The 288,358-nt window shown below is 37.9% G+C and overlaps 8 protein-coding genes across 27 annotated transcripts in view; 4 read left to right on the top strand and 4 right to left on the bottom strand.

The window, feature by feature from the left end:
- Window positions 1-106,658, bottom strand: part of LOC117411250 (NHS-like protein 1) — a 130,205-nt gene extending 23,547 nt beyond the window's left edge. For 2 of the 11 annotated variants that reach the window (XM_059025241.1, XM_059025243.1), the window contains exons 1-2: window positions 106,011-106,655; window positions 3,915-4,067 (exon numbers count right to left, since the gene is read on the bottom strand). In XM_059025241.1, coding sequence (XP_058881224.1) covers window positions 3,915-4,067; window positions 106,011-106,353 — 496 coding nt within the window. In that variant the 5' untranslated portion in view covers window positions 106,354-106,655. Of the gene's footprint in view, window positions 1-3,914; window positions 4,068-6,853; window positions 7,512-26,140; window positions 26,643-39,589; window positions 39,719-45,086; window positions 46,084-71,541; window positions 71,691-106,010 lie in introns of those variants that run through there. The other 9 variants (XM_059025250.1, XM_059025242.1, XM_059025245.1 and 6 more) reach the window with 9 other exon arrangements.
- A 6,088-nt stretch (window positions 106,659-112,746) lies between these two features.
- Window positions 112,747-115,861, top strand: ccdc28a (coiled-coil domain containing 28A). 2 transcript variants are annotated; one of them, XM_034017675.2, is made up of 6 exons: window positions 112,747-112,854; window positions 113,484-113,675; window positions 113,913-114,076; window positions 114,202-114,356; window positions 114,525-114,547; window positions 115,212-115,861. In XM_034017675.2, the coding sequence occupies exons 2-6, from the start codon at window positions 113,518-113,520 to the stop codon at window positions 115,264-115,266; spliced, it is 555 nt and encodes a 184-aa protein (XP_033873566.1). In that variant the 5' UTR covers window positions 112,747-112,854; window positions 113,484-113,517; the 3' UTR covers window positions 115,267-115,861. The 2 variants fall into 2 exon arrangements, with proteins under 2 accessions (XP_033873566.1, XP_033873567.1); XM_034017676.2 differs by lacking the exon at window positions 112,747-112,854 and adding an exon at window positions 112,876-113,047.
- A 76-nt stretch (window positions 115,862-115,937) lies between these two features.
- LOC117410906 (epithelial cell-transforming sequence 2 oncogene-like) lies at window positions 115,938-139,586 on the top strand. Of its 2 annotated transcripts, none has more exons than XM_034017848.3 (23): window positions 115,938-116,358; window positions 118,453-118,689; window positions 119,258-119,370; window positions 119,739-119,901; window positions 120,970-121,222; window positions 122,609-122,745; window positions 123,646-123,770; window positions 124,269-124,407; window positions 124,704-124,872; window positions 125,503-125,631; window positions 126,852-126,944; window positions 128,161-128,343; window positions 129,845-129,948; window positions 130,037-130,162; window positions 131,281-131,340; window positions 131,629-131,843; window positions 132,733-132,880; window positions 135,709-135,782; window positions 136,860-137,016; window positions 137,445-137,510; window positions 137,762-137,850; window positions 138,291-138,463; window positions 139,092-139,586. In XM_034017848.3, the coding sequence occupies exons 2-23, from the start codon at window positions 118,465-118,467 to the stop codon at window positions 139,220-139,222; spliced, it is 3,072 nt and encodes a 1,023-aa protein (XP_033873739.3). In that variant the 5' UTR covers window positions 115,938-116,358; window positions 118,453-118,464; the 3' UTR covers window positions 139,223-139,586. The 2 variants fall into 2 exon arrangements, with proteins under 2 accessions (XP_033873739.3, XP_033873737.3); XM_034017846.3 differs by lacking the exon at window positions 115,938-116,358 and adding an exon at window positions 117,306-117,540.
- A 4,316-nt stretch (window positions 139,587-143,902) lies between these two features.
- On the bottom strand, window positions 143,903-171,633 carry LOC117411131 (ralBP1-associated Eps domain-containing protein 1-like). Of its 5 annotated transcripts, XM_059025240.1 has the most exons (21): window positions 170,968-171,050; window positions 170,194-170,300; window positions 168,867-168,990; window positions 167,901-168,100; window positions 167,467-167,623; window positions 165,139-165,263; window positions 164,440-164,602; window positions 164,038-164,101; window positions 155,441-155,595; window positions 154,819-154,940; window positions 153,548-153,628; window positions 152,953-153,040; window positions 152,314-152,415; window positions 151,959-152,028; window positions 150,827-150,957; window positions 150,564-150,628; window positions 150,021-150,203; window positions 149,468-149,557; window positions 149,192-149,340; window positions 147,796-147,901; window positions 143,903-145,407 (listed from the first exon to the last, which is right to left on the bottom strand). In XM_059025240.1, the coding sequence occupies exons 4-21, from the start codon at window positions 168,033-168,035 to the stop codon at window positions 145,339-145,341; spliced, it is 2,055 nt and encodes a 684-aa protein (XP_058881223.1). In that variant the 5' UTR covers window positions 168,036-168,100; window positions 168,867-168,990; window positions 170,194-170,300; window positions 170,968-171,050; the 3' UTR covers window positions 143,903-145,338. The 5 variants fall into 5 exon arrangements, with proteins under 5 accessions (XP_058881223.1, XP_058881222.1, XP_033874196.2 ...); XM_059025239.1 differs by lacking the exon at window positions 170,194-170,300 and having other exon boundaries at window positions 153,548-153,625; window positions 170,968-171,633; XM_034018305.3 differs by lacking the exon at window positions 170,194-170,300 and having other exon boundaries at window positions 170,968-171,632.
- Window positions 171,634-185,648: 14,015 nt separating this feature from the next.
- On the top strand, window positions 185,649-191,877 carry LOC117410880 (costars family protein ABRACL). The gene is made up of 3 exons (XM_034017787.3): window positions 185,649-185,789; window positions 189,982-190,055; window positions 191,063-191,877. The coding sequence occupies exons 1-3, from the start codon at window positions 185,692-185,694 to the stop codon at window positions 191,245-191,247; spliced, it is 357 nt and encodes a 118-aa protein (XP_033873678.2). The 5' UTR covers window positions 185,649-185,691; the 3' UTR covers window positions 191,248-191,877.
- Window positions 191,878-201,227: 9,350 nt separating this feature from the next.
- LOC117410707 (headcase protein homolog) lies at window positions 201,228-228,110 on the top strand. Of its 3 annotated transcripts, XM_059025238.1 has the most exons (5): window positions 211,842-212,108; window positions 213,344-213,385; window positions 214,068-215,141; window positions 216,847-217,001; window positions 217,714-228,110. In XM_059025238.1, the coding sequence occupies exons 1-5, from the start codon at window positions 212,054-212,056 to the stop codon at window positions 217,876-217,878; spliced, it is 1,491 nt and encodes a 496-aa protein (XP_058881221.1). In that variant the 5' UTR covers window positions 211,842-212,053; the 3' UTR covers window positions 217,879-228,110. The 3 variants fall into 3 exon arrangements, with proteins under 3 accessions (XP_033873355.1, XP_058881221.1, XP_033873356.1); XM_034017464.3 differs by lacking the exons at window positions 211,842-212,108; window positions 213,344-213,385 and adding an exon at window positions 201,228-201,622; XM_034017465.3 differs by lacking the exon at window positions 213,344-213,385 and having other exon boundaries at window positions 211,845-212,108.
- Window positions 228,111-228,838: 728 nt separating this feature from the next.
- LOC117410401 (beta-taxilin-like) lies at window positions 228,839-256,936 on the bottom strand. Of its 2 annotated transcripts, none has more exons than XM_034016907.3 (10): window positions 256,820-256,936; window positions 254,917-255,245; window positions 245,851-245,942; window positions 245,239-245,409; window positions 241,508-241,702; window positions 240,244-240,363; window positions 239,807-239,881; window positions 237,301-237,393; window positions 232,335-232,430; window positions 228,839-231,111 (listed from the first exon to the last, which is right to left on the bottom strand). In XM_034016907.3, the coding sequence occupies exons 2-10, from the start codon at window positions 255,158-255,160 to the stop codon at window positions 230,650-230,652; spliced, it is 1,548 nt and encodes a 515-aa protein (XP_033872798.2). In that variant the 5' UTR covers window positions 255,161-255,245; window positions 256,820-256,936; the 3' UTR covers window positions 228,839-230,649. The 2 variants fall into 2 exon arrangements, with proteins under 2 accessions (XP_033872798.2, XP_033872799.2); XM_034016908.3 differs by lacking the exon at window positions 239,807-239,881 and adding an exon at window positions 239,683-239,757.
- A 22,666-nt stretch (window positions 256,937-279,602) lies between these two features.
- Window positions 279,603-282,932, bottom strand: LOC117410847 (cbp/p300-interacting transactivator 2-like). The gene is made up of 2 exons (XM_034017735.3): window positions 282,002-282,932; window positions 279,603-281,538 (listed from the first exon to the last, which is right to left on the bottom strand). The coding sequence occupies exon 2, from the start codon at window positions 281,527-281,529 to the stop codon at window positions 280,783-280,785; it is 747 nt and encodes a 248-aa protein (XP_033873626.3). The 5' UTR covers window positions 281,530-281,538; window positions 282,002-282,932; the 3' UTR covers window positions 279,603-280,782.
- Between the last annotated feature and the right edge of the window lie 5,426 nt (window positions 282,933-288,358).

Below are 288,358 nucleotides of genomic sequence, written 5' to 3'. Positions count from 1 at the left end.
TAGAAGTCGTCCAGGATATTAACGAAGACAGGAAGACGACTAGGACCCAGGCCAAAAGCCTGAGGGATTCCAGTATTAATGGGCATTGCTGCTGTTCTGAGCAGACATTATTAAACTGGCTTCTTCCATTTTGACAGGTGCGAGTCCAGGATTTCACAGACTCAATGACATTCTGGGGATTTAACAATATCAGGACATAATAAAAAGCCTTAGACAGACCAATTAGGGTTTCACCAAGGAAGTTACCAACATCAAGTTTCCAACATGGATTGTAATCTAATTACTATAAAGGAAATGAGATGCAAATTGGAGGAAGGCCAAGTTGCTATTGCAAATCAAATGCTGCCTGAAATGACATTTTCCTCTCCAGCTGATGGCATGTTGCACTCAACAGCTCCTCAAGGCAGATCTTTCTTTTTGTTTCACATTCAATAAAAGGCAGAGATGCAGGCAGTGGTAAAGTCCCTGCTACACCAAAGCAAAATCGCACAGGTTGGAATTATGCAGAGCATGATATCCCAAATCACCACAGTGAGTAGTCAGATATAAAACTAGTAGCCAGCAATTATGTTGGCTTTGTATTTTTTGTAATCTCTTTGCAGTGTGGGGTAGTGATTAGGGCTCTGGACTCTTGACTGGAGGGCCGTGGGTTCAATCCCAGCTGGGGGACACTGCTGCTGTACCCTTGAGCAAGGTACTTTACCTAGACTGCTCCAGTAAAAACCCAACTGTATAAATGGGTAATTGTATGTAAAAATAATGTGATATCTTGTAACAATTGTAAGTCGCCCTGGATAAGGGCGTCGGCTAAGAAATAAATAATAATAATAATAATAATAATAGCGATTATTTCTACCTCTTTATCTTTTCATTAATATGGATGTGCTTCTGATCCATACAGGAATTGAGTGCAGGACCCCTGGTGAATTTCATAGAAACTCCAATATAAACATGCTGTGGCTTGTGACCTAGATTGACTTTACCACAAGTTCCAGTATTGGAGGAGCATTGGCTAGTGATTTGGAAACCATTAGAAGGTAATGCTGCAGAATTCAAAGAACACAACTTTTGTAAGCTATGTTGAATTACAGATGGATTTTTTGGTGTTCTTCTGCCTTATAAATTACAGCGGTATACAGTATACATATTAGAAGTAAAGCCAACTCTGTAAATATTTATGCACACAAAGAAAAATAAATAAACTGTGGCCCACTCCCTGGGGGGGCTCTGATCGTCTGATTAAATATTGATTTTTTTGCAGCCAGCAAATATTGAGCAGTTGACTGCCTTGTTGCCAATATGTATATGGAAAACATCTGATTAGCATTCACTGTGGGACATTTACTTAAAACAAACGTTGCTCATCAACAGAAATAATTAAAGCTTTCCTTTGTTCTTTTTCTTTACTGAACCAGTGCTCTTTCTTGATCACTGCAGATAAAGAGAAGTGCATATATATTTGTATTAATGGTTTGTATCTGGGAACAAGTCGTCACTCCATTGTCCCTATAAAGGAAATAAAGCAGTAAGCCATACTTGTTATCTGTTACAGTATGGGTTCTTCAGAATCATTAAGCAGATAGCTCTGCAGCATTCCATGTCATCTGAGGCCTGCCGCTTTCAATACTGGGCACTGTAACACCTCAAGGCAGGGTGCTGCTGATAAATGCAACATGTTCATGGTCTCCCATAAACAGGATTTGATCCTGTAATCCTTGTGGCCCAATGTAATCCATTAACAATCACCTCAGTTGTCGACAGTCAGTCAGCCGTTCTGGCTGCTGCTATGCCAGTGCTACAGTATTATAATAACGTGATGCTGCTATTGATTTGGACAATAAGGAGTCTTGCTCTCGATTACATTTGCACTTTTGAGACCCACTTCTGGATATTTCTGACAGAAAATGTAATTGTATTTATTTCCTTGCATATTTTGGTAATACCTATCTATGCACCACGCTACTGGATCCTCAGCTAATGCACTATCCTTGCACTACCATGTCACGGTAGTCGTAGTAGTATTATTTGCTCTTACTGTAAACTGCACTGTATTTAAATATTAAGCTTGCATTTTTACCCTTTAATGCCCTGTAACACCTCACAAGTTGCATTGGATAAAGGCGTCTGCCAAATAAATAAATAAATAAATAAATAAATAAATAAATAAATAATACTACTACTACTAATAATAATAATAATAATAATAATAATAATAATAATAATAATAATAATTGAAATACTGTAGCAGCCTTTACACACAAAGATAAAACACTTCATAGTAGTGTAATGGTTGTCTGCCTATAATGTATTCGGTGCATTTATTAATGCTAATAAATTAATTCATCCTCCATATTGTACCCGCTGCAGTGTCACTGGTACAAAAGCTAGAAAGACAAAGAGCACACTTCAGTAAACATGGAGGACACCTGCTGCTCCAGGTATTGTGAAATCTACTGTAGAGGTGGCAGCTAAAAAGGGAGGTGAGCATCTGGACCACCTGCTAATCTCCTTGTGAACTGACAGGCTAACTTGCATTAATATTCTAGCAGGCATTAAGCTGAACCAAATTTAGAAGACCAGCTCATGTCTGATTATGCGGATTGTGGTGCAGACTAAAGTGACAGCTCAGCAAAACCAGGGGACACAGGCTGGGAGATACATGGAGAGAGGGTTCAGAATACTTAAACTAGAAGTTTGGGGGTCATCTTTGATCTATCACTCGAGCCTCATATTAGGGCAGTTACTAAAGTAACTTAGACCAATTATTTCCGTATCTGATGTTGAGAGACTAATGCATGCCTTTGTTTCACCTAGAATTGATTATTGTAATGCACTTTTTTTCTGGTGTCCCAAAACGTGTGGTATCCCGCTTGCAGCTTGTTCAGAATACCGCCACTAGAATTCTTTACACTGGCTCCCTGTGCAGTATAGAATTGATTTTAAGAGTTTGCTGTTAACTTACAAGGCCCTGAATGGATTAGCACCTAGTTATTAGCTGGAGTTACTGACCCCGTATCTTCCAAACCGCACTCTGAGATCACAGGATGCAGGGCTGCTGGTTATTCCTAGGGTCAACAAAAGCAACACGGAAGACAGGGATTTTTCTTGTAGAGCTCCTAAATTATGGAATGCTCGGCATTTGTTTGTCAGGGAAGCTGGGACCGTTACAGTTTTCAAGTCAAGACTAAAAACGCACTTTTATAAAATGGCTTTCTTATCTTAGTGGGTTTTAATGTAACTTTAAAATTGCTGCTTTTGTATTATTATGTGTATACTGGTACTTAAATGGTCTGACTGTGGCAAGCTATACAAATGTATTGTGGTTTGTTCTCTTTTTTCTGCTATGTACTGTGCTGTGCTTTGTGATACTTTTGTATAAAAAGTGCTACATAAATGCAATAAATAAATAAATAAATAAACCCACACCGCAACACTTCAATATCGGTGATGATCTGCTTGCTTCAAGGCTATGATGGCAGATCAGTTTACTGATGAGAATCTCTATGGTTACCAGACAAACAGAGCTAGGAGTCCATTCTTCTCGTGACCTTCTCAGGTTATGTAACCTTGAAATGGGCAATTCTAATTTTGTTGTAGGAGGCAACGTTACAATTTGTCCCCAGTTATTCTGTTACAGTATATTACCATGTTCTCAGTCAATCTGCTGGATTATTAGTTTTCAGAGAGGGATAGAAATGCAATGTGTGTGTGTGTGTGTGTGTATCTGTGTGCATACACAAACATGTAGTGTACGTACATTTGTACTTGTGAATGCACATCATACATCCTAAAGAGGAGGACCTAGAGACTTAAGCAAGAGTACAATTAGACGAGGCTCTTGTGGGTGAATAATTGCCTTGCCTTGGAAAGAACACCTTGCATTATCCCAAGTAGTAACCACCCCAGGTCCTCACCTCGCAGCACGCTCTTCAGGTTGACCTTGGCCTGTCGGTGCAGGTCCTCCACACAGGCTGGTCTGTTCGTGGGCAGGAAGATGTTCTCCTGCTGGTGCCAGGGGGCTGTGTAATGGACCGTCCACTTACTCTCGTCATCCAAGTTAGAGACCGCTGCAAGATGAAAACAAAACAGGTCAGGGCTTGTTGTGTTGTTGTACTTGTTGTTTTTGTTGTGAGAGGAAACAAACTGCCATGGCTATTTCTTTTAAAAGGACAAAGCACATGATCTACAAGATAGTACAAGTAGGAAGAATGTGTTGTTCATGTCTGAATTACATATATATATATATATATATGTATCTTAATTACAGACCTACAAATCTCATTTTGAACAGTTCAGTGACTAGAAGTACTAGCTAGAAACTGCATTAGTCAACTTTAAAATTCCACAGGATTTGACTTCTTATTAAAGCCTATGAGACACAGATCCCTCATTTTAGAACCTTTAACTACACTGTACTGTATGTACTGTAGTACATAACAATGACAGTAGACCGTACATTAGAGGGTATAATTTACCCATGATTAGCACTACCCATGCTCTGCTGTTACACCAAGCCAACTAATTAGGTTTTCTTGACTGTGCTTATTTTATTTTAAGATGCTGCTTGCAGAACATTGCCTTGGCATACCTAAGTGGGATTAATGCAAACAATTTCTATATTTTAAGCCTCTGTTCCTCAGGTTTTCAACAAAAAACACCAAAGCTCCATCTGAATTATTGGCTTCTGATCCCACTAGAAGCTAAGCAAGGTTTGGCCAGGTCAGTAATTTTATAGAAAACCGCCAAGGAACACTGTAATGTGTTGTGGTGGGCCAGAACACAAAGACGTACTGGAGGTGCCAATTTTCAGTGAAACATTACTTTGTGGATAGGTCCTAGTTTGTGGCTATTAAAAAACCCTATTACACTATCCCTAAAACCTGCGACAGTATGTCACACCTAAATACATTTCCATTACCTTGTAATGAACTTCAATTAAATCAATACACACACACACACACACACACACACTCGATAGGTCCTATTTTGTGGCTATTAAAAGTACCTGTTACACTATCCCCAGAACCTGCTACAGTATATCACACCTAAATACATTTCCATTACCTTGTAATGAACTTCAATTAATACACACACACACACACAAACTGCACACTACAATTTCTGTTAGAATCCTTAAAAAAAATGTCAAAATTAGATACTCATTGACGTAGAGACGAAAATGATAACCCAATTAATCTTAATTAATCCCGCTCCAGTAGTTTCAATAGGGGTTGGAGGGTCTTTTATAACTGACGCCCAGCATTTATTATGTAACCATATGATGAAACCTGTGTGTAAGAATCCTCTCTCATGGACTCCAGTAATCTGTTCTGAAAAGCCCTTATTAAGAATGCAATTCCATTCCCAGCTCCTTGTTCAGTGAAACCTTTCCCCCCCCAACACTCTCAAATGAAAAGTGATTTTGTGTGCAGGACTGTTTATAGCGACACTCTATTGGGTTTTACTATAGAGCCTGAGAAAGAGACCCAATCATTTCAAGGAAAGCCACATGTATTCTTTGAAGGCCAGGCATGCTCAAGTAAAAAGAAAAAATTCATTGCAAACCAGTGATCACAAAAATGCTTTCTCAACATTTTATGATACATAATCAATACAGTATAACGTGCAGCAAACTACTGATAAAAGCAAAAATGAAATAAAATATATAAAATTAGGGGATGATCTGAAAACTGAACTAAAAGCAATTTAAAAGCAGTGCCCTTGCAAACGAAAAACAATGTCATATGTAGTAGAATTAAAGATCATATTAAATACAACACATTTCCTCACTGCATAATTGGCACACACCAGCACCACAGACTGCACGGCTCTTTCTATTAAATGCACCGCTCCACTCATAAGATTGAATACCCGCAGCCACAAGTTACAGCTCTGAACTACACTGTGTGCACAACAGAATGGGCTATAACAAAGAGTGACTTTTAGTGTGTTTTATAAAACTTTGAAGTAAAACTGTAACAGCCAATGTATTCATATTCATTCATTTGAAAACATAAGTAAAAGCAATCATGCATGACTAGTTTCACAAATGACAAGATGCAAGAAACAGGTGTGCACCACGGTAGCTCTTTCATTTCCACTAAAGTCATTGTCTCTGGGCAGTGAGAGAGGGGAACACACCCTGTTTTTCAAAAGACCATGCCCTTTCTATTAATCGTCTCAACACAAAACCCCTTGTCTTCATTCTCATTCCCAGAGTACACAAAACATTCCCAAGAGTACAAGCCTTACAACTTTTAAACCTTAGAGTTTTTGATCAATTGTATTTTATCCAACGGTAAACAGAGCTGTTACAGTACAAGGTACTTTAGGAGTTTGTAATCGTGCCAAGCATTTTGGCTAGCGCGTTTTATCAGTGTGAAGTTTGGTAATTTCATACAGTACAGGATCAGCCTCATCAAGATAGCAAAAGTGTTATTTGCTTCATTTTAGCATTGCAAGTGTAGTGTAGCAAAATGATCTCTACTGTACTGCACCACAGGACAGGTTTGTTCAGATAGTAACCTTACTTAAATAAAAAAATTGTCCTTAAGATGAAGTATCTGGAATTCAGGCACAGTCTTATCCTTATATCATACATACACAATTTAAAAATGTGACCATCAAAAATAAATAAATTAAATAAATAAATAAATAAATAAATAAATAAATAAATAACACCACCACCCTAAGAATTAGTTAATTATTCAATATACAAGTAGAGGATTTTATTATGGAAGACATGAAGTTCCGCAAGTAAATAGTTTTAAAAAAATCCATACGTTCTGACCTTGAGCAATATGAATAACAGCACCTCAGATCATCCGCTGTGAGGGGAAGCAAGAACACTTACCTTTTCTCTTGAAGTATTTAATCACAGATTTCAGCTTTGTGCTAATAAACACCATTATGTATTTTTATCTCTCCAAAGGTACGGTTTCTAAAAGTTTACTACAGCATTGATCCTCGGACTTCGTCCTGTTGTCTGCACTGCTACAGAATCTGCCTGCTGTTCTGGTGACAGTGCTTCACAGGGCACTTTGCACTCCGCTAGCAATCCACAGGAGGAGAGTCGTGGCTCTGCAACATGATCCCAGCACTGCCTAGCAAAGCCTGACAACACAATGAACTGGAAGAAAAGGCTTTAGTGAAGACAAGCTGGCGTCTGAAGCTAAAACTGACCCAGGCTGCATTTGTACAGTTTCAGAGCTACTGTATTTGCTTTTTAGCTTATTTTCCTCCTGCTGCAGAAAACAGGAGCCATCAAAAGTGCATAGCCTCTACAGTATTATTCCAAATCTCCAAGTGCACACACTGCTGAGTCCCTCGCAGACCTTACCAATTCAGAATGGATTGTCCACAATCTATCCATTGTCCAGCCTTCACAATCACTATGCCCACACCCCCACCGTAGTGGGGTTCAGTGTTATGTTATGGGAAGAAGAGAATTTACAATAGACACTCAATGGAGTTGCAAATGATCCATGAAATTCGGTGGGAGATCAACAGCTTACACCTCCCCCTGTCTAACTAATTTCAGCTCTGCAGACTTCTGAAGCAGGGGCTTTAATTGCTCCAAACCTGCTGTCTCATTTGCTAGCACAATGGATCTAAAATGCACCGACAACCAACTAGTTGGATTTGCTTTGCCCTGGCATGTCTATGCTTACAGGCATGTTGAAAGAGGGATTGCCAGTGTAGCTCTGGATTAAAATATCATTGTTCTCTCCTTGAAGAGGCACATTCACCTCCATTTCCATAGTTAAAAGAGAAACAAAATAAAAGAACGATAAAAGAAACTGCACATAATCAAATAAAAAAGAGCTTTGGGTTATCTGCCTTTTGAAATGAAAGCCCTTTTGAGGGGTCAGGTTTCTCTGGGAGTAAAGGACTAAAGCAACATTTGTGTACTTTCTTCATTTTAAGAAAGCTATTGCACTGTTTTTGTCTTCAGGATAATTAAAAAAAAAAATCCTTTTAATTATTAGGTGCTCATTACACAATGCAATTTTAGATGTTGTTTTTGCTCTTTTTTAATGTTAACAGGTTTTAATTGAGTTACAGTATACATTTAAAAAGGAGCCCCGTTTTTTTTTTTTAACAGCTTGATATTACTCAGTCTGGTATTTTCCAACACAGTACTTAAGAGATTGAGAAGCATAAAACTACACAGTACACATTTTAATATCTTTAATCTGTAAACCGAAAGGAATACAGTGGTGTTGTACACTTGCTTTGCCAGGATGAATGTGCTTAAATAATTCCTCAAAACATCTGCAATATTAATGTTTACCAAGGTCCTTTCACTTAACCTCAGTACAGCTGAACCCAGAAAGCTCTGTGAATTTTCACTGTTGGGGAAATAATAGCATCAGTGGGATATATTTCATCCCTCCTGGGAGAACAAGACCCTTTATAAAGAAAGCAGGTCTTAAGATGTGTAAAACTGGAGGTCTTTCCCGATTGCTTTTTTCAATGTTAAAAGTTCCCCACCCAATCCGGGTATACAATTGATTAAACACAATAGCTGTATTGGTCACACAGATTTAATAAATGGGACGATTTTTACTAAAAGTAAATTGTTCCGGTAGTGTTACTGGAGTGATATGAATACGATTTTAAAAGTTTTTTTTTTTTTTTTTTTTAAAGTAACTGTACTTAAAACGAAGATATTTATAATAAGCCACTTACATTTGTCTTTAGTTGATGGATTGGAGTTGAAATAAATTTATTGTCCTCTCAAGATCCTGTCCCCATCCCCCAGCTTGCACTTCTTAGCTTTTCGACTGACCTGCTTCATTGTGTTACTTGTGCCGGTCACTCTGGCACAAATCAAGGGTGATGAGATGCCGGCACTGAGAACAAAAATGCCTGCATACAAAGCCATTCTGTGGCTGCCTGGGAGCCTTTAGTCCCAGAGACAAAAGCAGAACAAAACCCTAAAAGATTAGCTCTACAAAAACAGCAACAATAATCTACACCTTGGAGACTGGTTTAAAAAGTATACACTACATTTATACTGTTGCTGCACTAAACAGTTTGTATTCTTAAGTACAGTTCATGAACAAATGCTATTCATTTAAAACGAGTTGGGTGGGACAATAGCAAAAATCAGTAAAATCTGCCCTGTTAACATTAGCAACATTGATCAAATAATACCTTCATTTTTATTATTATTATTATTATTATTATTATTATTATTATTATTATTATTATTTCTTGGCTTTGATAATGAACTGCTTTGGAAATTGATCAAAGGTTGCACACATCTGCACCATATTTGTACTAAAACTCAATTTCTGTACCGGTAATTCTTGATTTACTTTGTAAATACTTCCGGCTCTGAATGCCAGCTGAATAATGAGACTGTATTGTGGCTGTAAAGGGGGTTCTTTAGAATTGGTGATGCAGTAGGTTAATTTGTAAAATGAATGTTAATGAGGCTAGGCTGTACATCTAAAGGTTTTTTTTTTCTTTTTAACTGAATTATATCTGAAACAACCCAGTGGGCAAATACATCATTTGAAATTATTTCTAAAGGTACATTGTGGGATGTTGTTATAATAATCTAGTTTATTACTTTGAACTCTTACTGTATAGCTGAAGTAAAAAAAAATAAAAAGGCAACGTCTAATAGAAATAAGCTATACTTAAAAAGAGTGAAAGTTTTACTTTAAAATAAACAAATAAAATAAAGCTGAAATCATTCTACAACCCATAGTGCTGCACTTGTAAGAGAAACCTGGGGCCCTGTGTTCCACTGTGCTGGAATGATGAGGCTTGACTGTTTAATTCAGTAAGGTAAAAGTAATGATGGTGGAATCACCCTTTCTGTCTACTTTTTAAATAACATTTCTTTTCATATGGCATGTCCCCTCTACTGGTATATTTAACTTAACAAGAGAAGTGGAAAATTCAGTCCATGGTCGCTTACTGGTGGTCTAGCATTTCTGAAAATGTCTTTGTGCTCATAAACAGGACTAATTAACTAGGCTTGCTACTTCTCGATTGTAACCGGTAAAACGCGTTAAACGTCGAATTCCCCAAAAATAGGAGTTTGACTGAAATAAATTTATATAGGATTAACATCGGTAAAACCACTCCCTATTTTATTTTCTTATCAAAAATAATAATTTAAGAAATCATCTCTAGTCTGTGTAGTTTTTATACTTGCTGTCTGTCCCGTCTCTGTTCCGCTCTGAATGGCTCGCTGTCAGTCAACTCAGTGGTTCCTTAATAGGCTAGTGTAGTTTCACCGTCAGTCATTTCATCCTGTTGTGACAGATCTCGTTGGCTGAAGCAGTGCTAGAATGCTCTTATTCGTTTAAATTTGTGTAATACACTTTTATATGCTGCGTTTTCTACGGTTTATTTGAGACATGTTTTTTTTTTTAATTTGTGTAGGAACCTTAGCTTTACAAGGTATAGCTTTGCTGTTACCAAACGTTAATTCAAATTAGAATGTTGGTAACCATGGTTTTGTTGCATGTCGAATATGAGATGTTTCTCAATGGGATAAAAAGTCTGTTTTCTTTTTTTTTTTTTTTTAAGCATAAAGGTCGATTTCACCCATGCTTCTGCTTGAATTAAAAAACAGTAAATTCTTTCAAAAATAAACATCGATATTAATCGTCCATTTGGCAAAAATAAATAAAAACCGAACAGTAACAAGCCTATAATTAACCCACAGAAGAGATGGACCCACTTTTAAAGAAGATTGCTACACATGTTTCAGTCACTGCATGTGAAAGTGCTTTCCATTTTAAACACACAGTCACCTGCTATCTTCTGCAATGCTGGAATGAAACGTTGTTTTGTTATTCATGTGATGTTTACAGAGGGCAGTGGGAGGCACTGAGGTCACTGAGGCCCCCCTGCTGTTCTATTGAGCTAGTTTAGACACCACGGGATCCTAACATCCATAAACCCAATCTAACCTCCCATTTACTGCAGGTCTCATTCTCATAGACCAGAGTGTCGGCATGGGGGTTGTCAGAGTGACTCTTACAAAAATTGCAGTATGGATGGCATACAATTAAAACACATTTTGATCTGCAGGGAGCCCATCGCAAGTTCATATTAATTTTAGACTTACTTCTTTATACGCAGTAGACATTCTGATATAATTTGAAACCTTTAAACCTTCAAACTGCAGTCAAAATGTTCCATGGGCTACACCATCAAGTCAACAGATGCAGATCAGTCTACTGGAATGGCCAAGGCTGGATAACTCCCCAAGGGAAGATGCCATTCCTGTGGAGTAACACCCATCTAATTTCCATACACCAGTGACTAGATATATAGAAATACATTAGAATTAAAACAGCATTAGCATGCAGTTAAATGCATCGGGCTGCAAAGCAAATCAGAATAAAATGCCAGTGCTAATTCAGTCCCATAATAATAATAATAATAATAATAATAATAATAATAATAATAATAATAATAATAATAATAATAATAATAATAGTATGCTTTACTACAGTATATGGTCAATTTCAGGGCATAAGCACCAAGTAGTTCAAAGTAACACTGCTGCATTGGTATGCAACATCCTGAATCCAAATTAAAAAAAAAAAAAAAAAAAAAAAGGATTTCACTCCTTAAGGGAACAATTTATAACACCTACTACTGGCTCCACCACCTGTTTGGGTTGGTTTTATTACAGTATGTTCCTGTTTAGCCCAAGCACTGAGGTGAAACCTTTTAATCCCTAACTGACAACTAGATGCAGCCAAGCAGCAAGCCTTAAACACAACTTTCAACAGCCTTCAATTCCATCTTGTGATTCTGTCGGTGGAGGATCCATTGTTCAAATCTGCCTGCCCCCCAGCCTCGTTTGGATTCAACAGTTTCTAATAGGGATTGGGTTTGAAAGCTAACATGACCGCTGACCATCTCCTGATGTTTACTGACTGACAAAAGACCTTCCCATCAGATCTGTCCACAACCTGAAACCTGCAATATTTGGCTGTCCTCTCATCTCCTCTCACACTCCCCCAAACTCACAATACAGATTTTCTCCTCCCTTCACTGATCACGGTATACGGTCTTCACGATAGGTTAATGAATGACACACAGCTTTTATATTTGGCTTCTGACATCTGAGAAAAAGACTTGAATTTATTTACTTTCTTTTATTTTTTTCTAAATTTAGCACTACTGATTGTTCTACAGTTGGATGGATTGTCCACACAAGTTATTTTTTTTGTAATCCATGAATTTTTTTTTTTTTTTAAATGGCTTTTTTTTTTTTTTACAGCAGTGTTTCGACAACAGAAAAACTGATTTGTTCTGATGCAGTACAGGACACTTTACTGGTAAGTGGTCCTCCAGTGCTCATTAGGGTAATTTTCTAAAACGTGGATCATTGTGACTAAACAAGGACTACTTTAAATGTAAATACCCATTGTTGCACACTGGGAACCTCTCTTCTGTATGCAAGTTGATGTAGGAGGTCTGTTGTTATCAAGGCTTTCTCAGTGCCAAGAGATTTACAGGAGATTAATAGAGGAATGCCTAGGTGTAATTACAGAGCAGCGGGGAACAAACTGGACTACAACATATACTGTGTAGTTTAAAGAAAAACAACAAAAGACAGGGATGAGGCAAGTTTTTTTTCACAAAGCAACACACTTAATGTTTAACATGGCAGGTTCAGTACTGTACAGCAGTCTAGTGTCGTCCTCTGGTGCAGAACAACAAGCCAGCCTCGACTGATTCATTTAGAACAAGGATAAGAGTCTAATTAAACAAAAGCACTGTTCAGTTTGCTAATCTCCAGTGCGAAGTTTGCAACAGCTTTCATTCTTTCACAAATGACCTAAATCAAAGAAAAGGACGTCTGGCCTAAACAGTTCTGAAAGTGGCCTAATAAGACAGTAAGTACAGTAATTGATAAAACTCCTGTAAAACTCAACTCTTCCCTTCTGGACAATATAGCACTCTGCTTTTAATGTACTATAAAGTGCACTTATCTGCTCCCTATTTTACTGTATTTAATCCTGCACTTAACCCTATCTGTATTATTTTGTATTTCACTTGCACTCGTATCTAAGCCTGATGTAACTATCAACACTGTTATCTGCTCTTGAACTGCCCCGATATCAAATCGTTCTGTGTTTTAGGACTGAAGTCATTGTATTTTGTATCTTGCTCTTAATTGTACTGTAATTCTTGATATGCATTTTTTTGTATACAACTCTAAGTCGTCATGGGTAAGGGCAACTGCTAAGAAATAAATATTATTATTATTATTATTATTATTATTATTATTATTATTATTATTATTATTATTATTATTATTATCATTATTATTATTATTATTATTAATAATCATAAATTGGGGTATTGATATTGAGTCCCACCTGGAGGGTGCAGTTAAGATTGACCTATAAAAAAGAGAAAAATCCCAAGTGCCAGTGAAGATGAAGAGCACTGAACTCAGGGTTTAAGAGAGCAATAAAGCATGCTTTTCTGTCTTTGTAAGACACCATGGTACCAATGACTAATGGACTGGCCTTGATCCTTCAGGAATAAGGGTTAAACAACTACTGTTCCTTTATTCCACTAGCCCACTACAGTAGACAGTACATACTCCTGCTTTATAACAATCAATCAAGCCAATAACTGTCTCCAACTTTAGTAACTACGATTTTAATTCCATCCGTTCAGATTAGTAAGCAGTACACTATTCCTAACTCACTGAACAATCAGATCAAATTCATCACCAGAATCCATGTGTTTGTACATCATTTTCAAACATTACCCTGAATGTAATTTAACCACATTTCCACTAAAACTCACTAAACACTAAATGGACAAGTGGAATTTGTCATTACAGTTCATAAGTGTACAAAATACTATTATTTATGAAGCACAAAAAATAAAATAAATGAAAACAGAAAATTGACTTTTTACCTTACTGTACTTTACTGTAAATGTGGTTACAGTACTGAAGAGGAATGGGTTCCATATAATAGTTTGAGCTTCTGATTCCAAATCCCATCTGAGACACTCATTTCTACATCATGTCCTTAAAGTAGAGTTTAATCACTTACATTATCAGGGCCAGCAAGCTATAAAAACTGGGTAAGAGCCACACCCTCAACTTCACAACATCACAATTAAGTTATCTGGGGTAAAGTCTTTATCAAGTATTCCGGCCTTACATTATTTAAGCCATTTCCAGCATGGCCAGGACTGGTTATTCAGGTAAGAGCTGGTTCTAGAGCAGGTAGTGCTGGTTTTCCAGTGGCCATACTGGTTCAAAAGACTGTTATACTGGCTGTAGAATTGGTAAAGATGTTTCAAGAAAAGAAAAATAAACAGCCAAAACACAATAAACTGTAAAGGCTCTGAAGTCTGTTGAAAGATTGTTGTCATACTCTTGAATAAAACTAATTACTGTAAACATGTGCTGGGTATTCCTAATTCTTGCTGATCAGAAGTTACTGGAATTGTCAGAATTATTAGCGGTCTACTCAACTACAGTACAGCACCATATACTAGATATGTGATGTCTTTTGAGCTGTTCTGGGCTGGAAAGTAAAACAGTACCAAAGCCTTGCGTCGCCTAACTCATGGTGTTATATAGGTGCATCTTCTTGCCTCTCAAGATGAGATGATGTGATCAGTCACATGCAGCAGGAAAAAATCCCATTAGAATCAATGCAGTGCAGAACATGCCTTCCACATTTGCTATAGGGGGCGGCTACATATTTCTCTAAGGCATTCAGTGATAATTAGACAAGCTTCCACCAGATGCTCGATATTTCAATTCCAAAACCTTTTCCAAGGTTAGACATGTTTTTCTACTTTATAAAACAAGTACTGATTCCCTCACAACTTTTATCAACATTTATCAAGCAAAAGAAAAGAAAAAATGTGTTAAGGATTGCAGGCTTGATTTGCAATAAGACCTATTGTATAAAGCACCTTCAAATCAGCCAGGGCTTACCTGACCCCCACTTTCTACAGTGAAACAGTCAAGCCTGTGCCATCAGATGCTTTTAGATGAAACGCATTTGGTTGTTATCTCCAGAGAGCAGGCGACAGACAGCCTCATTAATTATACAACACTGGCATTATAATTACTGTAGTGCATTATTTTAAAGTATTGATTCTTTAACTCACAAATTTGCATTTCTATATGGGTTACAGTGCAGTGCAGTACACAGCTGCTTAAATGTGTTAGGTGTAGTTGAGATGCAAAGACATATAAAAAGGTATAACTGCACAGTACAGTGTGCCTCTGTTCAGTATAGTGTAACTGCAGGTTTCTTGCTATATCACATTGTCACTCATGAATAAGCAATGTTATACATTAGTTAGGGTAGCATGGTAAATTATTGATGTAAATATTCTGGGATATCTCATTCAAATATGATATAATTTTAGAGAAGTTTTAACTGGATTTATTGTGCAGGGTCCACAGCTTTGTTACAACCTCTGATTTTTCTATGTACTGTATGCAGCGTGCTACTGTATGGGGGCCATGTGACCAGAAGACTTAGTAATACAGTGAAATCAAAACACAATTGCACAATTTAAACTGTATTGTCATTTTCATGGTAAGGCTATTGCATACACCACAGACATATTGTGATATCTAGTAGGGCTGTGTTCAAAGGTTTGAAGGTTTGTTCCCTAGCCAGGAATTCTTAGGTAGTTCTAAACCTTTGAAGGTTCGTCAGGCAGCATTCACGTACTGTATGCTTTTTTTTTTTTGTTGTTAACAGAAACCGTTTGATAATGTATGAATAATATAAACCACACAGTAAATGCCACTCGCATGCAAAATTAGATCTTTTGATTTGTATAATGCATATTACTTAAACAAAAGCTGTTGTATTAAAATCCACTACCAAATCATTATACGAAGCAACTCTATATGGCGCCACAGCCATGTAGTGGAGCAGGGTGTATTACATCAAAGCACTGACGGGTGTGGGGTGGGGTACCTGTAGCGGTTGTAGTGCTTCAGTATTCTTTCAGAATAAAACCGGAAAAAAACTGAAGCCTACGTTAAATCCTGTAGCACAACTCGACAATGACTTTTCCTGATTTACTGAATAAAAAGTCAACAGTTCAAACAAATAAGGAACACCATATGAAGTTGAAAAAGGTCATATATAGAAGGGTGCTCAAACTGTTGTTCACTAACGGTAGCTCCACAATAGACCACGAAAATAAATAGTAAAAAACAAACATGCCTGTACATTGTTGTGTAGTCAAATACATTACAGTGAATGTTTTATTCCAATTATATGGATTACCTGTAAAATAATAGGATTTTCAATCAGATATAAACTCATAGCTATGGTGACATCACCAGTTAACTATGCAAATTAGTACCATCGAAGGTTTAAACCTTCCTTCGGTAATCTGTTCCTAACCTTCAAAGGTCAAAATGTACCTTTTGTTACAGTCCTAATATCTACTATAGAATATAAACAGTATTGACCAACTTGATAAAACCTTAACAAATGCAGCATGTACAATAATATCTGTTGTGACCTCAACAGATTGTCCAAAGATCTGACCCACATTTTATACAGTGTTGATCCAGCATGTTCATTATCTATGCAGAGGATTAGGGGTGAGAAGAAAGGGGATGGGATGTATTTTATATACCCCTTATCAAAGCAACTGGTAAGCTGATAGTGAGCAGTTTTCAGTGCAACAGAACCAGCAACTGCATTATAAAAATCAATAAAGAAGTCAATAGTGAATAACTTTCCCTGTCCTCCAGAAGATGGGATCAATGACATCAGATAGACCCTTCGGAATATATCATTGAAGCACTGGGTTGTAATCCAGAGTACTCTGCAGTGACCCGACCTGATTTAAAACCTGACCGCAGGTTCCCTACTGGGTTCACACAAGCAAACCACCAGCACACCAGAATATAACCCAGATCAAACAGACACAGGGGCCATCTATATATATCTTATCTATTCTTGTACTTACTGTTGTAAGGACTAAATCCTTTACAGTAGCTTACCTCCTCTTTGAAAAAATGTGTTTGCTACTACTGCTGTACTAAGTTTAACTTGTATATGTCCAGTTGTGAATAATGATCACAACTATTTGGTTTGGACATCGATTATACTGTACAGTTCCTTTTCTAAAGGTTGAATGCATACTGTAGTGTGAGGTCAAAGGAGTTAAAAAAAACAAAAAAAAAACAAAAAAGTTATGACCAAAAGTTTTGCATCACCCAATAGAATTTACTAATTTTGCTTCATAAAGTAAAATTAAACCTGCTGAATAATGTTACATTAACACTGAATTACATACCGCTTTGTAGTTTTCCATATACTTACTGAAAAGCTGACAAAAATGGAAAAATCTGACTTTTTGAAACCGAAGATGAAATACTGTAAACTATTTTGGCGTCTACTTTTGTGATATCATTTTGTAGTTTCTTTGATTACATGATGTTAAATAAAAAATCTGAATTATGTTCATATAGTTTATTGTTTTATTTATTTATCTTTTAAATGATGTCTCAAGCCTAAAATTCTAGGTGATTCCAAAACTTTTGGCCATAGCTGTAGTCTCCACTCCTGTATTGCAAAACAATAACAAACAAGAGCTACAGACCTCTATCAAGTTCAGGCTATATAATTGCATTTCACGGTCAATCATGTACAGACTTTTTTCAAAATATATTGGATAGCCAAAGACAGCAATTACAGGGGTATTATTGCACTTACTACATGCTCTTACTGAACTTTACTCCTATTAGCACATTTTTTTATTATTTCTTTATTTAGCAGACGCCTTTATCCAAGGCGACTTACAGAGACTAGGGTGTGTGAACTATGCATCAGCTGCAAAGTCACTTACAACAACATCTCGCCCAAAAGACGGAACACAAGGAGGTTAAGTAACTTGCTTAAGCTCACAGTGAGTCAGGGAGTGAGCTGCAATTTTAACCGGGGACCTCCTGGTTACAAGCCCTTTTCTTTAAGCAACGGACCACACAGCCTCCTATTACTATATGTTAACTGCTCTTAGGTCGAACTCGCTCTTAAATGTAATTATTTACTGTATTCTTTATTTTGCTCTTATTCTGTAATGTGATATTCTGTAATGTTATATTTTACAATGTGATATTTTGCAATGTGATACTTTGTAATAATTCGCCCTGGATAAGGGTGTGTGCTAAGAAATAAATAATAACAACAATGATAATACTGTGAACTGTCGGTTATTCCAGTTAAGTAGGGCTCCGAGTGTGAAGAGGAAGACCTTCCTTCAATACATTAGGTTGCACAGATTCCCTCTTGCTATTTGCACATACTGTACCATGCAAGTTTGAAAGCCCTCCATTCTACCATAGACGTCACACACTCAACCTCTGGCAGCTGAGTCCCTATTAAATTTATCAGGGGGTTAAGCATTTCACACAAGATACATCTGTAGCTGTCATAACGTTAATATAACAGAACTTGAGCTCTTCCTTACTTGAATGCGAAACTGAATTATTAGCCATATGCTGGACCAACCCTTTCTGATCTGAGCGTAATTAAGAACGTTTATCTTCCTCTCAGAACCTCACTGGCCCGTGCTGAAAAATGTAGTAATGCAGTTTGGACTCTCATCAATTTAAGTGACAAAATGCCCGCCGCATGGCAACAACACATGGTTAATGTGATTCAGTACTCTCCAAGGACAATACATACTGAAGTGAATTAGCAGTATAAACCACAAAGCCTTTACTATTTTTAGCATTTAAATGTCTCATTTGCATTTAAAAAAAAAGTTAATTGGATAACATTTAAACCATAATTACATGTCCTTTTGACAAATACTATGTTATGTTTACGTTATGTTACATTTTTATGTAAATATTACAACTCGCTTACTCTCATTAAAGTCCAAGTCCATAACTAATTTTAGCTGCTTTAAAATGGGACAAAACAGTAATAGAAATTCTCCCGATTAGTGCAATATGAACTTTAAACTGGTATGCCAAACATGTAGGCTATGTGCCATATTCACAAAGCATTTACAAACCGCTAATGTTGCATAATTAGAAAGAAACAACCAAGGTGCCTGTAGGAGCTCGTAAATGAACCTTGTGGAGTTATTTATTTTAAGCTTTTTAACATGTTTTGTTTTCCTTTTAGAAATAAATAGTGTTAACTTAGCACATTACTGGTTACTCGTTTCTACTGTGTCTTATTACTGATTTTATAACCTACAGCTATGTGCAGCTCCACAGACAGTAAAACAAGGACATGCAATTAATGTTGTTAAGAAACCTAACCGCTTCTCTTACCTTACTTTTTCTGACCGTACTACCACCTACAGGAGCACGCAAAAACTGATTCACACTGTACTTGCAAATACATTAAAACAGCAATCTTTTGACTAGAAGCATAAGCCTTTGTTAAGTGAGAATCTGTATCATTCTTCAATTAACCCTATCAGAACAAGCCTTGAAATAACACTTTTTAATGAATTCCAATGGTTTTGAATTAGATATAATTAATTAATTAATTAGTCTACAGTATGGAAAGGACAGATAATAAAAGACAACACTGATCCTTTTAGTTTCAACAGTTAATCACATTATTTGTGTACATCACTCACTGTTATCAAATCTTAAAAGACACCGCTTTAAAAATCGGGTTTGGTTAAAATGTTTCTGCTGCTTTTACCTTAATTAATTTTAACTTAGTTACAGTATCAGTGGATCTGTAATTCATTCAAATCTGCTTTGAAATCTGGGGCATCCCTCACATTCAGGATGGCTGGAAGAAATGCCTGCATTTCCCAAGGGGTTTCAGAAATGAATGCATCTAAAATTAAAGAAACATCGAACATCCATGATATTATTTTGTGTTACAGACTGAAAGGATGATGTTTCATACCGTACATACAGGACTATGTTTTAGAACAGATACACTATTAGCAAGTACGCTTTCCACTGCCTGTAGGATACAACTAAAGCTACTGTCGCTGGTTTTCAGCAAAAGTACCGTGTTATCTGGAGATTCCGGATGCATCTGATATTGACAATGATGGGGAACAGTAGTTCAGCAATAACTTGGAGCATGTAAAATATTAAACAAATGATATTTTCAATAGAACTCTGCTTATAACCTAATTTGCTGTCAAGCTTTTAAAGAGTTATCTACTGTATTTGTGCCTGGTAAAAGAAGATAGCTGGTGAGTGCATAAAGCCTATTGGAAGGTAATTAAACAAATCAAGTCGAATTAGCCAAGTTTATTTTATATACCTTATGGACTGTCTGTTTTCAGGCACTGTACTGTGCTGTTTATGTGGAATTGCACTAAAAATGTTACATGGTGATAAAGCATAAAATAGTTCCTACTATGAACAGGTCATTATCTCAAAAACTAACACACATCAACAATGCTCACAGAACCGTGGGAATAATGTCTACCTGAATGTCTACAGTAGAAAAATCAACTAATTATACTAAATATACAGTAATAGCACTAGTAGACCAGGTCATCAATACTAGTCCATTTATATTTAGTGCATGAACATTTGATTAAACAATTCCAGTATCTCTTGATCAAGCAGAGAACAGCACTAAGGAAGACAATTGAAGGTTCTGGCTTCTGTTCCCTCCCCAGAGATCAGTCATTTCTTCTCGTGCAGAAGAGAATCAATCCACAGTTACTGCCAGACACCCGCTGCTCTCCTGCTGCTATACTGGCCTGTTAATTATTTAATACTGCTAGAAGTAACATGAGGTGAGCAAAATTATATTAAATGAACATGTGCCTGCTTGTTCTGTGGTTTTAAAAGGATACTTGCACTTTATTTTATTTTATTTTATTAAAAAGCAGATCAATAATGTCCTGCTCATTCCTATATTATGCATTCGGCTCTCAAATCATTTGATTGAGTATACTTCAAAAGGTTGCTACAGTGCAATTTGTGGTTGTACACCCTGTGCTGTGATATGCAGAGAAGTGCTGTATGACAGAGACTTGGAAAGAAAGACAAAGCTCAGGTCACTCCACTCAGCCCTTTACTGAAAACCTCACTAAGCCTTGGCCTGCAGATAACACCAGCCCCCTCCTCAGCACCTGCGGCCCTCTCTCCCAGAGAACCCCACCTGGGTCCTAAAGCCTCAACGAAATGGCTTCAAATTATGTTGCCATTATTAGCTTCCGTTGGCAACCGCAGTTCAATTACCAGCTAACCAGAATGGAAGGGAGGAAACTTATTATTACTGAGCCGCTAGTCACATAGGTTATCCAGGATTTACTTAATTTAAGAACAATTTGGTTGGAGCAAATGCCTTCCAATAGCTCTTGAGCCCTTAAATCAATCACAATAAAAAAAGAACATTTAAACTCTAAATCTAAAGGGGTCCCATACAAAATAAAGGAGGTATGTTAAAGGTTAAACAGATTTAATTGCACATTTCCTACAGTATATCCAACTTCCAGAGCCCGCCGTTGGTGTATAATAACTATACTGTAGAACACCTCTGCCAGCAGAGGTCATCCTAACAAAGGAATTATTTAACCTTCCTAAAGAACACAGTCTTAAAGAAAACATGACAAAGTGAATAGCTCAGTGATGACACGGAGGGTAGCTTGGGACTATTTCTTTCAAAACATAGACCTAACTGTAAACAGTACTACTTTACATTTACACATCTAAAAACCAAGCAATTTTTAAACATGAACTAATTTGCCCATACTGTGGTGTAGAATAATATGCCAGACCACTCCATAACTGTGCTGTAACTGTCTTGATTTACTGTGTCGCATGATAGCACACATAGCCATGTGGCCTACTGATCAAAGCTGACCACTGGTTGCAAGCCAGGAGGATTGTGGTTTTGAATGCTTTAAATTACTACACAGGTAGAACAAATCAGTTTTCTACATATGGCCAGACAACTACGGATTCCACAGAAAAGTGTTGGTTTAACCTGGGTTAACACATTCTCAACATAAAACTATATCATTTACAGCACAGAAAATGTCTTGCAGTAGTCTAGTCTATCTAATCCAATTGTCCAAGGATACATGAGTTCAACAGACAGGCATTGGATGCAGCGTGCTGCTGGCGTATTGCTGGCAAACTTATTTCCTTGATTCAGACACTAAAGAAGTCTAATCATGTTAAGAAAGTGCACATGACTTGATTACATTCATCTTAAATAACTTCCCCATCTAAGTATTATTGACCAAAGCTCACACAGCATCTATCACAATGGTGCTATCTTCATGTCAGAAACTGATCTTTTCCATGCAAATGCTCCATCAGCCATCCGTCTTTATCAGACTGAGCACAAAGGGCCCTATTCTCAAAGCTTCAAATCACTTATTTGAAGAATGTTTTTCTTGATTAAGATACAGTTTGATATGGTAACTGCATCTTATGGTACAGTACATATTTCTATGAACTTACTAGTACGTTTGAACCTAGTATTTGTTTTGTAGAATGCACTATTTGTACACACGTGCTCCCTACAATTACAGTTTTACAGTGCTCAGCAAACCTTTGGATACTTTCTCACTCAAGAGCATTCAATACAGAACTATATTGGCAAATATGCATTATTAATTCTATAGATTTAATTTATTAATACAAACTATCCTTATAGGCACATAACTGTTACACATTATAACACTAAAGCCAGTCATAAAACCCTCTCGAAGCATTTCTCTCATTCTATAAAAATCTTTTTACACTAGGACTTATGATTGAGTGTTTAAAGTTCCGGATGTGCATCAACCAATACCCCAGCAGTGTGGAATAGGAGCAATCTTGTGCACGAAATACAAAATCAAGCATCTACCTGCTTTGTGGACTTCTACAATTACAGAGTATGCATCACAGCCATGCAAGGGCATTGACCCTGGCCTAATCACCCAAGAAGAAATTCTCCATGTGCATGCATGCATGTTTCTTGTTCACTCGCCTATTATGCGTTTCTCACAATGCGAGTAGTGCACAGTAAGCAGTACCAGGAGAAAAAGATCACGCCTTTCCCGGTAAACCTTGCTTCTGTTACACTGGAGCTCACTCAGCAGGTTCTGCCTTGTGTTTAGCTTTCTATTGTCTTTTCCATCTACAAACTAAAAAGAGTCTACAGAAGAAAGACACATGCTTAGAAATCATTTAAATGCTCAAAGCCCCTCAGAAAAGAGACAATGCCTTTGTGCTCACTGTCACAATTAAGCAAGAGCTGGGTTAAATTTCGTAACAAGTTACAAGGCACCAATACAGTTTGCACAGTGGAAACCTGAAAATATAACCTCTCTAATGCAGTAGCTTTCAAGCTTTTCACTGTTTCAGTAGTTGTACTTCTGCTTTTCAATTACTACTTTTCAGAGGACTAGAGTCACAGAGCCTTCATAACAGTGAAAAGGTACAAGGTAATAACTGCTCCACTGTACTGTGCTTATACAGTTACTGAGATGTACAGCGTTTAGGTTTATTGCTGCCTTTTTAACAAGGGCCTGTATTTTCTTTGGCTTCATGCACAATATAATCCTTTTTGGCAAGTCCTTCACAAAGTAAACATGCCGTTTCTTTTTCTTCACATATCACCCAGTTAAAAATGCAATTCATGTAGCAGGACTAAAGGAAATATCAGTATGGTCTGTTAGATTCTCATCCATCAGTTATCTTGATCTTGCACTAAGCAGCAGACTATTTGAGAATGCACATTAATATACTGTATAGTCAGCAAGCATTTGCATTGTGTACTTAATTATTCTGATATTATTCCCCGAGTTCTAACAAGAACAGGCAGGTTCAATTCCAAGCCTAATAAACAGATCTTATCAATTGGTGCCAACATTAAATATTCATCAACAAGTCAAGCAATACTTGTACTATACAATCAACAATACAATTTCAGAGGAATTTAAACCTGGTGTAAACCTGCATCTGATGTACAGTATATCTGATACATTACTGTACCTGGAAGTTAAAAAACAAAATCTGGAATTATATATTGTTTTCCTACTTAACATTTCTCCCTGATAATACATACATGTTACTGTTTCATTGGGGAAATTATATGCAAAAAAAAAAAAAAAAATCAATAAAGAAAATGAGATACTGGGCAAGCACATTTAATTCCCCCACTGCAAGCGAATATAGTACTATAGATTAAGAGGTATGATACTCCCTACAGTGGAAAGGATCAACAAGGGCATTAGGCAGATAAGGAAGGAAATAAAGAAAACACTGATGAATGAATTGGTTTATTCTATTCAGACAAAGCTGGGTCCCAGCAGCGCAGCAGGATTTTCTATGGAGAGCCCTTTCTGCCTTGTGCACGGTTTTCTCACGCTTTCCTGAGTGCTGCTCAGCACACAGCTGGCTGTCTGTGTCAAGGGGGATCAAAAGGGAGTGGTGCTGAAGCAGACAATAATAACCAGCTGAGCCGTTTGCTTAGCAACCACCCTCCTCAACACACATGCACACTGCCTGACTAATAATTCCACTTATTACTCAGGCCAGCTCCAGTGCTTTTTGAAGTAACATTCTGTAAACATAAATTGCATTCATCACTTTTAGTTATACCTAACGTCCAAAACCCAATCACAAAAATCTTTTGTACGACTAAAAGAAAAAGTTTAGGTAAACAAACATTTGTCAAACAGTCATGTTAAGAGAGCACAGTTTTGTTGAATAGTTTGCTTACTGTAGCTGAGCTTAAGTTTATTTTAGTAATGAAAACTTTAAAGTAGCTTACTGTCTGAAGTTAATCCTGCTAATGTTTTACACAGTGAGTGAAATAGGGCAAGTAAGTCTGAGGGTTAAGATGGGTTAGTAGACCACTTATCATTCAAAAATATATTTTTGTTCATAGTTCAGGATTAAAGAGTAAATAGCAGGGTTCTGAAAAATATAGCGTTATATGTCCCCACGTGTTGCTACAACTGTTTAAATAACGTACCTGTAATTTTTCTTTTCATTGTTAACATCCTGACTTTTTACACTTGTAACTTTAACGTCTGTTTCAAAGCTCTTTTAAAAAAAAAAAAAAAAAAAAAACCTAAACACATAACAAATGCTCTGGCTTTTCTGTTCCGTACCACATCATGGATCGTTATTGCTGTGTTACCTGTTTGACATTGTGGGCAATACTCCTTACATTACAGCAGACATTTTGAAAAGAGCTTTGAAACAGACTTTTAAGTTATAAGTGTAAAAAGTTGTCAAGATGTTAACAATGAAAAGAAAAATTACAGGTATGTTATTTAAACAGTTGTAGCAACACGTGGGGAACTCCGCTACTTACTCTTTAAAACCATCATTCAATTTGAGTTACTGTAAAAAAGAAAATATTTATATTCACATTTTAACACAGGGTTGTCAATTTACTGTACCCCCATTTCACTTTGTAGTGTGTATTGGTTTATTTTCCTGAATATCTGCACAAGAGAATTCAAAACGGGATTTTTTTTTTAGTTTGTTTTTAGTATGGTTGCCTTACTGCCAGACATACATACACACACATATGGTACACATCCTACATTGGACTACAACACTGTGCTATCAAATTCCACAAATCACATAAGGAATAATTATGTTGTACAAGGCTTATTTATTTATTTATTAATTACTGTAGATCAGACGACAAAAGTATCATTATAAGTAGCTTACAGTGATCAGGAATTTGTAGGCCAGACTTGCTGTTTTTCAAAAGGTACTGTAGGCTATTATTTTTCGTTACAATACAAGCAGGCCTGTTAGCTACTGCACAGTAGCTTTAAGGGAAAGCAAGGACTAGTTATTTACATTTGATTTAATTAATTCCCATGAGAAATACCAGATTATACAGCAACTGCACTACCACAAACAACTGCCACAAGGCCTCCAAATATTACAGGTGGATTTTTACATTGTTGTAAGTTGTCATGAACAAGTGCAGCAATATAAACACATAAAAAAGCAGAGTTGACCAACCATACATTTTAAGGTGAAAAACTGTAAGAAATGTCATCACTTAGGTTTCCTATCATGTTGATAGATATAAAAAAGAGGTGTATTAGAAAGAAAATGTACTTTCAAAAGTTATTAGCATTCAGCATTCAAAATGTACCCAGGTGTATACTGTAAACAAATGCCTCCTAAGGCATTATATCTAAGGTATATCTGGTTCTGACTTACATGTCCAAAGGGAGTTCTTGTCCTGGGTTCTATGCTGCAGCAGCTTCCTGCGGGTGCACCCCTGTGGTTTGGTCTGAATGTTCCCCATGTTATTTGTGTAAAGGGGGACCAGTTCCTCCTCATCCTCATTGTAGGCCCTATGCCAGCAACTTACCACTGGCTCTGAAGACAGGCAATGCACGTATGCAATCATTTTTTGGCTTGGCCCTGGCTGGCTGAGGCAGGGGTGGACCCTTTCCCCAGTGGATAGATCACAGCAAAAGGAGGGGCTTTCTTTTCACCCCTGTGACCACAGAGACCATCCCCTAAGGGTTACTGAATGAAAGGGCAGGCCTGAAGACCTTCTTAAAATTGTATTGATTTTCTTCCAGTGGGTGTCCAGTCAAGCAGCATTCTAAATTAAATTGGATTGCTGGATCCTTGCATCGTATGCAAACCCGAACAGTATCCAGGAAATGGCAGCTTTTTATTTTAATTTTTTTTAATTTTTTTTTTTTTTTTTTTTTTAAGTAGAATAAAATAAAATAAAATAAAATAAAATAAAATAAAATGTCTTTTGATAGTTTATACAGCTTTGAAAACAGATAAAGAAGGAAAAACAGTCTACTATGTCCTCTGAAATAAAATAGGTCCTTAAGTTAATTGCGTCCCGTCTTCAGCCTTTGAACAGGTCTGAAGCAGCTTTCTTAGTATCGCATCCCAGCTAGGATCCTGCTTCTTCTAATCCTTAAAACCAGATTATCCCACAAACCCTTGTGATGAGCCAGACTGGGCTCTCCAGTGCAGATGGCTGTCTTTCTGTAGCCAATTTAAAAATGCTCCCAACAACCTTACCAATACACATTTGTTTGGACATGCAATTCTCTGAATTAAAACAAATAAAAACATTAAAGGTTCTTCTTACTGTAATTGGTTTTGACAAAATTGATTCAAATAGTTGTGTTTTTGTTTTTTAAAAAAAGTCAACCATACTGAATGAAAACTTTATTTCCAGTTGACGCAGTTTTAGCCAAAGATGTATTGATTACATTTACAGTTTACTAAAGATGCAGTGCCCTACAATCAACTATAATTTCACACTAAAATCAAATCTAGTGGTGTCAATCCAATACATTATTTTCATTATAGTCTTCATTGACAGGACACTGTTTGTTTATATCCCCCAAAGGGGAAGCCTGTAGAGACATCATTTCCTTCCTCTTCCCCTTGAAACCTAAAAATCTTCTTCCTGAGAAATTCTGCCCATATATTGTAGTGATAGTCACCCAGATGGAAGCAGCACAGCCATCAAAATAGAATATCTTTCTACTCATTTACCACTGGTCCTGTTTCAATGCAGATGTACTAGGTTTACATGCTTAAACTATCAAAGGAAAGACAAAAAAAGAGTGCCATCTCCTGGCCACGTGTGAAATAATCCTGCAGTACTGTACTCTGAACAGATGGAGAATGTTCTAGACATGGCAGTGCCTTTAAAAGGGCCATTCAAGTTCACAGACTCTGAACAGAAAAAAGCTGTGGTTTAATATGTGGTCTTAATGCATACAGCCCTGGGCATCAACACTGCGGCCGGCCTTACTGTAGGAGCCTACATTTAGAAGAACATAAAGACAAATGTTCAGTATACTGAACATTTCTGTGAAATTAACCTGGCTAGGAAAACTCACTAGGGCTTGCTTTTCATCCGTACAATATTTTGCTTTATGGAAACGGTTAACCCAGAGGTTAAAGTTATTGAGCCACAGAAACCAGGCAAGCATTTGACATGCTTCCCTTTCAGCCATGTACTGTAACATTGGTCACGTTTGACGAACACAGATTGAACTACTGTGGCGACGTTGCCAGCAGTACAAAACCACAACAAATAAAGCAGCTTTCCGGGGATAACCATGCCAAACAGGGCTTCAGTCTTTTTTAAAAGGTTAGTGGCTGGCAGCAAAAGCTTGAATAAGTACTTTGCTTTTACCTCAATCCATGATTAGGATCCCCACTCAAAACTGCATACATGGCCTTTGACAGCCTTATTTTAATATAATACTACAGCACTAAATAAAATAAAACCTGCTACAACATATGGTACTGTATTAACTCAGTTATCCAAAGAGATGTGTCTGGCACTCTGCAGAAATTAAGCATAATATCAGTAAATCCCATAGCTTTCAGTTAGACTGGCACTGTACTGTAAATGCTGCGGCTTCAATCTGCAGCAGCTGAAACTCATTACTGCCTGCAGGGCGCTTTATCCAGCTGTTTTATTGCGATCTGGTAAGCACTGGCTCAAAAATCATGGCACGATTTACAGCCAATCAAATTAAACATACCCTTTTTCTTGCCACTTTACATCTGTAAGCGTTTACACAAACTTGCAACTTCCAGTCAGCTGCCTAGAGCTGCTGCTGAGATGATAGTGGGAAAAGTGGCTATTATTGTCCCGCTTTCTTCTTCAATAAGATTAAGTTGCTGTTTAATATGAGCCATTAGAAAATGTAATATTTTTGTGATCTGCAGACCTCAGGCTATTCATTAAATCTCCTTGTGTAAAGGTTCTAGTCTAAAGGACGAGGGAATCCAAATCTATGATAATAACCTGGCAACCACCTCAACAGTTCCACGAAATACAGATTTTATTTAAGTCTAATGGTAATAATAATACTAACTGCAGTACTATTCATAAGATTATTATTGTTACCATTGTTATCGGTTTTATTCTTTTACATATAAAAGTGGCCATCATTACATCCTCAGTACTGGATGAAAATCCATCCTGTGCAACTCCCTCTTAGTGTACAGGTTGCTCACTATCTGCAATATTCTGCAGCTAGTCACCAGTCCAATTAGTACAGAAGTTAACAGCTAATAGCTAACTTCTAAAGACAATACAGTACTCCACAACCACATCCCATGACTCGGTTCCTATGAATACTATGACCTACTTTTCTAATGGTTCCAAACAAAATGACCACACTGTATTAATGCCGATTTGGTAATTTACAGCACTCAAGAAGAAACTACAGAGAAGGTTCCTCCTTCCTTTGTAATTTTCATCAACACTGTACAGTACAACAGAAAAGTGATTCATTAAATCACATTTGACAACAGAAAAATAAGAAAGCCTATTAAAATTAAAAAGCCTGGTATGTCAGAAATTTGGCACAACTGAAGTCCTTTGGAGATATAAAATACACATTGAAGCAGCATCTGCACTGAATATTTACATAGCCAGCAGCACTCCACAAAGTTGCCCTGGTTCACATTCTTTTTTAATGAATCAATCCTGACTTAAGATGGTCCGGCGATCCAAGGTTTAAAAAGCAAATAACTCAATTTGGACTACAGGCAGGAATTTATTCCAGGGATCAGGGTAAAGAAGATCAGAATCTGATGCTAGTCACAGCCTGGCAAAAGACCATTTCAGACCATCTGTTATCAATGTAGTGCTCCTCCGGGGTAAAGCATACTGTATTGGTATTGGACCTGAATTTGTGTTTTAAAAATACTTCGATTACAGCCAACCTTTTACCTTGAACAGCTTGCAACCGCTACAAAGTTCAACAATATTCTATAGGCTAACCATTTAAAGCTCTTGTTTTCTTTCATCTGGGACTGGTTTTGTTTTGTTTCCTGTTAAGATAAATCTGTCAGTCTTTTGGCATGAACCTGGGGTTGGTTGCCTCCTTTTTTAGAAGCCTTATTTAGACTCCAGCATACTTACAGTAAGTTGACAAAGTTGTTAGCAGTCATACACCATGCATGGAAGCAGTGTGTCAACGGTCATCGCCCAACTAAAACCTCCTTAAATTGTCACTTCCACTTACATCAAGTACTTGATGTAAACCACATATACTGTATATAGACATATACAGTTGTAGTCAAAAGTTTACATACCCCAATGGAAATTTATAATTTCTATAAATTTCTCAAACAAATAATTATAGGATGCAAAAGTTGTAGCAAAAGTTTTGTTGTTGTGGAGGAGGAAAACTCAAAAAATGCTAATTCAAAAGTATTCATACCCTGACAAGGAAAATTCAAGTAATAGCTAGTTGAGGCACCTTTAGCAATAATAACCACTTTTAAATGATGTTCCAGTTCATTCAAATTCCAAGCACTTCTCTTGTGCACAGTCTTCTTCAACTCATACCAAATATTCTCAATCAGATTTATATCAGGACATATATATATATATATATATATATATATATATATATATATATAAGTACCAGTCAAAAGTTTGGGTAGACCTGCTTGAAACCAGGTTTTTCATGATTATCTATGCTTTTAACTGTATAAACTTGTCTATAAACACTTAATATTTCATTATATGATACGTGTACTTATATAAGCTGATAATCATAAGTGAATTGCATTCAAAAATTTTATTTTTAAATGAAAATGATTTACAATTTCAATGAAATGGTCACCCAAAGCAAGGGGATTTCAGTCTGAAGCCCAAGTCAGTTAAAAGTCTGAAATGTGTATAACATGGTGTTAGAACACTAGCCTAAGTATTAAAGTGTCTTTGTTAGATGTTCTCAGAGTTAACTAGCATGTTACCTAATTTACCTTTTGTCACCAATTATTGTTAACAGGTGAGGGTCCATGATTACTATAAATATAGGTAGCATAGGCACAAGTTTGTCATTCCTGAATGTAAGGGAGCAGAAAATGGCAAAATACGCTCAGTTAAGCAAAGAAACAAGTCTCTAATTACTTTAAGAAATGAAGGTCAATCTTTAAGACAAATCGCAAGAACTTTGCAAGTGTCTGTAACTGCTGTGGCCAAGACCATCAAACGATTTGAAGAAACTGGCACTCATGAGGACCGAACAAGGTCAGGCAGGCCAAGGGTGACCTCAGAATCAGAGAACAAGTTAATTCGAGACACAAGTCTGCGAAACCGGCGATTAACTGCCCCTGAAACACAAGCTCAGCTAAATGCTACTACAAGTACAGATGTTTCAACATCAACTGTTCAGAGGAGATTGCGTGAAGCTGACCTAACTGGAAGAATTGCTGCAAAGAAACCATTGTTAAGAGTGCAGAATAAGAGGAAGAGACTTGCCTGGGCCAAAAAACACAGAAACTGGACGTTTGAGGAGTGGTAGTCGGTCTTACGGACCGATGAGTCAAAATTTGAAATATTTGGGTCCAACCGCCAAGAATCTGTAAGACGCAGAGCGGGTGAGCGCATGAGTTCTGCATGTGTGATTCCCACTGTCAAGCATGGAGGAGGCAGTGTCGTGGTCTGGGGTTGCTTTGCTGGTGACATTCCATCAGGATTACGGCTAGTTGGGCAGTCCTTCATTCTTCAGCAAGATAATGACCCGAAAACACACCTCAAAGTTGTGCAAGAACTATCTGGCGTAGAAGGAAAGTGAAGGACAACTCAATCTAATGACCTGGCCTGTCCAGTCTCCAGACCTCAATCCCATAGAACTTGTATGGGGCGAACTGGACAGAAGAGTCAAAGCAAAGCTACCCACAAGTGCCCTACATCTCTGGGAATTGCTGCAGAAGAGCTGGGAAGACATGTCGGGTGATTTCCTGCTGAAACTTGTTGACCGAATGCCTCGTGTTTGTGAGGCTGTTATTAAGGCAAAGGGTGGCTATTTTGAGGAATCCAAGATTTAGAGACAATTTTCAATTTTCTTGAACATTGCTTTGATACTCCTTATGTTTTGTTTTCTATATTGTAACATGTGTTTTCATTTTCAAGTATTTACAGAAACGTATACGACGTAAAACATTGTCAATTATGAAAAAAAACTAGTTTCCAGCAAGTGTACTCAAACTTTTGACTGGTACTGTGTGTGTGTGTGTGTGTATATCTATCTTCCTTTACTAACCTTAATTATAGGATACCTACTGTAAACCACAGCTACAGTACAGCAAGCAGGTGTATTTGTACATGGCATGTGGCCACTAGAGGGGTACAAGAGGTTAAGTTTCATTGGCTGACATGGCTGACATTAGGCACAGTTGCTTCCATGAGAAGAAAGTTGCTTAAGCCCCTATCCTGTGCCCAAAAATATGTATTTTGGGAAAAAAACAAGGTGTAGGATAATTCTAATTGGTTCCCAGGGGAATATAAAACTGGGTACAGAATGACTAAGAGGTTTAAACAAACGTAGAGTTGCTTAGAATTTTAGATGTAGTTTTGTCACTCCCTACAACACAATCTAAAACACTTCAAAGCCTGGTGTGATTCCATGTGGGAGTCCAAACATCTTAAATCGCTTTCATTAAAATTGCTGACCAGCAATTTAAAACATAAAACAAGACAAACCAGACTAACCGCGAACAGTATAAAATATATCCAAATCTTGCAAGAAGTTCCTTGTTTTCAAGGCTGCTTAAAATTTGTATTTTCCAATCCTGGTTCAACCATGCAGGCTTTAAGAAAATAAGTAATGAGTTAGTTTCAAACCTCTAGTGATAACCTGATCAGACAGTGACTGCAGAACTACTGCAGTTCAAACTGGCCATAACTGAAGTACAAACACATGACTAGATCACAATAATTTGGATTACACAAGTGTACAATGAATCATAGTGCTTGTTTCACATTTGAGAAGGGTGTGGAAGGGATGAGTTGTGAACATGAAGAGGACACAACTAGAACTGGCAAAACTGTGGGACTAGAAGAAGCACCTGCTACTGAAATGGAAACCTGTTGTAGAAAAGAGTATCAAGTTTTATTTATCAGACACACCCACTTCTGCACAAGAGAGGGCAAACTTCATGTCACACAACACGCCAATAGTAGGTGTTATTACAGTAATTACAATTTCTTTTTTATCCACAGTGCTTTACAGATGGGCTCAACTCAAATTCCTAATCTACAGTTGCTTTTCCCCCTTATCCCTTTAGGGTTTTATTCGCATTAAAGGGTTAATGTCTTTCTCTGTAAGGCATGATTGTTCTCACTTGTAATGTAAAACCCAGAGAAACATACCTCTACAATCCACAGCTTAGAGAGTACCATACTGATTTAGTGCACTGCATTGCTTCTGACAGATGAACAAGTAATGGAGACTCTCCACAAACATTTCAGCAACCATGCCTGGAAAATGTAGGCTACTCTCATGTGATTTGTATCTGAAATTTGACCAGGTTCATTCAAAAGGATAGAACATAAGTCAAGCCCCATTACACCATAAGAATGAACCAATGTGCCAGCCTAAAGAGTATATGTAGTATAGAAAAAGTCCAACACGTATATTGTTAAGAAGTCAGAGTTAAAATTAATACGCAATCAACTTTCAAATGAATCACTTGCTAAGTTGGTGGTGGTGGTGTTGTTGTTTCTTTCAAAGTACTGACAGAGCTATGACCAAAAGTCTTTCATCATCCTAGAATTTTAGGATTGAGACATAATTAAAATAAATAAATAAATAAATAAATAAATAAATAAATTATGTGAACATAATTTAGATATTTTATTTAACATCATGTAATCAAATAAACTACAAAATGATATTGCAAAAGTCTACCGCCATAATAGTAGTAATTAGTATTTGCAGTGCATTCCATTGTGTTTTAAGACTTCCTTAATTCTCTCAGGCATGGACTCAATGAGTCGAGTTATCCTTTAGATTCCTCCATGCAGCTTTTACATTTGATTCCAGTTCGTTTCGGTTGCGTGGTTGACTTTTCCAGATTTCCTGTCTTATCAGTCTTATGGATAGGATGGAGATCTGGCCAATTTCCAGGCCAAAATTGAAGTGGCGTGATCCTGTTGTCTTCTGACCATTTCTTCACTTGTTTGGCTTGATGGCAAGGGGCTCCGTCACCTTGGAAATAGAAATGACTGTTGGGAAAATCATTCAGAGTCGTAAGGAGGAGGTATCTTGTGCCATTAGCAGAAAAGCATCCCCAGATATGGACAGTTTCCGGATGCTTTGCCGTTGGGACAGTACACTCTGGCTTCTATATTTATGTGCCTTTGAACTCTTAATCCACCTTGGTTTCCAAAACAGCAGAAGGGGGACTCGTCAGAGAAAATTACTTTGGTCCAGTTTTTGTATGTGCGACAAACGTTCAGGCGATCTCTGATGTTTTTCTTGCTCAGAAGAGGCATCTTAGCAGGCCTCCCAGACACCAGAACTTTCTCCAAGAGACATCTCACAATGTGTGCAGACACCTTCACTCAAACTTCTTTCCTTTGCACAGTAAGTGGACACTACTGGTCGTCCTCTCTCTCAAACTTGAATGGCATAGGTGGCGATCCTGGCGAGCAGTGCTGACTTTTGGGCGTCCAGACCTGGGGGCAGCTTTACAGCTTCCAGTCTTCTTGTATTTCTGGATGATCTTAGATACTGTGTTTTGGCTGGCATAACCCTCTGCTGGCTATTTGACAACTCCTTACTCCTAATGAAGGCTGAGTGTGTTTCAGAGCTATGAATCTCCCACGTGGCTTGCTCTGAAGTTACTCAATCTATGTTAAATCTTACGTACATAGCTTAAATCTTGTTACGACTTCTTATTGAGTAACACATGTCAAGATTTGGGAAAACGTATATTTTCATGTAAGATTTCGAAATTAGTCCGTTTTTCGTCAAGTATATGGAAAGCTACAAAGCAGTATGTAATTTAATATGTTAACGTAACATTATTCAGCAGGTTTCATTCGACTTTATGAAGCAAAATTAGATCATTCTAGGGTGATGCAAAACTTTTGACAATAGCTGTACAAACAGAAAGTTTAAAATCCACTGCCCATTTTATTACCAGGAGCAAAAAGTGCACAGAAACCATGTGGACCACACCTGTTGGAACAGTGACATCTGCAATCGCTCTTCAGTTCAATTTGTTGACTTGTTCAAGTATAATTTGTGTGTATTTCCTTTCCTCTTATGAACTGAATTTATCTTTTAATCCTGTGTGCTGGGATGTTGATGTTTAGGGGGTTAGATGGTTTTTGAAGTATTGTGTTGCACCTGCTTCTTGTTAGTAGACTGTATAATATTGCATTCAACCTACTTGTCAGCATGCCAGTGTTTCTGCTGTACTGTATACTTTTCTTCCTGCATACTTGCTGTATTTTTCCAGCCTTGTGTGCAAAATTCACAAATAGTTACCTCTTAGAGTGAGTTAAATTTCTTTGCAGTACAGTATATTGTATGATACACCGTTGTGCATCTCCACAGCTGAATTCAAAAGCAGGGCAGGAGATGCATCTCTGTGCTCACATGAAAGAGCGCATAGAACAGACAGGATTATGGTCAGGCTTCTAGTGGGACATGGCTATGAAAATTCCTTGAAAGCACTTGTAAGTTGTCAAGAATATGTAATGTTACAGAAACTCTCCTTAAAGCAATACAGTTTTATAATTGTGTAGGGGCTTACTGCGCAGACCTTACTGTATTCGCTCCAGATCTACAGTGATGAACTGGAGGCAAGTGGTAATTTCAGAGGTTCTGGTACCGCAAATAAGTCCTGCATTATTAAAATAAAAAAACAAGCAAATTCTTGGTGTTTCTATGTTAAACTGAACTTGAAATTGTATGGTATGATCCTCACATTAAAAATCTAAGAAAATATTGATAAATAGAACTGATAAAAGCTGGTTATGTAATTCTGGCTGTATAATCATGCGTGTTCAGTCAGTTGACTTGAAGCAGCAGGAAGCAGAGGTGTGGGCAGTTAGGCTCACTTGCAGTAGGCTCCACTGCCAAGACACTCTACAGTATGTAAGCGGTCAGCGCGAAGACGTCCCACATGCAGTATAGAGCTAATGTCAACAGAGTGAGGATTTGTGCAGTTTGAGGCCACGTTTTTAAATTTGACATGGCACATCCTTACAGTAGTATTGTCCAAGAAAAACAGAACTACACTATTATGCTTCTCCAAAGTATTTATCATCTATTTCTTTTTAATAATATTAAAGCAAAAAAAGTGTATGGTACATGTTTTGCCTGGTTGAATAGCACTGTCCTCATCTTGCACAGGAACATCATCGAGTTGTGCTATTTTAAATCACAGCCTTACAACAAATCTAAGATTATAATGCAAAAATCGCTCTGCTAGCAGACAACAGGCTGTGAAGATTTTCATTCCAAATTGTAAAAATGCGGCCAATTAAAGTTGGCACACTGCCTCTCTTTTGCTATGACTTTGAGTACAGAATGTCAGACCACAACAAAACAGTAAAGATGCTGCAACAGCATTTCACAGGATTTGAATCCACTTACACTGTTGTGGGCTCTACAATTCAAAAAGGCCCATAACAATACTGTAGTATACAGAAAACAGCTGTAATTTAGAAGAGGCCGCCTTTTCATGCTGTTACTCAAAGGATCCGGGATTACAGTACAGACTTCATGCTCCAAGTAGTTAAACTGTAGGAGCCTCTCCAGCTATAACACATGTGATGCCGAGGCTCGGCACAAAATCTGTTTTGCATTCTGTGCATTTGTTTTGGTTCAGAAGTCAGCCAAAAACAGAATCTGAAGAATGCACTTACACTGGGGCACACACGCGAGACAACTGGTAAATCAGGCTTGGGGATTTGAAAACATATCTGCCGGAGCTATGGAAGGAACCACTGCAGTAACAACTGCTCTGGAGTTGCAAGGAGATAGGCCAGCAATCATCCCCACCCAGACTAATATTAGACCAAAGAGATGATTTGGAGGGGCAGCTGCTGTGTAGGTGGGGATGGGGTTGGGGAGTACATGAAGTGCTAATGGAGACCATGCACACCCACTTCATAGCATTCCAGAAATCTCCAGTTCATGTTGCATAACTGCTAACTTTCCATTAAAGCACTTAAGTAACATATACTTAATTGACAGGACATTTAAAACACTGGGGGAAGTCTGATGTTTATAGTTTTCTCTACTTACAGTAAACCAAACTAGTGATATTTATTACCCTTTTTTATTTAAGTTTGAAATTGTGTAAACCAACAAGCAAGTTTAAAGCTAGATGCAGGGTAAATTAATGTTACATACAGCTCTAAAGTCCTGACTTGGCTATCAAATTAAAATGTCACAATTTCTTAATACAGCTATACTGTTTATTTGAATTATTTAACTCATTTGAGATCTTCTTTCCAAACTTGGTGCTTTAATTTTACAGCTTGGTGTCACTGAAGCACATCAGCAAACTGCCCAAGGTCACTCAAGGATTCTGTGGCAGAGCTGGGTAGTAACCCAGTATCTCTTAGCTCCCAGTCCAAAGTGGAACTGTTCTACAGTCAGGTACTCTAACTTGGATAAGATTCCCTTGAAGCTTGGCTCTGCATTAAGGAGTCAAGCGCCAACTTATGAAATAGTGTGACAGACTGTTACCATGCTCCCTAAACCACAGCCACGGTTCAAACTCTGCTGCTGTCATCTTAAAAAAGCTGTATTAACCAGGCTAACTGACATTGAGATGTATAGTGGATAATGGAGAGGATAACAAATGTGAAACTTTGCATGCAAAGTGCTTCTCAGCCTTAATATCCAACCAGTACTCTGTCAGGTAATTTAGGATACTTTAGATGGACAAATACATAATTTTGCTAAAATAATTGTGGTGTTGGATAAACACTTAGGCATAACTGTAAGAAACAAATGTCATGCTGACAAATGTTCCGGCTAATGCCTTCCTCCAATACTGATGTACTTGTGTAAAGGCAGTTCTTTCAGAACCAACTTTGATTTTACAGCACATACGCATTTAACCAGAGATACAGGAATATGTTAAATGAATGCTCTGATTTTTTAATTATTGGTTAAATGTGGCTAGGGCCACTACATTTTGTAAGTGAAGATTTTCCTAAAATAAAATAAAATAAAATAAAATAAAGTAATAAAAGGTTACTACATTTAGACCAACATCTGTATTCCTTTTTATTCAGAAAATAGTGAAAGGAATAATGGAGGGTGCTAATCCTCTAGGCAACTGAAACTCACTTGCTGTGCTTTAGGTTACACAAGCACTATAAAATGAACAACAATGCTCTGTTTATCACTTTTACACTGGAAAAGAATGGCATATTGTACTGCATGGTACAATGACTCATACAGTTTTAAGAAATATTAGAAGCCATGCAGCATTCCACCTGTGGCCTGACATTTGAGTCCAGACAGAGGCAGAGATGCTAATGAGCCTTAACCTTGCACTCTTGTTATGGAAGGCATGCTAGCAGATAACAAAAGGCATGGAGACTGATCTACAAACCAGACTTTTTGTGCTCCCCTTTGGTACACATTCCAGCTTCAACACTCATAAACTATCTAAATTATGTTCATATAGTTTTTTTATTTATTTATTATGTCTCAATCCTAAAATTCTAGGTGATGCAAAACTTTTGGCCATAGCTGTCCCTCAAAGAATGTTGCATTAAGGACATGATGCATGGTCCCTATAAACGTGTTCCCCGACTACAACAGCAATTGCAGAATGGACCCTGTGAAGACTTTCTTTTGATTGACAGTGAGCAATAAATATTCCATCAAGTAAAATTTTAAAAGGAGCAAACAGCTCAAACAGCAACTGATCTGGTAAATTTCAACTCATAGTAAAATAAATCAAAAGAAAAATGCTCAATTTTTTATAGTTCCATGTTATTACAGTATACGTACAGTAAGTGCTGTTTTTTTTGTTTTTTTTTAGCTAGTCTGTCAATTTTAAAAACACTCCCTCTAGTCATATGGCAGCCAGCTAAATTGTTAATGGAAAAGACAAAAAAAATCGATTACTAAATGCCACTGTTTTAAAGGGTGTAAATGGAAATAGGGAGACAGAGTTGCCTGTGGGCTCTGTTACCAATTTACTCACCTACCTTGTTATCGTACAGTGACTGAACTCAGTTACAAAAACAATGCTCTACATCTAACCTTACGAATGCACATTTGTGAGATGAAATGGTAATAAAAAGTTATTTTCCTAAACAGTGCTGTAGGTGACACACTGTATCACACTCTTGTCTTACAGGAAATGTTAACTTCAAGGCAAGTTACAGTCAATTTTCCATTACAAACCCATATTTCAATGCAATTACTCCACTACTGCTATAGCTATTGTGCACACACATGGACTTGAACTTCAAAACCTTTTTTATTTTACAAATAATATTTTGTATATACATCTTTACCACAGAAATAAAATCGTAAAAACCTGGCTTCTTGAACTTCCAGAGTAAGAACATTTCCAGTCCCAAATAGTTCAAGTTACAGTGCTGTTGCCAGCATGTTTTTCCCATCTTTCAAATGCAAATTGCAAGTACAGTACAGTAAATGGAAAACTACAAACCTGGTTAATAGATTAGCCTTTTTTCAGTTCCAAATATGCAGAAGTTGACTTCAGGTTTGTAACTGTAGTACGGTACCCCTTTTCCCTTTGTTTCTGAAAAACAGTATTTCGCCTCCAAGAAGTGTTTCCATACCCACTACCACGCATAACATTCAGCATTTGTAGGGACCAGCTGTAATGAAAATGTGAGAGTTGAACCCCTACCTTTCACACAGAACATCTTGTGAGTATTCCCTGCAGAGAAGTTAGCGCTCTGTACTCCTTGCAAAGTTCCTGCAGTGCGAGGCACAGCAGCTCCCCTGCCCTGCTCCGCTCCGCTACGTTCAGCACACACATACAGCCCAGGAAGCTGCTATCCAATCCACTGCTTTCTGAGGCACACTGCTGACAATCCCCTCCCCAAAAAAAAAAAATAATCCCAACTCCACTGCACAACGGTCCCGCTGGACAACCCTGTTGTCTAGCACAGCTCTGCATGCAATTGTTTTATCTGGTCTGTCAGCATTTCCCAGCGCAGCGGACACAGCTTATACCCATCAATTGGTCAGCGATAAAAAATAAATGACTTAATTCCCGCACTCAACTGTTTGCTATCAAATGCTGCTGCCTGTAGCACTTAAAAGAAAGTGGATAGCGGCATGTTCCTGTATGTTCCACGCTTCAACACAGTACTTCCATAGCCTCTTCTAACATTCTATACAATGTGATGCATTCCTGATTTTTATGTGTTTTTGTTTTATTATAATTATTTTAATTTCTAGGATTCTCCCACTAACCCTCCAAGATTATCTGAGTATCAAGTATACATATTGCAATCTGTTGCTTATTAGAATATGACATTAAATAATAGTAAATTAAACTTTGAATGAAAAGTGAAACATACAGAGATCCCAGTACAGTAGCTTGGGCATGCAGTTACTGACATTTCACTGGAAGTAAAATGAACAGTGGCAGTAAAACTAATGCTGAAGGGACTCAACCATTCCTTTACTTTGGTTTGGTTTGTTTCTTAAAATATAAATACTGTTTAAAGGACAGTTTTATATCAAATGCCAAGTCTAGTTGAGTAACCCGTATTCAGAACACACTGTGGCAGTCTTGATGGAAACTCTCCAACAAGGACAAATTTAATGACAAACGAGGTTTTGCACAGATTTTCAAGCAGACAGAAACAAGGCATGCAGGTTATTGACATACTGGTACTGTATCAGTACACTCCATGAGACAATATTTATTTCCCATACTGTATCTTATCAAAAAGGGCATTGTGGTTGCATAAACATCAGCACCTGGAAACCCAAGAATGAATGTATGTGGTATCAACACACGACTCAATACACCTTTCAAAAGTTAACCAAGCAAAAAGACGATTGTGCGATCATACTATCTTTGTTTTGACAGGCAAACTGCTTCATGTCAACATATGCAACAGCCCCCCACCCCACCCCCCGGATTTGTAATGCTATCTGGTGTTTAAGTGCTTCCACTGAACAGTACACTTAACCATGAAACTGTAGTAGATATTTTTTGTAAGAACCTGAAACAATTGTGCAGAATCAAAATAAAATAAAACACAACACAAAATGGGCCTGTTCATTGCATAGCAGACAAGCGAAAACAAATTATAAACTGAATGTGTGTGTATTGAGAGTGGAGAGCTGGTGCGAGTGGTGTCCTGCAGTGTCTTTTCCCTGAAGACTGTGGGCAGGTGCAATTAATCAAGTAGAGTACATTATTGAGTCATGGGGAGCTTAACACCAGCAGGGGGACCAAGCACAAAAGAGCCCTTCATTAAATCAGGCTGGCCAGCACCTCTCCACTTCACACTCGCTGGAAACATTCTGGCAGAACCCTGGAGTCTGTGGCAGATTCTGATAAGTCGCTGAAAACCACGCTCTTTAATGTGTACCATAGCGGGATTCCATCTAATAACATCAGACCTCTTTAATCGATTTGATTTGCTGTTTTAATTTACAGCATAGCGTGTGTTTGATTTGATCTTGAATTCATTAAAATTAAGTCCCTGAATTCACTGGCTAATGAATTGGTAGTGTACCTTTCCACAAAAAATCTTCTGGAAATTCTAGAAATGCTACTTTCTTCAAGGGTGTTTGATCTGACAGAAACTTGCCTATAATAAAAAACAAAATTAACTTCATCTCATAATTGTTAAGAAAGAACATTGCCAAGTTAGACCTTGTTAAAAACAAGTACAGCCACACCAAAGATAATTTCATGTTTATTTTTATTTTTTAAATGAGACATTTTATATCTACTTTTTTATATTTAGTTTATGACCAGCTATTCAAAGCTCCCGCAATTGTGGCTTTTCCACTTTTTAAACCTCAACATTCTGCCGCCCACAGTCTAGTATACGTGTGTTTTGAAGAGTCAAAGCAACATAGCAAAATATCAATGGTGTCCAACATCTGTATAATGTTAATCCATGGTAATGAAGAGCATCCATTAAATATATACTTATAAAAATAGAATTACAGCCAGCTGTGGAGTAGGCTAACTATTTGTGATAAAAAGACAGCTCTAAATAGCATGGCTGCTAAAATACAGTATACCCTGTATTCATTTTTTCAACATTTACCCTTCAATAGTGTGTAAACAGCTGGTCGTAGCAATCTATCCAGTTAATGATATGAAGTGTCTTTTGCAAAATTTTGAAAAAAACGCAGATCCACACTCGAACCCACCCAATTAAGCTATGCTCATTAATTGTTTGTAATTCAAATGGAGCACTGGGGGAAGTGAAGAGCAAAGTCCATTAGCAAATAAAACCACGTAATCACTCCTGATTGTACTCTGGCATTCACATTGGAGCATACTACACTCAGGAGGACAAAAGCATACTGGGTGCCTCCACTTTCATGAGTGAATATCACCATATCAAGGAGACACATTAGAGAAAACACATGAATTAGAAATGTGCCGAGGGGCCAATATGCAAAAAGGGTGACTGTATTAAAAGGGTACTGCACAACATAGCAAGGCTTGACCATCAAACTTTTTTCATTCTTTAAAAAGATTCAATAAAAGGCAGAAAGCTTTAGTTAAACTAGAGGTGTTGTAGGTTGAAACTCAGGAAATAAAAGTATATGGTGGACAATATTATGGCACACTGCTACTTTTCAGACCTTCAGGGCAATATGGTAATATTTTGTAGTGGTATATTCCTACTGCAAAATTACAGTACCTTCTAGTAGCCATTAAATTGTTTTCCAAAACCAGAATTTACACAGTAAATTGTACTTTAAAAACAAAAAAACAAAAAAAACAAACAAACAAAAAAAAACCTCCTTTTCCATGATACTGTAGCTTTGTATTACTTTAATAATAAATGTCCCTTTTAAATACCAGACCAGACTATAACAATGAGTCAAGTAAAACAAAATATTTCTTTGTTTAAAATACCAGTGTTTCCTCTCAACAAAAGATTCATGTCCTACTGTGAGAAACAAGGCTAATAATACCCAGACTTATTACCCAGTCTGCAACAATAACTGCTCCAGGCTTACTTTGGCACACAACCTCTCTTTGGATAGCTCCTAATAGCAGTTGTTAAGTGTCTGTAAACATTTCATCTAATAGTTAAAAAGTTCAATATGGGGCTTGCTTTCAAAAGATATCGCCACGGACATGAATGGAATACCTAATGTGATCGACATCATTGACATGGATTTTTCCTAACGTATTTGTAATATTGTCAGACTCCCACCACACTCAACTTCACACGTCTGTATGCACATATTATAATATCTTCTTATAATACTGTAAGTGTTAGGTGGCTACTTCTTATCATGTTGAGTTTATTTATCACGGAGGTGAGCAAACAGGACTAGAGAAAATGCATGATTAGAGGAATTCATCAACAGATGTCAACATAAATTACAACCAATATACATAGATGGCTTACGGTAAAGATTTGTATATAGTAAGCTGTGGAAAAATATCCCCCTGATGGTAAATGACTAGTGGTGTTTTTTTTTTATTTGTTTTTTTTAATCCGTGCTCTCCAATTTTTACCCACACGCCAGATAATCGTAAATCAGCATTTTATATGGGAAGTATTCTAAATAAATGTATATTCTGCATAACAAAATGCACAATTTAAAATGAAGTTTACAAATTATACACAACATATATATTCCCGTTAGTTTGTATTTCCATTTGGCTGCTGCTCACTGATGGGAGAGCCACCTCACTGTATGCTAGTAGTTTCCATAGCAGCGAATTATGCTGCCATTCAATTTTCTTCATCTCGACAATCTGCGACAATTTAGCTTTTTAACAAGAAATGCGTTCATTAATTACCTCATCGACTCAATTTCAAAGAATTAACAGATTTATTTAATCCACACATTTCGTTTGAAAATCACTAAAGCTAAAGCTCTCATTACCATACCACGAGTTTGATACAATAACGCTGGGTTTGAAAATCCTGCCCAGAATGTATTCAGGTTTTTTTATAGGTCGAAACCAATAGGAGGTTCTCAAAAGGCACATGTAAAATGTGCTGGCCTGTATCTTTCACAATCAAGTCCAATACATTCCGCCCCACAGAAAGAGGATGGAAGAGAGTAGGTAGAAAGACCTGGTGAGGGACAGAGGAGAGATCCTGGAGGATGGTGTTAAAGTTACCAGAAACATCTTTCAATAAACCTCAAACCAATTGTTACACTATTTTAGAGCCTGATCCGGTTTGAGTATACATTGTCATAGGCGAATACTAAATTACTGCTCAACACAAAAGCACTGGGGAATACACTGATGCACTGTGCATACAGTAAGCAATATAGGCATATTTTATGTGTTGTATTATCACTTCATTCTATGAAGACATTTCACAATTTCCCAGAAATGATTTAAGAACATCAAGATAATATTTTTTTTAGTGAAGGAGGTGTTATTAATATTGGTCTAAATCATGTTACTTTTGAAATATGCAGGTAATAAAATAAAAAACGAAAAAAAGGCATTATAATGTATAGCAGTGACTTTCCAAAACACAGAGAATCTCTCGGCCCAAGTGGTTACACAGCTGAAACTGTAAACGCACAGGGAGCACTTGAGGAGGAATGTGCTTGACATGGAGGGAGTTTCTCCCTGTCTCAAAACACACAGACCTCTCAACTCCATCCCTGCAGCACTGCCTTCATCACATGTACACTGCTCGCTAGTTAAACACGGCAGGGGTGCCAGCACCTGCTCACAAAAGCAATGCTCCCTGATTATTAAATATGGTAGACAGTTTCACAACAGTGCCACTCTTACAGATGGATCATTCAGTTTCCATTATACAATACTTGCTTTCTCAGAATGCAACTGAATCAGTTACTTCTACCCTATAATTAAAGCAATAAAAACAATAAATACAGCAGAGTCTCTCTTAAAGTGACCCACTGAACCCACCCTCTCTCTCCTCCCTCTTTTGTACTTAAGGGGTGTAACTGTCACCGATTTCTATAATGTAAATGCTCCTCTGTCTGGATACAATGATCACTATTGCTAATCTTAAATGTTCTATACAAGGACCACTTCTAAAGTGCCATTGTGAGGACCACTGCTACACAGTGTTCTAGCAAGCGAGTTATTAGTGTCTTAAACTGGCTACACAAAAACATTCTGAACAGGTACAGGTGCTGATGTTCAGGTGGTGACCCAGCTTACTGTGGCTCCCTACCCACCTTACCTTTCCGATGCAAAGGGGCATAAACCCAATCTTCGTCATCCTCCCCCTCTCCCTGTTGCCCTGACGACAGCTCCCCACTGCTGTGGAACAGGCGGCGGGTCTGTCGAGTCAGTGTGGAGAAGTTGATCCAGCTCAGAGCGCGGGATATAGAAGCCGTCTTCTCCTTCCTCTCCTTTCTGAAGGAGCCTGAACTGCGCCCTCTCCTCATCCTCAGAAACAACTATCGTACTACAGCGACAGTAATTGTTATGTTGTGTTATCGCATACACACACTTGGGGAAAATGCAGCTTGGCTAGAAAATCCCTAGTGCTGGTTCGCTTCCTTAACACAATGTGAACATTAGGAAACACAGGTGACGTGCATATAATACACTTTGTAAAATCAACCTCTGTTCAAAGCACTGTATTCCAATGTGAAATTCAGAACTGCTTGATCCCTCTTTTAGTATAATGCTCTATACTCCAGCTGGAAATTGCTAGAGATTTGAAGAATGCAGGCATTTTATGGCAATTAAGTACTGTAACAAAATTGTAAGTCTGATTCAATAAAACTAAAGTAATTCACTGATGGTTACCTGGAAGGGAAATGTCAATCCACAGAAAGGTTTGGTATGGCTGTCAATGTTCACAGTGAATCTCAAACAGTTCTTTAAGCTGTTTATTTAAATGAGAAGTCTGGTATTGCTCCATGCAAACAACAAAGGATAGTATCCTTACTTCATTCCCAACTTTTCTCAAACTGATGGGTTTCAGATTAGGTCATCCAATCCCAGTTCAGTTCCCATCCTTGCCACAGATCACCCTTTTGGTTTGTTTTGTCTATCTTTACATATTCAAATCAAAAATGCAAAACTAAAAAGGAAAAAAATACACAGTATTCTTCTTTTAAGGAGGTGCCAATGATTCTCCTCCAGTCTTTCAATGTCTTCCTTTTTTCCACCTTTAGTCCAAGCCTCTGCGGTGTCCCTCGTTAGGAGCCAGACCGATCAACAGGGAGGGAGGTTCAGGAGCTTTGGGTTAGGATTACGAGGAGGCAAGTGATCTATTGAAATAGGATCGGTCTCTCTCACTCACACCCCCTCTCCCTCCCCTGTCCATAGGCATGGCAACTGAGCTTGGAAACTCCTCCTCTCTCAAGCCAGGTGCTTGGCAATATTATTCACTGTGTGCAAAAGAGACCTGCCAAAGCAGCTTAGCACCACACCTCCTCTGTGTACAGTGGAAATACACACAACAGACTCTCGCAGAACCATACACTGACAGGAAGGAGCTTCAGCTTCAGTTGAGAATTCTAATAGCTTGAAAATAATTTTCAGTTTTATTCTTAAATATAAGTTCAGGGATAATTTGAAAAGGCTATCAACAGAGTTTTAAATATGCTGAAGTTTGTACAGTAGTGCCCATTTAGGTTTATCCATGTTGACCATGCTAGTATTTGATTTTTAACCACCAAAGAGCTGAACAAACAACAATTGGGCCAATCCAATACAGTATGAGTAAGAGTATAGACCCATAACCACAACAATCTAGACATTAGCCCAATATTGATGACTTACCAGTGTCACAAACGCACCATTTTCATGTAATTACCCCAGTTCAATGTACTCTCCTAGCGACATACAGTATAGACTTTTTTTTAAAATATTTTTATTTTACTATCCTGGGAGGATGCAGAGTCAGTCTCTTGGCAAGGTTGTACTAAATTAAAGTTAGCTTTTAGGAGGCTGTGTGGTCCAGTGGTTAAAGAAAAGGGCTTGTACCCAGAAGGTCCCCGGTTCAAATCCCACCTCAGCCACTGACTCATTGTGTGACCCTAAGCAAGTCACTTCACCTCCTTGTGCTCCGTCTTTCGGGTGAGACGTAGTTGTAAGTGACTCTGCAGCTGATGCATAGTTCACACACACTAGTCTCTGTAAGTCGCCTTGGATAAAGGCATCAGCTAAATAAACAAATAATACTTAGTTTAACCATGAAACAAATATAGAGACCCTTCAATAACATTTTAGAAAAATAAATAGCCATAAGGATACCTCCAGTAATGCCAATAAAGCCCTGGTACCGAGCTCATAATGTGCTTTAGGAATGAGTTAAAAAATAATAAACACTTTCTTTTGCGACACATCCTGGAGTTCTACAGAAAATAATTTAGAAATGTGGTGTCACAGAAGTTTCTGAAATAGTTTCAACTAGAAATGTATGACAGTTTAGACATGTTCCCCCGTTTTTTGTATTTGAAATACTTTAAAAGTGCATTTGTTCTCCCTCCTCACCATCAAGACCACAACAATAATAATTCATTGTCCCCTGCTTGGATAAATCGCTTGCTTATATTTGTCACAAAGAAAGCACCACCTCAAAAAGTGATCAATGCAAACAAACCCATCTTCATTACTGTGCACATTTTAAGCTTTCTCCTCTGACTCAGGCTAAGTGACTCTGCCTGTGAAATTAAGCAAAGTACTATCATATTACCTTATGAATCAGCCAGTCGCATCCATGTGACCTCTGGCTCATGGAACGCAGTAAAAGGGTGCACCAACTGTCACGGTTTGTTAATAATTGATCAGCCAGGCGTTTCAAATAGAGAAGCTTCCTGTGAGGAAAGACAAATACTAGACAGATACAGTATGCTATTCCACTTGTAGGGAGGGCTGTAAACATATGAGGTAAACACTGCATTCTCTACAATAAGCCCCAGAGCAAATAGTGTAACACAAATGGGAATCTAAAAACAATATGCAGGATCAACAGAAGTGTTTTGATACAACAAAGAGCAGCCTGGTTTCCGCTTGTAGCATTCTATCCTTTGGGCTTTTTTCACAGTTGGACCTATTGAGCTTGTTTGAACCGACATGTATCCATGTAAGCTAGGCTAGCTTAAGAAAAGTAGGTTTATGCTATGTATTTTTTTTTTCATTTAAAAGTACAGACCCAAATAATTCCAATTACAATAATGACTGATATCTCAACAGTAGCTTAGCTTTTAAGAAGAATTCTACATATACAGTACATGTGTTTTCATTCTCACTCATTTTCTGAGTGGAAGCCCAGCTTTATTGATTTTCCTTCCAACTGGATATAAAGCCTTGTTTTAAGAGGGTGACGGGGGGCTTTAAAGATTTTTGTAAAGGTCAGATGTCATCACTGTGACTAAGTTTCAAAGTAAGCTGAGCAGGGCTGATGCTCACACCAAACCATAGATACCAAAGCTTGAGAAACCCATTTCAGCCCATTTCATTTGATGTTAATCCCAAGCTCCAATATGTATTGTAAATTAGAGATGGGGCTTAACATCAGATAAAATGAGCCCAAAATGTGCTATCTTCAGTATTTTACATATAACTCCTTAGAACTGTACAGGAAATGTAAATTAAGTTAGGGAGTAATCTCTAGATTTATCCATTGCCTCACAGAAATAACAGGAATATCCAAGCAGGAATATGCTAAGTCAGTTCTCAGGGGTATTAAGCAAGCATAAAACAGAAAGAAGCTGCTTGATGAGATTCTGGGATCAATAAGCTACTAACAACCAAAACGAGCAAGATGGGTTGAATGGCCTCCCCTCTTATGTAAACTTTCTTATGTTCTTAACTCATAGGTTTGGTTTCACTGACCTTGATTAGCACTAATGTTGGACTACTTAATGTTACTTTAGGTAAGGTATTCTGTAAAACCAGTGGTAAACCATGATAATGTATAATAAAACAGTGTTTAAACAAGGAAACATAAGCAGACCAAACTGGAGTTATGGTTATACTACATACAATACATAGGATAAAAACAAGAGTCACTCCAGTTAAACTGTGGACAAACTCAAGGTACATCGTACACTGTATGTTGTATTTATAGTTTATAGTTGTATTTAGTGACTACAGGCTACAGTGCAGGGTGTAATATAGATTATGTACAGTGCAGCTTCAATTTGTATCTCACAGAGGCAGTAAACGACTGCAAAAGAACTAATCTGTTTTCAAGAAAACATTTACTTCCCCAGATCTAATAAGACAGAGCCACTTTGCCTTACATACCCCAAAATTTAATATATTAAAAAACACAAAACACATACAACTTTTGCCTCTGGTATTATTATTATTATTATTATTATTATTATTATTATTATTATTATTATTATTTTTATTTTTTTTCTGTGTAAATAACATTTATCCAAATAATAGTCACAAAATACATAATTTTATTCAGAATATTAACCATAATTATTTTTACACCCTGGAATCAGCCAATTAGAGTACTGAATAGGTGCTTTCACTGCATTCCAGATATGAGCTATTAATCATTTCTGCTACATCATAGTTAAAAATAAAACAAAAGCAGTTATATTGCTTTCTGGGCTTGACAGTTTTAGGGCCTTCATTTCATTAACTGGAACTGTTTTGGTAATAACTTTTGAAAATAAAATACTGGTAAACTTCTGTCTATAAGAGTTGGACCTTGTGTTTAGGACACTGCTTTTATCTACAGCATAAAGGAAAAGTTACAAAACAAAAAAAAGAGAGGGTAGAAGAACATATTTCCATGTTTCTGAGGACTTGTCTACAAACCCTTTTCTTTGAAAAGTTTGTTTAATTACAATTCCGGAGGCCATTTGGAACTGTAAGGAAATTAGTATTTTTTTCATATGTCTCCTCTGAAAACGCTGCCAGAAAGTAATTAAACTCACAACTAGTTTTCACAGTAGGTCTGGAGGCGTGCCATAGAAACACATTATTACACATTCACTTTACTGTTTTCAATAATATTACCACGGAACATTTAAGTACCACACCTACAGTACTTGTAGACATGGTAACTTCATTTCATAACACTGCTAAAATGAATCCAAAGCCAGTATAGTTTCGTTTGTAGTGAAAACGGCACAATATTCACATATTTAGTTGCAAAAGTATACAACACAGACAAGAGTGTAGCCTACTGTATACTGTACCTGTAGTACTGTTGAGCTCCTGGGCTACTAAACAGTACTGAAAAAGATAATCTTCCCAGCTTTATTTTTAGTTTTAAGTGAAAAAACATTGTTTTTGGTTTATAAAGAGGTTGTTCTAGGACCCAAGCTCTTTTCTTTTTGTGTGTGCCCCATGCTATTTTCAGGCTAGGGTGTAAGGAAGCCACACAAAATGAAACTACCATCCAATTTTAGCTTGAAGGCTTTGAAGACAGTTCAGAACTGGGGCAGTGGTTTCTGGCACCCAGGCCTCTAATTTCTGCACAGTTCTCTCAATCATTACTGTTCTGTTGATTCAGCGGTACTATAGTTATGTTTTTCTACATGTCTTGAAGAAAACAGTTGATTACACACAGTAACAACAATTAATTATTGTAGGGTTCTACAATGTAGAACAAAGAAAAAGTATATGTGGGCAAGAGATATAAAGTTTTTGGTCTGGTAACTTCTAAATCAACCCTGAATACTTAAAACACAAATATACTATAAACTTATACAGCAAAATGAAAGAGATAGGATTTACATTCTATGCTCACTCACCAAATTGTGCTCAGGTGAAGAAACTAGGCCAAGCTCTTCTTTCAACAGTTTTACATACCAAACAAACATATTTGCTGAAAACCTTAATTTTCACAGGTCACATCTGTAGCATTATAGCAATAGCAGTATATAGTATATCTCAGTTTATCATCCTCTGTGTATATTGGCCTTGCACAAAAAGTTCCACAATATGCTTGCATTGTCTTAAAGATTGGATAGTTTCAATGGGGTATGCTTTTTTTTTTTTTTTTCTTAGTCGCTGTTAGAATCGAAGATTATTTGTCTTCTTCGTTTGGTTGGTGCTGCCGTTGGTGAAGGATGATTGTAAATCTTCAGAGACAGATTAAAAGTGCCTAAAAACCAGGAATTGTGGGTGTTGTCGAGTGATTGAAAACGAGATATTTTGTGTGAAAGTGGTCAGGGTGCACAGGAGTCAAATATGGGTCAAAGGTCAAGTATAATCTTCTAGATGAATATGCAAATTTCACATCACTACTGCACTATTATGAATGTAAAATATCTTCAGTAACGTACCACATAGAAAACATTGTGTGACCTAAATTTACTTCAATCAAATGAATACTCTGTTGTGAGCTGTCATTACAAGCATTGCTGTTTATCCTTTATTCACCCAGCCTTACTGGCACCTTCATTCAATAGTTTGAATCTGTATGAAACATTACACAAAGTAATTTAGTTCCAAATTGGAGGTTAGTAACATCTGATATTAATTTCCAGTATTTAAATCCAAACATAACTTGGCAATTATAATATTTTGCTTAAGGAACAATATATCTTAAATGTGCAAGTTAATTCCAGTACTGTCTGAGGTCAAACATTTTGCTCTTAACATATATTAATAACACCATGATCTCCTGCCAAACAGAGTTACATCTGGGATGTGTCTACTGTATGTCAGGAAGATTAGACTTTTAAGAGAGAGTCCTGTTTATGTTTGTTAAGCACCTCTTAAAAATCGGAGCTGGAGTTTGTCTAGAGATACTGCTGGCAGTCCTTTTAAAGCTTCTTCTGAAACATGCACGAGTACACATTAAGTTCTTCCTCACCGCGCTGCCTGCTCATCAATTGTCCCATTACCCACCTGTACCTATAGTAGTCCATGGTGTACTGTATGTATCCCTCAGTTCTGTGCTACAGATCACAAGGATGCAATTGCACTCACCACCAAGACAGTGGCTTTTAAGATCTTGAGTTTCAGTCACTTGCTGAAATACATGTTAACAGCCTGTTTTGATTAAATGCATTAAGTTTAAAATTGTTCTAGAAACCAACAACACTCTAAATCAATTGAAATAAAGAGTGTTTTGTAATTAAATCAAAACAAAGTCTTAAGTCATGAGTTGATTATTTGTGAATAGGGCCCTTTATTGTGTTTAGGTCTTCTTTATAAAAAGGCAAATGGTACACCAAGCTGTAGTAGTACTGTAATTGCATAATGATATTGGATAGATTAAAAAAAAAGAAAAAAAATTAAAAAAAAAAAGTGTTGTGCGCACCTCCCATTGCATTGCCTTCCCCATACTCAACTATAGTGCATTCACAGCTGGGTTAGGAAATGAAACCATTAGGAGGCTTGGTCTCAAACCAATACCTTCTGACTTTGGATGATTTCCTCATTGCAAACCAGACAGCAACAGGGTTTTTGGCTGGTCCACAAATCTTATTATGACCTCTTTCACTTTCTGCTCTCCAAGTGAACAGGCAGCAAGGAGAACTGGTCATTTTATACTCTGTCCCATTAATCTAGTGCACAGTTCTCATAAACCCATTGACATCAATCTTCCAACACCAGTGAATTCTCTTCCTTTATTTAAAAGGTGTCCCTAGAAGAAGGAATGCTCACTCAATGACATTTCTAGGGAGCTTACTATCTTTCAAAAGGTCTGATGAGGCACCCAAGGCTGCGTAAAAAAAAAAAAAAAACTACAGTCACTTCATAAATAGGGACTTCAATACCTCTCTTAGGTAGCAGTACATACAGTAGATGCAAGATAAATGTCTTAGGAAAAGACTAGGGACAACACTAAGTATTAGTCATCTGAATAGAGGGCGACATTGAAACAAAATAAAAACACTGGCATGACAGGTGTTAAAGTAATGCGAGAAATGACTAACACATGCCAGCAACTACTGTACTACTGTACTTATCTGCAAAGTGCAAATATAATTTGCCATTATAAAATAATTATACAGGTCAGACAGGATGTACAGTTGTGTATGACTGCTCAAATAAAACTCCTGTTCTAACAATCAAAACACATTTCTCTATCTTTGATCCGACTGCATTAGAATATTGGTGACAGAGGGTGACAGCAGATTTCCCACAAGGCCTAGGCCAGCCTTAGCAGCATAAGCCATTTGGTTTTGCTTAAAACAGCCAACTTAGCATTTGATGCCATGGTAACTACATTAACTGATTTATATTTAAATCTATGAATGTGTTTGAGATGTAATTTACTACATAGTTAATCTATATATTTTTTTTAACATAACTTCACATCAGATAACCTGCTCATTATTTTATTTTATACTTTATATATAAAAGAAAATAATAAAAGTTTAACAATTTTAGGAGAAAAGTCACAACTTTTCACATGTTTCAGAAAGACAAATTCGAGCCTACATTGAAAATATCTGGTCAGAGTCAGAAAGCTGGGGTCTCCAGCACAGGTGCTGCTGCTGCTGCTGTTGCTCTAGTAACCTCATGAGCTGCACAGGAAACCATAAAACAAACACTCTGCGGCACCAAGAAAAACAAACAGCCATTCATCCATCCATCCATCCATCCACTTCTCTCACAGGGTCTATTGACAGCTTATGGAGCTGCAATTCAATTTCTATGGTTCAAGGTAATGGCTCAAGGCCTGTCTAGCAAATTAATAGAACATAACAAAGGCCAAGCAATTACAGTTTCATGGTGCAGGATGTTTCTTACTTGTTTTCCCAGCACTCAACCTTCTTACTTGCAAAGTTTGCACTTTATCAAAAGCTGTGAATCTCTGACTCCATGTCAATTTTTGGACCCGAGAGCAAGCCAGCCTCAATTGTAATACCGAGGAGAATCCCACTTGAAGATTTCTGCCTGTTCTGAGAAGTAGGCTGTAAAATGAAAATCAGTTTAGTCCATCAAATCACCATGGAATAAGTGGAACATTAATAAATGACTTCATGCTTTGGGGAAACATTGTTCCTGCACAGGAAGAACAAAAAGTTGGCCGTCTTTGTGGAAAATCCAGTCTCTTTCTGTGAAAGTTGTGAAACGATTTAAAATGGTCCAAACTGTTTAATGGCTTCTGTTTGTCATTGATATCCCAATGCTAATTCTTTCATTTTTTTCTGCCTTAACTCAGTGCTGTCCTGTATATAATGAAAGTCGATTTTCTAACTTTTCTCCTCTACCAATAAGATAATGAAATAGAACAACATAAAAAAAACCTTACACATATCCTGTCACTCCGCTGTAAAGAGCATACTGTAGAAGACATTACCAGATTACTAAGCCATTTGCACACAGCACTAGTCCTTTGTAAACCACCTACAATTGTTTCATAAAAAGCTTCTGAGGTAAAGCTAACTACACAAATCGTGCTTGTATTGTAAGTTACTTGAACTCTGTATCCTCCTACACTTGTGAAGTAGCATTTAGCTAAATAAATATGTTGCGGTAGTTTCAAATAATGGTGCATATCATGCATGTGAAGTAATCTGATCTGCAGAGAATGTACATTTTTTTAAATGGTCCAAATGTTTAGTGGATTATTGTCATTGATAGCCTGATGCGAATTATTACATTTTGCTGCCCTAGCTCAGGGATTTCCTCTGTAATAATAATATGGGTATAGTTCAATCAAAGCAAACTTATACCCACACAGATAAGTTGGTCTATCAGCAATTCGCAGGATAAGTGTACAGTGTCAGACAAAAACCTACCTGCAATCACTCAGGATAGCCTATTTGTTGTTTAGCTCTGTTCAAAATGAAGCTCACACGAGCACAGACCTCAGTAGCCACAATATAAACAAATGTCTTTCTCTACATGAGAAACGCACAGGCTATGAAAAGTCTTACAACTCTACAGAGAGTTTTATTTTTTTAGGAAATAATTGGTTGGTTGTTAATACACTAACTGGTAAATGACAGAAAGTGTGTAACATTTTTTATAAAATGACCTAAAATAATTCTGCTGAATTGGGAGGAAAGATTAATTTATTGCAGATGAACTACTAATATAGATTTGCCCAAAACATAGAACATGCTTGTTTCCCATATTAGTCATTTGCTCAGGAAGTCTATGTCTCAGATCCTCAAGTGAGAATGTTAGGCTCTCATTTTTGCCACAAGATGGCACTTTAACCCAGTCAGTTCTCATACTGATCTGCTCAAGGTCTGATGCTAAAAATAAAACTCCACACTTAAAACAACACATTCAAACAACAATGCATTCCATTTCTTGAGCGTGATGATAATGTCAATAATAACACACAAACACCCTTCTTTCTTGTTTCCAAAATTAAATGCAGATTTAACTGACCACTGAACAAAACAAGCACATGGCATGTTAATAGGCATGTTAATATTTCTGAATTCTGTATAAAAAAAAAAAAAAACATAACTGCTCTAGGTGTAATCTACCTTAAAAGGTAATAAAATAAGACTCATTCACATTTATGGGTAAGTACAGTACAGCCCATTCTCTTACTGTACTCGCTGTCCTTTCAAATCCCTTAGCTGGAAGTGAAGGTTCAGTGCTTCAAATGTACAGTAGATGGCAGCTCTTGTTTGTAAAAACAAGACTCAATACAGTAATCCGTCATGTATCCGCCCTAGCTGTTTATCCACCATGATCAACCTCTTCAGCAACATTAGTTTATTATTGAACAGACTGTCCAGATATTGTAGATCCTAACAAAGTTTTCATACACTGTGCTGTATCTACTCTGTGTGCTGCCATTGCTGGTAGTGTCACGTGAGCTGTTCAGTGTGTTGATATGTAAATAAATCCTGTTCGCCTACGGGGCATATCAACCTCAACCTTCGTCTTGATCTCCTGCCTGTCACTCAGCAGCGAATGCAGGCACCCACATGGCAAATGGCTTCCCTGTCACAAGCATTAATACTCTATATCTTTCTAAACAAGTGATATAGGGGAGCTCCCTAATAAAAGCTGAATCTCAAAACAATAACCATGTGAATATAGTAATTGTTACAGCTGTGTATAATGCTATTTAAATCATTCATGCAACTTTTTACATAACGCCCTTACTCTGGTCCCAGCGCAGTCGGTTATGCGACGGATTACTGTAAACCCAAGTTAGAGAACTGCACGTACAGTACATACAGTAACTGATACATTAGTCCAGCATTTTCCTATTTTTTCTCTGCCAATAAGAGAATATAAAACATCATAAAACGTATCCCGTCACCCCCTTTAAAGAACGCAGAGCAGATTACTAAATTCTTTGTTTACACAATACCAATATTGTGTAAACCTTCCACAACTGCTTCATAAACCACTTCTGACGTAAACTACATTAAACGTGTCTGTACTGTAATTCACCTTGTAGCCTCCTACCATATTGAAGTAGCATTTATCCCAATAAAGGGTGCAGTAGTTTCAACCAATGGAGCATATCATGCAAAGTAATTGGATCTGCAGAGAACGTACAGTAATTCTTGACTAAATGTCTAATTGTAGTTTTTTCAACAGTTCAGCCAGTGCTGTTAATTGTAGATTAAAATTCTTGTTAACAAGCAAAGGGATTCCAGTGACGTAGCATTTTGGCCAGAAGGTGTACATTTTTTTTTTTTTTTTTTACATTTCAAAGCTTACACTATACAGTGTATTTTTCATTTATGTATTTTACTTCTTAAATCCATCAACTTCGCTTCTTCATTTCATGTGGACCGTCTGAAGAGTTAAAACAGGTGCTGGCTTGGCTTCCCTGTCTGCAACACCCAACACTTTACTCATGCTTTTCATTTCACACTATGAAAATCTCAGCATTAACCTTGGCCTTTCTCTGAACAAAGGAAACTACTTCCAGACAGCGGTGTGTCGAGGTGACGCAAACTGAATAGCACAGCAATTAACAGAGATTTATTCCAACTCAATGAAACAATGTCTAAATCACTCCTTTTAAGCTCATGAGAACAGCAGGGCCAGATAAGAAGGTGCTCAGTTTACACATTGTGCAGTAAAGGAGGCTGACTCACCTATGAATCACTCTTGCAGACCCTCTGGACAGTCAAAGATTCAGATAAGAGTTCTGGCACTGATCTATACTACTGACCTAAAACCAGATATAGCCCTACTACATTTATGTTCCCGGCTTTGGAGAGGTCTGTTACAGCAATACTCAACCAGCTTGTTCACATTTACCAAGATGTGAGCACCAGAAAAGGAATAAAACACTTTTTTTAAAAATCAAAACAAGAGACACAGCTGAACAGCAGTAAGACATGGAATACTCAGCTGTACCATGCATTTCCAAGCAGATTTTGAATTAATGCAATCAGGGTTTCATAACACTGATGAAGGCATTACAGTAGCCAAAATATTTGTCTCCTTTTCATAGCAGACCCCACTGCTGATTCTGCAACAGCCTCAAAATACAGGGATCATTTGGTCCAAGCGCCACTTAATTTCACCCTGCCAGTAAAATATATCGGTTATACAGGAAATGGAGACTTTCTTTTTTTCTCATTTAGAAAACACACAATTTGCCTTTGTCAGATTAAATATCACATATATATATATATATATATATATATATATATATATATATATATATATATATATATATATATTGACATTTAACCAGGAAGTGCATGACTAATAATCCATTTGATCGTAATTTATTCAGTCAACATACTGGGTGTTTGCTATGCCAACCCAGATATAATGAATCTGGTTACCCTGACACTGGCAAGAAATTGCTGATGAGTGTATCCACGGCAACAAAAGACAGAAGTTGAAGTAGATCCTGCCACTATTATATCCTTGCTATTCCTTAGCATACTGCATCACTAGCAGTGAAGAAACACATTTCAAAGCTCCTCACAAAATGGGCAATGACAGATTTTGGGCAATGACACTTTTTTGTTTGTTTGTTTCTTTCGGGCAGATCAAAGCAAAATGTTAGGCCAAAAAAAAAAAAAAAATAAAATAGGCTCAAATAAGAAGATTCGCCACAAGTGTTATGGGTTTGTTTAATTTAATTAGAGTGCTGTGATCTACACAGTGCAAACTATCTGTATTAGCTTCTAAAATGTAAAACTTAAGGACTGAAACCTTAAAACATCAAAGAAAAATATATATATACATAACACAGGTGAGTGTTCAGAACAGATAAAGCTGTCAAACCAGTCAAGATGTTCAATTACATACTGTGTGTGTGTGTGTATATATATATATATATATATATATATATATATATATATATATATAAAATGGCTTTTATGTGTGATTCACAGAAATTCATATTTTAATACAAATACACAATCAGTATGTGTAAACTGTATAGGTGAGTTTACTGCAGCTGAGCTCAAAAATGATTCCAGTCATATGGTGCCTGAACTGAAAATGATTCACCACCTTTTCACAGGTCATGTATCATCTATTGCCTTTTGTCTAAATAAGACATACCTACATCTTTTTTTTTTTTTAACACAGCTTTTATTAGTTTGTATCCCTCAGTTACTGTAGCCAATTAATGCACCATTGTATTTGTATATTTTACACACACTTCTGTTTCTCTCAGTCCATTTGCAGTACCCAGTCTGTTTGTGAACAGAGGAACCTGCTAATTTAAAATCTCTGTTCCTTGCAGCATCCTCCAACACGCCTTCATAGTTTATTCAGCCACTACAGGGAAATTCCTTCCTGACTCACCGCAACACCAGACACCAGACACCAGACACCAACTGCTGGGGTCACAAAATGAATCGACCAGGAGCTGCTGGCTCATATTATATCTTCCAAAAAATTTATATTCATGTCAACTGGAGAGATCTCCAGATATGCTACAACCTCTGGAGAATGTGTTAGTGTTATCTTTTCTAAAGCAAAACATTACTAACCATGCATGGATTTTAAAACTACCTCTTGTAGAAAATCAGTTGTAGAGTGCAGTTGTTTCTGCCATAAAATACAAGGACTGTACTTTTTTCCCCCCATCAACTTTAAAATATCCAACCTGAACCCAAACCTGTGAAGATATGAAGTATTCTGCATGCAAAAAAAATAAAAAAAATAAAAAAATTAAAAAGACAAAATCTGGTCTTTGACAGACTAGTCTTATAAAGCAGTAACTGAAATCGTTATATCCTTAAATAAGAAGAAAAACAATATTGACACCAAACAGTTTTTTGTACAGCAAGATCTGGTCTTTCTGTATGGTACCGAACGTGCCCTTCTCACAAACAGCCTTGTATTCTACAAAGAGCTTTCAGTCTTCCCCTGGATAATAGCAACATAATGAGAGCAACACACTAGAGATGAGGAGTTACACTCTTGGATTGCTTACGGCATTTCAGCGGCTGTGTAGATTTAAGATAGTCCTACAGAACACTTCTGTAATTACTGGGGCCTCTGACAGTAATGAACTCTTAAATCCAATTTCATTTACTTAGTTTTTCAGAGATCGGATAGTGTTTCAAGACCCTCTGGCTGTTGCACCTTATCAGGATGATAACCAAGGTCAGAGTCAATGGAACACCATGTGAGGAATGTTCAGGTTATCTGCCCTTTCAGATGAATTAACCCTTAAATTATGAAGTGTGGAACCAAGGCCACTTCTCATTGACCAACAGAAACCACGCTACAGTATTCTATTAGGCTCACCATATACACACAGTCGCTGCTGCTTTATCGGGACGCCTTGGGAGAAGTAAAAATATCTAGAATAAGAGACTGTCCCAATTAAACGAGAGGCATTTGAGACGACCTTAGGTCACACTTTTTGTTTCTAAATGAAAAGAAAAATAATGAAATTACATCACTTTATGATTAAATGTTAAAAATACATAATTTAGAGTCAGTTTTTTTTTTCAATTCCTAAAAAAATGAATTGCTGTTTTTCATTTCTACATGAAATTAAAAATAATGAAATCTCAGCAGCCTGAGAACCACAGGACACTCCAGCTCCTTTAAGAGTTCAACGTGGTTTACGCAAGTCACAGCGTAATCACGTACTCACTGCGCTACGCAAACCTGTCTTGCTCTGAAAAGCGATCTCCGTTCATCATTTGAAAATACTGTGTCCCAATTAAACGAAGTGACGTCCCAAATAAACAACATAAATAGCATTGGGAAGAATAGTCTCACAGTCCTACCCCCTTTCAAAGGAACGCCCTCCACTCCTAAACAACAAGATAAAATGGCTGAAAAAACTGCGATTCTGTGACAGAAAATTAATTACAAAACATACTACAAAAGAAAGAAAAAACTTGCGGTAACTTCAAAAACATTTTCTGTTATTTATTTATGTTATTTACTTATGCTGTATCATATACTTAAACACAATACTGTAAAGCCATGAATATTTGCAACCAAAATATTTGGCGAATTACACTCATAAAACCTATTTTGCTACAGAAATGTTGGCGACCTGTTGCACTGGTAGTAGTATATTACTTAATTATATGTACAGCATATTCATACTCAAAAAACACAAAATAAAAGGCTTGCAAATATTTATGGCTTAAAAATAATAATAATAATAATAATAATAATAATAATAATAATAATAATAATAAAAATAATAATAATATTTGTTTTGTATAGCGCCTTTCATTAAAAGAAATCCCAAAGAGCTTTATATTAATAAAAATACATAAAATACATAAATATACATAAAACAATACAATATAAACTACTGTATGCACTGCAGTAAGCCAATGTATAAAAATGAGTCTTAAGGCACAATTTAAACAGACAGTCCCTGATAGAGCTTGGAAGGGAGCTCCAGAGACGAGGGGCCAAAGAGCAAAAGGCACGACCTCCCATAGTTCGTAATTTTGTTCTTGGCACGGAAAGGAGCTCATTTTTAGCTGACTGCAAGTTGCGTTTGGGAATGTAGCAGCAAAGCAGATCCTTGATGCAAGATGGGCCCAGGCTATTCAAAGCCTTGAAGGTCGGCAGCAAGATCTTAAAGTCAATTCTATATTTAACTGGTAACCAGTGGAGAGATGCTAAAACTGTTGTTACATGGTGTGGCGGAGTGTCCCGCCCCTATATATATATTTGTGCACTGTTTTATTATTATTTGTATTATTGTTTGCGGCGCGGATAAAAGCGCTGCGTATTTGTTATTGTTTTTATATTTTAAAAACCTTGTGAGGATGCGTGACTGATCAGCTAGTGATTTATTTAACTAGCTGACAGCCACGCATCCTTACTAAAACAGTGCACAAATATATATAGGGGCGGAACACATGGTCATGCTTTTTCTTGTGAAAACTCAAGCAGCAGAATGTTGAATGTATTGCAAGCAACCTATTAAGAACATTAGTGGAAACATCCTGTTGCACTGTTGCATTATGCCATGTGGTGTCATTTAGCCTGAATCAAAAACTGCCCTAACCTGCTTTGCAAATGAAACCCACAAACACCTTCAAAAGGTGGATCCTTTATAAAGAATACCCGTTCCACAGATTTACATCTGAAGTCAAACAAATCAACAGAGTACAAATGCACTCTGCTTGCTTTTCCGGAACTGTGTTTGCATAACTAAACACTGGGCTAAATTCTCAAAGCTATTTACTTCAAATCGTCATTAGCACATTTATTTCAGAAAGGAAAAACACACCCACAGGAATACAACTGGGCAGGTGAGGCTTCTCTTGTATCATGACTCATGGATACACAATGGCTGGGCTTCCATGCAGCTTAGAAAGCCAATGCCTCCACTGTCATGATTTATGTGAAGTAGCACGCACACACCACACACTATAGGAAGTGTGCATCTAAAACATTATACAACTTTAATGGGTGGGTAAATCGCCTTACAAAAAGCCGTACAATTGACCAAAGGATCTTTTGCATGTCCAGAAGTCATACCTTATGCTTACAAGAAAATTCTGTTCGTAACTTTCTACTATAGTAAAGGCCATACCAAGCAACTCTTTATTATCTGACAGCAGCTGGAAGTAGCCATATATATATATAGCCCTTGTAATCACTCTCACACGTAATTATTTACTGCAATTTATTATAAATTATTTTCTCTCATTTGAATTTGCTCTTACTACTGATTTTATTGTATTTTATAACTGCTGTTATCTGTAATGTGATATTTTGTATTGTTATATTTTGTAATGTGATACTCTGTAACAACTGTAGGTCGCCCTGGATAAGGGTGTCTGCTAAGAAATAAATAATAATAAATATAAATGGTTAAAAAAGGAAAGAAAAGGGAAGATAAAAGGACAGAACAAACAAAACAAAACAGACAGACCATGTGCTCTCACTCCCCCACACTAATGCCCCTCCCCCGACTCTACACACATGGCAGAAATGGGGGTTTAAAAAACGATTTCTATATTTAAAATAAAAACTAAAAACAGTTTGGTGTATACAAATAAAATATATATAAAAAATACCTTTAAGGTAAAATTAAAATATAAAATAAAAGAAGTTTCAAAAAAAGATATCAGTAGTCGTGCAAGGCCAAATTGGAACTCACTGACAGAAACATTTAAATACACCCTCCCTTATTTTAATATCAATTAGGTCATTTGCATGTGGAAGTAGAATTTCTCTGGCTAAAAGAAAACTACACGCAAACACACACTCCCCGAAAGGTACTACCAAAAAAGGCAAGACTTATTTTTTTTTTTCTGCATGGAAACTGTCCCAATCCAGGAAAAGGAATCCATGTCCACTTTTTCCGTCAGCTTTTTATTTAAAGTGACTAAGCCATTTGTTTGTGTTTCATCCTTTGTGTGCATAGGGCATCAGCTGTGCAGGGCAGAGCTCTTTAGGTAATGAATTTTCCACCCTTTAAAATAGTGGTTATTCTGCAGAGACCAGGATGGAAGCAGCTCTTGGTAAAATAATAAAGAATATACCAGTTATGTTTATTTTTCAATGTTATATTTATGTAATATGTAATCTGTTATATTTGTAGAATTGAGGATGTATCTTTTAAACAAAAGCAAACAGAAACTGCTAATATGCATTTCTATGTTCTCTTAAAGTAGCCTGTGCTGGAAGCAGGCACAGCAGGTTGCATTGTATTTTGCCAATTAATTATCCCATTAGGTAGAAGGCCACTTCATTCCATATCTTACATTCGCATTAGGTTATTATCATAACCCTGGTTCCCTGAAATAGAAATGTAATCATTACCTAATGGGATATAACGTGTTTGTACCGGCAAAATGGGCTCCGCCGTGCAATGCGCTCTGCCGATTTATGAAGCGGCAGAATAGCTGTGCCTTGCTCTAAAAGGGTCCACAAATAAGTCTGAATTCAAACTGGTCTTATTTGGGCGCAAAGAAAGTCAGAAAGCAGCCGATAGGAAAGAGCATCATGGCAGCAGTCATAACGTATTTCTTACGACGGAGAGTGCAGGCCCCTAACCTTCCTGAACAACCCAGGAACAGAGGGAGAGTACTGAGAAGAAGGGAGAGTATTTAGGGTCTGCATTACCCTTTCTGATCTCCCTGAGGATTAAATTATAGCTCGATACCGGCTATTTCATTATGTACAGTTGTTGGAATTCGTCGTCTAATAAACTAAGTTCATTAAGTTATCCTATTCATTATGTATATTTCGTTTTATCTGTCATTTAACAATAATATAATATAATATAAAGTCAAGACACTTAGTCAACACAGCTCATTTTTGCCTCTGCAGATGAGCTGCCTGGGCTTTAGTGGGTTAAAACCTGTACATTTTATTTAAAACACAGGTTAGTCCATTTTGAACGGTCATTTCTGCCTCTCCAAATGACCGACCTATTGTTCAGTTGAGGTAGCCCATTTGGAGGGGAGGTGGCTATTTTTCAGATTAGTCTGTTAATCTGTGCTACCGGTAGCCCATTTTGAGCACCAGCGCAGCGCATTTAAGCATTTAAATGTGGCAGCTTACGCCGTGCCTCATTAATTTTGGGCCAGTTAATACATTTGGGATGGGGTCAAATGTATGCTACAGCAGAGCGCTACTTTACACTCCGCCAATTTAGTGCTGCGTCGGTCAATCTTGATACATGTCCCCCATTATCTGTTGTTATGCTTTCATAGAAAAGGTGTAAATTGAGGTATTTGAGAAGAAACATTTATTTTTAACACCAATAATGCATGACATTATTAGAAATGTATAAGGGCTGCATTTTGTGTCCAAGGAACAGAACCTGGGACAGAAAAAAGTGAGTTGCAAATAAAGTATTGTTTTAGCATTAATTATTTTATCAAGTGTACCATGATGGGTTTACATTAATTGACATCACCTAACAAATCAAAAGGGGACTGATAATCCTAAACTATTTTACACCATGGAAAAGCGGCTGCTATAATCGGCAGGCAGCTTACAGATGCATTAAAAACAAAAAAACACATATTTGTGTTTAAACTTAGCAGTCATACGTGAAAACACTCCATCACCAAATAATGTCAATTACATTCTGAGGACAGCAAGGAAAAACTGTCTATGCATCAGTACTAGGCAGTACTACACTCTGGAATTGTAAACTTACCATGATTCATTTGTATAATACATTGCTATGATTTACCACTGCAATCGTCTACTGTATAATTTGCTAGATTTGATGTAGAATCCTTTGTCATGATATTCCTAACAATATCTTTCAGTGGTGTTAATAATCAGTCAGACATAAAAAAAAAATACTTACAAATAGATGTTTGTAGTTAACGTGTAAAACATTGTGAAGTAGAGAAGTGAAACTGTATGATACTTTAATAAGCTAGAGAGTAATACTAAAAGCTGAATTTTGACAGGCGTGAGGTGCACTATGCTCACTGTTAATGCATCTTGTTAGGAACTCCTTGCAGCAGGGTCCAGGAGCTGGTCACTGAGAGTCTTATCAGTCAATACAACAAAACAGCAGTTTCAGACAGAAAGTAATTTGAAACAGCTGACTCAGACTATGTGCAATCCTTAGCAGTTTACATAGGAATGTACTGTTCAATATAGAGTGGCAGGTGAATTCCATTAAATAGTCAATGACTCCTTACAACTGTACAGCAAAAAAACTAAAATAAAAAAATAAAGAGATTAAGTAATGCCTATAAGTTTGCCCAGAAAGCAAAAGCGTTACACTTCCACGTGAAACTACTCGAATGGAAGCACCTTTCAGCCACACTGGATCTCAAAGTGCTTTACAAATATGCACACCTGAAATCATTGAGCAACCACTCAGCTGAAGCCCCCCTCGCCAGTGGAATAGAACTGTCATTTTGAAAAAAAACACGCAACACAACTACTTTAAAAAACATTTTAATACTATTATTTTTTTGTCCCAAATTCTTGTCAGGTTCTTCTGGTGAATGGATATAATACACCTCCCAGGTCTGAATGAAACCCCGGCCTTGAAGCTGAGAAGAGTGAATTTTACTTACCAAATTACCTAAATTGTCACTTAACAAAATTGAACAGACTTTTCTTTTATTGCACTTAGAACTGAAATAACCATTATATTTAATACATTTCCACCCACTAGGGCCTTATCAATTTGCATTAGTTATATTCATGATTTCCAAGATGATTTAATTATACGTATTAGGAGAGACCTCTTTTACAATGCAGTTGAACTTACAACCAATTTGATATTCACAGTTTAAATCCAACAATGGAAAATCCAAACTCAACAAATCTAATTGTTGCTCTTTGATGCATATCCCCTACTGAACATATATTTAACTGTACTGCAATATTTATTTTTAGAATTCAGACCAGGCTTTCTTTGTGTTTTTAGAAATCCACATTTTTAGGTTTATAGGGTGTGGAATAATTTCAAATTATTTCAAATTAAAATATCTGCAGAAGCTTGACTTCAGATATAGTCACTTTTTAATACTTCTATCAACTGTTTAAAAATAGTACCGTTCAGGCACTGTTAAAGGTGCCAGTGTGTTGGAGCTGCTGGACAAAATGACTGGTAAAATTCTGTACATGACAGAATGTATCAGAAGCGGACGTTGCTTTTTCTATGAAAGGGTGGCTGGAGACTAAATACATAGGAGGCTGTGTGGTCCAGTGGTTAAAGAAAAGGGCTTGTAACCAGGAGGTCCCCGGTTCAAATCCCACCTCAGCCACTGACTCATTGTGTGACCCTGAGCAAGTCACTTAACCTCCTTGTGCTCCGTCTTTCGGGTGAGACGTAATTGTAAGTGACTCTGCAGCTCATGCATAGTTCACACACCCGAGTCTCTGTAAGTCGCCTTGGATAAAGGCGTCTGCTAAATAAACAAATAATAATAATAATAATAACAAAGAAGAAGAAAAAATAGAATATTTAAAAAAAAAGTTTCAATGCCAATTTTTTTTGGTATATTGTCTGTTAACGACACAGATGATTAGGCACGCAAATCCCAAATGTTTGTATGGAAACCACATTCCTATGGTAAGCCTTTAATTAAAACAATTACCAGTTCTCCCTATGTGTACAGTACATAAACATCACAGAGCAACTTGAAGCAACAAGCCTCCCACTTGTGTTTAGCACCTAATCAAGAACAAGAGGAAATGTGCCACTTTCTTCTTCCCATTCACGCAAAAAATCAGCAAAAAGATGAATCATACAGTTCAGGAAAATTTGGAAAAAATATGTAATGCTGTAAAGGATACACAGTCAACACCCCTAAATGGTGCAAAAAAAGCAGTTTTGCGTTTTGTTTACTGTAGCGGAACAATAAAAATGCAGAAGATAGATACCTAACTAGAAACGTAGATAAGTGTACCCACGTTCATTTGAAAAACAAACTATTGGCCTGTTACTCTGTAAATTGCACTTGCATTTTAAACAATAAGTAAATAAAAAAGACTAGTTGTTGAACAGAACGTTGTTGTGCATGTTATAAGCAGCAGGGGTGTCATTTATTTCAATTTTAGTACTCAATTGCAAAGCGATTAATGATAAACTGGCATGAGCATTTGTTCATCTCGTTTGACATTACATGGCTGTCAGTAGCTGAATAAGAGAGGACCGAGACACAAAAAAGTATTTTTTGTATTTCTAAATTGGCTAAATATTCACTTAGAGGCATTGAAGGGATTTTAAAATAGAAAAAAATACTTGATCCTGAATTAAACAGAATTCCTCAGTACAGTGGTAGAGGCTTAGGTTCCTCATTCAGTTCATACTGTACAAAGTTTACAGATCTCAATAAAGTCTTAATGCTGAATCTTAGCTTTCAGCATTCATTATCTTATATTGTATTTTAGCACAGTATATTTAAAATATTTAGTCTTCTGTAAGCTTGTAGCCTATCTATCGTTGGCATAGATGCTGTGTATTTCAAACACATCTGGGCGGGACACACACAATCTACCAATATTTTCTTCCAGTCCAGTAGAAAAATCAATGAAAGCATTTAGTAGGTCAAACTTACAAAGGTTAACAGACATGGTTTAGAAAAAAGGAAGTCCCAAAATCTGCTTACCAGGGCTTTTGAAGAAAGTCTTCTTGCAAAAGAAAGTCTTTGTCTTAATTTTCCTTATTACAAAAATTACAAGGAAAGACTAATTATGTGCATGTGAATTGGTAATGAATTTGCATACTATATGAAAGAATGCCTGAGGGAAAGCAAATGAATTAGTCGAAGTTCAACGCTTCATTATGAGGTACAGTAAGGGCAAATGTTAAATACCATTGCCTTGACTATCCTTGCATGCCTTTAAAAGGTCATGTTATTGTTACAATATACTATAACAGTTACTGGAAGGAATAACATACTGTAAACACTGAGATGGAAAAAATTCAGTAACCATATACAACTGGGCATTTAAGCTATGGCTTCTTGTTTAAAAGAAAAAAAAAACAACAATGTGAACTAAACCACCTTACTAGTTCATTCATCATGCCTACCAAATGCTCTGCATGTTTGGAGACACTATTAATTTACACACACATTAAGGCTAGCTTCACTGTATACAGGTTACTGTATTGTGTGCATATATTGTCCACTAGGAATTACTCAAAAGCCACCAGGATTTATTTGGCTCAATCATGAACCAGTTCCTTTAAAACACTCATTAAATAGTCATAAATTATGTGGACAAATGTTTCAACATACACTCAGTAAAGTAGTTTGATACATTTGCTTGATTATAACATTCTGGCATGAGCTGGGAAATAGGGTAATCTTTACTTAGTGTGGAGGACAGAAAGATGAAAGTAACAATACATTTTTCATGTGCAGAACACTATATAAAACCACTTTATTAATTTACTCTATTATACAAACCACAATGCTGCTTTTTAACAGTTCTCAGAGCAATGCTTATCAATTTAAGCACATGCCAAATGCAATATGCTTTTGTAGTAATGGCTTTCTGCATGAGGTATGAATTATGTTATTAATTATAAGTTTTACATTATGTGGTGTGTGTCTTTTATAGTTAAGTTGTTTTTAAATCACTGAGTCCAATGTCAGTTTGGAACTCTTGCTTATATGATTGTATTGGAGGTATACCATTCTTGTATATAAAGTGTTTTTGAATCAAAAACCATTTGTCAGCTTAATTGTTTCACTAAACTTTCGTCTTTCCTTTTATGGTGAAAACAAAGTGGATTCAATCTGGTATGGGTGGAGCCGGGTCAGCATTCTGACCCAGCCTCAGTCCCAGTTCTTGGGAGTCTCATTATTCACCTGCACGCCCAGCAAATTGTGCTAATTAAGAGGAATTAAGGAACACTGATTCAGCCAGACTGTGGTTCAGCAAGGAAGGATACTCCCAGAGGGACTGGTGTCAAGCGAAAACGATCAGATCATGAAATCTGGCATAGTTTAGGGCGGGCGCCAAGGCAATTAGTGAACATTTTCTTTTCACGGGATCGCTCCACTCCCTGTTATTATAAAGAAGGTGACAGTAGCCACACCACCCTGACCCTTGTCAATGCTTGTCAATGATTAGGGCATGTATTTAAGTTCTGAAGTATTATAGCCCATCTCAGGTGCCACATTTACCTTAAAGTGAGATGCTTATAAAACATTACGCTTGGATGGAGACTAAAATAGGATTCCGAACCTGGATTTTCCAGCCCACAAATGATATTTCTGGCTAAAACAGGTTTCAAGTTAAATGTTTAGAAAGTATGAATGCAAAAAGTATGAATACAGAATACATATATTCAAATCTGCCAATGGTAAGGAAAAGTGGCTTAAAAAAAATGTGTACTTATATATAGGGCTTCTGTTTTTCGGGTTTTATAAATTGTATTTTTCGGTGCTTACTCTTAGCTATTTGAGTTTTATGTAAATCGTTTTTCGTTTTTGATACTGTATGAAATTAGCGGTCTCGTTTACTTTGCAAAATGCTTGAGCGTTTTTTGGGGGTTTTTTTCTGTCAAAATATGTATAGCAGTAACTCGACAGTACTTGCACACTTAAGTTGTACCTTCTTTCCATTGCTGTCTTCCACAACGAAATCACTATGGGCACATTCTTCTGGGATTTATGTGTGTAGGCATTTTTGCCACAATTCTGTTTTAAATCCTCCGTATCTTAACTGTAATACAACTTGAAATCCCGCTAACAAGCCTCCATCCTGATTGTAATCTCATTTTAAATCTCGCAAGCGGAGTCTCCAATAGAAATGTAGGAATGTGCTGTCATTCAGTAGCTGGGGCGGGTTTAAAGTATTGAGAACGAATCAATGATAGATGCAAGTCAGGAAGGCGGGACATTGCGCAGCAGCACTGAGAAACGTATTTATTATTATTTTTGTAGTAGTTTTTTTTTTATGGGAATAGGGTAAAATTGATTAAACATTTCCACAGTTTTTCCAGTGTTTTCCGGTGTTTATTGGCTATCCATCGATTTCATTTTTTTTGTATTGAGGGTGTTTTACCGGGTTTTATCGGTTAAAACCGAACATCAGAAGCCCTACTTATATACTATGCACAAATAAACTTGCACAATTGGGGCACCCAGTGTTGCATGCATGTATACATACTGTACATGTCATACATACATGCATGCATGCGTCTCTGAATGTAAATCCATTATGCTTTAATCAGGCATCTGCAGTTCGTCTTCAAAGGCTCCAGGCAAGAAGAGAAAATGGGTGCCTATGGAGTTCAGGCATGTCTGCATTCTACAATTTCTATGCTAATTATCAGACAGAGAAAGTGTGAGATTAAACAAATGTACATAATTATCTGTAAAGGAAGAGAAAATCAAGGCAACATTTTCCATTCGTAAGATAGGTGTTTTGTAATGGAACAGTTTTAAATACTGTACTTGGAATAGTTTGCTATTCTATTCGGTTTAATATTGTATGTTGTGGCATCATTAAGTAGAGAAGAATGTACTGCATCTTCTGTATTTCTCAGTTTGAAAAAAAAAGACATTTACACTAAAGAGGACCCTGGGTAAGCAAGAAATAATCTTCAAATTGTCTTCAGCAAAATTTGTCTTTCTGAAGAACTGTACACCAGTTAGTAATGCCAGTAATTAGAAATTTAAAAGTTCTTAACCGAGCAAAAGCAGTCGAAACTTCTTCAGTAATTATTAAGGCAGGCTGTATTTAAATGATCTGAGGTTGAGTGAGGGGTCAAAGCCTTGTGTGCTGAAACAATGGCAGAACATGACCTCCCACACAATGGAATGCTCCCTCTTGTTTTCAGATCAACAGAGAAGCGATTTCGGCACCATTTGAACAATTACTTTATACAAAGCCAGGGTTGTGCAGCAGATCTAGTTTCACACCTCAGGAGGATTACAGGACAGATGATTTATCAACCCAGTAATGAAGAATAATAAACATATTTATAAAGAGTATAATGAAATGCCTTTGGTTACTTGTCTCAAACAATTGTTATATTTTAAAGAAGAGAAATGGGTAAAAGGCTGATAGCAACTTGCTCAGCTGTGGACTGGACAAGCATCAATGGAAATTCCTTTCAAAGAGAATGCTGGGAGGCTCAGTGGATTGCCAGACGGAATACTTCACCTCCAGGTTGCCACATACTATTTAGCTCAAGTCCATAGTGATTCAAAAGTAATTTATATCTGATTGCTGCTGGGGGCCTTTTCCTACATGACGCAGAGTAGTCAGAAATCACTGTCTAATTGGCATCTTTTGGCAGCAATCTTTCAAGGGTTGCGAGTTATCGGCAGGGCATTGAGAATGAACTAACCTCGGACTGCCTCCAGGGCAGGGTCAAGGCACAGTAGAGGGGGCAGCGTCAGTGTGGATGATTGCACTGTGACTGTGCTGCTGTGGCGATAAACCCAGCACCTTTCACACAGAACAGTCCATGTGTTCATGAGTTTGTAAACAGGGATCAAGGCTGTCCAGGGTGCTGCGTAAGGACACTGCATCAATGACCTGTACATCTATTGTTAGACCCACACATTATTTTAAGGGGTTTGTACCTCATACTAGTACATTAACAAAATGGCCTTTTAAAGTAACTACAACATTCTATGAAAACATGTACTTCTTTATATAGTCAGTTCTACCACAGAAGGGCACTGTAAATTAATACAGTCAGTATCCATACAATACTGTGTATTTAATTTTTCTTTTTTTTAAATCTGCACTCAGGTAACATATACAGTAACTTCTTAGTTAATAGCAGCATAAAAAGTTCAAAGTGGAAAGGGTGCTGTTTTAAGAGAACTTTACCCCAAAAAATATTTACAACCGTAACTCAGCTATAAAAAGTCTCCTAATGAGCCCCAGGTTTGAATTTTGCATAAAATGCCAGACAGAAAATTACAAACAAGCCAAAAGGCGAGCAGTACCTGAGTATGGACTTCTCCTCCTCCTGAAGCTCCACAGGCTGATCCCTCTCACCGGCATCGTTCTCAGAGTGTGCCGTTCCTCAGCCAGCCCACGCTGCACTACTCTGTTCTGTATGAATAATAAATCAGGGGAGGAAGATCTCGGAATCCTGCACTCATCTTTGTCCTGCTTGGCTGCACAAGTAAAAAGCACAAAAAGGAGCATCCCATAGGGAGCAGGCCATTTACAAGGACCAGTAGCAACGGACCCCGACGGCTTCCACCTCCACCACTCAGATTCATTCAACGAAGCTGCTAGGACAATCCATCTGCCAGCCCATGGTGGGGGATTGTGCGCGGAGGTCTAGAGGTTCTCATTGGAAAAAACGCATTTCTGTCCAAACACCCCTCTGTTTTTTACTTTTCCATCTCACGTTTTGATCCTTCTTTTGTCAAAGCCAGAGACAAAATAAAATCAACATCTTACTGTACTCTACTATGAACTAGCATTCATTTTCAACCCGCAAAGAATCTATAAAGAGGGCTGCAAGTAAGAGGTTGGACGTTTTTCAAGTACAATGAATGATTAATTCTAGCAGTTTGTCTGTTGAGATGCTGTCTTACCTGCAATGTATCAGATTAATGGCTGAGATTTGTTTGAATAAATAAGAGCAGTTGGCTAATTTCGGGAATTCTTCAGAGGCCACCTAGGATTTGCTCACAGGCCACAGGTTGGGAAGGTGGAATTAGATACTGGAAACACACCAGCTGTAGTCTACTGTACAGTGTGCGAGTACCAATATTAGGGTATGAATTAAAACAGTTGTCACGACACTGTGCACATGCAGTAATAACTCCTAAAGGCTTTAAGGCCTTTATTTAACAAAGCCCTACCACCCTTGTTATTTATTTTTTAAAGCTACTTACACCATTACAATTGGTACAATTCAATAATCTGATATGATGCATAGATTTAAAAAGTATGCATTTGTTTCCAGGTTATTAAAACTGTAAACTTGTTTTCTTTTGTCTCGTTCCAGCATAGAACAGATTGTAATATTTATTTATTGCATTTATATCATGCTTTTTATACAAAAGTATCGCAAAGCACTGTACAGTACATAACAGAAAAAAGAACAAACCACAGTACATTTGTATAGCATGTCACACATACAACTGCCATTATCAGACCATTTAAATAACATACTTAAATAACAGTATGCACATAATACAAAAGCAGCAATTTTAAAGTTACATTAAAACCCACTAAGATAAGAAAGCCATTTTATAAAAGTGTGTTTTTAGTCTTGACTTGAAAACTGTAACAGTCCCAGCTTCGCTGACAAACGAAGGCAGAGCATTCCATAATTTAGGAGCTCTACAAGAAAAAGCCCTACCTCCTGTGTTGCTTTTGTTGACCCTAGTAATAACCAGCAGCCCTGCATCCTGTGATTTCAGAGTGTGGTTTGGAAGATACGGGTCAGTAACTCCTGCAAATAACTAGGTGTTAATCTATTCAGGGCCTTGTAAGTTAACAGCAAACTCTTAAAATCAATTCTATACTGCACAGGGAGCCAGTGTAAAGAGGCCAAAATGGGGGTAATATGTTCACTTTTCCTGATTTTAGTGAGAATTCTAGCAGCGGTATTCTGAACAAGCTGCAAGCGGGATACCACACGTTTTGGGACACCAGAAAAAAAAGTGTATTACAATAATCAATTGTAGATGAAACAAAGGTATGCGTTAGTCTCTCAGCATCAGATACAGAAATAAGTAGGGCTCTTGATTTTCCATTCTTGGGAATGGCAAATTCCATTTTTCAAAAGAACCAATTCCGTTTTTCAAAATGACCAATTCCGTTTTTACCAATTTATTAAGAATTAACAATGTACTTTGAACATAAATAACATTTTTACATTAAAAATCTATTGAATTCTTTTTTTTTATTATTTAAGTTCCTGAGATACTGTAGTTTTCAGGAAAAATCTTTCTTGAAGCAGTCCACTAGTAACAACATGCTGTAGGTCTGGTCAACAAAGGTGTTTCGAAAAAACAGCTTATTGCTGCCATTAGAATATACAGACTAGTCGAAAACGAGGGGCATTATAACAAAAATATACAATGTTCATAAAATTACAAATTAAATACAATGTTCAGGACACGTATCTCTCCCATCTGTAGTTTAATCTGCAACAATGCAGACTGGTTTATGCTGTATTTGCTGTAAAACTGCTTGCATGTGTTTCTCGTATACCCTGGACAGATAGAGTTGCCTTAGGTAGAGCAGGGCTCTTCAACTAGTTTTTTTAAATTTAAGGGGGCCAGATTGGAAAAAAGTTAGGAGTAGGCAGGCAGAGTATTTTACTCTGCACATATTTAAGCAATAAGAAATATTACATAACTTAATATTCATATATTGAACAAGACTTACACATTGTCATATAAATAGTACTTTAATAATAGAACAGCGTGAGAATTTAACAGAGTATCATTACAAACATTTTTAAATGTATGTGACATATTAATAGTATAACTGTTAAGAAGAGATCAGCGCTTCTACTTTTGAGCTTCTAACTACTGTGCCCTCTGGATACGTATTTCCAAAAGCTCCTTGTTTGGTTTCAAAATGCCTTTTCATATTGTATTCCTTAACTACTGACACACATTCATTGCACAATAAACACACTGGCTTTGCATTCGGTACAGTTGGTAAAATAAATAAGTATTTATTGGTCCACTCATTGTTGAATCTACAATTTTCACCATTTTCTGTTCTTACTACAGTAGCTAGAGTAGAGAGAGCTAGAGTTCTAGCAACACTAGTATAAATAAATACATAAATAAATAAATAAATAAATAAAATCACTCTGAGTATGTAGTATTATTATTATTAAGGCGTTAATGATAAATTAGAAATAATAAATTATAAAACTAAAGGTTTCACCTCAACCACCGTATCGTTTCCTTGTGTTGAGCGGGTGACGGAGTAACAGATTTGCGATAATAACTAAATAAATGAATACAAAAACTCAAGTTTTTTTTTTTTTTTGGGGGGGTTAATTTGGAGGGGGGGGGGGGGGTGATCATTTTTTCAGTTACTCTTCACTTTTCTGTATATACAACTCAAATTATTCCACAGAATAGAACTCACAAAACAGCTAGTTGCTTTTCTAAACAACTCGACTCACACAGCACACAGGAGACAGACAGTCCATCAGCGTAACGCCCACAAAACCACTTATTTTCTCGTTACCCAATGATCCAAATAAACATACAAAAATGTTTTATACAAGCGTCATCGCTGGGCTTCTGGGTAGTTATTTTTTATAGGAGAATAACAGCAGTAAAAGCCTGCTGTTTTTTGTTTGTGCGCATTTTTTTTTTCTAAGGTGCAGTTGCAAAGCAGAATTCCATTCCCAAAATTCCAATTCCGTTCCCAGTGCCTAATTCCGCGATTCCGTCTGTGACTCCGCGATCGTGGAAAACCAGTAGCCCTAAATATTTGGTCTAAGTTTGGCTATATTTCTCAAATGGTAAAAACGTCCCTAATATGAGTCTCAAATGATAGATCAGGATCAAAGAGGACCCCCAAACTCTTAATTTCTAGTTTAAGTTTTGATGAGAGACTGCAAGGATCAAGCTCATGTCATCCCACATTTCCTTTTAGTTGGTTCTGTGAGCCCACTAGCATAACCTCTGTTTTATCTGAATTCAACATTAGAAAATTCTGTGACATCTTTAAGGCAAGTAGCTAATAACACCCAGGCATAGGAAATTACTGGCTTTAAAGACAAATACAGCTGGGTACCATCAGCATAGCAATGGAAGTTCACTCCGTGTCTGTGGATAATGTCACTTAACGGCAGCATATATAATGAAAACAGCAAGGTGACCTAGAAAGGAGCCCTGTGGAACACCACAGACAACTTCTGATAATGCTGATTTGACCTCCCCAATAGAGACAAACTGAAACCTATCAGAAAGATAGGATTTGAACCAGGATAGGACAAGGCTAGACAGTCCTGCTGTGCTTTCAAGATGATTCAGTCGGATGGAATGGTCTACAGTATCAAAGGCAGCACTTAGATCTAGAAGAATTAAAACTGATGGAAAGCCCGAGTCAGAGCTTATCAGCAGATCATTCACAACTCTGACAAGGGCCGTCTCGGTGCTATGTGCAGCACGAAAACCAGACTGAAAGTTCTCGAATATACCATTAAGAGTTAGAAAATGTTTGTAATTGAATTGCAACAACACTCTCTAGAACCTTATCTAAGAATGGTAGGCTGGAGATTGGCCTATAGTTATTGAGGACTTTAGGGTCCAAATTGTGTTTCTTAAGCATAGGCTTTACCACAGCTACCTTAAGTGATGAGGGAACTATACCGAAGGAAAGTGAACCATTTATAATTTTTTTAATGTGGGTATTAACACAGAGAACATCTTTTTATAGTTTTGTAGGAATAGGATCAAGAGAGCATGTAGTAGCTCTCATATCTGAACTAGCTCTGTCAGTTCCTGCAAGGTAATCAAAGATAAATTATCTCGGATAGCAAAAATAAATCTCGGGTTATTTTTATTTGCTTCAATTAAATTAGAATAATATGATGATGATCTAGCCAACTCCAGACCCTTCCTATATTTAACCAGGTGGCTCTTCCATGCGATGTAATGAACGTGCAGTTTAGATTCCCGCCATCTCAGTTCTAGTTTACGACCCTCATATTTCATCTTATGAGTTGTATCATTAAACCACGGTGAGCTTTTTTTAAAAGACACTCTCCGAGTTTTGATTGGCGCTACAACATCTAAGATACCAGTCAAGGTGGTGTTGTAGGTATTAACCTGCTCATCTACTGACAAGGACCCAGTTCACACCATATTTAGGTCTGCAACCCCGTTCACATTTGCGTTCACATATGTGACTGAAAAGCAGGCCTAAAATGTGGCGAACTGCTTACGTTTTTTTTTTTTAATGGAACGATAGCACGATAGAACGATAGTAAATTTGCATTTCTCTGTGTTATAGGAAAATGAAATTGGTAATGTGATACAAAAAGGCGGCCTAAGTCTGCTTTGCGTTCATACATATGTAAAGGTCCTGGATTGCAGGCCTTTTCTTTTGTGGAGCGTTCACATATGAGAAAAGGCGGCCCTGAAGCAGCCCTGGGCCGCCTTAAATCACAAGTGCGAATGGGGTCAAAGACTAATGCGCTCAATACATCAGAAAGCTTAACAGCAGTTGAATTAATTACACAGGATTGTACAGTCCACAGTCTTTGTAGATACTGGCAGATTCACCTCAAAAAGAATGGCAAGATGATCAGAAATGGTAGGAGCTAGGGTTAGGACGTTCTTAACAGCTCAACCACGAGAAATTATGCATGAAATAATCTAAAGAATCCAGTGGTATCAAAAATTCAAAGGAGTTAGAATCAGAATCAATGTCAACATGAAGGTTAAAATCACACAATAAAAAAAATGTGGCTGTCAATATAGATTTTTGGTTTGTCATTGTCAATGCCTCAAGGTTCAAATAAACTGTACAACATAATAAGTACAAAATAACTGTCTACTGTTTTTTTCATAAGGATTTGGGTATTGATAATGACAATTACATGTTTGTATTATTCCAAACTTGTTTGTTTTACAGTAGCAAAGCAATGTAAGTAGACTAACCATAAATAAATGACAGTAAACATACCTGTAACACTTGGTACTCTAGTACTTAGAGTGCTTACATTTGTGTGTCATACAGAAGTAGCCTAGAACCACTGCATTACTAACTGGATTAAGTTCACATTAGGCATTTGTTGCAACTCAAGTGCACACAGAAAGACTCCGCTCTTGCATTAAGACACTCTGTTAAAATCCAACTGGTAATATAACATTATTATGTCTTAGACCCCACTGCATTAAATCCTATTATAATCCTCCTCATTAAATACCATTCAATGCTTGACCCCCTGGGAGAGAATTATAATGGTGTACTTTCTTGTAACTGCCTTTCTATTCCTATTCAAAAAGACTATTTAAAAAGGCGTAGAAGGAAAGTAACCTTTTCAATTTCTTTAAAAATCACAGACCCTTTAGTTTTGAAGCACAGCACTGCTGTGTGCATCTTGGAGAGTACAGGGAATTAAAAACGCTAACAGAGGACTCCTTATTGTGGCATCAATGTGAAATCCTTAGTTCCAGACTGTACTTGACACCAGCTCTTATTTCAACATCATCAATGGCATAACCTCAGGGAATCTGATGTTTTTGTCTTCCCAACCATAAATAAGTGACCATCACAACAGAGAAAGGCTGCATCTTGGGACAGAATTTGGGTAGATGTGTTGAAGTTCCCAGACACAGTAGTGTCAAGCAGAAGACTTGTTAATGGTGGTGTAGTCCTACATACACATTTCTGACACTTGTATATCATTCTCACTTTACTCCATACAAATGTAATAGGCAGTATTGTTTTGTGCTTTTCGGATGCTTCCCATCTTCAATTTTACAAGAGAATCAGGGCCCAAAAGTTGTTCTGGAGGCCAAGTGCATTAAACAACAGCTGCTAACACTTTACCTTACAAAAGTTTCTGACTTATTCCAATTGTTGGTCGACAGGATCTTCAAAAAATGTATTCATTCAGCTGAAATGAATGGGGCAGTATTAATTTGGTACCACCTATCCAAATATTGATTGTTAACTGCTAACTCAGTCACACACATTTTGGACACTGAAAATCCATGAATCTGTCTTTTCTGTATTGATAGGACGCAAAAAAAAAAGGATAACCTCATTGTTAAGAGTAAAATAGCTCTGCCATGCATTTTGCCGGCAGACTGATATCAATCAGGGCATTTCCTTCTCACTCAGAAACTATTACATTACAAATCCAAATTCAAATTTAAAAAAAACAGTGGTGAAAGGAATCCCTTGCTGGGTTTGTATCCAGACGCTTATGCAGGAAACACAAAAGCCTGTCAGTAACCCATGAAATGATGGATTTGAACTTGGTTTGATGGACTCATTCAGGGCCTCTGACTGAGATAAGAGGTGAAGAACCGCTCTCCTCGTACATTGTAATTATTTGTCTAAGCTTAAGCTCTATGATTCATTTCTCTCACTGCTCTGTCTGTCTATTCTGTGTCACTGGTGGACTTCTTTTGTGCTTTTGTCTGGCCTTACCTTGAATCATAATGAATAGTCTATTTCTAAGCAAACCAAATTTACAATTGAAACTGTTCTGTTATTTCCTGGTGGGGGGTTAGGTTATTTATTTGATTGCATTACATTTTTGTTGAACTTCCCAATGCAGAAGAACATGACTTCCATTGCAAAAATCCTACTGAAAACATGGTCCTGAACAGCTTCCAGACCAACGATTTCTCCAGAGGATTAGCTTGCCTCTAGCCTTGTAGAAACAAGTGTCTGTTGTAATCTTCTATTACAGAAAATTTGGCAGCACTTCTCTGAAAAACTCAGCTCAACATTTTGAAGGTACTGTAAACATTTTTGGTTATTCAGGATTTTTCACCCAAAAAGAAAAACAACTGTGCCTAGTGGGTCACAGAATAGGCATGTTGGTACATACTATAAATCATACATCCTTGAGAACAGCAGCATTCTGGGCTCGAAGGAACATACAATAGTTGTAATAGTTTTATATTTAATTAAGCAATAGAAAGTTATGTATGTGTAAATTAACAGTTTGATTTTAAGATGCAATTTAAGGCTACAGTACACCAGCACAAGAACAACAGCTCTGTTGTGGTTTCTATTCACTTTAAAATATCTGTAATACAAATCAACTGAAGTCATCAGGGATGTAAAAATAATTTTAAAAATACAGTAATAAAGGAATACCATTTAAGTGTCAGTACCAAAAAACGTAGGCCACCATGACCTTCAACCACTGCATGTAGAACAGCATATTATACTGTTAATACCAATTATACAAATGTAATCTATCAGTTCCCAAAATATAAGCTTTAACAGCTCAGCCAATATAGTATATTGAACAATTTTAAATAACCCCCGATCAGACTAGATTTCACAGTAGGCTAGTAGGCAGTAATGCAGTCCTACCGTAAATTACCATCGCCTCAGGAATGCCCTTACCAAATGCCCTTACCAAACAGGAAAAATGTAAACGTGTAATATACTGTATGAACATTTACTGTAGTGCTGGTATATTGTACAAAAACTATGCAATACAGTATGTATACATTAGCACAGATTGTCCTTCCTTAAGATATTTGTTCTAGTTAAAGAAAATAGGCTAAATTGACTTTGTAGAAGTTCTGTGATAAAAAGTAACCAATTGAGATAGTGCAGACTGAAAAGGTATGAACAAGACATATCACTCTGGAGCCAGGGTGGTCCTGGTGATGTTGTGAATGCATTGAAATAACTGATCCACAGTATATGCAGGTGCAGCAAACTTAGCCATAGCCTCTTGTGTTTGCACTGTACTGAATGCAAGCCAGTTATGTACAGACTCCTTTTTACTGTACTGTACTTTTCTCCACACAGTAACAGGGAGAAAACATGAGCAAATAGAAGAACCTTGTTTTGATGGAATTCAGTTGTATTCCTCATATCTTCAGCATTCTGCTTCTTTTTTTAGTTTTATTTGCTTGCTTTGTTTTATATTGACACCACATGTTTGTTTAGGACTGTTCTGTATTAAAAAAAAAAAAAAAAAAAAAATCAGATTGTATCTTAAACTAGTTGCTTTAAATAAAATGCCTTTGTTTCACTGCAGTCCCACTTTATTCCCTACTGCAGACTGACATGCAGTACAGTCAGTCTTTAACTGGAATTTTGCTAACCGATTTAACAAATGAATACAGTCACAAAAATCTTCAATGAAATTATTTGTCCAGGCTCAACGCACACATAATTCAGCGATACGTCCACCACAAAATGCTCTATAGATTGAACCCGAAGCTGCTCCCATTTTAATAGAAAGTAGAATGGAGGAGCAATTAATGGTGGCTCAGTTACACAGACACCAGATCTGAGTGTCTGGCTGTTTTTAAAGTGTGGAGATCTTGCTGCAGACAGTGCATTCCTTTGTTAGATTGGACTGATGATAAGATCAATCAATGAGTTACTGTTCAAACAAAGGCTACGGTAGCCATTAGATACAGGTAAATTATTTTAATATCCACTTAGAAACAATTACCCATAATAACATCAGCCAAATCACAATTCCCACAGTTCTTTGTTCTCTATAACTAACAAAGGCAGTTCATTCTGCAAAATAATTATGTTCATTATGGATTGGCCTGGAGTTCCTTTTGCAAACGAAAGTAATTGCAGAAGTACAGAAAAATGTAACCTTGTGTTTAATGTGCCAAAAAATTGTTGATTGGTGCCTTGCAAGGCCCTCAGTTTTTACAAAAAGTCATACTGTCTGATTTTATTTGTTAAATAATGTGGTTCCAAAAAAACTGCTTCACCAAGAAATGTATGACTTGACATTCGATAAATATAATAAAGGTAAATAATACATCATTTTTAGTGCAATACAAGTCTATCCCTTTAATGTCCTATAGTACGGTTTTATCTTCACCAGCTTCACCATTCAGAGGACAACACAAACACCAAGTACCTACTCTTTATACAGTTCCCGAGTCCACCCCCCCTCAGAGGACAACGCAAACACCAAGTACCTACTCTTTATACAACAGGAATGCAACCCCCTTCTACATCTTAGCCTGAATAGTTGAGTATGCATTTAACACAAACAGGACCAGTTATTGCTGTAATATTTTAAAACTAGAAAACTTACAACGGTCATTTAAAGGCTTCTGTGTGCATCTTCTGTACGTTGTTCCTCATAAAATGAAACAAACTTTACTCTAGTGTACAAGCTTAGTATCCCAACAGCTATAAAATGTTCAGATCCAATTTACTGTGGACAAGGAATTCTGTAAATAAACAAACACACTCAATCTCTTTAGGAATGGTGTTCCGAAGTTTTGGGGCATAACAACAAAAAGCCCTGTCACCCATAGAACGTTTGTGAACACAGGGAACACATAACAATCCAAGATCAGTTGAGCGAAGGTTGCATGATGGGGTGTAGACTGATAAGAGATCAGATAAATACTGTGGAGCCAAACTAAAACCTTAAAAGTAAGAAGTCAAATTTTAAAATCAACATGAAACCTGACAGGCAACCAGTGCAGGGACTCCAGGAGAATCTGTCATATCTGAATAGATCAAGGGACCCATTGGACATGTAAAAATATCATCTCTCAGACGGAGTCATACTACATTGTAGTCAGTGGTGCAGTTGAGCCGGAATGCTGTTCCGGTATTCAGTTTGTAGACTATAAGGATCAGATTTGCTGAAGCTACGGTTCTGTATAAAAGACGTACATCCTTCAGATGAGATGTTCACCCCTAGCCTCTGTTGCTTTGGATAATTATTATTTTATTTATACATTTTTATTGGTGGCCAAATGAGGCAGGCTGCTTGCAGTACTTCAACACATCCTAAAAAGTTTGTGGAAACCCAGTTTAAGAAAGCAGTACGATATCAGTAGTCGCGCAAGGCCAAATTGGAAGTCAGACAGAAACATTTAAATACCCTACCATATTTTAATATTAATTGGGTTATTTGCATTTGGAAGGAGAATTTATCTGACTAAAAGAAAACTACATGGAAACACACACTACCCGAAAGTACTACCACAATAGTGAGAAATGGTGAAACTTATTTATTTTCCTTTTTCCATGGAACTTGCCCCAATGTCTTTTCTTTCAAAATGCCACAATTGCAGTTGACGGCTGCAACCCATTAAAAGTGACTTGGAATGTAATGCCTCATGACCTGACCCTGACTTAGACTGTTTTTCTGTCTCTGTTCCAACCTAGCAGTGAAATGCAAATAAAGACACAGGGCAGCAGTCAGTACTGTCTTCACGCAATACATGATGTTACTTCAGATATGGAAGCCTGGGGCATTCTAGCTATTTGAAATCTGAAGTGCTGCAGTATGAGTAGGCTTAGGTTGGGTTTTTGGGTTGATTAAGGCAAGTATAGTTGCTGTAAACTGTGGTATATATAGACCAAAAAACCCTTCAAAACACTGTGTACAAATGTTGTAGTTTATCATACAACAATATTCCTGTATTCCAGATTGTATGCACAGCTTTAGTTTGTCCATCAGCTTCACCGGTTTGGTTAGATGGAGACCTCTGTCTATCTGCCATGTAGTCTAGACAATAAAAGGTGACTAGAGTTACATCAACATAAATAAATGGAAATCCAGAGTTTGAATCAAGACTCCTCCCAAGTTCTGCAACCAGCTCTCGTATTGGAAAAATAATTATAATGTGTACTGAAACTCCATTGTGACAAAGAATCGACACTAGAATATGCAAAACTGGAATGAAGCACTGGAATGCCAAGTTAGAATAAGCAATATGGGGGTTCCAGTCACTTACAATAGTGCCGACTGCTGCTCTCATCATCTGTTGTTCAATAAAGCAAACCCATTGTCTGTCTTAAGTATATATTTGCTGTTTGAGAAACAGCTGGCAGTCACCTGAACCATTCACACTGTGCATGTGCTTACAAAACGGGCAAACTCACACATTTAAAGAGCAGTCTGCTTATAACCCACCAGAACAGAGAGAGACAGACAGACAGACAGGCAGACAGACAGAAAGGGTGTGCACAGAATTCTGTAAATTGAAGAACTTCATTCCCCTAACCGAGTAACAAAAAGGCTTTGTCCCGTCATGCATTGATTTACCGAGCCCAAAAAAGGGACGCTGGAATTTAATGCAGCAATATACCTCTCCTCTGAGTTTAGGAGGATGTGAGGATTATATAAAAAAATATGAAAAAACTAAACTGTTGTATGATCCGAAAAATGTTACCTGCACGGAGCTATGTTTATCTTAATGGTCACTTCAACTCTTGGGTGCATTTTGAATATCACCAAGAACCTGACAATGATAATATTTTGGCCTGGAGGCAATATCTCTGGTGCTTACTTGAGCTACCCATTTACATACTGTATAAAGTATACTGAGCATCAAAAGAAACGTATCACTAATATGTTATCATCAAAAGAAACGTATCACTTATATTTGAGCATCAAAAGAAACTTCAATGCAAGGTGGATTCAAATATATTCCAAAACCTACTATTAAAAATAGATACCTTACTGCATCATAACAAAAAAGCACAGATGGAAAAGAGTTTCTTTCCCAAGAGCTTCAAGTTGGTACCTGTATTCATAAGGGTTTACTTTTACTGGCAACAGGTGAGAAAAAGGAACAATATAAGAGACTCTCCCAAGGAAAGAAAGCCAATCTGATTTCCATCTGTGAAGCAGGAAGAAGAGTAGATTCCAGTGTAACCAGACTGTATCATCCCTCGAGGTTCTCTCATTTTCTTGTCCATTCTTAAAAACTCACAAAAATTAAGCTTTTGTATTTTTATAACAAAAATGTTCACTCAGGAATTTGACAATTGGACAATTTTAAGGCTGCCAGCAACACAGACATACTAAAGCCTTGGTACTTTTGCATGGATTCTGCAAAAGACCTAGGCTACCTGGCTATCTGTACAGAAGAATTTATAGGGCTACTGTCATTTTTAGATCATCAAAATCACTCCAAAATGAGACGCGTTTCAAACTACTACAAAAGGTGGGTGTATCTCAGCAAATCATCATTGAGCTTGCGTATATGGCCTGGTTTCATACCGGACCTGTATCTTCCACTACACAAAATATAAGCAAAATCTAAATCTTGAGGTGGGAAGCTGTGGTTGAGTTGACACGGAATGACCCATCAATGATGTATCAGCTACTGCATACTACAACCATTAGAACAGTTACAGCACCTATTGAGTCTGGTTTAGAAAGACTGTGGGGAAAAAAACAAACACTTTGGCATATACAGTCCACACATTTAAACCAATTAAATGATGATTTCTAAGAAGTTCATTTTCAGAATTGTTGCCTTAGCATGGATTGCAAACCAAGGATTACTTGTGTGTGTGTGTTTTTTTTTTAAAAAAAGGACCAGTGTTTAAATTGCTGCTACACTGCATGCCAACTTATTGCCTGGGTTGAATGACAAAAGCATGTCCATTGGTCCCTACAGACTGGGGGTGATTTTCAGGCTTATTAAATTTCACTCCCTGCCTCAAATCTGCTTAGCCCTGCCAGCCAACATCCCCACTAAGGGCTTGCTGTTTATGGAGTGGAGGGTTAACATAATGGGTATGGCAACAGGAAATGTTGATCTTCTCCTTTGAAAAACACCAGAGAACTGCTGCTTGATTACGTTTGAAGCGTGAATTCTTTGGAGACTTCAGCGCAAACAAACACACACACACTAATAAGAGAAGCATTATGGATGCAGATAGATGCAAAGGCTTTATGGGCTGCTGAAAAGCCAAAGAGGGTCAGGAAGTTCAATAAAATTGTGTGTTTTATCATTTCAACTTCAGTCACCAAAAATACTTTATAAAAACTCAGGGTTGCAGAGTCTGAACGATTGGGGAAAAGATAAACTAAATTAAAAGAATGTAAATACTGAAATAAATGGGCATAAATCCATCGTGCAGTTTTTTTCATTTTTTTTTTCCCCACGACATTTCTAGTTAGTTATACACCACAGTTTCAGTTTGAGGATTGATTCCAAAGCCTCATGCTGTTATATGGTTTGACAATAAAACAGTAAATTACCTGGATGCACTACAAATGAACTCTACTGGAAGAACAAAAGTCTAACCAGCAGTAATCACTGCACAACTGAAAACACTGCTAGGCAAACAAGCGAAGTGCAATTTAAATGTCATACATCATGGTGTAGACAGAACCGGTGACAACGCAAGCACTTTCTGTGACAGGGAAAAAAAGTTGAAGGAAAGTATTAAAGTTCCCAGCTGGCAGGATAAACAATGGCGCCATGAAGAAGTTTTGGGACGCTGGAACAGCATATGATTTTCACATCTCCTCTTCCAGCCTGAGCTACAGTACTGTACTTCACTGGTACTCTCTTGTGATTCTTTCAATCCAGAGTATCTTCCAACCTGGTCACTCATTATCAAATTGAGCAGTCCACCACGTGTTCTAAATTGACCTTTACATGTTTCATTGAAATAGATGGTCAATTAAGTAATTAAGTACCTGATAGGTACAAATACAGCGCAGAAGATGATAGGAGAATGTCCCCAAAAATGAGTTACAACTGGATTGTTTTCTTAACAGATTAACTCATTGTAATAATCAATGGTAAATATGCAACACGTACTGTAGCCTACAGAACACATCATTCCATGTTTTGCCTTTAATACCTTGCCTGTTTTTTGTTTTATAAAAAGTTAAGGAGACACTGCTGTATATTAAATTCATTAGTGTTGCTCCATTTGAGGGCAATGCATAACCGTCTTAGCGTGCATGGACAGATGCGTGTGACTCCCGATTTATTGACAAAGTTAACGCCAACCTGACGCCAACCTGCATGCTTCACTCAAGTTTGTGGTAAACCCATTGTTCATTTGTTAAAATCAGAGCAAATCAAAATTGTGTGGTATAGCTACAAGAATTTTGTTTCATTGTAAGCAGTTTTGCAATATTATATAAAGACTATTTTAATAGTGTGTATTTTATTTGAACAGTGTAGAAAAAAAAATGTACTGAAACTTTTAAAAACCTCAAATAAAAAAATTCTGACAATAGTTACAAACTACTACACAGTAGCCTATGCTGTACACAGCTGTATCCAAAATGATGATATCTCAACAATTATATATTTTTTGTAAACCACTGTATATCAAACCTGTATTCCTAAGCAGCAGGTTACTTTTACATTTAAAAGTTGGTCTTGTGAGCTAATGTACTTTCTTTTCATTTTTCAAAGGATGCAAGTAAAGATTAGTTGTCCTCCGTAGAGCTGGATTTATACAATTTGATAAAACTAGGCCTACCTATTTTGCGGACAACTTTGTTTTGGATTACTGAACAGCAATACTGACAAAGACATGCCCATTTTCCAGCAATTCTGGTTAACGTCTTCATAAAGCCATTCTATCATGAACATGACAAGACAAAAGTTAGCGTTCGGTGAGAGATTGCAGCTCTGTTTTGTCTTAAGCATTGGATGAAGTGAGAAGTTTGTGCATGTTTTGTTATTAAACATCTGGTTTTCCAAACAGTTGATGGTCTGTTTATTTTTAAAAACAGCGATGCAATACCTCCACCATTGTCACCTCACCTAACAAGCACATATGGGGAAAAAAAATTGCGCAGACACCTGTGTTAACCCTAAAGAGGATCACGTGACAATAATGTATTTTTGCATCCTCCCAGGATATACTGTTGACCTCTTGGGGGAGGGAACAGCTCCAACCCTTAGCGTGCATTTATACTGTTCCTGTTTTCATTGCAAACAACAGTCCTACGTAATCTGAAGTCTGAGTAACCCTTCAACTGAATGAATAGCTGGATAGGAACTGTTCTTTACTACAATGAAAATGAAAAAATACCGTTCTTTAGCTGTAGGCTACAATATTGTGTTTTGACTGTGGTGACTTCTCCAGAGAGAAATAAAATAATCATAACATAACAAAACTTGTTTTATCCCATATTAAAACATTTGTATTCTTTTGGCTGAAGAATAAGTCTATTTAATCATTGTTCATGTTTTAAAGCAAGTGCCACAAACACATAATTATAATAAATGAAAATAAAAGCTGCAAGCGTTTTGTAAAACATTCTTGACTTACACACTTTGTTATTACGGCTAAAAAATAGTTAGACGCTTTAGAACTAAAGTCCGGCCAAAAAATCCTGCCCGATTTTAAAAGAGCTGCAATCTGTCAAGTTAATCTTGCGCTCTGCCACGGAACATCTTACTCACCTCACAGGTGTTGAGGATGATCTCTTCCATTCCACATCAATTGTTTTGCTAAAGATCTAAATTATAGATCTGCGTTTTTTTTTTCTTTCTTGGCCACAGTGCAAAATACTGCGATTCATATCAAACCAGTCTAAAAAGATTCCACTTCTTTCAAAGCCACACTTTGTGTCTGAATAAAGGATGTGTTTTGTAAAGTGTGATCTAAAATAATATGAACTGTTTTGTAAAACCACACGGTGGAAATCCCTCCAGATGTCCACAACAGCATCATTCCACTGTCACTTTTTTGGTAACTTGGATGCCTTCAGCAACATGCCAATCCCACACAGCTACAACTAAACCAGTCTCCTCATTCATCTTGACCTTGTGCACTACAGGGTCACAAGTTCACCTTCCTGATCACACCAGACCCTAAATAGAAATCCTGATAAAAACAACTTGCGTATAGACCAAAGATATCAGGCAGCAAAACGTTCTAGGTCCTTGCCTCTTAACTACCTGCTGAAACTAGACTTCACGGATAGGTGTCAGTAAGAATAAGGCATAAAGCTGCACCATCCTGTCACTACACAAGGCACACAACCATTCAGAAAGAAAACACATGAACTACTGGCCATTTTCTAATGTAGGCCAATGTTTTTAGCGAACAGTACACAAAATCCCCAAAATATCACCCACGGTACACAGTCAATTGAATTATTATCATTATCATTAAGCAAAATGAATCCATGAAAACATTACAAAGTAGGTTCTTAAATTTGATTAATGGAATGACAAAAATAGTGCTTTTAATAGAAATATGTGCAATGCATGGTGCAGTTCTTTATACATTTGTAATGTAGTTTTACAAACTTCCAAACGACTGCTGCTTTGATTACCTCCTTCCTTCAGGAGTCAAGACTTAAATCACTTTGGCAGAGGTTTCAGTGGTAGAAAAGAAGCACAGTCAGTACACAAGAGAAAAACAGAGAAACAAAAATTGGAAGCCACTACCAATAAAAGTAACCGTATTACAAATATGGACTGTTTAAAAAAAATAAAAAAAATAAATCATTTTCATAATCCATGCCCATTAACAAAAAACATATGTCCTCCAATTTGATCCCACTTCCGCAGCCTGAATACTGCCTGCATTGTATTCTGTTCCAAAAGGTCACTTCCCCAGGAGCCAATCTCCCACAGCCAAGCAAACAGTCACTGTTGATTTAAACTTCCCTCCCACAAGGTACTCTACCTCAGCTTGTTTTATCTCACTCACTTCTGAAAAACTGCCAACTGACACCATTCTCCTAACTGCCCCTGCTAGACAATATTTACTTCCTGGAAAGGCAGGACTAAAAAACCCTAGCAGAATTGTTACTGTTTTAGACAGGCAGCAAGAATTAACTGCAATTATTAACGAAGATCTTTAGTAGGTTACAATAGTTTTCTACAACCAGGGCCATTACAGATTAAACATGTTTTTGTAAAATGTTGAAAATATTATTGGGATTTTATTCAGCACTGAACGCCCTCCAATATTTGCTTAACACCGAACTAAATTAATACTAACAGTTTGGGAATTCTGCTGTACTCTCACTTCTCTGGCCTCAGCGGTGTACCTCCATTGATCTGACAGTCGCTTTTTGGTCCTCTGTTCCCGTTCGCCTGTTCTGAATCTATCTTCACTTTTTATGACAGCTCATCTTGAAGCACGGTCCCTCTTGAGTTTTTAGCGGCACACTGTTATCACTCTCACTCTGAGGTTTTCCAGTTCTGGCTATTGAAATCAATCCTACAACTACAGTTGAGGTCAATGTTGCACTGATTGGACCAATAAACGGGGTTTGTCCTTGAAACTTTCTGCGACTGTCTAACAATCTGAAATTTTAAAATTTACAATAGCTGGTTTTTGATTCCCACCCCCCCTCATCAAGTAGGTCTTACTCAAATCAAGGATTTTTCCAATTACATACAAATAAACAGAACTGGTGCCTTTTTGCTGCACCCTTATTAGTATGTTTGCAATAAAATTATATATTTTTCATTTGTATTTAAACAACCTTACAGCTACAATGGTCACATTATGTGCCTCTAATCTGTAGCAAGAAGGTGGAGGGGGGGCTGGTAAATACAACTTTTAGTCACAATTATAACCTCCAACGTCACCTAAAAACACCTAAATCAATATATTTGAGTGGCTTGATTGTAAGCAAAAGTCAACATAAATTTGTTTGCTTAGTGCTAAATTGTAACTTAAAACTTGAAGTAAGCATTAAGTCTGTGTACACGGCATTGTGTAAATATTTGCAAATCGCCAGCACTATTAAAACATTTGTGTGTCTGCTTTCATGTTAGGCCCTGATAAAAAAGGGCTAGTCTTGGATTACCTTAATAAGGTAACATTAGGGACCTGTAGTCCAAGATTAGTGCTAAATCAGGGTCTGTGAAATACACATTTCGACACACATATCTGTACTAAACTCATTTTATACAAACAAAAACATATTGAAAAACAGTTTAGCCATATTTTAATGTATATTTGTCCTGAACCTATGGACATTTTAGATGCTCGTTTTGTTAAGTGGCTGATTTAAGCAGGGTTCAATATAAGCATGCAATTTTACAAAAGCCCTTACCTACACGGTAAAATAAATAAATACATTTACGAGATAATCCCCTTCATTTAGCACTGTTCATTTTTAGTACTGTTTCACGCTGCTGAATTTTTTGTGCAAAACACTTTGTCTAAAGCAGCAGGACTCTTCAGCTTATTCTTCAGTACCCTTCAAAGATCTATCCAGTTTCAGACAGGGGATTGTAACTCCTCTGGATAAGATGGGGGGGGGGGGGGGGGGGGGGATAACAGACACTGCTAACAAGAAGGAGTCTCCCTTTAAGGGGAAGGGAGATATCTACAATGGTCATGCCAATGCTCTTCACTGAATCAAGAGAGCATTGTGATCTATAACTCCAGTGCTGCATGATGTGGTAAAGATAGCATGTACTGTTCTATATGGAAATTATAGATACTGTTCCATATTCAATTGGTTGATTTTCCCAAAAAGTAAGATCTCACACCTAAGGGCCATGGATAACTAAGCTTTGAACCCAATGCATTTCCAAATCAATCTGCTGTGTGATAACACGTCTCCCAAGAAGATAAAAACAAGTAGATAAGGAGTACTCAGTCAAGTAAATTGCAGCATTATTTCAAGTGTCACCTGGTGCTTTAAAGAGGATATATAGGTTCTACATACCACAGCATGATCAATCAGGTAAGCCAAAGGTTGCTAGCATATAGCCTAATAGATCTGTAGCAATTAATAAACTGAGCACTATAAAAGACGTGTGTGTGTGTGTGTGCGGTTTATTTAGTTTTATTTATTTTTTTAAACCTGGCACCTCGATATTTCAGACAACCTGTCTGTCTCCAGACATGTTCCATAGCCATAACGGGACGGTGTAAACAGACGGTGTATGCCAGTGACATCTTAATTAGGGGACACGGCTCATTTGCATATCTCCTGACAATTGGTTAGATACAATCTCTTGGTAACAATCCGTGACGGTAAATCACATCTAAACCCATTACTGGCAAAATAACCAGGCAGTAGTTTTATAAATCGCATGTTAAATACTGCCCAGTAATTCTGGAAATTACCTCCACTTTTGTATGTTAAGCCCTTAAGTACAGCAAAAACGCAGACTTCTATATTGCAGCAGCTGTATATCATCTGAAAGCAGGATGGCTATTTGACCTGTAATATTAAGTCTTAACAACCATCAAAAGGTTTGAGACCATGGGGTAAAGCAGTGCTTACATGTCCTGTATGTGTTAAATGTATGTGATCTGTATGGGGTCTCATGTTTAGTAACCTGACCAGTAGGATGCAAGTCATAAAAGTATATTAAATTTACAGATTGTAGTGTACTTTGAAAGTAAAGTACATTAGAAAATCTCAAGAGACAGAATTTTTATTTATATATATATATATATATATATATATATATATATATATATATATATATATTATACACACACACACACACACACATATATATATCAATGCTTGGAAATTCTGCCCTGTGATTGGTTACTGCCACCACAGTGTAGGAAAAATAAAACTAACACGTTTTAAAACTGTAAATCAAAACTCCAGCCTGATCATTTACACTGTCCTTGGCCACTCTGTCGCATTACAATTAGCAAAAGCGTGCCATCAGCAGTTTAAATACAGTATACATATATACATATATATATATATATATATATATATATATATATATATATATATATATATATATATATATATATATAGATATATATATATATATATATAAACCAAATTATGTAGAATTGGTAAAAAAAAAAAAAAAAAAAAAAAAACCATGTGAAAAAGTAGAGTAGACTGAAATGAGCAATCATTTCAAAGAGCCTTATATCAGGGAGCTAATTCACTGAAAGCATTAGGATCTCAGTCACGCTTTTCACTTTCCCAAAGTGAGAAGTATTGGCATGGATGCCGAGACAGAGAGAATGGATAATTTGTCCCCCAGTTGGCGAGATGCCTTGATTTTGTTTAAGCAGGATGTGTTGTGCATGTTCCTCTTCAAAAAACTGCAACGAAGCAAGACTCCCAAGAAGTTTAAGAATCCATTAAGAGTACTGCTTAATTATTCACTTTGTGCTAAAGAGACAGCTTGTTTTAAGGGAAGAAAAAAAAACTTGGGAGTATAAAGAGTTACAGTGACACTTTAAATCTGGATTTAAAAAATAAATAAATGAATAAATAAATGAAACGTAACATGTCATTGACACAGCTGTGATCCTCCTGATCTGTTCTTGGTCACCCAGTTCTAATGCCCTCAAAGTTCAATTAATAAAATGTAGGAATAAAGCACTTTTATGCTTCTCATCATGATTGATCCAGATTATACTGCATGGACAGAACTTGGTGGAAGAACCTTCTTCTGGTTTTTAAATGTCTTTGGAGATGCCTATTAGGGATTTCCACCTGGTTTAAGAGAGGCTTAAAAGACAACTGAACCAAGCTCTTTGAAAAACAAGGAGCTTGCGGCGGTCAAACCTGATGTTTCTGCTTTTTATTCTGTGATTTGTCAGTTTTAAGTCCGGCAGTTTTGAGGCTGGTCAGGAAGTAGTGACGTATGAATATCTTTGAGGAACATCTTTGCTGCCCGCTGTGAAGATACAGCCAAGGAGGAACCGGAGACAGTGGGTGGGCAGCAAACATTATGAGGTGAAAATCCCCTAAAGGAATTTATTTCCAAACCTGCTAACTTCATGCCCTGTTTGAATGATTCATTTTGGTTGTCAAAGACAAATATATTATAAACACTGGAGGGATGCTTTAAAAGCTAGTTTGTGTTTTAGCATATAAACACACATTGTCGACATCCCGGTCTGTACACACAGGATGCTACCTCCGCAGTGAACTCTTTTGTCTTAATAAAAAGCGTGCACTGTGTAACTATGCCTCCGAAACAAAAATGATTTTATGTTGCAACAAAGCCGGAAACTATATTGATTGCTTGAAAAAAGGAGTGCCGGAGGCATATCTCTGTCGTGATTACAGGTTGTCAAAAAGTTTTTTGGCTTGTTCAGCAACCATGCGGTAAAGCAAAATTGATTAAAGAAAAAAAAAAAAAAAGGATCCGATTAACTTTTCATGTCAGACTTTTCATGGTTGGGGTGATATGGAATAAAAGAGCAGTTTGGGATGCTTGCATGTTGGATTAAGATTTGGTGCACTTTGAAACGATTCATGTCAGATTGATTTTGAATAAAAGTTCAGCTTCATTTGGGATTTTTGCTTTTTGTACTGCGTTTTAATTCTTTAACTAATAGGATAAAGCAAAGGCAGAATACTGCATACATGAGATGAACAGGTACATGTAATTCTACTTTTATTCACAATCTCATCTCACTAATTTACTGCCAGTTTATAGGCTAGTTAATTTGATTGTCCTTGCGCTATAACGAAACCCTCAATATAACTAACAAAAGGCTTGGACCCCAACAGGTTCATTATAGCGAGGGTGTACTGTATTAATCACTGTACTGAGGCTGCTCTTCAGTATGACGATAAGGAGAGATGCGAGATTACTTTTAAAGAACATTTTCCACATAGATGCTATACTTGTCAGGCTAAATTAAAAAAACTATTTATAAAAGCAAGAGATCATTAAGGCTTGTCTTTACAGTGAACTGCAATTGCAGCTCTGCACTTCAGTACAATTTCAGGTGGGTTTATAGTAAGTTGGTTATTTTCTTAACTTCCTTAAATCTCATTTGATTTTGCCTTCTTGCCAAAAGGCAAAAACACTACAGTCATTTATTTTTTTTTTTTTTAATACACATTTAAAAACCTGAATAATGAAGCACAAAATCACAAAACAAATAAGGCTTAACATAACAAAGGTTTGGAAGATACAACTACCACTGACTTTCACAATTATCGGGTCAGGTGTGTCAGTAGCACCATAAAAAAGAAGGATACCACAACTCTCTTACAGTACACTCACAGTATGAAGAATATCGGGTTGTGGCAAATGCCAATGCATGTTTTATTAAAACATGAGTTAGAAGTCCCCAGTAACAGGTATTCAGGTAACAGGTGATCCATAGTAATATAAGAAATTGTCCAATTTATTCCAGCCACAAGAGATTCTGCACAGTACACCCGAGACTGGTAATAAATTACAACCAACCTGCTTATACAATCAAGAAGACATTCTACAGGTACTGTGGAATCACATACTTTTTGAGCATGGATTATGTCAATCTCTAATTCAGGGTTAACAAGGATGCATGCAATCAGCACCCAATTTAGCCCTTCCCACAAATAAGCAAAATGCAGAAATGCAGCTTCTGCTTCTTAATGTTAAATCAGCATGTTGCAGTTAGGTTCTCATGCTCTACATTGGCACCTCTGGCTGATGACGGCAGGACTGTAACTATAAATCAATGATATTCTGTTAATTAGCAACATGGAACGGCTCTGCCTCAACAAACACTAAAAATAGGTCTTATCTGTACCTAATCATTACTGCTTTGCAAGCCCTATTCAAATTGCAGTTTATCTTGTATCTATTTCCGTAATGGCACTTGAATATATAATTTACACTGTGGATTTAATGATGTTTTGGGTAGACCTCAAACTTAAATTTTATTGTAAGTATGTACAGACCAATAAACAAATACATCTTCTCTCCCACAACGACTAAGCGAAGCACAAGCCTTCCAGATTATAAACGTCTCAAAATGCTGTGTCCCATTTTTTTTACCTTTCAGTACGAGACACAAACAATTTATTTTTTTATCCTGGAGTTTCCTTTCTGTAAAGTTACTTTGTGTTCATTCCGAAGTAACCCGAACGCATACTGTACATCTGATGGCATGGGTTATTTTTTCCCCCTTTAGTAGTTTTCTTTTAGAACGGATAATAAACATAGGCAGCTGTGTGGTCCAGTGGTTAAAGAAAAGGGCTTGTAACCAGGAGGTCCCCGGTTCAAATCCCACCTCAGCCACTGACTCACTGTGTTACCATGAGCAAGTCACTTAACCTCCTTGTGCTCCGTCTTTCGGGTGAGACGTAGTTGTAAGTGACTCTGTTTTGTATTTTACATGGTCAGATATTACTGTATGGCTGTGGTACCCAATCCGCAACATTCCTGCAACAAGCCTTTGCCTACATTTATACCTTTATGACTTGATCTTTTTTTGTTTATAATATGCAGTACTTTACATGACTTACAGGGTTACAAAAAAAAAGCGATCTAAGGGTTAAAACATTGATACATTTCAGCTGAACAATTCTACCTAAAAACATACAGCTTACAGTACTTATTTTACTGTTAGACATTATCCTTGTTTTAGAGTGTAAAGCAGCAGGATGTGAAACACCCTTAACATAAGCAGTTCATTGTTATTATGGTAAATGAGCTGTTTCACACCATGTAAACAAACAAAGTAAAAAGGAAAATCTACTTTCGAGCAATTTGTTTGTTTTCAGCAGGTAAGTGCCGAGCACAGGACTGTTTGCTCATTTGCTTTGAAGTTATCACTTAAACTGTTGTTTTTTTTCCCCCCAAAAGGGATGCCATCTGCAACAATGCATTTGAAATAAACATCAGAGCAAACCTCTACTGGAAACAAGGTGGAAAATTACTGTCTATTTAACCTCAAGGGAAGGGATGAAGCTAATTTCACTAGAAACATAGATGAAGTATTGCTTATGAAAAACAACATTTACATAAAATGAATTATGAAATCTACTGCTTGCACATTTAGAGACTTGTAATTGTTTTAAACATCCCACAGTATAAACAACAAGCTGTGCTAAATGCATCTCCAGTCCATCTGTTTGCAATACTTCCTGACACCAATAATATGTAGTCAAAATGTTTGTCATTGAATGAAGTATTTTTAAGTATTACTACAATATAAGCTTGCAGGACAGTATTTAAAGTGGCCATTCATTGAAATAACACTGTCTGGCAAAAGGTAATGTTCAAAAAACAAGAACTACTGTACCAGTACATGAGAAAATGCATCAGAAGTCTGCAAAAAAAAAAAGATAATATTATCCTATCCATGATTAATTATTTAGATCTATATATAGAATGCGCAGCTGTAGTGTAATAATGCATTAAAGCAGCTACCCTAGGGCTATCCAGTGGATTTCTAGGGAGGGTGTGGCGTCTACTTTTAGTTTCTGCCAGCTGTGAAGCAGGTCTGCTCCGTTATTAAAAAAACACATTCACCATCGCAACAGTCCCTACGGTACACAGCCTGGTGATGCTTCCACTTGACTTAGTGGAGTCTAAATAATGGACCACATCCCACCCATTAAGAGGCCCTCCTTGACCAAAACTTTGGGAACCCCTGCTCTAGTCTAATTATTAGTTGGTGGTATGTGACCGAGTTTAGGAAAAAAATACCCTGAATATTTATTTTTTGCCAAATTACCCTTTGTATTTTTTCATTATGAAAGTTTGTTGTTTTCAAATTGGATTTTTTTATACCATTTTATTTTTACAGTGGAAAAGTGACATATTTTATTTTTGTAAAAATTAGTGTGTGAATCACTCAGAAAACATTCATTTGTGTTTGTTTGAATTAATTTCATCAACATAATAGGCTCCCTCTATTTCTTTTTTGTTGTTTTATGAAGGAGTATGGAAATCGCTTTGGTGCCTTGGGTTGGATTTATGTTTTGCCTTTCTGCCCCTAGAACTGCCCTGGTGCACCTGAATCTTCATGCTCAATGAAGGCAATATTGCCTTGCCCTTCATGACCTTAACTTCATGCCCTGCATACAGTATACACTTCATGCCCTGCATACAGTATACACTTCATGCCCTGCATACCATCTCAATTATTTATTTATTTATCTATCTTTTTTAAAAAATGTTTCCCTACCTGCTTAAAGTAAAAAAAATAAAAAATCACCCTCTGGCAAATTACCATTATACTTCCTGCATTTTTTCCATGAAGGCATAAGTTGACTCTGCACTTTTTTTTTTTTTTTAGGTATTTTCACGGAGACACATTTTAAAAAATGGTAAGGTTAACACACATCTAACTAAAATACAAAATAAAATAAATCCCTGCACATATAATGAAGCAAAAATGTAACTTTCCATGAATTAACTATGCATAAAGCACGATGTAATCAAGGCTATATTTTTTACACAATAATAAAAAAAAGGGGAACATTCCCATGCGTGGATCATTAAATAACTAGAAAGAGCCTGGCTAAACGGCGTTCGGTTCGGGTGTTCAGTTCTAAGCAACAGACAACCAAACCAAGTGTGAGAAGGAGAGCGGGTCGGGAGAGGGGAAGAGGGAATGGGCTTGCCCCAGGTTCGGCTGCCTGAGCGGGGCTGAAGCGTCTCGTCTCCTGGAGAAAGCTGCAGCTCCTCTCACAACAAAAAAGTACATTTACATTAGGAAAGATAACCAAGTAATTGGCCTAATATTTATTTAGTTATAAAACAAATGCTGAATAAGATGGCTGTGTTATAAAGTGCATTTTCTCCAGTTCACATACAGAAACGGAAGTTAGACTGAGAAGTTGTTTATAGTTTGATCAGTACTGTATTTACTGTAGAAAATATTGCATTGCAGGGAATTGGGGGACATAATGTAGGAGTGTTATATCTGAGGTTATAATCGAGAGCCTTATAGCGAGGGAGCACTGTATTACTTTTGGAGAGAACAATGATTGTTAAGAACATTACTGATACAAATAATTTTTAACATCTAGCATGGCATTACTAGACTGAAAGACACACCATGCAGAACTAAAGAGCTATGAATAAATTCTCTTGTATTTCAGCAAAAAGTCTTCAAGGTAACTTCCCAGTGGCACTCCTTTAAATGGCTTATAACACTGACTCAGTAGACACTGGCGTCTTCTAAAAATAACTCAGATAGAGGTATCAGGAAATACAGAGGGTTTGTGCATTCAGGAGAGAGGGCTTTCTTTATGACATCACACTTTGCTATGGTAATTTTAAATGACTGTTGCATATGTGACTGAAAAGCAGGCCTAAAATATGGCGAATTGCTTTTTTTTTTTTTTTTTTTTTTATAAATGGAACGATAGCCTGTACTCAGAATGGAAGAGCTACTGGGATATACAGTAATCCTTGACTTGTTTTTTGGAGCGTTCACATATGACAAAAGGCGGCCCTGAGGTGGACCTGGGCTGCGTTTAAGCACAAGTGTGAATAGGGTCATAGTGAGCCAACAAAAAGGCATCAAACATTACGTGGTCCATTTTTTATTGAAATGTATAGTTTATGATCAAATAAAATGTAATCACACATAAAGAAAGCTAGCTGTCAGTAAGCTTCTCTATTTTAAAAATCTAAAATTGACAGCTTAGTTTGTTGTATACGATACTGTCGCTTATGAAGACTGGAAGCAAGTCTGCAAGGTTCTGAACAGCTACAGTAAAAGGAGTTCCTACAAGAAGCCTGTTGAGCTGGGAAGGTCAAGGCAAGGTTAAGAGGAAGTAGGAACCAGTAGCGTTGCAGTGGGAATGAAAAAAAGTGATGCACATTTTTGTTTGTCCACTCATTTTAAGCTTTGTTTTGGCACTTCCCAGCTGAATCAGAAGATAGAGCTGCTACAGTGAATGTCATTCTGTGGGAACTGGGAACATGCAAAACATAGTCCCATCCTCTCTCCTATTGCAGACTCCCACAGAAGTCTCACAGCTGGAGACTATTACACTTTTTAGAGAAGGGAACCACATATACAATTACTGGTTATTACTAATTGTTGACTATGGTATTTTCACTACGAAATTGAACAGTGTGTGATCATCTAAACCTCTAATCAATAGAAGCCAAATGCTCACATCCCAAGGCAACTTAAAGAGTAAGTAGCGGGGTTCCAAAAAATATAGTGCCTAATGTCCCCACCTGTTGCTATAACCCAGTGCACTAGAGCGGCCATTTTCAAAAGAGCTTTGAAAAAGACTTTCAAGTTATAAGTGTAAAATGTTGTCAGGATGTTAACAACGACAAGAAAAATAACAAGGACGTTATTTAAACAGTTGTCGCAACACGTGGGGACGTACAATGCTGTATTTCTCAAAATCCTGCTACTTACTCTTTAAGAAGCATACTAACCTAGCCCTGATGAGCAAATTGTATGTACCGTATTCCAAAGGACACCCCACACACTAATACTGTAATCAATAGCTTTTCAGATTTACAGAGGACTTGTAGTTCAGAGAAAAGACAGCGGCTGACTCACTCATTGCTTACACTACCCAGAGATTTCACTGCAATATCAAAAAGATTTCCCGAGAGGATATGCGTTTTACTATTTAAGCCCTTTCCTGCTCAGCACTCTGCTTACATTGCACTCAAACCCATGGGAAGTCAAGGCCTGCATAAATCTATACCATTTTTTTGTGTGTGTGTGCAATGGTATATTATTAGAATTTAGTAACACAAGGGAAACAAAAGATAAATGTATTGTTTGAAATATTAACCTGGCAAAAACTTTAGAAACTACAGTAAAAGGTTAAAGTTGTGTAAAAACATTTTAAAAAACACCACAGTTTTATCATGTTTTATTTCTGAAATGAATTCCAGAAGAGGGGAAAAGGGCAGTGAGAAACATCGTAATTTCAGAAAGCATTGTATTCTCAGCTTGTGCTTCTGATACCTTGTTAATCAAGTATGTTGGCTTTCTCACTGCTTTTTGTTTTTCTGATATGAAGAGCAAAAAATATTGTTTTATCTCCTACATGCACAGCTGCAATAACACAGCATTCAAGCTCAGTTTGCACTGTGTGTGATTTCCCCCCCCCCCCCGTCTCCGTCCCCCGTCCCCCCCCCCCCCGTCTCCCTCTCTGGTCTGTCAGAAACAAAAGGTGTTAATAATAAAGCTCAGACAGCGAGAAAGAGAGAGAGTTCTCTCTGGGCTCACTCCTCCAAACGGACCCCATCTGTTATGCGAAGGCTGGTTTAGGCCAGGATTTGGACAACATATGAAGGGTTCACTCATTGTGCACAAGAAATCCCATCCTGTATCAGCAGAGTGAGTTTCACAATAGACAAAAAACTATGAGGAAGGAAGCTTTGAATGTGCTTGTGAGACTTGTCTTCATGTTGAGAATAATCAATCAATGCCATCCTTACAAAAATGCTGTTTGCTGCATTATCCAATACACACACAACATATATATATATATATATATATAAACACACACACACACACACACACACACATACATATATTATTATTATTTTCTTAGTAGATGCCCTTATCCAGGGCGACTTACAATTGTTACAAGATATCACATTTTTTTTACATACAATTACCCATTTATACAGTTGGGTTTTTACTGGAGCAATTTTAGGTAAAGTACCTTGCTCAAGGGTACAGCAGCAGTGTCCCCTACCAAGGATTGAACCCACAACCCTCCGGTCAAGAGTCCAGAGCCCTAACCACTACTCCACACTGCTGCCCTGTACACACTATACACACACACACACTCTCATATTATATATATATATATATATATATATATATATATATATATATATATATATATATATATATATATATATATATATATATATTATATATATATAGTGAACCAGCTGCACTCACTCGGGTTCGTGCCCCTTTAAAATTACGACCCAGCACACAGAAATGGAGTTTTCAAGCGCTGACGCGCTAATTTTTAATAAACACAAAAATAAACAAAACACAAAACAAACACCTAACTCCGATTTGGAGCACTTACTACACAGGTAATTCCCTGACTAACTTGCAGGACGGCTAAGCCGTTTACCTGGCACATACACAATCACCAACTCACAGGTTTACACAGCACTTACTCTTTTTCTGACTGCTCAGAGACAGAGCACCTCTTCTGCCTCCTCCTACTCAGCAGACTGACTGCTCTCCTTTTAAACCCCGCACCTGGATCTAATTTTCCAATAACGCCCAGGTGTGGATGATAATTAATAATAAAACAATTAAACAATGAAACTAAACAATAAAACAATTAACAAAACAATTAGCAAATTAAATGAAACAATAAAGCAACCAATCCAAACAATTAACAAAAGGTGCACTCTCTCGCAGGGTGGTTTTAACCCCCTCCCTTCTGTCTCTCACAAACCGCTATCTCACTAATATATATATATATATATATATATATATATATATATATATATATATATATATATATATATATATAAAGAAAGAAGTTCTGCAACAACAACATAAAAGAAGCTCCTCAACAACTCTCTGATACCACTCTGAAATTACAAGACACTGTGATTTCCACTATTGATAACGCCATCCTAAAAAACCTGTTACAGCATGGTAACGGAACCTCATTGTAGAAAACCCTCGCTGCAGTCATTTCTATTCACATCCCAAAATCCACAAACAAAACACTCCAGGTCGTCCCGCAGTATCAGCCTGTTCCTGTCCCACCGAATTAATCTCCAAAATTCAAAATGATATCTTCAAACCCATTATTGAATCACTGCCTACATATGTAAAGGACTCTACACATTTTCTACAAACATTGGACAGTTTCAAAGAACACTATCACTGTGATAATCCTATTCTGTTTACAATGGACATCAAAAGCCTCTACACTGTTATCCCCAACAGTGAAGGTTTAATAGCTTTAAAACACTTTCTTGATGAACGGATAGTGAAGGAGCCCCAAACAGATATCTTTTTGAGACTAGCTGAAATTGTGCTCACTTTGAATTGTTTTTCTTTTAATGGAAATTTAACAGGCATCAGCATGGAAACTTAAGTGGGACCATCATATGCCTGCCTTTTTGCAGGATCAGTTGAGAACACATTTATGCAGCAATACAATGGTAACAGACCGAAACTCTACCTCAGATACATTGATGACATCTCTGGAATTTCAACTCACTCTTATGAAGATTTGAAACAGTTCATTCAGTCAGCATCAAATTCCCACCCAGCTTTAGAATACACATGGGACATCTCAGAGACCGGCACCAGTATATCATTTCTAGACATTTCTTTCACAGCTGAGAATTCCACTATCAACACCACTATTCACTACAAATCTGCCGACTCTCATTCATATCTACAATATGACTCCTCACACCCAAAGGCATGCCGCGACTCAATTCCCTATTCCCAACTTGACTCAGATGTATTTGCAGTGATGATCAAGACTTTTTCATTAAAATTGAGGAAATGTGTGGATTTTTTGCAATTTGCGGTTTTCCAGACAAGATCAACAGTGCTAAATCCTGTGTTTCATGTTTAGACAGAAAGCATGTTTTACATGCCACTAAAAAACACACAGTGAGCAGAATTCCTCTAGTCCTCACTTACCATCCCACCAACAGAGAAGTACACAAAATTGTGCAAAGAAGTTTTAAAATTCTACAGCAAGATCCATCTACAGCACCTATTTTTAAAAATCCCCCACTAATGTCCTATAGAAGAGACAAGAATCTAAAAGAATACGTGGTCCACAGTGAAATTCACTCTTCTGCAGAACCTTTAAAAGGCACAGTCCCATGCAACAGACCACGATGTGCGACATGCAAATATATTAACTCCCAAACTGAGATCAGAGGCCCTAAATCATCACTCCACATCCCAGCCCTTTACATGTACTTCTAAAGGAGTAGTGTACTGTACCATTAGCACAAAATGCAACCAAGTACACACTGGGGAAACTAAAAGACGTTTAGCAGATCGTTTTGTGGAACATTTACGAAGCATTCGAATCAACACCTTGACATTTCCAGTAGCCCTACACTTCAACAGCAATAATCACACTGCTGGAGACATCACCATCTGTGGAATCAGTCAGTGTTTTGGTACAAATTATACTCTGAAGCAAAGAGAATGTGAGCTTATCTTCAGACTTGGAACTTTGGAGCCTCTTGGAATGAATCATACTCAGAATTTTGAAAATCAACAAGTTTACTGCACTGTGTTACTTTTCATTCTACACAGCTGAAGGGCTTTTGCCCGAAACGTCCTGAAATAAATGATTTTTTAATCATTTTAACTTTGTGTACATTATTTTTATTTTATTTTTTAAATATTTTTTCTTCTTATCAACCTTAATTTTTGTTAGAAATATTTTTATTATTACAGCATAAACAATTTGGAAACTATTGAGTTACTGCAAAAAAAACATAATCAGTTGAAAGGTATTTAAAAAATAAGTTCTGGAGACTATTTGCTACTGATTTTCAAATCATATAATCTGGTACCTACTCATATTCTGTTAACCTAAATCATATGGCTTGTTTTTGTGTGTCCTTTCTTTTAATGGATATCCATCATTCCCTACCAGCTGATCCCCATATCAATGTGCACACTTCAAATTTAATGCATGAGAAATCAATTCCTATTACAGCAACAGGTGCACAGTACTTGTGTTTAAAGGCCTTGGGTCTGTTTTTCTTGAACTCCCTTCCATATGGCCATACACTGACATTAAACCTATACTACAGACAGAAAAGGTCAAAAAGAGCCACTGATCAACTCATTCTCTTGTCAAGTTGACAATGGTATATTATTACATGGTAAGTGAGCTTGTTTATTTGTGACAAACAATTGCAGCTGTCCCTGTCCATCAATACCAACATTTACATTTACCGGTAATAAAGTATTATCCAAACCAACTTAATTAAAAAAGTTAAAAGCTAAAACCGAGTACTAGAATAAAGTCAGCTAAAAGTATTGCTTAAACCACAGCTGAAATGCTTCCCTACTATCTATCAACAAGCAAGACTGCTTTGTTTGTATTATTAAAATAGTTCTAAGTCCATGAACTCTGCATCCAAACTGTGTATCCTGCATTGCAAGTTTAGTACAATGCATGACAATTGCCAGGAACACACACCTCTAAAGTACACAAGCAATTCAGTAATCAGCTTGTTGCTTAATACTTTATTTTATTATCTCACACAACCATACCTAATAAATTTGTTATGACTGAATGGGTGTTTACAGTGTTTTTTTCTGTCTATAGCAGAATAACACTTCCTAATCAATCCAAATAGGAAGTCTGATATGCCTATAGATGTTTACTTTAGGTTTTCAGCACCTTCTCAGTACTGACTGCCACCTGATTCAAACACAGCTTAAGAATCTATGTAAGGTGGTCACATTCCAGATACACTGATATTATTTTGTTTTTATTTACCAGATTTTTACACAGCATGATACACTGGAGAGTTTAGAACCGGGTACAATAAATTGTCATTCAAACCTATAAATCGCCTGACTCACACAAGGCAATCGCGAGTCATGTAACACACTGTTTGTATCATGTTACATGACTACTAAGGCAGTTTCTGATTTTGCCTTTGACCTTTCCTGAGTATACCCATACAGAACATTCCCTTATATGTTCATTGGGAGACTATCGATGAGCTTCATGTAACCCTGCTGCACTGCAGGCGCGTCTTCTGCTAGACAAATGCCAACACGGGGCTTGGAGGGGCTATCACTAAAATAGCAGGAATATATTTTGTTACATACTGTTTGCCTTGTATGGTATGTTGGTTAGGATTGTGTTTAAAAATCCCTTGTCTTGTAATTCCTTATGAACACTGCACTGTAATATCAATCAAGTGATCAATAGTATTAGCCACTTCTGGCATTGCATTTTCTAAAAATATACATTAATGGGTCATTCCTTGAAAATGTCAGCCCACAGTGCAGAAACATGAATGCTTCAAAACACAAAAATAGTTCATTCATCATTTATGTTTGTTGTCTAACAAACATGATTTTAGGATTACCACTGACCAGTCATTTGCATCCTAAGAGACAAAACAAGTGCATGCCACCCATACCAAATTTAACATGTGCTAGAAAATAGGTCAAGTTTGTTACACAAGCAATTTTAACTCTGAAACAAGTTGGTAGCGAAAGATTGTTCATACTTATCCCAGTATCTGCTAATCTGCTCAATTCAGAGAACAGCATATATAATGGTGTCAATTTTGGAAACCCAAACTTAAATTCTGAAATCCAACCTATTTACAGCATATTATATATATATATATATATATATATATATATATATATATATATATATATATATATATATATATATATATATTCTGTTTCAACTGCTTAATTCTGCATACGTTAAACAAGACACTAGAGTTCAATGTTTAACAAACTGCAGGCCAATGAGAGTAAGGCGACATCAATGTTGTGCAGATGGTCCGTAACGCAGAGACATTTTCAAATCATTCAAAGGATCTACGAATTTGCCAGGCAGTCACAAACCAGCCAATCCCTGCACTAAGGTGATCAATCAAGGTTGTGTGCCAGCTGGGCCCCTGTAAAGCAGCAGAACCCAACAGCCTGATATTAGTTATGCTTCAGACATAAACAGAAGTTTTGCAAATAAGTTTGCATTACAAAATGTTAAACAAAGGTATAATTGCAATCTATTGCATGAGCTTTTCAGGTGGCTGGCTGCAGTGTCTAAACGTTATGTTTAACAAGGCTGGTTAAAAATATAACCAGTGAAAGTGAAAAAAAAACACATTCAGACAAGCTGCCCTCAAGCTGTTATGTCACACAGATGGTCAATGAAGGATTGAAGATCTATCAAGTTTCACAGGTCTCGGGGAGCCTTAAAGAAACAAAGCAAGCATACAGCACTCGCTAGAACTGCAGACACACAAGGAAAAATGTATTTGCCTGCATATGACGCACGGAACCACATCAACATAGACCCATGTTGGCAATCACCTTCGCACAGTAGCACCGACAGCTTAATTTACTAATACTAAACGAAACAGTTACATTTTTGTATTAAGTGTCAAACGTTTAAATCTCACCGCAATCAAAGCATGCTGTAAAGGAAACCAACACAGCTAGCATAACATCTGTGGTATTCAGCTTTCATTAAATGTTAGACAATTCAAGAAAAACACAAACACAATTATGAAGACAAATGAACAACAAATAAAGTTAAAGCAAAATCTCCGCACAGTAGTACACGTAAAAACAAACGGGTCCAGGAAAAAACCGTTTTAAAAAATCAGTAAAATAAATAAATAAAAATTCAACTTACGGATTTTGCTTTTCTTGTGGTCAAGCTTGTGGACTGTACTTTGTAAAGTTTCCAGGCGGTTCTGTATTCGGTTTGATTTCTCCCATACAAATCTGGTTTCTCTCTCAATCTCCAGAAAAATATTGCTGGCATGTCGCGACAAATCAGAGAGCTGTCGCAGGACATTGGTCAAAGTGTTACAGCAAACCTCCTCTGAAGTTGTAAACAGGAGCTTTTTCTTAACTTTAACTCGCTCCACAATCACTTTGTTACCATCGCCGCGATCACCTGCGATTATTACCCTGTCCTCCTCCTTCAACCTGCTTACCCGCTGGGGTTCCACTGTCCTCTGATGAAAAGGCATTTTCCAGTAACTTTATGAAACGTAATAAATGTAAAAGGTAGTCCCCAAATTTCTCTTGAAAGTGAAAGTCGCACAGGTTTATGTAAAATGTAATATAAACAAAGTAGGTCCCGCCATGTTTTGTAAAAAAAAAAGTTTGCAAAATGCAGCATTTGGTGGTGTAAAAGAAACTCTGCTAAACTCGTCTGTCAGGAAACTACTGCGGAGAGTGAGATGGAAAGCCTGGAGTACACACCAACACCTGAAGATACCGGAGTTAGCAGAGCTCTCATCAGCTGCGCGCACGGAATTTTCTGCATGAAGAAAACCTGGAACGTGGAGAATCACCTCCAACCAGTTTTAACTGAAGCGGGAGTTACCGGGTGGCTGAAGATAAATCAGGAATGGAGTTACATGTCAGCTCATGGATTTATTCAGCTTCTCTGACAGGAAAAGCATAAGTTTAAAATACGTATGGTTTTAAATAATAATAATAATAATAATAATAATAATAATAATAATAATAATAATAATAATAATGCATACTTATTGGGACTTATTTTTTAGTATTTTGTGGAGATGTAAATAAATACACATACAAAATGATTAACATTATTATTAGTGGTAGTACTAGTAGTAGTGGAGCGGTTTTTGCTTAAGTGAGACAAAACATCATTAAGCTTATTGTTAATCATGGTAAAACAAGGTAAATGCATAGTATGATATGCATGGGGTAGCACTGTAAACTGCAGAATTACTGAGCAAAATTTATGAAGGTAAACTTTGAAAGGGAAAATCATAAACAGCAACAACAACGCTAACATTAAAAGTCTAGTAAAAATGATTAATTAATAATAAAGCTTGTTGATTTGTTCTTAAAATGTAGCGCTACTATGGTGTTTATGGGAAGTCACAATATGTGCGTCATGTTAGTGGCCAAACTGTTACGATCATTTATGACGCCAGAGTTCAGCATGTAATCTTGCTGACTTTTTTCTGACAGCAGCCACTAACATACCAGCCAGTTAGGCAAGTTTATAAGTCAGAGACCTGCATGTATGTACACTGCACAAATCAGCTGAAGGAACAACATGGCTTTACCTGACAGGAGTAGTAGATGTGGCCATTACGAAAACAAAAGCAGCTGGTTGAATAATTTGTGAATCTACATTTTAGTAGCTGTTTAATAATATACGATTATGTTTGATCATTTTTAATTGTGCTTACTAACTATTCCAGCAGATAGAAACTGTAGATCCCTTTTCAACCACTGGGTCTGCTTGTGAAAAAAAAAAACTGAAGCAGTTTGAAAATTTAGCAGTTGTAATTTATGCTCCCTTTGTAACTGTGATTTTGTAGTGACTTTCCGTTTTACTAACTCACAGTTGCCACCATGCCCCAGAAATTACAGCTGGACACTACTGGTTATTTCTAAAACATTTTGGTTCAAGAAATTCAGATTTTCAGACGAAGCTCCAAAGGTTTAAAAAGGATGCTAGTTAGTAAACCAGGCAAATAATGATCAAACAACAAAACAGCAACAGAGAATTATACAAAACATACAATATTAAATATGCAAGAAATGATATATTCTATTCAATGTGCATAAGTATCCCTTTAAGATAAAAACATAAAGAAAGTTAAAAATGAGAGGAGGCCATATCATCAGACACAAATGGTGATTTCAAATGATACACTATTTTTGTTATAAGTATAACACTTTATAGAAAACACACACAGATTAATTTTCAGCAAGGTATTATTAAGTAACAGTCCCGTAAAAGCTATTTTTGAGACTGTTAATCTCTGTGGGTAATTGTTGTTGTATTTAATGGTAACACTGGTTGAAAAGATAACTAAATGTAATTTAAGTCCAACATTAAGTATTGTAGTGTGCACGGGGGTAGGCAGCAGCAGGGTTGGTAGGTGACATAATCACACACGAAGACATAAGCGCGATATACACTCTTTGCAAGTGAGCCGGTTCTTTTGTACAGCGATATCGGCGCTATGCTTTAGTGCAAAAGGTCTCAGGTTCGCGCCCGCTCTCCGCCTGTGTGTGGATTGCCTCGCCCTGTGTGATGCGCATGCCTGCGTTAACCTGTTTGGCTACAGTATTAAATATTTTGCTGTTACAGACTGGAACTAGGTAATGGCATTTCCAGGCTGGGCGGTTTTATAAATTGGCACACTAACCATGTACACTGCATGCACGTGCCTTTCTAATGCAATAATATCGACACAACCCATTTTAAGTTCTGTTTATTTAAAGATGTTATGGTACATTAATCCTGGCAACTGGACATTTTTCTCCTTTCAACGGACTCCATAAATGTGGCTGAAAATAATTTAATGCATTCCAACTCTTGGCAGTCATCGTTGCAGGAACCGATTTTGGGAGGTAAAATGAAGAACAAATATTTCAACCAGTCGTTCTGTGTCAGTTTTGAAGTTTATATATAAAGCACAAACACTCCAGGATATCTTATAGTGAGGGAGCCAAGTGGACAGCAGTGACAGTGCAAATTACTCACTGGGGCTAAGTCTCAACTAAAAACCCACCTAAAACGGAGAACACTCCCATTAGTCCTATCAGATAAAAAAAAAGGCTGGTGCCAAATCGCTGAGCCTAACCTAGCTTTTTTTTCTTGGTGTTTTCTGTTTTCCTTATTTACCACAACACTCCACGTACAATATTGAATGTTTGTTCTCTCTTATCTTGCTGTTTCCATATGTTGTGTCCAAACATTTTTTTGTATCTGGTTGAAATTATTAACCAACACTCACTAAAGCTCATGCCTGCCACCTACTGCTGCCTGCAATGATCACGTTATTTTATTGTACTTATTTTTTTTATTTTATTTTACATCAGACAGTACAGTAAGATGAACAGTCTGTTTTCAGTAAGCCCTGGTGGTGTTTAGATGTACCTCTGCTGGCCCGGTGTGCATAAAGTGAATAAACAATACTGTAACGACCCTGGGTCTGCTATAACCGCTTAAGGGAAAGTTCTGAGACCCAGGATCAACAGTTCAATTGCAGCAAGTGTTCAGGGTTGTCAGAGACGGGATAATCGCTACCAATCCGAAACTCAGCTTGCTGCGCGAGTGGTACTCAGTTGGAGCATTGTTGGCACAAACCAAGGGACAAGATGTTGTAACCATCAGGGGATCAAGAGCGGGAAGCCTTCGGCCCGTCCTACAGTGGCTGGTTCACCAACTGTCATTAGTTCTGACAGTTCGAGACAGTTTGATTTAATCAGATTCATTTTACAGGAGATTAGCAATCTATAAGTAAAAAAAAAAGAAATTAAAAATAGTAAATTGAGATGCATAATAATGTGGTCATACATGCCCCACTGATGTTCACCATTAAATGTCCATGGTTTCTGCCTTGTGTTTTGTCTCTCCATTTCAGTGAATTCATGATTCATTGACCTATTTATAAGCATATTTTGTTATTGACCATACAGAGCCCCTTTGACCTATGCTCAATTGGGATTAATGTACAGTAATGGATACCACAAAACAAAAGAATGCACTTAAACATTTATTTACAATTTTACTGATGGCAGCCTGATTGTTTTTCACTTTTTCTCAACAGTGAAAGACCTTGATAGTTTTTTTCAGATACCTTAACCATATGAAAGGGCATTTTGTGGCATTTAAATTGATATTTGATATAGAGATACTGCTTCCAAGCCTTAAAACATAGCAGCTACAAAGGAAAACAGTCCAAGTAATGCAACTGAGGCGAAATCAGTATTAAAACCATTGCATACTCGCACATATATGCTCCAGTTCAAAATCAATAAAATCAATAATTGCTTAATATTACAGAAATAAATGTATCTTGAAAGGCTAATAGTTTAGCATAATAATGCATGTTACAAAATAAGTATTTTTTTGTTATTTTCAGGTAAAAAAAGGGTTTTTAAAAAATAGCGAGAATATTTCACACAGAACACCATAAACCCTTTAAACCACCCATACTTAGCACAATAAAATCCCAGTTTATCTAAATAAAATCATCAAAGTAGTTAAAATGTGCAAACGTTCAGTAATACTAAGAGGTCAATTGTATTTTGAATAACCCTACTAATGTAAAAGACATGGTATTGTATCTGCTGTTTCATAAACACATGCAAAACATTTTTTTACCAGAGTAATAATTGATCTGTTCACCCACTATGGCAAAATCCACAGACCACTTCTTAAAAATGCATTGTCTGGCAATGTTGAGTGTGCCTATTCCCATTTTCGTTTTTATGAATTTATTCTTTTAAAAAGCAAACATTTTATACCAAACTAACTGTAAACCCCTATTTTTTCTACCGCATTTAAGTTTTAAGCTTACTTAAATAAAAAAAAAAATCTATTGATTGATCCACCAAATAATTTCTTATTGATAAAAGATCAAAAACGATGTCAGTTATTTTAGACAAAGTTTATTTTAGTTTGGCATTTCTCAGTGCTGGCAGGATGCAGACTGCTTATTTCTCTCCCTGTCTACTGCATTGTTCTTGTGAACTCGATGACTGCAGGTACTCATGATTTACCCTGCACGCTGCTGACGCTCTTCTCTCTGTCTATGTTGTCACGTGTTCCTCTTGTACACGTCAAAAGAAGTGCTGCGGTTACGAAACTGATTGAGTAATTTATTTTATCACTAGCTGAAGTACTTCAATATTTCAATATTTCATGCATGACAAATTGGGAACGGTAGCATTATGGTTTCCAATAATGTACCGATCTTGGGTGTCGCACAATGCGCTCGGACCCCTTTCCCTTTTTAACTATATATATATATATATATATATATATATATATATATATATATATATATATATATATATATATATATATATATGTATGTTTGTTTTTTGCCATTTAAAAAAAATTAAATTGTTTGTTATTTTTATTTATTTTTTGGTTATGTGAGTTTCTTTAATTTGAGATACATGGCTACTGTAGTGATCCAGCAATGGGGTTACTAAAGTACCCAGGGGGTCAAAATTGTGGATCCAAACATAGCCCTCGACCTTCCCCTGGATGAAAGAAGGGGCCGTGCAAACTTTGGTTGCACTGGCTCCAGCGGGGTCCGAATACATAAAGGAACAGACAGACAGATAAACTTTCTTCTTTATATGGCACCCCCGGCACCGGGCATTTCGGGGTCACTAAAACTCTGTGCCGGGTGTGACAGGAGTTCTACTGGGAACGGTGCAGACGAGATGCGGAAGACTACTGCGGCCGCTGCTACAGCTGCACTGTCCGCAACGGATCAGTCACACGCCCCCTCTAGCAGTTTCCCGTCCGCAGACCCATGGATAGGGTTGGGGTCGACCTTTTGGGCTTGTTCCCCTACTCAGACAAGGGGAACCGATACATTCTGGTAACCAGAAGGCAGAGACGGTGGCTGAAACACTGCTGGAGGGGTTCGTGGAAATGTGCCGACGGCTGGGCATCAGCAAGACGCGGACGACCCCCCTTCACCTGCAGAGCCATGACTTGGTCGAGCGATTTAACTGCACGATTTAACGGCACCAGAGACTGCACTTAGTGGCTGTAGCACATGTTTTTACCTGCCCAGTGTAGAGTACTGGCTTAATAAACCATGAATTTGAGAACCTGCACATCCTGTGTGAGCCTCATTATTTTTCCACGCAACGCTACAAATACTGGAGAGTTGCATGTGAAATAAAAGCAGGCTTCATATAGGCAGGATGATTCAAGCAAGCGGTTTATTAATATGGACAAGTAAACACATAAGGACTGTCTGCCGTGGACCACGCCAAAGTTAAACACTTTGCTAGCTAGTGGTGTGGCACAGCAAAACAGTAAGACATGTAACACAGAAACGTAAAGGACAAACAAACGGGACAGTCAACAAGTCCCTTTGCAGCGGAAATACCTGGGTCGTTACAATACTATTAACCATTATTTATTTATTTTATTTTTAGACTTTTGTAAAACATCACTCGAAATACATTTGTTTTATTCGATACATTAACAAAACTATTTTAATAAGTCTAATGAACACAATATATAGACTACTATACAGTAAATCATTTACACTTGTGTATTACCAACGCAATGGAAAGAAAAGTACCGTACGTCATTCATTATTATAAGAAATAGATAATTCGAGTGTAGTTCTCCTCCACTGCTGCTTAGTTTTTAAAAGCCGCACGATCGGCTGCAAGATCTGTGGAGCCAGCTTGCTGGATCTGCGTGGTATGTCATGCAAATAACTGCAGATCTGCAAGAATCTGCGTGACACTTAACTCTTACGACTGCTTGTTTTATAGCTGTTTTGCTTAATATAAAAGCCCCATGAGGCATGTTTTGTCCCTCATGGGGTTTGCAGTTAAAGTACACATAGAATTTTGGGAGCTGTAGTTTTTAGTTTTCTGCTGAAATATGAGCGTTCTTGTTAAAGAACTACAACCCCCACAACTCTATGTAAACTTAGGCTGAGGCTGAAAATACGGAAGTGGGATGTGAAGACGTAAACAAGAAGGTAAATCTGTCGGTGTAAAAGGAAATGTACTTTAAAAATACACTGTAAATAAACAGTTTAATGTCTACATTGATCTGTCTAGAATAATTAAATTAGGGTTTTGTTACGTTGGTGGTGCTATACGAAGTTAACTCGTCGAAACATTTTTCTTTTGGTTGTGCTGTTTTTGCCTACGCTACTACTAGTAGTACTAGTGAGTGTTTTGCCAAAGTGGTACATTTTTGTGCGTTAAATATAAATTAATTCATTTTTATTTTAAGAGGTTATTGTAATTTACAGTGCATATATATATATATATATATATATATATATATATATATATAGCTATTAATCGATACAATTAAAGAACAATTACAACCTGCCCATTTTCACTGGAGGAAAAATGCTGTTGTGATTATTAACATGTGGGTAGATGTAGATGCTAATCCAATATTGACCTTCAGCGTACTTGAGTTTAATTATATTTGATCATTAGTAAGATTAGCTGTTTGTTTGTGTTTCTCTCTGAACTCTGCCAGAATGCTTTATCATTTTAGTTTGATTGTTGGCTTTCTTCATTTCTCGCGCTTGTTGTGTAATTGCCTGGTGTGTAAGCAACGCCAGCTGGTCAGTTGTGGTTTCGTTTCAAGGCAGGTGGGAGCCGTGCAATAACGGAGTGACCAAATGGAGGAGAAGAAGTTAAAAAGAAAAAGCCCCAAGACCTCCACCAGCCAGGCAGCTCCCACTGGCAATAGTAAGAAAAGTGCTATGCCTACCAGTAGAAGCACAGCCTTCACCAATATGGGGGCGCAAACATCAAGTCAAAAAACAAAATTGAAAAGGTAGAGTATTCAATAATGTGTTTTTTTTTTTTTAATCTATGAACTTGTTAAACATAAAAGCGTGTGGAAATTATGCTGTCTTTGCTGTTCAATGGGGATACAAGCTACCATAAAAATAGTTCCAGTAAAGTGTAGACTGCGGTATCTCCTACGTTATTATATAATGTATTATGTAGATAGGTATTGTTATGCAAATGGTCAGCAAGACATATTGGTGTTTTGTGTATTTATGTTTAGGGGCATGAGAGATAAAACAAGATCCCAGGGTGCAGCTGGAAAAAGCACCCAGTCAGCACCAATCCAGCACTCCTTTTTGACTGATGTGTCTGATGTTCAAGAGATGGAAAAGGGCTTGCTCAGTCTCCTCAACGACTTCCACTCTGGCAAACTCCAGGCCTTTGGTAAACAGAATGGACTCGGTTGTTGAACTTTTAACATGTCCTTTTAATGTTGCAAATCAGTCCCAGTATTATTACAACCTTACAGTATACTTCAAACTATCCCCCCCCCCTGCCCCCCTGTACAGGTAATGAGTGTTCAATCGATCAGATGGAACATGTGCGGGAGATGCAGGAGAAGCTGGCTCGTTTGAACTTTGATCTCTACGGGGAAGTTGAGGAGTTGCCAGAGGACCAAAGAAAGGGGGCCAGCGACTCTAATCTGGACAAGCTGATGTCAAATGTTAGTTTGCTTGTAAAAACTTTTAGCATACTGTTTGAATATACAGGGGTCGGTAATAATTAGAAACCTGACGTCTATTGCTTGCACTTTTCTCTGAATGTGGTAATTCAAGCTTTGTGTTGTGCATTACATAATTGTGTCCTTACCACTGGTTTGTTTCTTTTTCAGCTGGAGGAACTCAGTTCTTCAATGTATCCTTTGTAAATTGTGTGTTTCCAGTCCTGTATTGAATGCATAGGAGTATGTTCAATCAATCGGATGGGTGTATTCTAAGGTATAAAGTTAAGTAAGGAGACCATTACACATTAAAAAGAACACATTCTTCCTACATAAAATACTAACTTTTCTGTAATTATAGTATTGTTATTTAAAATTATAAATAAAATCACCAGGTCTAAATTGGGCAGCAGTGTGGAGTAGTGGTTAGGGCTCTGGACTCTTGACCGGAGGGTTGTGGGTTCAATCCCAGGTGGGGGACACTGCTGCTGTACCGTTGAGCAAGGTGCTTTATCTAGATTGCTCCAGTAAAAACCCAACTGTTTAAATGGGTAATTGTATGTAAAAAAAATGTGATATCTTGTAACAATTGTAAGTTGCCCTGGATAAGGACGTCTGCTAAGAAATGAATAATAATAATAGTAATAAAGTTGCATTTAAACAACTGGACTGTTCAGTTAACTGATCGGAGGAATACAGTCCTGGACTGGACAGAATGAACTACAAGTGAGTACAACTAATCAAGGGAAAGCGTTTGTCATGTGCAGTTATGATTTGTAAATGTTATCAAATTATTGTGCATTTCCTCTGTGATCTTTGTTTGTATTGGGTGCAACCCTTAACAGATTATTTTGTTAGACAAAAATTAAACCTGGCTGATATTCAGGAAGTCCCCCGGACCTCTGGCATCTGAACATACAGACATGAACTTCATCCTAGGAGAAACTCAACAGACTTCTCAGTAATCTATCAAATCAGCACCAACTGATCTGATTTAAGAGCATGTGCAATATGACACACTTTTTTTTCAGAATTTCAGATTATAAATTGTTGATAGATGAAATGGTAGCTGGATTACAAGTTGAAAGTTAATGCTGTAGCTAAGTAAACTGGCTAAATGCTATTGTATGATTTAAAATGTAAACATATTTAAACCTGTACTGTATTTCTTTTTATCATAATGCAATTAATTTATCAAAACTTTCAGTGGATTATTAGTCTGTGCATCCATTATTGTAAAACAAGATACGTAGAAATACTAAAAAGAAACCTCACAAGATGGTGATAAAGACTTCCCATCAAAACATTTATCTAAGAATTTTACTATGGATGTTTCTTTTTAGTATTTCCTTTTTATTCTCTTTTGCTAAGTACCTGTGAAGTGTGCTTTTAACATGCCAGTTCTTATTTTATGCATATTGACTTTGGACAATCTTTTATCACCCAATCCCCCATCTATGGTAACTCAGAGTGCCAAGAATATTAAAGTGTGTACTGTGTAAACGAAATCCCTTTTTGTTTCTGTTGTTTTGTATTATTAAATTATATATATCCATCCATATGGCTTTCTATGGCCACAACATACGATCCTGCTTTACCTCTGCCTACATACTATGCACATGTTTCTAATTAATGCCCAATTTAACTTCATGTCAGTTCAGTTCTAAAAGAAACCAAGATAAGTGTATGTTCTTTCACAGTTTAGCTTTCTGTGCAAAGCAGATCTGATATCACTCAAAAATAGTTTTATCTATATGGACCACCCCTTGAAATTTTGCCTCCCACTTTTTAAATTTTTTTTTTTTTTCGGTGTTGAAAGAAAACACCTGAAGAATATTTTGTTAACACAGGCTTGTCAGGTAGCTTCTTGAATATGGCAAAACTATATTTAAAGCATTGTGGTACGTCACACATTCAATTCTACTGACTTGGCTTCCTGATATGAATGGCCTGGCATGTCCAGAATTGGGTCAAATGACAGTTCTGGAAAAACAGAAGAGAATAGGTATGTACTTCCAGGCTTAAATGGTTGCCTATATCTAAATAACTGCTGACACACTTTTATTCTTTAGCATTTAATTAGCATAGCTAATAGCTCTAATTTTATATTTACGTTAAAAAATTTTTAAAAAAAAATCAGTAGAAGTCGATGCAGTGGTCGAGTAGGAATTTAAATTAACTAAAGACAAAAAATAAGTAGAGCTGAAAATATAGTCATTTTCTTTTAGGCTAAAAATATATATTGTATTCCAATTTTTTAATTAATTATTTTTTTAAAGTAGTAGGCCCATGGGGCTATGTATCAAACCAATTACATAAAAGCTTTTTAGACTACATCAAGGCTATTACCTTTCAGTACATTATTAATCAAGTGGTTTTAAATGTGTTTAAATTTAGATTCGTAGCAGAAGTCCAGTTTCTTCAGGCGCTGCCATTGAACTCTAATCCCTAGCGCCTGTTTTCTTTGTATGTTTTAGATAGAATTACTACATACACAGACATCAGAAAAAAAAGGTTATAGCTCTTTATTGTTCTTTTATACAAGATTAAAACGTGCTAATATGTTGCCTCTGACTTCTGGTTAACTATGGTAAATACATACTATAACCACGGTAAAAGCATTGATATAAAACTGCCGTGGTATATAACGTATTGTCCAAATAACGTTACATTTATTATATCACACTTTAGAGCTATAATACTACTTTTTACTAAAATAATGTTACTCAACTTTGGATAGAGCACACCATTACGTTCCTGTCCTGCTTCACTTTACGGCAGTATCTGTACGTCGTGCTCTTAACAAATTGCCCAAAACGAGTAAAGCAGGCAATGCAGTAGATACATTTAGTATATTGTACTATACTGTTACAACAGCATAACATGTAAATAAATAAATAAATAAATAACATGATGATGATATGCGTATTATGTCTGAGGTCTTATGTACAACCTGTGTGAAGAATTTACCCAAGCTGCTAATTGTCTTAGTAGAGCCGTGCAGTAAGAATATCAGGTAGAACTACTGAGTACTGAATACCTTCCGCAGAGTTTATCTTGGCACCACAGCTAGCTAGCTGACCGGGGGTTGTTTTTGTGTCCCTATGGAGACGTGATTTGAATGCTTAGTGAGGTTTGTAATCAAAAGGAGGAGTAACTTTGCGAACACTGGAGGTTTTTCTTCAAGGTAAATTCTTTCTGTTAGGTGTTTTTTTCTTTCTTACATATTTAGACGTTTATTAATGTTTAGTAGCTTCCCAGTGCAACAATATTCTGTTTTACATATTCGTTTACAAACGAGTAAACTTGATTTGATGCTTTTAAAAGTGTGACTTACTTTAATCAAGTCAAGTTTGGATTGTTTTTAATGTATTATTTATAGTAGCCTACATGGATACTGAAAATGTCAGAAAAAGAATTTTAGTTGTGCAACCGGAGAGATAGTGAAATAAAGCGTCCCTGTCGCGCTTCTGTAGTCATGTGACTAGTAAGTGTCGTGATTCAAAGTGAATATTTTTTTGCGTTTTTTTTTTCATTGGTACTTAATCGTAATGTTGATACTTTTCTTGCTTTTGTTGTTTATCATCTCTGGATGCTTTACATTACATTGATCTGCGTGTGATTAAATACATAACCTTTACAGTAAAATAAATAAATACATTAAATAAAATATGGTTTAATTACTCCTATCTATCTATCTATCTATCTATCTATCTATCTATCTATCTATCTATCTGTTATCGTAATTAAACCATAGATATGTGTGTATATGTATGTTATGCTTTACATATGTAACTCAGTTTATTTGAGTTTATAATATTATATTGAAAACCCCAAACCTAATTTTGAATACATTTTAACTAACTGGCTCTTTTAACGTATGTTAATAGCGTTTGTTAATATGCTTTTATGGGGAGGGGCGAAATTTGCCATGAAAAATTCTGCTGCCCTTTAAATAAAAAATAGGGACCTTTTGTTCCCATGTTATGAAAAACTAAACAATACATGTTACAGCGCATGTTGTTCTCCATAGACATCTCTAGATATTTACTTTAGTGTTTGTGTCTAAATGGTAATTTGGCCTTTAATATCATGCTAGATTTTGAATTAAATGAAACCACTTGAAGGGGAATCAATGTCCAACTCCATGACGAAAACTAAAATGAGATCAAGTCCTCATAGTATCAAGCAGTGGCAGCTGGAAAGCATTGGTGTCCAGCCTGGAGTGACCGAGATGGCATTAAATGAAGCTTTTTCAGGAAACCAAGCAAATATCACAATGGACACTCGCTTCAGCACCTGGACTCCAATAACTAACAAATCCTCTAATCACCAGGTAATGGGCAGGCATGGCTTTTTTTTGCTCACCATGAGAATTAAATAACGAGCATAGGATGCATAGCAAGTATGCAACTGACACATTTTAGATCAATGTCACAGTAGACATTCGCTGGAAATGTAACATCTGCCTGTAGAAATGTTGAAAATGAAAAAAATAATCATTTTTTAATTCCAGTCTTTGTTCATAACATAGCTCCAAGCTAATCGTTCCACAATACTTGGCATAATGTGTCATGTTGTGAGTGATTTTTAAACCAAGCGAGGCAGACCAGAGGGAGTTATCTAATTTTAATAAAATAATTGGTTAAGTAGATATGGTATTGTAAAATGTATAGCTTTGGGAACTGGTTGACATTTTAAATTATACTACACTGCTTTATCCAGTTGTATTATTTTATATACATTATTACAGTACAGTGTATTTAAGTGATTTTGCTGTATTACCTCTACAACATCCATTCATTTGAAACAGTAACGGTTTTTTGGAACAGATATCTCTCAAGCATAATAAATAATTAGTACCGTATAATACTGTTAGTTTGCCAGTTTTTTGTTTTTTACAGCTTTTTCAGGAAAGAATGATCCTAATTTGCCACTGGTTTGATCTTTGGACTGACCGCCAACGAAAGCAGTTCCTTCATAATGTACTGATGAGATGCAGTAGATCACAACTTAAGTAAGTAAACTGCCTTTGTATGTAATTTTTATCTACATTAGGAAAAATGTATTGTTGGCTATGCAAACCACAAAGGCATACATTCTCAATCTGAGTCATCAAATGCTCCTTACAGTACTTAATGCTTTATTTATCAGTTAATATACTGTAAGACAGCACCTAATGATGGTTTCTGAGACTTTAAACAATGTGTAGTCATTGTATACAGCAATACTTAAATACAGACTATTAGGGATGGGTAGAAGAAAGGATGTGAATTCATCCAAGGTGTTTCGGTTTTTCTTCCAGTTCAAATCAAATTTAAACTTGTGCCTGTATTACAGTAAAAACAAGGTTATAACTTGTGTATGTATGGGTCTCTCATGCAGGTTTACTAGAGACTGGTTCACAGAAGTCATTCCCATTACCAAACTGGACTTCACTACAGTTCTGCCGCGCTTCATATCCCTGTACATCTTTTCTTTCCTCAACCCCAAAGAGCTGTGCATTGCCGCCCAAGTGAGCTGGCACTGGAAATTCTTAGCAGAACAGGTCAGTTGTTCAGTACATGGCAAGACGTATCACCACCAATTGCTCAGTCAGAATTATTTCAAAGTTGTGTTTCTTCATATGATTTACATTGCTGTATTTCTCAGATAAAGCAATAGCAGTAATGTATTCCCCTTTAAAGTGTATTTAGTTAAATTGATTCTAAGGAATAACTCAAATCTGAGTCAACTCCATGGTAACTGACTGTAGCAACATAACCATAAGCGTCCTGAGACTCAGGTGTGGAATTCCGTCGCAGGTGTTACCCAGTGCTCAGTGCCCTAATCTGTGGCAGGCAATACATTACCGCACAAACACTCTTGGTGGATTGTATTAAAGTGCTTTAAAGTTGAGTTTGACCAATGGGATAAATAGTTTTTTTTCTTTCCCAAACATTAAAACAATACACGGTTTTCATCCTCTCCTATTAGAAATATCACTGAATCTTTGTGATTAATGTTTTTGCCGGTGTATAATAGCCTGGATTTTCCACTTCCCCTTATTAAATTGCGTTTTGTAATTTAAGGGGCATGCAATGTGAAAATGAATGTCTTTTTAGAGTAAAAGAAAAATATAAAACAGTTGTAATTACACAACATATTGTAACCTTGTTCATTTAAATACGTTGTGCCTTTTCATTGCAGTACAGTGAAAAATAGGGCCCATTGTTCTTAACCTTGTACATTTAAATCCCATTTCCCTCCTATTCGTTCTGTTTTACTTTTCCTGTTTCTGTTCATCAGGCTGTTAATAGTTGGGTAAAAGTCAGTTAGATATGTTTAGCAGGAAGTCAGATTATAATCGGTGTGGATCAGTTACAGTAGTTATGTAACACCATCTGCTAATATAGTGTATTATTTTCTCAGGTAACTTTAAAATGAGTTTCCCTTCTATCCTGAGCGCCATTTTGTTACAAAATCTGTTGAAAAGTGGAGAATGAGAATGTACTGCATTTACATGGATTTATTGAACTCTACTGTTTTCAAAAGAGACTGACAGTTCCAGGGTAGAAAATCCTGATACTTTTAGACATATGTGCAAATGGTATTTTTTTATACTCTGTTTCCCAAGGACTGCCTGTGGATTCCAAAATGTGTGAAGCTTGGGTGGTTTTTGCCTTACACCCCAGCAGACAACGAGTATGGTGCTTGGAAGAGACACTACTTAGCCTGTGCAGCTGACCTGGACTATCTGACTCCCAGAGAGGCAGCAGAAGTCTACGGCACTCTGAATGAGCCTAAAGGAATTACAGAAGAGATGGAAGAAAGACAGACAGAGCGAGCGATAAGAATGAGAATTCGAGAGAGAGTTGCAGAACACAAAAGTTAGTGGTGCTTAAGTGCTTGCAGTGTTCCAATGGGCATATCCCTTGTCATATACTCATAGCAGTTGTAAAAGTTATTGAGATTTCAAAAATTGGTACAAAAAATAAATAGCCACCGTCATTGACTCACACATGTGTGCCAAACAGCAGGGTCGTGTCTAATCCGTGTTAGGAATGCAATCTGATAAGCACAGTTTAGACATAAACCATGACCTGATCCAAGGATCAACACACAAGAGCAACCCTCTGTTTAGAAAAGACTGCAGGTAGAGGCATGAATTTAATACAATATATTTATACTGTATAGCAACTTAGTCATGCTCTGCTTGCATATTATAAAGAAGTATTCAATCAAATTAACTGGTAGACCAATTTTTTGTCTTTCTACTTAAAGCGATACAGATCAGCATTGTTGTATTAGTCATTACTTACTGTTACATCTGTGTGTGGTCCGACATGATATATACTAGTATTAGCCAGGTCAGATATTTCTAAGAATTTTTCTTGCCAAATCAGAGACTGCCCAGCATATGTTTTTTAGACATAATTAGCTTGCATGCATGTAGTTATGATAGCATAAAAGGGAGTTTTTTTTTAACCTGATGTCTGGTTTTACCTTGACTAAATGTGCTGACGCCATGAAGGATATGCAACAGACTCAAAACAGCCATGAAAAATCTTTAACAGATCCGAATCTGCAGGAAGATAATATAAAACTGTCCACCAAAGAAAACTCCAATGATAAAACTGTAGTGCTAATGCTAACTTTCTAACCATGTTCACTTTCTCCTCATAATAGTAGAGCTTTTCATGACTACTTGTCAAAGTTTCTGATTCAGTTCAGATTTACTTTTCACACGGATATCAGAGACTGTAAAGCTTAAAAGATCAAATGAACAAAACCTCTGTATTAAGAAATATATATATATATATATATATATATATATATATATATATATATATATATATATAATGGTTCTTTTAAAAGCAATATGGGACTGTAATGGAAAAAAAAAATACAAATCATACAAATTTGGCTGAACCCATGTTGTGAGTTCTACACAGCCCTATGTGCTTGTTGTATAAGTGGTCAGGGCTTCTTTGGTTTGCCTAGAAGAGTCTATCATATGATGGACCTGAATTAAAATGTAGAACAATTCAGTCTGAAAAAGGAGAATCGCTGTGTACAGTTCATGTCAGTTACTAAATCCTGCCATGGTTGGATAACAAATTGGTGTATAATAAAAAAAAAAAAAAACATCTTATTAACCCACAATCCCTCCATAGTGTACTTCATATTTGTTTGACTGTTCATGTTGTATTTACTCTTGCCCTGCCATTAGAACTTAGCATTGCTGCTTGATTCCGTTGCTATTTACATTTCAGAGGCCTTGCTGAAATCACGACCGGCTTGGTTGAGCAACAGTTGGAACCCAGGGACATTAAAGACCAGGTTACAAACAAACAAACCTCAGGCAAGCCTGGGCCAGCCTGGATTGACAGCAGCCCTGCTACTTATAAGGGTAACATTTCCTTATTTTGATAGCTAACTACAGTGACAGTACACATATTTTTTAATGACCTGGACAGACTAAGGATTCCATGCCACACAATGATCTCTGCACAGCTTCAGATCTATTTCATTTTTTTGTTTTAAATTTAGTCGTTGCCAATTAGTTTTTATTATTTTCTCCCCAATTTGAAATGCCCAATTATTTTTAGGCTCAGCTCACCCTGCGCTGACTCGGGAGGGGCGAAGATAAACACACACTGTTCTCCAAAGCGTGTGCCGTCAGCCGCCCACTTCTTTACACTCTGCAGACTTACCGTGCAGCCGCCTCAGAGCTACAGCGTCGGAGGACAACACAGCTCTGGGCAGCTTACAGGCAAGCCCGCAGGCGCCCGGCCAGACTACAGGGGTCGCTGGTGCGCAGTGAGCCGAGGACACCCTGGCCGACCTAACCCTCCCTCCCCCCGGGCGACGCTCGGCCAATTGAGCGCCGCCCCCTGGGAGCTCCCGTCCACGGTCTGGAGCCTGGATTTGAACTCGCGACATCCAGGCTATAGAGCGCATCCTACACTCTAGCGAGTGCTTTTACTGGATGCGCCACTCGGGAGCCCCTAGATCTATTTCATTTTAAAGGGACTTTTCTAAGCAATCCTTGTTAAAGAAGGAATATACTTTTGTAAGGCTGTACCTCTTTTGCCAAATGTGTTCTCTTTGCTGGCTATTTGAACCCTTTTCATATCCGAATGTAACAGATAAAGTATTATAGCATTGAATCAGTTGTTCCTTGTTGTGTCTTTTTAAGCTGGCTGTTTTTGTATGTGCTGTATATACACCTATTTATTACAACAATATATAGCCAAACATTACAATTAAGATACTCTTGCTATCCATGCTGTCTTGTTTTCTTGTTAAGGAGAACACCCTTTCACATAGCACCCTCTCCAAGCATTTAGCAGAGGAAAACAAACCCTGTTCTTCTTATGACCCAGTCCTAGAGAAGAAACTGATGATCACATCCTTAAAATCACTGCCAAAAAGGTTAGCAGAGAGTGTGTGTGAGTGAATGAGTGTTTATTTTACTGGTACAAATAAAAACTCTGACGTATTGGAAACCAAACACAAGTTTTATTATTATTATTATTATTATTATTATTATTATTATTATTATTATTATTATTATTATTATTATTTTCATATGTCTATTGTATTTTGTGACCAAACCTTCACTGATTCTTTGACTGGTCTATCTTGGCAGCAGTGTGGAGTAGTGGTTAGGGCTCTGGACTCTTGACCAGAGGGTCGTGGGTTCAACTGCTGCTGTACCCTTGAGCAAGGTACTTTACCTAGATTGCTCCAGTAAAAACCCAACTGTATAAATGGGTAATTGTATGTGAAAATAATGTGATATCTTGTAACAATTGTAAGTCGCCCTGGATAAGGGCGTCTGCTAAGAAATAATAATAATAAGTCACATTGACCACCTAGAGAGAAATCCATACTTTTTTTACCTGGGTTCTTATTTCTTTATTTACATAGGAAGAATGCTTGCTGTGGCAGTTCCTACCCTGTGTTGCCCCACAGACAACGCAGCCGTGTCCAGCGAGTGTACAGCAACCCATCCACTCAGTCTGCACCTCATCTTATCTTGGTATCATCCAGGGTTCCCTCTTACGAGGTACAGTGTAAGAACGCAATGCATTCAGAATACATGAGTATACTGGGTCATCTCTCTCTAGCTCCCAGACTGATTTTCTATCTATAAGACTGGATGAATATCTATTAATCTATTCATTTATCTTCATCTATCAGATATCTGTTTCCAATTTCTTCCATCAAACCAGTTAAATATTATTGTTTAGGCTTATTTTTAGTGTTCACCAAGAAACTGTGTTTCACTGGTATTTCACCCTTTCTGTTTGTATTACAACGTGTTGTTAATGTGTACTCTGAAAGTGTGTGCTTTAATTAAAGATGCTGTTAGACAGCTTGAAGGTTGGTGTGGTCCCTGTGGTCTATGATTACACTGGAATCACACTGGAAAGCCTGCTGTTTTGCACTGAACAAGCTCTGCAAGGAGAGAAAGCTCAGAGCATTGGAATCTTTACCGAAGGACACCCTGGAGAGATCTCTCTCTCTAAAGGTGGGTAGGTCTCAGACTATTATTTGCCATAACAATTCCAGCAAGAAAAAAAAGCTTCTGAAAAGACTCCTCGAGAGTGACTGGGGGAAGCATATTAGTGTTGATCAGGCTTCAGTTCACTTTGTCTATGGAATTCAGTGCACAGCTCAACAGCTCGATATTTGTAACAGGGGAGGAGGCTGAGTGTAAGCACCAACACCGTAAGCAAGCATCTTAACTATTATGCAAAAGAACTGGGTTACTCTGCCTTTGTTATTGTAGCTCTTTTAACCTCATCTCATCTCACCGACGGGACAGAATCCATAAGGGCAAAGCATCACATAACACTGCCATTTACATGCTCCCCACAATCATCCTGGAGGAGGAGTCTCACCGGAATCAATACTGCCTTGCGTTAGCCAATACAGAAAACAACATATTCCAAACTGCTATAAACCCACACTGTTTGAAACCATGATCAAACTTTTGCAAACCTAAAGTGACATACTATAAAATACAAAGAACATAACTGAAGCATTGAACATCAGCATACCTTCTCAATTTTTAGTGACATTCAGTGGTCTCTGCCTTCAAATACTCTTTTGACTAACAAAGCATCTCTATGATATAACATTATTTTCTTTCCCTTAGACTGCAGGGTCAACACCAAGAGTGTTTTAAGTCCTGAAATACGAGAATTCTGGGAGAAACTTGCTGGCTGTGTGGTGTCCCATTCCGAAGGAGGCTGTTTGGATATCTTTATCCCACTCGCTGCATCAGGTATCGTCAAATTCATCTTGTATAAAAATTGAACTATGATACAATAACAGCGAGAAAACAAAGTGTAACATATACACACAAAGTGAAGCTTAATATAACATAAATGAGGTTCTGTATGTATCAGTTCACTCCCAGCAGCCGCAGCAGACATCAAAGATTTCTCAGCAGTATGAGATCTATTGGTTTGCACCATGGTTTGATCCAGAAAATTGATTTCTGAAACAGTATAGCTAAGGTAAGACTGGTGGCGGATCTGGAGCCAAACAGGAGAACATAATCTTTTTTTCCTGCAATAATGCCTGTCAGTAGCATTTTCTGAGCGGAGATAGATCAACATTTTTTAAAGGGTTAAACTTATGTGAAGATGTACATTTATTGATGATGGTCTTATGTAACATTAGAAGAAAGTAGTCTAAAGTAGCACAATCTTAGCACATACTTTAAAAACTCAATAACACCTCTGTGCTATAGCTGTATTATGTGGGCAGCAGTGTGGAGTAGTGGTTAGGGTTCTGGACTCTTGACTGGAGGGTTGTGGGTTCAATCCCCAGTGGGGGACACTGCTGTTGTACCCTTGAGCAAGGTACTTTACCTAGATTGCTCCAGTAAAAACCCAACTGTATAAATGGGTAATTGTATGTAAAATAATGTGATATCTGTATAATGTGAAATAATGTATAATGTGATATCTTGTAACAATTGTAAGTCGCCCTGGATAAGGGCGTCTGCTAAGAAATAAATAATAATAATAATAATTATATATAGAATAGCTAGTATCCTAGTATTTTTGGATTGAGACATAATAAAAATCAAAATAAACTACATTAACATAATTTTGATATTTTATTTAACATAACGTAATCAAATAAACTACAACATTCTATCACAAAAGTCTACCAGAAGCTATAAAAGTAGTTCATGTAAGATTTAGAAATGTCACATTTTTCAATTTTTGTCAGTTTTTTGTTTAGTAAATGTAAAGTACAAAATGGTATGCCATTTCAATATGCTAATGTAACATTATTCAGCAGGTTTGATTTGACTTTATGAAGCAAAATTAGTTAATTCTATAGGGTGATACAAAACTTTTCGCCATAACTGTATATACCTTACTTTTGAAGCAGGTAATCAAATTATGTGGTCATCAATAAATGTTGACTTATTTCATGTAGATCCTGAGTTTTCAATTCTGGAATTGCTCTTGTAATTGTATTGCTCAGAGGCAGGAATGGAGGTGCTTTCCAAGATCTCAGCTTTAACTGGTTTGGATGTTAGCACACCCACAGGAATTGCAACCGGATCCTACCAGCACAGTGAGTACAAACTAGACTTCCCAAAGCAAATGACGACACATTGAAACTTGTGCATGTTTCATTAAAATGGTTAGTTAATATAAGAATATAAGAAAGTTTACAAACGAGAGGAGGCCATTTGGCCCATCTTGCTTGTTTGGTTGTTAGTAGCTTATTGATCCCAGAATCTCATCAAGCAGCTTCTTGAAGGATCCCAGGGTGTCAGCTTCAACAACATTACTGGGGAGTTGGTTCCAGACCCTCACAATTCTCTGTGTAAAAAAGTGCCTCATATTTTCTGTTCTGAATGCCCCTTTATCTAATCTCCATTTGTGACCCCTGGTCTTTGTTTCTTTTTTCAGGTCGAAAAAGTTCCCTGTGTCGACATTGTCAATACCTTTTAGAATTTTGAATGCTAGAATCAGATCACTGCGTAGTCTTCTTTGTTGTTGTAAAGAAACACTTGAGTAAATGATGGTGGCATTGTATTTAACAGTTTTATGGTGTTTGCAAGCTGTGTCTTACACTTAACAGGGATCTTCATCATGTTTATTTGATAACAGTGTAAAATAATTGAAATTATACAACAACCGAAGACTGCTCTCCCATTATTTTCTGTGGAGGTCAGATATTCTGTTATTACCCAATAGTGGAAAAGATGACACTAATTAAGGACACCTGTTCTAAAACCACTGCTTACTGATGAAGTGCTTCACAGGGAGGCTCGAGCCCTGCTCTCAAAAAACTCTTTCAGTGAACAATGATTATTTCAGACAGAGGTAAATAAATAAATAAATGTAAAAGGTTGTAGTATAAGTGATAATGACATTGCTGTGGCATGTTCATTGGTAATAATGAAACTCCTTCACTCCCTCGCTCTCTCATTACATTATTACCTTGTAACACGTGACGGTAAACCCATTATCCCTTAAATATATTTCCAGGAAGAAACTGTTAAATTACATTTCACTGTCCCATATTTTACTCACCCCTAATTGGGGCACAGACAATTATCCAGCACGGTTTAGCACAAATGTAATGCAGCATGTAAACATCATAAAACTATTTAAAGTTTATTAGCCATCACTGACTTATTAAAGTATTCCTTTATGCATCAACACTTTATATTTACATAGCTTAAAACGAAAAAAGTGTTGTTTTTATTCAGATATCTCAAATAATTTCTACAATATCAATTATGTGAGGTTTGTTTATATATTATTCATCATCCTCTTAGTTTGTAGCGAGTGGCTTGGAAAAGCGGAAGCCAAGTTTCCGTGTGTCAAATACTTCATTGAATCGAAGCTGCTGTCCTGGTGCAGGCTGGCGGATGTGCTGGAGGAAGCACTGAAGACCGTCAGGAAACACATGAAACCTTATCTCCAGGAACTGCAGGAGGAAGTGTGTGGAAGAATCATTGGTAAGACTACACTGCAGCTGGATAACACCCAAACTTCTGAAAGAAGGATATCCCAGGCAGTAATTAGGATAAAATACTACAAGACACCAGTAGCTAGGTGACGCAGCAGGGTAAATCACAAGTCTTCACGTGAAGCCTGGGTTTGAATCCAGATCACGTCACAAGCTAAATTAATTTGGTGGTCTCAACTTACTCAGTGGACATGAGTGCACATCACAGAACCACCACTCTAACCTTGCTTTCACTGAAATAGTGACCAAATCAGTCTTATTAGCACCTCTAAGAAATCTAAAAATCCCCTTACTCGTCTGTGCTTGACTGTGGGAACGGTACACAACTTCCAGAGATTCCCAGGTACTAAGAGAATTATGATATCATGGCATTTTCTGAAGCGGTCGATTAATCGACAATTCACCCACAGCAAAGTTTGCAATATAAAAACATGTCTCCAAAATCTGCAGCACCCTATTTTGAAATGATGAGCATCAGAATTGCGCTCAGTTGAGATCCCTGGGATGAAGGGGACAGGAATGTAATAACAAGGCTTCCAAACGTGGAGACTAGCCCTGGCAGCATAATCAGGAAGCATTTTACCAACTGCCTGGAGAAGATATGTTATACCCTCTTCCTGCCAGATAGTGATTAAGGCCAAAAGGGGCTAGTTCTGTTAAAGCAAGGATTAGCAAAAATATGAAATATGGTAGGAAATGTTACCATTTTCCATCAAGTAAACATTGAATGCAAATAAGCTGAAGATACCAATACAATATTTATGATATGTGTCGTTTCTGATGAATTTCCTGAGTTTTAAATGATAGCAGACAGATGTTTATTTATTTATTTATTTATTTATTTATAAATTTAGTCGTTGCCAATTATTTTTATTATTTTCTTCCAATTTGGAATTGCCACTTATTTTTTTTAAGCTCAGCTCACTGCTACCACCCGTGCGGTGACTCGGGAGGGCGTAAGACAAACACACGCTGTCCTCAGAAGCGTGTGCCGTCAGTCGACTGCTTTTTTTTACACTGCGGACTCACCATGCAGCCACCCAAGAGCTACAGCGTCGGAGGACAACGCAGCTCTCGGGCAGCTTACAGGCAAGCCCGGAGGCGCCCGGCCAGACTACAGGGGTCACTGGTGCGCAGTGAGCCGAGGACACCCTGACCTAACCCTCCCTCCCCCCGGGCGACGCTCGGCCAATTGTGCGCCGCCCCCTGGGAGCTCCCGTCCACGGTCTGCTGTGGAATAGCCTGGACTTGAACCGGCGACGTCCAGGCTATAGAGGGCATCCTGCACTCCACGTGGAGCACCTTTACCGGATGCGCCACTCGGGAGCCCCTCCGACAGATGTTTAAAAGCATTAATGTCCAATTGTATTTTTCATCCTTAGATGTTAACCAGTGGTCTCTCACTAAAGCTACAGTATACTGTATCCACCCCCACCCCCCAGTCTAACAGTAATGGTGTTTTAACTGTGTTCTTTGTTCTTTGCACACAGGGCAGTTTATGTTTGATTCCATGGGCTTGGCAGAGGTGCAGACAAATCAGGATACTGCTCAAGCTCTAATTGCAGGCCTGGTGGCACTGACAAGAGAAAGATATGTAAGTGCTACCATCAGTATATTCCTGGCATGATCTAATCATTTCCATTTAACTGGAAGAGCAGTTTAACAGCCAACTTCCTGTTTAGGGGAGTTCTTTGGAATTTCTGTCTAACTTCCTGATGGGAAGATGTAAAAGCATCGATGGGAATAATTCAGATGAAGCATTTCTGACTGAATGTGAGCCAGCAGTGACTCTCAGTGGATATATGAAGGTAAGCATGTGTCACTCACCTGCTGAATCAGGTATGCAAAGCAAACAGCAACAACAAATACCTTACAGTCTGAACACCTCCAGAATAGGTTATTTGCAGGTACCTGTATCAGTGCTGGGGTAGTAAAACAGCTTTTCATATAATACGTGCATGTGTGAAAAACAGTATTGAAAAATGGCCTATAGGAGCTTACCATGGACCTGCAAACACCCATTTTATTTTAGGGATAATGGCATTGCTGTATCTTGTTCTTTGGTAACAGTGGACCTCCCGAGTCAATAAAGCAATTACTTGAACTATTAAACTACAACTTTTTAAAGTTATTTATTTATTTACCTTTATCTGAAATAATTGCCATACTCCACTGAACAAGTTTTTGTCCATCTGAAGCATCTACTCTGTATTTGCAGAATGGCTGACCTCCATAGAAAACAATGGGAGAGCAGTATAATTTTAAATAAAACAGGCCTGTACCTGAATTGACATCTAATATTTGTCATGAAAAGCCTATCTTTACAATAAAAAAACCAAACAGTTCTTTGTTGAAGCTGTACTGAATGCATTAATGTGAGTAAACACAAAAAGGGCGTAGAACTGGAAAATGACCTGGAGTTATTGTAAAGGCTGAGCAGTTACCGGGGCATGATGAAGGTGCTGGGGAAGTCTGTGGTAAACAACAACCCAAGAACAAACACAGATGGCCTCACTGATGTTTATATGAGCACAGGAAATCACAATGAGTTTAATCTAAACAATATACATGTTAGTGCCAAGTGGCATCCGTGTGGTGTTCTGTGAATAGTACTCAAAGTCTATAGTCTCACTTGTAACCTTCACAGGAAATGTAGTGGATGATTTATGTCTACTTGAGACACCCATTCAGTCTAGGATTGAAATGATTTCTGTTTCTTTTTCATATAATTATCACCAACACCACTGTTTTCAGTGTTAGAATATCCAAACAATTATCTGTCAGATATTTATTCTTGAAACACTAGACGTCCTGTTTTTAATAATTTCTCCCGTACCATAAAACACCATAGAGTGCTGGATGTTAAAGCACCAAATACTATGTTCCTATTTTAGGTATGAAACACAACTGTTTCTTATTTCCGCAGGATGATGAACTGCTAAAAACTGATGGAAAAAAAATTCAAAATGAAGAATTGGCTCATCTGGTGAGTCAAAAAAAATATGTTGCATTTGATCAATATCTTTTTTTGATCATCTTCTATAATAGACCTTGCAAGGAATTTGCTAATATTGTTAACATTTATGAATACAACATTCAGAAATCAGTTGGGGTGTGACTTGCTCCTTAGCCACACATTTGAGTAATAACAGTGTGGTTACTTCTTGTAATGAAGTGGAACCCAGCGTCCTGAACATGATCTAAGGATGACGGAATAGTAGTTTTTTTATTGTTATACTACTGTTTAGATAATCTGTTTGCTGTGATTCTACAGAATCTGAAGCTTCAGAGGGATTCAGCAGACAAGCGCACCATGTTTGCCAGAGAGGTTCTCCAGAGTGAAAATAATTATGTGCAGTTGCTGGAGATTATCAGGGACATATATGTCACACCACTGAAAGCAGCCCTTTCGTCAAATCGTGGCATTGTGAGTGCAGCTAATGTTCTGATCATCTTCTCTGATGTCTTGGATATCCTGGAGTTGAACAGGTATATGTTTCAGACAGGGTGCTGCTAAATGTGTTTGTACTACTAACACCCACAACCCAGACTGGTATGGTAATATAGTAAAATTGTATTCATTATCTCTTCAGCAACTCTCTTAAGGATGTTCTGGTGTATGCCTTCATGTTATACAGCTGCAGAATTGCAAAATGTCTGTATCTACTGTACCTAATTTTAGCTCTGAGGGTACCTGTAAGAAGTTGGCATGCTACCACCAAACCCGTGTGGTGTAGTTTAAAAAAGCACATTAATATTGCAGATTACGGCTGTCAAGCATCATGTCATGTACTCTACAATCTTGGTGAACATAGTTTTTGGTTCTTAAAGAAGTGAACATTATTGGGCATAATCAGTATGTTACTAGTTGGATGTTACTAGTTGGAGGCTGTGTGGTCCAGTGGTTAAAGAAAAGGGCTTATAACCAGGAGGTCCCCGGTTCAAATCCCACCTCAGCCACTGACTCATTGTGTGACCCTGAGCAAGTCACTTAACCTCCTTGTGCTCCGTCTTTCGGGTGAGACGTAATTGTAAATGACTCTGCAGCTGATGCATAGTTCATACACCCTAATCTCTGTAAGTCGCCTTGGATAAAGGTGTCTGCTAAATAAACAAATAATAATAATAATAATATGTGTGTGTAAAGCAATTCTATAGAACCGCCTTTCCATCTCTGAAACCCAAACCTTTATGAACAACATGTAGTACGTCTCCTAATGAGAATTGAACTGATGTTTTTTTTTAAATAATGCATAAGAGCTTTTATATCATATATATTTATATACCTTTATGAATTTGAGATATAATTGATTACATTTGTATCGGTTATCCACTAGCAGTCAGATCCTATATTAAGCTCTGATAAATGTTTCACCAGGCAATTTCTGGAGGAGCTGAAAGAAAGGCTGCAAGAGTGGGGCCCTTCTCAGTGTCTTGGGGATGTGTTCATCAAATTCAGTACCAGGCTGAACACCTACACAAACTTCTTTAACAACTACTCTGTCATCCTAAAGACTATTGATAAGGTTGGTTTTCAGTAAGCAGTAGTAAACGTGGGAAGCTGTTTCCCAGTTTTATTCAAATTACACATGTAGAATTATCATTGCGTAGCAATGCCAGGTGTTTCAGTGCTGGATAGTCAGTGAGGCCATTTTTTTTGCTTCCATCTGGGCAGGGCATCTGTCCATCAAGTTAATATATACAGTACAGTTGACCAAGCTTAAGATACAAGAGGGTCTTTGCATTAGAACTTACTAAACATTATCTTAATGATGAGAAGGACATACATATATATATATATATATATATATATATATATATATATATATGTTGATTCAAACACAGGCTCCCTTGAGAAAGATATGTACAACATATCGAAACGTTGGGCAGGACTGTGCAAAAGTTTTAGGCAGGTGTGAAAAAATGCTGTAAAGTAAGAATGCTTTCAAAAATAGACATGTTAATAGATTATATTTATCAATTAACTAAATGCAAAGTGAGTGAACAGAAGAAAAATCAAATCCATATTTGGTGTGACCACCCTTTGCCTTCAAAACAGCATCAATTCTTCTAGGTACACTTGCACAAAGTCAGGGATTTTGTAGGCATATAGTCAGGTGTATGATTAAACAATTATACCAAACAGGTGCTAATGATCATCAATTCAATATGTAGGTTGAAACGCAATCATTAACTGAAACAGAAACAGCTGTGTAGGAGGAATAAAACTGGGTGAGGAACAGCCAAACTCAGCTAACAAGGTGAGGTTGCTGAAGACAGTTTACTGTCAAAAGTCATACACCATTGCAAGACTGAGCACAGCAACAAGACACAAGGTAGTTATATTGCATCAGCAAGGTCTCTCCCAGGCAGAAATTTCAAGGCAGACAGGGGTTTCAAGATGTGCTGTCCAAGCTCTTTTGAAGAAGCACAAAGAAACGGGCAACGTTGAGGACCGTAGACGCATTGGTCGGCCAAGGAAACTTACTGCAGCAGATGAAAGACACATCATGCTTACTTCCCTTCGCAATCGGAAGATGTCCAGCAGTGCCATCAGCTCAGAATTGGCAGAAAACAGTGGGACCCTGGTACACCCATCTACTGTCCGGAGAAGTCTGGTCAGAAGTGGCCTTCATGGAAGACTTACGGCCAAAAAGCCATACCTCCGACGTGGAAACAAGGCCAAGCGACTCAACTATGCACGAAAACACAGGAACTGGGGTGCAGAAAAATGGCAGCAGGTGCTCTGGACTGATGAGTCAAAATTTGAAATATTTGGCTGTAGCAGAAGGCAGTTTGTTCGCCGAAGGGCTGGAGAGCGGTACACGAATGAGTGTCTGCAGGCAACAGTGAAGCATGGTGGAGGTTCCTTGCAAGTTTGGGGCTGCATTTCTGCAAATGGAGTTGGGGATTTGTTGAGAATTAATGGTCTCCTCAATGCTGAGAACTACAGGCAGATACTTATCCATCATGCATTACCATCAGGGAGACATCTGATTGGCCCCAAATTTATTCTGCAGCATGACAACGACCCCAAACATACAGCGTAAGTCATTAAGAACTGTCTTCAGCGTAAAGAAGAACAAGGAGTCCTGGAAGTCATGGTATGGCCCCCACAGAGCCCTGATCTCAACATCATCGAGTCTGTATGGGATTACATGAAGAGAGAGAAGCAACTGAGGCTGCCTAATTCCACAGAAGAACTGTGGTTAGTTCTCCAAGATGTTTGGGCCAACCTACCTGCCGAGTTCCTTCAAAAACTGTGTGCAAGTGTACCTAGAAGAATTGATGCTGTTTTGAAGGCAAAAGGTGGTCACACCAAATACTGATTTGATGTAGATTTTTCTTCTGTTCACTCACTTTGCATTTTGTTAATTGATAAATATAAACTATTAACATGTCTATTTTTGAAAGCATTCTTACTTTACAGCATTTTTTCACACCTGCCTAAAACTTTTGCACAGTACTGTGTATATGTATATATATATATATATATATATATATATATATATATATATATATATATATATATATATATTATTGGTTATTTTGTATGTATGTGGCAACACTTATCGCTAAACTTTAATCTCCAGCAATTGGGCGTTTTAATTGACTGAGGGACTTTTTGTAAGTATCTCTTTTTTTCAATTGGCAGTACCTGTAATCAAGCAAGGGTGTTGGTTAATGGCATAGGGTACTGTGCATCCTCTGGCTAGTTTAGAACCTGTCAACCTGCAGTCTGAAGTTGTGAGAATACCCCAGACTGAGTCACATCCAACTAGTAACACGCAAGGGAAAATAGTTTAACAATACCACAACTTTAATAGAATGTATAATTATACCACAAGGTATTATTAAAAAAAAAAAAAATAATAAGTCTACGTATTGGTTATTCCATTACAAACCACAGTGAAAGAAAAAAAGTCACATTTAAATAAAAACAAATTTCATCAGCAGCTAAAATCTGCTTAGCACTAGACTCCATTGACAGAAAATCCAACATGGACCTTTCTTCTGCAAGAAAAACAAACCAAGTTGGCTAAAAGGCTCACAAATAGCTGAAAACACATGCTTTGTTTTTTAACTATAAAACGGTTGTATAGCACCTCAACTACATATATAAAATAAAAACAAACATGCTTTTATTATTTCTTAGAACTGACAGTGTGTCAGGAAAGTATTTGCATTAGTATATACAAATGTGGTGACTGTCAATTGTTGCTTAAATTTCAAAACTACAACATATTATAAATGGGACTGTATTTTTGTCACACAGTTTTTCTTGGTTAAATGTGCATAATTTACTTACAGCACCTCCTCCACAATTATATTTATATTGACACTTGTTTTTCAGTGCAGAGAAACGATTCCAGCTTTCCGGGCCTTCCTGAAAAGGCACGACAGAACAGTTGTCACCAAAATGATGTGGTAAGTACAGGCTTATTCATTGTACAGTCAGCATGTAAATCACTCTATTGTACTGATGCTTAGTTGCAACGAACAGTGGTCTGCAAAAACATATACAAGCCAGCTTGAAAAAGCGGTTAAAAGGGTTTGAAATAAGGAGATAACACTAACTCCAAAAGATAATTAATTATAAGATTTTACGAGTGCCAATGGGGTCTCTTTCATTAAAGATTATTCCACTGGTGTTTACCTCAAATTCAAATTCAAAAAAGGCTTTATTGGCATGACAAAATTAAAATTAAGTTTTGCCAAAGAACTTACACAATGAACATCAACAAAAACAAAATATGTGCAGATACCCCCAAGGCAAATAAAATAAATAAATAAATAAATAAATAAACCAGAATAATAAACAGACCTCCCCCCCACCCCCCCTTAAATAACAAACAGAATTGGACCCCCCCCCCCCTTCCCTTCCCTAATTTTTGTGCCGTCCAGTTTCTATGGCCAGGATGTGGTCACTGAATCTGTATTTGGTTAGCGTTTGTTTTTGTTTCGAGTCTTTTGTCTTGAACAAGTATTCTGCCAGTTCAAAGTTTCTAAATACAACAAAAATAAAACAGCTGACAGAGGTCTGCAGTAGAGTACATTTTAGGGCAGCATTCTTAAGGTCTGTTAAAATCCTAAAAATACAGACACCAGTATCTTGTTACCCCAAAGCAACACTTTGACTCCACTACAGTATTTGATTTGATATCGTTCATGACTTATCTAAATACTATAAACTACTAGTCATTTTAACATAAAGAATATTGATCAAGATCAACACTAAGCTGCAATCAGCTGTTGGCTGGTTTCACAGACTCCAGTTAGCACTAAGTTTGGACTAACTTGGTAAGACTGATCAAGATTATTGCTAAAGGCACACTTTGGCGTCCTTAAATTAACCTTTTCTTGTTGCTAGTTTTGTAAAATGATAAGCAAAGACTACATCTGGCTCAGTTTGATTGAGGAATTGGCACATCAGCTCTAATGGGCCAACTTTTTGGATAACACTGCTGTACACGTCTCTACATGCAGTTTGTGTTTTATGTTTAGCCTCCAGGAACTGTTGCTGTTCCCTTCAAAACGGTTTGAAGAGTATGTCACTCTCCTGTATGGCTTGCGACTTCACACTCCGCCTGAGCACACTGACCGGGCTAACCTCACCACTGCAGTTGAGAAAATGAAACACTACAGGGATTTCATTCGGCAGGTACTTTGTCTTCAGACCTCAGTGTAGGGAGAGGTGGGACTGGTGTGGTCATCAGTTCATCACACGTCTTTTCCCGTTTCCTGGTTCATAAGCTTAATAAGTGCAGGATATAGAGTGTTCCATTCTTTACTCAGCCCCCTATGAGAATGATGATCCCCATGCCAGTGCATCTGAGGAACAGGTACTCACTAATCATGAATCTGTATCAAGGGATGGCGAACACAGTGAGCTGGCACAAGATGCAATGTCTCAGTGTAATGCTTTGGGACATAGTGAATATATTGCCATTGTCCCACCTGATCTATACTGGAAAGAGTTTGTCCCAAGCTGGAGAATGCGCAACTTATATCAATATCACAGCAAAATATATGTCTGGCTTCACAGACCCCAATTAGCACTAATCTTGTAAAAGTAATTTCTTTCTATAGTTAAAGCAGAATATGAACTGTGATCCCAAGATGCTGGAGGCTCAACGGTCTATTCAGGGTTGTCCTGTAAGTAATTTGGTATATTTAGTTTTATTTATATTGCAAGTCTGAATATTTAACACTAGATAAGAGATATTTAAATAACCCAACCGTTGTATTGTTCTTAATCAGCCTCTGAGAGGTACCAAAGGCACTTTAAAGAAAATACAGTACCTTCATTATACTTTCAATTAAATAAATCTGAATGTTTATACAAGTATTATCATCATTTCTCACTTTTTTATTGAAATAACTAAGCTGATTCATGTGATTTACAGAACCTGATGGAAGCAAATAGATATCTGATTCAGGTACAAGATGTGGCTCAGCTAAGCTGTCCTGGTGTGGAGATCAACGCTTCCCTCAGGTAATTTCAAAAGAATCACTTACAAGATTAAGATAAATTTACAGCAGTTGCAAAAAGACCTCGGAACTTCCTTAGACCTCTGTGTTGGTGAGGAAGTACACAGCAACAACATATCTAAAAACAAAATTTGGGTAAATTGTATGTCTGCACACCCCCCCCCATCCATCCATCCATCCATCCATCCATCCATCCATCCATCCACAAATAAAATTAGTATGTTGTGCCAAATCTGAAAGATGATCTACCAAGCTAAATAAACACAGAGATCATTTTAAATAGTCTGATTCTAACCCATTGAGAGTATCATGTAAGTATCGTGTGAAGACCCTCATGTATAACAGTCTGATGGCTTTCTGAAATAAAACAGTTCCTCAATTAGCCTGACAATACCTCAGGCTGAGTTAAGCGCCAAATCAAATAATTATTTTTTGTTTTTTCAGGATCTATGACCATGTTTGTGATCTCACCCTGTTCCTCTTCAATGATGCAGTCGTTATCACCTCGAGAAGCGTCTCTCATGTGCCTTTCGAACACACTTGCAAGACAACTCACCGCTTCTTAGCATCAGTGGCCCTTCACAGGCTTTTCATAGAGGACATTCCAGACACAAAGTGTAAGTCTGCATTCTGCAATAATGTAAGGTATAATAATTACATTTATAATTATTAGTCATGAAACCAATTAAAAGCATTGAGTTAATAGGTAATGCCTTTAATGTGGCCCACTCTTCATTCTCCTTGCATGGTCACAGACCTGATGCAGTCCAATTTTCCAGAGAATTACATTTTATAACAAGCTGCATTTCACTGTTGGTGCTTTGCAAACTTCTTTGACATGTTTACAACCCATTAGTGTGAAATCTTGATAATTATTTTTAAAAATCTTGTATTTTGTGATTCAACTGTCTTTTGAACCCCTGCATAAAGATCTCAGGTTTTGATCTGTATAGCAATATCTAATTTTCATACAAATGGATAAACAATCCACTTTAACAGTAAAACTTATGATCTTCCTGTTTTGTTTACCAACTGTACTGCACTTCAGTTACATTTATTTACACAAGTAATAATTTAATTGATTGAGAATATTGCATCTCTCTTCAACATTTCTAAACATAGATGAAGTATGTGAACAGTAAAATATTTACGGATGCAATATTATCTTTTAGTATCCCACCAGTCCTTTAGCATGCAAATAATCTGTTTGGAAATTACTACTAATATTGTTTTTTACCTTAACAGACATAAAGAATGCATTTGTTCTTCAAGGCCCAAAACGTCAGTGGATCTGTGTTACAGAAAGGGAAGACCACAAATGTATCTTCTTGTCAGTACTACAAAGTGCAATCAATGCTGCAATTGGTGTAAAATAAGATACTACTTCAGGTGGCACAGGAACTGGAAATAGTTTGCTCAGATTTTACTGAACCTTGAATCAGAAGTTTATATAAAACTGAAATGTACGCCGTTCACAAATGTTGAACTTTTTAGTGAATATTTTATTTCTGCAGGTGATTTTTTTTTTTTTTTTTTTCACTTAAATGTGTAAATAATTTCCGTAATTCAGCTGGTTAATCCTGTATGTTACTGAATTCTGTAGGATTATATTTATGCCTTATTTCACAGGAACTTGACTGAAAATGACAATAAGACTATTTGTTTTACAATGTGATTTTATTATGGCTGTGATAGCTATTTTGGTTGAAATTGTTCAATAAATTTCAAACATCAATTATTTCCGGTTTCTTTAGACAGTCATTTTGTATTGGCCTATCAGTAATTACTTGCAAAACATTTATATATATATATATATATATATATATATATATATATATATATATATATATATATATATATATATATATATATATATATATATATACAGTACTGTGCAAAAGTTTTAGGCAGGTGTGAAAAAATGCTGTAAAGTAAGAATGCTTTAAAAAATAGACATGTTAATAGTTTATATTTATCAATTAACAAAATGCAAAGTGAGTGAACAGAAGAAAAATCTACATCAAATCAGTATTTGGTGTGACCACCCTTTGCCTTCAAAACAACATCAATTCTTCTAGGTACACTTGCACACAGTTTTTGAAGGTCCTCGGCAGGTAGGTTGGCCCAAACATCTTGGAGAACTAACTACAGTTCTTCTGTGGATTTAGGCAGCCTCAGTTGCTTCTCTCTCTTCATGTAATCCCAGACAGACTCGATGTTGCGATCAGGGCTCTGTGGGGGCCATACCATCACTTCCAGGACTCCTTGTTCTTCTTTACGCTAAAGATAGTTCTTAATGACTTTCGCTGTATGTTTGGGGTCGTTGTCATGCTGCAGAATAAATTTGGGGCCAATCAGATGCCTCCCTGATGGAATTGCATGATGGATAAGTATCTGCCTGTACTTCTCAGCATTGAGGAGACCATTAATTCTGACCAAATCCCCAACTCCATTTGCAGAAATGCAGCCCCAAACTTGCAAGAAACCTCCACCATGCTTCACTGTTGCCTGCAGACACTCATTCGTGTACCGCTCTCCAGCCCTTCGGCGAACAAACTGCCTTCTGCTACAGCCAAATATTTCAAATTTTGACTCATCAGTCCAGAGCACCTGCTGCCATTTTTCTGCACCCCAGTTCCTGTGTTTTCGTGCATAGTTGAGTCGCTTGGCCTTGTTTCCACGTCGGAGGTATGGCTTTTTGGCCGCAAGTCTTCCATGAAGGCCACTTCTGACCAGACTTCTCCGGACAGTAGATGGGTGTACCAGGGTCCCACTGTTTTCTGCCAATTCTGAGCTGATGGCACTGCTGGACATCTTCCGATTGCGAAGGGAAGTAAGCATGATGTGTCTTTCATCTGCTGCAGTAAGTTTCCTTGGCCAACCACTGCGTCTACGGTCCTCAACGTTGCCCGTTTCTTTGTGCTTCTTCAAAAGAGCTTGGACAGCACATCTGGAAACCCCTGTCTGTCTTGAAATTTCTGCCTGGGAGAGACCTTGCTGATGCAGTTTAACTACTTTGTGTCTTGTTGTTGTGCTCAGTCTTGCCATGGTGTACGACTTTTGACAGTAAACTGTCTTCAGCAACCTCACCTTGTTAGCTGAGTTTGGCTGTTCCTCACCCAGTTTTATTCCTCCTACACAGCTGTTTCTGTTTCAGTTAATGATTGCGTTTCAACCTACATATTGAATTGATGATCATTAGCACCTGTTTGGTATAATTGTTTAATCATACACCTGACTATATGCCTATAAAATCCCTGACTTTGTGCAAGTGTACCTAGAAGAATTGATGCTGTTTTGAAAGCAAAGGGTGGTCACACCAAATATGGATTTGATTTAGATTTTTCTTCTGTTCACTCACTTTGCATTTAGTTAATTGATAAATATAATCTATTAACATGTCTATTTTTGAAAGCATTCTTACTTTACAGCATTTTTTCACACCTGCCTAAAACTTTTGCACAGTACTGAATATATACAGACGTGCTCAAATTTGTTGGTACCCTTACAGCTCATTGAAATAATGCTTCATTCCTCCTGAAAAGTGATGAAATTAAAAGCTTTTTTATCATGTATACTTGCATGCCTTTGGTATGTCATAGAATAAAGCAAAGAAGCTGTGAAAAGAGATGAATTATTGCTTATTCTACAAAGATATTCTAAAAAGGCCTGGACACATCTGTTGGTACCCCTTAGAAAAGATAATAAATAATTGGATTATAGTGATATTTCAAACTAATTAGTTTCTTTAATTAGTATCACACATGTCTCCAATCTTGTAATCAGTCATTCAGTCTATTTAAATGGAGAAAAGTAGTCACTGTGCTGTTCGGTATCATTGTGTGCACCACACTGAACATGGACCAGAGAAAGCAAAGGAGAGAGTTGTCTGAGGAGATCAGAAAGAAAATAATAGACAAGCATGGTAAAGGTAAAGGCTACAAGACCATCTCCAAGCAGCTTGATGTTCCTGTGACAACAGTTGCAAATATTATTAAGAAGTTTAAGGTCCATGGAACTGTAGCCAACTACCCTGGGCGCGGCCGCAAGAGGAAAATCGACCCCAGATTGAACAGAAGGATAGTGCGAATGGTAGAAAAAGAACCAAGGATAACTGCCAAAGAGATACAAGCTGAACTCCAAGGTGAAGGTACGTCAGTTTCTGATCGCACCATCCGTCGCTTTTTGAGTGAAAGTAGGCTCCATGGAAGAAGACCCAGGAGGACTCCACTTTTGAAAGGAAAACATAAAAAAGCCAGACTGGAATTTGCTAAAATGCATATTGACAAGCCACAATCCTTCTGGGAGAATGTCCTTTGGACAGATGAGTCAAAAATGGAGCTTTTTGGCAAGTCACATCAGCTCTATGTTCACAGACAAAAAAATGAAGCTTTCAAAGAAAAGAACACCATACCTACAGTGAAACATGGAGGAGGCTCGGTTATGTTTTGGGGCTGCTTTGCTGCGCCTGGCACAGGGTGCCTTGAATCTGTGCAGGGCACAATGAAATCTCAAGACTATCAAGGCATTCTGGAGCGAAACGTACTGCCCAGTGTCAGAAAGCTCTGTCTCAGTCGCAGGTCATGGGTCCTCCAACAGGATAATGACCCAAAACACACAGCTAAAAGCACCCAAGAATGGATAAGAACAAAACATTGGACTATTCTGAAGTGGCCTTCTATGAGTCCTGATCTGAATCCTATCGAACATCTATGGAAAGAGCTGAAACTTGCAGTCTGGAGAAGGCACCCATCAAACCTGAGACAGCTGGAGCAGTTTGCTCAGGAAGAGTGGGCCAAACTACCTGTTAACAGTTGCAGAAAAGTCTCATTGAGAGCTACAGAAAACATTTGATTGCAGTGATTGCCTCTAAAGGTTGTGCAACAAAATATTAGGTTAGCGGTCCCATCATTTTTGTCCATGCCATTTTCATTTGTTTTCTTATTTACAATATTATGTTGAATAAAAAATCAAAAGCAAAGTCTGATTTCTATTAAATATGGAATAAACAATGGTGGATGCCAATTACTTTTGTAGGTTTCAAGTTGTTTCAGAGAAAATTGTGCATTTTTCGTTTTTTGCGGAGGGGTACCAACAAATTTGAGCACGTCTGTATACACACACACACACACACTATTTTTATTGAAGCCCAGCTATGCAGATAGACTTGAACATTGTAGAAATGTAATGTACTGCCATCTACTGGATAAAAAAAATTAAAAATAGTTTCATGAGTGGAACAAGCAAATGCAAATACTGACAATTGAAAAAATGATATGATGAGAGGAACATTTTTTTATTCAATATAAAAAAGTACCTACAACTTTTTTTTTGTTTTTTTACAAGGTTGCTTGAAAGAATCCAAGTAATCTGGATAACCATAAAACGTTAATTTTATTCTAGTAAAAAACTTCAAGGTCAAAGCAACTTACTGGCTGCATAGCATGTCAGTCAATAGGGGATACAGCTGGCAGAAATGAAGGGGTAGAGACAATTTCATTCTCAAGGTGAAATGACCAAGGAAGCGCACAAGACTATTTACAGTAAAAGTACCAAATAACATATTTAAAATGAAAATTCATGTTTGCTATAACATGTATTTATTTCAAAACTGTACATTTGAGACCTATATGGCAACACAATGTTTTCATATTTTTTCCCCCATTCGTTACAACCACTTTGATCATGTTTAGAGAAAAATAATTGGCTTTTCAAAGTACAATAGTAAATTAGTGCGAAATGGGAAATGTGGAATTACCAATAAATGACAAAACTGTAATAGCAACGTCTCCTGACCAACTGCAAGCTTAAATAGGCATTGCAGGTGTTGCAAACGATTACAAATTGTGTTGTAAAATAATAGTAGAACTTATTACCATAAAATTGCAACACAATGACTTCGATTTTGGAAAAGCAAAATGCACCTGACAAGACATTAAAGCTATTAAATATAGATTCCTCCAAATAATATTGTATGATCACAAAAGACATTAAAAATCTACCCCATATTCTTTAGACCATTTAATAATAATAAAGACAAGTTAAAAACAGGCAAATAAAATATTGTGCTGTTTTTATTTTGTGTAAAAATCACACAGCTGCTAGTTCATTCTGCAGAGATACATCCATGCAGTTTAACAATCTATGATCCCACAGCCAGAATATAAGCAATTAAATAGAATATTTGCTGTTAGTCAGCAATTGATGCAAATTTACATATGAGATCAAAAGGTGTGTATCATACAATATACAACATACCCCTTATACAGTACATCAACCTGAATAGCAGTAAAAAGGCTCTCCTTGGTTCAATAGGGAGAACACAGATTAATGTGAAAACCTGACAAAGTGAAGAGTAAGGCTTACAGGAGCTGAAGAAAAGGTAACCCCAAAAAGGTCCAAAGACAAGATTTGACTTGGAACGACAAATATACAAATAAGACACCAACACAAGTGAGGCTAGAGTGGAGATATAGATACAAATCAAGTGGTTGGGTTTCAGGGAATTTATAATAGAGAAGCATGTGACATGCAGATTACAATTGTGTTCAGGGGTATGAAAAGAGCAGTCTTTAAATTTGAATTACATTTAGGGTTTGTTTTTTCTAAACAGTTGGTACACTTTAAGGGAGGATTGTTTTGGTTCAGGACTCTCATTATGAACTCTATGAAGTACATGCAGGAGTGTCAGGGTGTCTTCATGAGGGGGAAAACTAAATAATAATCCAAATAGTTAATATATTTGCAGTTGCCTGTGGTCACGTACTGTACAAGGTAGACAATCTGCTGTAATAGTTACAACTGTGGTTTACTAAAAACTAAAAAGCCTGGTGAGTGTTTCACAAGATTAGTAACAGGTGATCTGTTTCACATCTGGATGGATCATTTATTGTTACTGCAGCAAAGGAAGTGTTTTGACAATTATGAATGATTAACTGGCATGTAAAATCATCCACCATGGCACTACAGGAGACAACAGAAATTGTGTGCAGCTGATCAATCTGAGTTGTCCTATTTAACCAAAATCTTCTCACATTTTGACAAAACAATTATCTGCATACCAAGTTAAAATGTGCCATCTACAGTTTGTTTTAATGTGCTCTATTGGTTCAGTCTAAGGATGACTTAACCCACATCATGGGACCCTTAAACCGACCATACTGGTAACATGTAGCTTAAATGCCTGTTAAAAGTCAGTTGAAAGTGTCCTAAGGGAAGTAGCTGACACATTAACCTATATTTCCTATTTTAAATTAAAAGTGCGACCATTTTTTAACATTCCTTCCCCTACCCCCCCACAAAACATGTTCTTTTCCATTATTTTCTGTATACAGATGATCTGTACATAAGCAACATTTGCAGGTATACAGCCAGATGGAACAGAACACCACAAACTAGTGCTGGGTACAGTGGCAAAGCTTAACACAAAAGTCCGGGAATGGGCATGGACCTTTTAGGTCTTTTTGTGATTTGTTCAGTAATAGACATTGTCTTATAAATGTGAAAATGGTCTCAGTTGTTCCAGTTGAACCTCCAGGGAAATGCGTTCTTCAAGCACATCCTGCAGGAAATAAAAAATAAAAACATATATATATATATCTATATATATATATATATATATATATATATATATACACACACACACACACACACACACTACCGGTTAAAAGTTTTAGAACACCCCCATTTTTCCAGTTTTTATTGAAAATTTAAGCAGTTCAAGTCCAGTGAATAACCTGAAATTGTACAAAGGTAAGCGGTAAACTGCCAGAGGTTAAAAAAAAAAGTTTAGGTTACCAAAAACTGAAAAATAATGTACATTTCAGAGTTATACAAAAAGGCCTTTTTCAGAGAACGAGTAATGGGTTAACAACTTACAGCTGTTCTGCAGCAATGGAAGTAAATAAAGCCTTGAAAGTTGATGCTAACAATTCCTACAGGTGTCCCAACTTTTGTTGATTACTTACAAACCCTCTGTCTGTATAAAAGCAGTGTTGGAACAGACTGTGTTACTACACCCTCTTAAGCATTATTTGGACAGTATTGTACCGCAGGAAGTAGTATATTGCTCTCATAATGGTGAGAAAAAGGCAATTAACAAAGGAAGACAGACAGACCATTATAACCTTTAAAAAGTGTAGGTCTTTCCTTTAGAGAAATTGCAAAAGAAAGCCAAGGTGTCAGTGAGTACAGTTTCCTACTCCATCAAAAGGCACTTGGAAACTGGAGGAAACTCTGACAGGAAGAGGTCTGGCAGACCCAAAGCCACAACAGAATCAGAAGACAAGTTTCTGAGAGTCAACAGATTGCGTGATAGGCGGCTCACAGGACAACAGCTTCAAGCACAGCTTAACACTGGTCGAAGTAAGCAAGTCTCAGTTTCAACTGTGAAGAGAAGACTTCGAGAGCTGCAGGTTTGACAGGTCGAGTGGCAGTAAGAAAGCCATTGCTAAGATGGCAAAATAAGAAAAAGAGGCTTGCCTGGGTCATGAAGCACCACCAGTGGACTACTGAAGACTGGAAGAAGGTCTTATGGACCGATTAATCAAAATTTGAAATCTTCGGTTCATCATGCAGGGTTTTTGTACGCCGTCGAGTAGGCGAAAGGATGGTTCCTCGGTGTGTGACACCAACTGTCAAACATGGAGGAGGAAGCGGGATGGTCTGGGGCTCTTTTGCTGGAGTCGGCGACTTGCACAGAGTGAGTGGCACCCTGAACCAAAACTGCTACCACAGCATTTTGCAGCGCCATGCAATACCCTCTGGTATACGCCTAGTTGGTCAGGGGTTCATCCTACAGCAAGATAATGACCCAAAACATACCTCCAGGCTATGTCAGAACTACCTTAGAAGAAAAGAACAAGACGGTAGGCTTCAAATCATGGCATGGCCAGCACAGTCTCCAGACTTAAACCCCATCGAGCTGGTTTGGGATGAACTGGACAGAAGGGTGAAAGCAAAATATCTGCAAAAGGTGGCTACTTTGATGAGTCAAAAATTTAGATTAAATTTTGTTAAACAAAACGATTCCATGATTTCTTTTTTTATCTCCAATTGTTTATTTGTTCTATGCTTTAATTTCAGAGTACATTGAGACATTAAACTGCGTAAATTTCAATAAAAACTGGAAAAATGGAGGTGTTCTAAAACTTTTGACCGGTAGAGTGTGTGTGTGTGTATATATATATATCCTTGTGAGTGAAACACTACAAATACTCTGTCAAATAACTGCATTCTAATCAGTTCATATACTTCTTAGCATCACAGAAGACTGACTAAAAAAAACAAAAAACATTTTTTTGTATGCTATGAACACTTGATGAAAAATCTGAAGAAAATCAGTGTTTATGGGTTTCTTCCTCCATTACTTCCCCAGTGTGGTGTATGGTCATACCGGGGAACACCACTTATCCAGTTTGAGAGAGCTCACATTCTACGGGTGTGACTAGCTGACGGTATGGAATGGCAATCCACATCACTAGAAACTAAGGTTCACCTGGAGAATAAGTGCTCATAATATTAACAAAACCTATTGATGCCATGATGGTGATTTCACTTGTTAAGCTTGTAGTTTGAGAAAATACTTTTAGTGCAGGGTTGGGAAACTCTCCCAGACCAGATCCTTATTCAAATAATGTTCTTAATTGTTTAATTAAAGCAATTCTCATTATTCCTGTTAAACCTGTGTAGCATTGGCCATTCCATTATACCTTTTACAGGAAACACCTTCTTTCACACGTTAGGTATGTGAGAAACATTTTTTTACAGTTAATTTCACAATGTAATCTATTGCTTCAGCACATACTTACCATATGGAGGCTTACTACAGCACCAAAATTCAGTATCCGTAGTCAGTTATTTTGCCATTCCGAGGGAAGGCATTAAATACAATTAGCCAGTGTTTTGTTAAATGGCTTTCAGTGGTTAAAAATCCAATACAATTCCTCACCTTTAACTGCTGTTGTAATTCACTATTAAGCCTGGCCAAGACAGTGTTTGTTTCTTTATTTCTTCTAATTGAAGCTTGAATAGCCTTTTTGTCCTTGCCCACAGATCTGTGAATGAATAAAGTACAAAAGTCAAGAAATTGCACCCCCTGCCATGGATAAACACATTACAGATGAAATACCTCCAAAGGTAGGTCACACTTCCATACATTCACAGTATGTAAGATTTCACAATTTCAACACATTAGGGCAATATCACCTAAAATAACTTAGTGACTGATCAAGTGTCAGCTGTATCATCATAGTATGTGGAACAACTAATGTCCATGCAAAATGTTGTAGTCATATTAACATGTTTTACACAAATTATTGTAACCTTTTTTTGTGTGTGTTTATTTTGTGTAGGCCAGGTTAGAAATCTCATTAACCCTTTGCGGTCCATTGACGGACTGGGTCCGACATCATTATAGCAACGCAATAAACGGGTGTTTAGTCGTTTTTTCTCCGGAAAAAGCTGAGAAAACCATTCAATTGCAGAGTGGTAGCGACAGGAGCCGATACAAGTCGGGGAAAAAAAAAAAAAAAAAAAAAAGCGTATCTCATGAATAGTCATACATGGTATCAGGTATCAGATAACGGGGCGTTCATAGTAAACAAGCTGGCTGAGTGCGTCAGCGCACAGAGACTATCATGGACATTTGCAGAGCTTTTTTCAGATGTTATAGTAATAAAATAATGACTTGGATCGCATTATTGAGGAGTTTGGTGATAAAATGAGTGATCCGGAGATGATCGATCAGTATGTACGACTATTATTATTATTATTATTTATTTCTTACATAGGTGAACGCTATAGCAAACGAAAGGGTGGGGGGGGGGGGGGCTGGAGATGCCTAGTGAGTGCTTTGTTGATATGCAGGGCCATTTAAACCTGTTTGACTGTGAAAAAAAATACTTTTAAACAGCGCGTCTAAAATTAACTGCGCGTGTGAAAATTAATTAGACCTGGCGTGCCTGACGTGCAGTTAATAAATGGACTGCAAAGGGTTAAAATAAGTTACACTGTTCAAGCACAATGCAATACAATGTCCATTCGGTTTTACTATTTTGAAAAGTTTTTATTTTAAATTAAATTCTAAGATATACATTTAATATACCATAAGAAGGATAATGGATATGTGGAATAACAGATCAGAGACTGGGCTACGTAAAGTAGGATGTAATCCCTCGCTACAGCAGTTACTGAATACCAACAAGCTGTATCTGTCTACTTTCACAAACTTTGGGAATTGTACAAGGCCTTGAAAAAAAGGCCACAGATATAAGCAAACAAACAGCTTTCTATTTGGGGCATAGCTTATTACAATTGTAACAGTAAGACCAACATAGATGTTTTACCTTGGAATTGAAGGTTGTGTAGCTAGAACAGTAGCTATGACATTTGACTTCTGAGAGTGCTCATCTGCATCTGGTCGCAGATCATCTTCTGATTTTAATCTTCTGCGAACAGGCTTTGGAGGAGGAGCAAGAGGAGTGGAGCCTTTGGCCTGTTAAAACAGCACATTAAAATCCACAAATCAAAGCAGCATTTAATGTACGATTTTAGTTAAAGGCAATGAAACTTTTATACTTTTTGTAGGACATTAAGGTAATTTATTTGTATCATGTACATACTGTGTTTGCAGTAACAGTTGCTTTATCATCTCCCCGGCCATCAGCTTTTGCAGTTCTAACGGTACCAGCAGGTTCTATGGGTTTGTCAGCCTATACAAATCAGGAACAGAACTAAAAATCAGTAATACTGTTACATCTGTACGACAACAGGACATGGTGTGCAATTCCCATACTACACAGCCTTATTCTTGATGGTACATAATTGTGTTTTTTGAGAATGTCTGAATTTTAATTAAATAAACTGAAAAAAAAAGCCAACTTTATTTAACATTGTGCCTCTTACGATGCTACGCAAAACAAACACAACTGATACTACTCTATCTAGCACACTGTACACAAGAAAGAGGCTGTCTGCTCTGTCAAAGCTCATCCCTTGCTACCATTTATCCAATCTAAGAGAAAACACTTGAATTGTACATATAGAGGTTCTGTATACTGTATTTGGTTTGAATAAAATATCTGTACACATTTTGTTTTAATTACAGGATTTGTACTACACATCAGCCCTTTATGCACACAGCACAGCAGACAAAGGGTCATGTTTGACACTGACCTGTATGGCCTCCAAGTGTTTTTCACCTTCATCAGCTGACTGTTCTGTTGCCACTGACGCAAACACTGCAAACTGGCTGAAATCTGCAAAGTTCGGCTGCTTAGGTATTTGTTGAGGTGAGGTACTGGAGTGAACCACTAGACCATCGCCTTCCACTGACCGATGCATATGGGGCCCTGCAATCTACAGAAAGAAAGGATTGCAGATATACATTTTACATACTGCTAGGCTGGGGTTAGAACCAAGAGGCACATATGTATCATGATCCCAGAATTAGTCTTGTAGTAAATACACCAAAAGTGCAGTTTTGGTGTAATTTACTATACTATATACTGTACAGCACAAAAAAAAACAGGGATAAATTGTGCACCTAGCAATTATTTGTTTTCAAAAACTGAAAAGTATTCAATGTTTGTAATCTAAACTCTGCTTAAGTGAAAACAGATCCAGTAAATGATTAAGAAAATAAGAAGTTCACCATATATTAAATATTATTTTATCTGTAGGGCAGTAAAGTTAATATATGCTTTGGAACACATTTACCTGTGTTGGTTGAGGTCTTGGGGGCACTGCAGGCGGGTAGGCAACTGCACCTGCTTGCTGTTGTCCTGTTCCAAAAATAAAAGAAAAGTAAAGATTTTTCTAAATAAATTATTAAAATAAACTTCACTGAATAGAGTAAAGCAAAAGTTAGACAACTGTTTGAAACTGAAATTGGCTCCAAAATAACAGCCTTTTGTTCATTACCTTGCCCTTCATATTGCCATACCCTATGGCTCACAGTTGATACACTACAAGTTACCCACCTGTGGTGACTGCAGCAAAGCTTCTGTTCATATCTAGTGACGAGGAGCGTGAATGTGAGGCATGGGGTCTTGGTGGGGGTGGAGGTGGAGCTACTGCTTTTAGTCCCTCTGGAGAGGTTCCTGAATGTGACCTGCAAGAAAAAAATAAAAATCAACATTCCAACTGGTATATCTGTTTCCTGTAAAAAAACGTTTTATATCTATTTGTCCCATATTAATATTCTATTTAATGTACCCTTTGCACTTTCAGTGTCATTTCATAAACTATTATGAAATTATTTATTTTGCTCCGAAACCTTACTTCTTTCATTAATGATTCTAAATGTTGTATCTTTTTTTTTTTTTATATATATAAATTTAGTCATTGCCAATTATTTTTATTATTTTCTCCCAATTTGGAATGGCCAATTATGATTTGAAGCTCAACTCACCGCTACCACCTCTGCTCTGACTCGGGAGGGCGAAGACGAACACACACTGTCCTCCGAAGCGTGTGCCGTCAGCCGACTGCTTTTTTTCACACTGAGACTCACCATGCAGCCACCCAAGAGCTACAGCGTCGGAGGCCAACGCAGCTCTCTGGCAGCTTACAGGCAAGCCCGCAGGTGCCCGGCCAGACTACAGGGGTCGCTGGTGCGCGGTGAGCCGAGGACACCCTGGCCGACCTAACCCTCCCTTCCCCCGGACGACGCTCAGCCAATTGTGCGCCGCCCCCTAGGAGCTCCCGTCCACGGTCGTCTGTGGAATAGCCCGGACTCAAACTCACGACGTCCAGACTGTAGAGCGTATCCTGCACTCCACGTGGAGCACCTTTACTGGATGCGCCACTCAGGAGCCCCCCTAAATGTTGTATCTTGAAGATGTCAGAAATAATGTACTGTATCACGTTCTCCTTTTCTAAGCTTTAGATACAATGGACATGGACATGTTATGAAAATAACCTACACATTATTATTTGTACAACAAACTTCAATTTAATGGAATATATATATATATATATATATATATATATATATATATATATATATATATATATATATATATATATATATATATATATTCCATTCCAGAAAATAGCAAACAAGAGATACAAGTACTAAATTAATTGTACAGTAACCAAAAATGATCCAACCTTTGCCGAGTAACCACACTTCCAATCTGTTCTGGATCTGACGTGTATGAATCTGAGCTACTGTAGCCATCTGCAAAAATAAAAAATGATTATTGAAGATATTTTGGGTTTAGATGAAACCTCATTTAGAAGTGGAACTTTGTCCTTAAAAAGAACAGCAGCAACACAAAATATTTAAACTGTACATGATCATTTTTCAAGTTGTTTTTTTTTGGCAGTGCCAATACAAAATCGCGTAATTTAATATAGGGCTGTAAAAAAGCTTCCCACCAGGAGTTTTATATTATAGTTTAATTTTAGTTCAACAAGTTTTGTAGACTTAGCAATTTAACCCAGACATTCCATTGCTACTTACCTACAGCGTTACTAGCTACAAATTTTATTGAGGTTGCTAGTTTATTCTCTTCAGAAAGTTCAGGAGGGTTAGCAAGTAAAGGACTAGTAGGATGAGCATGATCTACACAAAGAAAAAAAAGCCATTTAAATTTTACAAATATAACATTCTACATTAAATTGTTAGTATTACGTTCACTTTCAGAGTATATTAATTTTATATTCTGAAACTGGCTAATATTACAAAGCTGCCACAGTTTATCCTATATTTAAAACAGCAGGTTGTTGCTCAACCATCTCAGAATTGTAAAACTAATGCATTTTTGTTAGATGTGAAAAGTTGTGATGGCCTAGATTCAGACATACATTAGATTTGGAATCTATTTAAATAACATTTTGATGGGCACCTAACAATATTTGGAAACCACTGTGGTATGAAAAAATAAAGGGCAATTTAAAAGTCACCAGACAAATTAGATGAATACATGTATTAATGGATAAATTCAAAAGTTAGTGTTCAAACTTATTGACTTCTGAGATTTAAATGCGTTTGTCCTATTTGTTCAGTGACTTCTGAATCGCCCTATGTAGGCAATTTCGTTAGAGAATTCCTGTACAGTGCCTGATAACCAATGAAATTTACTAAATCTGTTTTCTTTACCGCTTGCAGTTCGTTTCAGCTCCATCTCCTGCATGTGAATTTTACTGGGAGTCATGCGAATGGGAACAGGATGAACAATTGCAGTGTCCTGTAAGAAAACACATTTCACAGTTTTTATTTTGATTGTGCACAAATAAAAAGTTTATTTTGATAAGCACATTTATTGTATCCTACAAAACTATGATCTTGTAAGGATTTCACAAGAATTTGTCATTTTAAAAATGTGATGCCTTAAGTTACCATCACAAACAGCTTTGCAGTTGAATATGCTTCCAGTAATGTATTTTTCATATGACAAATATTTTAACAATTCTTTTAACAATTCCTCTCTCTCATTTTTCCTGCCCAAAAGAGCCAAACATTTATTTTTTTCCCCAGAAACGCATTAAAAAAGAATGATACTAACAACACTAAATAATCAAGCACAAATCACTAGCAGCACTTTTTGATTAAGCGGCAAAAAGCAAGCAAGATCATGTTTGACACCACCATTGAAGCATACCACCCATGCATTTCAGAGAGACCATTTCAGTGGAGAAATCTAGGGTTAATAAAATAATTAATACTTAACAGGCATATTAAGTGATTGACTTACAGGATCAGCTGGTGCAATGTTAGAATCAAATTGGGTCAGAGTTTGTGAGCTTGAAGAGCGTTCACTAAAAGTCTCCCACTGCTGAACAGACAGAGCAGAGACAAATCAGCATGGATTACACATTACAGAAAAGTTTATCAGATTTGATTGAAGTCCAATACAAAATAAATATTTAAAATAAATAAATAAAAACAAACTTATAAACAAGAATGCATTTTTCAAAATGTACTATTAGTAAAGTGGGAAAAGAGGGTTTATGGCAGAACCTTGTTAGTAGAACTCTGATAAAATGAGCATCCTCTTATTTGAAAAAAGACAAAAAATTCACAGAACATAAAACCAACACAATAAGGCAGGCAGCAGTGTGGAGTAGTAGGGCAGCAGTGTGGAGTAGTGGTTAGGGCTCTGGACTCCTGACCGGAGGGTCGTGGGTTCAATCCCAGGTGGGGGACACTGCTGCTGTACCCTTGAGCAAGGTACTTTACCTAGATTGCTCCAGTAAAAACCCAACTGTATAAATGGGTAATTGTATGTAAAAATAATGTGTAAAAAAAATAATGTAATTGTATGTAAAAATAATGTGATATCTTGTAACAATCACAAAAACAAAAACAAATAAATCTGAGGTAGACTACAACCTGCTCATGTGATTTCAGAATGACAATTAAGAACGAAGGCTTATTTTAAAACAAATAAATAACAGTATGACATTAACAAAGAGTAGGAACATGGAAAACATGGCATTCCCAATATGTACACATTCTTGTATGTTCAACAAAATAACTTAATTTCATTTTTGAAACTGAAAAAGCCATAAAATATTAGTACATGGACCCGCAAATCTTGCATTTCAGATGCAAGACCAATGCAAACAGCAGCCATGCATCCAGGCTACTTTATCACCATTGCGGAATCTTTATCAGATTTATTGGTTTCTAGTGCAAACAGTAATTTGGTCTTATATTTAGTAACTTTTTCCGCTTAGCTGCTACTTTTCACATTGATAAGTGGAAATCATGTTATGACATAGCTACAATCCCTTCTCCAATACATAAAACCAAAAGTAGTGCATAGGATATAAAAGAAGAAAGCCCTATAACTTAGTATATTGAACCACAACAATGCTGAAAATCTTGTTGGGCTTTACAAAATGGTGCTCGTAGCTTTAAATAACCTATTTTACGTAATGCGTCTCTGCAGGAAGTGTGTTACTTTTTGTGATATATTAAAATGTCAACACAAAAAACAATCAAATAACTGAAAGTTCAAACCTCATTGCTCTGGTTTAAATCGGGCCAAGTCTGATTTAGTGACGGCATTGATGGTGATTTACTGGGAGGCGCTTCTACTGGGGAGCTTGAATAGCCTACTTCAGCAGTCTGGTCAACAACTTCTAAAAGACAAGAGGAAACCAAAGTTATAAACACATTTGTTATTCATGGAACATGCTTTGTTTATCAGTTTTCAATGCCCAACCAAATAACCTATACAGAAAAGTGTCTGCTTCTCAACAATCTGCCCTACTAATTGTTAACAATAACAATATTCAGTTGTGATTCCAAGGCCAGGAACTTATAACTTTAAAAGATGTATTGTAAATCTTGTACCGTATATTCAAGTGCTTTGGGAATTCGCAGTTTATGCCACATCTGTTGTCCTCCCATGAAATAATTGGTTAACTTTCAGAGTGTTTCATCATCAAATTCCATTCTGTGCTATTCTATTTGGTTAAATTATATGCTAGATTACTTAAGCACTAAATAAAATTACAATAATATTCTAAATACAACCCATGTAGTCATTTTGAAATGCACAGCCCATAACTATATATATTGAATCCTGTATGGTTTTATGAATATGTTAACTTAAACTATAAAAGAAAAATGCTTTTACCTGCAGAGTCATCCAGATCGATAAGTTTTGGCATGAGGCTTTCTGGCAGCTTTTCAGGTAAGTCATAACCATTCTTTCTGGCTACTACAAGATGAAATGCAGCACAGAACTCGTCTAGTGTTAACGCGCCATCTTTATCAAAGTCTGAAAGCTCCCTGAAATACACAGAACCAACATTAATGCAATCTATTTAAAACACATCAGAAAATAGAAAGTATAGCCTAGTTTTAACATGCTAATATTATCCCAATCAATAGCACTGAAGCTGCTTGAAATAAGCATGAAGGCCAGTATTTGTATCTGTATTTGTTACAAGCACAAGCATAAATGAGAAGTGTACAGCACCCAATCTATTTTCTCAAATTACATGACATTCTACCATACCAGTTAGGCTGAATATTACAGTATAGGTTAGTAAACTTCAATTTTCAGACAATGTTCAGCAATATCACATCATAAAAGTATTCCTCCAGGCCAAACACTTCCTTTATCGAACCATAAACCAAAGTACATATAATAGAGCATTGTTACAAATGTGACGCCAATCAAAGTGTTTGGTCTTCATCATCTGCAAAATCAAGAATTCACATGACAGCCATATAATGTCATAGGTTAAGTTTCAAGTCAACAGCTCTTTAAGTTTCTGCTTTTCCTAAGGTAGTGGGGGCTTTGAAGATTAATGTAAGAATTTAGTGTTACTGATCTAACTGTATAGTTCAATGGAGTTTAGTTCTGTTTCTAAATTATAGTAAACTCCTGCTTTGCACCCAGTTTACAAAGAAAAAAACAAAGTGAAAATTTAGAATAGAACAAAAGTAATATGAAAAATGTTATTAAAATATGTTATTTCTAACTGTGATATTTAATGGTATTCTAGCATCCCACTGCTCTGCACCACATTTACAAAAAAAATGAAAACGTTAGGTTGTTATCATAACCCTGGTTCCCTGAAATAGAAATGTAACCATTACCTCATGGGTATTAATTCTTTGATACCGTCTAACCTGAATAGATATTCCAAAGCTGTACGTAGTGCCAGTGACGCAGTTGCGCCCGCCCCCAAGGGCATAAAAGAGACACTCAAAACTTCACCTTGTCCCTCAAGACTGCTGTAAGAAGACGCAGCAACCTGATAAGGACCAGGTGAACTCTCTTTTTTTTTTTTTTTTAAACTTATATATTGGTTGATAAGTTAGCAAAAAAGAAAACTTACTGAGATGCACAAAAAAAAAAAATCACAAAAACAAATAAATCTGAGGCAGACTACAACCTGCTCATGTGATTTCAGAATGACAAGGACAAAGGCTTATTTTAAAACAAATAACATTATGACATTAACAAAGAGTAGGAACATGGAAAACATGGCATTCCCAATATGTACACATTCTTGTATGTTCAACAAAATAACTTAATTTCATTTTTGAAACTGAAAAAGCCATAAAATATTAGTACATGGACCCGCAAACCTTGCATTTCAGATGCAAGACCAATGCAAACAGCAGCCATGCATCCAGGTTACTTTATCACCATTGCAGAATTTTTATCATATTTATTGGTTTCTAGTACAAACAGTAATTTGGTCTTATATTTAGTCTTTATCTTTAGTATCTTTTTCCACTTAGCTGCTACTTTTCACATTGCTAAGTGGAAATCATTTTATGACATAGCTACAATCCTTTCTCAAATACATAAAACCAAAAGTAGCACATAGGATATAAAAGAAGAAAGCCCTATAACTAAGTATATTGAACCATAACAATGCTGAAAATCTTGTTGGGCTTTTACAAAATGGTGCTCGCAGTTTTAAATGAACCTATTTTACGTAATGCATCTCTGCAGGAAGGCCACCTTGCGCATTACCACAAGGAACCCAGTACAAATAACAGGGCTAAAAAATTGAGGAAGAACTCCCCTCCAATTTTATGCTGTAAGGGTCGAGCTCAAGGCCACCCTTAGCATTCTTGTTCCAAACCCAGGGTTTTGTTGAACCACAACACTCAGCCGATAGAACCGCGTAAAAGTGTGGGGAGTAGCCCACACCGCTGCATCGCAAATATCTCTGACAGTTGCTCCCTGGAATAAAGCCCACGAAGTTGCCATGCCCCTGGTAGAATGGGCAGTGAGCTTCTCTGGAGGGGGCAAGTTGGCTCGTTCATATGCAGTCTGAACCATATCTGTGATCCATCTTGATAGCCTCTGTTTAGACAGAGCTTTCCTATGGGACTTAGCCCCATAGAAATAAAAAAAACTGCTCAGACTGCCCCCAACTTTTGGTTTTGTCCACATAATACGCTAGTGCCCTCACCGGGCAAAGAGTATTGACCTGCCGGGTCTCTATCAGACTGAAAAGGAGGCTGAAGAAAAGCCTCAAGCGCTACCATCTGGTTCATGTGGAATGCTGGAATGGTTTTTGGCAAAAAAGCAGGATTAGTGCAAAGTGTGACTTTCGCCCTGGCTTCTGCAAAAAAATAAGCAGGCTTAGCAGATGTAATAGCGAGCAAGAAGACCTCTTTCATTGATAAATATTTAAGCTCTGCTGAATTCAAGGGCTCAAAGTGAGGCTTCATAAGTCCTTCCAGCACCACATTAAGCCTCCCACGAGGGACAATGTCCTTCATAGGCAGCCAAAGCCAACGAGCACCCTTTAAAAATGGCCCCACCAGGAATTGAGCTCCTGGGGAGACAATCAATTTTACTATGACAAGCTGAAATGGCTGCCAAATAGACCTTTAATGTAGAGGGGGGTTTCCCCTCATTGAATAGGTCCTGTAAAAATTGCAGTATAACTGCTATGGAACAGGTTGTAGGGTCTAACCCCTTAGGCAGGCACTACATTTGAAAAATGCCCCACTTATACCCATACTGGGAATGCGTGGACCGTGCTCTGGCATTCTGTAGAGTGTCAATGACTCTATTAGAAAGCCCCAGACGGCTCAAAAGGTGCCGTTCAGGGACCAGACCCAGAGCTGCAGGCTTGATGGGTCAGGATACCACAACATCCCCCTCGCCTGACTGAGCAGGTCGTGGCATTTCAGTAGGCTCCACGGCTGGCCTTTCAGGAGCTGTATCAGGGTTGAAAACCCACAGTCTCCTGGGTCAATAAGGTGCAAGCACAGCGGGTGCATGGCGAGTGGAGGAAAGGCATACAGAAGCTGCCTCGGCCACTGGTGTGCCAAGGCATCTATTGCCAGCAGGTCCCAGCTCCCGTTACTGAGAACTAAAGGGGACAAATGGGTCGATTCTTGGGAGGCAAACAGGTCCACCTGTGCACTCCCGAACGATTGTCAAATGAGGCTCACCACTTCTGGGTGAAGCCTCCATTCTGAGGCACTGGGGACTGTCCTTGAAAGGAGGTCCGCTGCCCAATTCGTCACCCTAGGAAGATGTACTGCCTGCAGTGAAAGGAGGTGACGGTGCGCCCAAAGCAACAGCTTGTGGGCAACCCGGTGGAGATGCCCCTGAGTCTCAATGGGGCCAGAATAGCTTCCATGCACTTTGAAAAGGCACAGGGGGCTAAAAAGAGGTCGAACAGTAAACTCATACATTGTCCCTTGTAAAGTGAACCTGAGGTACTTCCTGTGCCTGATTTTATCGGGATGTGAAAGCAAGCGTCTTTTAAGTCCACCGTAGTGAACCAGTCGCCTGGCCTTATTGACTGCAACAACTGCTGCATGGTTAACATTTTGAACCTCTGTCGACTCAGATATCGGTTTACCTGTCTGAGATCGAGGATTGGTCTGATACCACCATCCCGTTTGGGAACTAGGAAGTACCTGGAGTAAAACCTGGTCTATGTACTGGAGGTGGCCTCTTTGGAAACAGGCACACCATTTCCTTTGTGGACTCCATCGCCCGGTGAGAGCGCTGCAGCATGTCATCTACCGCAAGACCAAAAATGTGTCTTGGAGTAATGGGAGCATCAAGCAATGGTGCCTTGTCACCATCTGCTATGCGGGCCTGAGACACAGCTGATATTTTGCAGCTACTAAAGCAGCCAGGTTCCTACCAACTGCCTGTCCATTGAATTTTGATATAGGAAGCAAGTTCTTATTTACCAGCCGCAGTTCCTCGAGCTGCTGTGGTGTGGGTCTGTGACTCTGCGAAAGAGACTTCAACAAATAGCTCTGGTAAGCCACCAAGATGCTGTTATAATTACCCAGCCGCGCAGCAAAAGCACTAGCTGAGTAAGCCTTTTTTAGCATAATCTCAGAAACCCTGCACTGCTTATTGGGGCAGGTAGCATCTTTGTTTAAAAGCGCTAGCTTTGGGGCATGCACCAATGATGCGATAGCAGCATCTACTGGTGGATAATCAGCCAAGTCAAGTTTTTCTGCCTCATGCAGGCTGTACAGCGTTCCCAAAGAACGTGAAGCAGAAGGTGCTGTAGCCGGGTGACCCCAGGATGAATGCACTTCAAAAGAAGAAATCCAGGTGTACCGGAGAAGACACCTGAGAGGGAGTGGGATCATCCTCAAAAATTGAGTGTTTCTGCTTATCTACAGGCCATGGAACATTCAAAACGTCTGTGGCCCTCTTAATCAGCGGCAAAAGCTCTGCTGATAATGACACAAGCACTTCTGGTGTTGCGCCATCTGAGTCACCATCCTCAGAGGGGAACTCTTGATCGACTGCCTCCTTAGAAGCAGCGAATGGCAGCAAGAGGATATGCTGTCTTTCTTTTATGTACCACTCCCTGTGACTAATGGTGCAGAGGGAGCAGGTGTAGCAGTGCGGTTGCGCAACAGCTCCGCTAACATGTTTCCCTGTTGGGAGACCGCCTCCCAGAACTTAGGTGGAACGGACAGAGAGCGCTCTAGAGCTGTCTGACACTCATTTCTCTAATGTATGCTTAGAGAATGACGCACAAAACTCACAATAGTTGCGGTCGGCGAGTGCCTCTTTAGAATGCTCTGGACCCAGACAGGCAGCGCATCCGCCATGCCTGTCCTCCATGAGGAGACCCGTCTTGCATATGTCACAAGAATGAAACCCTGGCATAATGTAACTGCAGTAGTGTGCAACGCAAAGGACCTTTAACTGTAATTGCTATAACAGTATAGCATATATTACTAGTACCCAAAGGAGACTGTTGAACAACGCATGCAGCAATGTTACTATGCAGCTGGCAGTGAGACAACAGTGGTCAATGACTCTAACCAGTGCTGATTAGATCAATGATGGTACTGTCTTGTATGAAATGCTTAACACCTGCACTGTTTACTATAGTACAATGTACAGTACACACAGAACGTGTCTATAGTGCACAAAGTACAGTACAGTATAGTGCTAATGATATAGTATAATGCCCAATGTACGGTATATACAGTCAGTATATAGCGCACGGTACCCCTGGTACGGTACGGTGTATGGTATGGTGTACAGTACAAGTGCGGTGCAGCGCACGGTCCACTACCGTTACGGTAACCTTGGTCACCAAGAACGGTGATAGATCAGTGACCAACAGTTACCGAAGAAGCAGTATGCAGGGATGCCCACCTGTATAGTTTCTGGTTTAACACAACATAGCTCTAAGATTGGAGGAAGCCTGCTGTCAAGTCATGACAGCCTTCGCAATGGTACTGCAAGCAGAGACCAGAGCAGCAACGATACACTGCAGGAAGGACTGCAAGCAATCAGACCTGAAGCAGAGCTGAGCCCAGCGACTGCTAGTGAATAGGAAGGGTAACCTCGTTTGTTGTACAAAGTACCGGCGGGAACGGGAGCAGGTCTGGGACCTACAGTTACCACGGGAGCGCGATAAGGATGCCCACCTATAACATTTTTTGGCTAACCAACAGATCGAAACCCAAGGAAAGCCTACTGCTAGAGCCCTAACAGTCTTCACACTAACTCTGCAAGCAGATCTTAATTTGGTACAGAGACACTATGGGAAAAGCTGCAAGCTGATTGTACCAGCGTGCACATCTCTGTCAGTGCAGGACAGCTGAGCCCAGCAGCCGTGTTAGTATTTCTGTGGAAAATGACAGAAAATACAACAGAGAAAACAATCTTTTCACACAAAACAGTAATCAAAGTTATCTTTATTTTAATATATTTATAATAAAAAAAACATTTTTATTTTACACTTCAACCGAAGCTAGCAGCTTACGAGCGAGCACCAGTAGCCGCCTTAAGGCGTTCAATCCCAGGGAAGGAGTAGCAGAGCACAAGGCCGCTGAGGGACTACCGAACAACCATGGCTGAGTGCACACATGAAGTAATTTTTACTAAAACACGTAAAAACAAATCGCAATAAGTGATAAACACAAGTGAACAATCAGATATAACACTATGGGTCACTTATCTGTTGATACATCTCTCTCTCGCTCTCTCTCTGAGGCAGTGAAAGGAAAAATGATGACGTTTTTAGTGTCAGCAGTCTCTTTTATGCCCTCGGGGGTGGGCGCGACTGCGTCACTGGCACTACGTACAGCTTTGGAATATCTATTCAGGTTAGACGGTATGAAAGGATTAATACCCATGAGGTAATGGTTACATTTCGTGCTTGAAAGGGGAACAAGTTTTAAAACACTATTCAGACAAAGAAAATGTCAGACTAGCTCTCACGGAGGTACAGTAAAACCTGTATTTAGGACCACCTGTCTACAATGCACATGTATATACATTCCTCATGTTAAAACAAACAAAAATTAAATCGTGAAAATATATGTGAAGAGTTGATACTGTTTGTAAGATTAACTGTAATATCTGTGTAAACTAGAAATGGGAGTTTTTGTGAACAAAAACATAAGCATCCCCTGGAGTATAATCAAAGCGGTATGTCATACCAGATTGAATGGTGTGTAAACATTAAATAAAATAGAAATGTGAAAAAAAATGTGGCACCAAACCATGTAATGTTTAGGTGTAAAGCACCTTAACAGAGAGATACCAACTATAAAGACCATATGTCAATGCCCGTGGTCTGTATGATATGGCCAGAGTTTAAAGCAATGCGGCAGTGAAAGAGTTAATTTCCAGACAACACTGGTATGGAACGCAAGGTTTGTATCGCAAGGTTTGTATCCTGTACCCTCCAATTTCAAAACTAGTTTATGATGTTAGAAGCCACTGGCATTCTGAGTATTTAGAAGTTATTTTGGTGAAGTCACGATCACGCATGCAGGCAAAGAAAATATTTTAACCACAAAATGTAAAGTGAATAAAATTGATAATAGTCTGACAAATGAACTTGTAATAAATGATTAACAAGGGTATGACTGAGTTTTACAAATAACAGTTAATTGTGTTAAAGAAATTATTATAGGGAAAGAAAACATGCTTCTCTGTCAATGGAAATAAAAATCTAAATAATAAAACATATAACAGTCTCAAGACCATGTCTTCATTAAGGACATTCTCCTAAACAAAATGATAACACTGTAAATTAATTTAAGGATGCAATAATACACACATGTTTTTGGTTACAAAGTTAAAACACTGCAGTCTAAAAAGTTATATTTAAAAAACTATATGCTTGAATCAACTCTAATCACGATCGAAACTTACCCTAAGGTGTCATCGAAGCAGCAACACACATGGAGCAACAATCAGACTTTATTTTCTAGTGTTAATCTTGTTTTCTATACAAATAGTTCCTGGAAATACAATTTTGCTCTACGTTTGCTCCAGTGTTATACGGCGGCTGCAATAGTTTTGTGTGATGTCATCAAGAAAGAAAAAATGATGCCAGCAACAGTTAATGATAAAGACCAGCGAGAAGCAATTACAACCCAATCCAGTAATAAAGTAAAAAAAAGAAACACGGACACTATTGTCAAAAGGTCTACAACACTGAATATAGACAAAACGAAAAAAAGATGCATTTCATAAGCCTGAAGGGACTCTGTGTCTGCAGTTAAGAAAAAAAGAATAAATCAAAAGTGAGTACATTATTTTTTATAAATCTCCTACAACTATAATTGCTGATGTGTTATTTAAACTTTAGTTTTTAACTGTAGTACTTAATGTTAGTGTACTCCTTGTTTTTTTTATTTTTTTTTTATTTACAAAGTACTTACAATGGAGGGGAAAAACATCCTGCTGCACAGATGTTGTATTGCTATTAATTTCATGGTCAGCTATACATTTAACCTGAAGGGTTTATATAACCCTGTAAATATGAAGTCACTACCTCAAATGGTTTCTGAGATACAATACTTTGACACTGATGGTGGCAACTTTGCAAAACAAACTCTCAGGAAGGCTTAATTTTTATGAAACCCACAATCGAACTTAGCCTAGAGAACTACAGCATACACCTGTGTACCGATTATGAAGGCAATATATCAAAGCATGGTGGCCATCTTACAGGTAAAAGTGAAGGAAGCCTGTAACACTGAAAATATAAAGTTACTAACTTTAAAGCTTATGGAGAGGGAAGCAGGCAGGTTGACAAACTCCTATCAGCTCCCATAAACTAGATTTGGACAGTCTATTGAGTAGTGGTTCTAAACAGGTTTGGCTGTATAGTTTTTAGCAACAGGTACCTTCATATCCATAAGAGAACCCACTCATCTTATCAGCAGCATGCATACTTTTAAAATAGCACATACTTAAACCCAGACTAGTTAATAATTTTAACCAATCATACTTACCAAATGTGAGAAAGCTCAAGAATAGGTAGCTTTGATTTTGTAAAAAATTCTTTTGCTGCAGATCCTTGAGATGAAAAAAAAAAAAAGAAAAAAAGAAATGAACACAAGCATGTCAGTGACATTCATTATCAGTCACGGCTATACATTCAAAATGGACAGCTCTCATGAAAAAGTATGTATCATGACCTACGTCCAGATAGGATGTCCAAACCAAGTTTCATCACAATTGAATAAGCGTTTCTCTAGATATACACAAAATTCAAATGTGAAATAGACACAGGGCACCTCCAAATATCCCCATATCCAAACACTATTAATTATGCGCGATAAAGAATGTCCTATGCAAGTGGCCACACACACACGTATAAAGAATACAATTTTGTTGCTGGCATGTTTACTCACCTGGAATGAAACCATTTAAATCTGGCTGAATGGTTTTAAACTGGTTAATATAATACTGTCTTTGTTCATCAGTGATCTTCCATGGATCATCGTAACTACTAGATTGCCTTCGGATTTCATTTGCTGTTGCAGCAGATGCCACAGTTCGTACCGTTGTGCTCTCCTAAATAGTTGTATAGAAATACATATAAAAAAAGATAGAGATAAGAATCATCCTACCACAAACACTGATACCTCTATCTCATTTTTTCTTTTTTTGTACAATAAATGCTCAAATATTAGGATCTAATTATAATGAAAAATACTTTAGAAAACTAGTATTTGATGCCATCAGGTTTATATTGTAAGTAAATGGCTTAAACATTAGGCACTGAAGTTTTATATGTCAAAGTAGTCAATAATTCTCATTAAAAAAGAAATATAAGGAAGCTGTAGTTGAAATGTCTCCACTAAGATGTCCAGTGACTTAATTTTACTAAAATAAAGCTACCTGTCAGTTCAGTGTACAGTGATATTGAGTATGTAAGAAAATTCTAAACTTCCAAGTAAAAATATGTGGATGTTAACAAATGACGTAGACTATCACTACTAGTTTTGGAAATCTAATTATGAATAAACTACAGATAATGCAACTGCTCAAGACTTTTTAGCCATTATTTAAAAAAGCTAATAAGTCTAATGAACCATGTGCTGCACTACCTGGAGTGATGAAGGATGCATTGTTGGAAGTGTGCTGGAAGGGGGAGTATCTGTAAAACTGACCCAACTTTCTTGAAGAGGAGGAGGAGAGTGGGCAGGCCACATCCCATCACCTGTGACTGGTCCTTCCACAGGAGAGCAAAAAGGAAAAGGGAACATTAGACAAAACTCTGCCATTATTCAAACTTATCCTGAATTTAAAAGTGATAAATAGCACAGAGATATTAAATATGATTTCTTATTTTAAATCTGTTTGAAATGTCCTAAAATATCATTGCTGTAATTTGTATACTGTTTGGAGCTAAAGAAAACCAGTGTATATTACTAAAGTGTAGTGAAGATCAAATGCACAAAGAAAAGGTTTTCCTTACAAAAAAGGAACATATAATGAAAACATAAATAAGGACTTAAATACAATGTTTTGCCACCAAATATGCTTTTTTGGGGAAAGGTTACCAAAATAAATGCATGGTAATTATATCAAAGAATACCAAGGTGATTTAAAGCTAAATTTAATAAGTAAATGACTGTGTTTTTCATAATTGTTTCTGTAAATAAACATGATCTATGACAAAGCAAGACTCAAATATATTAATTTCTAAAAATCTTTACATATAAACTATTTTCCATGAAGTTCTGTGAAGCCACTAGAGCCATCAGCTTACAACGGAACAAGAAAAACAGCCTTTTTTTCTACATACAGTACTGTGCAAAAGTTTTAGGCAGGTGTGAAAAAATGCTGTAAAGTAAGAATGCTTTCAAAAAGACATGTTAATAGATTATATTTATCAATTAACTAAATGCAAAGTGAGTGAACAGAAGAAAAATCTAAATCAAATCCATATTTGGTGTGACCACCCTTTGCCTTCAAAACAGCATCAATTCTTCTAGGTACACTTGCACAAAGTCAGGGATTTTGTAGGCATATAGTCAGGTGCATGATTAAACAATTATACCAAACAGGTGCTAATGATCATCAATTCAATATGTAGGTTGAAACACAATCATTAACTGAAACAGAAACAGCTGTATAGGAGGAATAAAACTGGGTGAGGAACAGCCAAACTCAGCTAACAAGGTGAGGTTGCTGAAGACAGTCTACTGTCAAAAGTCATACACCATGGCAAGACTGAGCACAGCAACAAGACACAAGGTAGTTATACTGCATCAGCAAGGTCTCTCCCAGGCAGAAATTTCAAGGCAGACAGGGGTTTCCAGATGTGCTGTCCAAGCTCTTTTGAAGAAGCACAAAGAAACGGGCAGCGTTGAGGACCGTAGACGCAGTGGTCGGCCAAGGAAACTTACTGCAGCAGATGAAAGACACATCATGCTTACTTCCCTTCGCAATCGGAAGATGTCCAGCAGTGCCATCAGCTCAGAATTGGCAGAAAACAGTGGGACCCTGGTACACCCATCTACTGTCCGGAGAAGTCTGGTCAGAAGTGGCCTTCATGGAAGACTTGCGGCCAAAAAGCCATACCTCCGACGTGGAAACAAGGCCAAGCGACTCAACTATGCACGAAAACACAGGAACTGGGGTGCAGAAAAATGGAAGCAGGTGCTCTGGACTGATGAGTCAAAATTTGAAATATTTGGCTGTAGCAGAAGGCAGTAGGCAGTTTGTTCGCCGAAGGGCTGGAGAGCGGTACACGAATGAGTGTCTGCAGGCAACAATGAAGCATGGTGGAGGTTCCTTGCAAGTTTGGGGCTGCATTTCTGCAAATGGAGTTGGGGATTTGGTCAGAATTAATGGTCTCCTCAATGCTGAGAAGTACAGGCAGATACTTATCCATCATGCAATTCCATCAGGGAGGCATCTGATTGGCCCCAAATTTATTCTGCAGCATGACAATGACCCCAAACATACAGCGAAAGTCATTAAGAACTATCTTCAGCGTAAAGAAGAACAAGGAGTCCTGGAAGTGATGGTATGGCCCCTACAGAGCCCTGATCTCAACATCATCGAGTCTGTCTGGGATTACATGAAGAGAGAGAAGCAACTGAGGCTGCCTAAATCCACAGAAGAACTGTGGTTAGTTCTCCAAGATGTTTGGGCCAACCTACCTGCCGAGTTCCTTCAAAAACTATGTGCAAGTGTACCTAGAAGAATTGATGCTGTTTTGAAGGCAAAGGGTGGTCACACCAAATATTGATTTGATGTACATTTTTCTTCTGTTCACTCACTTTGCATTTTGTTAATTGATAAATATAAACTATTAACATGTCTATTTTTGAAAGCATTCTTATTTTACAGCATTTTTTCACACCTGCCTAAAACTTTTGCACAGTACTGTATATGCAAAACTATAAAGCTTGTCTGTCATATACCTGATTGTGTTTCTCCGAAGGGTGTCCAGACTGTCCCAGTGGCTGCAGGCGGCCTTTCTGAATTTCCTCCACTGGGATGCCGCTTGTGCTTTCTCCAGGAGTGGGGAGAGGTTGGAGGAGACTGATGTGGGGAGACAACTGGAGATGTGGAATCAGGCTGTGGGGAGATAGAAGGATGAACATACAACTTAAACAATTAGAGGGAGGGGTGAATCAATAGGGGTCACTGGGGGAAAACAGCATTAAAGTAACCCCTGGAAAATATGATATTTTTGGTCAATATGCTTTAATGTTTTTGACTAACCTTCAAGCGAATGGAATAGAATGGTGGCTTGCTGCATTTTTGAGGGCATGGGAGGTGGAGAACAGGCTTGTGATGACTGATGTGTCACTATGTCTGGAGTAAAAGAGCACAACATTTATCTATCCATTACCTGTAGTTCTGCTGTAGGTGCACGAGGTTGAATCACTTCATGACTTCCAGAGACCTTCTTGACCTGCATTCTACCAGGAGGTGGAGGAATGACACCCGAGTATGTGCTTTGGTTTTCAGAATCAGATGAGTACATTGTTGGGTGTCTAGATTCTTGTTCATTTTTTGCCACTACAAATCTAGGCAGAGGGAGATCCTTCACTGTTAGTAAAACAAGAGAATTAGATTGTTTGTTATCCTAAAAAGACAATTTCAATGATTTCTTCATATAAGGAGACAAGAACTAGTAAAACTGTGAAATTGCCAGCATAATGACTGTTGAAGTATTTTATATATTGAGGCATAAGTTTCTGTTCCATTTTTTTCTTTTGTAACAATTGATTGGTAAAAACAAACAAATGACAGAAAATCCCCACTTTAGCATTAACTGTTATTTTTATTTCTAGAATCATCTACAAGGGAGTTAACCTTACACGGCAAATTTAACCAATTTGCTTTCGCAAATAATTATGCTCATAGATTTATTAATAGTTGGTTTGGTATAAAAAACTGTGACTCTCTGTTCTGTTACTCCAACATTATGAAGCATACACATTTTCTGATTAAACAAACAAAACATTCAGGATTTGAAGTCTCACAAAAACAAGCTTTGATGGAAACAAACATAAAAACAGTATGTGCATAATGAAAGGAGCTTTAAATCCTATTCTTCAAATATCTACAGTATGAGAAATGATTTTAGACCACATAATATACAGCCAGTCTTGCTACAGAAGTCTTTATTCAGAATGTAGGTGGTGGTACAACGAGAGTATACTGCGGCACATGCACATGGGTCAAAGATGGATTATAGATTACAGAATTTCAACACCTACTGCAAGAAGCAAGTCCATTGTTTCTGTATATTATGGCTCAAGTCACATTATACTATATTCAACCCTAGCAGAACAAAGGTAGTGGCACTCACCTGTGTTCAGGCTTTCTACCCGCAGCGGCAGTCCAGACTGTGCTACAGCTACAAGTTTTAAAGCAATGTAGAACTGGCTACGCCCAAAATAGCCAAGTCTTGTTGCACCACAAAGTTCTGTAATCTTAAAGACAAAAACACTTTAAATTTTATATAATAAATAAACAAACATATTTTTTTTAAAGAACGATCTTTAAAAAAAGGTGTATTTTATGCAATTAATTTCTATGCGCTTACTCTCTTGCTTCAAAATTAACAAAGTTTACTCATCACTGTTTTCTGTTGCTTATTTTGGACTTCTATAAACACACGCGCATGGCAGTAGCCACAAAACAAACGTTGAGGGGCAAGGGTCACGCATCAGCACGCCCTGGGATGAAAACATGTAGTGTGAAACGATCGTGTCCAACCCCGGTATGAATCTCACCCCGTAGATTGTAGAGCAAGACAAATGTGATTGCAGACAGGACTGAACTGAGGGGTGAGTCACCCCAGGGTCGCCCGTGGTTACTCTACCCGGGGTTGGATAGTGTGGTGTGAAAACAGCTTTAGATGAAGTTCAAACTATTCCTCTGCATCTGGCAGGAACTCAGCACAATTAAGATTTATAAATATATACTTTTTATTTCTAAAGACATAGATTTTTAATTCCTACTGGGGAAAAAAAAATAACTGGGTATAGTGGTATGTTGCACATTATAGACAATATGAGTAAGTGTTTGAAAGAAAAGCAGGATCTCCACCAGTTTTTTTAAAAATGTTATTTAATTTTCTTTAATGAGGGTCCAGTGAACCACAACCTTATTATAATCATTATGATCATTATGACCAGATATAGATTAGGTGTGGAAAACCTCAAAACATCAGTGTCTGCAAAAATAAATAAAAAAACAAATTATAAAAAATAATTTAGTCCTACAGTAAAATACCACAGCAGCTATTATTTCAGTTTGTCATTATTATGCTTACTTTAGTTTAGAAACGTAACAAATCTAAGGAACCTATATGTTTACAAAGGCAAGGCTTAAACAAAAGAATCAAGAATGAAGCACCCCAATAGCATGCTCACATGCAAAAAAAAACAACAACAAAAAAAATACTGGTTGTACAGTCATGAGTCAGAATTGACACATCCCTTTCAAACCTGTAGGTCAATATAGACAGTGCACAAGACACTACATTCGGCAATTACTATAAGACAATAAACTGGTCTAAATATGTACATACATTTACGGATGGGTATTTATAACATTCGTCCATTTTTAAAATATGTACATAATTAAGATGACAATACAATGCAATAATGTATTGAATACAATTTACTCACAAGTAGTTTCAATAAATAGAATCCACATCATTTATTTCTCCGTCTGTTGCTGTGTGCCTGATGCAACCTGAGGCCTGAATCTCAAACGTAGCGTGTTGTTACTAAAACTAAGACGAATTACTTCTGTCACTCATCAAATCATGCATGCTATCTGGTATACCAAAGATCTTGGCGTATACTATTGATGCTCTGACGTGTTGGTAGGCCGGAAGCGGCACATTAAAGAGATACACACAAAACACAGAAATCTAACACAGATTAAACCATACCAGTGAGACGTCTGTGCTGTGGTATTAAAAGACATTTGCCATCTGTCTATCAGTTTGCATACATCATGACACAGAGCCTGCTGTTCGTTGAAAACTCCCAAGGTGAGAAACAAATAATGTGTTGTAGCCACACCTATAGTTCTATACTAAAACATGTAATTGTATTTGTCTATTTTGAAACACTGCCCTTGCTACAGCTTAAATAGACATTTTCAGAAAAAAAGACAAGACACAAAATCAGTGCTAAATATACCTCAACTAAATATGAAAAATCTACCCCTATTTGGTAATTCTCTTCTCTTCCAGTGTGGGACACTACAATTGAAAACATTATGCATGGAAAAAACAGACAAGTTAAAAAATAGCATCAACATGGAACAGAGGAATAGAGGAAGAGTAACTTGCGTTATATGTGTTTTTGAATAAACCAGCAAGGTTGTAGATAGTTTCGTTGCCGTGCATGATATTTTCTATAACAAATATTAATTAATGTATGTATTTTTACCTGCAGTACCACCTCGCTGGGTAGTTGGGCCGCCCGGAAGAGCTCCAGCACCCTCCCGTTGGAAGCCACTTTCTTGGTGTTTTCCGTGTCGCAGTAGGCGAATAAATCCGAGTAATATTTTTGTTCCACATCACTTAGGGTTAAAGTTTCCATTTTAACATAAAAAGAATTCGAAAGTAGCAGAGCACGGCGAAATAAACAATGAAACGCAACACGAGCAGGTCTGGGAACAAATAAACTTTTAAATTAAATACAAAACAGGTAATTTCTTTTAAAAGTGATCCCCGGCTTCTGGCGTTGTGGCAACAGTCTACTTCTGCCTGGTTAAAGTTGTGGATTGTTTTCCTGTGTGTAGCAGTTTAAAGTTGTTCCTCTTTTTTAATTTCAGTAATTAATAATAGGAAGAATAAAGTTTAAAGCTCTGTAGGCTCCTTCCTCCAACAGCCAACGCCGCCATTCCTGCGCCCCGTGACGTCACCGCACAAACAGAGCGAGTCAGTCCGCGCAAGCCGGGGAGGAGGAACAGGGACCCGGATGGAGCTCAATTCATCAATGGTCACAGTCCTGCCTTCTTTCCTTGACTGCTGCATAGCTAACAGTGCTTAACCGCTCCAGCTATGCCAAGAACTACAACAGCTGCTGATGATCAGCAAGCTGACCCTGCCCTGTATTAAAATTAAAATACATTACATTGCTCCTCTCTCTTCTTCCACGAAAGGCAAAGTATCAAGTGTTCAGACCCCGCCTCGTATTCGTAATTTGTTAAACTGACTCAAACATATACAGTCAGTATTTAAGGAAAGCTACTACAGCAGCAATTCTGTGAAATTATTTATTTATTTATCCAAGGCGACGAAAAGATCAGTCTCACACCCTCAATAAAGCCTAAAAAGTAGAAAACTTCTTATCCAAGTTTAGATAAGATGTTTAGGCTACACTTCGTGGTACCAGATGCCATTTATTTAATGAATAACTGGAAGGCAGGGTGTACCACAAATTAAAACATTAAAACATTAAAATAATATACGGAACAAATATCAAATAAACATTTTTATTTCTGCAGTTATTATCTTTTAATACTGGAAAATAGCAGACCCCTCTGCTTTAGGGTTCATTTTTTTTCTGTTACTTTATATATATATAAGAAAAAACGATACCAGCCAATCAAATTTGATAGTAGTGTAACATAATGATAAGGCTCGACCATAAGACAGTGTATATGATGCATTCTGATTCCTCAATTAATTATATGTAGTCTATAGATATGCAATACAGTGTGTATGTGGATAAGTGAATGTTAATGTCCACGATTACAAGAACATAGGTATGAATACAATTCTACAATAATAAAATACATGTGTAGCGTATTTTTAAAAATATGTTTAATCTAATTTGCCGTGTATGTAGTTATGGAGGATAATTTGTTCCAACATTAAACAATAAATACGTAAATAAATAATAGATATAATTTATTCGATTTTTATTTATTTATTTCGTTATTTATTTATGTATTTATTTATTTCGTTTGTTATAATGTAATTAGTACATTTTTATATCGTAATCTTCTTTCGCAGGATGTTTACGTCTCGTGACAAAAAAAAACGTGCATTATGATTGGGTTGTATTACGTTGTTGCCAGCTTGTCGACTGCATGCTGGTCTCTCGTGTGACCACAGCAAACTGCAAGGCAACACGCAGGCAACAAATGTGTTCCTCTTGTTGCCGTCGACAAAAGTTGCAGGTGTGACCAGGCCTTAGAAACACTTTGGCTCTAAGGACACACCAGGTGTTCTCTTAGGGAAGAGTACTGTACCTGAAGGTGCAAATTTTACATGGTGGTAAATGATGTGAATATGGCCTATTAGTGTTGTAACACTTTGCCTATCAAAGGACATGGATGGAGTTAAAATATAGCAATCTGAGTGCAATTATCTTGATGTCAGATTGGCTGCGTTAATTGTTGTACTATATATACCAGACCAGGGTGTTCTAACATTTTATTAGCTTCATTAACACTGTTATGTCTAACTCCCAGCTATACTTACTGCTGTTATAGCTTTTCTGTGATTTAACAGTATCAGGGGCAGCAGTGTGGAGTAGTGGTTAGGGCTCTGGACTCTTGACTGGAGGGTTGTGGGTTCAATCCCCAGTGGGGGACACTGCTGTTGTACCCCTGAGCAAGGTACTTTACCTAGATTGCTCCAGTAAAAACCCAACTATATAAATGGGTAATTGTATGTAAAAATAATGTTATATCTTGTAACAATTGTAAGTCGCCCTGGATAAGGGCGTCTGCTAAGAAATAAATAATAATAACAGTAACACCAGAATCAGTTTAACACATGAAGAAGACCAGATGGGGTCTGAACTAAAACCCCTTTCACAGTGGCGTGCTCTACCCAGGTCAGAACCTACCCGGGTCAGGACCCGGTGTCATGCGGGTCGGCTTTTGATAAAGCAGGGTTGACCTGGGTGACCGACGCAAGTAAACAATGCCCATATCAATGCCCCAGAATTACTGACGCTTCCATTCAGGCTTCTCTGGATTGAACCATCAACCCAAATGTTGATTAGAGCAAACGTTTCTTCATAAAATTTCTACTGTTAAAATATGTATTTAGTCCAGCTCAGCATTATAATACTGTAGACTGAATACTGGTCCCCAGCTGAACTTCTTGCACTGGCATAAAATTCCCTTAATTAACATGAATTTGGCAGAGGCCTTTATCCAAGGTGACATACAAGGAAAACAGTTTATATAATAACAACATAAACACAGTAATCACGTAGTTTATAATAATTAACAGGTATGTACCAATATAGGAAGCAAGTTACGTAAAATGTTAAGATTTTTTGGACTTATTGCCATAAAATAAATGTCCATATTTTTTTTGTTTAAGTACATTAACCAGCCCATGTTTTGTGTTTTTTCTTCAATCTTTGTTTGGTTCACTTATTTTATTTTTTATTTTTTTTCAGATGGACTGCAGTCTTCACTCAGAAAGTTGGTGTTGTACCAATTATGTGGAGTTTCATCCCCAAATATATCAAAGGAAATAGGTGAAATGTCACTCCTTTTTGGCTGTGGTTTTGTAACTAATAACAAATAAAATGGCAGTTTGTCATGGAATTTAGAATGTAGTGGTGTGTAGTGATTTATTCAGTGTGAAGCGGCTCATTAGTATGCAAGCCATGCCATTCGCTATACAGCTCTGGAAAAAATTAAGAGACCACTGCAAAATTATCAGTTTCTCTGGTTTTACTATTTATAGGTATGTGTTTGGATAAAATGAACATTTTTGTTTTATTCTATAAACTACTGACAACATTTCTCCCAAATTCCAAATAAAAATATTGTCATTTAGAGCATTTATTTGCAGAAAATGACAACTGGTCAAAATAACAAAAAAAGATGCAGTGTTGTCAGACCTCGAATAATGCAAAGAAAATAAGTTCATATTCATTTTTAAACAACACAATACTAATGTTTTAACTTAGGAAGAGTTCAGAAATCAATATTTGGTGGAATAGCCCTGATTTTCAAGCACAGCTTTCATGCGTCTTGGCATGCTCTCCACCAGTCTTTCACATTGATGTTGGGTGACTTTATGCCACTCCTGGTGCAAAAATTCAAGCAGCTCGGCTTTGTTTGATGGCTTGTGACCATCCACCTTCCTCTTGATCACATTCCAGAGGTTTTCAATGGGGTTCAGGTCTGGAGATTGGGCTGGCCATGACAGGGTCTTGATCTGGTGGTCCTCCATCCACACCTTGATTGACCTGGCTGTGTGGCATGGAGCATTGTCCTGCTGGAAAAACCAATCCTCAGAGTTGGGGAACATTGTCAGAGCAGAAGGAAGCAAGTTTTCTTCCAGGACAACCTTGTACTTGGCTTGATTCATGCCAAAGCTGCCCGATTCCAGCCTTGCTGAAGCACCCCCAGATCATCACCGATCCTTCACCACATTTCACAGTGGGTGCGAGACACTGTGGCTTGTAGGCCTCTCCAGGTCTCCGTATAACCATTAGATGACCAGGTGTTGGGCAAAGCTGAAAATTGGACTCATCTGGGGGTGCTTCAGCAAGGCTGGAATCGGGCAGATTTGTCTTTGTGAAGGACGCATGAATCAAGCCAAGTACAAGGTTGTAGTTAATTAACCATTTCTTTGTGGATTTTGATGTGTGCCTGGGGTCATTGTCTTGCTGGAAGATCCACTTGGGGCCAAGTTTCAGCCTCCTGGCAGAGGCAACCAGGTTTTTGGCTAAAATGTCCTGGTAGTGGGTAGAGTTTATGATGCCGTTGACCTTAACAAGGGCCCCAGGGCCAGTGGGAGCAAAACAGCCCCATAACATCAAAGATCCACCACCATATTTTACAGTAGGTATGAGGTTCTTTTCTGCACACGCATCCTTCTTTCGACGCCAAACCCACCACTGGTGTGCATGGCCAAAGAGCTCTATTTTCATCTCATCTGACCATAGCACCCGGTTCCAATCGAAGTCCCAATGCCGTTTAGCAAACTCCAGGCGCTTACGTTTGTTGGTTGCTCTCAATAAAGGCTTTTTTTTTTCTGGCAACCCTTCCAAATAGCCTATTGGCATGGAAGTGGCATCTAATTGTAGATTTAGAGACTTGGTGACCCCAAGATGCAACCATGTTCTGTAATTCTCCAACTGTGGCCCTTGGATTTCCCTTTGCCTCCCGAACCATCTGCCTCACTGTGCGTGGGGCAAGATACACTTGCGTCCTCTACCAGTCAAGTTTACCACTGTTCCAGTGGTTCTGAACTTCTTAATTATTGCCCTAATAGTGGTAAGTGGTATATTTAGTTTTTTAGCTATTGTTTGTAGCCATTGCCTGATTTATGAAGGTCAACCACCATTTGTCTCTTTTCATTTGTGAGTTCTTTGCCTTTCTCCATGGTGATGGATGACAAATGGATTTCATATGCGTGTTACCTCATTTTTATACCCCTCTGAAACAGGAAGCCATGGAAGGCCACAATACAGTTTTTATTTATTTACGTTTTAGTGTTAAAATGTGACTTTTTTACTGACTGAGATTAAATGTATGGACAGTGGCAACCTTAAGTTAAATGCAGTTTAACATGGCTTACTACTTTCTCGATCGCCAATAGAGCAAAGGCGAATTAGCTGTCCTTGCTTTACTGTTGATCGGAGGTGGTTTGGCTGTTGGGATAAGGTTTTTGGCGGTTCGGACTTTCAGCACCTATTTGTGAAAATATTTATAATGCCCACCACCCCCCTTTGCTGCTTGCATTCTTCTTCGTCCCGTTTCTTGTGTTTTTTGTTTGCTGTATTCAAGCAAAATCAAAACTGACCTGGAATTTACTTGTGTTGACCCGTGAAAGTGAATGAGAGTAAGTTCTGGGTCAGGCAGTTTGATTTTGTGTGAACTGCCTCGTAGTGCTGTGTTTGTGTACATTTCCTGGTCTGAGGTCACACACAAACCATCCGGGTCTGTGGCAGGATGGCTTGCAGTGGTGAGGTGTGGTGACGTCACGGACCAGGAAATACCAGAAACAAAATAATGGGCGGGTGAAGCTGAACGCTACTGCGGTCAGCGTATTTATTAATAAACAAAACAAACGATTCGAACAAAACAACAACACAGAAACCAAAAGGCACGTTGGCCAAACAAATAAACAGAAACAAGTATATCTAAATATAGCAATTGTTTGTTTTATTCTCCTCGCTCTCTCTCTCCGCTCCCCGTACTCTCCTCTCTACACTCTCCTCGCAGCACGGACAGCTGCAGGTTCTTATACTCTGGCCGAGGGGTTAACTAGCTGTTAATTATCTTATTACCCCTCGGCCACAGTCTGCACATGTTTACTAAGGATGCGTGACTGTCAGCTAGTTAAATAATCAGTAGCTGATCAGCCACGCATCCTCATGGGGTTTTAAATTATAAATAACAAATAACAAAAGACGTGGCGCTTTTATCCACCCCGCAAACAAAAATACAAATAATAATAAAAAAATATATAGGGGCGGGACACTCCGCCACAGGGTCACATATTCTGAAAAATCATTAACTCAGAAAGCATGACTTTGGGCCCTAGGCAGGTGCCTAGTTTGCCTATGCGTTAATCTGGCCCTGTTTGTGTGTAGAAGCCTTGTGGCAAATTTCACGCGATTTGATTGCCTCTTGTAATGCTGAAATTTGCATATCACAATTAAAGATAATTCTGTAGCTACTGTTTTTTCTCATCTTTACTCAAAAGCTACTTGTATTTCTATATTGTGATGGGGTACACCCCGCCCCTGTGCATATTCTGTGTTATTTTTTTATTATTGTTATTATTTAAATGTGTTTTGTGTTAAAAACAAGGTATTATTTATTGTTGTATTGTTTGGCAGGGAAGCAGTTAAAAACCTTCCCTGCCAGAAATACTTGTGTAGAATGTGGCTGTCTTCGCACTGGCTAATTGATTGCCAGTTTGAGAACAGCCACATCAATATAAAAACCGCAGCTTTGGTTGAATGGGTTAGAGGCGCAACGAGAGACGTGAGTGAAATTAAATAATATAAATAACAATTGCTACCCATGCTGGTTTTACACCAGCACAATACTTGTTTGGTTTTATCTCTGTTGGTTTATTTTGGCAAACCGTGCAGTTTTGTTTTATGTACAGTATTTTGTTTTGTTCAAACCTTTTATTTGTTATTATTATTAAACACAGGCACCAGCATTTCATCCCCGTAGTGCTGTGTTTGTGTCCATTTCCTGGTCTGACGTCACCCACAAAATCCGGGTCACGTTATATATATATATATATATATATATATATATATATATATATATATATATATATATATATATATATATATACAATTGTTACAAGATATCACATTATTTTATTTTTACATACAATTACATTATTTTTTACACATTATTTTTACATACAATTACCCATTTATACAGTTGGGTGGGATTAAACCCACGACCCTCCGGTCAAGAGTCCTAACCACTACTCCACACTGCTGCCATACCTGTATATTGACGCATTTCTGTTAAAAAGTTGTTTTTCTTTCTTTCTTTATTTTATGCATTCGGCTGGTATATGTGCGTTTTAAAATATAAACAATATAAAATTAGTCTTAGTTATTTATGGAGTTTCGGATGTGTAGTATCGTACATACATATACCTCTACCTTGTGCCAACAGACAGCTTTAAGATGGATATTGGCTCGTAACACCTGCTTTCCATCAGTGCTATCTAGCACACGATTTATGGTGTGCTTCATGGTTAGCACAGTTTAGTAAATATCGTCTGAATATCACTAGCCTCATTAGTGCTCTCATGCCACTTCATTTGAATATATCACCGTGCATTTTGCATAATCAGCAGATGCTAATGTACCCATCGTGTTATTTTTAAGGCGTGCCTGCTAACTCACGTCTTATGCTTTAAGTCGCGCTTTATCGTAGTTGATAAATACGGGATTATCTAGCACGCGCCTTATCCTTGGATAACACTTGTATTATCGCATAAGAACCTTTAGTAAATGAGGCCCTTAAACCAATACCAATACATTTACTCCCATTTTGTTTGCTTCCATCTCACTTAATATCGACTTCCTGGAGTTCACTCAAATACATTGAAAATAAATGTAAAATATCATTGTATAACTTGTTACAAGCATCTCTATTGTGGAAAGATTGGATCAAAGCAGGAATACGGATGATATCAGACCTGTATAAAAATAGTAAATTAATTGCGCCATGTGAATTCCAGAAAACGACACAGGTATTTTCTCCTAATTATTTTAGAATAATACAAATTCTTCAAGCGCTTAAAGATGCAAACAAAAAATATAAACTGAATTCCGTTCCCTCCAGTTTGGAAGATTTTATTAATGAGAATTATAACAAAAAAATTATTTATAGAGTAAAAGGTCACAACATCTACAATGCAGAACTAGAGCTAGAATTAAACTCTGAGTCTTGGTAAATGATTTGGAAACATTGTTAAAATTTGTGTAGAGAAGGCAAAACACAGGCTTTACAATTTAACATCCTCCACAGAATCTATTGGACACCACTCTTTAACGCCAATCTAAAAGATAACAGTGAGTGTTGGAGATTCTCTGCTAAAGATGCAGGTTATGAACACATGTTTGTAAACTGTCCTCTTTTAGCCAGGTTCTTCCTCAGCAGGGGTCTCGCCTACCTGCATGTCAGAGGAGAAGGAGGCCCCCTTCCCAGAGGCCGCTATGGAGAGCTTGTCCTCTTGCGCCAGCTGAGACGCCTCTTCCCATCCACCCTGAACTCCCCTGGGGGAGGGTGGTATGGCAATTGGGGCTGCAACGGGGCCTGGGCCGCAGGCACCTGTTTAGCCAGGAGCTCTAGGACCTGGGCCATTTGGGCCTTGAGGTCCATAATGTCCCTTGCCTGCTTGGAACGCTTCACCCTTCTCACTTGTGGCGATGGGGAGTGACTGCGGGCGGCCTGCGCATCGGGGATGCCTAGCAGGGGGTCCTGGGACAGGTCATGGAGGAGGGGCTCTGGGGCTCCAAGAGCCACAGACGGTCCGGCCATAGAGGACGCGGAGCTCACCCTCATGGCCCTCTCCAAGCAAGCTTCTTTCACCCGGGGCTGGAAAGCCTCACAGATGCTACAAGCCACGTCCCTCTCGAGGGCCAAGGTGGCATATTGAACGTCCAAACACCGCACACAGAGGGTATGCTTGTCCTCTTGCGGGATATTGGCGTTGCAGGCTGTGCAGGGGTGGAACCCTGACTTGCCTGACATGGGCCTGGTGTTTTGCATGGGCTGTGCACTAAACACCACTTGCACTGCACTCAAGCACTGGCTAAGTGCGAACGCCATGCACTTACCCACTAGCGCTGTAGCAGAGGGTAACTAACACTGTGCAACGCGCACTGAATACTGTGGACACCTTGTACACCGCGTACCGTGCAGCACCGTATGCTCGTGCAGTAGCGTAGCACAAGCACTGTGCACCACGTGCACTGTGCGTGCTGAGCCCCGTGTGCACCGAGTACCGTGCAGCACCGTGAGCTGTTGCGCTAGGTCTGAGGCAGTGGCCAAGCACCGTGTGCACCACATGCACAATGCGTCCCGAGCGCCGTGCGCACCGAGTACCGTGCACTATGTGCACCATGTACCGTGCAGCACTGTGCGTTCCCGCACTAGCGTTGTAGCAGTGGGTACCAAGCACCGCGTACCGTGCAGCACTGTGACTGTGCACTGACCCTGAGGCGCTGGGCACCGTGTGCCGTATGCACTGAGCACTTATACACCGAGATACCTAAGTATCAAGGGCTATGCGTGCGCCGCGGTACTGAAGCACCAGGGGGGCCACTACGCAAATGTGCCTACCCTAACCGCGTGGTCACACACACCTGATCAGAGCGTAGCCGAAGCCGCGGTGGGCGAGTTGAAGCTCGCCCGGTAGAAAGACAGTATAGGGGAGAGCACACTGTTTGTTTACAAGGCCCGACTCACCGAGGTGGGCTGGCCTACACAGCCAGCAGGGTCTACTCGACAGCGGGGATGCGGCAAGGCCTAGTCCCGTGGAGGAACTGTGTACTTTCAGAAAGAATAGACAACCACTCACGGATGACTGCACAGGCAGTCGCTCACACACGACAGACAGATACAAAGAGCGGCCTACCACGCAAGCGAGGAGGCCGCTGAAAGACAGAAAGGCAAAAAGGCTTGGTCTTTTTCAAAGTCGTTGATTTCAGGAAAGCGGTGAGCCAGCTTTCAGCATGAATGCAAGGGAAATACAATCGACTCGATTCATCTCGAGAAGCTCTTTTCTATCAGTACGCTCAGCTCAACACAGAAGTCTTACCGTACCATCTTGAGAAGGAAAAAGAGAAATGGCTTCCTTTGGGTGAGAGTTTTTTCCCCTCGGTGGGCGGGACCGAGTGCATCATCCTGGGAAGGGGCCTATCGGCAGCTCTGGTATAGAGTGGTCCCGGTCATTAAAAATGGCGGAGGTTGAAAATGTAGTCACAGCAGTTATGAGTATTATTGATGAACCAACAGGTTTGTTATGTATATACCGCTGACTAATGTCATAGATATATCTGTCAGAAGTTCTTTACCAATAAGTCATGCAAAATATATCTCTAGACCAGTATTTCCCAACCCTGTTCCTGGCGGCACACCGTGTCTGCTGGTTTTTGTTCAAACGCAGCGCTCAGTTGCTTAATTGAACCCTTCATTGAACTAATAAAGTGATTAACTGGGTATTTTCCCATCATTTTCAAGCTCTTTGTTTGTTGATACGGTTCAATTAAGCAACTGAGCGCTGCGTTGGAATGGGAACAGGGTTGGGAAACACTGGTCTAGACTCTAGGCAAACGTGTTAGACTGCATTGCTATGTATATGGACTATAGGTAGTTTGTTCCAAGCGCGTTAATTATATTTCACGCTAGTAATGTGAAACCATTTTATTTTTAAATTTGTGATCAACATCTGCTTCGAGCAATTGTTTTGAGTCTAATGTGTGTGTGTGTGTATGTGTATGTATATATATCAGCCCCATTATTATACATGACTTTATAATCTACACAAACCATCTTACATTAAAATATTAAACACATTTACACAATCCTCTCCACTCAGCCTTTTGTGACTATGAAATGTAACTGTTATAGTATTATATGTGCAGTAAACTGCAAATGAAATGTGCTTATTTTTTGGGGTCTATCAAACAAGTTTTCACTGGAACTTAAACCCACGTTTAATATATATTTTCTGCACTTCGGGGTGTACGAGCATGGTAAATATTTGTTGTCCATCTTTTTCAAAAAAGGTTACAGAAACAAGGTGTAAAACTTGCGTCGCCATCTTGACAGGAAACCTCTATCCCACAATACCTCTGGCTAAAGTTTAAAGTTTATTTACTTATAAAAAGTTTAAGATTGATAAGAAGAGAGGAGTAAAATAAGTTACAAAGGAACAGTTCAATAATTAAAAGCAACAAAAATACAGTGAAAGAAAAACATACAATAAAATTAATAAAAAGAGAGGCGTAAAATGACAATATTAATAGATTGATACATAAAATTAGGATTCAAAAGCTAATCTAAAAAAATGAGTTTTTAACCTTGACTTAAAAACATGAAGTGACTCAAGCTACCCTGACGTCGAATGGCAATCTATTCCACAATATTGGTGTGTAAGAGCTAAAAGCTTTTTCACCCTTTCTCTTTGTCTTAGTCTTTAGAATAGCTAGAAGACCAGATTTGGCTGACCTTAGAGCATGGATAGGTGCTTATGATGTTGTTCCACGTGGTTACAACCATGAACCGTGCTACAAACCTGGTTCAATGGACCAATGACCACTAGGTCCAGTGACCTGATTGCGAAAACACACAACCAGACGACCTGACGACCTGGTCATAACGCGAAAACGCACCCCAAGTATGCACCCATTGTGACAACAGAGCGTCAGTTAAGTGAGATATATTTTCAAAGTTTCATATTATGATACCACTTCTTTCTCTGGGAACAAATCTAGTTTTGTTTTTTTCTCTGCTAGTGTTTGTTAGAAGTCGTATTTATATTATTTTAGCCCTTCCCCAGCAGTATTTGTTCACTCTCTTTTCGCCTGTACGGTATATAATTTTGTTGGTCATTTATTTAAGTTTAGCAAATTAAGTCGATAGGATGTGCTTGATCTTTTTTCTGCCTTTCTCCTGTCTTGACAACTTTGTTTGGAAAATATTGTATGCAAAGTATGAAATCTAAATGCTATATACAGTGCCTTGCGAAAGTATTCGGCCCCCTTGAACTTTGCGACCTTTTGCCACATTTCAGGCTTCAAACATAAAGATATGAAACTGTAATTTTTTGTGAAGAATCAACAACAAGTGGGACACAATCATGAAGTGGAACGAAATTTATTGGATATTTCAAACTTTTTTAACAAATAAAAAACTGAAAAATTGGGCGTGCAAAATTATTCAGCCCCCTTAAGTTAATACTTTGTAGCGCCACCTTTTGCTGCGATTACAGCTGTAAGTCGCTTGGGGTATGTCTCTATCAGTTTTGCACATCGAGAGACTGAAATTTTTGCCCATTCCTCCTTGCAAAACAGCTCGAGCTCAGTGAGGTTGGATGGAGAGCATTTGTGAACAGCAGTTTTCAGTTCTTTCCACAGATTCTCGATTGGATTCAGGTCTGGACTTTGACTTGGCCATTCTAACACCTGGATATGTTTATTTGTGAACCATTCCATTGTAGATTTTGCTTTATGTTTTGGATCATTGTCTTGTTGGAAGACAAATCTCCGTCCCAGTCTCAGGTCTTTTGCAGACTCCATCAGGTTTTCTTCCAGAATGGTCCTGTATTTGGCTCCATCCATCTTCCCATCAATTTTAACCATCTTCCCTGTCCCTGCTGAAGAAAAGCAGGCCCAAACCATGATGCTGCCACCACCATGTTTGACAGTGGGGATGGTGTGTTCAGGGTGATGAGCTGTGTTGCTTTTACGCCAAACATAACGTTTTGCATTGTTGCCAAAAAGTTTGATTGTATAAGACTAAAACCCATACTGACAGGGATTTCAGACACTTCAAATAATATTTGGTTCCTAGGTTTCAAGGTAAGATCCTGGTACCCTCTTCCTTAGGAACTGTTTTTTTGCTCTTCAGTACTGAAACCATTACATTGTCACTGTAGTGCCACTGCATAGCCATTTAGTAAGGGTAGCTAGAGCAGTGAATCAGGTCACATGTACCACTTTGCAAAGTTTTCTCTGAGACAGATGGTAAATATTATTTATTGCACCATGGTTAAGGGCAGAACAGAGAGACGATCAGTCATCTTCATTGTTGTTAGAGCTCAAAGCTAAGCTTCTGCATCAGATGACTCACAGGAAAACTGTGATGAAAACAAGAGAGGGAGAAAGATTGTTCTGTTCTGTTTATGAGCATGAAAGTTGCGTTAGTCATAAAGGTCTCTTATTCTGACTTGGAGGGCTGTACTGCTACAAGGACACTGACAACACTGTCTCTTCAGCTGCTTTCTAGATCTTGATAATCAATAACCGTTGTTTTTATATATAACTACATTGAAGCCTCACAAATGAATGCAATGCCTTATTCAGAGTCAAATAGTTATCTATGGCTGTAACATGAATGGAAAAAAGGGAAATACTGTATTGTATAAAATCTCATCATCTTTGACTGCTTTTAGTGAAACCAGAAGCTGGTGGGCAGCAGTAGGTTTACTCATGTGAATTCTTGTGAAGCACTTCAGTGAAACTTTGTAAAAGCTTTCATGTAGGTGCTGTACCAATCGCAGTAAACTAGCCAAACCCAAAGAATAAACTTTGTTAAACACTTGAATTAAAACCACAAACAACTTAATGGGTATATATACTTGTGTTGGATCTTTCAGGCTGAGAATGTTTCTTGAACTAGTTTGAAATGCTTGTGTGCATTTTGGAAAGAAGTCTGCTCTGTGTTGCTATTGGCTAACTTGTAGCCTCAAAATGGGAGGGATTATTTGTGTATTCCCTACCAGAAATCACCCTCTGCCTGTCAAATTTTACTGCATTTGTATTGACCGTGCAAGCTTGCGGCTAGCCTCTACCACTCATAATTAGACTTAATAGTGCCGTGTCTGTTGCCAGGCAGGTTATGAGACGTGTGACTACTCCATTCAGATTTGATTTCCATACAGTATGTAGTATATTTTCTATAACGTTGTAGATTGTTTTAATTGATACACCATTTTCCTCGCCTTCAATTGAGGAAATAAGAATAAAAAATAACAATAAAGGCCGTCCAAAGCCTACACTGGACCTTCTTCAATAGGGAGGACCAAAACAAAATTACCTTTTTAATTGCTCATGGTACAAAAAAATGAACAGGTTGACTGCTGAGTATTCGCAGTTTGGTTTTTCAAAACGGCTCATCCCCTCGATTTCTGTGGGCTACATTGATTTAAAAAATCTTCTATGGGGCTGTAGAAATGTTTTTTCTACAAATGATATCTCAGGATTCATCAGTCAAGTAATTCCACAATGTTTTTGTTATATTCAGTTGCTTGCCTTATGTGCTGCATATACTATATTATAAAAACAGTTTTGCTGTTTAGCCTCTCCTTCAGTCAGGAGCTGCTACTGATTCACACATGGTTGGGCTTATCTTGCAAATGGGGGGTGTTGAAATTGTGTACAATCACATAACAAGAGATGAGAATACAATGATACAATACAAGTGACCACAGAAGCCTTATTGAATTATAGTAAATTAATGGTGAGTGATGAACACCACTGAGTAATATGAACACACACCTCTGTTGTTGCTTACCAGTATTATAAATAAACATGTGGTATGCCCCCTACTGGAGTTTTTGTGTGTGTTTTTCACAGCAACTTTGTTCTTGCCCAGTACCACAATTCAGCACTATATAGATTAGGTGAACACAGAATGTTTGCAAATACCCCAAGCCAAGCAACTTCATTCCTACCCTGTATTCTCTGGCAGCTCAGACAGCAGTATTTACACAAGTTGATGTATTTTTATGTGTTTATATACTGTACATATGTACTGTTTGTGCAATAAGTGCCCACCTGCACTTCACCGTTTAAAGAATCCCATTCCAGTCATGGTGTGTCAGATTGGTACCAGGGTGAAAATCCGGTGCAAAAAAAAAAAAATACTCCCGTATCCTGACGTCATGACTTAAACTGCTCATTATACGCTATATGGCAGGGCTTTCTCATTTTCACACACTTCCTGTTGAGTTAATAGGAGAACCACCAGCATCGGTGCTGAAAGCCAAGAGAAAAAAGGCTGAACTTAGGTAAGCATGGAAGACTTTGATTTTTTTAATACTCGTTTGTAAAACATTGTTGATTTGAGAATGCATAACTGAAACACCGCAACTTTTATATGAAAAAACAGAATTAAACATATCCTGGTCTTTGTACTAGTCGATCTCGTGGTTATGTCGCGTGTACAGACTATGCTGTTGAATGACTTTCATGTTAAATGCATATATACAGAGCTAATACATTTCTTAAAATGGTGAATATATATATATATATATATATATATATATATATATATATATATATATATATATAAACACACACACACACATTATTTACTACTACCGGCATGTTCCTCCTGCGCTTTGGGTGTTGCCGGATCGAGGTTACTTCCGCATCAGGACAGTTCACTAGACAATGCGAATGCAAATGCTTTATTTTTAATTATAATAAATCAAATAAGTCTCGTGCACTGTTTTGAGTAGGTTGTATTATTTGTGCAATATTGAAGTCCCCATATTCTTCAAAAATAAGAAAGTAATATTCTCTTTCCAATAACCTATTTAAACCGACAGGTTCGTACTGGAATGAAGTCTGAATGAGGGGGTGGGGGATGTAGGATTTTTCAAATATATAGGCGATACGAGACAGTCTGTAAGAGGCAAACATATGCATTGCATTGTTGTTATTACTACATTTTAAAGCAAGTGGAGAGCTAGAGTGTCATAAAGAACTCGATAGCCTACAATAGAAAACAAGTTTACTGGATCTATTACGATTAGACGGTCTCTTCGTTTATGCTAAAGACAGTGTTAACCGATTCCGCCCGTTGCAGGCAAAATTAGGTTAGCTATTGCTCACATTCACAAACTTCCTAAATTCTTCCCATATCTGAAGCCCCATCAATACAGTTTTATCATTACCATACAGTTAATACCATCAAATATTTATATCAAAGACTAAATTCCCCATGTGTTTGTTGGTTTTCTTTTTATTCATAGATCTTACTACTGCTATACTGTTTAGAAACCCACAGCACTGTGGTTAACACAAAATAGAACATTTCAATATCAACACGCATAAGTAAACAACTACAAATGTACCTAATTTGGTGTTTGGTACAGATCTATTCTACAGTACAAGGTGCCACTCAAACTGTACCTTATTCTATGTCAAAAAACAAATGGAAAGTTTGTTTTTAGGTTCCTGTATTCTCATATGTAGAAGTTTCAGGCAACACTAGGGCAATGTGTATAGTGGAATTTTAAATTCTCTTTTCTTTACCAGCCTAAAACAAGTGTTATAGTGTGTGTGTATATATACACACTATAATATATATACACATCTACTGTTCAGACAGTAAATGTTGGTTTTGTGGTGATCTTATATTTTATGATACTGTGATGGCTCTACATATACAGCACTTGGTTGGTGTAATCTCTGTTGGCAAGCCTTCTTTCAGGTTGTTTTGAACTCGGGTTGTCCAAGGTCATTTAATCTGGAGAGTGAAAGTATCCCCACCCCTTCAATGTCTTTTTTCCTGTCATACACCAGCCAGCAGCTACCCTATGACAAACATGCTTTGCAGTCAGTAACATGCTCTGACCCAAAGACACGGCAAAGTGAAATGACAAAGGAAGAAAGGATCTTAATACCGCTGCTCTGTAACTCTGTAACATAACTGCATCAGGGGTGTGCAATTTTTGAAAAAAAACTTGTTGTCCAAAATGCTAGAAAAATCTACTTGCCCCCTTCCCGTTGCACAAAACACACACACAAAAGTAGAATATAACTTGTAGGATTTGGGATTTATTTAACAGTGAACACAATCAATCAATTAGTGATTAACGGGCGGATCTAGCCTTGTAGCTTGACGGGTTCACTAAATTCTTCAAGATACACAAAAGGTTCCCTGTGACCCACCTCACAAATGTATAACATGCTTTAACTTCCTTTCAGTGCAGTTTGGAATACATTTGTCAGGACCCGGTGTCATGCAGGTTGGTTACATGATTTCACCCTGCTTTTGATAAAGCAGGCTTGACCTGGGTGACAGACGCAAGTAAACAATATGCACGTCAATGCCCCGGAAGCAGCCTGTTAGACACTTCCATCCAAGCTTCTCTGGATTGAACCGTCAGCCCAAATGTTGATTAGAGCAAACGTTTCTTCATCCCTGCTGCAATCTGGTTTATGGTGTGTCTCAAGCAACAAAAATATGGCTAAACAGAATAAACAAAAATGTTCCTTGAGGAACTGAAACCTTCACGCAGGCTTGGCTGTTTGTTATTTTGTCGGCCATCATGCATTTTGTCCCGCTTAACCTGGATCAAAGTGTGTCAACCCACATCCTGAGGTGGGTCGATTGTGACCCGGGTAGCCAGAACCTGGGTCCGGACCTGGGTACAAGTGCCAGTGTGAAAGGGGCTTTAGAGTACTACTATAATAAGTAATACTTGGGAGTTATTCAAATATAAACATAGCTTCTACCTGTTTTTTTCCACTCTTTCTCTATAAGCTGAATCCAACTTCTGATGTACCGGTGTTTTAGTTTGTTGCATCACAGATACAAAATAATTGCCAACTATTACTGCTGCTTTGTGGAATTCTGATCTTTCTTGATGTTCTTTCAGTTTTGTAACTGCTGAACTCCAGATTTTTAAAGGTGTTGTGTATAACCTGTCAAGTTTCTCTGCATTTTGTACTGTGTTTCTACCAAAATGCACGCAATATTTACAGTAGGCTCCATCAAATACTGCAACATTCTTTCCCTGCACTACTCACTGAAGAATAAATACATAAATGAATTGGCACATTGCCATGAGATTTACAGTGTATTTTATTATAAAATATTAATAAAATATTGTACAGATATCACATACATGCATTTAATTTCTGTCATTATAAACATATATGTCAATCTTCATGTTTTAATAGTTTCACAAATCAAATTCTGCATGTCCAATAAATAACGCTTCTGTTCAAATCTAGTAAAAAAAATAAATAAATAAATATAGTTTTTAAATCTAAAAAAATATGTAAATAGCAAACTACATTAGTAACACTAAAATCGAAAGAAAAAAAAAATACTTGCATTTTTTGCAAAGTAAAGTTTGTCTTGAAATGCTTCTAAACAGTAAACTTGACCACAAAGTCTTATAAATTACACAACGATTTCTTCTAACCCGCTAATACCTTAGGGACCTGTGTGTGTGTTTTTTTTTTACTAGTGCTGCATTTAAATGTCAAGTTTGTGTATTAAGAAAGCAGTATCACTTCTATGCTAATTTACAAAAAAAACGTTATTACTGCTAATACCTTAAATGTAATGCCAGAAGCTCTGACAGCTATTTCTGTATTCCTTATTATTTACTGTATTTTACTGTAATTATTTACTGTATTCCTTATTTTTCTCATTTGAAATTGATCTTATTTGTACTGTGATATTTTATAACAACTAAGTTGCCCTGGATAAGGGTGTCTGCTAAGAAATCAATAATAATAATAATAATAAGCTTCGTCCACAGCTAGCCAATCAGAAGTGATAGGGGTGGAACATAAACACTTCTGCAATTCAGTTTTCAGAAACTTTCGTGGCTCTGTGTAAATATACCCAGAGTGTCTATCTAGCAACAGAACGAACATGTGAAAAATGAATAAATAAAAACTATTTGTCTGACGGACAAAGTATAACGGCAAAACTTGTTGTCCCGGGCGATGGGCGATGCGAATTGCACACCCCTGCTGCTTACAGTAAAATTACAATGAAATTAGATTGTCAGCAATAAATTATAGCGCAGTTGTATCTGACACTGATTAGCTCATTTAACTAGGTCCAGTCCCATTTTAAAGTGTTTGCTCTGACATTGTGTTTCTACACTGAACGAATATGTAGCAGTGTGGAGTTAGTGGTTAGGGCTCTGGACTCTTGACCGGAGGGTCGTGGGTTCAATCCCAGGTGGGGGACACTGCTGCTGTACCCTTGAGCAAGGTACTTTACCTCGATTGCTCCAGTAAAAACCCAACTGTATAAATGGGTAATTGTATGTAAAAATAATGTGTAAAAAATAATGTCACTGTATGTAAAAACAATGTCTTGTAACAATTGTAAGTCACCCTAGATAAGGGTGTCTGCTAATAAATAAATAATAATAATAATAATAATAATAATGCAAGTGGAAAGTATAACGCATAATAACACATTCAAGATTGTATGAATTTCAGATTAGCAGAAGAAATGAATGTGGAGCATGAAGTACAGTTATTGGTCGAAGAGATACGGCGACTTGGCAGCCCAAGTAAGTAAATTAATATATATAGCCTGTATTTACTTATCTTTTTCTAATTTCAAATAGACCAGCCAGATGGCTTTGTGGTTTAGTACAGGGGTCAACCTGATTCTCTGATGATGATGATGATGATAAATGTAAATACATTGAAACTAGATAGATTGGTAGATAGAAATACTTATCTATTGATCATATATATTGCGTTCTTTATCCACACTTTACCCTGCTGCACATCAACTCTGACACCCTTTCTGAAGTACTTCTAAATAAAAGGCTAAAGGGCTCGGTTCATAGAGCCTTCTCAAGTAGAGCCAGGTGCTGCCAGCTCTATGTTTTCACACAAAACCAAAAAGGAAAACAGTTTTTATTTATGCTTGGGTGTTGAGTGGCATCATTATAGGGAATGTACATTTCCTAGGTTATCTGCTTATTGCAGTAGTGTAAAATCATGATTAAAACCTTTTATGGTTGGATAAAGGTTTACTGAAACATTTGCCATTTATAACCCAAATACAGTAAAACCCATCTAATCACTTGGAATTGGAAAACTGTGCTGGATTTTAAAACTATTACAGTACATTCAGTAGATGTACTATCCAAGTAAACCCTGTAACATACCTGCGGGACGTGTGCATGTGTACGTAACAAACTTTATTAAACAAATAACTTCGTGCCGGACTGCACAGTCACATTTACATTAATTTTAGGTAGGCTGATTCCAGAATCGATTCTGGATTGCAGAGGGATCAATAGGGATTTGGTTGGGACCCAAACATTGACCTTTACAGTTTTACTGTATCAACGTATTGTCTGCCCGACTGTAGTCTTTGTCACACTTACATTTTTATATCCTTAGAAACCAATTCTTCAGTTGTGATGAATAGGACATTACCACAACCTATTAACATAATCTGGGAGTATATGGAGGTGCCCTATCTGTTCACATTTACAAACTGTAAAGAAACCTGGTTTGATCATTGCTAACGTACTTGACTATGTACTCCCTTTTGGTTTAGATGCAGATGGAAAGATCAGTGTGAAGTTTGGAGTTCTGTTTAGAGATGACAGATGTGCAAACCTCTTTGAAGCAATGGTAGGGACATTAAAGGCTGCCAAACGCAAGAAGATTATCTCTTTCCAGGGAGAGCTGCTTCTGCAAGGTGTCCATGACGATGTGGATGTTGTACTGCTTCAAGAATAAGGCATTCCACACGTAATGTGTTGCGTATTGACTTTACAAAAGTCAGTGTTTACATTGAGCAAAGATCATGCAATATCATGCAGTTCACAAAATATTTTATATTTCTTTAAGAACCAAAAAAAAAAGAATATATATATGTGGCAAGTTGCATTTTTGTAAAGCAGTATTTAAATGTTTTCTCCTTAATGTCACCTATTTTATACAGTGAAAATTTGTATAAGGTTGAGAGGAAAGGGCACATAAATTTATACTGTACAAATATGTATTTAAGTCATATATGTTGTCTAAGAGTAGTGTTGTAAGAAACTGTAATAAATAGATAATCATATGTTACAATGGCACTGTATGAAATTGCACATCTAGTTTATGGGTTAAACAAAGCACTGTAAGACAATAAGGCCAAACAAAACCGGCTTATATGTGCAAGCTTGGATAATGTTGCAGGCATTTTAGTATTGTACTGCTTATAGTAGGAATGTATTTTTTGTGGATCTAACCTCTTTACAATGACACTGAAATATTTTTTAATCATCATGTAAGCCGGTTTATTGAGCAATAATAAATACTGTATACATTAAAGCTTGGAAAAGAACCATTTTCGACATAATAAATAAACATTTGTGAAATTAATTGGTACTATTCTACATTATTTAAACCAGATACACAAAGAAAATATTGCACCAAGAATTTCGATATGAACACTAAGGGCCATATTCACCAAACATTTACTGCCATGTTTTGTTTTGCACCAAAATGTTAATGTTACAAAACTAGTAAAAAAAAAAAAGGTGTATGTTAGATAATGCTTTAAATTAACCAGGTACCATTAACGTTTTGGTACTGTAGGTAACAGTTGTCAATTAAGTGTACTGTATTTTCTTCTATTGCAATACAAATTATTTTCAAAAATATTTGACTCCTAAAATGATTATAGTTTGGTTGTTTTATAAGCAAGGTAATCGGATAAGCTTAGACTTTTCTATAAGATGCAATACACTGTACACAAGCATTAAGTAGCATCTATCATGGGTAACTACCAAGAACAAAAAAGTCACGTTTGCATCCCCAAAATGTATTAAAATGAAATTTAAAAAAAAAAAAAAAAAAAAAGGTTCTACAAATTTGTTCAAAAAGATTAATACGGGGCTTAACATCAGCTTGCTGCAACTGCAAAACATAACAGTCCAGGGTGGATTAGCATCTACTGGATCCCTAATAACAGCAACATATACTGAGCATCAAAAGAAACATATCACTTATATTTGAGCATCAAAAGAAACGGATCACTTATATTTGGATAAAATTCACTAGATGTGATTGAAAAATGACAAACTGTTTTAGAGCAGGTGCAGTGCGTTTTTATTGTGCTGATTAACAATTGAGATCACGAAGGTGCTGCAAAATGATCTGTCGATCTTGGGCAGGTGTTGTGACTCTTGGTCTCGCAGTTCGTGGCCTGTCATTGACAGAGTGTGTCTGGTTATACCATCTCGCCAAGTTAGAATTTGCTGGCTGTGAGCACCCAAGACGGCGAGCCACAGTATGCTGCCCTAGTCCAGCCTCCAACATGCCGATTGCACGAAGGTGCTGCTCTCTTGACAGACATGGCATATTGTTTTTTTCTGTTATTTTCTTTATTGCTTTTATTCAAGCTTGCAATTCAACAGCTGAAATCACTCCATATCCAGTGTCCCATCAACTGTCTCACTAATTAGGTGATTAAGTGCATATGCTTCATAATCACTCAAGCGTGTCATGGATGAATGGTCAAGTGATTAAAAGGAAACCAAAAACATTTTGTCAATGTCCATCATTTATATACCTTATTTTTTTTTCAAAAAAAAAAAAAGTGTTATAATAGTGATAAGTTTATTTTGAGGCTTGATATATATATATATATATATATATATATATATATATATATATATATATATAACCACATTCTACTGTCGAGAGCCTTGCACTGTGCCAGAGGAATTTGGATTCAGGTATGTATTTATTATTAATTATTATTATTAGTAGCAGTCCTATTTTGGCACCATTAAACACCTTCACCAGCTGTCATGTGACAGTTGGTGACAAAAATTCAACTTAGCACCCTCTAAACAAAAAGGGGGCGCTAACAGAGATGGTGTCTAACTAATTTTAACAAAAAAAAACGTTTTTTCAAGCTGTAAAATAAATAATTGTAGCAGTGCACCATTTCGAGCCCACTGGTCAACAAAACTCATCATGTCACCAGTGGACTCTGCGTTGGCGTACTCTAAAGAAATCCAGGAGTGGACTAGGGCCCTGAACATGTCTCCGCAATCAAAGAGACCCTCTCCGGTGATCTTACGCTTCCTGGTCTTGTAAACTGCCAGTTTACCAAGAGCCAGGAGCAGATTCGCCAGGAGGTCTCTTGCCTTGGTGGAGCCACCAACAGGGTGCCTGAAAATAAAGAGGGTCAGGGGGGAAAAAAGCAGCCAGAACTGCAGCAGGAGGTTCTTCAGGAACAGAAACAATGGCTGCAGTCTGGTGCATAAAAAATAAATGTGAGCCACCGACTCTGACTGCAGAAAGGGCATGCGGCGTCCGAGTTGGTGAAGTGACGCAGGACCTCTCCTGACACGAGCGCTTCATGCAGCACCCTCCATTCTAGGACTGTCTCCCTCTGGGGGTTGGAGGGGCTCCTGCCAAGCGGTGTCTCGGCGGGAGACGAGGATGAGGAAATGGAGGGTGTGGAGCGACGCGGAGAAGAAGGGGGTCGAGGAGAACTGCGAGATCCTGCTCAGGTTATTCTCGAGGGGAGGCCGAGGGGGGTCCCGTGCCTTTGGTGAGAGGACCCCCTTGAGATACCTGACAGAGTCTGGGTGCAATGCTGCTTTGCACCCCCGGATCGCTCGGCAGGCCGTTCTGACGGTCCCCCGAGCTGCCCTGGCAACCAGTGACTCGGGAGTCAGCCACTCCGAGCGTTCGCGATCCAGGAGACTCAGACTCTGGTCACTTTGGCCGAGATCAACAGCTTCCGCACAGCAGGGATTCCGACACCTGCACACCTAGATGTGGTTGTGCAGCAGGGGCTCCAGATGGAATTCTTCCCCCTCGGTCGGAATGGTGTCTCGGCCAACAGAAAACATGCTCCGGGTCTTGAGCAGGTCCTGGTAAAAGACCGGCAGCTCGGGGAGACGGATTCCCCAGAGATCGATCCAGAAAAGCTGCCTGTCGTAGCCCAGGTCGTGCAACTAGCGCAGAAAGGAGGGAGGCCAGCACACACCACTGCAGGGCCGGGTCTGCGTATAGGTATCTCTGCAGGGTCTGTAGGCGGAAGGTGTGCACCTGGCTCTTGATGCACACCAACCCTTGCCCTCCCTCGTCCAGAGGGAAGCACAGAACCCCAACAGAGACCCAATGCTTTCCGGCACAGAAGAAGTCCGTCAGCTTCCTCTGGACCTTGGCGACAAACTCAGAGGGCGCGCTCAGGACGGTGAGTCGATGCCAGAGCATCAACGCCACCAGCTGGTTAATGACCAGAGCCCTGCCCCTGAAAGAAAGCGGTTACAGTAGACCCAACCACGACCTCAGTCTCGCAGCAACCTTATCCTCCAACTCCACCTAGTTGGCTGCGACCAAGGTCTCCATGGGGCTCAGGTGGACTCCCAGATATTTGAAGCTGACCGCGCTCCACTGGGATTGCTGGAGCACAACAGGAAGGGAGTCCACCCGCCAGGGACCTACCAATAACCCAGAGCATTTGTTCCAGTTGATCCTGGCAGAGGACGTGGCAGAGTAGATGCTCTGGCAGCTCCGCATCCTCTCCAGATCAACCGGGTCGGAGGCCACTAGGAGCACGTCGTGATCCACCTGGTCGAACGCCTTCTCCTGATCCAGAGACAGGAAGGCGACCAACCGACCGGTCATCCTGCAGTAGTGCAGCAGCTCCTGAACCAGGAAGATGTTGTCAAATATCGTCCAGTTCGGGACCGTGTAGGACTGGTCAGGGTCTGCCAGCACAGACTTGAGACTCAAGGAGGCGGCCTTGGCCACGATTTTGTAGTCCATGCACACAAGCGAGACTGGGCGCCAGTTTTTGAGGTAGCGCAGATCCCCTTTCTTCGGCAGCATCTTAATTACTGCCCGCCTCATCAAAAGGGACATCTCTCTGGTCTCGTAGGCTTCCGCCAGGACTGCGCAAAGGCAGGCCCCAGCAAGTACCAAAACTTCTTGTTGAACTCCACGGTCAGCTCGTCGATGCCCAGCGATGGCCTCAGATTTTAAAAAGAAGACAGCCTTGCTGTACATCAGGGCTTCTCAAACTCGGTCCTGGGGACCCCCTGTGGCTGCTGGTTTTCATTGCAACCAAGCTCTCAATTACTTAACTTGAACTGATAATTTGCTTAATTAGACCTTTTTACTTGTTTTCAGCTCTTGAACAGTTGCATATTTCAAGTTAGCTATAACATTTGATAAGTAACTTGAAGTGCAACTGTTTAAAAGCTGAAAATAAGTAAAAATGTCTAATTAAGCAAGTTATTAGTTCAATTAAGGGTATAGTTAAGTAAATGAGAGCTCGGTTGGAATGAAAACCAGCAGACACAGGGGGTCCCCAGGACCGAGTTTGAGAACTCCTGCTGTACATCTTTGAGGCCACCACAATGGCCGACTGTCCGACCACCTTGGCCATGGCATTCACCATGGCCTCGATTGAGAGGGTGTCTCTAAGGAGGCACCTGACCCTGTTATATTTTTAAAGGGGGCTGCAGCCTCCTCTGCAGCCACCTGGGCCCACTTTTTCAGGGACTGTGGAGCCTGTCCACTCATTTTTATTTATTTGTTATATTTATTTATTTATTTATTGATTGTTGTTTTGATGTTTATTTATGTATTGGTGTTTGTATTTGTTTATTGTTATTTTTTATGTTTATTTATTTATTTATTTAATAAATAAACAAAACAAAACACACACCCCTGCACTGTAAAAACCACCAGAGCAGGGGTACACACAACACAAAACAAAAAGATAAACCTGCACTCCAACAGTGCAGGGGCACACAAAAAAAAACAAACACAAAGGTTTTTTTTCCCCTTAACAAAAAATTTAAAAACTAAATAACAAACAAAGGAGCACATGGCTTGTGCTCCTTACCTGCCCCTCCCCTACTCTGCACACAGCAGAGATGGGGGATTAAAACAAATCGATTTTTAACTAAAAACTAAATACAGTTTTGTGTATAAACATAATAATTCTAAAAACACGAAAATAAAACCTTGAAAGTTAAATTAGAAAATCAATAAAAGTGTTTAAAAAAGAAAGAAAAATAAAAGAAGGAAAAATCTCTCCTGCACTTGTTTAAAATCACAAGTGCAGGGAGACAAAGAAAAAAAAGAAAAAAGGTGTTTTATTTAAAAAAATAAAACAACCAAATCAAAATGTTGTTTTTTTTTTAAATCAAAAGGTACCCTACTACTTCAGAGAAAATAAATTAGAAAAATAAAAAGTTTAAAGAACTGTTTTAAATGTTTTTGTTTCACTGCTGGAGGAGCTCAAGAAATTCAATTAATTTCAATTTTATTTTTATATAGCGCCTTTTGCAACAGGTCGCCACAAAGCACTTTACAAAGGCAAAAACAATACAACAGTAAGCATTTAAAAAAAACAGAATAAAAACAAAACAGAATATATAAGATGTATTATAAAAATATGATTTTAATCTAGATCAAATAAATAAATAAAATAAATAAATAAAAAACAGTGGGAACAATATGGCGGCAAGAGGATATCAACTCATCTGGATGAAAATGCTCGGCATTGAATAATAGGTACAGACAGTATGCCAGCATCCAGTGATCGGAGCGGGCGATTGGGCACATGGGTTCCACAAGATCTTTAAGGTATGGAGGTGCAAGACCATTTGAAGCATTTTGTACAAGTTGAAGGTGAGAAATAATGTTGAGGTTAGTCTCAATGAAAAGACCATTGCAATAGTCAACCCTAGACGATATTAAAGCATGCATTAATCTGTGTGATGTGTGACCTCCCTGTAGCAGTTGTAGTAGTGGTAGTTGTAGTAGTAGGTTGGGTGAACAGAGCATGATCGGGTTCATCCCCTATGAGGGGTACAGTGTATACGATTATCCCAGTAATCATCAATCGCAAAACACACACGCACATACATATATACATATTATATATATATATTTTAGCTCAAAGATCCAGCTGCCCAATGTTTAGATATGTTGTATATATATGTTTCTTTAGCAGACACCCTTATCCGGGGCGACTTACAATTGTTACAAGATATCACATTATTTTTACATACAATTACCCATTTAAACAGTTGGGTTTTTACTGGAGCAATCTAGGTAAAGTTCCTTGCTCAAGGGTACAGCAGCAGTGTCCCCCACCGGGGACTGAACCCACGAACCTCCGGTCAAGAGTCCAGAGCCCTAACCACTACTCCACACTGCTGCCCTGTATATATACAGTCACCTCCAAAATTATTGGCACCCTTGATAAAGATGAGCAAAAAAGACTATTAAAATAAATAATACCAGTACTGAGCTATATTGTAATTTTCCAACATGTGGAATATCTTTGACTTTATTAATGATTCAATGGAATCAACCAAAATTACACATTTCTCAAATTAGGAATTTATTTCCAAAAAAATGAAGTGTCATAATTATTGGCACCCTTGTTTTCAGTACTATGTGCACCCTCCCCTTGCAAGGATAATGGCACTGAGTCTTTTTCTATAATGTTTAATGAGATTGGAGAACACATTGGGAGGGATCTTAGACCATTCCTCCATACAGAATCTTTCCAGATCCTTGATATCCTACAGTCTGCGCTTATGGACTGTCCTCTTCAATTGAAACCACAGATTTTCAATGGGGTTCAAGTCCGGAGACTGAGATGGCCATTGCAAAATGTTGATTTTGTGGTCAATTAACCATTTCTTTGTGGATTTTGATGTGTGCTTGCGGCCAAGTTTCAGCCTCCTGGCAGAGGCAACCAGGTTTTTGGCTAAAATGTCCTGGTACTGAGTTCATGATGCCGTTGACCTTAACAAAGGCCCCAGGACCAGTGGAAACAAAACAGCCCCATAACATCAAAGATCCACCACCATATTTTACAGTAGGTATGAGATTCTTTTCTGCACACGCATCCTTCTTTCGATGCCAAACCCACCGCTGGTGTGCGTGGCCAAAGAGGTCTATTTTCGTCTCATCTGACCATAGCACCCGGTTCCAATCGAAGTGCCAATGCTGTTTAGCAAACTCCAGGCGTTTACGTTTGTTGGTTGCTCTCAATAAAGGTTTTTTTTTTTCTGGCAACCCTTCCAAATAGCCTATTGGCATGGAGGTGGCGTCTTATAGATTTGGAGACTTGATGACCCCAAGATGCAACCATGTTCTGTAATTCTCCAACTGTGGCCCTTGGATTTCCCTTTGCCTCCCGAACCATCTGCCTCACTGTGCGTGGGGCAAGATACACTTGCGTCCTCTACCTGTTCCAGTGGTTTTGAACTTCTTAATTATTGCCCTAATAGTGGCAAGTGGTATATTTTGTTTTTTAGCTATTGTTTTGTACCCATTGTCTGATTTATGAAGGTCAACCACCATTTGTCTCTTTTCATTTGTGAGTTCTTTGCCTTTCCCCATGGTGATGGATGACAAATGGATTTCATATGCGTGTTACCTCATTTTTATACCCCAGTGAAACAGGAAGCCATGGAAGTTATTAATTATGACGAAAGTTTCACGCACTGGTCTGAACTGAACGACTGCTGAAGGCCACAATACAGTTCCTTAAGACTGAGATGAACTTAAAGAAGTAGAATGTTAATGCAGATTTAATTTTGTTTGATTTTATGTTTAAGAATCTTTTGGAGTGCCAATAATTCTGACACCTATCTTTTTGAGAAAACATTTTATTACTTGTTAATAAAAAAAACTTTCTCTCTGAGCAATTGTATTAGAATAAAAGAATATGGTTTTCCCATATATTTGAGCATAAAATATAGCTCATTACCTGTGTTGTTTATTTTATACAGCCTTTTTTGCTCATCTTTATCAAGGGTGCCAATAATTTTGGCGGTGACTGTATATATATATATTTATATAGTTAACATAACTTTTTGTCTGCCACATGTCTGTCGTGAAATATTTCAGTATGGAATTAATTTGCACTTCCTAAACTCCATTTTGGGTAAGCACAAGTACCCCAATAGCAAGTCAGAACATCTTATTAACTAACGGTACATGGTATCTGGCTAAAGCAGAAAGTGGGACACTCTACCTCTTGGAGTCTATGGACAGGCCTGTTTATACCTTCATAAATAACAGTGCTTTCTGGGTCATCATTGTGATGTGCAAATAAAGCAGACACTTTCCTCCATGCAAAATACCTCCGTATTACTGGCAGATTTACTACTCTTCTGTCTGCTGCATCAGTTGTATTAACTATTGTGGGATAGACCTCATGGCTTTAATAATGTAACATCATAACATTTTAAACTAAATTAAAAAACAATTTTGTGATTGGCGGAAGTGTACACGCAACAACCATCATATCATCTATGACAGCACGAGTTTAATCCAGCTGTTATCCGAGGTGTAATTGCACATACATTTATCTTTAAGAAATTTATTGAGGAATAATGATTGAACAAGAACGTTGTAAACGCACCTTTCGGTGTTATACAGCTATGGCCAAAACTTTTGCATAACCTTACTGAATGAACCCATTTTGATTCATAAAAGTCGAGTGAAACCTGCTGAATAATGTTAACATATTGAATTACATACCGCTTTGTAGTTTTCCATATACTTAAAGAAACAACTTGAAAAATCAGCCATTTTGTAGTTTCTTTGATTATGTGATGTTAAATAAAAGATCAAAATGATATTCACACACACATACATACATATATATATATATATATATATATATATATATATATATATATATATATATATATATATATGTAATTATTATTATTATTATTATTATTATGGCTCAATCCTAAAATTTTAGATGATGCTTTGATTATGTGATGTTAAATAAAAGATCAAAATGATGTTCACACACACACACATACATACATATATATATATATATATATATATATATATATATATATATATATATATATATATATATGTAATTATTATTATTATTATTATTATTATGGCTCAATCCTAAAATTTTAGATGATGCTAAATGTGTGCCCTTTGCTATACAAACAAAGATTTGTACTCATTAAAATCTAAAATAATCCTATGTGTACAGCATTGTATATAAACCTCATAACAAATGCATTCGTAGTGCTATCTGCCAATGCATGAGATTTGCTTGTTATATCGAGATTACTGAAGCGGATAAACTGTAATCCTAGTCTTAGAAAAAGCAGTAAATTACATCGTTACACCGCCAGTTATGGATGGTAAAAAGATGTTTTCCTAAGACTCCTGTGATTATTGTATTGGGATAATTTCAAAGAAATATAGGGCTACACTTCAGCATAAATGAGAGTGAATGTGGCCATTATTTTTCGCATAGCAGCTGATAAAATATTTTGCAATATCAAGTAACCTCAATTCAATCCCTGTTTGGTTCTCTAAACTCTCTAACCATATTTATCTAAAACCCGTAATTAAAAAATTATGCCACAAATTCCACTTTCTTATCTTTTTCAGTGCAACACAAATTGAGTTTATTTGTGCACTAGTTGCTCGTTTTTTAATGAAAGTAATACTAATTTTTGCCCACTGCTGAATTAACTGACCTTCAAAAAGGTAACCTACAGACATTGAGTTGTCTACATAGTACATATACTATATATTGTTCTAAACTGCTTTAATTCATCTATTAACTGTTAACAATCTTTTTCAAAGCTAATAAACTTACCGTCACTGTACGCAGTCTTGTTTCTTGGGTCCGCCTATCAGTCCTATTTATAACGTTCAACCAATGGGCGGAGGGAGGAGATGGGGTTCGTCAGTGAGACTGGAGGAAAACAGCGTCTAGGTTGGTGTGGATTCAGAATCGGAATCAAAAGAAAGAGACACGCCTTCTTCATGGTAAGCAAATCCTACTGCTCAGGTTTGGACGGGAGTACTTAAACTGACACTTACTATAATAGAGATTTAACATATCGTGATATCCTTTATAAACCGAAGAAATGAGAGACATTAGCTTCTGCTGAAAGATCTTTAAACTGGACCAGCAAAAACGCCATGCCCAACCAGAAAAACAGCAAAGGGAAGAAAAATAAACGCACTAATAGCAGTGGAGATGAACAGGAAAATGGAGCCAGTGCTGCAGCAACAGCAGCCCCGTTGGTAGCTACAACATTAGGGGCTACAGCTGCACCTCAAAATGAAAACAACGGTAAGAGAGCGATATCGTTGCTTACTGTTATGTGTGTGCAGGTCGTCCCATTGGAGGGAAATGGCAAGTGGACGGTATGTTTACATACATAACCCCACTTCAGAGGATATGCGGTACAGCAAGGAAGCAAGCATACTGTACTTAGACTTGCGTGATATGTTTGTTTTTGTGCGGGGAATACAATGTGAATTGTGGTTGTTCACCTGCTTGTGCACATCTTGTGCTTTAAATGCTATATATTTAATGTAGTACAATCTATAAAACAAACAACACTATTTGGAGAATAGAAATGTGAGGTGCTGGTTAGAAATTATAATTTTAAAGATAAACACACTCTTACACGCTTTCAGTAAACATAAGAGGAAATAACACTGCAGTCTTGCAAAGTGCTGTCTGGAGTAGTAGTACCTGTGCTGTGTCAACAGTTCTTAATATGAGCACATAGTCACTGTACTGTATTATTGCATATTATATATGGGCCAGTAGATCATTTTTCAAGTTTTAGGCTTAAGCATAGTTAATGCTATGGAAGGCATTAGCTAAAACGTTTATCTGCTTGGCTTCTTTTGTTTTGCCTTAAGCTTTTTGTTTCTCCTACTAAAGTAATTTTAAGGTTTATCATAATTGTTTTATTTGAAAAATACTCCACTGATGCAAACATCCGAAATGTGTTGATTTAATAAGTCTTCCTTTCACTTTATTGGTGTCAAATGTGCAGTTTTGAAAGAGACATAGTTAAACATATATTTTTTATTTCAAAATATAAAATCTCTGACTACAAGAACTGTCTATTGTTGCACTATCTTGGTCATTTTGCCTGAAGAGTGAAATTGTCCCCATGTCTTCTTACCTGTCATTAACCAACCAATAATAATTGACTGATATGCTTTGAGCCAGTAACATGCTTTGACCAGGAAGACAGTGCTGAGGTGAAATTACTCGAAATGAGGCAGTAACAAACTCCTTTACAGTAAGGCATGGAAACTGAAAACTTTCTTTAACCTGGTGTAGTACCAGATATATCTATCAAAACGACACACTTTTTACCAGATACTGTAGGATTCTACATGCTGGCAAACATGATTGGATTCTGCAGGAAGTTGCTTTACTTTTTACACCCTTTTTTGTGCACTTTTATTAAAACAAGCCCCGAGTTGCACTGAATGCACATGTACTAGTATCTCACTATGTGGAATTGCAGGTGAACTACTGTAATTAGAGTAAGTTTAGTTTGCTGAAGATCAAGGAACCTGCTGTGAGGCAGATTTTGTGATAGAAAATCGGTAACAGTATAGAATAAGAAATAATGGAAATGCAGAAAAAGTTTGATATTTGTGACTAAAGTTGGATTTTTTTTTAAAACAAAGTACAGTACAGTTTTAAAAAAATTAAAAAACAGACTAAAATAAATAATGCACCTGTTCGAGCTTTGTGTGAAGACCCAGAAACAACTACTACAGTTTCCAGAGGGTCCTTGTAGGAAACAGTAGTCAGCAGTGTATAAGACAACTTGTATATAATTATACAAGTTAACATACAAGAGCAAGATGATCCAACAACAATGACTTCTAACAAGCTTTTAGTAAAGCCCCTTTCACACTGTCACTCCTACTCTGGTCCAGACCTGTGTTCTGGCTACCTGGGGTCACAATCCTGCATAGTGTGAAACCGCGTACATATTTTTGTTGATTGAGACACACCATGAGCTAGATTGCAGCAGGGATGAAGAAACATTTGCTCTAATCAACATTAAGGGGCGATGGTTCAATCCAGAGAAGCTTGGATGGAAGCGTCCGTAACAAGCTGTGTGAAAGTGTGAAATTGCGTAGCTGACACGCATGACACCGGGTAAAGCGTGCCAGTGTGAAAGGGGCTGTAGTCTGTGGTACATTGTTCCAGTTTCCTGCTCACGTCTCTAGAGAAGCAGCTTAATAATAATCTCTTAAGGGATTGGGCCAAGCCATGATGTTTTCCTCTATGAGACCAGGGAAGGAAAATGCCAGCTTGTCCAAATTTTGGCCAATTCATGTTGTTTCTCTCCTAAAAAAACAAACAACAAAAAAAATGAAACAGTGGAGACAAACTAGAAGTATCAAATGTGAAGTTTCCATCTGCCACTGGGACTGACTTGAAAGTGGTTTTAAATCTCAATAATCTCCATCAGCAGTAGATTGAGATCAAAATGATTTTTATTGAGAATCCCTCAGCCCCAGTTAGAATGGCGGGCTGGTAGAATTTATTTTCTCCAATGAGCATCTGATTTCTGACTGCAGAAAAAGATATGGCGGCTGAACATGAAGGCTGGGAATATGGTATACGTCAAACAAATACTGGATTTGAGGTTGGGGAATTAATTAATAAATAGCCATTTTATTTTTTACAGGTGTTCTATATTGGAGTAATCAGCTATATCAGTTTTATGCTGATTTCATCCTAATGCCAGATTGCCGAACTGTTTAAGAATAACTTATAAAAGACCACCTGAAACATGGCGTAGCGAAACAATTCAAGAAACTATCACTAATTATGACGCAGATGGGAGCTCTGAAAGGTAGAAAAAAAAAAAGTTTTTTATAATGTTTAAAAATTGAAGGATGTGCTCAACTATATTATTGAATTTCAGGCTCAAAACATTAAAGAAGCAGTTTTGTGTAAACATAACTGCGCTTGGTTCTTTTTATAGATTGGTAACATTGAGTAAAAATTCAAATTTTGTGTATAATTATTTAAAAATGGTAATAGCTAATGAAATAGTTCCACAAACCATACCTGCTGTTCACTTCCAATCCCTCTGCAGATCTCATATATGCAGGTTGATACATTCTGTTGAAATGCCCAATTCAAATATTACCTACTGATCTGGAGAATTGAAGATCAATTACGAAGCAGCAGACGGTACCAAGCTACTGATCCTTGGAGACCAGGGCTCAGCCTGGACTCATAGGGTACTAGGGCCTATTTCATAAAAGGAATTTGCACCGAATCGCAGTCGCAGGCACCTTGCAGATTAAAATTTGAGTTTCATAAAACTTTCGCAGGGCTGTGACTGAAATTTGCGACAGCCAGACAGCAACCGCAAGTAGCAATTGTCATCTCAAATCCTGTTTTAGGACATACCATGCTGCTCATACTGCTAGCTGGCCGTTGATATGGCAGAGAAATCAGAAGGGAAAGAGTTTTTAGGGGCCGTCAAGTGCACTGGAGCGGACATTTTGAAAAGAGCTTTGAAACAGACTTTAAAGTTGTCAGGATGTTAACAATGAAAAGAAAAATTATAGGGACGTTATTTAAACAGTTGGAGCAACACGTGGGAACGTGTAATGCTATATTTTTCGGAACTCCGCTACTAACTCTTTAAATCACGGTATTTCAGATCAGATGGAGGACCTTCTGTATTTGTACAGTACTCTAGATTTTGGAGTTCCCTGCGAGGAAGAGCCAGGTTATTTATCCATAAACCTTAGATACATAACCCCTATAACAGAGCATGTAACTCTAAAGGGCAATATATAGTGATTAATAATGATGATCTAGAATATTATGGTTATGTATGGGCACTTCCAACTAGTGTAGTTTGAATTTCCTCTTCTGTAATACTGCATGGGGTATCTGAATATCATAAACCTTTTCACACATATTCTTGTTATCTTATGAAAAGAAAGAGCTTTTAGAAAATTGGAGAAGAGAGGATTACCCTCCAAATACACAGATAATCCTCTCTTTAAAAAATGATTTTAAATTTGAAACATCTTGCTGTCTCATTAAACAATAATACTGTAAGTCAGTTTACAGTGACATAAGCCTAGTGCCAATTGTGATGAATAGTGTGTTCGTTTTCGGGGCTAAGTTAAGGCCACTAAATTATTTAATTAAACCCAAAGTTCAACCTAGGCCTATAGAATTTTCACATAGTACATCAACGGTATATTTGAAGTTTAAACCTGTCGACACAGGGATACATCCTGGTAACCCTATAAGATGTGTTTGAGTACAAAATGTGATTCTTTGTGTATCAGTTCCATCGAGCTGTGTAACTAGTTACATTTGTTTTGTGCATGTTTCACCTAATGTTTAGTCTCTTGCTTGTCGTTTGAACGTTAAAATCATTATATACCTCCCTTGCATCCAGACACCCCAGTTTTGTTTACTATGCATTACAAACTTTGCAGTAAACTGCAGTTTTTTCCTCTGATGTAATTTCCTGGTGCCTCTGAAGAAATTGTGTTTTTTTCAGAGCAGAGTGTGTTTTTTTTAATAATTTTTTGTTCTCATACAAGCTAAAAAGTGTTTCAATTTATTTGTAAACTACATTGTGGTCTATAGCCCCTTTCACATTGGCGCTTCTACCTGGGTCCCGGGTCAGTAGTGTGAAACCATGTACCCGGGTCGCGTGAGACAAAATGCATGATGGCCGTTCGTAAGCAGACGAAGTATCAAACATCCACACCTGCGTGAATTTTCACTTCCGCATGGAACATTTCTGTTTTTTCTGTTATTTCTGTTGATTGAGACACACCATGAGCCAGATTGCAGCAGGGATGAAGAAACATTTGCTCTAATCAGCATTTGGGCTGACGATTCAATCCACAGAAGCTGAACAGATGAAATGGTAGTCATGCGTACACACATTGTGTACTTGCTTCTGTCACCCAGGTCGACCCTGCTTCTTCAAAAAGCAGTGTCAAATCTCATAACTGACCCGCATGACACCGGGTCATGACCCGGGTAGAGCAGCCAGTGTGAAAGTGGCTTACGATTTTATGTAACATACAGTACACCTTATTTATCCTATTTTTCAAGCAGTTTATTGTGTGAACTATTTTCTTTAATAATAAATTAATAGTTGTTGTTTTTTGTGTCCCCATCTTAGTCTGGACGCATTTTAATGTATTACAAAATATAAAAACGTGCATAATGATAATTATTTTAATATATAGACTATATAGACAGAGTAATCCCGTAGTATAGTTTTCAGTATGTTTCGCATAGTTGTAGACAGATGGCTGGACAGACACAATTAGGCAAAACTGTCAAAGAGAAAGGCTGAGGTGACATTGCCCATACAGGTGTGTGTCAGTCAAAAAGCAACAATACAGTTGCTGCTCATAGTTCAAATTGACCTTGTTGGGCATAACTTTTCTAGGTTTAACACTAGAATGATCGCGTTTATAGGCATACCTAGAACAACCATGACCAGTCAATTTGACCGGCATATTAAAAACAACATAAATATTATAATGAAAGGACAAACAATTGAATATAAGTCGTATTTTTATTCAGGAACGTCATATAAAGCATCTACACAACCGAAACATTGTAAATAAATAGACATTAGAACAGAAATGTGTTTATATACAGATATATTACATGAAGAGCAGCCTCAAAAAATGGTAAACAATGAAATAAACAAATATTTGAAAATAAATTTGTCTATATACAGGTATGTCATATACATACAAAACTGTACAACTGAAACGATGTAAATAAGTATCAAAATATTTTTTAATAAATGGGTTTATATTGCCTACATAACAAAGCACATATACGCAACTGAAGCTATGCGGGCAGCAGTGTGGAGTAGTGGTTAGGGCTCTGGACTCTTGACCCTAGGGTCGTGGGTTCAATCCCAGGTCGGGGACACTGCTGCTGTACCCTTGAGCAAGATACTTTACCTAGATTGCGCCAGTAAAAACCCTACTGTATAAATGGGTAATTGTATGTAAAAATAATGTGTAGAAGATAATGTAATTGTATGTAAAAATAATGTGACATATTGTAACAATTGTAAGTCGCCCTGGATAAGGGTGTCTGTTAAGAAATAAATAATAATAATATGTGTTTATACAGACATACTATAATCGAAATGACATAAATAAATACACATTTAAACAGCATGGGCTTAATTTACAGTCGTTTACAAAGTCTATGTGCTGGCACAAATCAGTAGTGCACTTACTGTCTTTGTGCATTTGGCACAGCTATCAACAGTAACCCAGGCTTCTGGCACCACGGGCATATACTAGTGCAATGAAAGCTTCTCATTCCTCCAAGGGCATTGACCAGGAATCATCTTGTAGTTGTCGGTGAGCTTATGCTTCAGTGCAACGTTGTATGTGGTGAAACATATGCTTGTCAATCAATAGGCGAAAAGCACTCAATGCGCTCTCATCAATGTTGTGTTTTGCATATGTCGTGGGCCCTGGAACTTCCCTCAAAATATTATGTTCACCATTTCTACCTGCAACTTCAACACCAGGATTTTTAGTGTTCCAAACAGTGCCATTATTACCAGCCTCTTGAGTACCAGGTGGTGGTGGCGCTACCGCTGGAGAAGTGGCTGCCTCAGGTGAAGTAGCGGTTGGATCAGGTGCAGGGGCTGATGCAGGTGAAGTGGCTGGCATCCTTACAGGAGCTGCCACAGGATTGCTTCTTCTCCCACGCAATCTCCTGCACCCTCTTCGCTCACTCGGTCCTGGCACTTTGCTGGTATCCTCCTCACTGTCACTGCTGCTGGAAGATTCATCTTCGCAAACCCAGTCTGCTTCAGAGCCAGATTCGTCATTGTCTGTCTCTGCTGCATCAGAATCGTTGTTTGGTAAAATTTGCAGTAATTCCAAACACTGCTTTGCTGTCCTGCGTCTTCAGCGATCCATTTTCAATGTGTATTGGGGTAACAATGAAACGAGTGACTTGTAGTAACCAGAGTGCAGACAGACAGCCTGGTGCCGTGAGTTTTCAAGGCTGATTGATGGACTATCAGGAGGCTCATTGAAACAATAGAAATGTCAACAGACCGCTCACTTGAGGAATGCAGACTAATATAATCAAACTTCAATACATGGCAGCAAGTCCTGACTGATAAATACAAATAATAACGCTACATTTAATTGTTATAATATGTTTTCTATGTATCAGTTAATTTGACCGCTCATGGTCGGAATAGTTATGGCAGTATTTTATTTCGCTCATTTTTGAAGCTACGTAAATCTTTCTTTGTCAGGGTAATTGGTACATATATTTAAGAAAAGTCAGGAAAGCACAGCTCTGTATCTTAAACACACGCACCGCAATTTAAATTTTAAATTCCAAAAACGGTCAAATTGACTGCCTTGGTCATTCTAGTGTTAACTGTTGTCACTGTAACATATGCAAATATATAAAAATCGCAATATTGGATAGAGGCAACTTGTATGTAGAAGCATATTAACAATAATACATTTTTTTTTACCAGTATTTTCTTCCAGGCCCATGCATCTGAAAAAGCTTTCTGAAAACGTATGTTTTTCTGTATGGTAATTGCAGTTGTTTTCACCAATTATTAACTTTAAACATGATATTAAATTAAAACTACACACATTTTTTTTTTAAATCACAGGATTGAACAAGAATAAAATCTGTTGCTCTGTTTTCTTTTCTGGTTGTTTTGAATCCCTTAACAAAAACTGCTAGAGGTAACATTGAAAGTACCTTACAACTATTTATTTTTTTAACTCTACGGTGGGGGTAATACGTTGTGTTGGCCCAATCCTCCAAGGTTTTGAGGCTGAAATGCGTTTACTTTGCAGAGCAGGGCGATGTATTGTCATTTTAATGTTCAAACTGTATCAAAAAAAGCAGTGCAATGCATTGGAATAAGGGAAAACCTTAACCCAATGATGGTAAACTTTTCTGGTATAATAATGACTGTGTGAATGTTTGCAGTGATCTCTAGAGTGTAATATTGTCTGGTTACAGTTGGGAAATGGTTAATGTTTTGCCATAGTCCATGTAAATATCTGTGAAACACCCACGAGCCAACGATACCATACTTGAGTATGGCTTGCAATCTGCCACTGAAAAAGTATTAGTATCCAAGATCACAGGCTGTCATTGACATTTTCTACAGGTGGTCTGCACATTAGCACACAAACTGTTTTGCAGTCTGTTCAAAAGTTTCTACATTAGAGAAGACCAGTTCTCTTAATCTTTCTGTCAATTTATTTTCAATGTCCTGTTACTTATTTTGTTTGTACAGTTTTATTTAATCATAATATACCTGAGACGCATTTCTGTTAAAACGTTGTTTTTCTTTCTTTCTTTGTTTTGTGCAGTCGGCTGGTATGTGCATTTTAGTATATAAAAATTAGTCTTACTTATTGACAGAGTTTCGGATGTGTAGTATCATACATACATATACCTGTACCTTGTGCTGACAGACAGCTTTAAGACGGATCTTGGCTCATAACACCTGCTTTCCATCAGTGCTATCTAGCACACGATTTATGGTGTACTTCATGGTTTGCACAGTTTAGTAAATATCGTTTGAATATCATTAGCCTCATTAGTGCTCTCATGCCACTTCATCTGAATACATAACCGTGCATTTTGCATATTCAGCAGATGATAATGTACCCATCCTGTTGTTTTTAAGGCGTGCCTGCTAACTCACGTTTTATGCTTTAAATTGCGCTTTATCGTAGTTGATAAATACGGGATTATCTAGCACGCGCCTTATCCTTGGATAACACGCGTGTTATCGCATAAGAACCTTTAGTAAATGAGGCCCACTACATCTGTAATGACTTGGCATGTGAAAGAATTACTGTAGATAATAATAACTGACCTTTCAGTAGAAGCATACTTTTGGGCATCACAGAGGACATCGTAGTAAAAGCTGTTTAACATACTAGGAGTTGTTTATTGTTGTCCAAGTAGGTTCAGTATTTGTTCAGGACCAAAAAGGACAGTCCTCAAAACAGGGTATAACAGGTTAATTTACTTTCTGTGCCCTCACAGGAACCAACTTCATGTTTTTTTTTAAAACATTTGAACTCAACAGTTTGTTTGTGAGTGAAACAAGAGTTTCAAAATACAGCCAACTCTCGATTATCTGGTGTAATGGAAGGGAGGGATGCCCCAGATCAAAGAAAAACACAGATAATGCAAAACCTATAAAAACATACAGTATACTGTACTTACTTTATAATTCCTTAAAGTAGTCGGTCATCCTCTTAGACAAACTGCTTGAAGAATCAGTGACTCGCGTATGAAATCAGCTCTACCTTCCTTCTTTTTTTTAAATCACGAACCGGCTGTTCACCAATTCCATATTACACTGAAAGCTGTTTTACAGTACTGCCTTTTCCAGCTTCTCAACTATTTCAAATTTTTCTTGATTTGTTAAGACCACGTGTTGAAGTTTACTTGCTGACATGTTTGCAGTCACAAAGGCACTGAGTCGCTGACCTCATAATGGTACCCGCGCATGCGTGAAAGAATGCGTACTGTACAGTATACCTGTATTTTTTTGCCTTTTTTGCAAGCACGGTTAATCCACAACCTGGATAATCTACCCATGGATAATTGGGAGTTGACTTTTAGATTGTAACCTATTGAAATATGCAGGTTGTGGTTTATAAGACTCTGGAGATGCTGGAAAGATGATTACAGCACTTGCAGAAATACCACATACTGTAGAACAAATGGGATATTTTTTACATCCACTGGGGCAGAGAGTTGTAGGGAGAGTCTGGAGTACCAGCTGTTATTGAAGATTACTGTAGGCATGTTTTGATGTATCTTCTGGGTATTGGTGTATGCAGTCTGCAGTAAAAGGCTTGTATTGTTTGAAAGGGTGTCATAAATTAAATGATTTGAACCTTTAAAATAAAATAAAAAAATATGAATTAGCTAATTTTGATCAGTACGTACACCAGACCATAACAAACATGAAACAGTTAAACACATTTTTTTTTTGTGTAAGTAGGGAATTTATTCCAATGAAGACAAAATCATTTCATTAGTGAGCCAGATTGTCACTGATATCACCTGAAAGTAACTTTTGGTTAATAGTGTCAGTTTTTGCATCTGTTTAAATAATTACTATAAACAGTTTGGCAAAGTCATAGAAGGGCGCTTACATAAATTATAGGATGTTAGGGTGCAGAACCTCCAGTCTAGAATAATTTATATTGGTATTGTATGCATTATATTTGGGATTTTAAAGTTTGGGTGTAATTTGGGCCTACTAGTGGCTGGTAGTCTGGAAAGACAGGGATGATAGTGGGTTCTAGAAACTTCTGAGCTGATTGGTTTGGGGAACAGGAAGTTCCACCTCCTAGGGAATCAAAAGGAAGATGTCATGGCTCAAGAAGGTTGGAAGTAACTTGTGTAGAGAGGCATGTGTTGCAAGGGCTAAACTTCTCTGTGATACACAACAAAAAGAATTAGCAGATTGGTTTGTTATATTCAAAGCTATTGACTGTGTGTGATTAGCATCATTGAGGTAGTTAAAACACAGAGTTGGTCAAATTGTTTATGTTGGGTATTTGCAGTTAGCGAGTCTGTCGAGTTACCTAAAAAGAAAAAACAGAATAGTGGACTGCAAGGAACTAAACAAGGATTCCAGCTGGAATTCACTGGCATCAAGGAACAACATGGAAGAACTGCCTTATGCTGATGCATAGAAGAGAACGCACTATCCTGGCTTCTTACCAAGAAAGGCAATGTGAGTACCACTATGAACCTCACTAAAAGATTGCCATTGTTGGTAACAGTCTGGGTTGTAAAGTGTTTTAAGGGCAGAGTGTAAAATAAGTTATTAAAGAAATATATGGAACGTGTTGAAGATTTAGGCAGTGAAAGACAAAACACAAGATTAATTCATTGTCTGTTTTAATTCTCACTGGAATTGAGTGGAGGTATCTGTGGAAAGAAACAAAGACAATTACCAGGGAAAACCACAAGTGGCAACTATACAACAAACAAGGTTGAAAATACTTACCTTTGGTTGTTACTGGGAGCCTTCACTGCCACCTCTGGAAAACCTTCACCTGGACCTTCAGGAAGATGCTAGTGTTCCACCACTTACCCCTAGAGGTCGCCATAAACAGGACTTCAGCAATAAGTGAGATTGAAAGAGGAAAGCACATGGTGGGGGATTGTTTGTGTCTGTGGTGGGACTTGAACAAAAATACTTACCTGTAAATAATAAACACACCTGGTGGCTGACAGTGAAACTGCATACAGTCTGGTTTATTACTAAGGATGCACCGAATCCAGGATTTGGTTTCGGATTCGGTCTGAATACCTACTTTTTGAGCAGGGTTCAGATTCGGGCGAATACTTAGGATTCGGTAAACTGAATTTTAATACATCCCTCCAATGTGTGCAGTTCTTATTTAAATAAAAAACATGAATCCGGTATTGAACGTAACTGTTGTATTAATAACAAGAACACGTTTTATGAACTCTGTTGCAGCGCTCAACTCCCTAAATTACTGGTGGCGCTCGCACTAAACATGTCACACAGCTGCTGAATGCAAATATATCTCTGTAAGCAACAGTACATTCACATCACACTTTTCATGGAGTAAAGTTATGCAGTAAACCTGTAATATATAGTAATGGCAAACTGTTGTAGACTTTTGTGTTTTGTTGCTTTGTCTGTCAAATGTTTTCTAGAGATCATACTGAGATAAAAAAAAAAAATCGGTGCACAGAAATGTATATTTTTTGTAACTTTACAACTGTCAGATGTGCAAGACGTTGTTGAACAATATGCTTTGTAATGTGCCAATACAAGTTGATTTATTTGGGAACTGCTGTGTTTTATTAAAATATTTTTGAAACTATTTCATAGCCTATTTGATATGTGTTACACACACGGTACATTTAAATCAACGTAGGTTTTATTTTGCAGGGAGATTAAGGTCACTCATCACGGTAATTTTTTCCTCATAGGGTTGTCAATAGGCTCCAGAACCTCGGGACACTTTAAGGCAGGTCAGGTTTTTTAATTCACCTCTGTAAACTGCAATGTATTCGACATGTAAAGTGAGTGTGAATTGCTTGAGCAGTTTAGTAAATTTGTTTAATTGTGGTGGTGATTCTATCCGGAGAGCCTTGTATTGCTTGAATTTTTTTTTTTTACAGTAAACAGTATCTATCAGAATAGTGCAACACCATTATTATAGATAGCTTTGCACTCCCCTGCACTCTTTCATTTAACCTTGTGGCAGCAGGTAAAGTTTCTATTTGTTTAATAAATCGAGGGTTATGACAAAGATGCATCTCTCCTTTTTTGTAAAGGTCAAGTAAACAGTTCTGTATTTTGATGTTTCTGTTGTGGGGGGAGGTGGCTAGTGGTAAATTGTGTAAGTTTCAAACTGAAATCTTATTCAGGGATATATTTCTATTCGGTAATAAAAATACTATTAACTAAAAGGCTCAAAACTGTAGATTGTCCACGTCCCTTGTAAGTAGCTGCCAGTCTGTTTTTCATTCAACAGTTTCCTTCAGTTTTCTTGACAGTTTTGGTAGATTTGGTATTCGGTTCGGTATTATTTCAAGGAGTAAGTAGGAAGATAATTATTTGTTTTGGATTAGGAGTGTCATTTATATTTATCTTCTGCAGGGATTGATTGAAGTGTACTGTAGATTAATGTAACTCTCTTGGCTTTTACAGAAGCACCCTGTGCTACCCCTTTGATCTGCAGTTTGGGCAGACTTATCGACCTGGAGAAGGATGACTATCAGAGGGTGGTCTGCAACAGTGAGCTGTGCCCTTACGGAAACTGGATGCACCTGCAGTGCTTCTTCGAGTGGGAGAGTAGTATTCTGGTACAGTTTAACTGCATTGGCCGGGCACGCAGCTGGAACGAAAAGCAGTGCCGGCAAAACATGTGGACAAAGAAGGGGTATGACCTTGCCTTCCGCTTCTGTTCCTGCCGCTGTGGACAGGGCCACCTTAAGAAAGACACAGACTGGTACCAGGTGAAGCGCGTGCAAGATGACCGAAAGAAGAAGGTGCTGCCTGAGAAAAGCCTTGGCAGGCTTAGCTATAGTGCTGATGGAGAGTTGCCCGAGGTCCCCAAGAAAGGGAAGCATCCGCCAGGAAACAAACCAGTGCCCAGGTCTGTGGGCCATGACCTGCCACGAAGGCAATCCATAGACAGACAGAACTCGCAGGAGAAAGGTGCAACAGGCTTCTCCTGCAGCAACAACCTTGGCCTCCGTTCACCCTGTGGTTCACCTGGCCAGTCCCCGCCTTTGGGTTTCTCATTCTTCTCTTCCCCCTCTTCTGGTGGGCCCCGCAGCTCCCGACACCTAGGCGAGTTCCTCAAGAATGCTGTCCATATGGAGAGCCACCGGAAGCACATGTCCACTAGCGCAGGGGCTGTAAGGAACGCCTATTTTGAGCATGCGGCCGGGCTGCAGATGCCCCGGCTACCCTCTGGGGATGCCCCAGTGCAGTTCCTACGGCGGCTGGACCTGTCCGAGCTCCTGGCCCACATCCCTCGCCATAAGATCAACACCTACCATGTGCGCATGGAGGACGATGCTCAGGTTGGCCAGGGGGAAGACCTCAGGAAGTTCATCCTGGCAGCGCTCAGTGCCAGCCACAGGAACGTGGTCAACTGTGCCCTGTGCCACAGGACACTGCCCATCTTCGAGCAGTTCCCACTCGTTGACGGGACTCTCTTCCTTAGCCCCTCACGGCACGATGAGATTGAATATGATGTTCCTTGTCACTTACAAGGTAATTGCTTTCTGTTTGTCTGCAGTGTGTCATAAGTATGCATTAGTGCTGTTGAAAATGTTAGAATAAACTATTGACATACTGAAGTGCATACTTTATGCTGCCCTATCATAAGTAGCAGTATATTTTATTCATATTATGCTGGAACAGCGTATACCAGTCACCTTCTAGAATGATGTACTGCATCTACATTCTTGTACAATTCTTTTTTTTTTTTAATCTGTTCTAGGATAAACCAATGAAGTAAAAACGTGGTAGGCAGAATTATAAAAAAAGTTAATATTCTTTGAAAGACGTTTATTCATCGGTGGAAACTTCCTTTCAGAATAAGCTACGCTCCCCCCCCCCCCCCCCCCCCCCCCCCGTATTTGTTTCATATTGTTTTTAGAACAAATGAACAAAAATCTATCTTGAAAGCTACATGTGCAAACTGTTTATATTTATGACCATGCCGAAACCGCAACTTTAATACACAGTGGCCACACCTTGATAAAAATAATAATAATAATAATAATAATAATAATAAAAAAAAAAATTCTTACAGCCTTAATTATCATCAGTAGCGTGTGGTTTAAAATGAATTCAAGACATTTGCAGAAAGAGAACTCTGTTTTTGGTATTGATTGCATTGTGTTTGCCTGGCAATACTTTTAAAAGTAATTGTGATCAGTACGTTTATTTCACCTCCAAACACCTGTAGTCTAAAATTAAATAATTGGTAGGCATAGACCCAACTCCATTTGTAGAGGTATTGTTCCTGTTTATCATAAAAATATTAATCACAACAGCAAATTAACAGTGGTATTCATAAACAAAATGGCCTAATAATGAAGCCATTGTTAACCCTTTGAAAACCTGCAGAAACACTGTATTATACTGCTGCACAAGGATAATTGCTGTTCTTGCTAGTTAATTGTGATACGCCACTGAACACCCATTTTATTTGCAGTGTGTGTCTGTAGTATAATGCATAGCAGTGTGTGTCTGTAGTATAATGCAGAAACAGCTTATATATTTTGTAGCTACAGTATTTGTGTTTTGAGGCAATACAGTAAAGTTATTTTAAAATAAAAATGTGTGTTGCAACTTGATAATGTAAACTTAATGTAAATAATTCCATATGAACACAGAGGAAACCAAATGGTTTGAATATTAGCAAAGTTGCAATTGGTATTACTGTAAGGGGCTGGTCATTTGTGTTACAAATTTTACCAGGAGAACAATCCTGTGTGATAAAATTGGACTGAATTTTGTTTCCTGTGCATCACAAAAATGTTCCCACAAATACGACCAGAATTATTTAACAAGACTCCTTGTTTTTCATTGAGTAATGTAGTTATTCCACAAATGGGTCGAGTGGGTTGTTTACTTCTTTTCCTCATGCATGAAATAACCACAGCGCTTTATGGAGTATTCTCTTTATATCCCAAGTATAATGCAAGTGTCTAACAACTGAATTTGGAGAATTCCTTTTAGATGAAGCTCTGATTAGTAGTGTGTTGTAATTTAGAAAAGTGAGGTTTGCCTGGTTGTTCTGTCATAATGAATGCAAGATGATTCCAAAATGAGATCCTGTTTAAAAAAAATGAAATAAAATAATAATCCTAGAGCAACATCGAATATGAAAATGTTTAAATATAACCTGAAATGTTAAACTAAGAGGCTAATATTCTGTATCAAATAACTTTCTTTTTCTCTTTTGAAGGGAGGCTGATGCACCTGTATGCAGTCTGTGTAGACTGTTTAGAGGGGGTTCATAAAATTATATGTATTAAATGCAAATCCCAATGGGACGGTCGCTGGCACCAGTTGGGAACCATGTACACTTATGACATACTTGCTGCCTCTCCGTGTTGTCAAGTAAGTATTTGAAGGTGAAGGTGAAGGTAGGGGTGGGGTAAGGCTTATTGCTATCCATAGTTTTGAATATTCTGTCCCACAATGAAACTGCAATCACACATAAAGTACAAACAAAGGGAATTTTTAAAAGTTCCTTTTTGTTCTTCAACATTTTTTGATTTTGGTGGTGATGAAGGGACTATGGCAGCAGTAGTGAATGAGTGGCATTTAACCCAGAGCTTCAAGTCTTTAAGGCATTAACTGAATAATGTTTTTCTAATGTATATTGTTGTATGCAGCCTCAGTAAGAATGTGTTTTTTATGTTCGAATAGTCTGTGGTTTACCTGTACTTTTATTTAAACAGAATTCCTGGTACGCTCTGGTACATAAGGTTCTAAACACAAGTACATAATACATGATGATGTTTCTGTGTAGGGATACTGATTTTCCATTCTGAGGAGTAGCAAGTTCCGTAAAAATAAATAAATAAATAAATTAAACGTGGCATTTGAAAGTAAATATAATGTTGATACTTGTTTAGCTTATTGCTGGCATTACAATAAAAAATATGAAACAGTTTAGTAACAGTCCAGCAATGTCACGTGAGAGAGGGGACAAAGCACCTCATTAGTGTCATGAAATGATGCTGTGTTATTTTCTTCATTTTCTAAGCATGTATTTTTGTTAATGTTTTCTAATTTCTTTTCATTCTTGCCTCCCGCTCACTCCCAGGCCCGTCTCAACTGTAAGCACTGTGGGAAGCCTGTGATAGACGTGCAAGTGGGGATGCAGTATTTTTCAGAGTACAGCAATGTACAGCAGTGTCCCCACTGCGGGAATTTAGACTATCACTTTGTCAAGCCATTCTCCTCTTACAAAGTGCTAGAGGCCTGTTGACGAACGATTTGCTAGTGTAGTATATATTTTTTTCTAGGTAATATGTTATTCATATATTAATTTTCTTTTTCTGTAGGATGTATTCTTTAACAAAAAGCATCCTATTTTTTCAACAAAAAAGGGTAAAGGGAAAAAAGCACAAAAACAACTTATTTTTACTTTAATGCAATGTTAATTCAGCATACAAATCATTAAACTCAGCAAATAGTAACTTAAAGAAAAAGAAACAAGGAACTTCCAAATGTGTCTGTAAAGCTGAGATAAAAAAAAAAGTTACAAAAAACTGTGACGAGTGAATGTATCTAAACCAGATTTTTCTTTTTTTGTAGAAAAGTGTATTTTAACGCAGATTTTGCAGTATCATATGTATGGAATTAACAGGGTTCCAAGACAGTGGGCCTCCATGGCTATTTACATGACATGGATGAATGTCAGTTAAATGTGATTAACTTTGGTACAGTTTCAAACACATTTCAGTTATAATTCAGTGCCAGTAAATAGTCTGTGCTCACTAGCCCTTGCTTACAGAAGTATAGCGAGTTTCAGTTTCCTGCTACATTCCTGCACCCTGTTCTACCTTCTGTAATAATGTATTTTGCAATACCTAATGGAATTCGTATGGCCCTGTTATATTTGAGTGATGAGACAAAAGCTATTTGGGATTCCCTGAAAAGTGCATCTAAGAATTAGTAATACAATTTTGTCTTTGATTGTGAAGTGCCTTGAGACCTTGATGCAAATGTGTGCTAGATTTTATGCCAGTCAAATGTCCCTACTTAGGGTTTTTTTTGCCAATATGAAACTATCAAGGTTGATGAATATCTTAAAGACCTAAATTTATTTTTGTGAAAGCATGAGACAGCAGCTGAGGTGGAAGTAATGTATTAAGCAACTGAAAATATGCAGCTGTGTAACTATTGGTTATACAGTCAAAGCGGTAGATACCTACTAAAATCAGTTGAGTTGTTGCCTGCATTGGAACTGACATTTATTGATGACATGTGAAGAGTGCGGTAAAAATCTGGGAATGCCTTGTATCAAAGTGGAGTTTTCTTCAGGGAACAGTTTCACTGATTACTTTTAGGATACTCCCAAAGGGAAAAAAAGTTGAAGCCATGCTGACTTAATTGTGGCCATGAGGTTCAAAATCTACAAACAGAATTTCCACATGCATGCCACATTAAAGGCAACTGACAAAGCTTTTGGTGTCCTTTGAAAACAACTGTTTGAGATTTTGGAGATCTTTTTTGTGGGATGTAAATACAGTACAGTTAGTGATCTGTTCCCAGTTGAGCTATGAAGTCTTGTATCTGTTAAAAGGACACTACGCTTTGCATGTATGCTTATAAAAAAGAAGAAAAAAGAAAGGTCCTTTGCAGTTTATGAATCTTCATAGTAGATGAGAAAACGTACTTACTGCTTCTGTGTTGGGAAGGTGCACTAAATGTGAGGCTGCAGTGAAGACACCCTCTTTAAAGGGCAATGCCAAAGAAACCAAGTACTTGATATTATGTGCTTGTAAGGGTCCTTAGCCATTGTTCTATCGGCAATAAAGCATTGTATTTTGATCACCTTCCTTTACACAAAAGGTAATGGAGCTTACTGCAATAAAACCGTATGCCACCTGCTATGTGCTATACTGTGATGCAGTATGTTCAGGTAATAATACCCACAGGGTTATGGCGCCTAGTTCTCTGCAGTAGTGTAATACTCCATGGTGATTATACTGTGGTGCTAATAGTGTAGTATACCATACACTTAAAAAACATGAATGATTGAATTGCAAACCCCTACAGGGCATTTTAAAAAGGTTGCTATGTATAGCATTGCCATATGCCAAAATAGAAACCCTTTCAAAAACCTCTTAAAATAAATGTGCAAGCGACCTTTCAGTTCTTTTAAAGGTAAACAAGCAAAGTTTTGTGTCTGTGAAATCCACTGCATATAGCAGTAGAAATCATGTGTGATGTTCTGCGGCTGTGAAAAGACAAGTGTCTTGTTAAATTGAGAATTAACATAAAGGTGGCTTTCACATTTTAAGTTAGATAGGTTTAACCGTTTCACTGCATTGATGCAGGCAGGTCCATTGATTGAATTATACTTCTATTTTACATTATAACGATTTTAGTTTCTCAATCAGAAGCAATATTGGTATTCAAGGTCTCTCTTCTCTCTTTTATGTGACACATGGCAGAGTGCTTCAACAACTGACAAAAGCAATTGGGACCTGTTTAACGTTAATTTCTATGTCATGTCAGGTTCCTTTATTATCCCTGGAGTTTGGGATAGAGTGGGGGGATGTCCATCTGTATGTATAGAGTTTTACAGACAAATAGAGAACTGCTTATCCAAGTGTCATGGAAGTGGTGTTTGAGATCATCAAAATCTGTGTGTCGCTATCTATCCCATGTATATAACATTTTCATTTTTGCATTTTTATTCTTGTAGACCACTTATCTAATTGTGATTTTAACTTTAAGAACAGTTTTTTAACATTTCTAATTTGAGAGTGTGTCTGGTGTGTTTTGTCTTTTCACTTGTCCACTTTGTCACATTGAAATGTTTACATATATCTTGAATTGCTCATTCAATTGTGATCAATGAGCAATTCTCAACATATATATGTCCCCTACATGTAGACACAGCTCTGGTAAAATAGGGACATCTAGAGTAGCGATTAGATGTTCCATATCCTACATGATAGTTCCAAAGATTGGAGAAGAGTATATCCTGGTATGTATTTTCTTTGTGTTCCCAGAGTCACAATACAATTTCTAGAAAGCTTTGGATAATTTCTTGGTAAAGTATAATTGTCCATATGTCAGTTTAATTTACATTCCTAAATTTCTGCATGGATGCAGAGCTTTCCAAATCCAGGTTTGGTTGGGGAAAATAATTGGTTCTTGCTATGTTAGTGTTACACCTCATATTCATTGCAGATACCTGATAGCCTTAACTCTGATTGTGTGACATTACCCAAATCCATTGGTGGTAACCATGACAACCAGAAAATTTGGATCCAGTCCTCAATTTGAGTGTTTCTATTTTAATGAATGGCCTGCTTTTAAGTGCAGTTGAAAACTTGACCATGTGAAACAATCTTTTTGTTAATGCATTACATGGGCAGGACTTGAGAAAGCCTTTTCAATGGTAAGTGCCACTTTTAAAAAGAACAACAGAATGCTGACAAGGGATGGGTATTTTGAAATTGAAACATGTTGATTACAATGCTGAGTTTTATTATGTGATAAATATATTCCTTTTGTGAAAGAGAGAAGATTGGGTTTGGAACTGATTAAAAATAATACAATGTGTTGCAGTATTTGGTATCCCTTTGTACGTTAGGTATGTGGCAGAGTTATCTACGCTATCCCCTTTACCTTCCCTTTTACTATGTATTTTAAGTCCAAGAATAAATGAAAGGTCTTGAGTATCCTATCAATTCTCATAACGGCAAAAGACAAACCCAAAAGTACTAAACCTGAAAAGTCCCATTCAGTCTTTTTTATTTATTTATTTTTTTTTGTCATCTTCTTTTTAATAAAGTTGCTGTTTTGGTACGGTCATAAAATATTTAAACGGTTTGCACGTATATACTTGTTTTCAAGGTGGATTCAGATAATTTCTTCAAAAACAACAATAAGAAAAAAACATACACATTGAAAACCAGAACATTAGTTCTTAAGTCCCTACTTATCACTGTTTGAAATAAAACGTTTAGGCTGTTTCATATATGTGAAGAGTTGTAGCTAACAATAATACCTCCTAACATACAGTAGCCCACACTTGCAAAACAGCAGTAAAAGCAAAATTGAACAACCAGTATTTGCAAAACGGCCATATGCTTTAATACGCTTTGTCACAAAATGTAACCATATGTAGTATTTGCAAAAGAGCAGTGAGAGTTCAGTTGCAAAATTAAACAGTACTTCCAAATCCAGTCGGCTGATCCTTAGCATTTCATTCTAATTCCTTTTGTCGGAATGCATGAGCTGCAGCCTGGTGTTATCTCCTTTGAGGCTTATGGTCAGGTTTGTAACCACTTGTTTGTATCTCGGCATCTACTGAATATGGCGGAATGGATAAACACCTGGTTGCAAGTTTGGCTAAAGCGGGCCATCTCTCTTTCTGAAGAAACCAGTAGGAGGCATGAAATGTTGTAGAGTGCACAGCCAGATTAAACAATATCCCCAATAGAATCATGAATTTGCATTGCTTCAGAAGAGCAAGGCCCATCAGCAGAGATGGATCGTGAAGAAATACAAGTACATTCTTTGGAATTCTGAAGTTGTCAAATCGCATTTGTAAATTCTTAATAAGATTATTAATGAACTCTTGCATCATTTGCATTGAGATTTCATCTGTAGCAACAGCACAGAATGTGGGATAATGTAACATCTGTCTGAAAGATTTCAAGGCTTCTCTGAAACACACACACACTTTTTCAAACACATCCCGACAGGGCTTTCATGGCTTTGCAGATGCAGGTTGAGAGAATTCAGGTGACCAGTAATATCACAGAGAAAGGCAACGCCTTACTCAGAGACAGCGTCATTCATATAATCAAACAACTCTTGAGCCTTGTTGGTCTTCTCACCCCCTGCTTAACCAGCGAACGTTGTTATACAGTAAAAGGTCATAGTAGTCTGCTGAAACTTAAAGTGTAGAAGTGCTTGAAAAAGGCAATGGTGTAGGCTGGCAGTTGATTTACCAGTTTCATCACAAATTCCATAGTTTTTTTTTTCAGTTAACCAGACAACATTGCACACAGGACAGTCTGGTGAATGATGCAGTGCAGACTTTGTAATGAAGGGTGTATTGCTGTCAAACGGGAAGCAAAGCCTTTCTCTTTCCCTGTCACGGAGAGAGCTCCGTCGATAACAAGCAGATTTATTTTCTGCATGATTTGTCAAATGCAAAAGACATGTATTTAGTGTTTTTTAAATCGTTAACCAGTGTTGACAAAGAATCCTCTCTGATAACTTCCACTCTTCACATTGCTGTGGAATCAGATAATGGAACTTGCTTCACACGGTTGAGGATGTCATCGTTGTTTTTCTCTCCGGCAAACAGCTTGTCTAGTATTTTCAACATGCACTCCTTGACAAGTTCGGAATCCATGAAAGGTTTTTTTCTTTTTAGCTGATACCCACATTGCACGTAGAAATGCTGCTTTTGCTTTTTTCCTGTACCACTGCTGATGTTGTGGGAATTGTATTTGAAGTCTGATATGGAGATTTCAGATTTTCAATTTTGTCATGCCTTGCTGCACTGCCAGGAGGATGGGCCGCGTTGAAATTACTGTGCATGGTTTCAAAATGATCTTTCACGTTTGCAACTTTACAGACTGCTACAGTGGCTTGGCATAATAAGCTTGGGAAAATCAGCTCTTTAAACTAACAGTTTTCGCTGTCCGCTTTACGGCGCTTACTCCCTCTTGCAGCCGTTTTCCTCAGCAAATTTTGAAAAGGTGGACAGTGTTTTTGCTTGAACATCGAATACAGCCAATGCTGAACAATACGCAAGCATAGTATCTAATAGGAAACACACTGTAGCCGTCTACTAAAATCAAGATAGACAGTGCATGATAGTGTAATTCTTGCACGTTTAAACAAGACATGGATTTAATATACCTAATTGAGTAATTCACTTTTAAAAGGAGGACTAGTGGGCCACTAGGGTGGTCTTCACGCTCCACATTTGGCCCACTGGCTGCCTGTGGAGTATCACTGATCTAAAGAAATATTCAGTACTTCGGGATGCACTAACTTAAACATTAACAAGTTCTACTATCAAAAATTGTATTTATTTACTAAGCCACACGTTAGGCCTGGAGGTGATGAAAATGTTGTGCTGTGAAAATATTTTTTTCCATAAACTGCTTTCACAAAAATAACAACCTCTGATTGGTTAAACAGCATATAGCGCATATGCATGGCTTGCATATTAATGAGCTGCTTCACACTGTATAAATCAATATTATTATTATTATTTATTTCTTAGCAGACGCCCTTATCCAGGGCGACTTACAATTGTTACAAGATAGCACATTATTTCACATTATACAGATATCAAATTATTTTTACATACAATTACCCATTTATACAGTTGGCTTTTTTTTACTGGAGCAATCTAGGTAAAGTACCCTGCTCAAGGGTACAACAGCAGTGTCCCCCACTGGGGATTGAACCCACAACCCTCCAGTCAAGAGTCCAGAGCCCTAACCACTACTCCACACTGCTGCCCTAATACACACAACATCATCAAAATTCCATGACAAACTGCAATTGTATTTTTTAGCTATAAAACTACTGCCACAAAATGAGTGACATTTTACCCATTTTCTTTAATATATTTGTGGATGAAACTCCAGAGAACTGGTACAGCACCAGTAATCCAACTGAAAATAGAAACTGTCAACAATAGACACATAATGACAAAAAGCTAAAAAGACTACAACATGGGCTGTTAATGTATTTAAAGACTGGCATAAAATGAAGGTCCATATGTTTTTCTTTAAGGACATATGTCCAGAAAACCCCAGCAACATTCTAAGGTAATTTTATGCCAGTGCAAGTTCAACTGACGACTAGTATTCAAGTCTCCAGTTTTTTAAAAACAGACCCCAGTTGTCCGGTGCAGAGCTTGTGATAATCTAAAGCAATATTTGTCAAAATGCCCTTCAGATGTAACAGCGTTTTACCTGCTCCCACTCGGAGCACCTCAGCTAATCCTGACACTAGACCCTACTTGTACTCCCATGAACCGATGGGAATACATTTCCTCAGCGACATGATGCCAAAACTAAACAACAAAGCCAGTCTCTCGCAACGATGCTTGAGAAGTACAGCGGTGCACCTACTTTCAGAAGCCAGGCTGGTATCAAGGAAAATAATGTATGTTACTGGACATCGATCTGCAAGCAGTTTGCTTAGCTACTGGATTCCCAACACTGCAAAACAAAACAGCAAAGTTCAGTTTTATCCTCAAACTCGCCTCCAATCCGACTCCAACCTCCATTGCAGCTGTGCCATTTCCTTCCTTAGTTTCAAGAAACTCTGCCCAGAAAAACACTTTAACAGCTTGTACTCTGCCCTCTATGTATGAGATGCTGCTTTCAATGCAAAAATTCACAATAAATGGCAAGGTGCACATTGATGTCTGCACTCTATATTATTATTTATTTCTTAGCTGACGCCCTTATCCAGGGCAACTTACAATTGTTACAAGATATCATACAGTTGGGTTTTTACTGGAGCAATCTAGGTAATGTGCTCAGTGATACAGCAGCAGTGTCCTCACCGGGGATTGAACCCATGACCCTCCGGTCAAGAGTCCATAGCCCTAACCACTACTCCACACTGCTGCCCCAATTCATTTCTTAATTGTCTAGTTACACATTCCCTGATTAGCACTAATCCTGGACGACTAAATGTTAATTTAGATAATCCAACAGCTAATCAGGGTCTGTGAAGCCAGCCGATTAAGAAATTAATTGCATTTTATATACAGTACAGACGTAATGCTGAATGCATATTTTTCTCTATTTTTGTCTGGGTTGGACCTAAATTTGACCAGAAATGGAAATAAAACCAAATAAAAAAACAACACAGGCTGCAAAAAATGTGTTCAGTCATCTTGGTCCTACATATAATTATTCATCTATGAATTTCAATTCTTCAGAATCAGCAAAGAAAATAAGCAAACACAAAGCAAACTGGACATATATGAGCGGGAACATTCCCAGCTAAGCTTACTGCAGCACTACCTGTCCCTGTCCCTGTCCCTGTCCCTGTCTCTGTTCAAAATCAATAGAAAATAGTGTCACAGGGGAGGGTGATCACACGTCATTATCTCAAATGGGGACAATTTCCAACCCATTTAAAATCTACCCTCCATGCCTTAACAATTAATTATTTTGGGAGCAGAGACCAGTATTGTTGTACATGCTGTGTATTGTCCATTTAAAAGCCATAGTATTTTTCTTCACGTTTTTAAATTTCTGCATCTGTTTTACAGCTATGAACTTTAAAACTATTTTATTGTATGAGAAAGGTTAAATGCCTCTATCTTTTTACACAATGGCATTGAAAAAAAAAAATCTTAACGAGGACAGTATTAATTTGTGTTTATGTATAATGTCTTTGGCAATGATTTTCTTGTTAACGGTAATAAGTATAGGTAGTTTTTTTCTTCTTCTAGCAAGTGTTTGGTCAGTCTGGCTTCTGAATTTGGCTGGTAAGCCTTTTAACCATCAACGGTGTCTCGCATGAATGTATTGTTTTATTTAAAACACAATTAAAATTATATGGGGAATATGTATTTTGCCTCAATGTGTGTCAGTGTTAATACTGTTGTATAACAAATACAATAGGATTGAGGTCGAGGTGTACCTATAGGTGTTGCTGGTTCATTTAATGTTTTCTTATCTATAGTGTGTTTTATTGCACTCTTTTAGTATTTTTATGCTCTTCTTTTATGTGTTTCAGTTTGTTTTTTGTTAATTCAGAGTGCTTCACACTTACTTTACAGAGCAATATAATTAGAGCCCCGTGTTTTTAGAAAATAATAAAACGAAATGCAACCTATAAATGAAATAAAACGACATGCAAAAATAAAACGAAAAATCTTTATAAAGCAAACATAGTGTAGCGTTTCAGCATGAAGCAGAAAATGAGAGACACTTTCATTCCAAAGGGTTTTTATTTAGCAGGCCTTTCTCTCACACACAAAGACCACACTCTGCCAGCTACTCAGGTTACAAGACCAACAACAACAACAATAACAACACAAAATGGCATCAGAGCGCCTTCTTTTCACCTTAGCCCTGTCCCCTTATTGGCCACACATCCCATTGGCCCTCAGCTGCCCATTAGGAGCAATGGGCACAGACAAATGGCAGCCAATCACAGGGGAGACACAACATGCCCACATGCAGGATAGGATTACACAGACCGAGATAAACAAACAAGTGACGGGAAATACAGAGATGGAGGGGGACACCATTTTGTTTCTAAAATGTATAAACCACGCATAACAATGGTGACAAAATAATGATATGCAGATTTTGCAACTGTTGTCTGGAATGCAAGTTGAAAGATACCGTTGTTAAGCAATAGCTGTTTATTCCTTTTGGGGAAAATGTGGCTGTTTGCTTATATTTTGTATTAGTATGCTAATTTTTTGTTATTTCAAGTAGTGCAAACTTTGCACTGGAGCGAATGCTGTTTTGGTTTTTAATGAATGTGAATGAATGAATCTGCTTTGCTTAGTGTTTAAATACTGAGAAACCCCAAGCTTGCTGTATACTGTTATATTCTTTTATACCTCCCCAAGCTTGAACTACAATTCCTATCTCTGTATGTGCAATTGTTATGACAGCCCCACAATAGTAGGACACTGTAAATATATATAATTTATTTGATGCTATTGTATTTTTATAGAGGGCATGGGCAGTATTTACTATTAATTAAAAAGAGTGGGGGACTGTACGTTACAGTTACTGCCACTAATGAGAAATTATGGTGACCATTTTTTTTTTCTGAGTGAGGTCTGTTTAGATCATAATGTTATTAAAAAAAACCAGAAAATGTTTAATAAACATGATGTATATCGTTAAAAAGTGATGTATACTATACTATTATTGATATACATATATTTGAGTTGTTTTTATTAACGTGTATCTAATAAAATGAAATTTGTGAAAAATTATAAAAAATAAAAATAATTTCACAGGGCTCTAAATATAATGCTGGAAAAATTATATTTTGACCTAATCACCCCCGTTTTAAGTTTCACATCCTTCCCAATATTTTTGTGTGGCTGTCTTCAGTCATTCCTGCACCTGTTTTCTCCTAGAGGACTGTCTTTTTATGGACTATAAAATAACTAAACATGGACACCAAAGTGCCCACTCTCTTATACAGCTCCAGGTTCCTCCACATGTAGGGTTTGAGGCACAGCAGCAGGGCTCTGTGGGTAAATGCTCCCTTTGCCCACAATGCTGCTTACAGGTAGATATAAAAGAGCTTCAATCTCCTGCTCTGTCAGACTGATGAGAAAACTCAAAACAGCAGCAATGGTGGAATAACCTGAAAGGCAACATGTTAAACATATTTCACACTCATAATAAAACTCTTGCATTGTGCGATTGTCTGAATGCACTTTTTTTGTAAAATGAGATTATTAAAGAATGTAAATACTCTTGATTAAAGTGTTTGACATCATGGTAAGCAGTTCATTGTGTTGTGTCTTTTTTTCTTTCCTTTTTTATAACTGGATTAGCAGTGTATTTACAGATTTAAAACTAGCAAGTTATGGGTGAGTTTGAATGATAACAAAATTAAAGTCTGTATAAGGACCTTTTTATTTTATTGTTACATGTGCCCATGTGTTGCAACAACTGTTTACGTAAGGTGTGTGTATTGTTTTATTTTTTTATTTTTTTTACCTTTTGACCACTTTAATTTTTAAAAACAAATTGCATTCCCTGCCTCAAGATGGCTTCACATGGACCTCTCAGAACTACATTTCCCATCATCCTCCTGCTCACATATGTAACATATGTTTGGCAAAAACATATATGAATGCATTTCAGAAAGATCCATGAGGTTCTCCACACTTTGAAAGTACTTCACAAATTACTTCCCAATATTAAACACATTCACTAACATGTCATAACCCAACTTTTAGTCTTTTGTTCAGATGTTGGTGGTATTTGGTTCAAACCCAGCCTAGGAATTCCCTGAAAAAATAATGCAGGTATCTATTCCCATGGGTGGTGAATGACAGCACTTTTGCGGTTGCCATCCTTCATTTGGACAAGGAACTTTTTAAATCTAATACCTTCAATAAAAAAAAGTGAAAAGCTAAAGGGATCGAGAACTTCCACCATGTGGTTGTGATGTTCAAAGCTTATTTTGAGTACGTCTCTGATAATAAAATAAAAGAGCAAATCCCATTTTTGCAAGTTTATGTGCACTGGGCAAAACAACATATACTTTAATTTTAAATACAAAAGCAAAGCAGATTTGTAATTTTTAAATTAGGTACATTTCATCAGAATCCATTTGCAAGGTTTTAAAAATGAGTTTCATATGTTACAGACATCATCTGTCATGTGCCTCATGTGGATCCTCTGCATGCCTCATTACTCTCATGTAGGATTCTTACATTCAATTACTTTGAAACATGTTATCTGCTTGTTACCTAACCTAAACAAAGAAGAAAAACCCTGACTACATAGCCTTTTATTATACACTGTCAGGTTTTGTCAATAGTGATAATGACCATGCCTGCTGCCTGGCACGTCTACAGTCATCACCGTGAGCACGCTGTTGTTAAATGTCACCCTGTCAACTGGAAATTATTCACTTTTCCTTCAGGGGAAATTAACTAGATTGAGTCCTACAGCAGCTTGTTTAATGGTATTAAAATGAGATATACCGAATAGGTTCTCTTTCAAAGGCAAATTAGGGAAGGATATTTTTCCTTCTTTTTATGGCAGCTTTAGGCGCCTAAAGCCACATACCGACTACTACACTAAACTGTCAAAAATAATTTATTTTGATTTAAATGGATTAGAGACAGTAAGAGGAAGGCCGGTCTCCTTGATTGCGTTTTGAGTTTTAAATGTATTCTGTACTGTATATTTGTATATAAAAGTGAATTTACAAATCAGCATATGTGACCTATTCTAAGAAAACACAACCAGCACATTTCCAGGCTCTGTAATGAAATAATTTAAAAATGAAAACCATTTTGTTCCATTCTGTCAAGAGCAGCTATGCTTGAGTTACCATTGCCACATACTACAAACACATACTACTGAAGATAATTTAGTAATGGTGACAATTGTAAATATGGTAATAAAGAGATGACAAGTACTGTACTACACAGCTATGTGGGAATTAGCTGGCTAGGTTGGGTACAAGATTGTACACAGCAGGACATTCTCCCAGCACAGCTAAACATGACAGGTGTTTAGATCACTCAAATAGGGGCCTTGCATAAGTAGGTTATAAATAACTGTAATAATAGGACATTTTCTAAAATGCCAGTGGGGTCCTATTTTTATCATTTAGATAGATAGCATCACTAATTAGATCCTGTACTGTTTTAATTAATTGAATAGACCCCAGAATACCTTTGTAAGATAGGTCTGGGCTTCAATTTATGCAGTTTTTCTATGTTTTAACTTGCTATTTATTTTATATTAAAAAACAATGTATGTATGCAATTTTAATTATTTAGTATATCAGATTCTTATTATAACCAGATGATTTAAATATATAATAAGGCTAAATGAAATACAAAAAATGACAAATTCAGACTGTACTGCCACTTGAATACATAACTTTCATCAGATTAAGCTAGCAAAACAAACTTATAAATCCAGTTCAAAGACTTCAAGGTAAAGCATTACAGGAAAATACGCACTGTTCCATGCAAACAGGATAAATTGTCTCTCTCTTCTCTCACTTTGAAATTCTCTCTTCCAATTTGTATTTAAGGGGTCAAAATAAAAATAAAAATGGCTTCTTTTTAATTCAGTTATTATCTGTGTTTTTACTTTGTTACTGTGATACACACTGGTCTTTCGGTTTAACCTTGAATAATTTTAAATATCACAAAATGTAAATAATCTCCATCAAACTCTATTTTTACTGTTACTTTTAAAATAGTTTACAGGATGAAAATTGATATTAGAAAAACTTCAGACTCTGCTAGGGTTAATGTAGAAACTAAATTCATTTTAATGGCAGTCCAGTTTTAGTCAACTGCTTCCATGTCCCTGTCTGTTTGTTCCTGGGTGTTCTCCTGGGTGGCACTTGGCTTGTCAGAAGCGGATTCTGCTGGGCTCTCACTGTTGATTGGAGCAGCTGTCTCAGGCTGTGGAGCTGGTAATCTTTCAACCTCTGCTACTTGACTTGCTTTGGAAGGGCCCGCCTCCTCCTCTATGAGATGGGAGATCTTGAAAGCAGCAGTGAGATCCTGAATGCTGGTATCCTCTGTCTTCAGGCTTGGAAGCTGAGACAAAGGGAATGGCTTGACCTCCTTGGCAGTCTCGTCCTCGCTGTCTTCCTCCACCTTCTTTATCTCGTCCCCTATGCCACGTATTTCCGAAATCTTTGTGTATAACACGGTCCTCTCGTCCTGCAGGGCTCGACACAGTTTCTCCAGCTTCTGGATCTTCAGCTGGAAGCACTCAAACTCTTTCTCCTTCACAGTTTTCTGCAGAAAGACAGAGAGTCAGTAAGCTTTTCAGTAAAACTCCGGCAATACATTAAACCACACAGTGTTTTTTGGTTTTCTTGTTACAGTCTGGTAAACGTAGATGCTTAGACTATTTGGGCACCCATCATCCTGTCCTTTACAAACTATGATAAATGCAGTGGATCAACAAATATTTATTTAAGTTTACCAAATAAGACAACCTGCTAATGTTGGAGTTTCTGACACAAGCTTGGTTATGACCAGGGATCCTGTTTTCCCGCAAAAAAAAAAAAAAAATTATCAAAAAAAAAAAAAAAAAAAATCAGCGTTATTCTGCAATTAAAATCAAAGGTTAAAATGGAGTCCCCCCGTTATACACATTATATGATACACAAACAGTACCATTGAATAAGAGTTAACACAGGAAGTATTTATTGGTACACTTTCAAATTCGAAGGAAGTTATAAGCGCACCAGAGTGCCATCAATCAATAATATAAGCATTTACTTTAAACATTACAAATACGTCTGTGTACTAATAATACAAACCAAAAAATAGTCGTCATATTAGTTTATCTCGAGTTAGTCTTTGTCACCTGGATGGCTATTGCCAAACTCATTGACCTGATCCTTAGGGGTGATTTTTATCATTTTGGGCATCTTTAAACAGCTTGTTCAGTAGTAACAACACACTGGATACTGAAGTAAACTGTAGCTACATTTCAACTGTGACACTGACAGTGTGCCTCGTTCAACCTTGACCTCTATACACCAGAAGCAGTTTTATTGAACAAGTATATTTACTCAATTTAAAGCAAAATTGCCTGTATTGATAATTATATATGATAAGTGTATTGATTTGGTTATCAAACAACCAAAAAAAAGCCTTACATGTTTTTTGCCCCGCCCCAAGTGTAAAACTAAAAATTCTCAGACAGCATAGAAAATCTGTGTTTTTCTGAGTTATTCTGCAGCAAACAGATTCCTAGGATCCCTGGTTATGACATAGCAGATGCTCTATTAGTTCAAAATATCATTCAGTACTGCTTGCCGCAGTACCTTACCAGAGGCAAAATGGATTACTGAATCAAGGTGTTTTAAAGCAGAAGCATTGTATGAACATAATGTAAATATCTTAATACACCACAGAACCCATTGACTGGCCATCCTGATTTCATGCAAGAAAATACAGATACAGTGAATACATGCTAACTGCTTATTTTCTGATTAAATGCTACTCACCTCTTCAATCATGTCTATAAGGGCCTTGTTACAACTCTCAAAGCGAGTTCTCCAGACAGTTGTTTCTTTCTCTAACTTCTTCATTTTCTTTGACATCTACAAAATGATTAAAAGAAAAACTAATTAAAACATATCATAAAGTATTTTATGAAACTGAACTATTATTAAAGCCCACCATTTCAGGGATTGCAAAACTATCTTTTGGAGACTTACAAGCTTTATAAGAACCTACATACAGATATTACGTGTGCATGGTTATGGAGTAATGCCTTTTTTCCACTAGCCACGCACTAGACCGTCCAACTGAGGTGTAGATAAAAATGGCTGCCTGCATATCCACTGCATTTTCTCAGGTATAGCTAACCTTGGAAGTATTTGCACTACATCAGAGGTTAAACAGCATTCTGTGACACACAGCATGCTGTGATTCTGTGGCTTTTCACAACAAATTGTTTGTAAACATTAAGGTTGACATAAGTCGTGTTGCTGTTTTCATTTTCATTATCCACACTGTTGACAGCCTTATAAATACTGATTTTACAGCAACAGGCAGTGAAAACAAAGAAAAAGAAGATGATGACCTGTACTTAAACCGTCGTAAAGCTTGCATGGTAAGTATTTGTTTGTAAAGCGTGCATGGTTAGTATTTGTTTGTAAAGCTTGCATGGTAAGTATTTGTTTGTAAAGCGTGCATGGTTAGTATTTGTTTGTAAAGCTTGCATGGTAAGTATTTGTTTGTAAAGCTTGCATGGTAAGTATTTGTTTGTAAAGCTTGCATGGTAAGTATTTGTTTGTAAAGCTTGCATGGTAAGTATTTGTTTGTAAAGCTTGCATGGTAAGTATTTGTTTGTAAAGCTTGCATGGTAAGTATTTGTTTGTAAAGCGTGCATGGTAAGTATTTGTTTGTAAAGCTTGCATGGTAAGTATTTGTTTGTAAAGCTTGCATGGTAAGTATTTGTTTGTAAAGCTTGCATGGTAAGTATTTGTTTGTAAAGCTTGCATGGTAAGTATTTGTTTGTAAAGCTTGCATGGTAAGTATTTGTTTGTAAAGCGTGCATGGTTAGTATTTGTTTGTAAAGCTTGCATGGTAAGTATTTGTTTGTAAAGCTTGCATGGTAAGTATTTGTTTGTAAAGCTTGCATGGTAAGTATTTGTTTGTAAAGCTTGCATGGTAAGTATTTGTTTGTAAAGCTTGCATGGTAAGTATTTGTTTGTAAAGCTTGCATGGTAAGTGTTTGTTGTGTCGATGGTCGTTTAAAATGAACTTTCTGAATAAATATTCAAAAGTGCTTTAATTTCCTCCCGATCCCAAGATATGCAAACATTTTCTTTTCTTGGCTCAATAACGACCGCCATTGCTGCAGTGAAATCCAAAAACACACTGACGTTGCGCATCGTGCTATGTAATGACACTTCCGCCTGGACCAGCTGGGACTCATTGGGTATGAGATAAGAAACTGTACTATCGCAAACCGGATTGGGACACACTGAGGTGCACCTCAGCATAAGTGGAAACGCCCTGGACTCAGACGGTGAGGTGTACCTAAACGTGGCTAGTGGAAACCGGGTATAAGACACATATTTAAACTAAACAAAAAATAATCATTTTTTTCACTAGCAACCCTCCAAAAGACCCATCTTCACACATCTGATGATTTTCGCATACTCAAGGCATGGGTAGAGCAGTTGTTCCATTTTGGCTTCCATGGCTAGGCCAGTGGTGCTGGTGTTCTAGTCCAGGTGACCTCAGACCCTAATGGTTGCTATGTCATTGTCTCAGGTTAACTTTTCAATATCCTATAACCTATTATCCTCTCTTACAGACCTGAACTCTCACCACTTGATCTTGTGGGAGGACTTTAATTGTACATTAAACTCCACCTTAGACTACTCTTCCTCAAAACTGTCTCTCCTTCAAAGACTTCTCAAGTTATTTGCTCTTTTCTTGATAAGTACGGGGTCTCTGACTCTTGGTGTTTCCCTTTTCCTACTTCAAAGAAGTACTCTTTCTTTTCTCCTATCCACCATTCTTTCTTTTGTATCGACTATTTTTTCTTGACTTATGGTAGCATAGTTATATGTGGCCACGCCCTCTTAGTGTTGGAAATTGTCTTTCTTAATTAGAATGTACCATGGGGGAATTGGCGCTTCAACCCCCTGTTACTTTCTGATCAGAGTTTTGTCGAGTTTATTTCCTCACAAATATCTTTCTTTTTTTATACTAATTCAACTCCTCTACTCGGTGGGAGACCTTGAAGGCCTACCTTCTCGGGCAAATAATCTCGTATACTGCCCAAACCAATAAGCGATGCACAGGGAGACTTTCTCAGATAACTAATCTTAAAGTTAAAGCAGAAATATGTCTATTCTCCTACCCCCGGACTTCATAAGGAAAGACTGGCCTTGCAAACTAAGTTTGATTTGCTGTAAATAAATCAGGCCGAAAAGTTGTTACTAAAATCTATTTTTGAACATGGCGACAAAGCCAATAACATTTTTGCGCATCAGCTATGACAGTCTGCCAAGTCAAATTTGTACTCAGTCAGGCCAGGAGATCAACAACCAATTTTTATTATTCCACTTAATTTTTTCAGAACCTTGTTATTCCTACCATATATCCCCAATCTAAAGCTTGTCTGGAAGGAAATTAATTGCTTTGGAGTAAAATAGCTTTGGAGGAAATTAATCAGGCCATTGAATCGATGCAGAGTGGCAAATCTCCAGGTCCTGATGGGTTTCCCTAATTTTAAGAAATTCTCCCCTCAGCTTTCCTCTCTGCCATCTTCTGTTTTTTTCTGAATATTTTCTTTCTTGGTCTTGGCCTCCGACTCTTATTCAAGATTCTACATCATTGTGATTAAAAATTAAAGAAGGACCCCCTTAATTGCAGCTCATATCGCCTTATTTCCTTCCTTAATATTGATGTTAAGATTCTAGCAAAAGTGCTGGCCCATCACCTTGAATCAGTTGTACCTTCCATAATCTCCTTTGACCGGAGTGGATTTGTACAAGACAAGCACTCTTTTTAATCTTCAGCGTCTGTTCAATATTATTTACTCCCCGTCAACTTCGCCCATTCCAGAGGTTCTTGTCTTGCTTGATGTTGAGAAGGCCCTTGATCATGTTGAGTGGGATTACCTCTTTGCCGCTCTCCAGAGGTTTGTTTTTTGCCCCAACTTTATCTCCTGAATTAAGTTACTTTATTTATCTCCTCACTTCACCACTGCACAAGGCAGCTTTCTTCTTTCACCCTTACTCTGTTATTGCCATTGAACCTCTTTCTATTTTTTTTGCGTGGCAGCTGGGATGTGTACTTTCAGTCTTAGAACTTGGTGAATGCTCTGGCTATAAACTGAATCTCCATAAGAGTGAATTATTCCCCCTTAACTCTGCTACCATAAATTGCCCTCTTTCTACTTCTCCTTTTCAAAATTGCTTCTAATAAATTTGCATACTTGGGTATGTCAGTAACACGTTTTTACAATGACCATAAATCAAATTTGACTCCATTACTGGAGTGTACCAAAAAAGACTTTGTGCTTTGGTCCACACTACCTTTGACATTTGCTGGCTGTATTAATTCTATAAAGAGAACACTACCTACATTATTTTATCTTTTCCAATGTATTCTCGTTTTTATCAGCAAATCCTTATTTTTTTTTAATTATTATTATTATTATTTTTTTTTATAAATTTAGTCGTTGCCAATTATTTTTATTATTTTCTCCCAATTTAGAATGGCCAATTATTTTTTAAGCTCAGCTCACCGCTACCACCCCTGCGCTGACTCGGGAGGGCGAAGACGAACACACACTGTCCTCCGAAGCGTGTGCCGCCAGCCGACTGCTTTTTTTCACACTGCAGACTCACCATGCAGCCACCCAAGAGCTAGCGTCGGAGGACAACTCAGCTCTCAGGCAACTTACAGGCAAGCCCGCAGGCACCCAGCCAGACTACAGGAGTCACTGGTGCGCGGTGAGCCGAGGACACCCTGGCCGACCTAACCCCCGGGCGGCGCTCGGCCAATTGTGCGCCGCCCCCCTGGGAGCTGCCGTCCACGGTCGGCTGTGGAATAGCCTGGACTCGAACTCGCGACGTCCAGACTATATAGCGCATCTTGCACTACACGTGGAGCGCCTTTACTGGATGCGCCACTCGGGAGCCCCACCAAATCCTTATTTCATTCACTTGACCAAATTATCTTTTATTTGGAACAAGAGGCCTCCTTGTATTCTCAGGGTCTTCCTCCAGAGACCAAAGCCATTGGGCGGATTGGCACAGCCTAACTTTCAGTTTTATTAGTGGTCTGCTAACTTCCATAGTATTGAATACTGGTTACAATCCCATCATCATCATCAGGCTGGCCCTTCGTGGCTATGCATGGAAGCAGCTTCTTGTCAGTCTGCATCACTACCTGGTCTGCTCTGTTCCTCCCTACCTCTTCTTTTTCTTTCTTTACCTCTTCCTATATTATTTCTATCAATTGCAGTGTGCATTTAAGCTTCTTTAATTTAGCTCATTTGATAATCAATGTTTATTGTTGTAAAAACATTTACTTTATTCATGTTACAAAATCAATTACATTTTTAAAAAAGAACCTACACACACATGCACGCACACACACACACATACATATAACTTTAAGGCTCAAAAAAGTCTTACTCTAGTAATGTTACCCAATGATGTCTACTGAAATATATAAAATTTATATAGCTTCACTGTTGTGAAACCTGTTGTGAAAACAGTGAAGCTGTGTTAGTTTTTGAATTTGACAATTTCTACAAATGAATGCTTGGGTAAGAACCAAGGGAATGGGTTGTTTTTATCCCTTTATAATATACTATAATTGTGTGAGCTTGTTTCAATAACAAATACTCATGCTTAAGGGCATCATAAGATGAAGGATTGAAACTTGGTATAGTGATCCAGCCAAGCGATTCCAATAATGGAATTCCTCAGTACTCACTCTATCCATCTCCTGTTTGAAGTTTGCAAACACGCCATTGCTCTTTGCCAGTGTGCCCTGGAATTCTTCAAACTTGTTAGTGTACAGGGTCAGCTGTTGAAAGATTTGTGGAAAAAATAAATTAGCCTTCGACTCAAAAAGAGGAACAGTGAATCGAATGAATCGTACATTATCTGAATGAATCGTACATTCTTATCTGTACACAGTCTTTATAAGGATCTGATGTAACGTTGCTCAGTTAAAATCTAACCAAAATAGTTCAGACATCCTTGGAGGCATGGAGTTCCAAAATTGGGCTGATAATGGCACTTACACCGACTCACTGCAACTGATGTAACAATCAATAGGCCAGCATAAGAAGACCTGCAGGAAAGTTCAGAACGGGTGACCAAATCACTGAGACATGCTAGAACTTTGCATTAGTTTGTATGTTTCTGGAATTATCTTTACAGAAGCAAATTGCACTCTGCACAACAGGATCATAAACTGTTAAGCTGTTGTTTTTTTAGAGTGTTGGTGAGAGGAAAGCACAGCATTTGAAATGCTCCATTTCTACCTTGCTGTTATCCTCATATTATATATAGCTAACATAATAAATACATAATTGATCTTTTCTGCAATAAGGAAATAAAGTTTCTGATAGCGCTTCAGATGTTTATAATGCTGAGAACGGTACATTGTGTTTTTAAAATTCCCTATGACCATACACTATCTCTTTACTTTCCCTTCTTGTGTTTTAACTCTTTATATGCCAAGCAACTTTTCTATTGCTTTCTGCTTATTCATAATAAACAGTTTTCTAAACCAGTATACACAGGCACAGTAAGACTAAATAGAAACAGTGTTTTAAGACTTTTTTTGTTTGTTTAAAAAGAACATGCGCATAATTATGTGGAGTGGTGGGTTTGCATGTAAACATATAGATTTGAGCAGATTATGCGTGATTTATCATCTGTGTCTGACCTTTTATGCCTCATTGAACTAAACATATTTTTCTACATGCAGATGCATTCAGACATTACATTTCTAATATATTGAAACCCTGTTAAATGGTTTTGAAGGGATGCTTTCAAAATGAATGCATGGACTTTTCTGACGTACAGTATTTATTTATTCATTTCTTATATTTGTAAATGATTATGAGAATATATGGTAGAAGAAAATCTAGGTGTTTTTTCACAATGTATCATGGTCATGGTGTTACATTTCTAAGTTGTTGTTTTTTTACAATTATGAGTTTACAAATATTTTCTCATAAGTACACTGCCTGACTGTAATGTGCTTGTGAGTGTTTGAAGCTGCTGCCGTCTGGTTGTGATGTGTGCCCAGTATTTCCTTGATAATGAGGCTTCAGTCTCAATGAGTACTTTCCATGCTAAACAAGTAAACACATATGCTGACTACCAAAGGGGGTAATCCCCTGTCACCTCCAGGTGAGTCTCTAGCTATATGCCAACTCTCCTACCCCAAAACTTTATAAAGAAAGACTGGCCTTGCAAACTGAGTTTGATTTGCTGTAAACAAAATCAGGCTGAACATCTGGCCTTGCTACCTGCATTAGTAAATTAAACATATTGTAGCAAATGGCTGATAGCCATGGTCACTATATCTTGGCATCCATTTCAGTGTTGTCACCTCAAGTATACCTTTTTTTCTGTAGCAACTTAACCCCTTTAACTTTTTTGGTAACAAATGTTATAAAAGAGCTATACATGTTTTAAACAGATCAAGTGGAATGTATTTATATTTAAGACATATTCCATTATCAGTCTACAGAAGCAAAACATAGCCTCAATATATATATTTTTTAACTTTCCCTGTGTTTCTCAACCTCCCGAGGACAATATTGAAATATCAATATATGGAACCCGTGAAGTGTAGACGTAGATTTTAGCCTTGGCGTAGTGGAGCTAGGGCTCCCAGCTACTAAATAATTTGGAGCCCTTATTTTTAAATCCAGTCTGAGCATTCACATTTTCTCTGGGTTTTTGCTACCTTCATCCTCTCCTCCTTTAGGGGGGTCCACTGTCCCAAAATCCAACTACCCTCCCAGTGCAGTCATTGTTCCAGCCCAGTGAACTGACAATGCTAATTACCAAACAAACTGCCTTTAAATATATCATAAAATATATGGAACCCTTTTATGTGACTCTGGGTACATTATTGAGAACTAAGCATGTGCCAGCAGTAGGATGGTAGTCCATGATTCATTATTTAATTCAATCATTCAAATTGATTTCCCAGTAAATAAATCTCATTAGAGGAGTGTCAGTCCAAGATTTTGGTAATATTGAAATTGAAAAAGGAGAAACCACAGAACAAATGAGTCTGTGAAAGAGGTAATTGAGGGTGGCTGGGCAATGAGACATTGTGAATATTCACCTGCACTTGCATCACTGTATCTTGTTCTTTCAGTAGCTTAGACTGTAGCTTCCACTCAGCAGCCTGGGTCAGTAACTGTTGTTAGATACAAAACATTGGAAACGGAAGTTGTTAAGGAGTTTACCTGCTTCTTCAGCTTCAACTCCTCATCCCTCATTCCTTGGCACTTCTTTGTGCACTCAATTGCCTCTTTAAGCAACTATTAAATGGGGGGCATAACAAACAGAATCAATCATTACTCACTGTAAAAGATCTACATTATATTAATCATGTTAATAAGGAGGACGATAAATCAACCCTTGGGAAAAAAACAAAACGGTATCAGGATTAAAAGGACATGGGTATTTATACTCTTTGGATCATTAAAATGACAGGTTTAAGGGCGTTACATATTTATAGATCCAAGTGTATGATGCTTTAAATGGTTTATTCATTAAATTGTTACATGTACAGAAAGGCATACAAACATAAAGCCATTGATATATGCACATTATGTGTTCAAAACTGTATAGCTTCTTAATAAAGCAAGACCAATTCAATGAAAAATGATAAATCCCTTACATATTCTTTTTCTCTTTGGTGACGTTCCTCAGCTTCCTTCAACATCACTTGTGCCTGTTCTAACTTGGCATCCACCAACTGCTGCTGCAAATCACGGTGCTTGAAGATTTTATTTAAGTGCTAAAAAAAATAAAAAATAATAATACACATCTTAATCTGGACCTTATTAAATAGTTATTAAAATGTTCTTCTATATTCACAAAGTTTAAGTTAAAGCATTGGGAATAAGGCACTTTCCTTTTTTTCCTAATAAATATCTAATTAAGGATACATACTCCAGTATATTCAATTACTTTTCCATTCAAACTTTAGGGTTAGTATTGAATATGTTTCGGAATGGATTATTAATTGATTTTTACTTTGTATTCAGTGGGAATCACATGTTAATTCATATGTTACATTTACTAAAACATGTTAATAACATGTTCTGTAATATTTTACATAACGTTTGTGATTTAGAGTACAAATTCCATTAGATATATGTATTTTAAGATAAGTGTCAAATGTCTGAGAATTATCTGGTACATCTTGGGTAATAATGCACAATTTATAAACAATAAGGTTGGTATTTTTGCACTTCTACACCAGCAGGGGGCAGACAGAAACCATATATTTGAAATCAAACACAGTGCAAGATTCTGCTCTGAGTTTTTAAGATTTATTTAAAAAATAATTTGTTGTTGATTTTTCAAGTTTCAATTTCAAACATAAATAAGGATATTCTGGCATTTTATTATTATTTTTTTGTTACAATATACCTTTTAGTGCACACAAACAAGATCAATCAGCAGTCCTCAAAATATATTACAATGATCAGTTGCCTTTTTGAAATGCCTTAGTGATATATGTTTCTTCTCCTCCTTCAAATACACAATAAGGGAAATAACGATGCTGAATCCAATGCTGGACTAAATTCAAACTCAATATATCTATCAATGTAAATACTTACACCTTTAATTTAATAATAATAATATCTTTTAGACTGCGGTTTTCCCTTGAACACATTTCTAATGGTGTTAAATGTGATGCAGCAATTCCCCTCTCCCCAAATCCCCAAGTGTGCTTCTGTTGTGCTCTTTTAAGTCAATACCACGTTTCTTTCAATACCACTATATACCGTTATTTGAAAGCTTAAGAAGTCCACTGATTTATTGGACATTCTGTTTTGTCATATCTGGAAATGACTCTCAGGAGTACTTGAGTACATTGAATCAGAGTGTGAAGGGAAAGCTGTCGATCAATGTGGATGGCCTGGTTTGGTTACCTCCTCCCTCTGCTCATACTGGTCGAGGATGCCCTTGAGTTTCTCTGCCAGGTCGCTGTTCTCCTGACACAGTTTGTTGTTGCGGTCACTGTGCTGCTCAATCTGGCTCTGGATGTCAGTCAGGGTGTTCTGGAAGTGGGTGGTGATCTCCTTGCGTTTCTCTTCATCTTCACGAGACCGCTGGAGAGTTTCCTCCTGTAAAGGAATCAAAGAAGACAGTTTTTCAGTTTTTTATTTGTGTACACATACGTATCCAGAATATCACATTCTATTTACTCACCTTTTTTGCCACACGTATAATATCTATAGTACTTGCATTAATTAAATTTTTCCCACTAACTAAGGTGTGCTCCTGTGTAAGAACTAGGCCAAGACTATTAATCACATCCAGGGTCAATGTTTAGTCATTTGCACCCCTTTTTCAAATAAAACATACAGTAAAAATGAAAGTTCATTGAAGAAATGCATGGTCTAAAACCAGTGGTTTTCAACCTGTGGTACACATACCAGCACTGGTACGTGACAGGCTTCCAACTGGTACTCGGTGGCAGTTATTGTTTATGACGATGTGATACCCCAACCACAGTACTCACTTAATCGCGCTATCGTAATGTATCAATCTGTTTGTACCACTGAACCACCGACAAAGAAAAGGACTCGGAGCAAGTCTGAGAAATCAAAGTCTGAGCTTTCAAAGTTGATGACGGGGAACCAAAGCAGCCACTCTGTGTTGCTTGTGGTGAACTCTTGTCAAATAGTTAGATGAAGCCGTCATATCTCCAGTGATACTTGGAGACAAAAACAGGTTGTAACGTGGTAGGTCTGTTTTACAATAGCCATTTAAGATTGTACATAGTTACTGGTACACCTAAATGGTCCCTGCTGGAGACACTGGTACTGGACATGAAAAGGTTGAAAAACCACTGGTCTGAATTATAGGAGAGAACTGAAATCATGTGTCAAGAAGCAATATTTATAGCATGAACCTGCTACAAACGCAGCCCGTCAGAAACTGTGTTTGGCCACAACTACATTTATTAGCATATTGTATCTCTGCATGCAGTGCCACTAACAGCTGGGGTTGTTGCAGATCTGGGAAATGTCATGTGTTCAATCAGCATCACCATCCATCAGTGCCAAAAGCCCTTTTAAAAATGTAAATGTTAGTTCATTACCAATACTGATTTGCAATTCTCAAGGTTTGCCTCCAGGCAAAATGGTCACAGGTTTGATTTCTAAAACAGGGTGTGTTCTGATACTCGTACTTGTACAATTAACTTCTGCACTGAGTGTTTTAAAAGCTGATTGGAAGTGAATTTTCCTCTTATACGATCACTGACATTCCGTTTATGGCCTCCATATGGCAGTAAGGTAGTACAAATATTCCAAGCTGCCAACTGGCTTTTAAACACTCAATATGGAAGTTAATTTGTACTCAATTGTAAAGGTGAGGGAAGGACATATTATTTTCTTTTCAAATCAACATATTTATCAATAGATGTATTTAATACCTGCCGATAAGTATAAACACCCTCCCAGGTAGACAACATTTTGCCATGCATACACCAGGTAGTACTGTAGACCTGAGCTGGTGTTGGGTTTGCAGTTCTCTGGAATAGACCCCAAAACTAAAGTTCTTCCCATCTGTTCCGTTGATGTTTGGGATCCCATGTTTAAAAATCCTAATGAAAGACAGTGTGCTAATGAAAGACAGAGCACACATCATAGCACTACCCTAAGAATAATAATCTAAATCTAGATGTTTGCTTTAACCTCTATATATTTCTTCAAATCCTTCTGCACACAGTGTAGTTGATAGTGTTTTCACTCTTAAAATGTATTAGTTCAAGTTTAAAATTATCTAGTAAGTTAAGGTTAGGGTTATATATTACAATAATCCCATGTTTTAGCTGATGTACTGTGGCAGTTTGCCCTGCCCATTTGTGTGTTATGTGTTATGTGTTGCCTGTGGTGTGTTAATGTTGGTGTATAGGTATTGGTTCACGGGATATAAATGGGTCTGTGTAGCACGAGTGATTTAAAATATATAGTTGTATTTAGGCACAGGGATTGCATAATCACTTCACGTGCATATAAAGTATGTGAGCATGGGATTGCATAAATTAGTTCACGTACTGGGATTCAAGTGAATAATTAATTGGTAATTGAATCCCGGCACAACAGTATATATAGATGCACGTTTTACTCACTCTGGGTTGTGTGTTCGAGAGTGGAGAACGGGAGACAAAGAGAAGGGGAAAATAATTAAAAGCAAAACAAATGCTACTCGTGTGAGAGGACTCGCACGATACTTGTTTAGTGTTGTCCACTGTCTGTTTTGTTTGTCTATTTATTTTGGCCTTGAGTGCCGTGTACTGTTTTGTTCAAACCTTTTCTTTTCTGTGTGTGTAATAAAACACTGAGCGCCACAGTGTCTCAGTTTAACCCGCCAGTACTGCCTGTCTGTGTGTTTCTTTCTGGCCTGACGTCACCCCTACAGCCAGCCTATTCACAATAAAGTACAAATAACAGCCTGTACAAAGTACAAATAACAGCCTGTACAAATAAAGTCAAACAATTACAAAAATAGTGCTGGATAAATAAGACACAAATAAAAAAATAAAAAAAACAGCCTTGCATAAACATGTTACTAAAGGCATACACTCAATACAAGTTATAGTTGCACAGTGTTCAAATAAAATACAACCATGTTGCAGGTTTTCCCATTACCCCTAAGTAGCAGTGGAGACACATACTATATAACCCGAAACAAGGGCTACAAGGTCAAGTCCCAATGTCAAACCATATTAGTGTCTGTGCCCATCCTGTGACCTTTGTCACCAGGGGTTTGGTTTGCATCCTTGATTTATGTTTTTCAGGCAGGTCCCAGAGAACTGTAATGAAAGCATCCCTCTTGAGTCTGGAGTGTGGCCAATGTGCTATGATTCTTAAATATGCATTAATGTAGACCCAAGCAGGGTCTTGAAAAGACAGTGGAATCTCTCTACCATGACCAACAAAAGTCAAATGTTTTTTTAGAGAGCTGACCCTAATACAAGTTTGAAAGGGACTGACAGAGTGATTTCAACTGAAGGCTTTATTGACCTAGTTTACAATTATTTAATTATTTAATACTGTTATTTTATAATTCATGAGGAAAAAACATTTATTTAAAATACAAACCAAACAGAAATGTAAATTACCAACATTTATTTTTGAACAAACGTATAGTACCTGCATTATGACTTGCTTTTTCTTTTTGAAAACAACACAATAGATTTATAAAGTTAAAAAAAACAATGACACACCCTCAAGTTTTGTATACTGTACTAATATTTAAGCAACAATGTCATCAATGCACTAAGCATGGGTCTCAGTTAAAATAATTAAAATAGCTCTGTATCTACTGAATAAATGCTAAATGCTCTTACACTAAAGGTTTGATTTAATCAACCTATACCCTGCTGGCATACCCTGCTGTGACACCTTTGGTTAATTAAGGTTCCATCCTTACTGGAGTTTACTCAGATGTGGAATATAGGAAAACAATATCCAGTAATGCAGCGAGAAGCCTCATATATGCTCTACCACAATAGACATTCAGTAATCACTTACTATGTTTTATTGTCAAAAGACAAAATCACAGAAATACCTTTATTGAGTAATGCATGGTTCAGTTTACCGGACAAACCTCCTAAACTTTACTGGCAGGGAAACGGTCCAATACTTACCTTGAGTGTCTTGTTGTGTCGCTGCAGCTCTCGACACAGACTCTCCAGCTTGCTGCGTGCGAGAATGGCTCTGCTGTGCTCACTTTGCAGATGGTCCTTCTCCTTCATAATCAGGGTCTGTTTCTTCTGAAGGACTTTCAGCTGTTTCTGCTCAGACCGGTGCTCTTCCAGCTGAATGGGGTCAGATTGTAAAAAAAAGCTATTAGAGGAGAGGAATGGAGTGGAATAACTTCCATGTGTGTTTGTTATTATATGGCAAACTACTAGACCATACACTGTAAACTGAGCTAAGGTATTGCAGAAAATTACAGATAGCAATTTTCTCCATCTGCAATAGTTAATGAGAGAGGTTGATGACTACCATGGGAAACGCTTTACTTTAAGCTGTTTCACAAAATTAGAAATCAGTCAACCTTGTCTAGTCTGTGTTTATTGTTTGAGTCCAAATATTTTCCACTGGTTTTTAAATTTTTTTTTAATTCTTAAAAAAAAAAAAAAAAAGTTTATTTCCCTGTAATATATTTTTAATAAAGTAGTCACAAGATTTCACCTCTGTATTGATGATACTTTGTGCAGTCATACTGATTGTGGTTTGGAATACTGGTAACTTACCAGTTCTGCATATTTCTTGAAAAGAACTTCCAGCTTCTCATCTGGGGTATTCAACTTGTTTAAACTTTGCATAAGCAGTGTGGCTTCCTTTCCTGGAAATAGAGCATTTACCAAGAAATAAGGATGCATTCATTCATGCGGAATTAAAAATATATATTTGTCAACTACAGTAATAAAATACATCATTTTGTTATATTATTCTTTATTTGACCTGGATATGAGGTTCATCCAAACTTTTTTTACTCTGCAGAAATCTGGGATGTTTGCAGCTATTGGGCAAGTGTATGTAGACTGATGGTGAGTTCATATTTATGATTTGATGATGAAAAGCAATTTAGTTTAGTATTCATTTCTCTCTTCCTGTCCTATGAACTAAAAACAGCTAAAATGGGAAAGACAGAGTAATCCAGTTCAGCCAATCTCTTTTTATTTTATATTGAGTTGGGAACAGAATTACCACAGGGGCATCCAAATTTAAAAAGAGATAACGTTTATTAAAAAATGCTCAGTAAGTGATTTAGTTAAGGAACAATATGATATCCCTCAAACGAAAACAGCTTTGCATGATACTGTAGGAGGATAAAATTAATCTCAACAGACTTGCAGTACCAGGAAAAAAAAATATAACAGTGTGCAATGTCTCTCTCCAGAATAAAACTTTAAATTTATTAGACTTATTTTCAACTACTAATATTTAATTTTCTATTCCTGTTGCATTTTCCAAAAAGTAATGGTTTTCATTTTCATATTTAAACACATTTAAACTAAATATTTGGAAACCTATGAGAAATCTGAAAATGAATGAAAATGTTTGTGTTTTTAAATGATATATATATAAGCTCAGTTAGAGATTACAATATCATTGTTGTTTATTATAAAGAAGGTTGTAATTTCCTATCATATCAGAGCAGTTTAGATTCAGTGCACATCAAAATATATTTTATTCATAAAAAAACCCGCTTTAGTAAGAATGGGCTATAATGCTAATTTGGTGTGTTTGTCCTTTCCAAAAAAATAAATAAATGTGTAGAAGCCTTGAGAATCTAGTATGTTCTTGTGAGGCCTTATATAGCAACAGAAAACAGGGAGGTATTACATTTCTGGTCTGGTTATCTGGGCATATCGACACAGTTATTACATTAATTGTTGATTGAGCTACTGTGCAACCGTATAGCCTTTTCAATGTGTTTGTAAAATCTGATTCCTTTAGTGACCAGGCTTTTAAAAGTCCTGTCAGAAAGGCCTGCTAGTTTAAACAACAGATCTAGCACCATTTCAACAATTCTAATCTTAAACATAGATGCTAGAAAGTAGTATAACATAAAACAATCAACAGCAACATTGTGACAGGCTATATTAGATTTGATGTATTTTTCTAGGGTATCAAACTTGGAATAATGAGCACTCAGTAGAAAATACACAGTCAACTGGAATGGACTTATTGCCCATCTTAATTTTGACAATAGCCTGTCAATTGATTGTGCTTTGAATCCTAGCGGAGAGCTCCTCAGGGTACAGCTAGTGTACAGATAAGAACTGCCTCCAGGGGCGTCATTTGCTACGGGGCAGGGGAGGCAGTTGACACCCTCTCCTCGACCTTGGTCTGCCCCCCCTCAGATGATCTAGATGATCTATATGGCATTATGTCTTCCACTTTTTGACCGACCGCCCCCCCCCCCCCCCCCCCCGCCACCATGTAACATAATCACATATAAGATGGTCAAAGTTTTCTTCACAAACGAATACAATACGTTTTTTTTTTTAAATAAAAAATGTAATCTTATGTTTATTTGATTGCAACTTGAACAACACAAAGGCATTACAATATTGTTCAACATTGAACAATTAAAATGATAACAGATACAAAATAAAAGTACATTTAAATGATCTTGGTGAAAGAAAAAATGCACTAAGGCGAGATCGGTTTTCTTGCAAGAACCATTAAGAAAATAAATAAAATTGTTAGAATGTAACAAAAACAGTGGTGCTAATAACAAAACAAAACAAAAAACCCCACTAAATTTACATTTCAGTAATGTCTTCGATACAAACAAAATGTTTAGGTATGTGATAAACCAATTTCAAAGCAGCAGGTATTCATCTTAGGTAGTTGCACAAATTCCAACTCAAACAAATCCCTTAAATAATGAGATCTACTTCAGTGACAAAGTTCCAACCATTCTAGTAAAGCACATTATAACCAAGGGTGTTAATGTGTACCCTCTTTGGTTATATAATTCAGTATGAGCTGCCACATTTTATTAAATATGTGGCAGCGACCAGATCTCTCATCCACATGTCATATGATGGGACTGCCTCTGATTTCCAAAATTGCAGAATTCATTTTTTTTTTTTTTTAGCTATAAGCATTCCAAATGAGAGTGCATATTGTTCAGATTGAGTTCGGGCAAACTCAGAGTCTGTGATTCCTAAGGTTGCTTAGTCCAATCTTTTGTTAAATATCTCAGAGTGACAGCCAAATATGTTTATCCAAAATGTATGGAGTTTAGGACGTATCCAAAAGTGGTGGGCTAAAGTACCCCCACCTACTTTACACCTATCACAGGTCGGTGAAAGATCTTATGAAGTTTAGAATAGTGAAGTCTATGTATAATCTTAAACTGAATCAAGTTATGTTTAGCATTGACTGAGCACTGATGACTGTCTTCCCATGCATCCCCCGAAACATGCAAGCCAAGCTCCAATTTCCAAGTGTGTTTAATTGAATCTGATGAGGTATTGATTTGTTTATGCAACAAATTATAAAGACGGGATATTAATCGCTTAGCATTTGGGGAAACTGTCATCAAGCTCTGGGTGACATGGTTTATTTTCAAACAGAGACACATTTGTCCTTGTAAAATGTCTGACCTGCAGGTAGTGAAAAAAAAGGAAGCCAGCAATCTATACTCTCTCTGTAACTGTTCAAAGGATGCAAAATGACCATCAATGTATAAATCATTTAGTGAGGCTATTCCCAATTCTCTCCACTTGGAAGAAACAGGATCACTTCTTGAAGGAAGAAAGGCATGATTGAAGTATATTGGACTGTAACTAGACATGCTAGAAGCCGTTAGCTGCCCAGTAGTAAAACTTAAAATATGTGAGTCCAAGACCACCAGAAGCCTTAGGTTTACAGAGATGTTTTTTAGAAATTCTGGAAGCCTTATACACACATATGAATGACATAAGTCCAGCTTTTAAAAAAAGCTTTGCGGTAAAAATATAGGAAGGTTCCGAAAGAGATATAACAATCTAGGTAGTGAGATCATCCTTATCACATTTATATACCCGATTAGCGAGATCAGGAGAGTCCTCCAAAATTCCAGGTTTTCTTTGAGTTGGTCCAATATTTTCTGGCAATTTCGTTTGTGCAGCATTTCTGGGTTTCTAGATACTGTAATTCCCATGTAAGTAAGATTTTCTCGTGCAGTTTTGAAGGGTATTGTCTGCAAAAAGTGTCACTCTATGTTTTGAGCAATAGACATTCATTCACTTTTCTCCAAATTGATCTTATATCCAGAAAAAGTCCCAAAGGTTTTAATTAAATTGAACAGTGTATCAAGTGATATTTCTGTCCGGGAGATGTACAGTAAAACAAGTGAAATGTGACGTGTGTTTCCCTTGATGGTTATAGGTGCTATGTCAGGATGTAGTCTGGTACTTGTTGCCAGCGGTTTGATGGTCAAGGCAAACAGGAATGGCGAAAGGAGTCACCCCTGTCTATTTCCTCTAAATAACTGGAATGGAGGAGAAATATTTTGATTTCTAATAACAGATTCCATAGGTTTTGCAGAAATTATCTTACTCTGTATGTTTAGAGTATAAAATATTAAACAGGCGGCGCAAATTAAAATATATATGTCTGTTAGGAATGAATCCTGTTTGATCGGTGTGTATTATGTTTGAAATATAAGAGTTGAGCCTGTTGGTAAGACGTTTAGTTCTAATTTTAATTTTTACATTAAGTAACGATATTGGGCGGTACGAGGAAACTTCTGTTTCATCTCAATCTTTTTTTAAGATTAATTATTGGCTTGTACAGTGATTGGGGAGAGCTGAGATCGATTTAGAGTGATTTATCATTCGTAACAGTAAGGGGGCTATTTCCTTGTCACAGGTGGCTTGAGGGGCGTGTGTGGGTGACGTCAGGTTCAGGAAGCAGTCGTAAACACAGATGATACGGGGCTAAAATGGCCACAGCCATATCTTTATTAAATAACAAAACAAAACAGTTTTACAAAACACAAAGAAACGGTCACATTAAACAGAATGAGTACCTACAAGGTCTCACAGATGGTAGCAATTGTTTGTCTTCCTCTTACTCACAGTATCTTTCCACTATCCTCCTCTTAGCTGTCACCACTTTTTAGGTCTCTTTTAGATCCTGGGGCTGAAGCCTTAACTACCCATTGATCAAACAAGTACCTTATTAAGGTTCCAGCCACATTCTCACAGGTTTATTTAAGGATGGAGAAGTAACCCCATCCTTGCCAAATAATAACAATAATGCTGGCTTTTCGCCGGCCACATAATAATAATTAATAATGACGGATGTTTTTTGTCCACCCGCATAAAACATAATACAATAATACTAATACAAATGAAAACATAATCATACATAAGATAAACACAAGGAGTGGGCAACCCATCACATTCCTTGATATATTTCTTGAAAAATTCTATTACATATCCATTAGGGCCTGGTGCTTTGGAATTCAGGAACTTTTTAATCACACCTTGTATTATGACATTGCATTCATATTTGAGTTTACATATATTATTAAGTGTAGAAGGAAGAGGGTGTGTTCTATAAGAATGCTCCAACTGTGCAATTGAATTCTCAATCTCATGCAGTTTAGTGTTGTTCTGCTTTTTTATTTGTGACTCGTAGGGTATAATATATCACCTAAGCACTAACTTAAATGTTTCCTATAGGGTTGAATCATTAACATCTCCTGTGTCACTTGTTTATAAGAACAGTGACATTTTCTCAGATAAATACTGGCAAACAGTAGGGTCGCTGAGAAGTGAAGGATTAAAGTGCCAATTCTGATCACTGCTCCTGAAACAAATATTAAACCTTAATGTCATAGACACAGGTGCATGATCTGAAAATAAGATATTGTGGTAGTCTGCTGCTGTGACCGCGGAAATTAATTTCGTATCTAATAGAAAATAATCTATCCTTGAATAAGATTTATGAGCAGGCGAAAAGAAAGAGTAGTCTCTGCCTGAGGGATGCAAAAGTCTCCAAATAGTCACAATATTAATATTTTTCAGTGTTGTTTAAAAAAGTGCTGGAGTTCGATGGTGTTGTAGGATGAGCAGAATGTCTATCTAGAAAGGAGTCTAGTACACAATTAAAATCGCTGCCGATGATCAAATTGGGATGGGAAATATCTGGAATTATGGAACACTTTTTGGTAAAAGGATGGCTCATCAAAGTTGGGCCAATAAATATTTACAAATCTAAGAGGAAAGGAGTTAAGAGTACCTGTCACTATAAAATACAGGCTGTTTGGATGGTTCATGCCCTTCACATGAATGATTTGGTTAATGAAACATCACAGCTTTGAATATGGTCAAGGTCAAAGTTTTTCCACGAGCAATTACTCCCTATGCAGTTAAAAAAACGATTACAAGACCTAAACAATAACAATACTAACAAACCCCCTTCTGCCTCCCCCACATTCCTGTTTCACTTCCCCAAATGAAGTGAAGCCGTATTCTCATACTCACGTCAGGGCTCCAGAACTTGTTCCAACCTATTATTAATTCTGCTTCGGCAAGCCACTGCTCGTCCTCACTAATTACAATATATTTCAGTAATAACAGAAATAACCCTAAAAATAAGCCCATAAGTAAAAGTCCCAAAATGTCCAGATTACAATTCGTAATTAAGGCTGTACTAATGAAGTCTAGAACCTCTAGCAGATTCTCATTCAGAAATTGCTCCTGATGCCAGGTTCTTTGAAAAATAGTTTTCTGCTTCCCTCGGTGAGTTTCAGGGTCCCTGAGTGGCTCACCCAGTTAATGCTCTGCCGCTGGGAGAGCAGGATCAGTCACACAGCTTGGATGGTTCCGGTTCACATCCGGGCTGTGCAAAGAAGCCGAACTTTGCTGGAAACACGGAAGGGGGGCGTCACATTGGCTCTGACACTCCCGAGGTGCGGGATGGGAAACCGGCAGGGATTGCTTCTCCTCATCGCGCAACAGCGAACCCTACTGGCCAGACACCAAAGCACATTCAGAGTGGATAAGAGGCAGGGCTGGTCTCTGTTCTCTGGGATCGCTAACCTGCTCACCTCTGCTCTGGATTGCTCAGTGTAAAAGCAATCCTGGCTTTAGGCTAGTGAGATCGGAGGACGCTCATACGCCCTCGAACATCTGTACTGTGTGGGGACCCGCTGCAGTGAGGAGAAAAAACATAACTGGACATTCCAAATTGGAGGAAAAATAAAATAAAAATAATTAATTGGTCACTCTAAATTAAAATAAATAAATCAATAAAAATAAAAATGTGAGTTTCTCCTCCGACAGTTATTTTTAGCCGTGCCGTTTGCATATGGTGTCATATGCCTGTCGCTGCTTCATAACTTCCTTACCGAGGTCCGGGTAGATAAAGACTCTCATGCTATTGTATTGCAATCGAAATTGCTTTCTCGCCAATCGAAGAATCAGCTCCTTTGTCTGGTAATAGTGGATTCCTGCAATGATTAGCCTTAGGCGAGCTCCCGGTGCCAGTTTCGGTGCTAAGGATATGTGCGCTCTGTCGGCCTCAAACGGTATCTTGAAGTTATCTTTCCCTAACAGAGTGAGAATAAATTCAGTAATGAATTCCGTGGGTCGTCCGCTTTCTGCCCCTTCTGGTATGCCAATAATTCTGATGTTTTGGCATCTGGACCGGGATTGCAGAGACCTTTATTCGTGGTGCCCAATGTTTGCTCTAGTGATGGTCTGTAGAGGCCTGTTCTATCCCAGAAACTCGTGCACTGATCTCAGATAAAGATTGTTGCGTGTCGTCTGAACATTTCAACATTCTTATTCAAGTGCTCAATTGTAGGGTATATATGAGCAAGACTGTCACCCTGCTGTTCTGTTTCAGTTAATTCCTCAGGGAAAGATGGTGATGTTTGCTGTAGGGCCTGGACTTCTGAGTCTGCTGTTGATTTCTCTGCTTGCTTGGTGGGTTTCGGTTTGGTCATAGTTGCTCAATATTAAGATGTTTAGGGACTTTCAGAAAATGTTTAAAACAAACAAATATTGAGGGTTAAAATATGAAAACTAGCGGAGATTCTCTTAAACACGTCTACTCCACACACCGCTCTCCTACTCCCCTTGCCCCTCCCCCATACGTTTTTTTAAACATTCAATGTTTCATTAATCATTCTTTTCTAATTTAACCCGGATGAAGTCGGTGACAGTTGCTATGTAAAGGCATAGACAACATTCATTCATTTTTTATTTATAGTTCATCATTGTCCAGTGATTATAATAAACAAAACACAGAATTACATGTGTTCTATTATTTCTATAATAATATAATGTTATTGATATCATGAAGAATCAAAGGGAAATATCGGATATGTTTGCCACAGCAGGTGGAAAACAGTAGAAATTAAACACAGCGAGACAACAAGGAGGGATTTAATGAAATTATCAACACTAAAAAAAGTGTGGCACCACATTGCACTAGTTTAGAAAGGTACTGGAATGCAGAGCTGCTCTATAAACTCATCGTTGTCTTATTAAAGTGGATAATATTTAAGGTGGTACACTACAGTATTAGATACATTCTGTTTTAAATGTACAGTTATAATTACTGCTTTAAAATGTTACATTGCTTAAATATGCATTTATATGGAAAGAAATGATTAGGCAATGCTATCCATGAAAATTTATTTTTCTAACATATTTTCACTGTATGCAAATGTTGGTATTAGTTCAAAATAAAGAGTACTGTATTCTTACCCCTGGCTCTTTTTGTGAAGCCCATGCAATACATTAAAACATTTTTTTTCAATTATCTGAAATAAGAGTAGTCTAATGTCCCTATACTACTGTAAAAAGATTTAAAAACATTATGTTATACCGCTGTTTGTTTAATGTAGCCGTGGTTACAGCATGTAACTGTGAAATGTTTACTTAACTGCATCAGAAGCTGGCAGCAGAGCAATTCGGTTAGCGTTAAAGCCTTTACACACTTTTAAAACACAAAGGTTTCGGTGAAAACGACGATCGTAACGTTAGTACTATAAAATGAGACTCAGTGGAATGACATTTTTAAAAATACAGTACTTACATTACACATTTTGTATAATTTGTTTTAAAAATAAGAACGATGTTGACAAAGTGCAGCACGCTATCTCGTTGTAAACTGGCCCAATTAGATGTATTGATTTCTCTGGAAAAGGGTGCAACATTTAAAAAAAAAAAAAAAAAAACATTACCAGTAACATTTTGGCTAGTAGGCTTCCAGCTGAAGATATCTGAAAGGAAGCAAATGTATGTATTTCCCCTTTCTCTTAAGATAATTATTTTGGTTCTAATGGCTGAACTTTACTAATGTCTGTGTATTTTTAACCATTTTTTTATTAAGATAAAAATGCACATGTTCTCAATAGGCCAATAAAAGACACAACATGCTGTCTTAATTTCTTTAAAGTCAGAAAGTAGTATGAACTACTAATTGACCATTGTAGAAGGCACAGTAGCCAGCCATCAAAGCCAGCACTCAAACAGATGTGACTAATGTATTTTTAGAACAGGCTGTTCTTTTCACTGCTACACATGAGCTAAAAATGTAGCTTAACGCAGTAGTGCCTTTAAAAATGTCCTGCTGACATTTGGAAAGGATTTTTTTACCCTTGGTTGATGCATAGAGGCTGGTTTGTTGACTCCCTTGTAAAATGGTACAGTTTTATACCATAGTTAAAACACAGTCAAATGTAGTGAAGCTTAGGAAATCCAGTCAAACAATAATAAACAGAGAAGCAAGGTACATTAAAACATAAAAACACATTAAATCCATTATAAAAACATGGTGAAAGAATCTCCACATACCTAGCCCTTTAATGATCTTCTTCTCTAGCTTCTGTTCCTTGCCAGCACTGGCCTCCTTGGTTGCAGAGGCCTCACTGGTGACTGGCTGCTCCCCATTGGTGTCGTCGGATTCCCCCTTATTTTCATCTTCTGGCTCCTTGTTGGCGCTCTCCTGCTCTGAGCTTGCCCCGGACCCATATGTGTTAATGATGTCCTCCAGTTGTCTATTGAGCTCTTCGGAAATGTCACAGATGCTCGTCTCCATTTTAGGCTCCAGTGTAGCAGCAGGTGTAGTGATCGTTTGCTGGTCAGCAGTGGGTTCTGAGGATTGAATATTGTTTCTGATTTACCTGATAGGTATGCGGAGAAAGAAATAGTGAGGATGAGGAACGAGCAATATCTTCTTTTTAAAAGAAATAGGTTCAGCATTATTTTCCTAATAAAGCGACATTACTTATGTATTTATTTATTGTGCCTTCCCGTTTTTTCATCACACAAACCCTTTTGCCTAGAGAAGGAACAGAAGTTTGCATTTTAACAAGCCAGGTCAGAGACAAGTGCATCAACAGGGCAGGAAGATATTCACACTAGAATCAAAAATAGCTTTTGAGAGATTATATTGGTGTAGACTCACAGTAAGGATTAGTGTGGTTTAGATGATGATTTAAATATGGTGAATTTCTTTTGTATCTGGTGAAATTAGAAAAATAGTAATTGTATTGCAGATTCCGAGTGTCTATGATTAAAATATGTTACAAGACATTCACTATGTTACCATGTGCTTTAGTTAATACTCAACAGCCAGCACGGAAAAAGGGTTAAGGGTTTGTGGAATATGACTGAATAAATCACACAAAATGCTACAACTGGCTGTTTGCTCTGCATTGTATTATTTAAACTCCTAAATCATTAGAACTATTTGTCTCAGTTGAAATGAGGTAACTTATTTGCTAGTCATTGTAACATGACATGAGCAAGGACACAATTGGGTCTCCAAGCACAACCATTAGTCATTGCTATGCAAGAAACAACTGCACTATCCAGCATACTGTCTATCAAAGTGTAATGTCTCCCAGTGTCTGACCCTGAAATTGGCACAAAATCACACTGGGTGGACGGAAGCATGAAACACTCTTGACATTTTACTTTATAGGAATCTTAGTCATCCTACATCTTGTTTATCTGTTTTGTTTCTTTTTTTCCATAGTCCAGCAGCTTATCAGGATAAATTTAGCTGACTCCTCCCTTACCATCCAGCAGACAGGCACATGGCACCTGTTCTATAGCCAGGAGCTATTTCTGGCACTTCTAAATACGGTCACAGTAACTCTTGTTCTAGCCTCTTCTAAAAAGATATCAGTTATAATGATTATTTATATGAATATATCTCTCATATACTAATGATCTTTTTTGTATGTCTATATGTAAACAACTTTTGTCTAATACTATTGGCTAAAGCCTAAAATAAATGGTTGAATCTTGAATATAAATCGGCTACTGGAATATATCTAAAATATCTATAATAATCATACAGTACACAGTTAATAAACACAATTCTTTATAACACGAAAAAGGGGTTAAAGGAAACAAAGCATATTGTTTCAATGGTATATTAAGCAATATAATGAAAATCAGAACATTTATATGTTTAGTAGAAAATTTAAGACATGTAGCGCAGCAATTTCTAAAAGTTTCTGCAACAATAACATTTATCAATACTGGTATATAGTTATTCCTGGAAACACTATATAATTGCATGTGCGTTTATAGTTTAAGAGCACACATGACACATGTGTGGAGAGCAACTAACTCCAGCATAGCATCATAGTTCCAAAGCAACAGTTAATGCAGAAGAAACTTGTACACAGTGTAATTTCAATAGCTTTTCCTATCAAACTGTATTCAGAAAAGAGCTGGTACTTACCAGAGCTTGCACCGAGGGGAAAGAGTGACGAAGAGGGTTCAATGACACAGCAGATAGAGGCACAACAGCTGTGTGGAGCAGGCCCTTAAAATAACCTGGAAACACCAATGAAAAAAGAGATTTTAGAACAGGGGTGTTCGAAACAGTGCTTTTGAACAGGGAGGGCTCCAGATTGCTGCCAAACTTTGGACAAAGTGACAAACCATAAAAGGGGATAAGGGGATATCAAATAGCCCATGTGTTATCATCATTGTAGCTGTAACAATCAGGGAAGACCACAGTTGGAAAAGACCATGCTTCTTCCCATTGGTCCTCTTTCAGGAGGGTTAGTTTTAAAGAATAGGTAACCAAGGATTTCCTTTTCATTCTTTGCTTTTTTATTTTTTATAAATGTTGTAGATTGAATACTGATTTGTTTTTGTTTCCTGTGCTGTAGGACAATCTTACCCTAGCTTCAATCCAACCATATGACCTACAGCACAAGCAGTTAGAAATAAATCTGCATATCCCTAAGTAACGTAAAAATATGGAAACAACAAAAACATATTCAGCATTATGTTAAAGGGACCAAGGAGAATATACCTGCTGCTAATAGGAAATGACTTATGACTCCTAACACACAATGTGCTGCTATTGTAATTATGTTTTGAGAACTGTTCAAACCCTCCTAATAAAATCTTTAGGGAATTAGTTTTAGTAATCTTCAATGATGCAGTCTTCCTCGTAACAAGAATGTGTCAAGAATTGGAATGAAATTTTACAGAAAGCAAAAGGTTACTTCCTAGAATTCCAGTAAAATAAAAAAAAAAAAAAACAGGTAATGGTAAATTCAATGTTCACAGTATTTATTTAAACAACTTCATTCCAACACATCAATATGAGCTGTCACTTAAGGTATTACAGTTTACCTAAGAAAAAAAAAAAAACTGTCTTCATCATGGAATTTAATCATGGTAGCTCCCAATCGGTTGGAATTCTCTGTCTTGTAATGGCCAGACACTCTTGTGTGCTTGTGACCCCTTTCTATAGTAGCATGGGTTTGAGTGCTTATCATAGCTCTGACTGTCAGGAGGGGGAGGGCATAGAACTGGAGATAGTAAGGCACAGGCTGGTACAACTTCATCCAGCACTTCAGTAGAAATGTATTACATTATTGTAATATAGACACATGACAAACATTTCTGGCTTGTTAACTTCAACATTCATGTATCTATATAGAGCACTAATAACAAAAAAGTAAGGAGTATGCTGACACTATATATAATTGTCTTGGTAACAATATATGACCATGAATAGAGTTGATTATCAACACATGATAGGGCAGCAGTGTGGAGAAGTGGTTAGGGCTCTGGACTCTTGACTGGAGGGTCGTGGGTTCAATTCCAGGTGGGGGACACTGCTGCTGTACCCTTGAACAAGGTACTTTACCTAGATTGCTCCAGTTAAAACCCAACTGTATAAATGGGTAATTGTATGTAAAAATAATGTGATATCTTGTAACAATTGTAAGTCGCCCTGGATAAGGGCATCTGCTAAGAAATAAATAATAATAATAAACAGCAGTCAATGAGCCACGGCAAATAAACCATAACACACACCAAATCAAATACAAAATAACACTCACCCTCCACACTTTGATAGGCACTAACTGCTGGATACGGCACTTGTTTCACATTGTCATGATGACTCAGGGTGTTAAATTACACTATGTAACACAATTTTTGTTCCTGGGTAGTAAGTGTTATTTCCTAATTGCTTATGCCTCAAAAGTATAGAAAATGACTATTATTCCCCACAAACTTTGCTTTTGTGACCAGGACAGTGATATTTTGAAATTGACCTATTTCCAATGAGAAAACGGGCGAATTTGTGTCTTTTCGTTCACATAAAGTCAGAAAAAACAACATATGAATCCAAATTAACATGTATTTATACTAAAGTAATACAAAAATGACTACAAAAGATTTAGAAGTGAGTAGTTTATCGAGATTTACGATTATACTGTAAATCACTTTCATGAATCAGCCCCCAAATGTAGTCTCCCATCATGTTCTCGTTATACCGTCCTTGGTAGCGGCGTTCAAAGTCCAGTATATCCTGGTGGAAGCGCTCGCCTTGCTCCTCCGAGTACGCTCCCATGTTCTCCTTGAATTTATCAAGATGAGCATCAAGGATATGGACTTTGAGGGACATCCTACAGCCCATTGTGCCGTAGTTCTTCACCAGAGTCTCAACCAGCTCCACATAGTTTTCAGCCTTGTGATTGCCCAGGAAGCCCCGAACCACTGCGACAAAGCTGTTCCAAGCCGCTTTCTCCTTACTAGTAAGCTTCTTGGGGAATTCATTGCACTCCAGGATCTTCTTTATCTGTGGTCCGACGAAGACACCGGCTTTGACCTTTGCCTCAGACAGCTTAGGGAAGAAGTCTTGAAGGTACTTGAAGGCTGCCGACTCCTTATCTAGAGCTCTGACAAATTGTTTCATAAGGCCCAATTTGATGTGCAGTGGTGGCATCAGCACCTTCCGGGGGTCCACCAGTGGCTCCCACTTGATGTTGTTCCTCCCCACAGAGAACTCGGTCCGCTGTGGCCAGTCCCGCCTGTGGTAGTGCGCCTTGGTGTCCCTGCTGTCCCAAAGGCAAAGATAGCAGGGAAACTTGGTAAAACCGCCTTGGAGACCCATCAGGAATGCCACCATTTTGAAGTCTCCTATGACCTTGATGCCATCTCAGAAAAATGCAGATATGTATCCACTTAGGCAGCTGGAACTAAACTGAACTGGTGGGCTTAAGGCCCCTGTATTTATACTACTATTTATATTACTGGAAAGTTCTAGAAAGTTCTAGAAGTTACTCCAAGTTTACTCAGCACTGAATCTATCTGGAATGTTCTGGAAAATAGGTAAATTTCAAAACATCACTGTCCTGGTCACAAAAGCAAAGTTTGTGGGGAATAATCGCCATTTTCTATACTTTTGAGGCATAAGCAATTAGGAAATAACACTTACTACCCAGGAACCAAAAAAAAAAAAAATTGTTACACGGTGTTATTTAAGACCATCATCCCCTATGGTTGTACAAAGAAGTATGGTAGTTTCAAATTACCCAACCCCAATACTTCAAAAGTCAAAATACAGGAATATCACAAAGGTGTATCAATAACAACATTTAACAATTCTGGTAGTTTATTATTCAAGTAGTTTATTGTTAGATCAAAAAAGAAGTGATTCGGTTATGCAGTTCACAAAGTTACAGAATGCCATCAATCATTGAAAAATAAGCAAAGGGTAAATCAAACAATCAATCAGTTTAAATGTCTTAGAATACCCCAGTCTGTGGTAATGTCATGTGAACCTGGTTATACTCGTGAAACCAGTTCCTTAGAAGTTGGTTAAGGATTGGGTCCTTTAACAGCAGAGCAAGGAAGAGTGATGAGGTTGTCTGTGCAGGAGTCTGTGAAATTGTTATTGTGTCCTAGGTTGCAAGCTTGCAGTTTCAACACAAATCTACAGTTGTTCTAAGATGGGGAAGAGGCGATGAAAAACAAAAGGCAGAGAACGTTTTGTCTGTTCCATTCCAGTTTCACTGGTCCACTAGACAAGGGGTGTGCAAACTTTTTATATGAAGCCCCCTTTTCTTAGCATGCATTTTGTTGCGCACCCCTCCCCTCGCTGACACACATATTAAAACGTTAGAACGTAACTTTATATTTTAACTTTATATTTATGTTTTTTTCCAGGTTTTAATCATGTATTTTTTCCTAGAGTTAATCACAAAAAGTCCAGATTTAGATAAATACATAAGCGTATCACAAATTCAACATTTCAAATCAGTGATTTACCTAACAGATAAATCTGAAAAATATTATCATTCAGCAATTAAATCTAAGAAAATAAATCTGGGTTTTCACAAAAAAAGAAAAAAAAAAACACACTAACGTTTTGTGTGAATGAAGACAGACAGAGACAGGGGTTGCACTTCTCGAATTCACGGTTTATTATTTACAGGAGTCACTGTCAGCTGTGACCCACGCCTCCAAAACAATAAACCTTGCTGGTTAATGATGTTCCTCTTTTTTAGTGCTACTGGATTTAACACTGTTTTTGGCTCCTCTCTCTCTCTCAAGACTAAACCCTTCTACTGTTTTTACCGTTGCCAGCCTGAGCTCTCCTCTTTGAATCTTTAAGACTCTAGAGTGTTTGCCTGCCCCGTGCTGCTCAACACTCTGCGTCTGAACAGCAAAACAAGTGCTTTTAGTTAGTGCAGACTGCCGGGTCGTTACACAGCTCCCCCCTCAGAGTCCATCATCCCAAGGGGACCAACAAAGTCCCGAAAACGACCCGGGAGTCTGCACCGGCGTCGAGGCCTTGGTAGTGTGGTGGCCCTGGGCTCCCAACAGCTGTGGCTGGCGGACTGTCAGCCCTGGGAAAACTGGAACCTCCTGGTAGAGGAGAAACAGGGATGAAAGAGGGAGCAAGTGGGGAAAGGGGACTGTCAGATTGTAAAGGTTGCTAATTTGGGGTGCCTGATAGACAATTATGACTACCAAAAAGAAAAAAAAAAATAAGTGCAACACGCTACCAGTCCATTTAACATGCCCTAACCTCACTCACAAATAAGGGTAACATGGAATTAAACTTCCATGATTTTATTAGTAAACACTGCACATTTTAAGTTAAATTATAATTCTTAAAATATATATATAAAAAAAAACAAGACGTAGTCCCCTACTTGATTGATTCAGATTCTCAGATTCAAAGCAAAACAAAACTTAAAAAAACACTATAGCATACAATGTGTGATGTATTAGATTCTCATTAATATATATATATATATATATATATATATATATATATATATATATATATATATATATATATATATATTGTAGACCCAGGAACCTTAGCTTTAATAGGGAAGGCGGGGTTTCTGGGTATAAAGGGAAGTGAAGCGGGGGTGTGTACTGCTGAACAGGGCTCAGAGAATTGAAAGTGCATTACGTGTTATTGGAAGGTAAAGTGAACGTTTGATTTCGTTTTGAGCAAAAGCTGTATTTTGTTTTACCGTGGGCGTTTATCCTCTTGGTGAGGTAGTCTTTTGTTTTGTTAAGGTTTAATTTATTTTTATGAAATACTGGACAAGAGACGCTGTCTATCGGTAACGAATTTAAAACAATTCCGCAGTTTCCGTGACGATTGGGGAACCGTCACAACTGCCGTTTGTATGTGGATGTGTATTTATTTCGGGACTCGGAGGGAAGCGCGCATTCATGCGCAGCAAAACTAGCGAGCTGTAACAGCAAGAACTGAGGCAACAGTCTGGGGTTTTGGACGTGGTTTTATTGTACAGACAGGAACAACAGTTTCCACAGGTGGCGTGGACAATAAGGATATTGTGCTTGAACTCTGAGACACCCCCGTGTTTCTGTGAACCACTGGGACATTGGTTGCAGGGGTTCATCCCCACAACCTGGATACAACAATTCCATTCCATACTTGTGGATCCTTCCCGGTGTTGCAGCGATACTCTAACAGAGGGTGTCCACATTATCTTTACAAATCACCTGTGTTCAGGGATACTCCAACAGTGGGGGGGTCTCTTTGTTCTTACCTGTGTTACAGCAAGTTCCAGCAAAGGGAGTCTGCATTATCCTGACCTGTGTTGCAGAGAGACGCCAGCAGAGGGAGTCTTTCTGACACTCACCTGTGTTACAGAGACATTCCAGCAGAGGGTGTCTTTGTGTTCTTACCTGCGTTACAACAAGATTCCAGCAGAGGGAGTCTGCGTTATCCTGACCTGTGTTGCAGAGAGACTCCAGCAGAGGGAGTCTTCCGTACACTCACCTGTGTGACAGATATTCCAGCAGAGGGTGTTTCTTTCTTCTTTCCTGTGTTGCAGCCAGACTCCAGCAGAGGGAGGCTGCGTGATTCTTATCTGTGTGGCCGAGAGACTCCAGCAGAGGGCGTCGGTTCCATACTTACCTGTGTGGTAGGAATACTTCACAGGGAAAGGACTTGCAAAGGCCTCGGCCTGCTGGACTCGGCATTTCTGAAACCGTTAGTGAGGGACGAAGAAGTGAGCCAGTTAGTGACCCGTACAGGGCTTTACTCAACATAAAGAAAGTGATAATTTGTGTAAATATTGTAAATAAAAATTACTTACCTGAACGTTCCTTGTGTCTGTGCCAGTCGGTGGAAGCAAAAGTAGAGTCTTACACGGGAGTACTCTACTGGTTTGTTACAATATATATATTCTTATTCAATACGGTGCAATAGAAACACATTTGATAACATAGCACTCAATATATCATATATAGTATTCAATACACAATATAATATTAGACAATATTATATGATCGGAATCATTTATAAAGTACGCTACACATGTTTTAAATAAAAAGAAAACAAAACCCCTAAACTCAGATGAGAAATTTTCCCTTACACAACTGCTGAAATCGATCTTTCATCAGTCTATTAAAGTCACAAGTTCTACAACACTAGCGACAAGTAACAATTCTACAATAAGATAATGAATGATGCATTTATATTCATAACAGCAATCATATTGTACACCCAAGCAAACCTGTGCAAATATGCAATTAAACTGTATGTCAATAAAGACATTCAAATTCACACAGTAAATCCTACCAATTAATACATGGGGCAGCAGTGTGGAGTAGTGGTTAGGGCTCTGGACTCTGGACCGGAGGGTTGTGGGTTCAATCCCCAGTGGGGGGACACTGCTGTTGTACCCTTGAGCAAGGTACTTTACCTAGATTGCTCCAGTAAAAAAACAAAAAAACAAAAAAAACAACTGTATATATGGGTAATTGTATGTAAAATAATGTGATATCTGTATAATGTGAAATAATGTATAATGTGATATCTTGTAACAATTGTAAGTCGCCCTGGATAAGGGCGTCTGCTAAGAAATAAATAATAATAATAATAATAATATGCAACACATTCAAATTGACAAACAGTAACTATATTACATGTTAAATCAGATTCGTACAAAAATAAGCAATCATAAGAGTTATGTCATTCATGTGCAACAAAGCTATTGACGAATGAGAGTTTATGTAGAAAAGAAAGTGCATTAGCAGGTGATGTATTTAGACAGCTTTTCTTGGATCTGAGTAATGTTGAAGAAAGAAGAAACGTGATAGTGCTTTTAAAAACATCCCACCCCACAGTGAAATGTAAAACCTATTCAAACACACAGCCAAACATACATATAATGAACAAAGCTCTTTATCAAAGCAAGATGTACAAAATAATTGGGACTTGCACACAAAATAAGTATCAGGACTAATAATGGAGAGTCTTGAACCGTAAAGCAAAACACAAGCAATAATACCAAAACAATCAAGGCCAGTATCTATACTATTACTAAAGAGCATCGAACAATAAGGCAAGTAATAGTCTAACAAGAGTACTGAGGTTTGAGATTCATGATAATTGTCAGCAATACTAGCTGAGGCTATATTAGTAAAGAAAGTAACCGTATAATTTTAGTTTATAAGATTGAGCAGCAATGTGGTTACTAAATAAACAAAACAACAAAAAAAACCAACAAACATAGCTTTCTAGAATCCCTGTAGTAATTAAATCTTCATTAGGATAACACTAATATTTTAAGTCTCACTATAATTGTCAGTACTCTTACTTAAAATAATACATTTGCATTTGCATTACAGCCCTGAAATAATTTACAGCAAGCCAATACACAAAAGTCAATACACTCTGCAACATCAAAAACAGTATATAAACAAAATCTCGCCAACTGTAGAAAAACAACAACAACGACAACAAAAAAAAGTGTAGTATCCAGGTTTTCAGTCTCGTTAGTGACTGTCGAGTTTGGGACAGTGGCCCTTCCTCCGCTGGGGGCTGTAGACCCACACAAGCTCCCCATCTTCAAAATGTCTCCCCCATGCCCGGGTGTCATTGTTCCGCTTCTACCGGGAACCTGCAGCTATCAGTTGGTCCCTGGCAAAAGTGTAAGCCGTCTCCAGGCGGTCTTGTAGCCTTGCGAACTCGGGACCTGGGGGCTCGACTGGGACACCCGGAGGCCGGCCAAACGTTAATGCAGCTGGAGTCCGGAGCTCACATCTCAACACGAGCAAGGCAGGGGTGCAGGAGGTTGAATGTTGTACTGCTGTCCGGCAGGCCAGCAGAACCAGTTGCGCTGGTGACTGGCGGTGCTGATGCGAGTTGGACTGCGAGAGTATGGTTGAACCGCTCCACGAGACTATCACTAGGGGTGGAGTGGATTGGTGCGGGTCTTGTGGATGTTCAACGGCCACATTGTGAAGTAGTCCATGGCCACTAGCATGAACCGGTTTCCTACGTCCGACCACAGGAATGGCCCCAGGATATCGACCCCGACCCTCTCCATGGGGCCGTCGACAGGAAACTGCTGGAGGGGGGCGTGCGACCAGTCTGTGGGTCCCTTGTGGGCAGTGCAGCTGTCACACTGGTGGCAGAGTCCTCTACATCTCGTCTGCACCACCCCCAGTAGAACCCCTGCCGCAGCTGACGCAGGTTCTTGGTGACCCCAAAGTGCCTGGTACCTGGAGCTCCATGGTGTGCCTTCAGCACAGCTTCCTTCTGAGCTTGGGGGACCACCATCTGCCACCTTGCTTCGCCAGTAGCTGGCTCTTTCCACTGGCGCTGCAGGACTCTGTCTTGGAGATTAAGTCCCTCTCTCTGGAACCACAGGGCTCTCATGGCTGTGGAATGGGGCACCAGTTCCTCCCAGGGGGGTTGTTCCTGATCCTCCAGCCACTGGAGGACGAGCTGGTGGTCCAGATCATGGTCCTGCTGGTGCCACCACTCCGCAGCATCAATGGTTGTCAATTCCCTGCAGGCCCCACTCCTCCTCCTGGCCCCTCAACTCCTTCTCTCGAGCCTCCCTCCTGGGGCAGTGACTACAGCTGTCTGTACTGCAAGGCCGGCGGGACAGGGTGTCAGCATTGGCGTGGCGAGCCCCAGCTCAGTGCTGGATGGTGAAGTTGAACGGCTGGAGCTGCTCAATCCAGTGGGTGACCTGTCCCTCCAGTTCTCTGAAGGTCAGGAGCCACTGGAGGGCTGCATGGTCCGTCCTCATGGTGAAGAGGAGCCTGCAGAGGTAGTGGCGGAATTGACAAGAGCGGCGCTACTTTGTAACCAGATGGAAGCTGGTGGTCGCGTCGGTCTGTCAATTCCGCCACTACCTCTGCAGGCTCCTCTTCACCATGAGGACGGACCATGCAGCCCTCCAGTGGCTCCTGACCTTCAGAGAACTGGAGGGACAGGTCACCCACTGGATTGAGCAGCTCCAGCCGTTCAACTTCACCATCCAGCACTGAGCTGGGGCTCGCCACGCCAATGCTGACACCCTGTCCCGCCGGCCTTGCAGTACAGACAGCTGTAGTTGAGCGCCCTGCTGAAACAGGCAACCACCTTCTCCCCCTCAGGCCAGGGCTGGGACTGTATGGCGCCAATCCCCTCATTGCTGGCGTCGGTGTCTAGGAGAAACGGCAGGCTGGGGTCGGGTGAGGAGAGCACTGGTGACTGGGTAAGTGCCTCCTGAAGGGCATCAAATGCAGCCTGTCGCTCCTCCGTCCAAGCAAAGGGTTCCCCCTTCTACAGGAGCTGGTGTAGCGGAGCGACGATGCTGGCAAACCCCTGGATGAAGCGCCAGTAATAGGAGGTGAGGCCCAGGAACCCTCTCAGCTGTCTCTGGTCAGTGGCCGTAGGCCATTCCCAGACTGCAGTCACCTTATTGAGTTCCGTGCTGATCCCCTCTACGACTCGGTGGCCCAGAAAGATGACTTCTCGCTGCATGAACCGGCACTTCTTGGGGTTGAGCTTCAGCCCAGCTGCAGCCACACGTTCCAGCCCTCTCCTGAGTGCGTCCAGGGCAGACTGGAAGGAGGATTCGTGCATCAAGAGGTCGTCTAGGTAGACCAGGCACTCTTGGGGTGGAATGTCGATCAAGACTTTCTCCCTCAACCGCTCAAAGGTGGCAGGAGCATTGCAGAGCCCTAATGGCATGACTCTCTTGGGTAAATTTCTCCAATTAACCATCCTTTTATTAACGCTTGACATCAGCGCTCTCCACTTTGTTAATGGAAGGTCCTTACTTTTATACCCCAGGGGTGGGGTCTCAAATGGTAACTTTATTGTCCAATAAAGTCACAGGTTCAATATGCTGTTTTACACAGTCATTGCAATGCTGAACATTCATGATACTGAACTTTATAGTTGAAAGGAATGTTCAAGAAGTTTCTTACAAATCCACTGTTTGTCAAAATATGGTCCCATGTTTTAGACATAGCGTCTCCAATTTGCAACACCACCTCTTACACAGCCAATCAGCAATCAGCATACAAAACATGTATGACACAATGCTCTAGAAACTTTCTTAAACTCAAAATGTTTTTTTATTAGGTTTCACATTACCAACATATTTGAAACCTAGTTACTTTTTTGAGATGCAGGAAAAATTCTGATCTTAGGGGACCAATATACTTTACAACATAATTTGCGTAGCAACGTCTGAGAAGACAGCAAACACATTAATTTTATAAACAGCATTCAGGGCAAAGTTTACAATACAATATATTATTTTTATATAATGAAATATATAAATAACCAGTATCAATAATGCAAGTGCAAACATGAAACTAAGTATGGCTCTCCCGGCTATAAAAAATATTTTTATTATTATTTGTTTATTTAGCAGACGCCTTTATCCAAGGCGACTTACAGAGACTCGGGTGTGTGAACTATGCATCAGCTGCAGAGTCACTTACAATTACGTCTCACCCGAAAGACGGAGCACAAGGAGGTTAAGTGACTTGCTCAGGGTCACACAATGAGTCAGTGGCTGAGGTGGGATTTGAACTGGGGACCTCCTGGTTGCAAGCCCTGTATGTATTCAATTTAAAAAAAACAGCATTTTTTTTCATAATATCTTACCATTTTTGGCAAAAAAAAGTCGAGGAGCATATCAACAAAATACCCTCTCACCCTGGGTGTGTACTGGCCTCACAACTTGCAGACCCACATACAATGGAAATTAAGTGCAGTTTTAAGTATAAGCTAAAGATTGATCATAGATCATTTTACAAAACAAAACTAAAAATGTGGATTGCCCTTTAATTTCGGGATTTGTTTCAATACAATAATAATATTTCTACACCTAGAATGTATGATAAAACAGCATAAGACTATTATTATTAATTGTAGTATATTTATTTTACAAATATAAAAAAAATGATATCTACTCAACTAGAACATAATAAGACTGTAATTTCCTTTGACAGATTCTAGTTGCATGGTATGTAGTTTTGGTGTATTTTACATGTGGTAATCTAAGTAATAGACAATGGCAATGCTAGTATTTAAAAGTATGTACAAATAAATTAATTGAAACTATTATTCATTATTATATGGCACATGTAATCCCTCTGCCATTTACTTCCATTGGCATTCCAAATCCTGTTATCCTGTGATAACACAACACAATACAGTATAAACAAACATCACAAAGGGTAATTAATGACAGCAGCCTGCCACCAAGATGAATGATTGGTTCGGATGTAGTCACAGCAGGAGCAGCACATGACAGCCTTTTTTATTATTAAAATCCAGAACCTTATCCACTGGGAAGACTGTCTTCTCCTTGCACACTTGAATAATCATTGTCAACATATTTACTAACATATTTTCTATCGGTTTATTGTACAAAAGAGTAGTACACTGTAATCCCTCTACTACAACCACTGAAGGGACTGACTAAAATGACTCAATAATACAAACAACAAAAAAAAGAATGTCCATAAGGGGAAAAATGTAAACTCAAAAAAGACTTCAAACTGATATGGCAGTCAGCAATTCCTAAATATAGTCAAGACAGGCTGAGCCACAACACGTGTGGATATTATTATTATTTGTTTATTTAGCAGACGCCTTTATCCAAGGCGACTTACAGAGACTAGGTTGTGTGAACTATGCATCAGCTGCAGAGTCACTTACAATAACCTCTCACCCGAAAGACGGAGCACAAGGAGATCAAGTGACTTGCTCAGGGTCACACAACGAGTCAGTGGCTGACCTGGGATTTAAACCGGGGACTTCTGGGTACAAGCCCTTTTCTTTAACCACTGGACAACACTGTCAGTCATGTATAAGACAGAAAACAAGTGGGTACTTTTATTGCTGGCTTTATAAGTGGGGTTTGTTTGTGTGCAGTTTATAACTTTACAAGTTTAGCAGTTCTAATAGATACAGTTGGATCAATTCCAAAAGGCCCTAGAGCTTTCATAATCCAGACCTGGAATCAATCAATTCATATCAGTCAAGAGCAAATAATCATTGCACAAAATTATGCTGTGGTCTTGTTAAAATGAAAAGCTTTAGGCCACATACGGTAGGTGTAAAGATATTTATCCATCCTCAATGCAAAATGTATACTTGAGCTCCTAATCATGTTCTGTTACGGTTATTTTAGAAACACTGCAAAACAAAATGCGGCTGACCTTTTTCTTGTAGTCTTACTCATTTGTTGTGATAGCAACAAAGGATTCTGGCCCCTTGATATTTTCAGCATCAGTATCATGAAAATCATACACACATTACAGTACTGTTGACATTGTTCTGTAACCATTGATACAGTGTACCCATAAATGGATTATAGAACCCCTTGGGAGACTGTGAACATGACTAATGCATGGTAACCGAGCATTAGCATTACAATAAACAAAAATGTTAAACAAATGGGTAACACACCTTAAACTATCGTCTGGTTTCACAGGCCCCAATTATCATTAATCTTGGACTACCTTACCTAAGGTAACAGCCGTTTAAATCATAAAATTTTCAGGTAAGATAACAACATTTATTAACATTAATATGAGTTGTACAGTATGGACGATATATGGTAGTAAATGTTATTGAGGTATTTCCTTGTTCTAAATACTGTGAAAAGTTAACACATAGTTAAAACGCAAAATGACGCCCCGTGGAAAACTCAGAACAGTAGTAATATCAGTGCATGTAAAAGTTGATGTGTATTATTCCACAACTTATCGCTGATCAGTTCATGTATAAGAAATACGTTTTAAGCAGATATGTCTGTATTACTTTGACAAAAGGGATGTGTATGCTGCAAGGTAACTGATAGTAATTACTATGAATACAATACATGTGTCTGAGTTTAAAATGGGTGTTGTTGGGCCTAACAGCTGTAGTAACCACTCACTGTCAAATGGTCCCTGTTAAATAAAAAGCCAACTAAGGAAGAAAGGTCAACAAATATATTTATCAAGTACAGTGTGACATGGAAGCCGATGTGGTGACGTCAGGCCAGCAGCAGGAACAAACACAAACAGGTAACTGCAGGGCAAAAGACGCTTGCAGCGCCGTTTATTTAAAAGAACAAAAATAAAATTAATATTTAAACAAAAACAAATCTAGAACACAATAAGAAAATAAGTAATCCAGGTCAGGCTGGGCAAATCGCCTTCACTGTTCCTAGATTTATTATTAATTTGATTTGATTTCTCTCGTCTCCTCCGCTCTCGTTCTCCACTTCGGAGCACCCACCCCGAGTGCAGAGAGCTGCACGCGTTTTTTGTGCAGGTGACCATCTCCCGATTAGTAACAAATTAATCACTTAATTAATTCGGGAGATGGCCACCTTCTACACAAGGTTTTTAAATCATGGATGGGGCTCCCATTGCCAAATAAAACACCCACGGCTGTTCGCTGTCACATTTAATAAAACAATAACAAAACGCATGGCTTTCGACGTCATTTAAAAATACAAATACAAATAAATAAATCACAATACAAAATAATAAACTGCACAGGGGCAGAGGGGTACCCCGTTCTAAAAAATAAACAAATACATTTATGGCAGGACTTTGCCCTGCCCCTTCTTCATGTGCAGGACTCCTCGTACTGTCACATACGGTATATGAATCATTAAATAACAATGACATCTCTGTAATAAGAGATAAGATATTGAAAGTAGAATTTTAACTCAAGGCGGCCTGGGTCACATTATCAGTGAATGAGGGACTCAACAGTCAGTCCTTTATTTTGCCACCCTAGAAGAAATAGATCATAGATTGGTTACAAACCTTTGCTGTTTAAAGGCTAAACTTTTGGACTATTGTAGAATATTACTTATTATCAACACTTGACAAATCTCAGTTTTGTGTTTAAGTATTCTACTCTTAACTGTTTGTATCTACCTTCCAATGAAGAATTCGCGTTGGGCCTTATAATGCCCTAAGTGTGCGGTTATCTCATGTTAACCCACCCTCTGGAGATCCTTAATGCTATTATAAATCGAATTTAAAATTACTACATTTATTTATTTTTTAAATTAACACAGCAAATTAAAAAAATATTGTAATGATCTTGGTTAACGCAGGCAGGCACCTCACACAGGGTGAGGCAATCCGCACACAGGTGGAGTGCAGGCGAGAACCTGGGACCTCTCGCACTAAAGCATAGCGCCGGTACCGTAAGAAGCTTATATATCGGGGTTATGTCTTTGTGTGTGTTTACGTCACCTACCAGCCTTGCTGCTGCCTTCCCCCATGCACGCTACAATATGTTCAATAACAGTAAATATCACTACTCACAAATAAATAGTTCCAGTGTAATGTAAACAAAATGTGTTTAAACATGTTTATTTTTATTTATTAACATATGTTTAATTGTAAATATAGAATGTATTTATTAAAATGTGAAGAACATTCCTGTATATCAATTACATTAACCTATTATACTAATTCATTAATCGCCATATATAGTCTTTTTTAGCTTCTCCAGGTCTGCAGGTGTTATTGGGGGATAGTGTGTTGTCCACAACGTCTCAGTTTTTTTTAAATTACTGCTACGAATACATTGTTAGCTGTATTAAATGAGGCATTTTTTGCTAAATTAACTTTTTTGCTGTACGGAGGATCATTCAAAAAGCGATTGATACCAGCTTGCAGACTGATAAAGATGGAAATGCTGTATTGCTCTCCATCTTTATTTTTTACGGAAGCATAAATGCCCTAAGGAGACGGTTCAATTCTTTTATTGAAAGGTAACAGGTTTATTTTTATCTTGAAGCCAGTTTTGTATGATGTTAGCCCATTTGGAAGCTTTTATTGTGTTTTTTTCCCGTTTCATTCAAGTTCGAGTTGATTTAATTCTGTTTGTGTTATTCCACTGTGTCGTTTTTCTTTTAAAGCAAAGTTAATTACTGGTACTTTGTCAGATTCGGGAAATTGATCTTCATACCATTCGTCAAAAGTTTTTCAATTAAAAATATCAAAATTTGATTGTGGGTCTGTCATTTTTTTTTTTTAATTAATGATAATTTACAGATATTAAACGTTATAGAATAATGGCGTATGAATTTAAATTCAAAGCTTTTGGTGATGCGTCCGCATTGAGAGGTTGTGTGGGATTAACGTATGGTTGATAGAATGCAGCTAACCAATCAGAAAGCAGGATTTTTCCAAGCAGGTTTATAATTCTGGTTTATACCTGCACCTGCTGGGAATGGCTGAACTCCAGCAGCTGCAAACTCACCACAATACTAATTTCTGTATGACAGGCCTGGTTTACAATTCCCTTTGAGGGAGGAGCAATTAACCATCCCATCATGGAGCAGATTAACCCAAATCCGGTGAAAACATGAACAGCAAGCATTCTGTTTACAAGCTTTCATTCAGATAGACTTCTATCTGAATGAAACTGATTAAAGAGTAAGCAGTGGGGTTCCCAAAGATACAGCGTCACACGTCCCCACGTGCTGCTACAACTGTTTAAATAACATAAATAACGTACCAGTATTCATGATGTGGTACAGAAAACAGAAAAGCCAGAGCATTTGTTGTTATGTTTATTTTGCTGTTTTAAGCGCTCTTCCTGCAGTAATTTCAAGGACAGATCTCAAACCCCAGTGCACTAGAGTGGACATTTTGAAAAGAGCTTTGAAACAGACTTTAAAGTTATACATGTAAAAAGTAACAACAAAAGAAAAAATTAAAGGTACGTTATTTAAAAAGTTGTAGCAACACATGGAGACGTATGACGCTATATGTTTCGGAACCACGCTATGATGAAAGACAAAATAAATTAACTACAGGTAATGACCACTGAGGAGGATACTAATCTTATTATGAACCGAACAAATGTCGTTTGTGCATGAAGGCATTTGTTAAATGTGGCTTGCGGTAATATCTTGGTCTGGACCACTTACCTAAAATATATGTAACTTTTAGAGGGCATCTACTAGTGGGGTAATGACTGTTCTACTCAGAACATGATTGGCTGAATTTATCTTTTAGATTTACAATGTGTATTAAAGCCCTTTTTAAAAGTATAATTGATCGATCTGCTCCAAGTTATTTCTTGGTAATATTACACAGTTAACATAAATCATTGAGCTGATGTGAAGATGAACCCCATGAATACTACAGATGAGTCTGTTATAACAGAAAAGAGTATCAGTAGTTTGTCCAAATAGGTTTTTACAGGTATTACAGGTGATATTTCTTACATTGACAACAGGGGCATCATTTCAGAAAAATTCGAGGGATGGGGGGGGGGGGGGGGGAGTTGTGTCAGCATTGAACATTCCTGTCCCAAATAGCATCATGAATGAGAAAAAACAGGCAGTAACTGGGCCAGCTTACAACAAGATAGCTTGCTGCGCTTTGTCAACATCGTTCTTATTCTTAAAATAAATTATACAAAATGTGCAAGTATTTTTAAAAGCACGGCACTGGTTTATGAGAAACTCAAAAAAAGAAAAAAAATGTATTGCATTGATTTTCATGTATAACATTACCTACCAGAATGTATCTAATATTATAGTGTACCACCATACATATAATTTTCTGCCAATCCACTGTGAAAAAGACAACGATGAGTTTACAGAGCAGCTATGCAAACCTGAGAACACATAAAGCCCGCTGCACACAGCCTGACTCAAGTAGTCCCGACTCATCTCATCTGAATATACACAGATTCTGCGATCAGTTGTGCTCATTTTTGGTTTGACGTCACAATTGAGTTTTTCCTGACTGGGTGTCGCACGCTGCTAAGACTGAATTACTGACCACAACTAGATACTGGTGATTAATATATATGCAAATTTAATTTATACTGCCCTGTACACATTTTTGTATTAACTTAGCCCAACATAGCGACCCTCATATTATGCATCGTATGCTGATTAGACGGCGGAGACAGCGCCGCCTATTAATTTAGCTATTAACTATTTTACACCGTGCAAATGTTTCAGGCAGTGTTTGACTATTTGTATAGTTTGTCTACTACACTTTATTTAGCCTGTGGTAAATAAAAGCCAACCTGTTGATTTGTATTTGACGTTGGCGTTTTTTTCTCAGCGTGTAGATCTAGGGGCTTGTGATATGTGACCTACTGGAGATCAACATCTTGTATGACAAGTTACATGACAAGCTACGTCACTTAAACCTGCTTCACCATTGGTTGACACCCTTATGACTAATCGGTCTCAGTCAGTCTTGGTCGGCCACCGCCGCACACAGACAGACTGATCACATCTGAACGAAACTGCGTCTGAAAAAGATTCAACGTGTTAAATCTTCAAATCTGAAGACATCCCGACTGAAATCTGCATAATCTTGGTTTTAAGGGCACGCACATTGCTGCGATTTATCCAGACCCTGTACAGCCAGTTGAGATGAGAAGAGTCGGGACGGCTTGAGTCAGCATAGCCCTACACATGAGCCTAAACCTGAAAACGCACAGCCCAGCCCTACACATGAGCCTAAATCGGAAAACGCACAGCCCAGCCCAACACATGAGCCTAAATCAGAAAACGCACAGCCCAGCCCTACACATGAGCCTAAATCAGAAAACACAGAACAGCACTACACATGATCCTAAATCTGAAAACGTACAGCACAGCCCTACAGATGAGCTTAAATCTGAAAACACACAGCACAGCCCTACACATGAGCCTAAATCGGAAAACGCACAGCCCAGCCCTACACATGAGCCTAAATCGGAAAACACACAGCACAGCCCTACACATGAGCCTAAACCTGAAAACACACAACCCAGCACTACAAATCTATGGTACCTTTTCTTTACAACATGTATAAATAATTGTACCTGAGCATAAGCAATATTAATAGTTTCTTCCGCAAGTGAATCCCTCCTTGTTGTCTCGCTGTGCTTAATTTCTTCTGTTTTCCACCTGCTGTGACAAACATATCTGAAATTTCTCTTTGACTCATCATGATATCAATAATATTATATAAAATAAATAATAGAATGCAGTGTAATTCTGTGTTGTCGCTATAGTCACTGGACAAATGATAAACTATCACTCAAAAATGAATGAACATCACCGACAGACACCTTGAGATTCTGAGCTCGAGCAATTACATCACATAGCAACCGTTGCCAACTTCATTCTGGATCCCGGTTAGATTAGAAAAGAATGATGTTAGAAAAACGTATTTTATTAGTTTGTGAATAATACTTTTGACCATCTGATATGTGGTTATATTATATCTGGGGGTGGGGGGTGTCAAAAAGTGGAATAAATGTCATATAGAACGTATGGGGGGGGGGCAAAAAGGTCAGGGGGGAACTGACACACCTCGAGGGCAGTAAGTTTAAGCACTGCAAAAACATACAGGAAGAATTATCTATCAGCCAATGGTGCATTCACTGTGCTTTTACATGTTACTGTTTTTTTCTGTTTCTTAAAGGGTTATCTGGGATCAAAGCTACTAACATTTTAAAATAAAAACTGTAAATCCAAGAGGGGTTGGGAAATTTGGCTTGATCTGATCATTCAAACTCCCCATTCGTTATCCCCAGTTTAACTGAAGTGTTACATTAGGAGTAATTGTACACGATTGTACACTTTAAGACTTACAATGCAAATTAAGTCTCATTAATCCAGCCTTGTTACATGCAATTGGTACACAGAAACTTAAGTAAGACAATTACCTCTGTTATTTTTATATACTGTATACAATGATGTGTGTCTGCAGATTAGTTACATTTAAAGTCTTCATTGTTATGCAAACAAGTATGTTAATGTAATGCAAGAGGATCAACAGCTACACCTAATGGCCAAACACAGCATTTAGATCAACTGCCTTTGGTTCACATTAAGCATTTACTTAATATAAAAGTGTGCACGCCTATCTGTAGAACAATTTGTGTATCCTCTCACTCAAAAACCATTGGTCCAAACTAAGTAATGTCATTTATTTTAAATTTATGCATTTGTCACTATTGCAAGCAATACTGTATCTAATTACCAATGTTTTTCTTTGAAGATAAAACATAAAATGCTTTCAAGCATATTTAAATGAATTTGTTTGCATCATTTATTAATCAACACCTCATTTAACTTTAGAGAAAGTATGGTGGAATCACTGTATTCCTGCCACCAAACAGAGTGGAACAATGGGCTGGTCTTTCTATAGAGCTGGTTACAAGGAGAAAATAAAGCCACTAACAAATATTGCAAACTCGTACCTGTTTAAGTTTTGTACAGACACATACATCTGCAATTAACATTAGATTTGTTTTAAGTCAAGTGAAAAACAGAAGCACTTTATGCTGAAGACAGCAAAAACCTGTCTTATATTTATTCAGGTTTCATTCTATGAGGATCTAGAAAATATGGTGCTTAAGACATATTTAGAATCTAATGGTAAAACATGACACAGGATATGAACTGTGACTCTCTATGTCAATTGCCAGAAATTGTCCAAGCTGACTGCTAAATACTGTATGCACCCCCTGTATGCACTAGAATTGAGGTTGCTTTCACCTTCAGCCTAGGTTCATTACCACCAAAACTGGTCCGCAATCTGATTCTCTCTGTCGTGCATTATTGTCGGGACTTTAGTAGTCCCTGAACAAAGAAATTCCAAAGCGAACGAGCTACATTTGTAACTTTTTATTGTTTGAAGTAGCAAGTGATGACCCACCAGTGTGACCTGGTATTTGAGACCAGTTCAGAAATAATCCCCACTTTCATTCCCATACCATGGGTTCCATAGAGAGTTCTATTTAAATGCAGCTTTGGCCCTGCAATTATTTGTGGTTACAGCAGAGGGCGCAAGCAAGTAACAATTGAAACCCCTTGGGCATGAACAGAATTGATATGGAAAACTGACAGATTATATGGAACTTGTGAATTAGGGCAACCTTAATAACACACTTACTATTCATTCATTGATTTGGGTTGTAAATCTACTTGAAAACACCGTGACTCAAATTATTTATTTTGAAGACTGAAAAATAAGATGTCTGAAGTGACCTGAGGTCTGGCAGAACTCATTCACACAGCAGTGCAGCAAAGTATGCCTAATGTAATTGTGTTAATAAAGGAATATGTTGCTCTGCCATAATTGAAGATTATTGCACAATGGGGGGAAAGATTGTCTGGAGTGGCTGTTTTTTTTTTTTTATGATGCAGTACCCATCTTACATTAGTACATTAGTAATAGTACATATTAAGTGTATGTAATGAATAATATGTCATGTTTACATTTGGAAAATGCAGCCCCATTTCACCTGTCTTGACTGCTGTATAAAAAAAAATGTTGAGAGCAGTGGTAATTGTTCGCTAGGCTGGAACAATGGGTGCCTAAGGAGTCTGGAGTGTAGTAGGGTTAAGCCTGGGGTATCCCCCTCTGTCCAGACAGGAGTAACCCTCAAGGAGACGAGGCCTGGTGCAGCCAGACCTCCAAGGCAGTGGGAGATACTGTTGCAGATGTAGGGTAGTGTAGCAAGAAACACAGACCAAATGTGAATGGGGCTCCAGTTAATAAAGCAGGAGTGAGGCCTCAGTCCACCACCTGAATCACACCAAGGCTAAAATGAATATAAACCATCAACCAGTATTTAGTAATTGAAACCCATGAGTGTCTTCTTCAGTCTAAAACAATTATAATTAAATTATTAAAATAATTTTATGAAGTGCTGGGTTAGACAAGTTGTTTTTTTTCTGTATTTCTGTTTTTTTCCCAACATGCATTAGTTTGTTTCCTTGATCCAAAAGCAATTAAAAGCTAGGTCACCTGCTGTTAGTAGTCAACTGGAAATTTTGTAATGTTATTTTTCCATCTTAAATTACTTTTGGCATTTAAACAAAAAACCAATCGTAATGTAAAACAACAAGAGATCAAATGTGTGAAATGCCCTTTCAGTTTCTTGGGAAAACAACAAAGATTTAGCACCCTAAATCGCAACTTATTTATCTCAGCTCCATGAGGCCTCTTAACCAGGAACGTGGAATGTGGAAACATGCTGCTATTAGCAGTGAGTTAATCTGTGTTTGTATGCAGTCATGCAAAAGGTCTTTTATAAACATTACCCCCCTGTTTAACATAAAATGCTTGTGTCTGCATTCCGGTCCAAGACTCCCCATGAGTACTCTATGTATCAATATAACAAGTTGCATATTGGCTTCTTTTGCAAGTTATACAGAGCGTAAACACATGTAAATAGGAGTCTGGCTGGAAACACCTCACTGTGTTGCCCAACCCTGCTAAATCAAATCAATTTGCCTTTTTCCTCTCTCACAACTACTAATGTTGTTAAACAAGATTCTGGAGTTACTACTGCTTACATTGTCAGCAGGAACACATGGAAAGTAAATCTAAAATGTTCTCAGTCCATGGCCAACAGTTAAACATGGACTGTAGTAATAACAATAACACACAGGGTAATGACAGGAACAGGCAGGAAACAATGTTCCACTTTGGAGAGCACAATGCCTGTATTCTCTTTGGAGGTACTTCCTTAGGTTATTTATTTGTACCTTTTCTAATTTGAAGTAAGTATTTTATTAGACTGATTTGTCTTGAAAATTGGAACACCCTTTACTTTATTTTTAATAAAAACAAATGGGATGCAGTCAACATTGTATCAGAAAGATATGTATCCCATTATTTTTAGACAATAAAATACTGTAGCTTAAGTTTGAAATTTTACATTACAAGTTTGCTGCTGCATACTCTTGATTTCCATACTACAGTATTTGCCATTTCAACATTCCAAGTATGAAACTTGTAACCACCCTGGTAAACTAAAAGCAGTTGATAAAGCAGTCTTGACCTGGGTGACAGACATGCTTACCAATGCCCCTGAAGCAGCTTGTTACAGACGCTTCCATCCAAGCTTCCATCTCTGGATTGAACCATCGGCCCGAATGTTGATTAGAGCAAATGTTTCTTCATCCATGATGCAATCTGGTTTATGGTGTGTCTCAAGCAACAAAAATATGGCTAAACAGAATAAACAAAAACATTCCTTGAGGAACTAAAACCTTCATGCTGGCGTGGCTATTTGTTATGTTGTCAGTTGTCATCCATTTTGTCTTGCTCAACGGGTCAAATCATGTCAACCCACATCCTGAGGACCCGGGTACAACCCAGGTACATGGTTTCACACTATGTGGGGTTGTGACCCAGGTAGCCAGAACCCGGGTCCGGAGCCAGGTAGACGTGCCAGTGTGAAAGGGGCTTTAGATTTGCTACCCATATCATTCCTCAATTATTATTGTACATTAACTGTTTATAGTGTTAAAAAAAAACAAGAGGCAGAAATGTTTCACATTTGATAAACTAATTTACATAAATAATGTTAAGTACATTATCAAAGTGGCATGATCATGTTTGCCATTTTATTATACCACAAAGCTGTAAATAAAGAGAAATTGTAAATCAGAAAGAAATTGAGCTCTTGAACTTGCAGAATATATATTTTTTTAGCTTTTATTCATGTTCGCAAATTAAAATATAATAAATTAACATTTTTTTTTCTAAAAAATTGTACAAAAATACTGTCAAGCTTTCCCAGAAAGCTTCCACACAGTAGTATTGCCATGTATTGCATAAACTATATTTAGCACAGTGGTGGAAATTGTAGAAACTGAAGAAAACAAAAAAAAACAAAAAAATCTTCATGAAATGTATGCCACTAACTAGTCAACATTCCACAATGTTTTATTGACTATACATAAAAGGATGGTGGGGGAGGGTGGCAGCAGATTTTCTAGAAACAGTATCCCTTTCCTTGGCCTGACCAGGTTTGCCTAGCATATGTTTAAAAAGACACAGTATCCCTTTAGGGAATAAAAGATCAACCATAAAGCAAATTGACTGTTTGCTTCCATTGGCATATATTAAAAAAACAAATGCATTTGGTACTATTAAAAAAAAAAAAAAACACACACACCACACAATATAAGAAAATAACATTTCAGATAGTGGCACCAAAGATTTAAAAATTGTACACCAAAGAGCTAATGTGAAACACATTTTTTTAGTTTTCTTCCTTTGTAATTAGGCAGATATAATTTAACAGCACAAATATCTGGAATATATGGCCAATACATTTTACAGTGTATTACTGTCATTAACAATTACACAATACTTCCCTAAAAGCATGTTTAGCCATCTACATAATTTTAAATGTGTTTAATTTATATTATTTTCTTAACATCTTCATTACAAAATAAATTCATTCCAGAATAATACAGAAAATGAAATATCTGTCCTAGCACAGCAATGTGTCAGACTTTCACTAAGAGGGTAGCGTTTAGTTACCCCAGAGCAATGTACCAAGAACACATATTTTCTTAGAGTTTGTTAAATGAACTCAAACCCATATCAAAGACTTGGAAAAATTCCCCAGTAATGACATTTATTCATCATCCACGGAGATGAGTTAAACACAGTTTCATGACAAAAAATGCTCCCAACCTCTAAATTTTAGAGGTAAGCTTAAATAAACACACTGGTTTGAGGAACATTATTTTGTCCACACTGTACAATTTCTGCCAAGTCAATGCCATTAAGAAAACAGATACTGTAACCGTCAAGGAATGCTTTTTTTGTACTTCTTTAAAAACAAAAAAACAAATCCTGCTGGTGAGACTAACAACTCACTCTGCTGGGCTGCTGTTTGCAAACAAAGTCTGTCATGAAATCAAACTCGTTTTGTCCTAACCAGAGCTCTGGCAATTCTTTTATTCTGTCCAATCCCATTTCTATAACTAAAGACATCAAGACTTCCTCGTCTATAAAATCTGTGTCTATGACATTGGGGGGCAGCATTGCTGCAGGCACATGGTGGTGGACTGGAGGAGGCATGCCTGAGGTGCTGCGTTTTGGATTGCAGTCTCTGTATTGCTGGCCTGGTCCGTTCATTTGATGGTTTGCTGGGTGCAAGTCCGGCATGTAATGATGGTGAGGAGCAGGCTGGTGATGGGTATAATACTGGTTGTTGAGCTTCTGTAGCTGCATGCTGGCCGCTAGCTGCCCTTGGCTATTCACAGCAGGCCCCACATATTGTGTATTGTATCTTGCGTTGGGAGGTATGTTGTTGTTGGGATGACCCCCATTTACATTCACATTCCCTGGCCCCATTGCATGCCTGATCCCGTTGTTTGAGTTCATATTACCCCCTCCATAGAGTAAATGATCGCCCATTAACCCGTTGTATGCGTGCTGCAGCTGTGGCTGTGGCGGCGGCGGCTGCTGCTGCTGCTGCTGCTGCTGCTGGTGGAGATGAGGATTTGAATATTGTCCCATTCCCATCCTGTGTGCTGGGTGGTGATGGTGAAGACCGTTTGCTGAGTCGGGGAATCGTCCGTGGTTCATAGCCATCATGCGGTCTGCCATTCCCCCTATCTATGATGGAAGAGAAAGCGACATTTGAATTATAATGCAAGGATATCGTGTCCTTCGAGGCATAAGATATTCCTACACTTTACCATGCATTAAACAACGTGTGTCTTGTTTCGTTTTGACTTTAGTTTTTAACTTATGTATATACACATCTTCTGGTCATTTTATAAGGATATACTTAAAAAAAACAGTGTTTTGCGTCTTTTTCAAATCATGTTTTGAAAAGCACAATTTACACGCCGCTGCCCTAGCACATAAACAAATACAAACTTGTACAATTCTGTTTATTTCAATTATCGAATCACTCTGAAAATAGTACAATCATAAAATAAATCAATTTTAGTTAATGTATTTTAATCTTGCATTTATGGCAAGTATGACAACGGGATACTCTGCTTATAATTTGTTTTCACTTAGTATCACGAAAACTTGAAAAAAAATAATAACGTATTAGTATGTAGCTTACCTAGTGGGCTGTATCTCCTCTTACGGTTTCACTCAGCACAATGTAATGAAGTGTAGAGATCCTATAATTACTATACAGTCTGTATTCCAAATCGCTGAAAACTGTAGACAAAACACCAAAACGAAACACTTCCAACCTCTGCCCAACAAATATAAAGAAGTGCTCAATGCCCCTTTGGCAACTGCTGATATAGGATTGTTGAGGGGCGGAGCAAGCACAAACCTTGAAACTGACGAGACAAACAAAATCTGGATACAGGATCGTGTGCACATCATGTTACAGTTCCGTGCATTTGCATCTTTACTGTATTTAGAACAACGCATTGTATGTATGTGTTATATAGAAAGGCTAACAGTTTTAATTGTGCACATTAACACATTGAACTAAACAATTCCCTAGCAAAAAATAAACAAAAAAACTCCGGAGAGCGATAAACATTCCGCATAAGTTTAAATGTACTGTTGTGTTTTGGTCAATTTTGAAAGATACAACTATACAAAGCTTAAATGACAAAAGATCAAAACGACCTCGTCCCACGGTTTTAATTTTAATTATATATGTGTTTTATGTCAGCTTGTTTTCGGTATTCACTCTGAAGTGGATTAACTATTTTCCATTTAGTACAACGGTGTGTACGTGCGTGACCCCTTGTTTGTAGTTACCTTTGAGTTCAGTCTTTAACATTTTTAGAGGCTGTTTTTCCTGTGATGTTAAGCAATGGATGCTGTAAATTAATAACATGCTTTAAAGAATGGAAACTTTAACGCCTGTAAAAGTGTGCAGTCCCATAACGCTGCAAGAAAATCTATTCTGGAATGTGCCAATATCATATGAAAGTGCGCTTTCAGAATTACTAGTCGTGAAAAAATGAAACCTGTTTATCACAATGCAGTAGTTTTCGAGGAACTTGTTTTTAAAATGCCTTCTGAAAACAAAAATAAGAAGACTGCTAAAAGGCACACTGCAGTGCAGGCACATGTTTGTTCAGCCAATGCTCTAATCGCTGTAACAAGGTTCAGAACTATTTATATATTTTCCTTGTTCAGTCTCCAGCTCCACGTTTTGCACGTTGGCTGTCTTGTATACGTGCACTGCTGAGTTTGTGTTTGACTCTGGTAGCTTTAAGCGTCCAAGCTGAGCTAGGGGAGGCGTCTCTGCACTGTAAACAAAAGTCTTCACTTCAGAGATGCAATTTTCACGTACACCACGAGACCTCCTGCAGCTGGTCTGCAGGGTGCAAACTCAGCTTCCCTTCACTCGTCATCTAGGGGGCTGATTGAAGCCCGATCAGGCTTGTAATTAATCAAGTCACATTGGAAATATGTTAGCCATACATGACTGGGAACATCAGGTTATTAGAAATCACAATATTAAGATAAGGTGCTTTGCATGCAAAATACAGAGCAAGGGACTAGCCTGTAAAATCACCTAACAGGCAATTAATTTGTTTTACATTAAGTTCTTTACTGATACTGCATGTTGTAATTAATATATATTTTAACTACACCTTACTTACCAAAAAGGTGTAACTTTGTCAATGTACAACATTTATGTTTTATTAACGGTATGTATTAAACATGTCTGCACTAGTGACCTGTGCCTTTCAGTGTGTGCTGCTTGACCATTCATTGTCAGCCTGGATAATACTTCTTAATATATTCTCTTACTTGGGAGGACTGTAAACACTTATACATGTAATCATATTACTAGAGACATTTAGTTAAGGAATGAATGTGCCCAAAGACTAATCGGATAATCTGCAACACACTCTAACCTTGATTTTCCTATTTTTTGATAAATCTTCCCAGATTAATTATATTTTGACAGCTGGACACATAGAAATGAGGGTCGTTATGTATTCCTCGCTAGTAAAGTGCGTTGAAATAAGTGGAGGCTCCTTAGCGGAGGCAAAGATATATATATATATATATATATATATATATATATATATATATATATATATATATATATATATATACATATACATTAGACGCTTTTTAGTAGCAACACCTGGTAAAAGCAAACGTCGCTTACGAGCAACATTTCTCTGGGGACACTTTCCTTACCTTTAAAAATCCACTCGGTAACAACACATAGCCGCCGCTTCACAGCAACATTTATGTCGTTGTGACGTCACATCCTCAGCACACTCCCTTATCCAGATACCGTACAACTTCCATTAATCGCCCACGATGCACCCAAAACTCTGTACAGTGCGCTTATCAGTTTGTTTTACAAGGCACATTTTTCTCCTTGATCATTCCAGTGTTTATTTCCCCAAATGTTTAAAAAAAAAACAACAAAAAAAACCCTGTTTGCTTTGACGTGATCGTAACTAGAAGAAAATACAGCTGTGTAAGGATCATATAAAAGAATAGACTTTACAAAATAGTACTGTACAAAGCTTGCTTATTGTATGCTGTTATATAGTATCTATTTGTGCAGTTGGGCATTGTTTCCTTCATAATGACAAAACATGTAACCTACATTTAAAAAAAGTAAAGAAAATAAATGTACCAGTAAGGGACAAGTTTGATTTTTTTTTTTTTTTTTGGAAACGTTTTAGAAAGTGTCTTGGTTAAAATATACTTGAAAAGAATGTAGCATCTACTGTAGCTGTTTTAAGTATCAGAAAAAGCAGACTGTCTTTGTTCAGACGTCACTCCCCATAACAGCAACCGCCGCTTAAGAGCAACATACCAAAGTCACCGTTATTTTGCTACTAACGAGCGTCTACTATATATATATATATATATATATATATATATATATATATATATATATATATATATAGTGAACAGGGAGAGGGTTAAATTCCTCCCTGCTGAAGAAAAACATGTGCGAATGCACATTTGTTTAATTTGGTTGTTTTGTTTATTGTTAATTATCACCGGCACCTGGTTCATACTGTAAATTAGAGCCAGGTGCAGGGTTTAAAAGAGACAGTCAGTCTCTTCAGGGCTGCTGAGTAGAAGGAGGCAGAAGGTGCGCTGTTTCTGAGCAGTCATTGCAAAAGTAAGTGTTGTGTTGAAACTGTGTGTTTTGTGTTGATGATAGGTATACAGCTTAGCTGTCCTGGGTGTTAGTCAGAGACCTGCAAGTGTGTAGTGAGTGCTCTTAAAGAGCTAGGTTTTTGGTCGTTTGTTTGTTTTATTATTAAAAGTGTGTGTAAGTGCTGAAAACTCTGTGTTGGGTCTGCTTTAATAGGGGCAAACGAACAATCGTGCGTGCCGGCCTGTTTACTATATATATATATATATATATATATATATATATATATATATATATATATATATATATATACACACACACACAAGACACACAGTACACCTTTGCTATAATAAACCGGTTGGGGCCCAAGCCTTTTGATCGTTATGTTGAGGGGCTTGTTATAGAAATAGAACAATCAACATGAACGATAAACTGTTGGAGTAAGTTAATGAGATGAGATTGTGAGTATAAAAGTAGAATTACATATACTTGTTCGTCTCACGTATGCAGTATTCTACCTTTGCTTTATCCTATTCGTTAAATTAATTAAAATACAGTACAAAAAGCAAAAATCCTGAATTGAGGCTGAACTTTTATTTAAAATCAAAGTGCACCAAATCTTAATCCAACATGCAAGAATCCCAAACTGAACTTTTATTCAAAATCAACCTGACATGAAAAGGCACTCCAAACCGGGCGAAGAATCCTTCTATGAGGGCTTTGGCAACAGTGGTGGCTTCTTGATTAGGCAGGGCGTACGCTTTGGGCTACTTGGTAAAGTAGTCCATGGCCACTAGCACGTACCTGTTCCCGATGTCAGATAGGCCATGCACTCCATGTGGGCTTCAGTCAGCTGCTGCTGCAGGGGGGCGCGAGACTGACCTGCCAGTCCTTTTCTCGCTGCACAGCGATCACAACAGTGGCAGTGGTCTTACACGTCTTGCCAGCAGCGGCACCAGCAGTACATCTGTTAATCTGAGCGTCTTTTTAACCATGAAATGCCCGGTTCCGGGGGACCCATGGACGGCAGCTAAGACGTCCTCTTGCAGTGAACAGGGGAGCACCAACTGCCACTGTTCTGTGAGGGTAGTGGGCTCCAGCCAGTGTCGCTGCAGTACTCCCTCTCTCAGCGCCAGTCCTTGCCACTGGGACCAGAGGCTCTTGGTGGTTAGGAAGCAGCCAGACAGGTCCTCCCAGCGGGGGTGTTGGCCTCTGAGGAGCCAGGGGAAGAGGGGTTCCAGGTCCTCATCTCGTTCCTGTTGTTCCCTCTATTCGGCGACGGAGAGTGTACAAACCTCCTGGCAAGCATGCTGTGATGGGGGGGCAGCCCTGGCATTCATCCTGTTGCTCCTGCTGTGATTCTTGCTGTTCTTTCCGTGCGCAGAAGCTACAGTGGTCCGCTTCGTAGGGGCGGCGAGACAGCGCATACGCATTTCCGTGTTTGTTCCCGGCCCGGTGCTGCATCTTGAAATCAAACTGTTGGAATCGCTCCAGCCAGCGGGCAAGCTGCCCCTCCGGTTCCTTGAAATTAACCAGCCACTGTAGGGAGGCATGGTCAGTCCTGAGCGTGAATCGTCTTCCTGCAAGGTACACTTTGAACTGGTGCAGTGCAGCTACTATAGCCAGCAACTCGCTTTGGATCACACAATACCGCCACTCCATTTATTTGAAAGTCTGGCTGTAGTAGGTGATGACCCTCTCTCCCTCTGGGAGTACTTGAGAGGACGGTTCCCAGTCCCCGGTCACTTGCGTCAGTGTTCACTTTTTTTTATCTTGGTTAATCTTGGTTTTAATCTTATATTTAATTGATACAATTACTGCATCCATCACATTCATTTGTTTTACTACTGATGTTGTTATATATAAGGCCTTACATGGTCTTGGACCTTCTTATCTTCAAGATCTTCTGACCCCATATATCCCTGGTCATTCCCTGAGATCGGAAAATGCTCATCTTCTGATGGTCCCTAAAATTAATTTGAACTCTGTCAGAGCCAGGGCATTTAGTTATTTTGACCCTCGTCTTTGGAACTTGCTACTGATTCATATCAGGAATGCTAGCACAATTCAATATTTTAAATTCTGAGATTGAAAATGTATTTGTTTGGGTCTTTTTGTAGCTGGATTATATATTAGACAAAGGCATTTTTATATTTCTTTTGTAAAGCGCCCTGGAATGCTTGCATGAAGAGCACTATGTGTGAAATTTGTATTATTATTATTATTATTATTATTATTATTATTATTATTATTATTATTATTAATAATAATAATGTTAGCATTTGTGCGAGATTCAGGGGGCAGGCGTTATTTAAAGCACAATCTTATGCACTTCCCCTATCTAGTGTTTTCGTTTTGTCGCATTTTAAGCGGTCCACGAGCCAACGCCTGTGGACTCTGTGACTCATTATGTTCTATGAGTAGCATAATCATTCTCCTCTAAAAACTGCTGCCATCTCAGCAGCAGATAAACATTTTACTGATCGGTCTTCCCCGAGTCAGTCTTCTTAACCAGCCTTTTTCCCCAACCTTATACTCCCCCATTCAGTTCAGATTGGAGCAGCTACTTTCAAAGCCAACATCAATATCCGTCTAATCAAAACGTGGGGCGCCAGTCCTCTGCAGTAATCAATTTATACATCCGTTTATCCCATACCAACCTAGTAATAGCCCATCAAAGACTAGTTAGCATGCCCAAAGTGGGGGCTACCTGACTGTCGGGGCCACCAGAGGTTTTCCCCTTCTAGGAAGGGGTTTTTTCCTCTCCACTGAGCGGCAGGTAATCACATAACCAAACCACACTAACACTATTTTAACCTCTCCAATTTGTCTTGTATGTCCTTTCCTTTCCCGTCTTTTCCAGCTGTTTCTTTTATGTTATGCACTGACGTGTCTCCTGTTTGTCTCACGGTGGGGTTTCTGCGGGGAGCCGGGGGTCCATTCTTTGGGGGGCAAGTGGGTCTCACTTCCCCAACCTTAGGTCTGCTTCAGCGACCTCTTCCTCGCTCTGGGGGGTTCTCACCGCTGTGAGTCAGAGGGGAACCCCGGCCACACTATCCTGTCACAGCTCATGCGCTAATCTTGCCTCGTCACCCGAGGCTCTGTTCTATTTCCCTCGGGACGTGACCCGCTTTACACTCTCAGTGCCAAGTCCCAGACTAACCCATCTCTCTTTGTTGCAGGTTCCCTGCGGGATGCCTCTCTGCTCCCGGCTTCAGAGGCCTGTGCCTCACGTTGTTCGAGGGCAGCACCAGAGTCAGGGAACCCTTTTCTATCTCTCCTTTTAGGTCCTGATTCATCTGACTTACCTTCACCCCGAGAGGCACCTCTGCTGAGTCAGAGCCCTTTTATGTGTTTTCAGATCCT

The sequence above is a fragment of the Acipenser ruthenus genome, chromosome 6 (genome assembly GCF_902713425.1).
Source record: "Acipenser ruthenus chromosome 6, fAciRut3.2 maternal haplotype, whole genome shotgun sequence".
NCBI classification, from domain to species: domain Eukaryota; kingdom Metazoa; phylum Chordata; class Actinopteri; order Acipenseriformes; family Acipenseridae; genus Acipenser; species Acipenser ruthenus.
This window is presented reverse-complemented; position numbering and strand designations above follow the sequence as displayed.

Excerpts from the sequence above, each read along its gene's own strand:
- ccdc28a (XM_034017675.2), top strand. The coding sequence starts at position 113,518 with ATGGAGGAGAAGAAGTTAAAAAGAAAAAGCCCCAAGACCTCCACCAGC. Across the intron at positions 113,676-113,912 it reads CAAAAAACAAAATTGAAAAG|GGGCATGAGAGATAAAACAA; the intron begins GTAGAGTATTCA and ends ATTTATGTTTAG. Across the intron at positions 114,077-114,201 it reads TGGCAAACTCCAGGCCTTTG|GTAATGAGTGTTCAATCGAT; the intron begins GTAAACAGAATG and ends CCCCCTGTACAG.
- LOC117410906 (XM_034017848.3), top strand. The coding sequence starts at position 118,465 with ATGAAACCACTTGAAGGGGAATCAATGTCCAACTCCATGACGAAAACT. Across the intron at positions 121,223-122,608 it reads GAGAGTTGCAGAACACAAAA|AGGCCTTGCTGAAATCACGA; the intron begins GTTAGTGGTGCT and ends TTTACATTTCAG. Across the intron at positions 131,341-131,628 it reads ATGAAGAATTGGCTCATCTG|AATCTGAAGCTTCAGAGGGA; the intron begins GTGAGTCAAAAA and ends GTGATTCTACAG.
- LOC117411131 (XM_034018305.3), bottom strand. The coding sequence starts at position 171,120 with ATGGAAACTTTAACCCTAAGTGATGTGGAACAAAAATATTACTCGGAT. Across the intron at positions 150,958-151,958 it reads AGTGTGGTTACTCGGCAAAG|GTCACATTCAGGAACCTCTC; the intron begins GTTGGATCATTT and ends TTTTTCTTGCAG. Across the intron at positions 147,902-149,191 it reads ACACAACCTTCAATTCCAAG|ATCTGTGGGCAAGGACAAAA; the intron begins GTAAAACATCTA and ends ATTCATTCACAG.
- LOC117410880 (XM_034017787.3), top strand. The coding sequence starts at position 185,692 with ATGGCAGGGCTTTCTCATTTTCACACACTTCCTGTTGAGTTAATAGGA. Across the intron at positions 185,790-189,981 it reads AGAAAAAAGGCTGAACTTAG|ATTAGCAGAAGAAATGAATG; the intron begins GTAAGCATGGAA and ends TATGAATTTCAG. Across the intron at positions 190,056-191,062 it reads ACGGCGACTTGGCAGCCCAA|ATGCAGATGGAAAGATCAGT; the intron begins GTAAGTAAATTA and ends CTTTTGGTTTAG.
- LOC117410707 (XM_034017464.3), top strand. The coding sequence starts at position 201,469 with ATGCCCAACCAGAAAAACAGCAAAGGGAAGAAAAATAAACGCACTAAT. Across the intron at positions 215,142-216,846 it reads TGTTCCTTGTCACTTACAAG|GGAGGCTGATGCACCTGTAT; the intron begins GTAATTGCTTTC and ends TCTCTTTTGAAG. Across the intron at positions 217,002-217,713 it reads CTGCCTCTCCGTGTTGTCAA|GCCCGTCTCAACTGTAAGCA; the intron begins GTAAGTATTTGA and ends GCTCACTCCCAG.
- LOC117410401 (XM_034016907.3), bottom strand. The coding sequence starts at position 255,160 with ATGGAGACGAGCATCTGTGACATTTCCGAAGAGCTCAATAGACAACTG. Across the intron at positions 245,410-245,850 it reads TCAAGAAATATGCAGAACTG|CTGGAAGAGCACCGGTCTGA; the intron begins GTAAGTTACCAG and ends GACCCCATTCAG. Across the intron at positions 241,703-245,238 it reads GACACAACAAGACACTCAAG|GAGGAAACTCTCCAGCGGTC; the intron begins GTAAGTATTGGA and ends ATTCCTTTACAG.
- LOC117410847 (XM_034017735.3), bottom strand. The coding sequence starts at position 281,529 with ATGGCAGACCGCATGATGGCTATGAACCACGGACGATTCCCCGACTCA.